A 209,593-nucleotide genomic window follows, 5' to 3' on the forward strand; every position below is an offset into this window, starting at 1 on the left:
TTGGAAAATTATAATATCTTAGCATATAGTGTATGTTGCTGTGTGCATGATCTATTTTGTGACACCATGATGGGAACACACCATTACTACTGGCTAATAGGAAATACAAGGCATTTAACACAAGACCTTCAGAAGAAGAGCAGGTCCACTGTACTCGTGTCTCATATTTTTACACATCAAAATTAAGGAAATCTACAATATATACGGTTGTAAGACTTGACGTGCATGACAACAGCCACAAAAAAATAAATAAATATGAATAAAATAAATTTAGTGCTGATGAGGAAACAGCAGGTTAATACAGGATGAAGAAACGAGACAAAAAAGACCCCCACAAAAAGAAAGTGCTTTTTAAAGAGGACCATTTGTAAAACAAGGAGCATAAAACCAGATTATAGGCAAACAATGACACAATCCCTTATGTTCATTCCTGTAATACGCTGTGAAGAAGAGGATTTATACTTTATTGTGCTGGAATGCATAGAGGCTGCCTTGCGTCTCCCTCTGCATCTGCCTGCCTCTTTGGGAATCAGTTTTTCCTCCTCCTGAGGCCAGGTGTAATCCCTGCATGGAGGAAGCAGAGATGCCTCCAGCCAACTGCTGATCAGCCTCATAATGGTTTCAAGTATTACCAGTGATACCACCAGAGGGAAAAACTCCTTCAATCCAATCTAAAGCTTTCTGTGCTGACTCCGCACTGCGCGGTTTGGTTTGGGTGGCTGCTTGGTGGATTCCTCTCTGCTCGTCTCCTGGTCTGGAGTTGGATTGCATTGGATTGTCTTAATTGTCTCTAATGACTAAATTGTCCCAACTATTTGCTTCATTAGCTGTTTGTTAACTCTATTAGGGAGGAGGAGATGGTAATTGAGGGTGTTAATGGAGGCCTCGTGATGAGTGCCACTCTGAAAGCGGCTGAGAGTAAAAGAAAAACTGTGATGCCTCTGCTGTGACCGATTGTCGGGGCGAGGAAATGACACGTTAAAAGGAAAATAAGTGGGATTTACAAAAAAGCATCAATCAAAGGGAATAATATCATGTTCAACACACCGTACAGTTGGAATTACTTCAAATAGAGTCAATATTTACCACTAATGCAGCAGGTATCACTATAGTCTCAGCACCTATCCCTCAGAGCTCTGACTTAAACCCTGTGAGCTCTGTCTGCTAAACCCAGCTCAAGATTAGGCTCTGATTGTCCAAAGTGCAGCAGATAAAGTGGGATTTTCGGTAGTAAAGACAGATGTTTCCGAGGAAGTGAAGGGATTCTGGCTCCACAGAGGAGCTTTAACTTTGTCATCGCCGTTCAAGATTTGGCCCGCGTGCACCCGTTTCTTACACTGGAATCTGGGCGAAGCAAGGACAAATCCAGAGTCAATATTAGCAGAGGGTCTTAGAGGAGAGACCACACCCGAGTCAAACAACATTTGGCATATAAATACCCTCCGACTGTCTTTATTCAGCAGATACTATCACAGGTGGAGAGTCGGGGCATTGTTTGGACTCTCATCGGGGAGAAAAGGCTAATTAACAGAGTGAAACAGGACAATATGCTAATTAAAAACAAGTAGATTAATCGAATAATGAATGTGTAAAGGCTCAACAGAGACACTAAGTGTATATGGTGTTTATATGGGAGCTGCTTGTTTTTGTCCCCTGTAACAATAATAAGGTGCTTTAATTCTGCTGTAAAATATAATAATTTAACCAAATTTAGCTCAAAATAAGGGCAGATTCTGTTTTGTTTTAGCTCAGACACAACAGAGTAATTTAATATATGCAGTTTTCGTAATTTGAATATTTCATCCTCTTACATCATGAAAAATGCTAATGAATTCTATCAAAATAGGAAAAAGTCACATCATAAAACAGGTTTCGCTCCAAATACCCAAACATCAGAACGTGCTGTTTAGAGATGGTTTAACAGAGCTGAGCCCTTTGTTTCCCTGAGTCATCCTGGTCAACAACAACAGTTATAAATGTTTGTGACCATTTGTTTGTTCATCCGTCATCTTGTCAAGTCGGAACAGACCAATAATTGAATTCCTGTCCGATCAATAACATGTGATTTGGGCATTTTTGCATCAGTTTGCATTTGAACATATTTGTGCATGTGAGAGAAAGTTTAATATATTTCATGAAGCTGCTGTCTTCATTAGTTCCTGTCGGTTTGTCCATTTTGCTACACCACTCCTTTTTTCTTCAATACATTCATATTAGGCATGCATACAAATATGAGATAATAAATATGACTTTGGACTTAATAAGACAGAGACTCGTGGTGCGTTCCACGTTGTGCATCAGTTCCTGTTTAACACACATGAAGTTGCAGGTGAAATCGTGGGTCACTCAGCTCTTCTCGGAAACTTTGACCCCGCCTGTATGATCTCCTCTCGTTCAATCCCAGAGTGTGTGAGATTTTTTTCCCCTGTTGTTCGCTCTCTCTTCTTTTCTTTCTCATTCTCCTCTTCTCTCCCATTCTCTGCCACTCTCTCCAGTTTTTCCTCCTCTCTTTTTTTTTCCAACACATAGGTGGATTAAGGCAAAGGGGCTTTTGTTTAGATAAAGCGAAGGATTAAGGAGAGATTTGCCCCCATAAAGTTGTGGGCTTGATGGGCCTTTTATCCCTGCATGTCCCTAAAGCTGTGTTGCCTCTGGATTAGGACTATACAATGGGGCCCCTTGTGCAGAGGGATCCGGGCCAGAGAGAGACAGGAGAGAGAGAGAGAGAGAGAGAGAGAGAGAGAGAGAGAGAGAGAGAGAGAGAGAGAGAGAAGGCATGCAAGGAAAAGAAATGAGACAGAGGGATTGAGACGAGGGAGAAAAAACGCAAGAAGAAAGAGAGAAGGGGATGGATGGAGAGAAATGAGGGGGAATTATACAGCTTTTAGAGGAAACTGACAGGTTGAAAACTTTTAGAGGAGGGATTTGCAGAGGAGATCCTGAGATCTTGTCACCAATAAAGGGGATTTCAGGAGGATTCAGAGGCGTGGTGCTGACAATAAACCAGCACAAAAAAATGGTGGCTGTCTCTTTAAATTCATTTATCTAATGTGCTGGAAAAGAAATAAATAAATAGGGGGAGCGAGTCTTACTGTGGAAGTGCGGCTAATAACGTGTCTAAGAGGTGGCTCCTGGCAAATTGCTTTGTTATTCTTGTCAAAAAGGTCTCCTGCAAGAAGTCGATTTTAAACTACACATCAAAATGATTAATTGCCGTGGGATGAACAGATGCTGAAATACCCTTGAATGGTGCCGGGGAGGCTGGAGTGCAGACCTAATGTATTCATGAAGTTGCAGAAACATCATTAAGAGTATTAATTAGCTATTAGAGAGCGGAACTTGACTGGATGTAAGGATGCTTTTTGTTATTCATATGGAAAAAAACAAACAAGAGGATGAATCTGGCAAATAATAAATAAATAAAATCCCCATTTTCTGCTACGCGAGAAGCTCGGGGTGTGATTAACCAACGGGAAATCAATACAAGTGGAATGAATCAGGCAAATAGAAATACATGAAATCCACATTTTCTGCTAAAAGAGAAACTCGAACCTGCAGGAAATCAATACAAGTCCAATTTGACTATGTCAGTTGTGACTTCACTCACTGTTGGGGGGGGTTAAAATCCACAAGAAGAAATCACTGACAGCCCACATCCCTTTTCCAAATTCATTTATATGTATTTATATTTTGGGTATTTCCTCATTGGAGGTCATTGCTCACCTTGTATTCAGCAGAGCATGGCAGGGCACAGGGGTGAAGGGAGCTGTTTTTCTTTTTTTGGGGGGAGTTTAAGCCCCTCAGATGCGCTGGACAGCTCTAGTCGCTCTAAGGAGCTTTAGGTGGAGAGGCGCTGAGAAGAAACTCTTTCTCGCTTTAATTGCTTTAGAGACGGTCCTCACAAAGAGACAGTGGCCAGATTTACCTCCCGTTTAAGTTCTTATTTCCATTGGTTCACAAGTTAATCCTCTTTCTTTCTCAGACCTCGCGGAGAAACCGAGTGATAGGAGCCTACCAAGGCGACAGAAACCAGGGAGGCACACGAGGTTTCTTTTCCTTTCTTTTTTTTTAATAGACCATGCAGGCGAGAGGGAAGACTCGCAGGAGGAAAAGTTATAGGAAACAGAGTCATCAATGAAACAGATAATAATAATAATAATAATAATAATAATAATAATAATAATAATAATAATAATAATGTTATTATTTATTGCCACATAAATTTAAATAATTAAATCTATCAATAAGTGCAGTAAGTTATATTATGTTAAAAAAAATAGACATGTTTGTCCTTAATTAATCGTTTAAGCAAATAACACTGACGAATATTTATTTCAGATCACGTTACCAGGAGACTGTATATATTAGGTTATTTGATACAATTTGTGATATATATAAATGAGTTACCTGCTTTCATCTATTTATTTGAATTGAATTCTAGGTAGCTATTTCATCAATGTAATAATTTAAAATAATTTTCATAATTTTAAGTTATTATTTAATTTACATGTACAAGTAAATAAATGACTTATAACCCCCTCCCCTTCACTACCTCTCTCACGCACACACACGCGCACACATTGACCGATGTAAGATTGATGATAAATGTCCACAAACCACTGATTGTCGATAAAAAAAAGTGCAGTTATGTTTAAATGCAGCCTGAACATGAATATTCTCCACTGCATGAAATCTTTTGTCTCCTGTTCCAACTTGTCAGAGTGAGAAACACACAGTCAGAGATAAAACTGCGTTAAAGGCCGAGCACTTTCCCAAAAGAAAAGAAAATCTCCCAACAAAATATGCGAGCTTTACATTAAAAGGCTACTTTGCGCTGCCCTTAATTCCCTACCTAAACGGTTTTGCTCCGGGAGAAGAAATCTTCTCTATAAACCCTTCAAGAAGAGAAGGGCATTATTGCCCTAATCCTCTTACCCGCAGTCATTTTAAGACAGGGGTTTTTGGAGGCTGAGATGGCGTCTTCTCTTCCCTATCCCATCCCAAATCCTTCCTGGCCGGGGAGAGTGTAAAGGCAGCGCCCTGGCATCTATTAGCCATCTCTCTCCAAAGTCCCCCTCTGCTCCAGTGCAGAACAAGCCGAAAAGCAAACAAACTAAAGGGTGCTGGCTTTTCTTCACCGAACCGGAGGAGAGGCACTGGTTCCATGCAGCAAGTGCGTATGAGAAATGTGAGGAGAAAATTAAACAAAACGGCTTTTACGCACAAGCTTTTCGGCTATTTCCCAGAATTGTATATGATCAGAGTGGGTTGATAAACTTAACTGTTAAATACATTAAAAATAAAAAGTCATCGTATAGCCTATAATTCAATCATTTTGTTTGCATTCTCACTTATATATTGCCTACATTCATTTAAAGGTGTTGGGCCAAGCTGCAAACCTGAGGTCCTATCCTATATGGGCCAAATTACAAATCACATTTTTAAAAGAATAATAATAAAATCTCCCTTATGAAGGAATTAATTCCTAGACTTTTGTTTTTGAAAACAAAGCTTAATTCCTCACCCTTTAGTTTTGTTTATGAAGTTGAGTGCAAGAAAAACACCGTGTGCAGTCAGACGCGGGGGGATTGGGCGAACAGAATGTGCTTAAATCGATCATATTCGGAAAGAGGTCCAGACGTCACAGGGACCAAAGCCTGCAGCTGGAACATCAACTATCTTATTTACGTGAGTGACGGCGCCGGGCAGCCAATGGGAAGCCGCCGTGGCCCCCGCGAGGCTCCCCCTTAAAACGCACCAGCAGATGGCGGCTTCCCACTGCAGCGCGAGACCGCGAGACAGCAGCACGAGCAGAGAGAGAGAGAGAGAGAGAAACACAGAGAGAGAGAGAGAGAGAGAGCGAGAGAGAGAGGGGATCTGAAGCGAGAGCAACAAGACAAGAGGAGTTTTCCACCGAGCTGAATATTAACTAAACACGAGGAAGAGTGGACCACTAACCAAATCAACAACAACAACAACAAGTGAAGTAGCTGAGAGGAACCTGAAGAAGTCGAGGAGCTTGGATTCTCTGCGCTTCTGAGAAGGACGCGACAGAAAAGACGAGTGTGTCCACCGGAGGTAAGAGAACCAACTTCTTAAACTTCAGTTTATTCTGAATTCGTGATTTGCAATAGTTTTTTTTAAATGTGTGTGTGTGTGTGTGTGTTTTTATATATCCTTCACTGTTCATGTAGCCTAGAATCTGTTCAGTGAATCTGGATTATTATTAAGTGCAGGTAAAAGATGTGCACGCGTTATAAGTTGTATTATGAGCTGTAACTAAATTGAATTAGTTTAAAACACGTTATTTGCTGAAGTAAAAAAGCAATAACCGGATATGTGATTTTTATTAAATGTTGGCATTTTTTTGTAAATTTCTTTTCTGCACCAATAAGTGAAATGAATTATGGCTACATTATAAATAAGGGGCAAATTTGAACAGAAGGTTTAATAGATAACCACATGCACTTTATGCAGGAGGCCAACAATCACACATAATAAAATAATTGAGCTCCCGGTGTTCACTCCCGTCATGATCGAGATCTCTGCTCAAATTTAACACTCTGGAGTTTAGATTTAAAAAATCTCAGAATCCCTGTGAAGTGACACTGAACCACATTTACAGAGGAAAACACAAGATAATTTCATTTTTATTAAAATACAATATGTTGTAAACATGATAAAGTCATTAACTATCCTCGCAGGGACTGTGTCATCCTCAAATATATTTGATGAAAGCTTCAAGTAACATATCAGGCGCTTCAATCCCTTTAAACCTCCGCCTGGCTCCTGCGTATTAAATATCCTTGAAAATAATATAAATCAAACATGCTCCTGGAACTCTGCCAGTTGACACTGGTGACACAGCAAAGGGCAGATTGACAGGTCGGTCTCTGCCCCCCGAGGGGCTGTTAGCAAATAACATTTCTCCTCATTTAGTCGGATCACAGAGTTGCACTGTACATGCCAATTTACATAATGACGGTTTGATAATCGAAGCATTGAGCAGGAGCTGCCAGGAGGGCCCTGCGGTGCCCGGAGCACATGGAGGCTTATGAATGACAATAACACAGAGCACCGACGGGCCCGGGAGCCATTGTGCTGGATTGGATATGGAGAGGATGAGGATGTGTGCAGGACATGAGCAGAGATGGTGAAGATCCTGAGAGCGCAGGGTTGGAGGACAAAGTTCTTTGTACATAAAATACAAGAGGGCAAAAACATGCATTTCTTTGCTGTGTTTTGCACGATAGAAAATGTGAGGTTAAAATAATCGGCAGTTGCTTTAGTCCCTCACACTTTCATCAGTGATCCTGACTCAATTCTGCAGCTTTAGAGAAACGATACCAACACGTGCTGTTCATATTTATTCCCCTTATCAATGTTGTTTAACGGGTTAATCCGATTTAATGTGCAGAAACAATAAAAAACAACGCATTAAAATAAACAGTTCCACTACTAGGACACGCGCGCGCGCACACGTGCCCACCCTCCAGCGCACGCACACGTGCACAGAAGGTAACTCCGCACCGGGCCCGTGCGCTGTACGTCCGTCCGTGTCAGCGGTGATGATGAATGGAGGGCCTCGCAGTCGAAACCTATTTGCACTTCCATTAGACGGGGAGCCAAATGGGGATCAACATGCATATTTTTACCCGCGGAGGAGCCATACATCTCCGCCAAAACGTTGCCCCGGGGCGATGGGATAAGAGGCCGCCAGAGAGAGGGGGCAGCGGGGGACGGGGCGGCCGGGTGGGTGGGTGGGGGCTCCATTCAACTCAAATACTTGGGGGAGTAAAGTAAATGTTTAGCGAAGCACCTTCTGTCCCGGCGAATTAAACTATTCCCCACTGCCCTCTGATCACATTCATCAGCCGCCGCAGCCACTTAATAGGCTGGGAATGGGCACTGCGGGCACACACACGCGCGCACAGACACACACGCACACACAGGCACACACACACACAGAGGCGCACGGTTCATGCACTGCACTAAAACTGCCTTTTGCAAGAAAGACCACCCAGTCTTCTTCTCTGTTTTAGCCGGTTTAAATTGGTTTAAATGGCCTATAATAATAATAATAATAATAATAATAATAATAATAATAATAATAATAATATCATGCAGGAACAAATGCTTTCAATTGACCTCTCGCTTTTATTATCAAGTCATGATGATCAAAATATGCCAACCTGTGATAGGCTGTATATTATATTGTTATATTAATAAAATTGTCCTTGGTAAAATTAACATTAAACTAATTTCAAATTAGCCTATGACCAATATCTAATATTTATACCATTTATACCAATTCAACCATTTCAAATATATAATTGTGTGACCTTTTCAACCAATGTTGATTTGTTGTTGATAGTTGTTTTTAATCTTTCACAGTTTGACTCTAGACTCAATGACTTTTATAAAAACGGACCAAATTAGAAAATAAATAAATGATGGTTAAAAAAAAAGGTAAAATTACAACCTTAAACTTGTGATGCAAATATTTTTTTACAAGTTTGTCTGTTTATGTCCATAACTTGCAGATCCCTGGCTGAGGAGCAGCCTGTCACACACAGCAGAGAGATTTATATCTCCTCCTCCCTGTGGTCTCTCTGTAATAGTTATAATAAGTGTTTGGGCCGCAGAGATCTCCTGTCCCCCTCCTGTCCCCCTCCTGTCCCCCTCCTCTCTGCTAATACATATCTAATCGTGTCCTCCAGCGGTTCATCTATGAAAGTCTCGGCCGTGAAGGAGAACTAGGCTACAACATGAGAGTTTTGGAAATTGCTGCCTTTAAAAAAAGACTCGGACATGGATATGTTCCCTCAAAGAAATTAATCTGTGTCGGTGGAAGAATATTAAATGTTCAGGCCTCGGTTCGGTTTATACAAAGGCCAAAATAAACGACAGGCTCAAGCAATGCGCTCAATTTTGCTTAGAAATTAAAATCAAAAGATCAAAATAGAGTCATTATAATTGAACAGCAGCACATTAAAACATAATCCCGGTATCTGGTTACAGGTTTTGCCACCGAGACCCGGAACAAATCTCCTTGTATCATTTTCCAACACATTTCATCAAAGCGTTGATCTGTCAAAGCATCGTTTTCTGCGGGGATTTGGCTTCATGCGGGATCACGGCGACACGTGAACAAATTCATGAATAACGCATCCGTCTCGGTTCATTATGGGAGCCACTGATAATTACCCCAATTTAAAGTCTTTTGTATAATTAATGGCATGAACACAGTGATAATTGGATGTTAATGGATAACACTTTTGTCTGAGTGTGCACATTAAATCTGTTGGCCCTTGAGCGCATGGACCTGCTGTCAAAAAACAAAAAGAAAAAGAGCTGGTGTGTGATTCATATCACTGCATCACATAGACTTTACATAAGTGTTTTGTTTTCTTTTTGTGTTTCTTATGTCTTAACACAAGTGGAGGGAAAGGGAGTGGGTTGGGGATCACACTGGTCACAGCGTCTCCCTCAGCATCCATGCGTCCATCCCTTAAAAGTCAAAATGTCTCTTAAAAAATATGAATCACTGATTGTCCAGCTCTAAAAATCACCTCCTCTTCTCCTCTTCTCCTCCGCAGGTAGCGACCTCTCACCATGCAGCACTACGGGGTGAACGGCTACTCTCTGCACGCCATGAACTCCCTCAGCGCCATGTACAACCTGCACCAGCAGGCCGCGCAACAGGCGCAGCACGCGCCCGACTACCGGCCGTCCGTGCACGCGCTTACACTGGCCGAGAGACTCGCTGGTAATTGAGTGCACACACACGCACACGCACACTAGCCACCAACGCAATGGCGATGATGCATCTGTGTTATAACCAAACTAAATCATGTGCTTGTTTAATATTTTGAAACAGTGCAGCAAACATTTATGATGGAAATAAAGTATCAAAGTTTTTACCTCCCCATGTGCCCAGTAAAATAAAACCTGCCGTGTGTTTTCTCTTCCAACGGCTGCGCATTTCAAGACATCATCCTGGAGGCTCGCTATGGCTCTCAGCACCGCAAACAGCGCCGCAGCCGCACGGCCTTCACCGCTCAGCAGCTCGAGGCGCTGGAGAAGACTTTCCAGAAGACCCACTACCCGGATGTGGTGATGCGGGAGCGGCTGGCCATGTGCACCAACCTGCCCGAGGCCCGAGTGCAGGTAGGCCTGTTCGGAAGGAAAATCACTGTCCGGGAGACACAACTATCACTGAGTTCAGAGGAGCTTGGCTGTGCGTAAATTTGGCTTTACGCACAGATTTTACACGTGTATTCATATCAGTGTATTACTTCTTTACTTCGTGGACTACGAATTATTTTTGTGGATTTAAATAAGTAACAGAATTAATCAAAATAGTAGATAAAGAAAAGAGTAAACTTTCTTTTGCATCAATATAAACCACAGTTATACACAATTTAAATTAAAACTAACCTAAAAAAATCTAAATATTGTATGTTTTTTATGTACTTATTCCTTGCTTACATTCATTAAACTTTTACAATTGTGCCTGCACAAAAGAAAAGGCAGGTTATTCATCTGAATATACAGTTAATTCTAAAATATAGTGTCAATTTAATTTCTGTTCTAATTCTCAAATCTCGATTATGATCATTTGCTTCTAAAGTTCTGTGATAATCAAAACTCCATGTTATCCTGGCATTTACTGACTTTGTGTGCTTTTCACATGTCACTTAACCATTTGAGACCCACTGAACTCAGATATTTATTATCTGTTGAAGTCTCCTCTACAGTTTTTTTTTTTAATTCACTGTTGCTGTTTCTTCTTGTTCTGCCTCAAACTCACCCCCTTCTTTTCTCTTTCATCAGGTTTGGTTCAAGAACCGCAGAGCCAAGTTCCGCAAGAAGCAGCGCAGCCTCCAGAAGGAGCAGCTCCAAAAGCAGAAGGAGGCGTCAGGGGAAGGAGGGAGTGAAAAGGAGGACGCACCTCCCTCCACCACCATCCTTCCCGACACCCAGCTGCCTCCTCCATCCTCCTCCTCCTCTTCGTCTTCTCTGGAGACAGACGGTCCCGTGGTCCGCCCTGTGCCGCTGGACATGGAGCTGAACGTCACGTCTGCGGAACACTCAGGCAGCGAGTCGGCGACAGAGGATAATGCCACAGATAAAGAGGACGAGAGTAAATCTCAAAGGGAGGAGATAAAATGTGAGAGAGCAGTGACACCTGGAGACGTGTCCCCCTGCAAAAGGCTCAGCCCTAAACAAGGTAAACACTTATACTTTATTTTGACAAGGAGAGATAATTCCTTTCTTTATCCTTCACAAACTTGTGAATCAGATGACATCCCACATCTGCAACACTCCATACATCCACTGACTAACTTTTTCCCCTCTTCTAACTCTCTGTCCAGATTCCCCCCTGGTCTCTCCATCCGTGACCCCCTCCTCTTCCAGCAGCGGCCTGGCCAGCAGCGGTCCTCTCTCTCAGAGCCACGCTTACTCTTCCTCCCCTCTCAGCCTGTTTCGTCTACAGGAGCAGTTCCGCCAGCACATGGCCGCCACCAACAACATGGTGCACTACCCCGCTTTCGACCTCGCCGCCCCATCCTCGCTGCCCTACCTGGGAATGAATGTTAACATGCCCCCTGCACCGATGGGCTCCCTGCCCTGTCAGTCCTACTACCAGTCCCTATCCCATCATGCCCAGCAGGTGTGGAACAGCCCGCTGCTTCAGGCGTCTGCAGCCAGCGGACTCACCAGCCACAACAGCAAGACCACAAGCATTGAAAACCTGCGTCTGAGGGCCAAACAGCACGCCGCCTCGCTGGGACTGGACACAATGACTAACTGAGAATCAGACTGTACGGAGGACAATGTAAACTCGACCTCAGCATCGGCCTACACATCATCACATCCCACTGCGTGTCTCTGTGACTGTGATCGGCCTTTAGGAGCCGAACTGACCCCTACTAGAGCAGATGGACACAGGACATGCAGAGATGTTCCACAATTAAACCAACATGCACTGGACCTACAGAACTGAAACAGCTTTCAAAGACAAACCACACTTCCATGACCTTATTGACACCTCTCAGCTTCTACTGCAGCTCAAGATCCAAAAGTATCCCACATCCTTTGGAAAAGAAAAACCCAGAAGATACTGAACATTGCATGAATAAGATGCAGCGGATCAAGTGAATGTCCCAAATTCACAGGACAAGCCGTGTTCTTGACTCATGATGACGCTTCCAACAGACATGCTAAGTTGGACCCTCACAACGCCTGAAATAATATAAAAAAAGATAATGTGAACAGCTGACGACGGATGCACTCAACTTAAAAGACAATGCAAACAATGTTTACAAGAATAATGTGAATGAATGAGGCACTTTTGGAGGAATAATGTTTGTTGGCCAGGAGGAAAAGAAAAAAAGGTATCACTCACGCAGCAAAGAGACCATTTCTGTCAAAAGACCATTGACTTTTCAATTAAGAAACGTGGTTATGTACATAGCATGTACTACATAACAGCACATACATAAAAATAAACCCGAGCCATGTTGTCCTCAACAGCATAATTAAACGTGACTAATTTACCAGTTTAATGGCCAGTAATATGCCACTTTGCACAGAGGCTGGCTTGATGATGAGAAAATGATTTCAGTGAATAAATTCTCAAAGCTTTTAATTACATATTGCCCTGGGCTGAGGGAGCTGGGGCGAATGCAATTATGAACATGCATAGCATTTAAAGCGGCCTTTATAAATTCAAAAGGTCTCCACGTTAAACAGTTACAGTAGCAACGTGATTGACATCAATTGGAAATCAATTTCCATTGAATTCACAAGGATATGCTCAACATATTTGGACGATTAGATAAATGCTGACCGGACTCGTATTTTCTCAGCAGCTATTCTTGCCTTAATATTCTCTTGAGGAAACATGCAGCTTGACTGTTAGCACTTGATGAGGAGAACCCCACGCGTCTCTGATGTTTTCTGTTCATGTGTTCTGGCAAGTTTAAGTCTTCATATGAAAAAAAAAGCACATTATTTTAATATGTAAAGTACAAAAAAGTTTATCTATTAATGTTTACTGGTAGGGTATAATTGTAAAGTTCCTATTATGTTGTATAGTTGATAATGGACTCAGATAAAACTCATTTAGCTGTCAGATTGTACGATTGTATTTGCTGAGCTCACCGGCAGCAGCGGCCCCTGTTCATTCCTCCTCTCTTGGTTGTCTGTGTACAGATCCTGGGTTGAATTAATATTTTATAGGTGTTCAGTTGTTTTTTTTTTCCTCTGGAATTGACTTAAAAGAAGCAGTGGAACAAATCTGGGTCGTTGGAAAACCGCCACCCTCTGCAGTTTGCAATCAATCCAGAGAGAAAAAAAGCCTGAAGTCAAAGAAGGTGAAGAGATTTCAGTGAATAATTGACCCGAGTCCTCTGTGTCCTGCTGTCTTGACTCTATTTGAGTTCCCTTGTTGCCCTTATTCTAATGCTGTCCCCCCCCTCGACTGTCTTCTGTCAAACTACTCGGTCCAGTGGTAGATAGATTTATGATGGAGGAGAAAGTGATGGGACCATCAGCAGTGTTGTTTCCTTTTTCTCCTCCCTAACAATGTAGACTTGACCTAGTGTTGTTGTAAAATTATCATTAAATAAAAACATTGCTTGGAGATGTTTATATGGAAGAGTTCTCTGTCTGTGCTGGATATTTGGTGGATCGGGACCAAACTGACATGGGTGACGATATGTGGCTAAAATTATATCACGATAAAAACTCAGTCGATATTGATTATTATTATGACAATAATTATTATTTCTTTTAGGTTTTAAGACAGATTTTTGTTCCTAAGTGAAGGTTGTGATTTAAACTCTTCTTTATGGGCAGATAGTGACAAACAATAACTAAACAGCAAAACATTTTACAAATCTAAGCGTATAAGCATTATATCAATACAGATTGTTCTTTTGTTATATTGCTAATTATTATAATTATTAATTATTGTTTTATTGCCCACTCCTATATGCATTGTTAAAATCGAGTATTAAGCAAAGAAAAGCTATTGATTGAGTGTACATGAATAACTTAGTTTAAACTCATTTTTTACATAAAACAAAGTAGACGTAAAAGAAAGTGAAATATAATACAAAGCTATATATTTACAGTGATATCAGTCCAGCTTTTCTTCTGCCTCAAAAAGGAAATAACAGAAGAAAGGGTGACAGTGTGAGGAAACGGAAACAGTGAGATGAAGAAGAGTATCAAGAACAACTAAAATGTGGGAAGAAGGTAAAATTAAAAGAACAATTACAGGAAAAAATTAAACGTGAGTTATTAGGAGCATAAGAGGGACAGAAAAAGACCAACGTAATCTGAAAAATAAAAAGCTGCGCGGAGACATAAGCCATCCCCAATGAATAAGCAGGCCATTATCCTGAAGAATGACGGCCCGGGGCGGTGATTATGCTGCTATTATATCTTTAACAGCATGGTTTGTCAAAACGCACAGACCCCCACCCAACTGTGCTCCTACACACACACACACACATGCACACACATGCACACACAGACACAGACACAGACACGCACACTCACACACACAAACACTTGGACATCTCTTCCATATCCTCCAAAACATGCCCTTGCTCTTCCCGCAGTAAAACTTTACATTCTGTCTGTGTGACTTTGCTCTGCTGCTAATTGAAATGGCCTCTTACATACATTTGCCCCTCGGTGTGTGTAAATAACAAATGCAGCCGGTGCCGGCCGCTGCACTGAGGCACAATCCGACCGTTATGAATGAGCGCTTTCCAAAAATCGGATAGAAGGGGATAATGATCTCACCAGATTAGCGGCGTTAATGTGGGTGTAACACCTCACCCTAACCTTGTTGTGTTTTATTACACCACATACATGTGTGTGTGTGTGTGTCCTCGGCCAAGGGCATCCCGATCGTGTGACTGATAAGATTGTGGTGTTGATATGCAGCCGGAGTGAATGTCCTTGTTATCCAGGGGAGGAATCTGTCCAGCTACACAGCAGGATTTCCTCCCATGGGGCCGAGGAGCAGAGAACATAACACAATATTCTTGTTCCAAGTGTTCTCTCTTTTCTCACCACCCATCCCCCAAACACACACACACACACACACACCCCGGGGGTTGAACACGGATTGGTATATTGTACTGCTGCAGGGTCAAGTGTGTTGAGCCCTCGGTGCTGGATCAGGTGCTTCCATCTCTAACACTCAGGGCTGTATATTCACCACTGATGCCATAACCACCTATTTATAGGCCGACACTCATCTCCATCTACTTTCCTTTAAGCAAGTGATGACATGTGTGCGTACGTGTGTGTGTACTTATATCTTTGTGAGGACCATTTTAAACATAGACCCTACAGAGTGAGGACATTTTGACCGACCCTCACTTTTTTAAAAGGGCTGTATGAGGGTTAAGACTTGTTTTTAGGGTTAGAATTAGGTTTAGGGTCAGGGTTAGGCATTTAGTTTGGATGGTTAAGGTTAGGGTAAGGGGCTAGGGAAAGTATTATGTCAACAAGTTTCCTCACTAAGATAGAAGTACAAACATGAGTGTGTGTGTGAGAGAGAGAGAGAGAGAGAGAGAGAGAGAGAGAGAGAGAGAGAGAGCATGTGAATTCTGTGAAAACCGCTGCCTAAGAAAGAGTAGCCAACAACTCCCAGCTATGGAGCCGAAACTTTAAAACTCTGGTTGTCTTAACTTCTCAAAAAACACATTTTATAAAAGTAACTTGTAAACATGTAAATATTGCAATTTTATGTTGTAAATAAGACTGTTATAGAAATGACACGTTTTACACGTTCTCAGACAACACACACACACGCACAGACACACACACATACACACACACACACACTGAGCCCCCAGGAGCAAGCCCCACCACACAAAAATCACAGTGTACCATTCAATCAGAGCTTTTTCCTCCCTCCTCTCCATGGTTCTCTTAAAGGTTTTAACCATGGCGAGAATGAAAAGTGCCAGCGTTAGAAACCTTGGCCCATTGAGGAGGTGACAGGGTCTGCCAGAATATGATCCTAATCCTGTTTCCAGCATTCTTTTAGCCTACTGGCATTGCCATTTCACTGCATATTCTCGGAGCTGTCAGGCCCAGGGAAATCCCTCTAATAGTGCATTGCCCAGATACACATCAAAGCCCTCCTGGAAACCACCAGCAGGAACTTAAGGCAGAGGGAAGCAAGTATAATCAGGCTCACAGCTGCACATGCACACGCAACAAAGCTGAAACTTAGCTGGACACCATCATTCACGCTGAAATTTAACTCGTACATTATGCTTGAAGATGTCCAAACTTCTCTAAAAAATTGGCATGGCAACAATCCTTGTTCTTTTCCTGGAGGCGTTTTTTTAAACTGACTTTTATTTTTGATATGTTAACTACTTCACAGCGGAAGATAGAGAGATGAGATAACTGCAGGAAAAACAAAGAGAGTGATATCAAGAGGCAAACAACAGGTGTCTAAACTGCATATCCTGGGCCAGCCTCCTTTAGTTCCACTTCATCTTCCATTTTCTTCTTGTCCTTTTTTTCTTAAACACTCTGACTGCCATCTCGCCCCTCCCCGGGTAATCTTCTTAGAGAGAAGAAAACCCCCATTCTCTGTCTTCTTAATCTGTCTGCAGCCTAAACCTACGGTTGCATTTCCAATGCGGGCCCCACTAAACTGAACGGCACTGCTCTCAGCCAGTTCATGGAGTAACATGTCTGCTGTAGCAAGCTTTTTGGAAGAAATTTAAAAGGGAAGTCTTCAGTTACAAGGGGAAATGCCTCAAGCAATTTGTAGCTACAAAAAACCCAGGGCAGCCGCAGCCACATGAAAAACACAAAATAGGACTCTGTGCTTGGAACTGCAATTAAAACTGTAGGGAAATATTAAGCAGAAGGGTTCATCAATCAAACATCAGACGAATTAAAAAGCTTCATTATGTAAATGCCAGTAGTGGAAAGTAACTAACTACAGTTATTCAGGTACATAAGAACAATTCTGAGATACTCCCCCCCACACACACACACACTTTTATGCCACTTAATGCTTCGCCACTCAGTTCACACGTACAGTTTATACTCCTCTTGTCTTCATTCATCTGAAAGTTGTTACCCTTCCCTTTGTGATTAAGATTTTGCATTAAAACCATTGTTGAGTTTATAAAATACAATATATTGTTAATGATTGAAACCAATCGGTTTATTAAACACGTTTCAAAAATCTGTGAGATGACAGCATTGATTTCCCCTTTGAAATAACCACAAATATGTAATAATCTCATCACCCTTCAGATTTATCTTGTAACCATTTTAAGGGGACCGGCCCCTAAGTCGGGAACCATGTGACTACATTTGTATATGAAGAAATCACAACATTACAATACTTCTTGCACACAAACATGTTATTATATGTCAGAAGCCACCTTTCTGCACAATGAGTGCTTTTACTTTTGATACTTTAAACATAACTTGCTTATTACAGTTAAGATTGCAAGACATTTATTTGTAATTTGTAATTGCTTATTTTTACTTAGATTTAACATAAGATATCTTCATACATCTTTACTGGTTTATACAAAAATCATACAAATCCAGTACTCCCAAAGAGAGAACTTGCTGGTTGAGTTGAAACTTTGCACCAAAATGATTTAAAGAGATAAGAGATATTTACTTATATATAGATACATAGTCTGCCCAAACACAGCATGAACAAAGTATCATGAAAAACACAAATGCAATCATGACAGATTGTAAATTGGGTTTTAGAGAAGAGTACGAGATCGAGAGCATGAAACTCTACATGTGAGATTTACTGTTGAAGTGGTAAATCTGTGTTAAACAGAAAAAAAAAGTCATCACATAGTATGGGAAAAAAAATAAAGGGAAAGAGAGGACGTTAACTTACTCATGTCTCCTGCTCTTGATTACTCTAAACCTCCTCAGTCTGCAATACATCTTTCCCTGTAAACTAAAATATAAATTAGTTTTTGAAAATAGGAACCTCTGTAATCTGGAAAATTTTCTGTCTGACCTGTGGCTGAGACAAGCGAATAACCAGAGAGCACATCCTGCTGTGCTCAGTCTACACAGAGCTTTTTCTGACAAAGACCCCCACTAGTGAAATCCTCTCTCCCACCACAGACTGGGACATGATCCTGGGTTTGATGAAAACAGCAGCATCTGGTTTTAATACACAGACTATAACTAAGACACCATTGCCCTCCAGGTGTGTACCAATAAAACATAAATACACATGAACCACTGAAGACACAAAACTGAAATGTCAACAGTCGCAGGTAAAAACCCATTGAAACATGTAATGTAACCCAGTGAAGACATATTTCTTTTAAGATGTTCCATTTGCTTTCTGCTGTCATTTAATAACCTGCTGTCCCTGTTTCAATATACAGAGCTCATTACTAAAGAGTACAAGATCATTCATTCAGCATCGGAGCGAGTGTTGTATGAGGTGAAAATATTAGACTGTGACCGTGTGTTGCATCTTTATTGACCAAAAAAAAGGCAACATTTGTATTTGAAAACACAACAGAGGCATGGTTGTGCAGTTAAATCCATAATATTCATCTTTCTAATACACAGCATACATCTTCCTAACATAGGCTTACACACGGGGACGCAAATGCACAGCGCTTCATTGGCTAATTCAATAATAAAGCAGGCAGCCAGTCGAGTCTATAGACAGGCAGAAAAGAGAGTAAGTCATCTCAATAGTCTGCCGTCTCCTGAGTGTTAAAACATGTAAATTTATGTAAGAGCCCATAGGAAACACATATTTACAATACGTTTAGGTAATCACAAGATGTGCGAAGAGGCATTCAAGACCCTGGAGACGAAAGCAGTCAATACAAAAATAGTTTTTATGTGTCATTAATTCCCTCTGCATTCCCCGATACATCCCCCTGTTACCGCAGTAATACAGTAATCACTCACAATCGCACAGAAAATTATCTGCACTCATCTGTGGAATAAAAAAGCGGAGGGGCAAAACAGGGCGAGACGTCCTATTTTAGCTCTTTGCTGCCTCTTTAATGTTCATCTGGGAGCCGCATGGCTGCCGTCCATCCCTGCACGGGGATGGGAGTCGGCTCCTGCACTTGGAGCAGCTTAATGACGGTGGGATGTGGTTGGTGGACTCATTAGACACACGCACACACACACACACCTTTTTCACGCAACATTGCCTGGGCAGGACAACATAAAGGGTCATCGGCGGTGTGATGGAGAAAGAGGCACCTCCACGCTCACATTAGGTTGATAAGAGGAAACGTTTCACCTCTGGGTGATGCCGATGCAAAACGGAGTCAATCCAGCAGTAATAATGAAACTTGCACAGATTCAGATGTGAGAAGCCAAATGGTCAAATAGGTCATTACCTGTTCATTACGCCCTCCTTCCACACAGCCCAATATTACATTATCAGGCAAAGCCATCAAACCTGATGAATTACCATGATAGTCATTTTCACTGGAGACTTAAAGAGAGAAGGTAATTCTGACAGGAATGTGAGTTTCACTAATGTGATTCCACAAACTGATACATACACACATACTGTGAGAAGTGGAGTTCCTGGGACCTCTATAGATACGTGAGCTTAGTGCCCTCTAGTGGGCAAACAGTATAGAGGATGCCTTTACTCTTTAGTTACTGTTGCCACCTATGGGGTAAAAATAAAACTGCAAGTAAAATACACACCACAGAGCTGGTTCCATACCTCATCTTTTTTTCCTATTGTGTTGAAAATCTTTTTGTATTCAAGGACTCCAGAAGTGAAAGTTGGCATTCCTCTTGGTGTATGAGTCTCCAAAGGTGTCCAAAACAAATAGTTCAGATCTGTCCAGTGTGTCCACAGTCATGTCCATCAACTGGAGACTTCATTCACTCAGATGTTGGAGTCAGCAGCCAAATGTGCTTCAACAGGTACAGTTTGTAAATGTTGAAAAGAATAATCATGCCGCTGTGTTGCTCAGTACTGGAGAGTCGAGAAGTCCACAGGCTCAGTTTACGTCAGCCTCCTTAGCTTGCACATGTAGATAGGCCCAAAGTTAGCCGCTAAATGTGGGATGACCATCTCACCCAAGTGGAGGTCAGGGGCGAAGTGAAAGGTTTTCCTAAACATGCGCGTGAGGGGTCGCAGATCGACGACCTGGAAGTGAACATGATTGGGAAATGGGGGGGGGAAGAGAAAACAAAAAGGTCAAAACAGTCTGTGGGATTTGGGGTTCTGTTTTCATTATCAGGGAATTCCTACAGTCACAGCAAGAACAAAGCACATACAAGAGGAATCGAGCCTCAGTACATATACAATGGGCAGCCCAGATATAAATGTATAATATAAATAACCTTTCATGAGACAGTTGCAACAATAAGGCTGCTGCTGCGGACTGTTTCTAATATGTACAGAGAATATCGAAAAACTACAGATACTGTATATACGTGTGAGTGTTTATGAGGAGTCACTTTCCTATTAACAATCTATGACTACTCAATGTGGGAGATGCATCTCTAGTTTACAGTTTTTGATACTGACAGTTTGTCTGACTGACCTCAACGCTGATGCCGTGATTCTCTCGAGCCAAGTGAACGGCTTGTTCCACCACACTCAGGTTCTGGATTTGAGAGAGCGTACAGGTGGAGTACATGATCTCCCCACCTGGACATGCTGCTTGGATTCCCGCCCTTCGGGAGAGATAGCAGGGTTATTAATTTTTTTATAAAATAATCATGTTCACTTTTAGCTTTAAGGTAGAATCGTTAACTGTATATTGAGACAAAATGTAATCTTATGAACTGCAGTCACACAGATACTTACAGCAGCAGCTCCAGCTGTAGCTGTGGCAGCCTCCGTCTCTCTCCAGTCCTGATCTTATTGAATATATTATTGTCGTCTTCCATTAGTGAATGTCTGTCTGTGGTGCAGGGAACGTCCACAAGGACCTGGACACATAGAGGAAAGGAGGATGTGGACAAAGTTGAAGTATTTGGAAATACATGTGATTATTCGGGTACTGCCTATCTGTACTTTTTCTGAAAAAGGATAAACATGATTATGTGTCTTACTCGGTCAAAAGTGTTCCTCTCGATTTCCCCCCACTTGGTTCCATCAAAGGAGGTGATGCGTAGGTTCTTTTCTGTAAAGAAGTGCTTAGGAATGTAGCTGTGTAGGATCTTTCTCAGTCGTAATGTCCGAGGCGCAGAGGAGTCATTTACACACAAAAACCCTTTACAATAAACACAAACAGGGAAAGGTTAGCAGCAATTCACTGACAGAGCAACAGAACTACGACTGACAGAAAGAGAACAGGCGGGGGAGATCACTCCACTTACTGATAGCCTGTGTCTGAAGTAAAGCGAGGGTCTTGCCTCCTGGAGCAGCACAGAGGTCAAGGACATTGTGACCTTCTTGAACATCCAGTGCAAGACAAGGCAGCACTGACGCTGCGTCCATCAGGTAGTAACCCAGCAACCTCTCTATGTCTGGCCTTAAGAGAACAAGAAAGAACTGAGCGTCAATCGTGGAAGATTACACGGTTCTCAAATGTTCAATTAGTGGGTCCTTTTAAATGTATATATATATGAAAAAAAAAAACACTTTACAAACTAGTTACAAACTACCCGATTAAAACCCAATTAAAACCGCAGGGCCAATGTCAACAATGTTTTCTGATTACTGACAGCAACAGTCTCCTAAAACAATTTAAATAGCCAGGCCAATTCCTTTGTTTTTGTTACACAAACCAGGGTTTTTAAAGTCTTATGTTTTTCCTGTCAATCTTTTCTAAATTCCCTCTAATGACAAAGCAAAAACAGAATTTTAGAAAAGTTTGAAAATGTATTAAACAGGAAAAAGGAACCCTTTTCCATTTCAGTAGTCATATCAAAACTTCAATCAAAATGTTTGGCCAATAAGTTGAATAAGCTCACCTGGCAGGTTTGAATCTGGTGAGATCTCCTCGTGGAAACACTACACACTTGATGTTAGGACTAAGCTTCAGGGGAGACAGCTGCTGATCGTCAACATCAGATTTCTCCACAGGAACATTATTTGATTCCTCCTCCACACAAGTCTCAGATTTCTCCTCCGAGTATGGCTGAGCTGCAAATGATTAAGAATATAGAAGTTACATTTATATAATATAATAATATGACTTTAGTTTCATAGACGATTCACATTGAGATAATAAGGTTTGGATCATAAATCTGGAGGAAACTATAGTGTAAAATAACATATCATCCGAGTCTCGGACAAAAGAGATTCAACAATTTTAGACTCCAGGATTTATCCCAGAGCAAGAGATAAAAAGACACATGCATTAGATCAGGATTAAAAATCTTCGCTTAAAGAGAATGAGTATTTAATGTGTAATTATGTATGATTAAAAAACACAACAGTAAAATTCATGTAGTGAATTATGACGTAAAATTACTTTTGACGAATTCAACTTAAATGATTGCTGATCTCGATCTGAAAGATTTCTAAGCTCTCAGTAACAAAATCTGAAATCACAACACTTCTTAAAACTCTCTTAAACTAATGTCAGGTTTACTGTGAACTCTGGCAACACACGCCTACCCTCTGTATCTGTGTCGTTGATGAAGTCTCTACATCCCTTTGCTTGAAGGTCTGCCAGGACGTCCTCATGGGAGAAATTGTTGAGCAGGGCTCCGTATTTCCTCTCGGACAGTAAGGCCACTCGGACCGACGGCCACAGCTCTCCCAGATGGGCACTGTAGCTGGCATCAAAGTGCTGCAGGGCCAGGGAGGAAGCTGGGCACTTGGCACGTGTAGCAGCCTGTTAAAACATTAAGGAGGCAAAAACATTGATTTTAAATGGTTTTGCTTTAGAGCTGGATGAGATGGCCAAAATTTAAAAATGCTCTTATCAATCAATATCGATAATTATCACGATAAATGCCACATTTTTATTCATTTTAAGTTTAAAGACTGATTTTGCTCCTAAGGTTGTACTTTTAAAAGTCTTCTTTAAGAGCAGAGAATTACAAACACTATGATTATATTGCCCAGTCGTGTTTTGATATTCTCTTTTGTAAAAGTTTACACAATGAAGAGCACGGTTCGATTTATATTCTTCAATAGGAATAAAACAGTATATACATTATATCTTGATGTATCAGAGTAACAGTAGAAACACAACAAAGTTACTTTATGTTTTGTGCTTGACTTTTTCATGAATATATTGTGTCATATCCTATATTTAGCTGCAGGAGTCACTATCATTTGTTTTAACAGAGATAACTATATTTCAGGGGCAGACATTTTAGTCGAGCTCTCGCTGGCCATGGTGCACACATCACTGTCAAAAGGACCTTTGGTAGAGATTTACTTCATGTAGCTATGTGGCTAATAAATTTAACAGATAAAAAATATGGTGTTATGGCTGTTTCATCCACTGTGTTACCAACGTACCCATTTCTCTTTCACTCGGTGTCTTCTGGGCGTTAAACTCCTCAAATCTTTCACTTTCCTCAGCAGCAGTCTGGTGTCCATGAGCAGCGCCATTACGCTGTGTGACAGTTAATTGGGTCCGACTCCGCTCCGACAGCCCAAAACTAAAGTTCCCCCACGCATGAACTATCCCGAGGGGGTGGGCCTTAGACAAAAAGCAAGTTGATGATTGGACTAGAGTCACGTCAGTAACCTTTGTCCACCAATGTGAGGATACTTCCGGTGTTCCCTCTCGCCGTTTCCGCTGTGTGACCGACGCTCCGACCTCACGTCCTCACCGAGCAGCAGCAGCAGCGAACCCTCCCGGCTCCAGCTCCCGTCCTCTGCGGGGATTCCACAGCAGCAATCATGGTGTTCGAGAGGAAGATGATCACGTACGACGACCCCGACGAAGAGGTAATGAAAACACCGCTTCATGTCCCTTAAATCACCATTTTACTCAGTGTATTAAGCCAAGTTACACAACCGCAGTAGCGTCAGCCCGACTCAGCGTCAGTTCTGTCAGTTCAGTGTCAGCTCTATGGAAGAAGCTCAGTTAAATGTGAAGAGTCACATGTTGACGATCGGGGGAAAAAAGTCAAATCAACTTCTACTAGTTTCAGTCACCAGATGTAGTGGGCTCGTTTTAATGATGACTGCTCTAGAGCGCCCCCCTCCGTTACATATATATCACGTCAGCGAATAGTTCCTGTTACTATGTTGGTTTTAAATATCTAGTCAACAACAACAGTTCAACACACGTGTTGTATTATGACTGCAATTTTAGCTGCATCATTGCATTTACATTTTCACATCAAACTAACGAGACATCTTTTTATCTGTTGCCACTGAACAGGAGGAAGATGCACCTGAAGAGGAAGAGGAGGAGGAGGAGGAAGAGGAAGACCTGGTGGTAAGTTTGTTTTCCGTGTATTTCATTAACCTTAGTTGGGTATGAAAATTAACTCGTCTATCATCATACACACAAAGCTCCCTAAGGAGAAACTATGAAAGTATGAACTTCAGTAGACACATACACAGATGTAAATTGTATTTTTAACACATTGCGGTTTGGCACTAGTTCACTCGAGTTATATTTATATCTGCATACTACCATGGGACTAAATAGAATTTGTACTTGGTCCAATATACTTGTTAGATTTCTGAATCACCTTCGCAATCAGCAGCTCAGACTAAGAGCTGTGTTGAAGTCGTGGCCTAATTTCCCCCGATATATAATATCCAGCACATTTCTCTCTTGTCCGTCTCAGGACCCTCTAGAAACGATACGAGCCAAGTGCGAGCAGACTGAACACTGTGTGCACCTCAAGGAGCGTTTGGAGGTCTGCGAAGCGCGGGTCGGCTCCAAGTCCAGCACAACGGAGGAATGCACAGAAGAGCTCTTTGACTTCCTGCATGCACGGGACCATTGTGTAAGTGAGGGTGGACACGAAGAGCCACTCTTTATTTAGATTATAAAAAGACCAGAGTACAGATAACTTGTTTTGTGAAGAGCTCAATCTGTGCCGCACTGATGTGAACTGTTCTGCTTTCTCACTACAGGTAGCACACAAGCTGTTCCACATTGTGAAATGACCGGCCTGCCCACTTCCAGAAACTATTTATGCGATCAAATTGTAAAATAATCCAGACAGCTCTGAAGACTATTGTTCTGTTTATTAATGTAAACGAGTTTTCTTGGGTCCCTGGAATAAACACATGTCACATTTTCTTTAGATCTTGCAGATTTCCAGACAGTGTCAGAAACTGTTACTAATTAATGAATCGCTGCTTGTATGGATGATGGACGCATACGTTTTAAATGGTGTTGAATCATCACCCATAATGTAGTAGCTTCATATGCAAAAGTAAATTTGCTGCTCCAGTAATGGAGTTTACCTCAGGTTTGGTCATAATTCATCATTCTGACTAGAAAATAAAAAGGTGTTTGTTGGTTTCCAGTTTGTCAGAGTTGCTCTTCATCATTTTCCACACACCTGTGGTGAAGAGGTGATTGACTGTAATTTCAGTTTACAGAGCTACTAAAGAAATTAAGGCTTCATTTTACAAAATCGCTAGGGTGATAAATACAATTATCAGAATAATCAGTGATACATGTTATGGTTTTAAAACAATACTCCAATCGCATGAATTTCCCTGTCATGAATTTACTGTCAGGTTTATTGAACAAATAAATAACTATAGTACTTTTAAATGAGAATTACCTTGAAATAATGTGAGGAGGGGAAAAACTATTCACATTTTTCCCCAACACTGTTAAGAGATCTGTATCAAATGTATGGCCCACTTCAGAGAAAGCCTTTCATTTGACCCATCTAACATCTACATGAGATATAAAGGCCACCAAACAGTGTATATGCATCGTAATCACATCAGGTGCGGCACCAAAAAGGCCCTCACACACTGATCGGATGTTCCCTTTACTTAATGACCATTTATGGAAGGAATACATTTTACTTTCCAACACCTGCAAAGCCAAGAATAATATTCATATTTTGTTCTTATCAAATATCTAAACCCAGAGGCAATGATACAAAAAAAAAAATACAGTTATGTTGATAACATTTTTATTCGTTTCCAAAAATCATATATTAAAAATCAAGGCATTATAAAAATAAGTTCTTTAAAAACAAAAGTGTCAGTACTGAACACATGGTGGCAGTGTGACTTCAAGTTAAAACAAACAGTGAGGTACATGATGAATGAAGGACCATGATATCATCAGAAGGACAAAGCTCATGCACACAGTGCACAATATTAGAGACGATGAGGAGTTCTCCTTTTCACCAAGAGTTTTCTTTGTTGTTGCCAACAAAATCATCCATGGAGGCCTGTAGACAGAGAAGACAGTCATTTTATAAGATATAGAACAATAAGTTATAGTCCTCCCATGTAATGTTCTGCTACAATTTCAAAATAAGGTTGTCCCAAATGCTTTGTTTTAAATTTGACACTTTAAAGTTATTGCCTTTTAAAAATATAAATCATCTATCCATGTAGAGTTTAGGTAGAAATTTGAGCAACTGTACCAACCTGCATGAGCAGCCTCTCCTTCCTCAGTTTCTTGTAGAAGACGAGAACATCTGGATCTGCACGCACCACACGGGGGTCAAAGTCCATGACCCTCAGGCCCTCCAGGCTCCGAGCGCGGGACAATGCCACGTACGCCTGGCCGCTCTCAAACACGCGTGCCAGAGAGATTTCCACACAGTCCAGTGTCATTCCCTGAAAAGACAGGAGACTTGTTCACAAACCAAAACAATAAACAAACACGGAAAATTATTTCAAAACAAAGAATTCATTGGCATTTTGTCGTCCATGTTGCAGCCTGGATGGATAATTCAGCGTTTAACCAGGAACCCCCGACTCCAGGATTTTTTCATATCTCAGTCGTATATATAAATACATAGCACATGTATGAGTTTTTTGTTAAAACCTCACCTTCATCTACAGCAACCAAAGACAGAGCTTTTTGCAGATCTATTTATTTTTACCAAGAGATAAGAAGCAAATCATTGCTCAGGGTCTGAGATTTGAAAAAATTTACCAACAGCCCAGTTTCAAGATTTTAAGCCACGTGGACAATATCTCTACCCCTGGTATTTTCCTGTATTCTTCATGTGCACTCATTTACTCTGAAAGGACACAAGTGGGGGATTTCTGTGTAGTGTCCCTGTGCATCGGCTCCTCTGCTGCAGATCAAACCCTTGAGACACATTGGCTGTGATCAATGAACTCAGGTACCCACAGGGCCCCCTATACTCTCCCCTATAACCAATTTCAGAGTGTGATGCCAGGATCTCGGAGTCTGCTGTGATATCAGAGTGGGAGTTACTGGTGTGACTGGTGATGACGCAGTTGCAGCTCAGGTAGGGGGGAACAGTAGTACTGGGTTAGTGATCAGGGCCTCTGTCCCTCAACACATAGCATTGTTACTCCTAAACTGCTTTCAGAAATGCACTGAAGTCAGGACATTTTCGGGAGGTGTTGTATGTGAGAACGAAAACGCCCAAGTCAGTTGCTTTGGACATCTTCCAGAGCTTTTCTTGCCAGCCCCTGGTGATATGTACACGATGGGTAAGACACAGACGGAGAAGTTGACTTAAAGACTGATTCAGAGCTTTCGGTGATTAAGGGCTCTTGATGTGCATGCTCTACCCAGACGGCACCGCGTGTCTGAATGTTTTGGACATTTTCCTGTTGTGAACACTTCGGACCCAGAGTTCATGTCCAAAAACAGCTCTAGACTCATCTTGCCGGAGTTTGTGTAATCATGTTACAGACTAATGAAAGATATTACAACTCACCTTGTGGGCAACATGAACGTCTGCTCCAAAGTGTCTAAAGACGCAGTGAGCTAATGCTTGTAGGTTTCCTGTTCCTAATACTGTGCTGCCATTAGAAATGAGTTATTGAAAACAGACTATAACAACATTTGTCAGGAGAAGATCCGATTATCTTTATCTGATCACAGTCTACATTTCTGACCTCTCATTTCCCCTTCACTGTTGATATCAACCCTGCACGACAATCAAAATCTGAACAAGACTGATCGTGCTCAGACACAGCAATCAAACCGTCTGCCATGTTTAGCTGCCTGGTCGTGATTACAAACACTGTACAAAAGAATCATAAATTTGTTTCAGGCCAATTCATTTAAAAAAGAAATGAATCAAGTGAGTCATTCTTTCAATAGAAAGACACCACACAACCCGGGTGCTCCACAGCAAGGTACTCCTCAAAAGCACAGTAAGGTCGTCATAGTGATGAGCAGTTTCTTCTCTGTATGACTGGTACTGAACCTGTACTCACCTGGCTCTTGTGGATGGAGATGGCCCAGGCCAGTTTGAGTGGCAGCTGCTGTCGACTCAAGTGGATCCCACCGCCGGACTTAAACACCCAGCGCTCTTGTTTAAGCACCTCTGTAACACCGCACAGGAAACGCACACGTGGGAGTCCTGGTAAAAAAAGGAGTGAGTCAGTCGACACTAACAGCAGTAAAAAAAATTTTTTCTATTCTGTTCATCCTGAACTGACAATCCACATAAAAGACATTGAACTATGACGCAATTAATAATCTTCCAGTGACGTTTTTCGTGTGAATGGAAGGAGACTGACGAGGCAGCTCTAAAATGTTGGTGTTAAAATTAGCATTAAGACAGATGGTTACATTTTCTGGTGGGGGCTTAGGCACGGCCGTGGAGTGGACACGATCATGAATAACAGATAAGACTGTTCACACAACAACTCTGGTGTGAGGGAAAAAAAATGGTGGCACAGAAAAACTAAAATCAGCAGAGACAAACAAACAATATGGAGCTGGCCTTGTGACACTGGTAGAAAAAGTATAATTGCATGGCCAACAGTTAATAATGTAACCATATATATATATATATATATATATATATATATATATATATATATAAAAAACTTGTGGCTAAGAGATATGCAATTATATTATTTCCACTAATGTCACCAGGCAGCTCCATGGTTTAGAAAAATACACTTTGACATTTTGGGGGAAATATTCTTGCAGAGGGTTCAGTTTGAGGACCGAGTCCACTCCTGTGTTTGTACATTACATATGAAGCTTGAGCCAGGAGACAGTTAGCTTAGCTTAGCATGAAGACTGAAAACACAGGGAAACAGCTAGCCTGGTCCTAGCACATGTTTTTCAACGCCAGTAACCCTGTCAGTATTATTTATTGTGATTGAGCATATGGATTAAACAAATGATATAATGTTTAAGTTCAGAATCTAGAAGGTACCAATATGAATATGAACCACAGAATGTCAAATCAATCCTATAAGTAATCCTCTTGCCAATCTAGACATGATTTCTCGCAGAGTTAAATACGTTTATCAGATAATTACTGACCATGTTTTCCGGACTCAAAAGCCACAACCACCCCTCTTGCTCCGTTCACCAGACCTCGAGTGACATCCAGGTTCTTTGCCAGCATGACCTAAAAAGCAAAACATTTTTAAAGCATCACATCACTCAAACAGAACAAAATGTTTGATACATCTAACAAGTGCAGTGTTGTATATGGCAACTAGTGGGTACAGAGATTATTTTATGGATTATGGTCAAACCTGAGCTCCCACTTTGAGTTGGATGAGTCTGTTGACTGGGCTGTGAACGTCTATAGTCTTCACCAGGCCTGGATCACTGTCGAGGGCCTCAAACACACGCACTGAACCTGAGGGATGGATAGAAATTCATTAAACCGGCGGGTGGTGACAATATAGTAAATGTAGACCGTTCTGCTTAATCTTTAAAACACACACAGAAAAAAAAACCTCCACTGCGGAGGTAACCAGAACAGGAAATAACTGGAGTCAGAAAATAAATAGCATTCAGCAGAGACTGAAGAACAGGAAACAGTTGCCACACATGGTTCAAACCCTGGATACAAGTTTATCCCATTTTCACCTGGTACCAAGCCACATGAAGTAACAGCAATTTCAAGATGAAATAAATAAATAAATAAATAAATATGATTGGATGGAACAATTCAGACCTGGAAGCTGCTGGAGTTTGTTCTCATTCGTGAGCTCCACGTCATCCTTGTGTGTGCACAGCCTGGTGGCTAGAATACCGTCCCTCTCGATGTTATGATAGGCGCTTTTTAACAGCTTTGCAGTGACTTCCTCCGTCACCCTGTATGGTGTTAGATTAAGACACAACACAAAAGTGTCGGGATAACAGCTCTAAATGCATCGACCATTTCTATATAAAATGTACAACACATCATTCTGCACATTTGTCATTAATCTATTAAAAATAATTGGTGCCTGGTGGTCACATTAGCTGGGAAATGGACAGTGATTATTGTATTATTATTATTATTATTATTATTATTATGTTACCTGCCCACTCTCACTGCCTGCAGCAGGGAGATGAAGGTCTGGTCCGTTTGCCTCCGCACTTCCGTTAGCTCCATGTTGACCTGGATGACCTTACGCCAGCTCCTGGCCTGAGGGTTCACAGGTGAGACTTTCACTCACTTTCACTACTGTGTTTCTTCTAAATTGTAGGTTTCTTTACCCTAGAACGGACCAGTTACATTTAAATACCTTATATGTACATCTGGGGCGAGTCCTTTTACGTTTCTATGACAACCCAAGGCTACCAAAAGTTATCTTTCATGTGAGGTGAGAGGCATTCAGCCGCAATATGCAACTTCATCACTAGATTTCACTAAACTCTACTCACAACCTTTAAGAAAAAAAAACTAGATCATTTCAGGGCACTCGTACAAATAGAGTAGTTATAATTTTCTAATATTTGACTGCAAATGGCTGAATCGCCTTCATCACCGTATATTTATTCGTTATGCAGCATGTTCGTAACAATATGACAAAAACATAGAAAGCGTCAAGTTCCATGACGATCTGACCTGGAAGCAGAAGGTGGCGTTCTCCTTTCCTTTAGATACAGGAGGAAGCTGAAGGAAGTCACCACATATGATCAGCTGGATTCCTCCGAACGGCTCAGTCGACCTCTTCACTGACCTAAAGGAGAACAGTGAAAAGTTGTAAATCACGAAAGATGAATATAAGGATTTATATCCCGAAAGTGTTAAATGTACTATCACACAAGACAGAAACGTTGAGTATCGTGTCAAGAGTTATTAGTTATCAAGTTCTGTGGCGAGGGTCAATTGAGAGCATTGACACAGTTTCCTGTACATGATGAAATAATCTCAGGAAAGCTTTACATAAAAAAATGGAATTTTATCGTCATTATGAATTGATCAAGATCTTTTTTGATTTTGTAAGACTTAGGGCTATTAGTTCTCTTCTTGTGCAAGTATCATAATTTAATTAAACAGCTGCAGCCACTTCAGTAACAAAAATCTTCCGGCCTGTAGCCACAATACAAGAAAAGACACAGAGGAAAAGCTCAAACACACAAGCAGGAGTTATATTGTATTAAAGTTTATGCAAGCGTATAATATAGTAACATTGACACGTGTTCATTTACACTGCAGCCAGATGTAGTATCAACGTTCAGCTTTGAATCTCCTCTCACCTGGCGACTGACTCGAGCTTGTCAAAGAACTGAGCCTCCACCATGGAGACCTCGTCGATGATGAGGTGTCGACAGGTGGTCCAGTGCTGCAGCACCCCGGGCCGCTGGGCCAGCTCGATACACTGCTCCAGAGGGGCCGAGCCCGAGCCCATACCTGGACAGATGGTCAGAGTGGGTTAGTAACCCCTAACCCTTCAAATACATAATTCAGACCCTCTACTGTATATTCAGATTTAATCCAAAACATCTGTTAACGTGGAGAGACAGTCAACAGCACCCCACCAATAATATTAAAGATTCTTAATCTAAAATACACCAACACACATTGTTACATGAGGCTCATGAGTCAAATACAAGAAATGAAAAAAAGACTTTAAAAAACAAATATTGAATGGGTGTGGGATGGATTAGTTAAACGTAGGTATATATTTATTCTGATTGGATCAACGTGTGATTCTTGTATGATGCGACAGAGGTAGGTCTCTCACATTAACCACAAAGCTTATTGTTTAAGGGAAGTATGGATTTCCTTATTAGAATTTCTTTCACTGGGATTTGATATGATCTGTTTGGAGTTTTGTTTTCTTTATTTTGTTTTAACACGGAAATCGAAATAAAAAACTATGACAATGAAAAACAGTCTGTCGATCGGCCTAAATGAAAGAACAAAAGAAGAAATGGCTTATATTGAAGGTAAATATGTGTGAAGGTCTTAGCTCATCAACATAAAGTTACTTACTGTTTTCTCTGTTTTGTATCATTGAAAAGTAAATGTATTTGGGTTTTGGACAAATAAAACAAAACAAAAGCCGAAGGTTAAAAGATTGACTCTGAAAATAAGATTGAATTATAAGTAAAGGAATCGTAAGCTGCAGCTCTATTGATGAAGATGCTGACTCATACTTTTCTTTTTTAGGACAGCAAAAAAAAAAATGAAAACAGATGATTGCTCATCCTAATTGAGTTTTTGTGACATGCCCTTGTGGAAACCAGCTAATTGAACAATCATGACGACAAGCGTTATTACATCTGGGGGGCAAAAATAAATTCTCTACACAAATAAAAATAAAAAACATAAGCAGACACACTTGTATTTAATTTCTATTTAGTCTACAATAACAGACCTGCAAAGCTGTGCAGCGTTGTTCCTCCAATGTGACATGCAGCCACTCCTGTACTGGCTGTGGCGAAGGTGCTCTTTGGAGGAAGAGATCCCATGATCCTCTTTAACAAGAACGACTTTCCTGTGCCTGAAAAACACAAAAAGTCAAACTAGCTCAGAACTGACAATTACTCAAAAGGACATATGCACTTTCTCCTGGTGGTAAAACACCATAAATGTGCCATGGAAGCAGATTTACACCAGGTTTGCTCACAGAGATGTTAACATGAATGAAAGAAAACATTGTTACCACATGACACCAGGGAACGATTTGGTTGACGTACAGTTCATGCGATGAAAATGTCACATTACCAGCACTTCCAGTAAAGAAGACGTTCTTTCCGCTCAGCACTGCACTGAGAACAGCTGCCTGCTCTTTATTCAGCTTACGTGAGGGCAGAGACAGGATGGGCTTCTTACTCGGATTTGTCTTCGACTGAAAGAGTCAACTTTAAGTTAGTGGCGCATCATCTTCAAGGACAAGTCATGAAAAGTGCTGCATTAAAAGTTGACATTCAAGGCTTGTGCATAAAAAAACAACATTGAATTCACTTAAAATGTTTATGTCAAGCACTTGCACAAAAAAAATGTAATTCAAAACATCAGAAACCTCAGAGAGAGCCTGATGTGAAGGATTGCTCTGCCAATATGTTGCATGTAACAGATCATGTCAACAAAATAAAAGCATTTACAACACTGATGAGTGTCTAACATAAATGGAGAGGTGTATTAATAAAAAAAGAGTCAGACAGAATTGAAGGAAGCAGTGTTATTGCTAATAATGACAGTTATTGCCAAACATATTAAAGCTATATGTATAGGGTTCAATAACACATCAAAACCAGTTAAATTATCCAGATTTGAAAGGGATCAGATTCAGTGAGCGTGTGCAGAACTCACAGGACTGAAGTTGCTGTCAGCCCTCGACCTCTTGACCTGGCGTCCAGCTGCAGGCCCCTTGTTGGTGCGCTCGGTGAGGCCTGTGGGCGCCTCTTTGCTCCTCAGCTCATTGACCTTCTGGATGTCTTTCTGCTGCAGGGGGCTGATGGCCTCGAAGCTGCGGGGCCGAGCCGCCTGCAGCTTCTCCCTGTGGCTCAGGGGCCTGCTGCTCTGCCAGGCCTGGTGCTTGATGCTCAGGGTCTTGAGGAAGAGGCAGAGCCGGTCGGGGGGGCAGTTGGAGATGAGCAGCTGGATGTTCTCCTGCAGCAGCTTCACGGTGCACTTGCCCTCTCTGGCGAACTTGGTGAAGAGCCTGAAGTCCTTCAGGTGGAAGCTCTGTGGGACTTTGCCGTCGTGCAGCCGCAGGATGATCTCCTGGAACTCGTTGCGGCCCAGGGTGACGGAGGCTCTGCGGAGGAGCTGCCTGCGGGAGGCCTGCCCGGAGGAGTTGAGCTGCTCCACGGTCACACAGCACTGCAGCTGGGCTCCGTCCTCTCCGGCCAACATGGCTGCGGCTCTCTGACGATCCGACAGGGAATAATCACAAACGCACGTTATTCTGATGGTGTGGTCTACATGTTTGTCCGAAACAAGAATCGGTGTTTTGTTTCCTCAGACTGAACTGAATCCATGTAACGCTACAACAGCTGCGCCCCGTTACAACAACACAAACATCACACATGTAGTCAGAAACAACATTTTAACTTTACTCCGGGTTCTGAACCCTTCTCCAGATCAACTCCCACCTCTTACCTTTGTGTTTTGTTTGTGTAAACTCAGCCCGGACCTCCGTCTCGCTCCTTCCTCTTGTCTCCGTGCAGCTGCTCTGCAGGAGCAGCCACCGATTTTCAAATTGTCGGTGCGTGAGATCAGCCAATGGCAGCGCGACGCTCCCGGCCAATCAGAGGGAGGAGATTTAACAAAGCGCCCAATGAGCGATAAGTAGGGACGCCCCCTCATCCTCCTGACCAATAGAATAGGTTTTGACTGATGACATATCTGGGAGGGGAAACACATGGCTATCCGGAAATGGAAACGGCAACAGTGCTACTCCAACCTTAGATAGAGGCTGAATTTATTATAATGTGAATTATCATTATTTATTTATGAATGTATATAACTTAAATTTTGCAGATGCCAATGGTGGAGATTATTTCATGATTATATTTTGCGTCATTTATCTGAATCTGTAGAGTCACTTGTGACTAGAGATGTAATACTACTACTATATGGAAAGCTATTATTATATATTTATTCATAGAGCACTTTTCAACTCAAAGTACAAAGTGTTACACAAAGGAAACAAGAAGAAGGACGTGCATATTTAATAATGATAATAATTGCAATAATTATAGAGATAAAAGACCATTAATAGCCTGGCACCCCTAGTTAATCCAGGGATATGCTTTGGCAAGGCAATTAATTCCAGTGCTTAGGTCCCTGATGGCAAATGTTCTGTAGCCCCTTGTTTTCAGCCCATATTCAGAAATAGACAGCAGAACCTTGCCTGAAGATCGCAAGCTGCACAGAGGTCAACAGGGAATCAAAAGATCAGAGATATAGCCTGGTGCCAGGCCATGAAGAGCCTTACAAGTAATCAACAGCATTTTAAAATCAGTCCTAAACCAGACTGGGAGCCAATGGTAAAACATGAGAAGAGGTGTGATGTGATCAAATCCCTTAGTTCTAGTTAATAACCTTGCAAATAGATGTGATTGATTAAAAAGTACAATATGTGACAGGCAGGGTGAGGGTTTTTGATCAGTGTCTGTAGAAATCAGTCTCACTTACACTTTGATCATCAGCCTGGATCGAGTAAAAGTCTCAAGTAAAATGTCAGTGAGAAGAAAATAAGAAAATAAAGCAAATATCATGATCAACCCCAAATATTTAAAATATTATCATTACCTTATTATTCTTGAGTTTAAGTGGAACATCTTGTAAAGAAAATTGTGTCTTATACTGTAGTACTAATCACAAGTCAAGATGCCCTTAACAGTTTGGGTCTTGTAGAGTAATTTCCTCATTAGTCTCCACATCCTGGGTCTGTCACACGGGTTGACTAGTTGAAAAATGTTTTCATCTTTACTGCTGCTCTTTCTGAAATATCATTCCCACCTTCACACGTTTTACTACTTTGCCCTATAAAAAATCAAGTGCAAAATAGAAATAGGATCCACATTTAAATAAAGCAATACTTTATATTTCAAATAGTAAATTTGAAATAAATTTTTATATGAAACATATGTATTGTGAATGTAACCACACACACACACACACACACACACACACACACACACACACACACACACACACACACACACACACACACACACACACTGTATGTATATATGTATTTATATATTTATTTCCGAAGGTCTTTAATTATAAAGATTCTTAAACAGTAAATGGTCCTTTCAATCTTTGCATGACACACTTGTATAAGCGCCAGCACTTCACTGCTCGTCCAAAAACAGGACAAGATGGTGACCTGCAGTGCTCGCCATCACCATGATACTGTTAAATCACAATGTGACCCCTGATCAAGACCCCTGATGACCCCAGGACAATGGGGATGACGCACCCCAGTGCATCCTATAGAGGCCCAGGTTCTGCTGGTCTGTTTGGATGCTGCAGTCAGGTCCTCCAACCAGCCGCCGCATCCAGCTTCACCTCAGAGACAGCAGCCGACAATTAGGACAAGGACCATCACAATGGGATACTCAATATTCTATAGCTTCTGTTCTTTTGCCTATGTTTCTTTATAGAATAATAATGAATAGCATTGGCCGAGCCTTCTTATCAGATACGTGTAGAGTCTGAGTACTTCCATTTTCACATAAAAATGTAAAATAATCGTCCCTAACTTTAATACGTTTTTATGAGTTTGAATACTGGGGATAGTCCGGAGAGGGGATAGATAATTTCCATTGAAATGACCTCACTGCAGGCAAAACGTTAATCAGTGCTCTTTGAAGGCCGACCTTCAACCTCCATAATAAAAATTCCAGTGGATTAAAATGCGTCCAGCAGAATGAGGGGACATTTTTTTTTAAACACAAAAAAGTTTTCCATTTTGGGGATTAATCATGAGGAATGAATCGTTCCTGTTATGAAAAACAACAGTCTCTGCGTCAGGTGGATTCAGTCGGTTGGTTACCGTAACAGTGGCTTGTTGTGGATTCAAGCCTGCAGGGTTTAAGGTGACTGTGCTCGTATGAGCTGCAGCCGTGGTACATTTATAGTAAACACTGGCCTCTGATGTGACTGCACATATTCCGGCCCTTGCGTTATAAGGATGAGCACAGCAACATCACTCTGCCCAAACCAGTCCAAACCACAACAACTTTTAATTCGCTGTGTTCCAGCTAAACAGAAGAGCAACAGTGATTTCCCGACATTATGTGAAAATGGAAAGATACATCTAATGGGGAAATATTTAAAAGCCTTAAGTAATGTGTGCACAGCATTCTTTTAGAGGCATTTTGAGCACACAGAGCAAATTATCATCAGCAGTAAGATGCATTAGAGCACATTTTCATTAGCATGTGATGGCTCTTATCTTATAGCCTATATTGAAATGGCAGAGAAGGACGCTCTTTGCAACTTACAGACGGACCACAGTCTCATCACTAAATAGACAAATGGTGAATACTGGAGCCTCTCAACTCCCACAGTCCTCCAGTGACATTATGGGACATTATCAAATTATAAAGGGGATAACTTAATAAATGTGAGTTTTTCTTACACTGCGGCAGTAAAAGAGCTGGTTCTGTCATTGTGCTGGTCCATCTGTAATAAGCTAATTAAGGTCTGGACACAATAACACAGAGCAAAGGTGCTGGTTTGTTTTTATTTGAGGTTTCGGGGTTAGGCAATTATCCCTAAATATCCTTGGGGATATTTGCATAATGTCGTTCTCGGTTTTCTCTGCTCTGCTCCCAGCCTTTACCATGATGTCTGTCTGTACAGTAACAGATCTGCAGACGGAGGCAGATACCTCATTGTATCCTGCCAAAGTAAAGTGCACATCCATTACCATCCCCATATCCATCCACACATACACACACACACACACACACACACGTCTGCTAACTAATATTGTTACTCCAGAGCAACATGAAGGTGCAGATCCTCTTGCCAGCTCAACAGCCAATTATGTTTAGCTTTTGAATATGAAGTCAAAGGTGGTAAAGAGCAGCTACAGCTTTGCACGGCTTCTATTTTCACACCTTTGCCTTATGTAGTTTGCATGTGGTTGATTCCTTCAAACCCTTCATGCTGTAATAGGGGTTTAAGAGAAGAAGGGATTTGTTGAGTAAACTGAACCTCACAAAACTTATATTTGATGGGAAATATCTTATGAATAGGTAACCCTAACCCTATTTCACCAGGGATTGTATGATTTTATTTTATTTTTTATTTTTTGCTTTGCTCTGTTTTGTGTGCGCAAGGAAAGGAAGGAAAGAATAATACAAATATTTAAATATAAAGACATCCTTTATGAAATAGTTAGCTTTACACATCATAACATTTACCTTTTAATCTCCTAGTAATGATTTCAATAAATTATGAATACTTTCACTTCTGTAATAGGTGACATTATGGAATAACTTGACATATTTTGATAGTAATAGTTTTTCACAGGAGTACTTTTACATGTTGGTATATTTACTTAAACTTAAGTTTCCATTAATGGATTTCCACCTGAACTTGAGCCATGAACTATACCTGAGCATGATATGTATCCACAAGATATTTGTGTTATGGAAGTGGAGGTTTAGTGAGAAAACTAAGTTCCTTGTACAAAAGTAAAATCAAATAATACATGTGTTTTTCATCTTGACTTTGCAGGTCAATGTTGTGATTAAAACGTAAACCCCACAGGTTTATAATTTGCATTGCACTATACAAACAGACAAACATACAAACTGTGCTACATAAACCTAGCATGTGTGAAATGGACTAGAAGTGAGTGCATTTGCATTTTTAAATTAGCAGACAAAGTGATCCAAACCAAACTGAAAATCTGAATCAGGTTTCACACATTAAATATACCTCGCCCTGAATGTCCGCATTGCATTTGCGTGTAAGATGTTGATATTTCTACACATAGAGCAGAATCTTTTTCTGCACCCGTTCAAATCCGGCCCGCTGCTTCGAGACAAGTAGCACCCTAAAGACTCATTATTTCTGGAGTGGAGTAATATGGCCTATGACTCAACCTGGTGTTTCTAAGAACGCAAACGTAGTCTGTGACAGTGAGTCCAGTACAGCAATAATCCAATCCTTTACTAAGATATCGGGCTGGCTCTGGAAATTGGTCCCTTTGATGAAAAGGAAAATGCCTTGAAAGAGACGGAGGACATACAATAGGATGCATGAGAGGATCCTTCATCATTAAGTACAAAAAATACAGGACGAGCAGCAGACTCCAAGTGAGATATATTTATCTGACATTTGCTACATCAACCAAAATGCAGTCCAAACCAGACTGAAACCAACATCAAGCAAGTGAGTTTGTAATAAAGAGAAAATTTCTTCTTTATGTTTTTATTTTTCGATCGTAACGTTTCATCAACCCATTTTTTCTTTTGAAGAAAAAGCTGTAATGGTGATTAAATTCAAGCTTATCTGAACATGTAGAGACTCTCATCACAGACAACACATATGAAGATGTGATCAATAAGATTAAATACATTAAAATGCACAGCGTTAAAGACATACAATACGTATACATTGGAATTCAATCCCTTTTGAAAGAGACTGTGACTGTGGTAAGTATCAGAATAGATAAAAGTGACTCAGTAGAAAATAGTAATAATTATCAGTGAAGAATTTAATTTTGAATATATATTCCTTTATGGTTTATTAAAATTCATTGACCCCTGATTTCATCAAGATTGTGTTTGACTCTTCTGTTTTCTTCATTTAATTGCAACCTTGTGTAATCCTATACAATTATCAAGATGTTCTGTTTCTCAAAACCGATTTCGAGCAAGCCATGGTGCCATCGCCATGGAAACACATCCAGGGCGATAATAGCTTCCTCCTTTCATTTGGCATTTGTAGAGCTTAAAAAAATCTGCAGTGACATAAGATAATATATACATATACAATATAATAGTGCTGGTGACTGACTAAAATGTAAATGAGTTCATTATAATCTGCTTATTAAACTATGGCTCAAGCAGATCATTAAAGCCTGTGAACTGATCATTTTGAAACCGTGTCTTTATCACATCAGTTTATCTAATATATTATTTCCTTTCCTCCTCATGCCGTCCTGATGACAGGTGAGGCAGTGACTTCTCATGTTCAGCAGACAGTAATAAGTCAGAGGTGCTGGCAAAGAACTGTCACTCTGTCTACAGTAATGAGGCTGCTGAGTTGTCTCGTTTGTGCAGGCAGAAAGCGGCTGGAGAACAACTGTGACACCTTTAAAACAATTATAGGCAAAATGGCCCCCTGCAGATGGCAGAACTCCGCCAAGGCCCAACAGAGCCCTTAGGTTCAGCATCAAAGTCAGCATGTTTGTTTGATATAGTCCTGAAACTACAATTGTTTTAGAATCTAGGACAAGATGTTGAATGTCCCATGTATGTTTGAAGGACTTCTGCACAATTAACCAACTACCAGTAGATGTTAGCAGGTGTTAGCGGCCACCAGCAGATGTTAGGGACATAACCTCAGTTGTGAGCCTTAGCGCCATTGTGTAGCGCCACAAGTGTTTTGGCCTTGTAATCATGGATACAGGCTGAACGTGAGGGTACTCTGAGGCTAAAGCTAAATCTGATTGGCTACTGGCATGTATGGCAGTTCTATGAAAGCCATGTGGCCCCACTCAGTAGATCAGACATCCACTGACTAATATTGTTGGTTGATCAGACCTGGGTGTATGTCCCTAGCCTCTTGGAGCCCAGTTGGGATCTTAACTCCATTTGCTGCAGCGTTCTGCAGTGTGATATGTTTCTTTAATGGTCTGGTGCAAGGCTTGTCCGTGGATCCACAGATCTTTGATCAACTTGATGGTGGATGTTGCAATGAAACCCCTGCAGCCATGCACCACAGGGTAAACTGTTGCTTTCCAGCCACGTCGCCTTAAATGCCATGTCTGAATACTCTCATTTTCCTCTCATTCGCTTTGTCAAAAGCATCCTGGGTAATGTCAATTCTACATTAAAATTGTTTTCCATTCTAAGTAGACGACATGCAGGGTGCTGGACCAGAGTACCAGGTCTTAGGCTGGTAGTGACTATATGTGATGGGACTGCAAGCCGCTGGCCCACGTCCACCAACATCTCCCAGTCTTGAGCTTGCTCCATCTGACCCCTCCTGGTCAGTGGAGGAGGCCCTCTCTGTCCCTGTTCCCTCTTGCGGACAAATGTTTAAATGAAACATACATATAAACTGTTGATTGCCTGAGGTTATGTTTTGTTTGTCGTATTGTATTTGAATGCAGCTTGATTGACTGTAATGGGGCTGTTTGGCCTTGGTGGAGGTGGTGCTCTACTGAGTGATATCCTATTTCCCTATATCAACAGTAACTCAGCTATATGTTACCGTACAGCACCTGAAATGACTCTACCTCCACATGAAACCAGCTTTTAATCCATTGGATGTAGTTTTGTATTTGGATCTGCACCAAACTGCACACACTCATTAATAGCATTCCCCTGAATGTGCCTGGTTGTTTTTCATCAAGTTCCATAAATGATTCCCTCAGGAAATCTGTGAAAAAAATCTGCCCTATCTCACAATGTCAAAGGGGGAAAAAAAATCCTGGATCTGCCCATTAGTCCGGATCCACCCCCAAGTTTAACGGGTTCTTTATTGGCACATGTCAAAATGGAAATCCGTTTTGTAGTTTTCGTGTAATCCTGTTAAAAATCCATCCAATTAACAAACAGACCAACAAACCGATCGACAGAGTTCAAAATATAACTTCCGTGGAGGTAATTAATATTCTGTTTGAGGAAAACAAACAGTAAACACCCTCCCATAGAAGAGAGAAGACACCTTCAGCGTCACCTCTCAGTGGTTTGTGTCTCGGATGTCAACGTGTTTCATTTAGTTGAGGTTAGTGGCTCCTCTGGTGGCAGAGATGATGACAACTGATAAATGACTCATTTTCCTATCAATTAATTACTTTGCCTGTGACTCCATGCTCTGTTTAACAGATGTATCAAACTGCTTTTAAATGCCCGTGAAAATGATTTGCCTCATATTCATTCTTTTTAATTAGGTAGTCCATTTATTACCTTTGCAATGTGCATGCTGTTTTTTTGGTGCAGGAAGGAGACGAGTCCTCCTTTGATCTTTTCAGCAGAGGTATAGATATTGTAGTTTGGCCAAATATGTCGGTCTCTAAATGTTGTCTTCTGTTTTTTCGGTGTAAAAGATGTTTAGAGAGGATGCAAACATCACAATAAAAAATAATAAAATATAGAAGACAGGAAATGATGGGAGACGGGTAAAGCAAATATAGTTAACAGATGTTGAGGTGGAGGCTGTTCAGATAAAGAAATGTGTTGTTAAACGACCCGTTTTAAGACCAAAAATCACAGACTCGCGAGCTGAAACAGTTTAATAAATTATTTATTGACAGTGTCCTTTGGTTTGAGGGATGGATTCATTTCACCAGTGTGTTGTCGAAGCATTGTGGAGAGTCAGAGGAGGCAGTGAGGTGACGGCTGAGCAAGTGCAGGTGATGAGACGAGGAAGAGAAAATCCAAACAGGAAACGCATATGGAGATAGATGTGACAGAATACAGAGGAAAACTGGCCTGGACACCTGAAACTCAGGGTTAGGAATACACTAAATGACTGAAGGAATTACAGATTAGAGTTTGGCTGTGACTCGACCAATATGAACAATCTGGTGGAGTCTGGAGAGATTTCTCTCTCTCTGTCTCACAAACACACACACACGATCCTTAGCCAGCCAATCATTTCATTCAGTCCGAATGAATAACTGAGTGCCACAGACACCAGCTTTTTTTCTTTCTTTTTCAATGACTTAGTTCAATGAGATTAGTATTGAGCTTTGGTCCCCATGAGGTCTACTGACAAGGTCAGTGTTTATACTGGAAAAGGTCACACACACACACAAACACACACACACACACACACACACACACACACACACACACACACACACACACACACACACACACACACACACACACACACACACACACACATTTTGGCTGGTCTGTACTTTCTGACTATTTCGCTTAAGGGTAACAGTTGTGGTTAGTTATTTAGTTATGATGGTTAGGAGACAAATTATGTCAGTGAGAGTAAAAGAGAAAACGTGTAAATTTCATTGTTTCATTGTAGTGATAATACAAAAAACATATTATTGTTTTCATTTCACACAATGAAAGACGATGATAAATTTGCTTTATTACAGAGATATGAAACCTGACACCCATCCGTCTTGGGGCAGGCTTCATTAAGCCTCCTGGTTTCTCTGCACTCTCTAGAAATTCTGTGGATAATGTGATTTCATCCTCTCACGGTCTCTTCTTCAGTATTCAGACATGTGGGATTGTGTGAAACGGATACTCAAGGGTGCTGTGATGGGATTAACATCTAGTGTCTCGTCACTGGAGATTATACTGTGGAGGTAGTGTTTGGAGGAGAGATGAGGGGAGAAGACTGCTAATAACACAAGTGACTGTCACATTAATAATAGAAGAGTGGGCAGTGGGTGGTCTGCATTGTGTGTGGAGGTGATGCTACAGGTACGAGCCCATTAATACACTGACACCACTGTCAGATTTTAAAGCTTTTAATTGCATATTCTCAGACATGTATTGTCAGGCTTTTTTTCAAGGTAAAACTAAAAACCTGAAAAATTATAAAAAAGTAGAATAGTTCATGCCAGATGTGCAAAACATTTTAATAGATCAGTTATAAATAAATGTATTGTCTTTGAAATGACATACACTCATGGGAATATAAACAGCTATTTCGTTGCCTGAATATTGTCACATCATTTTCACGATCACAGTCCAGCTCAGGTCCTGCCCCTTTGTTGATTCCTCCTGAGACTAAGTCATGTTTGCTTTGGTTTGTGTTGTGAGAACAGTTCAGACAGACAGGGTGAGCAACCTGATATAGTTCATGGGTAAATCTCTTATCCACAACACAAAAATCTTTTAAAAAATGCGTTTCATCTTTTCATCTTTTCAGCGTGAGTCAGGAGTCGTGCAAACGCTGCAGCTGATGACCTCACTCCCTTCTCTGTGATACCAGGTATCTGTAAGTCAGGTGCCTGCAGGTCTTTGTCTGAAATGAAAACTTACAACCCACCACTGATACACATGATTACTCATCCTTGTTAGAGAGGCATGAATCAGTCAAAATGTCTTTACATTAATACACAAAGTGAAATAGATTCCAAACGTTACAGAGACGTGGGGATTGTTAAACACCGATTTGCACTTTTTCTCTCCACACACATGCACATTCAATTTTGTTACATTCCCAAACCAGAAATTAAAGCTCTAATTAGAGTAATTAGTATGCACCATCATATTGAACATTGCATCTGTTTTTCAGAAAGTTGGTACAGATCTGTGTGTGTGTGTGTTTGTGTGTGTGTGTGTGTGTGTGTGTGTGTGTGTGTGTGTGTGTGTGTGTGTGTGTGTGAGTGTGTGTGTGTGTGTGTGTGTGTGTGTGTGTGTGTGTGTGTGTGTGTGTGTGTGTGTGTGTGTGTGTGTGTGTAGTATTAGTAGTAGCTCATGATGAAAATGTTCAATATCCTAGAGCCATCTGACCCATGAAGTGAAAGCCCAGTATGGAGGACCATTAGCACTGATGGCGGCTCTCTGGCTGAGCATGGTGAGCCAGTTATCATCTCCATTCATTCATTTTATTATGAATGAATGAGAGATACTGTCTAACTGTGACCACAGCATCTATTAACACATCTGTGAAGATCACCAAAGCTTTAACAGTGAGTTCAACTGACCAGGTCAAATTGTCTATTAATACCCCTATATCCTCCAAGGAATGTTTACCTTGTGACCCTGAGGTTTACCTGTATGATTGTTTACTCCCTCAACCGGAGGCTTGGTCCATCATATCTTATGACCTTGGTTGCTATGGCAACTGCAGATGGGCAGTGAACCAGTTGGATGGTTTCAGTTTCTTCACAGTTATCCTTGAAACAGACAATGAACTATTGCACAGCTTTAAGGACACCCTCTCCAACATCCTGATACAAAAAAGCACATAAAAATGTTGAACATAATTTAATTATATAATAATATTTTACCCGTACAATGCTCCTGGTAGACCGTAAACTGTTGTGTGGGGCGCCGGGCAAATGAAAGTGTATAGATGTCCGTAAATCTTTGCCAACCACAGGACCTGAGGCTAATCTTTAATTGATTGTTGCAGATTTTCCACGGGACACAGCTCTTTGCGCCACGGACACTCCCACTTTTATTTACAGCCAATAGGCATTGATTTACCTTTTTTTTTTTTTATCTAATGTGATTGGTCGACCCTCGACGCCGTCACTGAGTTACTTCCGCTGCGAGATGACCGGCAAAGATATGACGACGTTGGCTTCTCCCGCTCCTGTTATGAGTAACAGAGGTGGCTGACTGGATGTGGTGTAAGTAATGCCTTTCATTGCTTCCCCTGTTTGCTGTTTCAAAGTGTGACGATGGGGGTGCAAGACCTAAAACTTCTCTCTGAAAAATGCAAACGGCATGAAAGCTGCCACAGTCACTTCGACACAATGAGGCTGCACTTTTGCAGAAGGCTTAGCATTGCTCAGCAGCTCGATGAAGGCTACAGGTGTGGTGTGTTGTTTTTGTTGAGTCTGGCTTCAGTTTGTTTGCACCCCCCTCACCAAAAAATAAATAAATAAATAAACTGCAACCCCCCAAAACATTTTATCACCAGCCGCCACTGCTCACTAGTATCCCTAAAATCCCCAATACACCTCCACAGACAGTTTTTGAGTTGACGTCTGATGTATTTTCATTCATTCTATGTGCAGCTTAATGTCAGAACTGTCTATCAGCGATATTGTTGCCAATTCATTCAGTTCGACACAACTCAAATACCTTTTGAACACATTTTGCAAAGTGGCGGTCAATTTACCACTTACACTGCACTGAGCTCCAGGCTGAGGAGCAGAGACGAGGTGAATGATGGAGATGTGTGGGATGCACACACATGCACTGCATATATACAAACACACGGCTGACCTACACTGACATGTAGCAGGACATGTGTGGGATGTTAGCATTCAGAAGTACATGAGAAAACAACTGTCAAGTGATTGTGTCTTTGTGTATGTGTGTGTGTGCGTTTGTGTATGTGGGAGGAACAGATATCTATTGCTCCTGGGGTATATCACACCAGTAGTGTTTAATAGACCCCAGAGCAGGCCTCCGAAAACAGATGTTATTCATTTGTAATGTACCAGCTGGAAAAAATAAATAACAGCCTTATAAACAAGCTGATACCACTAAACATAATTTTAAAAAAGAAAAGAGAGAAAATTAAGTCATACATTAAATGGAAGGACAAGAGACAAAAGAGAGAAGTCCAAGGAGGAAAAAGGAAAGATTGAAGGCGAGGGTAGAGGGTCTAAATGAGCTTTAGCCTCCCCAGTGTAATGAGCTTGGCAGCCTGCAGCAGGAGCCGCGGTGTGATTGGAAGAAACAGTGGTGGAAGTAGAAAGATCAGTTAGAGCTGGATGACGACATCGGAGAGACGTCGTCTTCCATCACCCCCCGTCATCCGTCATTCCCCCCCCCCACACACACACACACTGAGCAGCGTGACGACATAAAGACAGTAGCATCACCATCGAATTACAGCGGCGACGCAGACGTCATTGCCGCACCTCATTCAGTCACTCTACCCAGGAAGGAAACTCACCGTCAATATGTTACCCCCTCAGGAGTGTGTGTGTGACTGAATGATGGGAGTGTGACTACTATAAATACTGTGCCGAGGTTGAATGCTCCCACCCATTCATCTGCAATGTACATCCATGTCTGTCCAGACACAATGAAATGAAGACTTTGAAAGATGTTTTCAATGGGAGAAGAAATGTAGGAATGTAGCCGTGATTTGAACTGAGGGATGGACAACTTCAAAACATAATGCTTCTGGCCACATAAAAACACCAAAAACTAAATAAAGACTCTCCTGGTGCACCTTCCTCTCTTTTGGTCTGCTGCTCTGTTCTTGGGATTCTATACATGGGCTTCCTAACAAGCTCTTAATCCTTCAGGCGCTCACATACTTCAGAGGAGAATCAGGAGTTTATCTGCAGGCCGAGAGAAGTCCAAGCTTTTTTAAAACTCGAGATGTTCTACTGGGAGTTCTCCGCTGTGACTAACTGCAGGTCTGTTAAAACAGCGGCGATGCAAAGTGTGGGCGTCCAAGAGGTGGGTTTCAGTCTTCAGGCAGTCACCACATCCAACCATGGACTGTGTACGACATGACTGCTTCCCTTATGTAAAGCCAAAGAATCTCGATCGTCTCTTAGCAGCAGTACACATCAAACATCCCACTTCCTCCATGTTAATGGATGGTACAAACTAAAAATTCACATTTTTCTCAAAGATGGTTTCTGTCATTTGAGGTAGTTCCTAACCACGCTGATGTTTGTTCAAAGGCTCATATTTTCTGGTAAGTTTGGTCATAATTCTAATCAAACTCTTGGCAAAAAAGCCAATTAGTGTATTTCCCAAAACGTTAAAACCATAACCATAACACCTGTACTAGACAGAAAACATGGTGCTGTATGGGTTTGGGATAAGCCTTGCAAACACGTTTCTTTCATTTTAACTGTGAAGGTCATCACTGGGATCATTTTCATTCAGATCACTTGATATCTAATTAACATGAAAGAAAAGAATTGTTTTAATTGCATGCCAGCAGTCGGGCCGGTATAATAACGCGTGTGACCTGATTACCTGCTGATCAATACCTAACTTATATTCATTTCCCTCAAGACAGAAAATCAATAATTGGTGTTTTGTACATAATAAGCAGTGAGAATCTTGCAAAGCTCCTGTTACAACCACAGCTAAGGAGGAACTTAAATAGCAGGAGGAGACTTATGGCTCAGACCATTAAATTTGACTCTGGATCCAGTTAAAAGGTCACATCCTCGGATTTCTCACCACTTTCTTTGACATTGCATTACCAAGCCATTTGACCTTTTTCTTCATTTCTCAGGGAAAATGTGTGGATTTTAATGTAAAAATATATCTAAGGTGTTAAGAAATGTGACTCTGTACAATTGCTGCAGATTTTGACAGATGCGTGTAGGATTGTTTGGAGCCCACTAAACGTGTGTGTATCAGCATTTCTCCTGACAGCACATTCCTACAAGGACACTTGATTAAAGGCTCCAAGAAAAGTCCTGTTATATGAAAAGAGAATCCCTAAAGATCATATTGCTCTATAGAGGTGAGAAGAACAGTTACAGTCACACACACACATATGAGAAATCCATATTAAACCCCTTCTGTATTACTATGTGGGTGGCCTTCCAAGAGAGAGAGAGAGAGAGAGAGAGAGAGAGAGGATGATGGGTGTAGTGCAGCTAATAATAATGCTGTGGGGACCTTAATCTGTTTACATCATGGGGCCTTGTCCTCTTTAAGAAAAATACAAGTCCTCATCTTAAAACAACGTTTTAGATTTAGGTTTAGTTTTGAATTTAGGTTTAGGTTCAGGATTAGGTTCAGGATTAGGTTCAGCTTAAGGACTAGGTCAGGATGAGTAAAGTGGTAGTTATATAAAGGTTAGAGTAAGTCTCCAGGAGATGAATGTAAGTCAATGTAATGTCCTCTTAAGTCATAAAGACACTACTATGTGTGTATGTGTGTGTGTGTATGGAGAGAGAGAGAGAGAGAGAGAGAGAGAGAGAGAGAGAGAGAGAGAGAGAGAGAGAGAGAGAGAGTATGTATTTCTATGTGTGGGCATCAGAGCCACTGACGTCTGAATGCTTATTGTGTTACAGTGATGGGGGCCGACTGAGCTGCAAACACACACGTACCCAGGAGGCATCAGTCCACGAGAGGAGGAGAAGAATCTACTTACACAGACAGAGACGGAGAACCCCAGCCTCCCACACACAGTATACAATTAGACAGAGCTTTCCCCCAAAGGTTATGATGAATTCTTTAATTTCCACTGAGTAGACTCTGCTGCTGTGTGTGTGTAGTATAGTAGTGTACTGTACAGTTAAGATATATAGTGGCACACCTGTGGCCTATATGAAGACGCTACACTATATTGTATTGTACTACTGATTATAGAATATTAAATAAATTGCGTATCTGCGCCATATGACTTCATGCTATGCATTAATCCATGTGTATAAAATGCTAGTGTATATTCAAATTCATATCACAACAACACTACAACAGACCACATGGAACATCAACTGTGGGAAGCGCAGCTCACAACTACACAGGTAATCAAGCTACATAAGATATAATAAAAACATTTATCTCTGAGATATCCATTTTATGCTACTTCATACCTTTCATGAGATGTATCGTGTTTTTAACTCTACTTAATTTATAGTTAACAGGCTATTTAGTTTGTTTCAGATTTATACGACTTACACAACAATAGGCCTACGTGAAAAAGTTTAACATTATTTGAGTATTTATTCATATTTAATCAACAATAATATTTATTATTACAGTAAAATGTTGATTAAACATGAATGCATTTGTAATAATGATCTAATTAAATATGTGAATTGTCACAGGGGACAATTTTTATTTTTTACAGTGTATTGTTACTTTTAATTGAGTAGCTAAAAGGATCTTCTTCCACCGTCCACCATTAACAGCTGTAACACATGATGTAGGTTATACTCTAAATGAATCCCCCAGGAGAACTTCCACTGGACACTTTATTGTTCATTCCGTGACTCATCTTCACAACACACAGAACAAATCGATGCTGTGAGGACACCTGAGGCGCAGGCAGCAGATACAGGTATGATGTTATTTTTTAAATTTCATCTGCGCTCTCAGTTTGTGCGTAATCAGCACCACCTTAACTCAGGAGGCACAGAATCTGTCAGAGATTAAAGTGGAGTATAAAGAATCTTCAAAACAAAATCCTGCCTCCGTTCAATTTCTGCAAACAATTCCTGAATTATTGATAAGAATACTCATTAAATTATAATCAGCTTTATGGACCGGAAGACATATGAATGTGACTTATTGAAGGAACTCTAGTGGAAATGAAAAAAAGAAATGGAATGGCATCATGAGACCTACAGAGGTGTAGAGCTTATGAAAAATATATATATATGAGGTGAGAGAAAAGATGAATGAAGCAGTAGAGGTGCAGATGGTTATGATGAGGCTCATTTCACACTTCATTGAACTTAGACTTCAAATCGCACAAAAATAACACTCCCAGTTTGTTTAAATATCTTTCTATTAATTTATTTTCATTCGACTTCTTGGACATTAACTGATCAATTCCTGTTTTGCCCCGATGCTCCACTACCACAGTCAGTTATGGATGATGGTTAAATGCAGGGTTTATAGCAGCGGTGTCCACTGCCTCTGTTCGTGGTGCTGATTGTGCTGAAGTTGTGACACGATTTGTGACACCAATCCCATGGTTTTGCTTTTAATGTTGTGCCACATAAGGTTCCAGAAACTGATTTTATTTCTATCTGATCAACATTTCCATGTTATGATCCACTTAGGATAAGTTACCTTATCTTAATCACCTCTGCCAGTGAAGTTGTGTTTTCATCTGCACTTCAAAAACTTCAGTACAAATCGCCATGAAACTTGGAGGAAGGGCGCGTTATGCGACAGAGAAGAAGCCATTGAATTTTTGTGTGGATTTTTTTTTAAACTTCCTTTTACATTATGAGGATGTTTTCCAGATTTTCTCTGGTGTTAACATTTGTACAGATATGGATAATGATCCAGCTTTTGTGAATCAAACAAGTATATTGGGGGGCTCATCTTTATTCAGTAACTGTATGGTAACAAATATGTATTTAATTTCTATCAGAGAAGGATTATTTCACTGATTTTAATCTAAGAAGTTAACAGATCATTACAGTGTAAATGGTGTATGTATCTGATCTGATACTTAGGGCTATATTGTGATAAAGTGGCCAAATGGCCAATATGCACTCTCAAAATAACTCTATCAATCCAGAATACACTTTGTGGTTATTCATTATGAAAATGTAATGCTGGGCAAATCCAAAGCAACTCTGGGCTCATTAGCTTTTGGGAGTTTTGTGCTGAATGATCCCAGATGTTGGAGTTTGGCTCTTTGGGTTTATTGAGCTGTTGGTATTTGACCCCTGAGGCTGAGACGTGGCGCGCAGTGAGAAGTGTTGAACATTGACACGTACAGGCTACACAAACGTGATCCTGGGAAACCTCGGTGACCGCGCTCACAGCCCGCACGTCACTGCCCTGACACCAGCACATCGCTTAAAAACCCCGCAGCACAGAGCGGTGTAAACACAGGCTGCAGACACACCTTCATGCGGGCGCACCGAGGCACAGAGACGCTTCTGGAAACAGGACAAGGACAAGATTCACTCCAGTGTGGTGCACTTTAGGATTGTTTTCATGGTGGTTGAGTTTGTGTCACTGGGCATTTCTACAACGCGTTCGCTTTCCTTGTAAAGTTCTTGCACTTTCACCCACTGCGCGTTGTTGATTGTAATAATGATCAACGACTCTCTAGCGTTTGGAGAACTGAACGCGAATGTTTCTGAGCCGCTGCAGCCTTCACTCTCTCTCAGCCACAACCACAGTGCGCTCCGGCTCGAGTCCAAGTCTCTGGTCACTTCAGCCACGATGTTCTCAGTGGGGGTGCTGGGGAACCTCATCGCCATAGCCGTGCTGTGCATCTCCAAAAAGGAACAGAAGGAAACCACTTTCTACACCCTGGTCTGCGGGATGGCCATCACGGACCTGTTGGGCACATGCTTCACCAGCCCGGTGGTGATCGCCACATACATCGCCAACCGCTGGCCTGGAGGTGCGCTGCTCTGCCACTTCTTCTCCTTCTCCATGCTCTTCTTCGGCTCAGCCGGTATGTCCATCCTGTGCGCCATGGCCGTGGAGCGGTACCTGGCCATAAACCATGCGTATTTCTACTCCCAGCACATAGACCGGACGATGGCGCGTTTTGCGCTCCTGGTCACCTACCTCGCTAACATCGTCTTGTGCACTATGCCCAGTTTTGGCTTCGGGCAGCACGTCAGACACTTTCCCGGGACTTGGTGCTTTCTGAACTGGAGGGCGATCGATCCACTGGGAGCCTGCTACTCCTTCCTGTACGGCGGCGTGATGCTGGTGCTGATCGCAGTGACAGTGTTTTGCAACTTGGCGGTGTGCAGGTCGCTGGTGGGGATGAACCAGAGGACGGGGATAGTCCGGACGGAGTCGTGTGATCAGGGAGGTTCACGTCGCCTCTTCCCCCGGCTGCCGTCGGTCACCTCTGCGGCGGAGATCCAAATGTTCTGGCTGCTGATCTTCATGACCATCGTCTTCTTGGTCTGCTCCATCCCTTTAGTGGTGAGAACTATAAGCCAACTGTCTTTACACACGACGTATGTGCCAAACACGTTTAGTTATTCTTTCATTTGATATTATAACATAATCTTTGACTTTCTCTTTCCTCGTGTTTTACCTGACAGGTGCGAATCTTCGTCAACCAGCTGTATGACCCTGCCTATATGTCTGCTGGGGGGAAGCCTGACTACCGAAGCGACTTGTTGGCCATCCGCTTCGCTTCATTCAACCCCATATTAGACCCCTGGGTTTACATTCTGTGCCGGAAAAACCTGCTGCTGAAGGGCTGCGAGGGGCTGAAGAGGACGGTGGCGCACGTCAGGGATGGTCGCAGAGGCAACAGGGGCTGGGTAGACGGTCAACACTCCCCTGCGACTTTAAACAGCAACGACACCAGTTACGCGTCATTACGCACAGCCAGCTACAGGAACGACTTGGAGCACCAGGCGTCCATCAGGAATCAAACGTTCACAGACTTCGCCATGAGACAAGCGTGGGAGTACGACACCGCCCGGGTCAACTTTCACCCGTTCAGCGTGGAGTCGACCACCATCCTCGGGTGTGATGAGGAAGTATCGGCGGATCCTCAACAGGAGGTGGCGGCCAAGTCTTCTCCAGGACGCAGCTCGACACAGCCGCTCTCTGCGCAGAGAGTGGACATTGTCACGTGCACGTTCAGCACACCGAGCTCCTGTCAGTCACAGAAATGTCTCTGATGGACATTTGTCAGCACATGTTTAGAAATATTTAAAGGTCTGGCAGCTACTCTGTCTCCACAGCAAAGTGGTTCTTATTCATTTAACTGAGAAATATCAATGCTGTCCGTGATAAACTGTAAACTACACATCTATTGTATGATTTAATGCTGCAGAAAGGTCTGTGCATTTAGTTTGAATGTTTTAAAGGAACATTTAACACTGCTGATTGTGCAGGATGACACATCTAGTTTTATATTTCCAACATCTATTTCACATCAACCAGAAACGTGTGTTCGTTCACATGAGGCCCAGGAAACCGCAGGATTCCGCCTCAACTTAACTTGTATCATTATGTTCACACTTAACTTAGTAGATATCAAAAGTTGCACAGTATCACTGGTAGTTGTAGAAAGATTTGATTTCTAACTTCAACTGAAAGTCCACAGTCAGCATTAGATGAAGCCTGTGGTGACCATTTCCAACCATTGGAAATGTATGCTAAGTATTATCATCATACCCTGTGGGTACAAATGTGTGACTCTACTAAGAGTTTGATACACGTGTTTTTTCCTGATGTGTGGTCGTTACACTGAATCTCATACTTTTTTATTTGAATGCTCCTAATTTGCTCGATGCCATTCCACAGTGTTGCATGATGCAGGGACAACTGAATGTAGACCTCCTGAAACCATGTAAAATTTTGATTTGTATTGCACATTTCCATATGATGTTTTGATATGTGCACTTGTAAACAGCCAAAGTAAACCTATCAGTTTTTAAAGAATAACAAAAATATGTATATACACATATATATATATTTATTGTTGGTTTAAGCGGTGGTGTTTAGGTGTTTGCTGGATTTGTTGGTGGGTCTGTGCAGAGAATAAAGTCACACTGAAGACATTACCTGCTCTGTTGGTTGGAGATGAATGATCTGTTTTTAACCTGTTTGACAGACAGGTGGCAGGAGAGCCACACTCCCTTCACTTCAAACTAGTGACCACAGGAGCAAATCTTACTTATTATTTTACGCCAAAAGGTGGCGCTATAACACAAAATGTCTCATGTGAGTTGAACGGGGGAAAAGAAGAGTAGAGTTGTTGATACCACAAAAGTCATTGTAGTGGTCAGTTTGAGACTGGAGAAAACACATTGAATCTGCAATGGGTAAAGTAGCAGTGATAACAAGATGTATATATAAAAAACTTTATTCCCTTGGAGGATAATGCCATACAAAAATAAAGGAAACTTCATATAATAATAATAATAATAATAATAATAATAATAATGTGACAACTGTAAAATGAGAAACGTTGAGGTACTGTAGTATACATGTTTTACTTGTTTGCTGTACATACATTCTAGATGTAAAGCTGATTTTCTTTTCTATTTCTCTGTGGAAAAAAACTATGTTATTATCCAGAAGTAACCACAAAACCTGAGATCTGCTCTCAAGTATGTGAGATGGTCATTTCTTGAGTTTACCACATCGTTTCAATGCAGGTCAATTTGTTTCTGATGTCACATATTAGACAACATCTGCACTTTTGGATACTTTTTCCCGAAACGAAAAGTGTATCCAATCATCAGAATCTAGAATCAGCCATTCAGCTCGGGCTCGAGCGGTGTTTAACAAATGTGAAAATCAGCATCTTTAACAGATATGCACGTACTGTCTGTGAGCAGAAGTAACTGTCGACATGAAAATCTGAGGCAATAAATAGATATTTATCTACAATATAGAGTTCATAAAAACAGCTCACATATGAAGCTATAATAAATAAATAATTTATCAGAAATAAATATATTTTACTTTTATACAGTAATACATGAAGATGCATGGCATCCATTTGGCTGAGTTCACCTGAACATAGAAACGGCCCAATGTAATGTCCCCGTCTTTGTGTGGGAAGAAAAAAAGATATTGAACTTCTGGCGTCACTGTGAGTAATTGTGAACATCACATCAGTCTTTTCAGTTCATAAACACAGTGTCAGTCCATTAACTGCGTCTTTTCTCTGTGTCCCTTGAGCTTTGTCTCGCCCATGTTACATCAAAACATGTTCACATAAAGCGTCTCCTCTATGAGTAATGACTGGTCTGCTGCATCCTGCCGTAACCAGTAACAAGTTATTCTTTGATGAGACGACTGTAAATCCAGCCTGTGATTCTCTGCTGACCTCCCCCTCAATCTCTGATTCTGACCTTCGCCCTCTATCATGCAGCTGCACCCACTCCTCCTTATCCTCATCTGGAAATGCACCACAGGAAGCCATAGAGCAGCCATCAGTATTTCCTCTGCTCTGTGAATATGACAGTGCGCCCCTCTTGCTGCTTCCTACACCCAGGTCTTGCTTCTCGACACCTCTCCCATCAGGATGGATGACACCGGCTCTCATCAGCCTCTCCCTCGTTCGTATCTTCAGCCCACACACATGCAGCTGGCAGCAGATAAAGACTGGATGGTCCTCCAAGTGGTCTGGGCGTCCATGAAGGAAACCGACTCGTACCGGTCGGGCCGGCAGCAGGGGTGGCTGCTGACTTTGCGCCGGGGCACCGACCCGTTTTCCAGCAGTGCCTTCAGTGCCAGGTCGTAATTTGTTCTTGAGGACTGACAGGAGCCCACACAGAACTTAAAGAGGACAATCTCATCCGAGTCAAACCCGAGGCCCAGGTCCCGAACCTTCATCTCTCTCTTCTCCACCCGGCAGTCCCTGCTGCTCTGCTTTGGCCGCCTGTTTTTACCTCTGCCCTTTTTATCTCTTTTCCCCGTCTCTTCCACTTCCTCCTTGTCTTTCCTCTTCCTCTTCTTCTTTTTCTTCTGTGATCCTGTGGGTTGAGGCTCTGTGGGGTCAGAGGAGCGTGGAGAACGCCCCGCCCAACGACTACTGGGATGGTCATCCACCTCATCCATTACAAATGGGTCTGGAACAGAGAGGAAATAGAAGGGGTAAACAGAGAGCTGGCATGAAAGCATTTATTCAAAGTCATTACAAGCAATGAGACTCAAATTCTCCTGCACTTTACCTTAAAGGGATAGTTCGCTGAAAAATGAAAATTCACTCGTAATATATAAAGACATGGTGTAAAAGACACAGTTTTGGGTCGAATTTGATTGTCGGGGCTTCCGGACACTTGGATGAGACAACAGGAGCAGGATGGAGGCATTTATATGTTATTTTTTTCTGTTTGAAGAATCGGTCACCATTCACTTCAATTGTATTAGATTTGGCTGCAACGCTGTTTAGCCCTGCAACTCCAAAAGTGTTTTGTGGACTCAAACACTTCACCCACCCTCCATCGGCATAGTGGTGAGGAGATAATGAGTGAATTTTCATTGTTCATTTTAATCCCTTTAAAGCTAAAATAGCTGGTCACCTTTTAACTCACATACATATTTAAATGACTGAGATATAGAGCAGATCTCCAGCCACATGCTAATCCTGCACGGTGAAGCAGACGTGCTGTAAATGTCTCCTTCATAAGAGCTTCAGTACCATATAGAGCGTGCCAAGTAGAGTAAGGGTCACTGTCGTCTTCCTGCTCCTCGTCCTCCACCACCTCTGGTAACGTCACAGGAAGCTCTCGCTCCTCCTGCCCTCCCAGCAGGCCCACAGCGTGGCCCGAGTCCGATGCCACACTGGCAGCACCAGCTTTCATATGAGCTCCTTCCACTAGAGGCAGCAGAGAGAGGAGCACCCAGAGCAGCACCTACAGGACACAGATGAGAGCGTTTATTTATCTGACTTTCTTCTATGTCAATGTTGGCGTAATAAATGAATAAAAGAGCGAATAAGCCAGGGATTCTTAAAAAAAGAAAGAAAAATGTCATGCCACTAGGGCATAGAAAGCAGAGCAGCACCGATTGATTTCTAGATTTTTGGCCAAATGTTTGTGGGCGGAGCAACATTGTCAGCTATCGTTTTATAAAGTTGTTAAGATGAACCTGTTTCCCATTTACATGTCGAGCAGAAAAAGATCACGCTGCAGAGTTTGGTGCAACTTCATAAAGCAAAATTATTTAAGACTATTCGTTCACTGTGCATCTTTTAGCAGAACCAGGCTAACTTTTTCCCCCCTGTTTTCAGTGTTTATGCTAAGCTAATATCAGCTTCATATTTAGCAGACAGACACGACGATGGTATCAAGCTTCTCAACTAACACTCAGCAAGAATACAAATACACACAATTCCAAAAATAATATTCCTAGATTTTTGTTGATAATCTGTATTCAATTACTCGATTACTTGCAAAGAGGTGCAAAGCATTTAAAATAGTAGCAATCGTGGCAATAAAATCCAAAATTTGACAAAGAGCTTTATAGTTAAAGACAATGAGATAACACTTATTAAAAGCACATAAAAACACATATCTCTGTCTCAGAAAAATGAGCAGGCTGGCGGTTATTTGCAGAGATGGAGTGATAAAAAGATAGATAGAGAGTAGAAGAGGCAACAGAAGATAAGAGGAAGAAAAATGCGGAGGAAGAGGAGAGTTTCACGGATCTCTTTTGGCATCAACGTGTGTTCCTGACAAACCTTGGCCTTAGCTGACATTACAGAGGTAACCTCCTGTCTATCTTTCCTCCGAGCCCTGCATCTGGTCCCACCTGGAGAGAGAGAGAGAGAGAGAGAGAACAAGCGAGAGAGGAATGTAAGAACAAGAACAAGCCTTCACTGTGTCAACCTTCTTCCTCCCAGAACTTTGAAAGGACTAACATAAACTAAAAGGCACAACATGCGGGCGATATGAAGTCTATACATTCACAATTGTCCAGATACTGTAAAACAAAAAACAAAAAAACAGCGCCGCGGGCCCCTGAGCACACTGACGTGTCACATAAATCACGTCTTCTATGCCCGAGGACGGTGTTTGTTGCTGCTCCAGTCAAAGACCAGTGTTTTCTGCCAGCCAGTGTGGCCAGTGGTGGCTTGTCGACTCATACGACCATGCAAACAGCCGCAGACCAGCAACAAAAGCCAGCGCCTGCGATAGACTCGTCAAAAGCATTCTTCAAGGTTATTCCAGTGGCACACGTACAAGCAGGGGGAACCAGGCATAGCGGGAGCACTTCGCGGAGGTCCCAGACAAAAACCACAGAGATGCAGGACAGGTGATAAGAAGTGTCATGGATGCAGATGTTTATATATAGTACGTGCAGGGTGGAGGATTGTTCCGGCTGCCGAGAGCCCATAACGTGAGGTAATCTGGTTCTTTTGTGGCTTCGTAAATGTGAGAATGAGCAATGGGTAGAGCATCAAAAACATAGGAACCTCAAGTCCTGTTCCTCAAATGACCTGCATCAAGTCATTAGTCATCAAGTCATCCTCCGGGTACTAAGAACAATTAAATGAAATAAATCCAGTGGTTGAGATATTTCAGTGTAGACTGAAGTAGTGGAACAACCAACCAATAGAACGACAAGGACATGCACAAAGATACCGAAAACAATGTCTTACGTTGTAGAAACATCTGGAAAGATTCTCTTCACAGCCATTATGAACAGGGGGAATGATTACAGTGACCTTACACTCTTCTAATGTACAACGTACTTATAGGCATATAATTTGGACTATCTCGGAAAAAAATATATCCTATTTATAACCTGTCTTTCATTGATCTTAACCCCTATTTATCCTATAATCTAAACTGTACTCACTTAATTCTCTCCATGACTTCCTCCGAGGTGGTTAGGTTTCACCCCTGTCCATTTATTGGTTGATTGGTTTTGATTACATAAAAACTACTGGATGTATTATGACAACCCTCGGTGGAAGGATGTGGTATGGGTCAGGAAAGAACCCATCAAATTTGGTGTGGAACCCGAATCAGAGGGTGGATCCACAATTTGTTTTCTGCATTTTCTTTGATTTCACAGAGAATTATTCATGAATCTTGATGAAAATATTCAGAGATGTTTAGAGGACTGATATTAATTAGTGTGTCTATTTTGGTGCAGATCCAAATAAAACTTTGGCCGTAAAGAATTAATAATGTTTCCTTTGTTTATCTTTAGAAGTCTGTCGTGGTAAAACAAAGAGATTCACCTGAAAAAAGAAAAGAATTTCTTGAAAAATTTGCATATATTTGTGTAACAGATCTTTTTTCTCTGGACCAGCTCTTGCAGTCATCGAGAAATGACCAATACAATTTCTCAGGGCCCAGTAGCTCATCTTCAAAAACTGCTCATGAAAGTGACAATGACAGCTAATTGTTTATCTTGGAAACAGCAGTTGAAGAAACAGCAGCTGAAGAAACAGCAGTTGAAGAAACAGCAGTTGAAGAAACAGCGCCGCGGCTCATTAGCATCTGTTCTGGAGATGTTGATCATATCACAGAATCCTCTGCAGCGGAGACAGTTGCCACATCGACATGGATTTAAAGGTGCTCAAAAAGGTTCTCTGAGCCATGTAAGGACGTCTTGTCTATAGAGTATGTTACATTCATATATTTACATTGTACATCATTCTAAATTTAATATAAATTGTGTGCTACATTTCAAAAGACTGAAAATAGAGTAGGAGGGGAGCAAAACCCCAGACTTGAAAGCTTTCTGATGGTTCAATAGTTAAAGTAAAAAACTGTTGTTACTTTGGAGCAGCCTCCTGCAAAGTCTCACATCAGCCAAATTAGTCAGAAAATACCACTTTCCTCTTGTGTTTCTTTTGGAACTTTAACTTTGTGGGTTGTGTTCTGGCTTTTTCTGACCTTTTCAATTCCCCTCTTTACTTTTCTCTCTCTTGTAAAATACTTTTCACCCAGCTTAGTCAAAGGTTAGTCGGGGGGAACAACCGTCTGATACCTCCAGCATCTTTGAAACCACATCTGCCATCTCTAAGAAGCTTTGTATAACCTCGGCAGTGAACTACAGCGATGCTGAGCGCACATAGCAGCGTCTTTGAGCATGTGCCGTTCGTAGATCTCACTGATATGTAGCGTAGCATGTTTATTTAACAGTCAAAGCAGCTCTGTCTGCGCTGCGAGATGGAAGACCGACAAAAAGTTCAGGATCAGAGGTCGTGATAAGACCTGTTGATTCATTTATGCAATACTGCATGTTCCAGCTGTGGTGATCCAGAGGGGGGGTTCAGACACAGAGGGGTGGGAGAGGGAACAAGAGGACAGGGAGAGACAGACTGAGCATAATTCAGACAGACAGACGGAGTGCAAGCCACCCCTGCAACCTAAAACCAAACTGTGTCGACTTCTCGCTCCCTCTGACTCTGAGCTGATTTAAGACCTGGTGTGAGGTGGGACGCAGGGTTACAGATCCTCGCCGGCTCTCGGGAGAGGTGCCATTCTGAGTCACTAATACCACAGCTGGGAGTGTTTAGCCCCACTTAGATTAGCGAGCCGGGAGTCTACATATAGGCCCGTCTGCTGGTTCATTTCACCTCGGTACTCTGGAGCCGTTTACAGCCCGATGCCTGCAGCCTTTTCAGGGGATGAGGTGCTTTGGGGAGCTGAGGTGTGGAGAGAAGATTACAAGAGGGAGGGGGACACTGGTCCTGAGGAGCACCAGACCGACTCAAGCTCACCGATGGTGTGTGTGCGTACAGTTTCAGATCCAATGCTGCATATGTGCGCATTTCCAATGCGTGTTTAGAAAGGCGAGGCATGAGATCCTTCCTTGTTTGGCTGATTAAAGCCTTTGATTTGTCCATCAGTCTGCACGTCTGCAGCAGAGAGAAGCAGAGGTCTTGTCACCTTCCATTTGCATTGTTGGTCCTCTGCGCTCCAGTGGTTCACATTTAGCTAAGTGAGTAAACCCTCCTGAAGCAGGTTCAGCCCATAGAGCCCAGAGTCAGCTACTATTTCCTGCAGCTTATTCTGCTGCTATAAGCTGTTGCTAATATGTCTTTTATGAGGTAAAGAAACAGACGCTGCCACTACAGAAGCCAGGTCACTGAATATAACGTGCATTGAACATGCTTGTGCCCTAAAGCAGGGACAATATGAGAGTTTTTATTCATTATTGTCTGTACTTTACAATGAAAATATGACATATCACTTCATTATTAGACTGCCATGAAGCCAGAACAGAGTAAATACATATTTGTTCAAATTTCCTGTTCTCAAAAATACATTCTGAAGAGACAACATCTCAGTCACTGAGTTTTTGAATCCACATGAATCTAATCATAAACTAAAAAGTCCTGTTGACTCTAGTGGAATTTACATGACTTCATGTGGTTAAGCTACATTTGCTTTTCATTAAAAGATTATTTGTTAAACGGGCTCAGTTAGTTTGAATGGACGAGAGCAAGAACATTGTAGATAACTGTACATCCATCCATCCATCCATCCACCCATCCATACATACATCCATATGAGCCTTCAATTTTTACTCTCGAACTCTTAACGTCAGCATCATTACACCACCTTGGCTTTGTAAGGCCACATAAATAATACAATAATTCTCTGTGTACTACTTTAAAAGACGTTATTGTTATTTTCTTAAAGCATACACAGAAAGGAACCAGGGCAACATGAATGTGTTTCTGATTAGTGATCTATGTGCCTACTGTATACTATTACAGCCTCAGACCTGAGCTGTGCCCGCAGAGCCTCCATAAACCTCTCAACATGTTAAAAAAAAAAAAAAGTCCCCTGTTGTTTCACCTCCCTCTAAAAGCCAAACCTCTCTGATAATGACCACCTATTAGAGACACACTCTGCTCTCTGCTGTAAGCGCGTGCGTGAAATGTTCTGACCTGGAGCTTTAACCTGTCACTAAGGCGGTGCCTGATTGCAGCGGCGAGGAGGAAACCTGGAGTACAGTAAATCACGGCTGGCTCAATAAAAGACACCTGTGGTGTAAGGGGAGATGCAGGGGAGAGAGGCAGAACACCAGGAGAGCCGTCTGATCACTACCAGACACTCAGAGATCGGTGGAGGTCCCACAAAAAACCGAGGCATGATGATGATATCTGCTGTACATGCATGTGCCCCAGAGCTCTGCATATATTCATCCAGAGCGGTGTGAAAACGGGTTTTGTAACTTTGCTTTGATCTTGCTTGTGGCGTTGACAGAGTTTAATATTTTTTCAGGATGTCAATGAAGGGGCTTCAGGGTGTAACACCGAGTGCTCACATTCTGACTGGATGACTGTTTTCAATCTAAATCAAGAGTCTAAGAAAAGGGATAAATATGTGATCTAGAGCTATAAACAGAGAAAGGAAAATAGTTGGAGCAACTTCCAAAAATTAATTCAATTGGCTACACACAGATAAAATATATTTTCTTTCAAATTAAAGTAACATTTGTGAATTTCATGTCATGTCAATTTCATGTTTAATAAACATTAAAGTCTTTTTCTCTAAACCAGCTATTCTCCCCTTTTCCTCTGAACCAATTTCACTCTTCAGCAGTTAACGTCTTAACTAGGCGGGGCAGCCGCAAAGTCAAAGGAAGGAAAAGCCGGAGGAGGAGCGGTGGAGGGAATGAGATGTGAAAGAATCACATGATAAGAGTTACGGAGAATTAAAAAACCTGAGAATGGGTTATTGTCCGGGGACAAATGAGAAAAAGATAATTGAGCGACTGAATGGGGGGGGGAAAGGTCTGACAGGAGAGCACAGGGAAGAGAGGGAGAGTGCAGAGAGAGAGAGAGAGAGAGAGAGAGAGAGAGAGAGAGAGAGCAGACTGAAGCCCGGTCAGCCTGTAATCCCATAATCCCTGGCAGGCAGGCAGGATGTAATTGCTCGTTAGTGCCAGTTTCCACTCTGAGGCCTGTCACTGCTTGAAAACCACAGAGCGCCGCCGAAAATGAGAAACAGATAGCAGGTCCCATGCCTCAGTTCAGATAGGTAGGTAGCCCCCCCCCAACCCCTCAATTTAAACCCCCAGAAAGTACACACATATGTGCACACACACTGGAGCACACAACCGTTCTCTCTGCTGCTCTGAACTCTCATATACCTTTTTTCTGCCACAAAGACACAGAGGTATCAAGCCTTTGTCAAATTCACACATATGTTTGCATACGCACACACACATGTGCACACACTGGGGTAGTCAGAAGTGAAGACTCCACAGAGCCTGGAGGAGGATGGTCAGGAGATGAGTGAATCTGTATGACCTCAGCCACCAGGAGGTTTTATCAAGCGACTGACAACAACACGTGAGCCTGTAGGTGTCTGAGATTCTTTCAGGCCAGTATCAGACTGCAAAGCATGAGAGAGAGAATAAAACGTGGTGGTCTGAGAGGACGGGTCAGTCAGGAGCAGAGTGACTGACTGTGAATAACATGAGCTGCAGGGCCGGGCCCCACCAGGACGGCGGAGACAGGTGATACTCACTGACTGTTTATTGCTGAGACAAATAGTTGATTGATCGACCACCGAAAACCAGTCAACAAATTAGATAATCAGATATGTAAGATCAATATATTGCTTCTAAGAAAGAGAGAATATACACGTTATAGTAGATCATAAATATCCATAGAAAAATCATGTACAAAATACAAAATCCTGCATAGTAATAATGTCACATCAATAGTAAGATAGCTATAACCATCATAAATACTCTGGCTAGTTATACGTTAAAATTGGTAGAGTTCTTCATCAAGTGTTTGTCATTCAAAGACAAGTTTAAAACCACAACCTTCACTCAGGAGCAGACATTTGTCCTTAAACTATAAATAAATAATAATCCTGTTAATTATCGAAATTGACTGGTATGGTATTTTAATCTCTATATCATTTTAGCCATATTAAGTTCTGTATTGCTGGTATGTTTAAACTAACTGGCCCTGGAGTTTAGGAATGAGAGGTAGTTTTTCACTTGTTTCTAACATTTGTTAGTTTGAGGAATTAATCAATAATTGAACAATATAACTTTTTCATAATGAAGCCAGGAGTTTTGAATAATTTGTAATACTAGATTCAACTAATACCAATATTTAAAGCTGCTTTTTTCTATAAACAACTGCTTAAATTATATTTCCAGGCTTAAGAATTATCAACTGTTTCTGCAGTTCCTCTCAGGTCCTCAGAGCATTGGAGCATTTTTTATTATTAAACACACTGCACACAACTTGCTCAGTAAAGTTAAGGGTCTATTGAATATATTGGATTACTTAGCAGCTAAGGAGCCAAATACTTCCCTCCAAAAAAGGTGCAGACCAAAAACAGAGCTGAAAGGAGAGGAAATATTAAACTTGTGTTCATCAGGAGCACAGAAACACAACTCTAGGTTTGTTGTGTAAGCAGCCAACTGTCTGCTAACATGTTATCATAAAATCAACTTAATAACATGATGATGTGTCAATGATTCTGCAAAAAGAAGTGATAGATGCAACTTTGAGATTCATGTTGAATATAATGCTGAATATGTTGCAGATCATCAGCATGTGCAGGGTTAACTCCTACAGACAACAGTACCTCTTCAAAGCCTTGCCTGTAGGGTCAGACATTACAACCTGTTCCATATTAAAAGAACCTATTAGAGGAAAAACTTATTGGTTTGTTGATGACAAACCTGAGTGATTAGTGATTTACCTCACTGGCCCTGCAGCCTTCTCTCCACACCAAAGAGAAGAACTGCACAGGAACGTGTCTAATGGTGCTTTAGTGGGATAAAGGAAGCACATTCAGCAGGGAGCTTTGTGTTTGAAGAGTAACAGTTCAGCGTCACACGTGCGGGTTCAAATTGCCAGAGGTGCTGCAAAGAGAGTTAGTGCGGGTCATCAAAGTGCTGGGATCAGCGGGTCACAACAAGCACGGCAAAACGCACATTTCCACGGGATGTAAAAGTGTCATCCATGACCAGCACATTAACCCCGAGCTGCAGCCCTGATGGCATTATTACGACAGAGAAGAAGAAGGAGCTGCTGTGATCATCTTAAACACCGGAGCCACCTGACTCCACAAAAGGAAACATACTCCCACTGTGAAGCGGAGTTTCTAACCTCATCATGTATCATGTGTACAGGAATAACTGGAGCCATCGCTGTCCTGAAACTGTTGATTTAGCTGCTCAGATGTTCAGACTCTCCCTTGAGGCATCCAGGCTGCAGGTTTCACATATGCCAATCAAATGTTTCCTTTCGTGTTTGTTTGTTCTACTTGCCAGACTGCGTGTTTGGTCAAATTGATATTTAATAGCTGTCAATGTTCTGCCAGGATGTCTGGCTTCCTTCTAATCACGTCACTGTTTTCATCTGTCTGTCAATAACATTAACAACCTGAAATAATTCCTCAGTATGTGATAATTAGATTTGCAAGTTTTTCTGACGCCAGTTGGGAGATAAATACAATAATGGAATAAAATAATCCACTAACAGTAAGTGGATCATTTGCTCACAACTCTATAGATTTAAAAAGTGAACTAATAAATGGATAATTGAATGTATTACAGTATAAACAACAATTACTCCGCTCTCAGAGGTAAATGCAGATATCTGAAAACACAGGGACATTACTGAAAAATAAACGATCACATAGGTTTTACCAACTCAACAATTCACCCAGATTATTTAATCCATCTCCATAGGTGAAGGCAAAAACTGGGCATACTTGAAATGTTGATAGTAATTTATTCATAAACTGTAAAACTTCTAAACTTCTGATTGATGAATAGTCTGGGTAATACTTTTCTGGTTTATTGCCTTAATTGTCTCTTTTAAAAATGTTAAATTTAGCTTTAAGATTTGGGAATTGGTTCAAAGTTGTACTAATTAATAATTTTATGTTAACCACGATTTAAACGACTCTCTGAAATTTAAAAGTGTTTTTTTCAAGTGACAAAATCTCAGAAAATTATCACTGGACTCTGATGTTCCTCATTTGCTGGAACATTTTAGCATATTTGATTGAACTGTTTTGTTTTTGAGAATCAAAATTTTACTGTTTTATTTAAATCACAACATACATCAGGATTTATGACCTATACTGCAGCCAGCCACCAGGTGGTGACTGAGACACTTTGGCTTCACTTTTGGGGAGCTGTCATGTCATCCATCTTTGTATACAGTCTATGTTAAAAAAACACAATTGAATGAAGGCAAATGTGTAGGCCAGAGTTTTTTAAAACATGTTTGTAATGGTCATTGTTTACAGTTTGTTCTGCTGCCCCCAGGTGACCCAAACAAATCAAGAAGTGCAGCTTTAATGACTGTTGGGTGACTGCTTGTGTTTGCTGAACTTGTTCCCAGGTCAGAGCAATTAAACTGATGAATACAGGGTTATTATTAGAAACTGGAATGGTGGCCAATAAGACAAAGTTGTAATCAGGCATAATTACCCGTTAACACACCATCATCATCATCAGCTTCAGTTACTGCAATGTAGGGAGAGAGAAGAGTTTTTACTAAAGTAAAGAAATACAAAACCTGCTGCAAGATTTTCCACATCAGCTGTAACTTCCATGTTATACAAAAGCCTCTACAAGATTAAGTGTGCAGGGTCACTGGAAAGTTTAGTTGTTAGCACTAATTTCCCACAATGCAACAGACTTATATGCATCTTAGTACCCCATCGGTAAATTAGTTGGGACACCATCATCTCCGGGCCTATTTTTCCCATGAGCCCTGAGATAAAGACAGCCTCCCTGATGTGACACATCTGTGTCCTCACCTTCTCGCTCTCCTTCACTTTGTTTCTCAGTCAGGCAGCTTCCCAGTGTCCCTGACCCTAGTAACCCAAATTCCTGCCTGATTAAGTTGGTTTTAAAAGGAAGCCACACAGAGAGCGGTTGGGTGAGCCTCACCTTAAATGGGAACACATTTTAGCAGCAGTGTCGGAACGATGATCAGGGGGCTAGCTTTCACTTTCCGGTGTTTGTGAGGATGACGGTAAAAAAGGGGCCGTGAGAAGTTACAAAGGAGAAAAGAATGGAGAAGGATGAAGAGGAACTGAGGAACTGAAAACACACACACACATTCAGTTATATGAACACAGGGACAGGTCACCTTTCATAGAAAGCCACACACACACACACTTGTAAAATCCCCTTTATCGCTCCCTTAGCCCCCACCTCCACCCTCACGACCTTTTCCTGCTCCCATCTCATGTTGTTATTTCTCCAAATTAAGCCCACGCTGAGCCTGAGAGTAACATTGTGAAAAGTGGCCATCAGTTACACACACACACACACACACACACACACACACACACACACACACACACACACACACACACACACACACACACACACACACACACACACACACACACCTTGTGCTTGTATCTTAGTGAGGACACTGATTGGCATAATGCATTCTCTTGCCCGTTACCCTAACCTTAACCATCGCAACTAATTGCCTAACCCTAACCCTAACATCAATTCTACATCCTCAAACAAGCTTTTGAAAGTGGGTCAAAAAGTGAGGACGGGCCAAAAAGTCCTCACTCTGTATGGTCAAGTCTCAAAATGGTCCTCACAAAGATATCTGTACAAGTACTCACATACACACATACACAAAGTCACACTGACTTACATTGATTTACTGGAGCATTACTCTAACCTTAACCATGGTTACTACTTGCCTTAACCTAACCTAAACCTAAGCCAGTCTTAACCTAAACCGAACCTTAACCTAAACCGAACCTCGACCTAACTTTACGAATTTTGTTACGGGGACTTGCTTTTTGTCCCAGTAACGAAGACAAGTTCCCATAATGCGACTTTGTAAACAGATTTAGGTTCCCACAACATAATAGTAATACCTGGACCGCCTCAACACACACACTGGTCATTAATAGTGTGTCCCGTGTCTGGGTGAACCAGCGCTCTCTAAAGTGTTTCCGTGTCGCCCACTCTCGCGCCCCAGACAGGCTGGGTTTAATGACCTGGCCTGATAGTTCAAAGCGGCACTCAGACGCTATGATTAATGAATGTGACCTGCTAATTTCAGAAGAATACAGCTTATTGTATCAAAAAACTCTCCCACAAACACTAGTTAACATTCTTCTGTATTTTTGAAAAGAGAAAGTTGTTTTAAGGAGGGAGATTTGGCGATAAGGACAGGAGTTAGCTTTACGTTTCATCAGTGGCTCCGAACGTATTAACTGCTGCTTTGTTCTGAATAATCTAAGCTGTTTGAACTTGAAGAAGCCAAAGTGCTCGACAACAACAACAAAACAATTCAACATCAGACAGAAATCATTCCCCCAGCGCGCTCACATTTACACGAGAGAACGTGTGATGAAAGAACCCATCCAACAAATTGAAACTTCTTTCTGTCAGATCATGCCTCCTTCAATTTGCCCCGGAGGAATCACTGTGGGTCGCTGCGTACTTTAAGCACTTCCAGATTGAAGTTGCCCTGTGGCACTCCAGGTTGCATAATCAATCTCTCTCTCTCTCTCTCCCTCTCTTGCTGCACTCTCTCCATTAGCGGCGGGACAAAACAAGCAGAGTAACGTTACACACTGAGGCGGAGACACGTCTGAAGACAGCGCTCACTGCACACAGCACCCATCCATCTTTCTATGACAGATTTCCACTAATCTGAAAAGACTGTGCTCTGCTTTAATTTCCCTGCCTCAATGCAAAGAGAAAAAACGTTGAAGCTGCCACTGCTTGATGATGGTTTTTATAGTTTTAGGCATTCAGAGCAGTTTGCAAATTCCACTTTTTGAGTTCTAAAGAAAAAGGCTATATTAATTAGTCCTAAACGCTGTTTTTCAAAGCTTTCATAATATTTATTGAGCTCCAGAAGTGAATGAAACTGTTCTTTGAACCCAGAGGTTGCCAGGTGAGTCAGTCCTTATATATTTCTCGATAAATCTGATGATAAAAAAAGACTTCATAGAATTACATTCCTCAAATTTTTCTCAGATTGTTAAATTAAATACATAAAACATCAGGCTCTGGATTTGAAGGACAAACTGTGTCAGAGTGTGTTTGCAGCCCCAGTGACTCATATACTCATGAGGATGCTTCCATAAATCAGTGGTGATGATAATTATTATAAGAGTATATATTATAACTTATTTTGTTGTTGTAATGCTGTGTGTTTAAGTGGAGTCTCAGTGAGCTTGAGGAGGAGCAAGAAAGAGTTAAACCCATAACACCAACAAACTGCATGCTAGCTCTCGTAAAGCCGCATGCTAGTTAAAACAAACCAGACCACACAACAGGAGGCTCCTGGTAAAGGGAACGTGCCGGCCCACAGTACCTGACCCTATGTGGAGCCGCTGACCTCGTGACCTTTGACTGGAGGAAGTGAAAGGCATGGCAGCATGACGGGGGAGTGTGAGATGCCTGAAGCGGAGAGCGACGCTCTCATGTTCGGCCTGAGAACAAACTGAGATTTTAAAAGACACGAGCGAAGAAAAACAAGGTTGTTTCACGACATGTTTTCGCACATTTTACAGGCATGTCGTGGGGGATGTGCGACATGTGTCGGGTGATCCCAACGTTTGAGCACAACAGCTTAGAAAAGCAATGAGGAGACAGGAAACACCAAAGTAAGATCCAACTCCGAGCAGCCGAGGCCTGCTGTCCTCCAACTGAGCCCCATCTATGTGCATGGGTGACATTGTATGGACTTGACTGTGTGAGTCAGTGGGTCACTGAGTCAGTGAGTAAGTATTAAAGTTCACCTCTTGATGCATGAGTCAGTGATGCATCACGTTGTTTCTTCTGCATCTCTGAATGGACAAATCTAGATCATTTGCACAATGAGGGACAAAATCAACCACAAGCTGAAACTGTGAGCGTGTGATGAAGAAAAGAAACAGCATCTGGGCCACCAGCGTCACAGAGGTGAGCGACACAGTTTGATCTGAAGCTGAACAGGAACATGTTTGACTTCCAGCACGTCAAAACACTGAAGCTTAAAAGACTTCATCTGCCCCTGATCCGCTCAGAGGCACTGGAGGAGGGAAATGGATACAGCTCTGTGTGTGTGTGTGCGTGTGTGTGTTTGTGTGTGTGAGACCAGTACTTTGATATTTAGATTTGCAGCCCATCACAGTGAGGGTCTCACTGGAAGACTTCCTGGCTGCCACTGTTTCCTCCTCAGCCACACACGCAGTCATTTGATTTACATTTTTCCACCGCTCAGCGTCACCTCCTCACACCTTGTAAACACTCGAGAACATAAATCATAAAACTTCTACTTCATAAAACGCAGTGAACCAACGGCTCCACCATTCTCCTCCAGGCTTACATTTCACAGACACTCCCAATAAACACTACATTAAAGCACCATACTGGATCCAGGTCCCAGTGACCCTGGGAGTCAGAGGGACCTGCAGCAGTTGGCAGGTGCGTGCAGGGAGGTTTGGAGCAAAAAAAAAGAAATCGAACATCAAACAGTGTTGGCAAACATGGAGACAAGAGCGCGGGTCCACAGTAAATCTTCTACATGAGCGAGACATTGTTTTAAAAACCACTACAGAGGGAATCCGAAACTGCGCCTTACCAGCTGTCCTGTGCGCAGCGCCCCGCTCCAAGTGCGCACCGGGGAGGGGAGGAGAGACGCTTCTTCCGAGCTGCGGGCAACCCATGTTTGTGGAAATCCATACGCCGCTGCGGTGCGTCATGTTTCACACCTCACTGTCACAGTAGGTCGCGGGTGTTCCGGGCAGGCCGACTCCTCTGAGGCAGAAGCGAACACGAAGGATCCATCTATACGCGCGGGTCCGCTTCAGCACGAGAGGCGCCTCCTTCTCCCTTTTTTCTCTTTTACGCGGCCAAAAATCCCTTTCTCTCTGGCCGGTGTCCTGTCCGGGCTCAGCACCTCTGAACAAGAGGAGGATAGTGAGGAGAGACAGTTAACGTGGGAGCCAGAGTCACAACATCTGAAAATCTCCAGATGGTTTAACGATGGAAAGTTAGATTTGACCTTTGGGTGAGATACCCCCACTTTCATTTCTCAATCTTTCTGAAGCAAATGTTCTAGAAAAGCTGCTGCACTCTCATGGCTCATTTTCTTTTTACGCACCAGTCACCTCCTGCTTATGTCTTGTTTCTAGTAAATGAAAATCGTCTCTGGGGGATAGGTGAAATTATCCCAAACGTATTTTTAGTTGTTTATATTGCCGGCGGCACAGCTAGCCAGTTCAAGGAAAAATAAACTTTACAGCTGACTGGTTCCGCGCAGTGCAAAGCCTATATAAAATATAATTATGTAGGAGTTTGTTTGGGGCGACACAAACACTCATGGTATAAGCAAGAGAGAGACAGAGAGAGAGAGAGTGAGAGAGGCACAGAGGGAGAGAGACATAGGAGGACAGTCAAACAGGCAGAAGTGTAAAAACTGAATGTCCTCAATTTGCTATACTCGTGCTGTCTCCCTGCTGACTCACGTCCAACCATGAACCTTAATGAAATGAAGCCAGTTTTTCAGGCATGGCTCTCCTCTCCTTACCTCCAGCAACCTGTTCAGTCTTGCCTCCAAACAGCTCATATAGTTAATGAGTAAATAACACCGGGGGAAATCTCTCACAAAATGTTCTGCGCCTCTTTCAAAAGTCAAGGTCGACACAGGATCGAGAGGACGTCCGTGGAGAGTCTCTGCCCGGGCATCTTCTTCTTTTACGCGTCAATTGATCTAAAGTTGGTTTGAATGCGAAGTTCAAGTGAAAAAAAAACTCCGCTGTCTCGGTTGTAATATCTTTCTTAAATATTACAAGTCCATGCGTCACGCCATTTACACAGCGACAGCCCGCGCGTCCCTCAAGCGAGCGCTTCTCCTGTTTTCTTTTTTAAACCTCGCTCTTAGTTTGGACTCAGGTATCCAGGCTATCACAGGCTGTGCCGCTCCGGTGTCTTCTCAGGAGTCTACTACACAGCGACCAGACAATGTGTACAATGCCCCGCAGGACTGGAGGCTGTGCGTAAAAACAGCGCGCCCCGCTCCTCCGCCTGTCACAGACTCTGTGAAACCGGAGCGCGGTGGCCTGCTGTACAAGTGATTTTTCTTCCCCATCCACATAGCTCAGATGTCTTTTTGTTCCTGCGCTGGGAGGAGAGAGGGAGGGAGAGCAGCAGGGAGGGAGGGAGGGAGGGAGGAAAGGGGGGAGTGATTGTCACAGAGGACGGTCATGGAGCGTTTCTGGAAAAGGGCTCCAGTGGAAGAAGGAGATGTGACATGTGTCCCTCAGTGTTTACACAGAGTGTGTCACTATGTTCCACTTGTACTCGCGCACACACAGACAGAGAAAGCATGGAGAGACTCAAATGCATGGATTGTGAGGCAATGCGCCCCTGGGCACAGACGTGTAAGAGCACCCTCCCTATGAGAGCAAGATACCCAGACTGGAAGGGTTTTTTTGCATCTCACTTTGGATGTCATGCATCTTTTCGTAGTTGTGTTGTGAGCCGTCGTAGTTGTTTTGACTCTCTTTGTGGTCTTTTTCCATCTCTTTGTTTTCGATTGGTTGGCTTTCCAACTAGAAATACAGTCCTGTCAGACTTGGCCTCCTGACCCCTGATCCTCTGGGTCTGCGCCCAGTGGGCCAGTTAAGAAATTCTTCCATCCACACATGCATGGCTGACTGTGAACACCTGTAGGCCTTCACTCTGTACACACACACATACACACACTTGGGGCATGTTTGCCTCTCTACTTCACGTGTTTGCTCAGTCAGTCGTTCCCTGGCCTCTTCAGTGTCACCTGCTGTCACCATCCTGAACGATGGCCACGCCAATGCTCCAGCTCGCTGCACCCCAAACACACTCTCAACTTATGGAGCCCCCAGATATTCTCCACCCTCCAACTCGCAGGATTGTCCCGTTCTGTCCTGCCACCCCACTCCACTCACCCACCCACCCTCCGACACACAGAAGGGCCCTCCAGCTGGGGCACTCCCTGCAGGGCAAACACTGAGGCCTGACGAGCACAAAGGCTGGGTAAACAGCTCCTTAGCTTCCCTCTCCGGGCCCACTCTCTGTGCCGAGGCAGAGACAAATGCAGGGAGGATCCTGGTCTCTGCCACGCCACTATTTATAGTCGCAACCAACAAGGCAACAATGCAAACAGCCGAGGTGCATGACATGCAGGAATGTACCATCAGATAATAAGGATGAGCTCAATAACAACCGGAGGGAAGGGAAGATAATAAAAATTTAATATTTGTGATCAGGATTATAAAAACTGCAGTTTCCTACTCCTCGAGACACGCTTGAAAGATTACCACACACATCCCGCTGCCTCTGCTGCCAAGGCATGACACTGTTCTTCATAAAAAGATGAGATAAAAACCTCCAGAGGGAAATAAGATCCTCCATAAAAACGAACCACTGTGTAAACTTAGAGTCAACAACCGTTTCAGCAGAGGGCTCCACAAATTCAAGAAGTGTGTGTCTGTTTCAGAAGTGTGTGTTCGTCATCCATCACAGTGTGCGCTGGTGATTAACCTGTTCAGCTTTGTGAGAGGGATTTGCACCATGACACTGTTTGTGAACCCACAGTTAAACCCCATACAAGCACAACAAACATATCACCAGCACACACACACACACACACACGCACAGGTCTTTAGCGAGCCACAGGAACATGATGCTGGAATTTTTAACTTCCTTGCAAGAATATAAAACTGATTTTTTTTTTAAAACATGAAAATATAAACTATTCTCCAAAACATACTGGTGTACCTTTGGGATGAGTTGTGGTTGCCATGGATATAAGCCGTTGGTCTGGGCCCTTATTGTCCTGAGTCTGTCCAAGTCCAGAGGGACGGGGAAGAGGGTGGGTGGTTTGGATTTTGGGTGGTGATGCTGAAGGGGAAACCGAGAGGAATAAAGGAGAGCGACTGTTCCAGATGTTAAAGACAGTTAAACTTTTTTTTACATTTTTTATTCCCAGTTTCTCTGGTTTCTTCTCGGGGCAGAGGTCAGCGCTATCCCCACTTGACCTTTCTCTCCGTCTCTTTGTGCTCTCGCTCTACCCCAAAGGTGACTTTCTTTTCTTGGGCCTCCTCCAGGTTTTGAAGTTTGTTTTTACGTTTTCAAGTGGGAACTCCCCTCATCCAGCACACTGTCCAAAGCCCCCCCACCCACCACACCACACCACCCCCACCCAAATGTGTGGGACAGAGTCGTACTGTAGCAGGAGGAGCAAAACACTGAACTGCATAACTGTGTGTTTCCACATTAGCTCAACAAGTGAATGTAGCCCAAATAAATCTGCAGTAATTTATAATTCATCAGAGCATTTCAAAGCTGCGTTTCAAAACTGCATTCCTGCAGGCGTCCTCCAGGTTTGTTCTATCACTGAGCATACAAACAAATCCAACAGCATGGTGTCGGCACATGGTTTTATGATTAGAAGCCTGATTCTGTGGATAGATGAAGAGAATGCACACACCCTGGGAGCTGCAGAGGGCGGCAGGGCTGGGCTTCACAGGGGCCCTCTGGTCTGAAATGATCAAAAATCAAACGGCGACAATTCTGATAGTCAATTGATCCTTTTTTTTTTTAAAGCAACAAGAGTAAGAGATTTCAACCAAGGTAACAGCTCTGTGAGGCTGTAGCCAAGCCATTGCTTTAAGCTAAATGCTACTGGTAGCATGGCACCAAACAGCAGCAGGTATAATGTAAACTATGTTCACTATTTTAGTTTAAAACGTTAGCATGCCTATGTTTTCCAACTAGCGCTTAAAGTACAGCTCAGGCTAATGGGAATGTCATTGGACTTCCATTGGAGTCGGTAGTGAGGTCCTGTTGATACATGCGCTTGAACACTGGTGAGTCACTCTCAGCTGTCAATCATGATATTTCAGATTATAACTGAAAATGAGCACTTGACCAGATTTCAGTGTGATAACGACAGACACATAAAAAAATCTTATTACACGTGTATTTTGACGTTTTATTTTAGTCAACGTCCTATCCACTGACATGGAGGAGGCAGGGTTTATGATCTCTATTGCAGCAGGCCACCAGCGGGTGAGTGAGACGCTTTGGGGAGCGGTCATGTTGTCCATCTTTATTTGCAGCCTATGGTTAGACCAGATAAAGGTGTGAACTGATGATGGCGCAAGAAAAGTGAAGGCATTTCCAAACTTAGTACCTCAGGGTGTGGTATGGGCCAAGGAAAAACCACTAAACTTTTGGAGTGGTTTCGATAAAGGACTTTTCTCCCACTTTATGGCGTTTGCCTTGGCGGAGATACGAACTCATACTCGGCACTTCCAGTTGAAATTCATCCGGACTCAAAACTGTCAGTGGATCAACAAATTCATTATTCACAATTCTTAAAACAAGACTGTACAAAATAAAATGTCAAATCCAAGTCAGACGGACCAACGTAACTCTTAAGAATACCAGTCTTTTTTTTTGTTGAGTCACTTGATCACAGAACAAAATTGTTTCCATCATCACCGAAGTGTCCGTTTAGGAGCTGCCTGGAGCTTTTTATCATCCTGCATGATCTTCATCAGCAGATGGAGATGCCTAGAACTTCCCATTTTTCATCCACGTTGGCTTTAAATAGATTTTTAAACTCGACTCTTGAGCTTGGAAAGCAGTAGCTGCAAACAATCTCACCGCAGGGTCAGTTTAGTAGCAAACTTCATCCGCGGTTGAAGATCATGTGACATGATTGAAAGCTCCAGAGACGGCCACCTCCCAGATGAAGAAGTGATTTGAATCCCAACCTTCAACATCACGACAAGTCGTCGTTAAAGTGAACAGCTACGGTTTCATAATAATGAAACTCCATCTGCTCATAAAGACGATTTGATACGACTGAAAACTCCTGAACAGCTGCACAGTGGAGCTTATGGCGATATTATTTTGTCAACCAAATTTTCCGGGGGTTTTAGACTTTGTCCTCTGAGAGATTTCAATGGACACTTCCTTATTATTTTTTGACATTTTGTAGACTAAACCATTCATCAAATTTATTGGCTAATCAACAAAATAAAGGACAGATGAATGAAAAATATGAAACAGCTGTTGGAGACGCTAGAATCCTTCTGTTATGTGGCGGAAAATTCAGGGAGTATTGACATTAATGAGCAAAATATTGTCATATCCAGACAGGACTCCAACTATGAGCAAGGTGTTGCAACATGCACCATATATCAAAGTTGTTTGAAATGCATTTGCACCGTCTCCTGGTACTTCATTCTCAAGACCCCAAAGTTGACTGAGTGGTGCATTTTTTTTTTTTGACGTACAGATGTTTGAACTCACAGATGTTTTCGATTTTCTTCTTGTGTCCGGGCGCTTTTTTGTAACAGCCAGAAACTTCCGAACACAGGGACTTGCTGTCCTTTAAAATTACAATGAAAATGTTTGAAATGTTTCTGAAACCATCTTTGTGGATAATCACTAATGAGCCAGAAATGATCATTGCTACACTACAAGTTCAGAGTGTGACAGGACAAGCAGAAACACTCAGTTCCCTGCAGTGATACAGGTACATGACAGCCTGTAGGTGTGTCCCATCCACACACACACGCAAAGGCAGATTGACAGAATGTGGGACACGGTGCGGAGAAGGGAATGTTGTTTTCCCTGATCTCAGCTGACCCGGCATTAAGTAAACACAGAAAAAAATGGCTGTCTGAATGGGTGTTTTCTCTCCCCGTTCTAACTCTTTTTACGAGGAGTTTAGATTTCAGGCCCGGAGGTCGTGGCCTCTCCGTTCCAACCCTACTGAGAGGAGGTGGGGCGGGGAACCTGTCGCCAAGAATAAAAGGCCCATCGGCTGAAGAGGTGCAGGCATGCTCATACCCCTGTCCGCCGGACAAACAGGAACGACCGCCTCCAGCCGGCCAGCTGCCTCGGGGGGAGATCCCCAGTGGCAAATATTCTCCTGCTGAGGGGAGTGAGCATTCAATCCCACCCTGCGGAGGTCAGGAAATCTGTCGAGTCAGACTAGCCAGAGCTTGGTGGTTTTGGCCACCAGTGAGGCGTGACTAGTGGGGCCCCGAAAAGGTTTCTGGCAGCCCATCAACAGCAGGAGGGGACCGTCCAGCGGTGCTTGAAGGGCCCTCAGGATTTTGTCCTCTCTCACCTCACACCAGCAGTGACCTACAGCAGCTGGACGGCCAGCCCTCCATGGCTCTCAGCAGAACTCCTCTGGTTTATGGTGATGTTGCGGTCTGTCAAAGTGAGTGAGAGTTTCACGGCTGCAGCTGAGTAGTCTGTGTTTTGTGTGTCTGTGTGTGTGCGCACGTGCACAACAGGTTCTGAATGGGTCCCTATGGGCTTCAACAATGAAACAAGATCCAGCTCAGAGTTGAGCAGGTGAAGAGAAAGAAATGTGTGGTACAGAGATGGGAACAGACGGCAAAATAGAGAGAAACGAGGGAAGGAAAGAAGAGTGGGCGAGGGGAGAAAAGCAAGAGTCAGAGAGGGACACCGAGTGAGACAGACATAAACACACATGAGAGAAGGAGATTACATTAGAGAGGAAGTCCAGTGGATGGAGGATTGAAAAATGATTTCATCTGGCTCTGCAGGTAGGAGATACAGAGTACAGAGCACCAGAGGAAATCCCCTTCGCCACACTCCTCCGCTCCATCCCTCGTTCATCTTTACTGTGCGCTTCCTGCAGTTTTTCACCTCTGAATGTGACTGGAGAACATCTGATGCACACTGGATTAACGCGAGGGCCCGTGACCCCATGAGATAAAAACAGAAAGTCGTCTCAATACATCAAAAAATATTTACTATATAAACTGAAAATTCACAGTGTACAGAAAAATGTTTATACAACAAGACAGAAATCTCAGTTGAGCTGTCCATATATATCCAAATATATCCAAGTTGCTCGACAGAATCGAAAGATGCAAACATGCACAGGCAAATATCCATTACAAACGTATTTATTGAGTTGGAGATGCAGAAAGCCATATATATATATATTCATATTTATATATATAAAAACAAACAGTAATACTTTTGATCACTGACTTTCCCCACTGATGATGGTGAAATGTAAAATGAAATTAAGAACAATCAAAAGTATATAAATACGATGAGCTAATACATTCTGCTTTATTACGAACAGATTATTAGAAGAGGCGATTCGGGTCCAATCTATTTGAACTCCTCCAGCATTCATTAAAAATTAAAAAACCTACTGCAAGAATAATCCCCCCAAAAAAAAAGGGTTCACTTCAACCAAGGATCTGCTTAGTCTGAAAGCTTCAAAGACCATACAGGTGGCTTGGTGTGTTTTAACCACCTCAGCGTACATTTCACATATTCTATATTATTAATAACCAATAACCAGGAGATAGTATGTAGATGTTAGATTGATTATCTGCCTTCTAAGTTGTTGCCTTCCTGGTTTCATCATTTGCTTAAACTAAGAATACTTCGATTATGGGCTAAAACACACAGAACCACCAGTATGGGGCTTTCAGTCTTCCTACCCTAATATAGTACAGATATGAACTGGACTGGTCCCACATGAGAGATATGAGAAGTGACCCGTCCTGACCTGGAGCTCATCCTACATACCCAATCAGCTGCGGTTACTTTTCTTGCGTCAAGACTCGCTACAATTTCCAGGTGATGAGGTGTAAGGCACTGAGAGCGCCTCGTGATAGTGCAATGGTCAGCTGTTCTGTTACGCTACTGCTCCAAAACACACACACAAAAAGAAAAAAACCCAAACAGGGTCTAGTTTTCCAAAAATAATGATCCATTCCTTCAAACCCCGTGGAACTGTTCTGCAGGGACTGGGTCGGACAGGCGGCTCCACGGTCCCAGCAGTGTTTGTGGAAACGTAATCAAGTAAAGGAAGACGTGATGGAGCAATGTAAGAGATGTACCAACAGCAGCTTTCTGATTGACAGTATTGGAAGCGAACCTGTGTGAGTACGATGTACAGTAAATATGCACTTCCAAAGACAAAGTAGAAACAGAACAAAAACCAGAGCAAAACCCTCTTTGACCAGAATGAAAAAATGCAACCTCACTGTGTAAAGCTGATTTTCTCATTCATATGATAAAGTGTGATTCTCACACTTTTTGAAGGAAGTTAATAAATACTGAAAAGACTGATCAGCAAACGATGTAGTTTGCGCTCAAGCCCGCCTATTAAAACCTCATTCATGAAAATGTAATGAATTATATGAACGTGAGCTGAACGTCAGACAGACAGAAAGAGCTGTCGACATTTAACACTGAACCAATTAAAAACTGATTAAAATCGGTGGATTTAATCACAACACTGCTTTTGCCATAAAACCTTTAAGATGCAGTCTCTGAGGAAGCACATGGTGGTGAAATCAAAACACAAATTCAAACCTTTTGCGTCATTTCTGAACAAAATCAATGGAAAGCAGGCCTGCCTGTGACCAACACACATTGGGACTTTGTAACAAAATAAATTATTAAAATTAACCCTAAAAACAAAAAATATATATATTTTTTTATATTCTACAATCCAAGATTTCACCATTTACTGAAGAACCAAAAAAGTCTGCAGCAACAGGAGGTTTGGGAGAGGGATCGTCCTCGACCGGGACAAAACGTACGTTACAATGCTGCACGTCTCCGCTGAGGCCCGAGGGCTCGCAGCTGATGAAGTGATGGAGACAGTACCGTGGCGTTAATGAACAGACAAAGAGGAGAAGAGAGAGATGTAGTGTCCAAATTGACTTCATGGCTCACCTGCCAGAGCTGGCTGACTTTAAATAATTCTGAATAAAATAATTAACATGCATTAGTCCTAATGTGCTTCCTATCCACTGTAGTGAAAAACACTAAAAAAAAAGCTAAAATCTAAATAAAGATAAAGCAAATTTTGTTTTAATTGAAAACTTTCAAGTGATTTATTCTTACTTTTGGCCTCACATCTAAACCAAGCAGCCACATGAGACCTCAGGGAACAGAGCTGCTCTGTGCGGAGAGTCAACTGAACAAGCACCTGGTTATTGAGTCACTAACACAATCTCTCTACAGAAAACACTTCAGGAACTCAAGTCTGTACTTTAATTTAACACTATGTCAATGAGTCAAAGTGACACCAGTCTGTGTGGCAGGTGCCTCTCACTGATTTATCTGCTGTTGGCAAGAAGGTGGATGAATGAATGGTTGAATGGACAAATGGCAGATGTGGGGCGGGGGGCTGCTGCAGCTCATTAAAAAGCACAGTAAAAATCTTTGATATTTACACTGAGGAAAGTGAATACATTCAGGCGGCAAAAAGGAGAGTAGGGCGACCTCTCCCCTGTACGAGGTACATTTGGCACTGCTAATACTCAACCCATCTCCGTGACAGTCCTCTTTTTCATTCCTTTCTCCTCTGTCCCTTCGTCAAGTTAGCCAGTAAGTCAAGCTGAACTTCTGACATCTGCTTTGTCAACATGTCACCTCCGCTCTTACTAGTGAATTAAGTGATGTGAAGTGGTAAACGTTGGAGCACGGGGGCCGGCGGAGCTTTTCTGCGGCTGTCTTATGGTGAGACAGGAACAAGGCAGATCCAGTCCTCCCCGGGACCCCTCGCCACCCCCACTTCAATCAGCAGGAGTCTTTGGTTCAGAAGGCACATGTGTGCAACTCTCCACAGAAACCCTCCTGTATCTTTTGATTTTCTAATATTCTCCTTTGATATAAAATCCCCGGCAGTGTGCAGGCCACCCAAATACGGGTCGTTTTTTCTCTCCCTGGGTTGATCCTTTTCCCAGCTTCCTGATCTGAAAGTCCTTTGGGAAAGGCCGAGGGAGACTGTAGGTGGGTTGTAAACTCAGATACCATTGGTCAGGTCTGTGATGACGTTGGCCTTAACCAGTTTGCGAAGGAAGTCCTTCTCCTTGGATATGTTGTGTGTCCATGACTGTGGGAGAACCAGAGGAGAAAAGAAAAAAAAAATGAGTCGTACAACATCACAGCAGAAGTAGGAAGACAACTATACAGACCACACTAAGCAGCACTCATAACAAATGCATTGTTATATGCACTGAGCCACAAGCGTGTGTTAGTTTGGGGGTTTCATATTCCCAGTATCTATATGTGTAGGTGTACATTTGAAAGTGTAAAGCTGTTTTTCCTCCCTGCTGTGCTAGGAGGACTCTGTCCAGTGGGTCAACATGTAACCTAAGCTCCTGGTTCCTGTGTGGTGCTTTGGGATTGAGGTTTGAAGAACAACAGAGAGCAAATGAAGGAGGTAAATGGTAAAGGAAGAAATATACAGGAGGGAATAGGAGTAGGAAAAAAAATGGGGAAAAAAAATAAGAAACTGCAGAAAGCTAGGCTGGGCCCTGCAAGAGTCAGACCCAGTTTAAGACTCTTCTACAGGCTCAGAGTCAAACCTCCAACCACATCTCTGCGTGATGGGTCACACAAGGAACAATGAGCCAGTGTGAGCATCAGAAACATGATTTCATAAAATCAACCTTTTTTCAGTCACATTGAATTACAAATTTATACCTTCTTAATTTTTTGAGGTCAGGAAAAATGTCTTTGGAAATCTATCTGCAAAACGCTTCTTTAGCTTCTCTACGCAAGCAGGCCAAGTCAAGGACAGAGGTGAAATGTTAAGTGTTGATGAAAACTGAGAGCTGGTACTATTTAGCATTTACATTAGGGCTTGAAGTTGTAGAATGTAAAACCAACTAAATAAGTTTCAAGATGCCAAGAACTACGGGAATTACCAAGATTTAGAGTAAGGTGATTGTCACTTTTTGTTAAGTCATTTGATCCATTATTATAAACGATAATAATAACTGCTTTATCAAATCAATTTAAAACTTGTTTAGCTGTGAGATAACAGAACTCAAGATATACCACAGCAGGTGTTACAGGATTTCTGTGGCTCTTTGGCTTTTCTCCATCCAGATAGGAAACAAGCTCTTTCTCAAAGTAGTGGAATAAAAGTGGAGGATTTCACTGCTCAGCGGCCGCATGGTCCCAGAAAATTAAACAACCCCAGGCACTGGCGGCGGTTAAAGTGTTCCCCTTAATTAGCCATGTGTGGCTGATGATGACAATGTTGATGATGAAGATGATAATAAATACCAAAGGTTCAGGGGGAGTTTAGACAAAGGTTATCATCATACTGAGCTCATGGTTTACACACGTCAGCACACGGGTGACATCTTTGATTCCACTGGGTTTTAGTGTAAACACAGAGAGGAACTTGACTGATGGAGCAGAGAGGGGTCCATAATGAGAGCGTTTAGAAAATGCTTATTCAAACCGTGCGCTAACAGTGAAGCGTCTTAATAAAGTGACTAATAAAAGAGTAGTAATGCTTCAATCCAGGGATATTACAGTTTAAATTTTTCTAAATGTGTTTTCCTCTTATAATCCCATTTAGTTTATGGTGTTAAAGGTTCAGTGTGTAGAATTTAGTGACATCTAGTGGTGATGTTGCATGTTGCAGCTGAATACTAACTAATAATGTAAATGGCCCATTTTAAACACACTAGTGAAAACATCACTAGGATTATTTTGTATCAATTTCTGCCAATAGATCCCTTTCACCTAAATCTTACACACTGGACCTTTAACAGTTTTAGTTTTTATTACATGGGATATTTTTGAGTACAGTCCCCACCATGTTTTAAGTGCCTTTAAAGCAAAAGAATAAAGCAAACTTTAAAAATGTTTAATTTATCATTATGTGCTTCACTCAAACATAAGAAATGTGACTAAGCAGGCTGCACAGAGGCTATGTTGCAAACACTGAAATATCTTTGCAAAAGCAGAGATGAATTGAAATCATGCACCACCATTCTTGGACCAATATCACTCTCAGCCCAAATAGAAAGTGAGTGAACTTTGGCTGTAAGCCTTTTCAATTCCCCCTCAACCTCCACAGGACTGGTGGTCCATCTTCAACCAAGATTAGTTGTTTGTTTCTTTACATATTCTTCATTAAGCACACACGCTGTTCTCATTAGAATGTCGCACCACATTTTATTGAAAAATCGGACAATTTAAGAACACTCTGAATATCTGAAATAAGTTCTGTTCTCAGATGTTCAGACACTCACCTCTTTAATGGCAGACATCTTGACAGTCTCATAGTAGTGGAGAGGTGCATGGGGCGTGTTCATGTCATAGCCGAAACCTGCCACGGCCACCTCATCACAGTTATGCAGTGCCATCGTTATAGCCACTGTTCCTAGAGTTGGAATGTTCTATAGTAAAAGCAGAGACACAGTCTGTCAGATCATTAAAATACAGATGCACACGGAGCATTAGAACTAAGTTTTATTTTATCTAACACAGGCATCAATATGGACTAAACATATATGTAGTATTAACATATCCAGCTAATTCTGAGACAGATGTCCACACCCGCTAGTGTATCTGCTTCCCTTCCTCATTTATGCCTCTGTCTTTGTTCTGCTGCATCGCTGCTAACTGACTTTGAGCACTTGGTGATTAACTATTACCTTTAAGACACGACCCCTGCAGACCCCTGCTACGACAGTGATCTACAGGGTTGAACTGTGCTTCCTAACTGCCCTGGGCTGCCAGAGATCTGGGGGGTATAGTGGATGTGTGTGTGTGTGTAATTATGTGTGTGGATGTTGGAGAACGAGAGAGAGAAAAAATGAGTGTGTGTTGGAAGAAAAAAAAAAAAAGCGGGTCCAGAAGAAAGAGTGGAGGGAGGCCCCATTTAAAACCATTACCCTGATTTGCAGCCCTCAGGGTAGGTGGAGCTGAACTAGCAGCTGGCCAACCCCCTACTGCGTGTTCTAATACAGATTAATTTAAAAACACACACACACACACACACACACACACACACACACACACACACACACACACACACACACACACACACACACACACACACACACACACACACACACACACACACACACACACACACACACACACACACGTATATGATAAATAGACCTCCTCATTCATTTTCATGTACATAAACATACCCTCTGATGGTCGTAAGAAAGACAGGAGGGTGTTGTATTGAAAGAACGAACCAAATCATACAACTCTGCAGCTTGTATTGTATGAGACAGCGCTGCACGCAGTCACAAACACACACATGACCACACACACATACATACATACACACATACATACACACACACGCCAGATGCCCACATGCTGAACACATGTTGCAGGGGGGAGTTCATGCAGGGGTGTTCTGGTGGCCCCAGAGGGCAGAGCTGCAGTGATACACTCATTTCTCTAATAATATTCCCTCCCTACCTACCAACAGATCACAGCACTCTGTGGTGTTGAGTTTGTATTTTTCTGCTGTCTGCCCTGGTTGGTGGCCACAGACTGATACTTCTATATCCAAATGTTCTTGTGTGTCTCAGGTCCATACAAACACGACTCGTGAGCAAAATGCTAACACTGAATTAAAATAACAGTAAAGTTGGGTTTAGACTGAACCAGTGTAACCAACATCTTAGAAAATGGTAGAGGTTCTTTCTGATGTAAAGAAAGTCTTCAAAACTAAGATGAAAAAGGAAATGTATTAGAGTAAAATACAACTGAAGAGTTAATCATATACACATACAGAAAACCTATTTTTACAAAAAGCACGCTGGAGGCCACATCTTTGCTACATATGGTTAAATATGGTATGATACATAATCCAAGCTCCTGTAGATGCACTGCCTGACAACTGCTAGAACCTGACTTTGCTTCACTCGCTAACTTCTGGCATTTGTCTCTACTTCAGCAGTGTTTGTCTCCCTGGTCATGCGCAGTGACAGCATGAGCAGGGTGCACGCAGCCATGCAGGTCAAACAGTGACAGATACCCCAGCAAATCATTTGATTTGGTGTGGATGAAATGCTTGGTGGTGCTCATCATCGTCCTGCCAGGGCCACAGACACCGACTGTATTTATTGATGGCTATTGAGATGTGAAGAGGATTTCAACAAATAAGATATGAAGTGTTTCAGAAACAACTTATCAACCCTAGCTTTAAATGACTCCAGAAAAACCTTTGTATTTTTCCTGCCATTAATTATTGAAAAGAGGCTACTGTTCAAATCACGGTGCTGTTGCCATCTAACATTGCGGTACTGATATGTGTGTAGAATATTTTGGCTGGTGTCTTACCCCTTTGCCCATGATGCCATTGTTGAAGGGCAGGCCAATGAACTGGAAGGCAGCTTCCTGGATGAAGTAGGGGTTCAGGATTCTAATCTCGGTCGGCTCCCGAGGTACATAGTGAGCCACCGACTTCCAGAAACCCTCTGTGCCCCTCTGAGGAAACACAAAGAGAAGGAAGGAAAAACAGAAAAATGTACATTAGTCGAAAGCACTGGACTGTTTTTTCCCTCTATAAGATCAAAGTCATGTACATAAAACACATTCACACGTTCACATGATGACACCTCCACAATTTACCAAGCCAACATCAAAGTGAGATTATCCTCTGTAACACTGACATAAAACACAGGAGCCAACCAGAAGCCAGACCCCTTCTAGCACTGATTAGGGAAATGGCTTTTGGGTCTCTTAATGGATGAAGTCAGGGTGAGGGGCTCGCAGGACATCGATAATTACGACCCCTCGGAGGGGGGAGTCTAGCAGTGGGTGAGGGGTGCAGCCGGCCTGGAGTGCTCACAAGATTCTGCTTTGCAGTCCCTCTTTTCCCCAAATTACATGTGTGCAGAGAAAGAGGTTTCTGAGGTAAAAAAGCATCTTGTGTATTACTTTTTTAACTCACTTGCATTCTGTTTAACTTATATTTCAACATAATAAAAATGTTTATGTTATAACTATATAAGTTCTTGTCCTACTGATTTAGTAAGTCAGGCAGAAAACTAAGTAATATCAATACCAATGATGATGATTTCATTAGGACACACCCGAGCAGGATTTTTTGCATTTCTTAAATTTCCTAAATATCCTGATATTCTCTGTCAGAACTTGCTGCGTTTTGAGTTTTACAGAGTGCAAAAGTTGCACATGGCATTAATGATTAGGCTTGATGGAGGATATATCAGTGGATTGCATGATTTTAAAGTAAACCCTGATTTGTTGTTAGACATGCAGTTGGTAAATCAAAAACCCCCAAAACGGTTTTGCCAGCCAACATCCAAGGTTAAATGTGGCATTTGACAGGAAATGGTCCAAATCGCACCTTGACCCGAGGGTGTTCTGCGAGACCTCAGGTCTTTTTACGAAAAGGCAATCATCATCAGTCGCTAGGGCAACCTGTCAGACAGACCCACGTCTCCACCTGAATAAAATTATGTAACTCTAATGAAACACACTTACTCAACTCAGTCACACCAGAACAGGACCCGAGTCATATTCTGTCATATATGATATATATTTATAAAAATTTTAAAAAAGACAATTTTGAACAAAATCTAGTCCTAATGATGCGTCTATCAAGGCAAGCAGATTTGCAGCATTACTTCAAATGATAAACAACATTATAGTGTAACAAACTAGCAGTGCGTGATTGACTTGACTGACAGCGTGAGTTCCTAAAAGGCATGAATCCACAGGGTCAGCAGATGTGAAGAGGAATCACCTGTTCAAATAGTGAAGCACCCGCCCGGTCGCCTTTAATACAGCAATGCATGACCGTGTGTGTGTGTGTGAGTGGGTGCATGTGTGTGTGCGTGCATGCGTGTTGGCAGAGGCAGTAGCAACAAGTCTGCTGGCTTTGTGGCTTCAACAGTGGCGGCTCTTTTTGAACGCGGGCCCAGCTCTGTGCCTTCGGCAAGCTGCAACAGGAACAGCAGCTCATCTCTCCTGTCAACACAGCTTGTGTTTGCCAGGAATCTATTTAGCAGCGCTGTTTGGATGTGTGCGCGTCTGTGTACGCTGAATAAAGAAAGTAATGCATTTTTTTCTTTATTTCTAGGAAGGGGAGAAGCTAATGACACACAACACACACCCCTCGCTTTACACAGCTTATGACCCGACATGTACATAGACACGCATGTGACGGGGCGGGGTGGGGATCTCTTTCAAGATATTCAGACAAGTACAGGTGGCTTTGACAAATGTTAAGAGCAATTAGTATGTAAGGATTCAGGTCTGCAGAGAGGGAGGGGGTGGAGGCTGCTGTTGTGAGTTTAGGAATGTAAAACGTTGCTTACATTCAAACATCTCTAACTCAGACCACTTGTTGTTGCAATGGTCAGGGAGAGTTAATGATAAAACTCAACCCTCCTTAGACGGCACATTTAGATCTCAGCAATGAAGACTGTTTGTGGCTACTGGGTATGAATATTTAAATATGCAACATGGCAAGTTTTAATAAGAAGTCAAACCTCATCTGGGTAAACTAGAATTACTGCTTTGTGGTTTAAACCTTTGCCAACCATTTGAAGTGCGGTTTACAACCATGTCTGTCCAGACTCCGACAATAAATGTAGTGGAGACTTTGAAGTCATCACACAGAGAAAAGCATAAAACAGTCAAATTCCCTGTATATGTTCACATTTGACAAATAAAGCTGATCTGATAGTTGTACAGTTGCAGCCGTGACAGCAAACAATGCTTCAAATATGCATGTTGCTGCAGGGAAGCAACTAATTATCAGTCTTCAACCAGGCAGTATAGAAGTTCTACACAACCAGTTTTTAAAAAGGTGGGCACAAAGGTTGGTGTCACCAATTCAGAATCCGACCTAATCTCCCCTTCATGTTCCCGAGTTAGGGTGTTGAATAATCGCTTGAAAAGTGTTTGGCAGAACATCATGATGTCACAGTGGAGTCGACCTTTGACCTTCTCGATATATTTCATAAGCTCATCCTATGAGACATTGTGAGACAGAATTGTGTCATAATTAGGGTACAAATTCTTGAGATATGGCCAAAAACATGTTTTGTGTAAAGTTGTTCCCAACAGATTATGCCTGGAAGCATAATCTATTTACGTATCTCGAGAATTGTTCATCGTATCAGCTTCACACTTGGCTTGATAATTGTTGCACAGCTAATGAAATGCACTATTGAATTTGGTGCAATTTGGAAACAGGATACATTCAATATTAATAGACTCTGATTAAAACAGACGACAGGCGCTCTGTAGCAGCAGTGGCTGGGACTCATCAACGAATGTGACATTGTTGATCACGACAACAGCAAAGACACTGATTTTCCAGTTCTGGTTCAGTAAAAGTTCAAAGCAAGTAAATCACTGTACTATCAGTGGTGGATCATGCGGCAAGACTACTCAAAGCTTTGGCAAATAACCTCCAGGGAACAGGATGTTGCTTCCACTGTGGACTAGTTTGTTTGCCCTAGTTTAGAGAAACAGCGCTGCGTTGGAAGCATTTGAACATGGACTGAACAGGAAGCTCGCAGAGTGGTATACCTCTTACTCACCAGGCCCTGACACACACATGCTCAAAGGTGAACAGAAGTGTGCAGCTTGACAGTGGTCAGAGAGGAAATGGCTGTTTCCCTTCTCCTGCACCAGCTTTATGGTTAAATTGGTCTGGATTATTAGATTTAAGTGTGTGCACAAGGCTGTGTGCTCCAATAAGGCACCTGTGAAAACAACCTTGAACTTGGAGACTTAATTGTTTGCAAAGCAATGAGATGGACGGTAGAGGGGTCGGCCTTACATTGCCAGAAGGTAAAGTAGGGCAAACCAATTCTCCTTGTATCGACATAAGTAACGGTTACATCCAAATTTAGAGCAGATTTTTAACAGTAATAATAATAAAAAATTATAAATAAGAAAATGGTAACTAATGCAAGTTTTAATCCAAATACAGAAAAACAGATGGTGGCACAAATTTGATAATTAATTGCATAGGAAGAGGACGCAATAAGATGATGCATTGAGAACGCCAGCAAAACTTCAAATGAAGAAAAACAATGTGAAAAACTTGTTAAAACGAGTGGATAACGTTTTCTTTGTAGTAGGCATCCTGATTCACGAGTATTCAGGATCCATGAATAAACAGTTATATGTGTATGAGGCACAAAATATTTCTAGAGTAAAAACATTATGCATTATCATGACAATCTATTGTAGCCTACTTTAAACAGTCTATTGGAATCATTGTGAATCTCTGAGCCTTAATTTGTTCCCATCTGAGAATTCATACTTTAACACCTCCCAGACGATTAATCTTCACACTGCACAATACTGTACCAAGTGGGGTTTAAGAGTTGGTCTGGAGATGAGTCTGTTGCCATAATCGCAGAGGCACCCTTAGTAAAAGCCTGGTGTTGTCAGGATACTGACAGATCTTGGCAGTGCTTCTGAGATTATGAGCCAATGAGGAGGAAAAATAGTTCTGATGAATGACACGGCACCAGAAAAGAACTGTCACAACCCCCTTGCTCCACATGATGTTTCACAGAACCAGGTAGGCCACAGTGGCAACTTGTGAAAACGTGTATTTGGATGTGACTGTTGTCCAAGAAAAGGTCCCACACCTCTGAATCATCGAAGCGTACAAATCTGACAGCTTTAGAACAAATCCAGACTCAGAGATCCTGGTTGAGTGGAATCAAAGTGGACAGTGGAAAATGGACGGGAAGACAAATTTGTACAATTAATCCCAACTTCACTTAATGCCTGAGCTACAGCAGTAACTGAAACATTTGATCCCCACACATAACTAATAGTCAGGATGCTGGGTTGTATATTTGTGCTTGTGCATGAATGTAATGTATGAACAGCTCTTCAGCACAGATTCTTCAATAGATAGGAGGTTAAGACGGCACTTAAAATGTATCAGACAATTACTATAAAAGCACTGCCTCTTAACGTCACGTGTGTAAACTATGCCTACGGCTTTACAGTGTATTTGTCTTGTAATTTTGCACCTGTAGGAGAATTCCAGCTACACACAGACCAACACCAAAGTAGATAAACACGGGATTAGAAAGACAATGTCAGCAGGTGAGGACAGGAGCTACTGTAGGCCAAGAGAAGTGACGGATCAAACGGACGGGAAAAAAAGGGAGAGATTAAGATTCTTCAGAACAATGACCAGTGCTAAAATGGAAAAAGCACGACATTTTTTAAATATGTGAAAATTACTACCCAACGCTGTTCCTACGCAACTGTTTTCAAAACACGCAGGCACAACAAAAGATGAAAATATACCCAAGTTGCATTTCATTCCACGAAAGTCAAAAAAGCCCAATTAAGAAACAGCGTGGTTTAAAGCCTTCCGTTTATAGTTTTCTGTCAGTTTATGGCTCCTGAGGGACTGAGTGAAATGTGGAGCACTGTGTAGGAGTGCACTGAGAGGGGGAAAGAGGAGAAGAACTCCAAACCATCTCGTTGCAAGATACAGAACATATCTGAAATCTAAATGACCTGCTCTCGAGTGTTGCCCACAACAATCTCACGGCTGGAATGATGCATCCCTGCTTCTCTGATAAGCAGCGACCATATAAATTTGACTATATCTGGGCTCTTCAGTCCCGTAAGTAGCTGTGTGAGGATGTGGTTTGTGCGTTTGATGTTTATAGAGAGGACGACTCGAGGTGGACTGGATTCCGGAAGGTAGACTTTAAGCAATTTAAAAACAAAAACGGCAGCCCCCAAACTGCTAACAATCACAATTAAGTTTGTCTGGAGGTCGTTAGCACTGTGTACATGTCGGACCTTTGAGTTTACAAGTTGCAGTGTCTCACCACATAAGTGCTCCACTGAGGAGGAACCGTTTCGGGAAAAAAATGTTTGAAGGGAAGAGAGGTTTTTCCAGAGTAGTGGTAAATGGCTCGGAGCACAGTAGAGGGGATTACGACTATTTTTATATCCACAGAGCTAATATTCTTCACAGCTTTGGTTAATTTTTTCACTTTCAAATAGGAATCTGAACCGTTCACCAGTTTGCTTGTGCTTTGGGTTTTCCTGACTCATACCATGACCTCTGCCCTCAGTCAGCGCTTTCTGTTTTACCCTGAGGTTATCCGCTGTGTGAAACTCTCGTCTCCACAGTCCCATGACGACAAAAGTAAAAACGGTGCCAACCCTTGACGACACTGTGACCCTGAGGACTTAAATGTGCAGCCTTGTCTCTACCTACCAACAGGTGACATGTTGGAAGATCACACAGCCATTGCTGCTGGCAGGACCTGCTGGTATCTGACTTTAAAAGAAACAAATTTGTCTTTCTTTTGACTTATTTTGACAAGTCAGAGTCCTCCTTGAACTTGAATAAATACGGAGTTACCGAACATCCATCACATGACAACACGCTACCAGAGGATCCCCGTGCAGGTCTGAGTGTTAATCATTGCAGGCTAGGTAGGTGACTCATTTTCGAAACACAACACTCATGGTAATCAGTGACATCCAGACACTATGTTAGTCACTTGGTTCATGTTCAGAATCTATGTTTACAGGTATGTAAATGTTTATGAATGCATGTATGCATGCTACTTTGGGCTTCTGCACAGATGTTGGGACTTTAAAAAGGACCCATATAGCGTTTACTTCTGTCCCATAGAACATCTGTGATGATTACACTAAAGCTTTCTGGCTAAAATGACATTTCTATAAAAAGCGATTAAACTGGGTGTACAGAGTTAAACAAAAGAAGTGTTTCCTAACAATATTCCAGCCAGAAGCTGATTTGAAAATCTGTCAGTGATATAAATCAACAGGCTATATTAGGAGTTCCTCGCAGACTTGATTTTCTGGCAAGATGTTTTCAAAAAGATTGGCTTTATAACAATATTTTGAAACCTCTACATAAGAACCCCTGGGTGTATTTCTATTAAAGAAGGAAAAACTCTTTTCTCAAGTTCTCTCCATCCATCATTTATCTCTCTGGCCTGTAGAGAGGTAGGGAAAGCTCCTGTAAACAAACAAAGGAGATAGAACACCGACACTCCACCTTCGAACTCTGTGTTTACCACCGGCTGTATATCCTTCACTGGCTCTGTTTGAAAATATCCCTGCATATACAAACAACTGCGGCTGTGTGTGCATGAACCGCGAATGTGCGCTGTGCATCGCGGCAAAAATCGAAACTGGTGTCATAGGAAAAAAGGAAATATCGACAATCGTGGAAATCATGTTTGAGCACAGTTGTAAACAGCATGTAACTGGGCAATCAACCAGGCTGCCGCATACGTGGGGTCAGACTTTAAAGAGTGTCTAAGCCAAGTTGTAATCACGTATACCTGCGGTAATGAGGGATTAGGGAAGTTGGAAGTCTTGCGATGCTGCAGCACTCTAATTGCAGATGTAGCAGCGGGCTACACTGATCTAAAATGCGAAACACATTCAGAGAAAGACGTGTCTGCAAGCTGAGGACGTGATCAAGGTCAAAGTTTAAAATCTGGACTCTGCATGTGTGAGTGAGTGGGAGGTTGTGTGTGTTTGTGAGAGTGTACAAAACACTAAATAACAGATTGGGAAATTGCCTCGCTAATTTGTGTTCGGTTAAGCCATCCAAGACTGTGCTGGAGGCATCTGAAAAGCCAAAATAGCGCAGGACTTTGAAGCAGACCACTGAGTCACCAGCGGCTGGACTACAACTGCGTACCACCCACTACCCTTTTCAAGAAGAATGCAAAGAAAGACACCCGCTTTCATAACCGCAGAAGGATAGTGAAAGGGGTTTTGCATCCCTTGCAGCTGTGAGTGTGCAGGTTGCACAAAGAAATCCGCTGCTCGACCAACAGATACAAAAGCTCCCACAGGACAGTCGTCCATAGTTACATTATGTCTCACTCGGGGACTGACTGAATGGATGGAGCAAAGAGAGGGAAGCTTGCTGCTACTTCCTATCCCGACAGTATGCAGCTTCACTCTGTGAACCAGTCAACAGCATTTTATTGATACAGAAAATAGTTTTCGGTTACTAAAAGGAGAAATTTGTAAAAAACAAAACAAAAAAACATTTATGAGTCAATGTTTTGCGGAACTGTGTCCCCGAGTTCACAGAAGGCACATGTACATACACACATAAACACCTATTCATGTTTATGTTTCCACTGCAATAGTCCAATGTGGGTGGATGTCAGATACAATGAAGCTACGATAACAGTCTTTTGACAGGACTTCAGTTCCTTTCATGTTGTTGCCAAGACTAAGGATCCTCGAGTAAACACATATCGTTTCTCTGGTAACACGAGGCGGCTCACGGTATGTTCAAATCGACATGCCACTTATTTCACTGAGAAAAATTTATCTGGGAAGTTTGTGAGTTCTCCTGAAGTGATCGTTTTCAGTAAGTGGGATGGCAAAATAAAGAGCCTCACATGCAAAATCACAACCAGATAAATGCTTCTGTATCTATCAAGGGGACTTCAAACTGCCAAATAACACTGAGGAGATGTAGAGTGGGTCAAAATCCTCTAAAATGTTTACAGAATTCAACTCTGGCAAATGTCTGGAACATTGGGAAGGACATTTTACGATGTTTGCCATATTTCAGGTGCAGGGGATTGTCCGGGTTGTATTCGTTCACAACAACAACAGGACTGCCGCCTGTTCAGAGTACGCAGAAGGCTAGACATGACATATGAATTCTATGTGTTTTCGTTTATCAACACTGCCGTTGGCATCATCAGCCAAAGCGCTCAGATTTCTTTTTCAGCGAGTGTTTGGCCCCTCTTTATCATCCTGAGATATTCTTCCAGTTTTGTGTCCGCTGCATGTTAGAAACGTCCTCAACACGCCTACTCGCTTGCTGTGAATTTTCCTTCTGTATTCTCACATGAGCTCACTCGGACATAATCCGAACATTTTACAAGGGCGGCTAGCACGAAACGTTCCAGGAAATGTACTGAGCAACTGACTGAAGACATTTGCGTTCTCACATACAGGCCTTAAGCAGCTCTAGATAAAACACACAATTTACTGTCATAACGGCTAACACCACCAAAAGTCAGCACAACCGTGGATGCCAACAAGCCCGGACAAGTAAGGCTGAAATAGATTTTGGGTCTTTTGGAAACAAAGTCCATGCTACTTGAGACCGAGTCAACTTCAGTGCCATAAACTATTAAACTGGAATAAATTGGCAAGGACACATTTATATAGGGTGAAATACAGTATTTATATGGTAGTAAATCAACCTCTGAAAATGTATAAAACCAGAGTAAAAACCAAGGACTTTCCAGAGGTCAAACATGGGTCTCTGCACATCTGTCAGTTCTCTTCTTCCATATTATCATCAAGGCTTGAACCAAAAGACAATGATTTTTTTTTTCTTTTTTGTTCCCTGATTTTTAACCCATGGGAAACATTCTTCCTTCCTCAGCAGATCAAAGAGGGCTGAGTCAGATGCCAGGGGCCAGATCAATTATCCCAGGCAGCCATTTCCACTGTCCTCTCCCTCTGACACACCAGAACAACCTGGGCCCTATCAAAGGCTGAAGGGGCCGTCAGCCAGCCAAGCAAACTATTTTCCTCATTTGACTTTACCTTCCACTGCTCATTTTCTTTTCCTCCGCTATTATCCCTTTACCCTATTTAACTTTATCCTTTCCCATCTATCTTCCCTCTAATCTATCATCCTATAATCCAACTTCACACCACTACTTCATTCAGCTTGCCCTTTCCATCCCCTACCATAAATGTATCATCCTCTCCGCTTTAGTTTTTTTATCCGTGTTTTCTCACTCCTTTTTATTTTTATTTTTTTTAGGATAAACCTCCACTGCTCTCTGAAAGTCAGACATCTGTGGAAGAAAAGAAGCTTTTAGCTCCGAGTTACCTGATAAGAGGGAGGCATCCTGCACAAGGGAATTTAGCTTATCAGCCTGTGCAGCAGCTGTGTATGCAAGGTTTAGTCCATTTCTACAATCAATGTACAGTATCTCTAATATAACCAACAACATTTTTAAGTATACAATGTTATTTTACAAAGGACTGGAGTACTGTTTAAAAACACAAAAGCTGAATTCCTGAGTGCGTGTGAAACACATTTTAAATTCAGATTCAAAGGCTTTCATTGGCATGACCATATTCTGATATAGCATCTCCAAAGTGATGTATAAAATTAAATGAAGTAAAATATCCTACTGTATTTATTTCCGCTTTATATTTCCTTGTTTATATCTGGCATGTTTACGTAATACTTTTACTGATGTCTCTATTTTGACTGTCCTCTTTGCTGCTGTAACAGTGAATTTCCCCGTTCTGGGACTATTACAGGATTATCTTATCTCATCCATTTTATCTTTAATCTGCAGTTATTTGCAAAATGCTAAGCAAAGATATAAAAGAATAAGAATTTGTATCAAATGGGCTTATACATGTTCTAACAATGGTATGGTCCTTTGAAAAAACCTCACACTGATACAAGAGACTGAAGTGAATGAAAGTGCTTATGAGAGCAATTTCTATGACAAAGGTTTTAATATGGAGGCACAGGGGGCATTCACAATGAATACCTTCTGAAATATCTAAAACAGATAAGGGAGAACCTGTTCCGTCATTCAGTTTGACCCCTGTGATTAAGAGGCCAGGTCACATCCTGTCACTTAACTGTTCCAATCATAACATTTCAAAGGACACCCAAAAGATTTGCTATGTGGGAAATTAATTCATAATTATAAGTGCGGCTAAATCCAAATGTGAATGAACAGGTTAACAGGAGAGCATCTTACCTCCAGGGGAAATGGCAACGTAGCATTAAAGAGAAATCTCTCTTTCCGAAACAGAGGAAATAACTTGTCTAATGGTGTTTGGTTTTTCTCAACTGTCCTTTCCACATGAAGCTTCTTTTTTTTTTGAGATTCATGTTGTCCTCCTAATCCATTTTACTAGAATGGCTTACATTTCCACAGAAAAGGAATGTAGAGAATGTGATCAGAGGTTAAACTGAAACTAAAAATAACCCATAACTCAGATATTCAGCCACATTCCAACACTCTGAAGTGAAAATTCTACTTGTAAGTCTATTTTTGTTGTGCACCAGACTTGTCTCTCATTCTAAACAATTTTTGTCTTTGAGCACCCACTCAGTGTTTCCTTTCTTTCTGCTGTGAGTTGCCATCCGGTTATCTGTCAGTGTATCAGTGTGTATGTGTGTTAAATATGTTAAAGGAAATGATTTTAATATGTCCTTACCAGTTTCTCCTTGAAGACCATCTGTCTGAGCCACTTGAAGTCCAGCGGTTTGAAAGCAGAAAAAACGAAAAGTGAGTCTTTTTCATAGTTTTCAGGTTTCTGGATCGCTCCCTCTGGATAGGTAATCCTGACGGTGGTTTTGGTTCCGACGTCTTTGCCGTGACCACTTACTGGTGCCTCATTCAACCTGCCGACACAAGAAATGACTTAGTGAATGGAATTCATGCCTCGAAGATTCTTTCAGGTTCATGGAGCAGAGATTATAGAATTCAAGATGATGCAATTTACACTTAAACATCTATGAATTTAAAAGTTCATCAAGTCATAATCATGGTGTCTTTTGTCTTAAAGGAGTCATCTCACCTCACTACGACATCATAGTCATCGATACGGGAGCCCAAAGACTTGTTGGACAGGATGCCCCCATTACCCACAATGATGCATCTTTTACAGCTGAGACTAGAAAGCAGGAGGGTCATGGGTTAGTAATATTAAGAAATATAATATATTAAATAATTAATTTCAAGAACAGATGTTACAAAACAGGACTTCATGTTGATGTAGGTGAGTAGCAGTAATTACCTGTCCAGCTCCTCTCCAAGTCCAAAGTTTTTCGTGGTAGTTAAAATGCTGTCTATGATTCTCTCTGCATTGGAAAAAACCAAGAACCATCATGAGGAGGACATTTAAAAACGTACAATAAGTTGTCACTTACACTGCAATTAAAAACTAGAATGGCACTCAGGAGTGCATACCTCCCTCAAGGCCCCTTATAAAAGCACATTGGAATTCACTAGATTTTTTTCTGGATCTGCACCATGTTCTCACAATGTTAAAGTGGAAAAAAGAAATCTTGGATCATCCCCTTTGTCCAGATCTGCATAAAAATGTATCGCGTTCTTCCCTGACCCAAAACCCAACTAACAGACAAACGCCAACATCCGATGCTGGCCACTAACACCTGCTAACATCTACTGGTAGTTGGCAACTTAAATTGTGCAGAAGAACTTCAAATGTACCATCTTGTCCTATATTCTAAAACATATGTGAGCTTTTTGTGAAGGTTTTTTTTTTTTCATTTACCTGAGCAGTTTGTGTAATACTTTGGTGGATAATTGTTTTCCTGACACTTAAAGTAGACAAGTGTCAAATTCTCTCCATTTAAAATACCGTATGAGATAATGCGATAATCTGGCAGGAGGTCATATGTCCGGAAAGCGCTCACTCTTTATGGAACAGAAGTTTAACATCACAGATTAGATGTTCTTTTATAGGGAAAAGGATTTGAGAACTGAGGGAACCGCTCCTTAAGAAGATATATAAACTGCTGAAAGCTCCAACATACCATGAGAGATACAGCAATCTAGGTGGTCTCATGGACAGTTGGAGGGGAGAACACCTCTCTCCGTTTATTCAGTCATAGATAAGGAGTGACCAATCAGCCCTCAGGAGCAGCGGTGATGGGATGAAACGGAGGAGTGAATCTCGGAGAAACAGACATACAGGGTTCCGGATGGTATGTGTGTGTATGTAGAAACTCTCCCATAAAAGCACTCAGAGAGGAATGCTGTTTTCAAACAAGCACATTCTCCTGGTTAAGTGGGCGATGTTGAGCTCGTCTCCCTGCGTGGCCAGCACCCCTCTGATCGCAGGGCGAGAAATGTGGATGTTTAGCCATAGCGCACATTCCTGCCATGTTCTACGGGGCATTCTGGTAGAGTCATGCTTCCATTGTTAGATATTACATATGTCGCCTCACTCCTCTTGACCATTTTTAGGCCTCTCATACTTGTAATTCACCCGTCATAACATCCCAAATGAACAAGATTCCATTTCAGTTGCTACTATGTATGATCAGAGTAACAATTGTATTAATGAAGGCGCACCATAGAGGGACAACATGGATTACAGTACTATGATACCAAGTCTAACTTTCTGGTAATTGTATCCCACATGAAAAAATATATTAAACTGTCGCCCTGCAACACGAGTGGCGTTTTCATTGCCTTCACTTCTTAACTTGATATAATCACCATATAGCACATAGTCAACAGAGGAGGGCCAAGAGCAACACCAAACTAAAAGCGAGAGTAAGGGGAAGAGTGAGAAGAGGAGAGTTTAGACTGGGGCCTCAAAGCTGTTTGTAAGACATATTACAGCCTCATTCAGCAGACTAACGACCCTAATGATTAACCTGCTGAGGAGAGGCGAGCAGAGGAACAGCCCATTGTTTGGATGTGGTGTCGATGTCTGGCGTCAAGCATCACCCCGAGCAGCATAAACACAAGAGAGCGGACCACACCTGGATCCAAGCGGGTGAAAAGTGAAAAATCACAATGGGCAGGACTCTCTTCCAGAGGATGACATGGAAGCTAATTGTCGTAAGTACCCGGGGTAAACATTTCAGCAAACTATGTCTCGTGGCAGAGCCGGAGACAAATGGCTGTAGGCTGAGACGTTTGTCCGACTTGGAACCCTTGAAATGACAAAAATCTTACTGGCAACAAAGATGAACGACGGAAGCGTCGCATAATATGTAAACACAGACACATTGTTGGGAAAAGTGTAGCCTAAACAACATAAAAGATCATGTTATAACAGAGGTATTTGTTGGGCCGGCAATAAACAGGCTTTTATTTAAAATTGTCTGCCAGGGTGAAAAACTAATAACTTGAGTGTAATATGAAAACGTATTCGAGGTTATTGGTCTGATCTGTGTTCAAATGTTCAAGTTCAATAAGTCTCTCTGGATGAATCCTGTTTCTTCCAGCCTGTGTGAAGTTGCATAACGGTCTGTGTGCCCTCATTAACTGAGCATGCTGAGAATGAAGCAAGTGGTGATTTAATTTCTTATCTTATTAAACTTATACCTACAGAAGTTTCATTCCACCAAATATTTGTCCTTACCTGGGTCAATAAAGGCAAAAGGGGAGAATGGATTTATAATATAAACGTGCATCTGGACTTGTGTCTACTTGAAAAGAAGATGAAGCAGGAAATGACCTCTCTAATTTATATGCACATTATAAGTGTGATCACATGATCTCTAGATATGGGAATGAGTGTATATTACTATGCAAAGTAAATAAAACACCAGCATAGTCTGCAATCAGCTAAATTAAAAGCTGAATCAATCACATAATACAATATATTATATTCTCTTGATTTTATTAGAAATTGGTTTTATTTGATTTATTTGATTATATCTATATTTAAATTATTTTCAACTTTTGTTTATATGTAAATCATGTTACATGCCATCAGAAGACTTAAAGACAGACAGTGGCAAACATGGAGACGTATTAAAAAAGGCAGACAAAACTCATGTCTTTTAGCATCATCAAGTCTATTCTTAGTGTCTTTATCTAAAGATAAAATCTCAAAATGTGCCAGAGGACTGAGTGAGTTTTAGGGACAAAAGGAAAACCACAACACGCGGACGACGTCAGTAAGTTCACTTTGGACTGCAGAGAAGAGAGAATTTCATTTACAGTGCAGCATTTAACAATTAATGCAAAATATAACTAGAAACACATGTTGACCGTTAAGTAGCTGACTGGCGTCCTGACAAGAGGCTTTTCTCTGAGACCGAATCAACACAGCTTTACTGTTCTCAGGCCACGGTTCATGTGTTCCAGTAGATACCTCCTGGAAGAATAAAAAAGTAAAAATAAAACTCCCGCCCACCACCACCACCACTCTGTGTTCCCAATTTGGAATCCTTTGTGGCGTTCTATTCAAGATACACACGTATCATCTCTCCACATGGGTACCACTAAAAGGGAAACCCTACAGCCGTCGCAGTCCGTGGAGAAAACAGAAACCAGGTGTAACACTCACACAGGGAGTGTTCTTTTGATAGCAGCTGACTCACGCTGTGTATGTATGTGTGTTAGTATGACAGCGGAGAACTTGCCAGGACACAAAGGTAAAACTCAGTGGACCGTCAGCTTGCAAGTACTGGAAAATATGTGACAGCATGTCACCGAAGGCAGGTTAATGTTATCTCTTCACTTCCCATGCTATTATGTGCTGGTTTGATATCTGAAGTGTGTTAAGGTCAGAGAACAAGCAGAGTGTGTGAAGCCTTACAGTTGGAATGTGTGCAGACATGAGTTTCCTGGTCCCAAGACAGAACTCATACAGCATGTTATGACAAACTCAGAAGCCAATATATGGATTGTAAATAAATAAATAGTAATATAAAATATTCTGACTTATAGGCATTTAATGAACGAGTTTCAGGAGCTAATGATGACGACAGATGTCAAATGTCTTGTTGGTTCCTTGGCTGGGAAAAACTTTGGATTTAAAGAAACAAGTTCTGCCATAAACTATATAGCAGGTTATTTTCACTGCATTTTGCCACAATGTAAACTTTGAGGATTGCCAATTTTTGGAGAGCAGGAATTATTTGCGATTACACATGCACCTCCAAATCTTCCTTTCTGAACTATCCTCAGGGATTGATAATGTGTTATTGATGTTCAGGAATCTGTGGTCAAAGAGCATTATGAGCTATGAATAAAACTAAATGACCAAGTGTGGACAGTGTAAAATGAGATTTATTAATTGCTTGCATTAAAATAGCTGATGCTTGGGAACTTTGCCAGATGTATTGCTACACAGTCCATGAATAAACTACTAGCTATAGTTTTCAAAAACAGCTAATGTCAAAAACTAAAGGTGAACAAATGGGCACTGTGATGTATTAGCTCTCAGACACAAACACGGTCACAACCATTTGGCAAAATATATTCTGCAAATGATGAAAGTGCAAAAAGCAGAACTTTAACATTTTCCACATCTCAACCATCAGAGTGAAACCTTCATGATGAAAAGAGCTCAAAAAAGGGTATTTGGATAAAATAGCTTGGTTTCATACTCTGGGATAATACAACAGATTCTTGATATTGTTTCTGCAAATGAAAATATAAAAAACGAAATAAGACTGTTCAGTCTGACTATCAGGCTGCAAAGCCAAAATCCGAAGAGATAGCGACAGCTTGGATAAGTAGATACATATGAAGAGCCAGATGATACCTGGTGGGTAGAGAGTTGGCAGCCCTTCCTTGTAATTTCATCACCTGTATTTAGTGTAATGTTAGCAACGCGGAACAAAACCATAAAAAAAAACTGGGTTTGATACCAGCGCAATCAGATGGTTTAGTACTTTGAGTTACCAGGCGGTGCCGTCAAAAAAAGTGCTCAACCATGTAGCCACTGTCATGCCTCGACACAGCATCTAAACCCCATAACAATCATTGCACTGAGAACACAGGATCGTTACTGGCGTTAAAAAAGGGACACTCCACAGATATTACACATAGAGCTAAGCTTAGTAATCACAACAAACACTACACCACATGAGAAAACAGGAGAACGTCTTCTGTGTCTCTGGATGAAGCTTTTTAATAGGTTATTGCCTCCACCACACCAAGGAGGTTGTATTTTCATCCGTCTTTGTTTATTCGAAAATTAACTAACAATAAATCAAACTTGTTGGAATAATGTGGCATAGTTCAGGGAAGAACCCATTTAATTTTGGTGCAGATCCAGATCAGGGGAAGATCCTGGATTTTTTTCCCCCTTTTTCTTTAACATTGTGATATAGGGTGCTTTGAAATTTTCACAGAATTTCCAGAGAACAATCCATGTAAAATTCCAGGGGGCGGCATGGTGGTGCAGTGGTTCACTATTGTCTCACATAGTTATGGCATTAAATCTTTCTGTGTGGAATTTGCATGTGCCCCCTGTGGATCTCACCTAGAATTTGCTCTAGCCCCCCCCCCCATTAACCTTAAAGGATAAGCCGTATAGATAATGGGTGAATGGAGTTTATTACCAACACAGTTGTCATTTTCCAGCTGTCATCTACTCTGCTTGTTACTACACACAGCTGATCTGCTCGTGCATAACATGAAACGGTTTCGGAGAAGTGTTCTGTCTTGCCACCTGGCAAATCCACCATTATAATAGAAATCTGCCAAGATGCAAGCACACCTGGCTTTTAAAAAGAATGGAAGATGCCACTCTAATTGTTATATTACACATAGCACCCAAGGCACACCCATGATTAAGAGAGTAAGTACAACCTTTTAAAACATGTGCCCGGTGTAGCAACCTTTTTTCCCCTCCCACTAAACTAGCTAAATTAGATTTGGACACACCACACAAGGACTTGTGCCAGGCACTTTAGACCATGCACTTAGATCGTTTAAATAGAGCCCAAGGTGTGGAGTTCGAGTAAAATAGGTATTTTGGAGGCAGGAGGTCTAAGGAAAGATACAAGGAAATTGTATTAAGGGAAATATAGTAATCAGTGGCCTTGGAGCTTCAACTATATTTAGCACTAAAAGTCAGGGTATCTCTGTTCCGGCTGATGAATTAAACCTTTTTTGTGGCTTGTTGTGAATCCTCCATATTAACTGTTGGGACACTCCTTTAATGCAAGCATGTATACTAAATCAAGTGGTAATCGAAGCTGTTGTGTTTTTAAAGACAAAGGGTAAGTGACATGAGTATTTCTTACCTTGCGTTTTAAAGCCAAATGGGGGTAAGTAACTGCCGACTTTTGCGAGACGTTTGAAGTTCCGATCAAGAAACATGGGCGCTGGTTTCATGAACCTGCAAGGGAGGGAACAGAAGGAAAGAAGGTGAGAGAGAGAAAAGGTTCATCAGCAGGGAAAGAACATCATATTGTAATATTAACTTTCCATCATAGATTGGTCATCGAGAACTATTCATTTTTTTGTGATTTGCCCCACCACACCTTTTCTCCTCTACAAAAACTCTTTGGATTCCCGTAAAAATCTTCTCCACTTGTGACTACAGTGTTAATGTCCTGGGCAAGGTTTAAGCCACAAAGAGATAAAAACTAAATTCACTTGTTCCGCTGTCATTATTCTAATAGCTTTCCAAGCTCCTGTGCCCTGGGAGAGTTTCCCAAAACAAGCACATTGGCATGGTAGATAAAAACTAAGAAGGCAATACAAGCTGAGAGGCAGGGAGAGACACACAACAGGCAGCTGCAGTGTATAACCCCATCGACACAACCTCTCCACCCAAGTCTAAATCACAGCTGACGCACAGTTTTGATAAATCTGCAGAGACAACATACTCCTGCCAGAATGCTACTCCTCAAACGATCTTGGGCAAGACTGTTCCTACAAACTAAATGAGGAGGAAGTTGTTCTCCAACGAGAACCGTCTCAGAGGCTTGAGCCTGAAATAGAAAAGGTCTGCGTTTGCCCAAGATGGAGAACAGCTTCAAATTAAATCAAGCGAGAAGCCAGTCATCCTGCAATATTAAAACAAATTTAGCCCAATATTCAAAAATACACCTGTGATCAATGTTTGAAATGCCCCATGAACTGCTGCTTCCAGCATCACCTCTTCCTCATCCTGTGTGTCTGTACGAGTGTGTGCGCGCGGGTCCGTCTTTGATTAATTGCTGTACTGAAATCAAAAGAAGCCATTTCCTCTTAGTCACGCCTGCGACCCGAGTGCTGGGCTACGTGTCACCTTTGGAGTGTGGCTGCAGGATGGATGTGTGTTTTCATGACCTGCTGTCAGGCCTGGGAGGGGGCACAAGTGGAGAGCATTGTCTCTTTTCTGACTTAGACATTCATGGATCATCTTTGATATACTTGTACAACTTTAATGAAAGAACTAAATGAACTTTCAGGACAGCGAAAACAATGATGGGCAGAGATCGATAGAAATGGTGTGTCTTATTGTGTTGATGATAAAAGACAGTTACAGGGATTGTTGTACAGCTGCATTAACTGGAACGAAACCAAATGAGAACAAGACTAGTGCATCTTGCTGAAGGGCTGATGGTTGGCTGCACAAAACACACGAATGGTTTTTCATTCTCATCAACCTTGAATTGTGTCTGCGACAGCATGTACTCGTGAGAAAGAGACATTTTAAATTCTGGACTCAACGTAACGCTGCCGTTGGTTCACAAGGACGATGTGGAGATTTGAGGCACAGTGACCAAACATGGATGACATTATTGGGAGGCCTTCCGGACAACCTCTTCCAAGCACCCTAATAAGTCTTTGATCCCCTCATTATCCCCCCAGCTTTACAGCAGCAGAGCAGAGACTCAAGCGGAGAAGTATGTATGGCTCTCTGGTCTCCTCATATCACCTGACACACACCCATGCACACGCACACCCATGCACACGCACACACACACACACACACACACATCAATCCTGCCAAAACAAATGGAGATTCATTAAAGCCAAGACTGAGGCCGTGAGGGGCTATAAATAACACAGGATCACTGAACCCTGACCGACAGTCAGTCACTGACATCCTGATAAAGTAGAGACAGGGGGCTGCTTGTTGTTAAATAAAAAGTGAGGGCTCCCAAAACAGCCAACAGGCAGGGATGCATTGTGCTCGCTTCCTTTGCCGGGTCCATCTCTCACTGGCAATATTTTTATAACCGTGCTGCTTCAAGTTCACTGTCAAGACTTGATTTAGGGCTCCAATGCAAACAGTTTTGGGTAAAGCAGAGGGGAGGGGAGGGGAGGTGTGGAAAATAAATTGGACTCTACGGGGGCAGGGGCCTTCGGAGAAGGCGAACACGGAGGAAGCAGGAGATGATTAGAGGGGGGGAGCTTCAGGACCTCACTGCGAGAGGTTAAGTAGGTTTTCTCTAACAGCTAAACTGTAGACCACTCCTATTTAGATAAAATGCTAACAGGAACATTTCCACAGATTTGTTTTTGTCTAGCAAAAGTAAAAAGTGGGTTGAGATGATAAAAAACAAGTTGTTAATTGTTTGGCTCCTCGCAAATAGGACACAATAAATCACAATTACACATTCTGCATGGCTGTGTACATTTTACCACACACTTGTGCATACAAATACATACATATGCACAACGTGGAGCAGTGTGCGGCATTAATTGTCCTCATTGACCTGTGTGTGACTGAGTTGAAGGTGGTAGTAATCACAAGGATCCCAGTGGGGGTTCTGTGTTGTACAGAACTTTGATCCGACACGTGCGGCTGATTAGAGGAAGTTGTTATGAGGGAGGACATTGTTAACATGTAGCCTCTCAGATACAGGGAGAGGGCAGTTCTACGAAAAACTGCTTTGTCCGTCTCGTTATGCAGCGCTGCAATTTACAGCCAAAAGTGCTGCTTATGTTTGTGTGTAGGAAAACATGCGCAATCAATTCCTTCCATACTGTGCATCACATATGGGTGTTGAGGTGTATATTATAAATTTATTGTGAAACTTTTTTCTCATCAAATGCTTCGGACTGCATCTTAAGTCGAGAGATAAATCAGGTTCAACATTTGAAATTCAAATTTCCCAAGTAACTAGGTCAGGAACTGCATTGAAGTGCAAGTGGCTATTGTTCAGTAGTGTGGAAAATTGCCCCTCTATTAGCTTAGCTCCAAGAATGCTAATGGGACAATGTCCTATAGATGGAGCCGAGATGGGCAGCAAATAGAGGCATGGAGGAAAATCAAAAGAGTCGATGACATCAGAGAGGGCCATGGAGGATTGTGTTAATTGTGTGGGCTGGGTACGAGGAAACTCATGATGAGTCAGGACAGGAAGTTGGTCGTTGCTGTTCATAGAGGACGCCTCTTGCGCTCTAGGATATGACAGAGGAAAGATGGGAGACCTTGTACTCAAGCGACAAAGGTTCTTTTGTGAGACGGGGGGAGATCACAAGGACACAGTTGAGTTTTTGTGGTGGAGGAGAAGATGATAGAAACATGACTGAAACTGGGGGAGATTGTGGAGGAATGTGGGGGCTTCTCGGTTTCTGACTCAAACCCCCTAAAGGCCCAGTTGGCTTGAGAAATGACATCATGCATCTTGGTATGCTTGAGTAAAAGTTTGAGCTTTTCTCGTCCTGACATGCAAATAAAATGATTTGTTTGTGCAGCTCCTGGTTGTGCATGTGAACTTCTTATATTTCAAAAAGGAGTCTCGGTTTAGAGAATGTACACTCGAGGACAATCAATGCATTTCCACCCCGTTTATCTGAAATGAAGTGTGAAAGAGCAGGCAATCCTCCTCACTTAGGATAGATGGTGGTCATCTTGGCTGCTGCGTATCCTGGCTTGCACACTCCTTCGCTGAGGTTACCATACTTGTACGCCAACTCCAGTGGCCTGCACATTCACAGAACAGAGAGAGAGAGAGAAATTAATCAGATGCATCATGATTAACTGATTATCAATCAAACTGACACATTTCAAAGCCTCAAACGCTGAGCTTGTCAAACAATCCGCTTATGGAGATAGGGAAACGGGTTGCTGAGGAAGTTGGAGAACTCAGCAACAGCTCAGAATATCACCTGTGTGTGGCGAGACAAAGCAGAGAGGCCTTGTTCAAATAATCACACTGGCAGTGCTTAAACTCGAACCTCCCGATTACTAGTGTGATCATTAATAACCTGATGAATGCCATGGATCCAGTTCAAATAAACAGGGAGAAGGGAGAGAGGCCCTGTCTTTGCACTATGTGAGGCCCAAAACCAAAGATGGCACATGAACAAGCTTGACTGGGGCCTACTCATGCACAGTTTGAAGTGGTACGTGGACTGCATGGATATTGCTCTTGTCGACCAATAAAAGCTCTTTAAACTACAGGTCACAGTCATGCAGCACTTCACTAAAGCAGTTTTCAGACATGAACCCTGGAAAATGTGCCCAGATTTTTCTCTACAGTTTGCCTTCCACATATGAAGGACATCAGATGCGTTTACAAAAACAGAAAATTCTCGTGAGTGTACAGGCGAGGGGTGGCGCAGAATGCAGGAGGCAGGATGCAATATATAAATTCTGCTGCAGGGATCCCATGCTTTTGTTTCCAGCACATCAAAACCGTCTTTGGCCCGTATCACCAAAAGCTGTTAAATCTCGTCTTACCCAGTTGACAATTTCTTCTGCATCTTCTATTTCTATGACATTTCTGTTTTATCCCGAGATGCTTGTATTCTTTGTGTCTTTTTTTCATCCGTTGCGTGTTAGAAACATAAATCAACACGCCCCCTCGCTCCCAAAAAATCCTCCAAAGAATTTCCTGGTGTGTTCTCACACGCGCTCAATTAGAAATTAATTGGACATTTACCAAGTTTTTTCATGGGGGGAGGCTGACAGGAGAATGTCATAGCAACTGACTGAGAGCAGCTTAACGCACACACACACACACACACACTTGTACTTCTATCTTAGTGAGGACACTCATTAGCACATTGCTATCCCTAGCCCCTTACCCCAACCTTAACCCTCACAACTAAATCCCTCACCCTCACCGTTACTTAAACCTAATTCTAACCCGAATACTTAAAGCAAGTTGAAAGTGGGTCAGAAAGTGAGAACCGCCCAAAAAGTCCTCACTCTGTAGGTTCTAGGCTCAAAATGGTCCTCACAAAAGATATCTATACAAGTACACACACACGGGCCAGTTTGTTGTTCCCATGCTAATTGGAGGAGCTGGGAATGGAACCATGACCTCTCGATGAGTGAACCACCCTCTCTACCTCCTCTCCCACAGCCACATTTCAATCCTGCCAATGTTTTTCACTTGCAGCTTTACTGGTTTCAAGGTGGTAAACAGTTTGGTGAGAAAGAAATATATGGGGCACTTTTATATCAGTCAGTCACAAAACTAATTACTGGATTTAAGATGAATTGTATGCATGTGCAGTAATGGTGTAATTAATGACACTGCAGACCTGTAGGGAGCTGTATTAGATAAACTCAACCCATGTGAAAACCACCATAAGTGTGTAGTGACATAGTGCTTACAGTGTGTGTGCAGAGTGTGGACAGACATGCCCTCTGAGAGCCGGGGGGGTGATGGCAGCGTATGATTATTAAGAGTGTCAAACCAATTCAGGGAATTATACACATATCAAGAGACACGCTGACACAATGACAGCTACATAATGACTCAAGGTAGCATGTTCTTACTCTGACGAACCACAGCCGCTCTGGAGAGAAACTACACTAATTTCGAAATGTATTACTCAGACCACCAATCGCATTTGAGCATTTGTCGCCAGGCTATAGTTAGGACTCCAATGAGATGCTGCATGTTTATTAAAAAACTCTAGTGAGATGAAATGGCTGAAGGTTTACATTTTTTCATATTTCATGTTTTCCCATTGATCAACCTGAAATTGTATAAAATAAGTGTTTAGCTGTAAAACATATGTTAACTAATGGGAGTTCAAGTCTAACTGGGGATTCAGCTGGTCAATATATAACAAGTATCCCACACAGTACAGGATGGAGAATCGCAAAATGTTTTAAATTAAATGGAAGATGTGTTTACTAGAAAAAAATATATATACTCACAATTTTGTGTCCAGCTGCAGCAGAAAGCCCTGCTTATCATACACTGGAGAAGAAAGCAGAAACAGAAACACAGTTACCACACACGTCTAAAAGGGAAGTACGTCGAAAAACAAATGGCACCTTTGGGGTGGAACACTTGATGTAGTTGGTTCATGAGCACGGGTCATCCAGGCTACGCAATTTCAACTATCAGCTCATTTAGCTGTAGTTAACAAATCTGTGCATCTTTCACAGAGAAAAAAAACAAATGGCAAATGTCAAAAGTAAAAGCATTAGAAGTTGTGACAAACAAGACAAGCAGAGGTTAGGGAGAAGCCAGCCAAAACAATCTGTTGAGTTTAAAATAAAGTTAGAAAAGAAGTTAAAGAGATCACCTATGGTCAACCAAAGGGGCAGCCAATAGGTGCCTGGTGAAGCACTGAGGTAGAAGACAGAGAAGCACAGAAAACTAGGAGATAAATATTTAAATGTTCAATTACATAATTTAAGCATCTGCAGCAGTCTTTACAATGATGCATACATTGTCTAAAAAAACGCTTAACAAGTACTATTATATTAATTTCCGTCTATAAACTGCTGTAATAGCATTAGTATGACTAGGTTTAACATGAGTATTAGTTGAAAGTAGGAATAGACCCGGTATTACTCCTGTGGTTGCGGATCTTGTCTTCACAGAGAAGCTGGAGGAGAAAGATAAAGAAAAAAGGACAATGGGAATGCATGAAGGCTGGTTAGGGAGGGATCCAAGCACTGCCCTGGATGACGGGGACTTTGCCATAGCAGCCAAGATGAGTGTGTGACTGTGTGTGTGTGTGCATGCGAGTGTGTGTGTGCGTTATGTGTCTGTTGAGAAGCATAAGGCAGCCAGAGGGGGGCTGAATCAAGGAAAACAGCTTAGGAAAAAATTAAAGGGGCTGCGGTCCTTACAGTAAGAAAGATTTCGGTCTTTGGAACCTTACAGAATTATTGCATCAAAACTCCTGCAAACTGCTTCACTTGCCAAAGATTTGTTACTGAGCTGAGACAACAGAGGGCAGTGGTGTATCACACACTGGATCAAAAGGAGGACGATGACTGAGCAGAAGATCGACCCCTCACTTGTTGTCATATTCAGTATTTGATGAATTTACTCAGCTTTCCATGTTAGGAAAACATGATAATGCCGCCCCATTCCAAATGTGGCAGCTGGGTAGTATTGCAGGGTTTTAAAACACTGTAATTTTCTTTCGAACCCCAGAGGGACAACAAAGATGAGAAAGAGTTAGGTTGGTGGGGCTGCCGATGTACCTGAGCCTACTATTCGTCCCACGCTGATGTCTGGTTCCACCGCTGCAACACAAAAGCTCCAGTTAGCACCGTTTGAGGTCTGTCTGTTATGGCAGTGGACTTGAGATTTAAGCCAACCGCGAATGTGAGACATTACGGAGTAAGAAGAGGACGAGGAGGAGCAGAGGTTAGTAGCTTTAATCCGAGTGGGTTGAATTATAATGCTGCCACCCAATCTTTATTCAAAGATGAAAAGCCCAATGAAGTGGAAAATTAACTGCAGAAAGCCCCCGTTGTGATTTTGCGATTATTATGGTGGTACACCGAGTTACCCATAAGGATTAAATGAGTGACTGAGCACAAACATTTTGTAAAATTAAACAAAGATACAGATGGTGATAGGGAGGTGAAAGTGGAAAAATGGGAAAGCGTTCATTGTTGAGTTAGCAGGGATTGTAATTCCATAGGACAAAATATCTCAGCAGCCCAGATTAAATCACCCACTTCATAGAAGTCAACCAGTACATAAAGGCAGTCTCATTGCCTCTACCTGTAATTCTTTTCACTTCAGCCCCTTTAGTCAGGACTACAGTTGTCTCTTCTGCATCACTGTCTGTAAACAAAAGGGGGTTAAGACACTGAAGTAAGTTTGTCATCAATGTAGAAGATTGGAAGCCACTATTAATGATAACCATACAACTATTAAACAACACCAAGTACTCAGAATGTAAAAAATTAAATAAACGTTTTCAACATCAGCTTCAGCAAAACACAGACAGTGGCTGTGCACAAAAACAGATGCATACAAACAGCAGGCGCACACACAAACAAAAAAAGCCAAAAGTAACGATATATCATATCAGAATATGATTAGAGTTGTGTTTGTTATGCTCAGACATTAGAAACTGCTGTACATTCCCTTTTCAATTATAATTTATTTTCTTAAAAAGATATGACAAAGGACCTTTGATTAAGGTGTTTTGCTTCAAACAATAACCCACACAGATTTTAATAGAAAAATAAATATGCTTCTATTGCTCCCATCACAATAAATCAGAGGACAGCTGCACTGTCACTTCCCAAATACCAACAAATATGTACGACAAAACCACTGAGCCCTCTTCAAAAACAGATCAAGGATGAAAAGTTCTCTTAAAAAAAAAAAAAGATTCCACAAATGCTAACACGGTCTCTCCATGCGAGGGCTTCTGGCAGATCATAATTCCCCAGTCACAGTAAACCTGCCTCAGGTAATTCTGTGAAGACGCATAGCTACAGTTCAGAGACAAGAGAAGGCAATGGCCAATGCTTAAACCAAGCAGAAGATATTCTCAGTAGCACACACACTCCTTGAGCCCTTGCTGACATTACTGCGAAAGAGGAACTGAAAATGACAAGAGGAAGGATTATACATCCTTATAGATTTTTTGATCAGAAGTATAAAACAATTCCCATGAAGCTATTTTGGAAAAATTACATACTCAGAATTGGTGACTACGTTTACATGGACACCAATATTCATTGACCTTGTTCTGAATGAAACATTATGAGTTTCAAATAAAATATTTCATTCCTATTCCAGTTTACATGTTAAAGTCTGATTATGACTCACATCAGCATTGTGTACTTCTTCTTGTTTACAATTGAACCCAGCGCATGCAGCATCAAGCAGTCGGCAACTGATGTGCGTCGATGTCATAAAATGTTGAGAAAACTCGTATAGATGTCTACGTAATGCGACTAAGGTCAGAACCGCCACATGTCTCAAATTGATTATGACTTATTCTGAGTGTGATCTTATTCAGACTGTTGTTCGATCAATCAGGCTAACATCAGAATATTGGTGTCCGTGTAGATACATCTCTTCTTAGTAAACAACTGGATTTATCATTTACTCATAATAAAAAAAAATTATGAACCACTTCAATTATTTTAGAAAAGTAGTTGTCAGGGGGAATACAATGGGTTAGAAGTGAAGTTATATATTGTTGGCTACTGCAATGAGAAAAAAAAAAGCTATAAGCAGCTTGGGTTGTGACACACATTTTTTTAATCAACCTGTGGGTGTTCATTTCAAGTGTGATGTAACACGCTGAGGACGGTGGTGTTCCTGTTACGAGCACCAGTTAATTATAAAAGGGCTATGCTAATGTATGACCACCTGTTATCAAGTGACAGTAAGTTACAATATCCCAAACTACAAGTAAAATCCATTTGCTGATGAAGGCCATGAGATGTGGTTATAGGTTCCAGAAAATGTCTAGTAAGTGAACCTTTTTAAAAATTGCAACTTTGAAGCCATTCCTGTTGTCTTAACTCTGAATCACTTACAAACGTCAGACATGTTATTTCTACTAATGTGTACTTCTGATTTCTGTTCAGACAATTAAACAGTTATTGATTTGATTGCATCCCATAAATGCTTCAATTATTCCTGCCCTGCTGCACTGGGAATAGTCAATGAAATCAGATCAAAAGTTTTTACACAAACAAAACATGACTACAGCTCAATAGCTGTATTGGAATTGAATAGATTGAAACTAAAACCAGTATTAACAGGGATGATATAAAGTTCGCTTCATCAACAACCTGATGATGTTTGTCATTTTAAACACAGTGACACAGCAGATTGTGTGAATTTATTTCATCAGAGCTGACCAGGCTTTAGTTGTGGTTTTAGAATTGAACGAGACTGAAAGAAAAACAATAATACAACCAGAGAGAAGTGGCAGGTAATCACCTTGACTGAGAACTCTGCTGGAGCCGCGACTTTATGAGTACAACTTAAAAAACATAAAGGTGGAAAAAAGAAGACTGTTGAAAGGACACCGGTAAGGTGAGCCCCTCATCACTCGAGCCTTACAAGGTTCAAATATCCACTCCAGCTGACAAAGGAATGACAACTGTCACATGAAACTGCTGTGAAATTGACACTCAGGGTGACAAGGCAGTGTCAAAATAAATTTAAATTAAAAGACACGCTGGGGAAGCGAATTCAGCACTGATCTGATCAAGACTTCAGGCATTACACCATTGGGGTCTTCTCTGTCACAGAAAGAGGCTTCTTCCATCTACACCGACTACAGTGACTTGCCATCAGAAAGTGACGAGACTGACTGCATCTATTGCTTTTCCAAGTTAAACCGCAACTGAGTTTTTTTCCCACTGAGGTGGGTAAAGGCTTCTTGCCTAAATTTTAACCAATCAGAGGCAGGGTAGGCCCAGGCCTTCACACACCTCAGTTGAGAAAACAAAATATAACTCCACAAAACCACTGAAGCCCTAACCCTGACCAATGCAGAAGGGGGGCAGGGTTTGATCTAAACTGGTAAGAGGGGGAAAAAATTATCGAGGCTGTCCCACCGGGGCTAGTTAGCATGCTAACTTGCGAAGAAGAAAAGAAAATGTGAAACGGAAACAAGACAACAGATAACATTGATGTTCATCTTGTGGAGTAAAAAAATGAAATGCCAACATTGGCGTAGGTAATCGCAAAAACGTAAATACAGCCACTTTAAACCAGTCTGGATTAATCATAAGACTGGGGTTAAAGAAGAAGAACAGGACAGGGAACAACCCCTATCTTGTGGTGACCATCTGGTGGATACAGCAGCTGGTTAAACCCAGCTCCTGTCACATCCCATGTTTACAAGCACAACACACACATTTTCCCACAGGTCAGCTTATCATGACAAGGGCTTGTTGACAGTACCATTAACACATGATTAAAGACTGTCCTAATATGGCTCATCATTCAACAAGTACAAAGATAATTCCACCAACATAACTACAGGGGCACTCATGATGATGATGTATATGGTAAGCAGGGTATAAGCCTCTATATGATCCATTGAGCAGTGACTTATTCCCGAGCACTATAAATCAAGAATGAGGAAAAGAGATTATCCAGATTTGATCCCCTCACAGAAAGAGCGTAGTTTAGCTGACCAGGCGAGGAGGGCAGGAGAGACTGTCCACATGCTCATCTTTCCACTTTGACCCTCTTAAAGCCAAACATCTGGCACCACTGTACTGCAGAAAGCCAATATTTCTCACTGCAATCAAAGCTGCTCTCCTTTCTGTGCCGCTGAACCGTGGGCTGGGGAGAAAATGCAGCACATTCTTTTGGCTCTCTTCACATCAAAGGGTATCATGCGGTTATTAAAATAAACTGATAGCAAAGCATTTCAATCCGATGACAGTACAAGGTTGAAAGCATGTCACTGCCCTTCTTTAGAATTATGAGCACAACTGCTGACTTTAAAAAAAAAAAAGAGGAAAGTATTGCAACAGAAACACTTTTGTCACAAACTGCCAAGGTCTTTTTGTTGATCAGGGGTTTTGTCAGTGACAAAAACCCAAAAAGGGCAAGTTTTTTTTTTATTTTTTTAAATGAAATTTTAAAGAAAACCATTTCCCAGTAATGGAGGGGACACCAGAAAATTAAGTCAGTCACATACAGTATACAAACTGTGTACTCTGTTTCTTTTTTGGGGCAGTTTGTTACAGCCACTAAAATTGGACAGTATTATGAATAGTATGTCACACACTGTGCATGGCCGATCAAAGTCAAGTACAACACAGACAGTTTGTAACACTTAAGTTGACAGAGATTTATGTACACTGACTTAGAGCCTACATGTCAAGAGACCACAAACAGGCATGGGTGGGTTAAAATGATGGAGATGATGTGTAGGAATTAGGTTGTAGTGCATGGAGAAGCTGGAAATAAATAAGTATTAGTTGACACTGGACATGGTTTATCACATACATGTAAAGGTTTTTCTTTTCTGGATGATCATCCCTGTCCTAATGTCACAGAATTTTACACAGGTTGGTCATGAAATGTGTTATTTTGCTGTACACTGTTTTTCGCCATGACTTACACAGGAGTGATGTAGACGTCTGAATGGAGTTTACCACAAATATTCCTGATACAACAGTCGAAGCAGAGTCAGTTGTTGATGTGAGGTGCTTAGTGTGAAGTGCTGGAATTACACCCGAGCGTCCTGACATCAACAAGCCATATAAAATCAATACATTGCCAAAACAGAAAAATAATCCCGCCAAAGCATTTGTAATAAACATGACTGTTTTGGAGTAGGGTGAACTTGACAGAAATAGGTTCATTACTCATTCAGAGCAAGACTATTCCAAACAGGACAGGTGGGCTATGATTAAAAAGGTTTCCTTGGCTATTTTCTTTACATCAACGCCAGTGTGAGGATATCAAGGACACAACACAAAGATGTTGTGATGGGGAGAATGCCCCTTGACGTTGGTTGCCACCCGCCAATAAACCCAACAAAGAAGAAGAAGGTAAACATTTCCCCCAAGCTTCACACTTAAGACACAGCGTTGTTCCTCTCAGTCTTGTTCTAAACAGTAACATTTGAGTTTTCTGTGCCAAATACTGCCCCCTGAGATTTTTCATAGAAAATAAAGAAGGCAGACACAAAAAAAAAGTTTCACAAATCTTCCAGCCCCCTCTGCTGGACTTTAACAGCTATTTTTTTTCAGGGTGCCCACAAAGTATGACATAACCCCCCAGCACACACACATCATCAGTTTGTAGAAAATGACTCTGATCATCCGTTTCATATAATAATTCCAACTGAGCCAAATAGCAAAAATATATAAAACACCCAGGTCCCATATAACTACCTTTCTAAATATGGAATAAAAAGCTCAGGATATTCAGCATTACTTGGAACATTTAGTCATGTCCTACACCCAAACATACAATCCATGTTTTAAGTTAGAAAGTGCAGGACGTGCATGCTCGTGTTATAAAGGTCATCGTGACACTGCATTTGCAGTTTAGTGCATTGGGTTTCATTTTGTGGGTGTCGAAATTTCAAAACACCATTTCCTCCCATCTACAAAAGCAGATGAGAGAATGTAAGTAAGAGGTTAAAGATTGAGTAAGAAAAAGCTTTAACCTACTTGGTTATCACCATTCTATGGTTAACACATTGGTTTGGTTACGGTAAGTTGAGACTGTCAGATTTCTCTGTCCTATCTGTCGGACAACATACACGAGTGTATCCCCTCATTTAAAGTGGCAGAGATGGAGTAACTAATGTTGGGTGCACAAGGGAATCAGATTAGGCTCTCCACACAACATCCGGTGGTCTGGTGAAGTGGAAGAAAAACTCATTAAATATCAGACGCAAGCAGGTTTTGCGGCATCAACACAGACTGATATCCTAACAGTTTAGCAGAGAGACTACAAAATACTATGAATAAAAACACTGAAATAGATGAACGGGTGACTGGCAGTCAGCACAGAGAGGCAGACGGCAAAACGGAGACAAACAGACATGCTCAATACAAACAGATAAAACTGTCTACATTTCTGAGGGGCTATGACAGCTGGATGATCAGGTGATGAATGAATCAGACTGGTGATGTCACTTACGAGGCTTCTGGCCCCACACGTGTAGATGTAGCTTCCCAGAAGAGTAGTAAATAAAGCCCAGGACCAGCATGGGGCACAGGACGAACAGCAGCTTGTGTGTGGGCTTCATGGTCTTCAGTCATTCACATCGCACCATCCAGGTCATCACCTGAAACGAGGAGAGCAGGATGTCGTATTAGCACATCCCCAAAGATAAATCCATCTGTCAACAGCACAAATCTAACCAAATCATTGGTGCAATGATAGAGAGAAAAACATTAGGAAACAGGTAAGAGGGAAAAAGGTGGAGCCAGAATTGAAAACAGCTTGAGGATAAAGGGATTACTAATGTAGTAAGAGGAAAATATGATGTGTGTAAACCACGAGGACTGGAAGGCAGTGTTAGAAATTGTGGTCGGACTCCATCAGGGTTGAATTTGACATGTCTTCCTTTAGCTAGATCGTCTCGCCTTGAGGAATAAGTTGTGTTTGGAGAATAGAATCCAAAGACGGTTACAAAGTACAACAAGAAAACAAATATGAGCAGTATTTTCCCCCATTTTTGTGCGACATCTTGATAAACTTCTAAAGCAGGAGAAGCAGAAATAAAGACTCCATGTCTGTGGTTGTTTTGGTCCAACAGTGGACGGTACACTGAGTGGAGATAAGTGCTGCACATGTATCAATAGTGAAAGTCGCGTCTGTTGCACACGTCTCAAAAACTGTAACGTTCTTACTAGTTTACAGGAAACCACACCCTCACTGCTTCAGAAAACATGACATGACAACATGATAGCATGTGCAACCCCCGGCCTTTTTTTCCATCCAAACATGATCTGCAGCTTCAACAGGGCCAGTTAAAACACAGCATGCTTTGCAGAATTTCCTCAGATGAAAAAAATATGAACCATATTCCATCTGGGCCATCTTTCTTTTATCCCGAGGACTGCTAAGTGCAAATGAAGGACTGTAAAAGCTTTGGCAAAGGGAGGTGTCTGAGCAGAGTTGAGCTCAGACAAGACCGCTGCAAACCCATGCATATTTAAAAAGCTACAGAGGATTGGTCCTCTCAGATGAACAGCAAATTGTTGATGATACTCTACTCTACATGAAATCAAACATCAACCAATAATTCAATAGGTTAACGAATAAGATGGTAAATTGTTAATACTCTATAAGTTACCTGCTAAACAGTAAGGCATTTATACTGATCAATCTGGACTTGACTAATGAAATATTCTCCCCCTCTTGCACGTCTCTCTTCCTCTCCCTTCTCCAGTGACCCATTACAGTTGAGGCAGATGACCAACGAGTCTGGTTCTGCTGGAGGCTTTTTCTCTCCAGTCGCCAAGTGTTTGGTCACTTGGGGGAAACTGTTGGGTTTCTCTATAATATTGTAAGGCCTCCACCATATGATGTGCCTCGAGTAAATGTGTGTTGCCATATGGCATGATACAAATTCAATATACATTTAGTTAGGGCTGAGGGATATGGCCAAAAATGATCAGGATAAAATTGTTTGTGGTTTTGTTTATATATGTTGATATCCATAATATCACAATAAATGTCACGTTATTATAAATTTTAAGGTTAAACGCGGATTTTTGTGAGGATGGTTGTGGTTTTAAACTCTTCATTATGGACAGTAAATGACGAGCACTTTTTAAACAGCAAAACGCTTTACAAAACTGATGTAGACTTGTTATGCGTTATACCTCTTCACTGTGCTTACACAATGCATAAGAGATATATATCAGCATGCATTTCTATGCATTATTCATCCCTTATTTATTTATTTTTTTTAAAATCTTCTTTATCTCTTGACTGTTTTTTCACTGTTGATCCACTGGTATTTATACCGCAGTATTTTAAAGTTAGTTCTTTGACAGACAGGGAGCCAAAGTCACGATCTGAGGCCTGGACTGATGTGAACCACTCTCTTGGTGGTAGTGAGGACTCCAGCAGCAGTGATCACAAAAAGCTGCAGCTTACAGATCGATTTTTGGAGAGTCCTGTAAACACAGCAGTCAACTCTACAGAAGACATTGAATACATGGGCAAGTTTTTCCAAATCCTCCTGAACTACAAGTCCTGTAATCCTCGATACGTCCTTTGTAATTGTGTTAATATGACTGTTAAAGGGAAGGACTAAATCCATGACTACACCATATTTGTATTTGTATGCATCGTTCCTTGCATTATGTATCCCTTATTTTGTTAATCTTCTTTATCTATTTAGAAACATTAAAATCATTGGATCCTTGATATATTTGGGACTCGTAGTAATAACTGTTGCTGCTGTTTATCGTTTAAATGTACAGTATTCAAACTTGAAGCTACAGTCAACACACAAACAGTTAATGCGAACGGGACATTATTAGGTTACTTGTGACATTTTACATTAGATTACATTTCAGAATTGAGTTAAAATGACAGACAGTAATAAAAAATGGATAAGTCGTTAAACTCACTACATCGTTGTGGTTGGAGCAGTCACCTCAAAACACACCGTTACTCGTGTTGTACTCACGGTGGTTGTGTAGAAAGTGTCGTGTTTGTGTTACATCTGAGTTTTCTAACGTGTGGGTCGTTGACTGGAAATAATAAAAAAAGTTGACTGTCTTCTTAACAAAACAAACATAACGGAACTTTGCGGTCTCACAACTCAACGCTGGATCCCAGTGTACACACAGACACACAATGGCTACTCACCGTTAACACCCTGGTTCGTAACTTTAACCTTAGAAAAACGCTGCGTTTGAGGTTTTTACAGCCACATACCGAGCAGAGCTAACGGCTAACCCCGGGCCATTCACTAACACTGGAAGTTAGCATCGCAGCATTGACGGCAGATAAAGATCAAACCGCTAACCGTTAGCTTTGTGTTAGCAGGAGCTAGGCTAAAGAGCGCTACGTTGGCATAGCGGATAGTTCGCCTTGATCACCATCGGCAGGCCCCCAGCTCCGGAGCCACACGGGGGCTTGTGGAGAAACGTTACCCCTCATCCATGAGCTCATGTGCCGCAGTCAGAGCTGTAAAATGTCTGAACCTGTCCACACATGTACGGTTAATGATGATGTGCAACAACGGCGAGGGGGGCGAAGTCTGACGAGGTGTTGATTCAGAGGTAACCCCGCGGCTTGGTGGACCACCGGCTCGCCACTAAATACAATAAAAGAACGAGATCAAACCACCAGCCGATGTGCGTGATTCTACACGTTACCTCGTCTTCTCCTCTGAGTCCTCGGGTCAGAGACAGCAGCAGCAGCCTCAGTTCAAACCACGGACTCGTCGATAACACGACCGTGTGCTCCCCACTCTCCAAGCCATCTTGATTCAGAAAAAAAAAAAAAGAAAGATCCGTGGAAGTAGCACAGACCCGACTGCCTGCGAGTCTCTCCCCCTGCCTCAGCAGCTACACACACGGCTGGCAGAAAGAGACGGCAGGCCCTCCATCAACACCTCCATCATCACCAGCAGTCACATGAGATATGTCGGTGAGTTACGATGCCCCCCCCCCATCACCCCCTCCTGCTCCAGCTAAAATGAATGCATCTTTTTCTTTTTTTTTTTCTCTGCTCACCCTCACGTGGTGTCCCTCCTCTCTGCTCGTCAGCTGTTAACATCCCTTCGTATCCGGGTTTGCATTTATACCCAGCAGACACGTCAGCCCTCTCCCCCAACACCAAACTTCTGATTGGACAATGTACAGTGGAGTTTAAAAAAAAAAATCCTTTTAATGACAAATCAGTAGGTGGCACTATCACTGTCACTACATACAGACTAATAGATCTGTTCAGGTCGGGGCCCTGATCATAGGGGAGAATTTTGGGGCCAGTTGGACAATGCAAAGTGGAGTTCAAAACAACTTAATTTTGTCTCTGATCAGTTGGTGGCGCTATCACTGTCACTACATACAGTGTATTGGGCTGTTCAGGTTGGGACTGTGATCATAGGTTTAAATTTTGGTGTCGATTGGACAATGTACAGGGGCGTTAAAAAAAATGTCCTGTTTCACAGGGAATCAGTAGGTGGCCCTATGACCCTGACTTAATATTGACACATAGAGCTGTTCATGCCGGGACACTGATCATGTGACATCATTTTGGGGGCGATTTGACAAAGCCCAGTGGAGTTATGACAACTTCATCTCCTTTGGTGAAGGATCAACCTTCGCTGCACCTCAACGTTTACACGGTTTGAGAAAATAGGTCACAATTCTGACTATGGTCCTATGACTTGTCTGAGCTCATTTGAGCTGTATGTTGTAAAGCAGCCAGCAGCAGTGCATCAAAGTATAAAACATGTCACTTCTTGCCAGCAGGTGGCGCTGTAATGATGAGTCAATATTGACATATGGATCTGTTCGGGGGTGGGACTGTTATCGTGTTAAAGAGTTTTGAGGCTGATTGGAAAATGCACAAAAGTGAACGCTGCTTCTCCATGTTTAGGGTCGACTTCGGGGTCACAGAGCAGACCTGTGTCTGACGGCCTGAGGGGTCTGGATGGTTCATAATGTAGCAGTAGATCACACGTGTATTCTGGCCTTAAACCCTTCAGTGCTTTATGAACCAACAGCACTATTTAAAAGTTAGTTCTTTGACAGACAGGGAGCCAAAGTCTCGATCTGAGGCCTGGACTGACATGATCCACTCTCTTGGCGTTGGTGAGGACTCCAGCAGCAGCGATCACAATAAGCTGCAGCTTACTGATCGATTGTTGTAGAGAGTCCTGTAAACACAGCAGTCAAGTTTGTCCAAATCCTCCTGAAATATAAGTCCTTTAATCCTTTAGTGTGGCTGTTAAAGTCTGAGTCTGAGTCCATGACTACACCAATATTTCTGGCTTGGATTTAGTGGTTAGTATTTTACTCTCATTAAGTTTAATTGAAACAGTATATTCCAGATCAAAGCACTTTTAGTTTAGAAAAATATGGCAGCAAGTCTTTAATCCATTGAGCTCTTCCCGTCCTGTGTATAGACTCTAGTATCAAACGGTCAATATTTGTCCAAATCAATACAGACCTTGAACAGTGCTGACAGTGTTTGGCTGTGTGTAGTCTTTGGAGAGCTTACTGACATGTTTCTAGTGATCCCCAAGTAAATTATTATTACCCCGTTAATCTGCGTTTCTTTAGGATACATCGCAGGACGATGATGTTTCTCTCTGCAAACCTTTAAACTTTTGGTTAAAGTGATAAACTGGAATCATGGCTGTACACTCACTGCAATGTCCAAAAAAAGAATATGACTAACTGGTACTTTGAATTACGATAATGGAAAACCACAGGGTGACACCCGTCGAATGAGTCAAATGTTCAAAGTGGGATAGGTTCGAATATTCCTCACATTCAGTACAAACAGCACGGAACATTTTGCCCTTAAATTTTGCCCTGAAAACAGTGATGTATGAAGTCATTTATCCAAGATAAATACTTGGAAAGCACCTTACACTTACAGGGGGGCACATCATTCACCCATTTATCTACACACAGACACACACACACAAACACACACACACACACACACACACACACACACACACACACACACACACACACACACACACACACACACATACACACGGACACACACACAGAGTAGTGTCTCCATGACTTACATTGATTTCCTGCAGATTTACTCAAATCTTAACCATAATTACTACCATAACCCCTACCCTATGCTAACCTTAGCCTAAACTTAACCCAAACCTTAACCTAACCCAAGTCAAAACTTCCAAGACAAAGCCTAAACTTAAACCTAACCTTATCCTTAGCCTAAACTTAACCCAGGCCTTAACCTAGCCCAAACATTAACCTAACCTTATCCTAACCTTAACCCAAACCTAAACATAACCCTTAAAATGTCATGATTTTTATTATGGGAACTTGCTTTTTGTCCCCGTGATTGTGTAAATAGATTTAAGTCCCCACAACATGAGTAATACCTAGACCACACAGACACACTTACACACACCACATGCAACGTACCACATGATCTCTGCTCCCATTTTCAGACACTTTGATTTGACCCTCCCCCCTGTCTATAAGTTTCTCTTATAAATAACACTTTTTCTTTAAAGGGAACTGCAGTATGACATCACTTATATTATTTTAAGGGCAACACTCTGTCAGTCCTCATTAAATACCAGCTGCCAGCTCATGCTCCTGAGCACACATGTACTGTACAGTCAAGCTCGGGTCTGGTTGTGTCCGCCTTTTTAAAGCTGCTCCCTTTTAATCCTATGTTTCATTCTCATTGTGAAACTCAAAGCACTAAAACAAAGAGCAGCATAAAGCGTGTGAGACAGTCACACACCGACACCTTGTTTATCAAGCGTCTAAGAGCAGACTTACGGATTTAAATTGTGATTCTTTACTAAGATGCCTAGTAAACATGTTCCCTGCAGACCTTGTATGTCATCCACGATAACAATTGGGTTTTTAGCCTATCATGTGTCAGCTCACAGGAGATTGTTATATGGCAGCAGATCCATAGTGCTGTCCTTCACACCTGCTCGTGTTACGTGATGATTCAGTTTTCCCCTCGTAATATGCATCTTATTTGTGCCCTGACATTCACAAAGTCTCACATCCGCTCTAAGCAGTTGTAGGGCTGAGAGCCAAGGTAACAGAGGGTGGCTGTGTGTGTGTGTGTGTGTGTGTGTGTGTGTGTGTGTGTGTGCAAAGAGTGTCAGAGTAGCATAGCGATCTATTAATATTGAATCAAGCAGGAAATCCCCCCCCCGAGACTGTTGGTGAGTTGGCAGCACTTTGGTCTTTGGTGCACAGATCACAGGTTTACAACGCTCTTACAGGAGGGAGTGATCAATGGCCAGAGAAAACAATGCAAAGAGCTGGAATGTACCATTCTCTAAACATGTCTGGGAAACACCATTATTTATTTGTCTGCCAGTGAGCAGCCATGTTCCTGAAGGGGAAAAGCCCTGTTTGTTTTAAACGTCCACATATTGTTGTGCGGTTGCTTCACTTTACATCCTAAGTCCAACTGCCAACATGAAGCCACATCCATCTTCAGGAGAAGTGACAGTGTGGTTTTCCTGCTTCTGCTTCGTCGTGCCCCAATGCGCTAATTATTTTGGAACTGGCATGGAGTAAGTAACAGATGAGAGCAGTCTTGAGTGACACATCTGTCATGATAATAAAATAGACACTCCATTCAAAACAAACTCCTTCAGCCTGTGCGTACTGCTGATCAGTGCCGCTAGCAGTGATACCATCGCTTCAACCGCTGGAATTAATATTCTATCTTCTTCGAGTCTAGTCAGAAAGTTTCCACTGTGCACAAGCGACCTACTCCAGGAACCTAAAGGTACAACAGGTCAGTGGGTGACGGAAACAGTCTTGTGCTTGTATCAATTGAGGCTTTTAAAAAAAAATCCAGTTTCCTGTAATATACATTAATAATAACGCTTCCTCTCGGAAGAAGCTCAGCAGAGATTGTCAACCTCATGATAAAATCTGGGCTTACTTTAACCTTTAACCCTTATTTTCCTTATGCTGACCTTAATTTAGGTTTTTATTTATTCAAATCTGCAATAAATCCCATAAAAGACCAATAAATGGAGTGAGCCATGCCATTAACGGTGTATCTTTTTGTCAATACTTAACAAACATACTAATAACATCTCTAAACAGACTTGTCCAAGTTCGATCCCTTCATCTTTCTGAGTGAAATTCCAAGATGAGTCGAGCCAATTCCATGGCATGATGAATAATTGATTATTGTATTCTGTGATTCATAGATGAAGTATCTGCTCAGTGGCATAGCTTTCGCTCTAGTGGGCCGGCAACAGGAAATAAACAAGTGATAATGGGAATTTAATAGCTCAGAAGCAGACGAGTGTCTCCATCTGAATTAAAAGCGCTTCCACTTCCACATTTACTTTATTTAAAATACTGTCTTATTTAGCAGTTCCCCAAGCAGAAGAAACCCCCACCTGGCTGCAGGGTTGCATACACAATGCAGTAACACACAATATCACATGTTAACAGGTGTCATGATCCACGATTGACATGATTAACACATAGAACACGTCCAAAACAACATGTAAATCTCAGGAGATGAGCTTGTGTTGAGGTGACGCCCAAAGCAAAGGTCACCTTCAACACAGAGACAGAACCCGTAGGTCATCTCGTTCGCATCTAATCTGTTTATCCGTTTCACAGTTGTCTGTTCTCTCCCATTCCAACACTTCCACGTCATCTCTACTCCCACATGGTTTCATCAAACATAGGTTACATGTTCATTCAAGTCTTCAGCTACAGTAAACACAAGAACGCAAGGCTTCGGGTTAGTCGGTCAATTAATTAAACCTTCATTAGAAAGTTCAACCATTTTTGAAAGGAATGGTTAATCATTCTGGGAAATGTCATGTCTGGGATCTCATGATGCTACCTCCAGGAAATGGTTTACTTTTAGCCTTGCATAAGAACTGCAAACTGTCAAATTTTAACAATACCTGCCAAGGTTATCAGCTTCAGTTTTCCATGTGACGAACAAATCCTCACATTCATCTCCTAGACACGTGCAAAATGGTCTGTATGTTGAGTATTATTAAGTTAAAGTTTGTGGATGTGATCAGACTATAAAATAAAAAAAATTGCAATAGGTATAATATGCACTTTGTAATAATCTAAACCACTGAATTTAAGGTTAAATAGTCTGTGCTAATGTGGGTTACATATGGACATATTATTAAAGGCATCACCTTCCTGGACTTCACCGGGCAGCATATTTTAAGCCCCACTTAAGGTCATAGATTCATCCTTGGCCCACAAATAATTCCTGTTTTGGTTTTCAGCCCGTGTGTATGTGGCTGCAGATACTGTATCTCTACAGAATTTTTAAAAAACAGTTTACATCCCTTTTCTATCAATGTACTGTGCTCTGTGGCTTTCGGGTTGATGCCTTTAGAGAAAATATATTAAGAGGAAGTTCTGTAACATTTTGTTTAAGTAATTTCTTGAAGATATAAAATACAAAAATAATGCTGACAAATTGAACATTTTGCCTTAAAGACCTTTGGGTAGAAACAGACACTACCTTGTTTTCAGAACGGCTGAAGGACTAAACGCTCAAACACTCATGCACAGTATTTCATGGGCAAAACCAAAGGCACAGTAGAGTTTTAACAGTGTTGTCTGCAAACATTTGCTAACCAGTTACAAGATGGGTTGCTAATCTACAGGATGTGTTACACTTGAAAAACACCACAAGCTATTCTAACTTATTAAGTTATGGTATAATGGCTACCTGGCTGTCCAGTTATTTCATAAAGGGGTCTGTGAATCAGATTCACTGTGGTGGAAAACAAAGAGATAAAAGGACATACAAAGACTTAAGATATTTTGAGGAATTTGGATCCTTTGTGCAGTTACTAGCATATGTATCTAAACAGCAGGATTTTGTGAAAAACACAATATTATACATGATATTGAGGGAATCAACCCTCAAAACTGTAAAATGCCCAATACAAGTCCTGTGTATATACAGTATTTACATATTTAATGGTATTTGCACACAATATTTAGGTTTTACAGTCATGCAAATGTTATTAAAACCGGCCTTCAATCTGAGCGACTGAATGTGAAAATCTTTTGAAAACATATATTTTTTTAAAGTCAAGCTCTTCAAAAGTGAATCAATACACTGACATTTTCACTAGTCATACCACACATTCCTTTACAAGGCGTTTAACTCTTGCAGCAAAAGCATGTGCTGATTTTTATGACATTTGCATAATGTCTATGTCTCCAGCTATGACCCCATCACCCACAAAGCACAGCAGCAAACATAAGGTTATGCAGACCACACATTCAACCACAGGAGTTTCCTACGTCAATTTAGAATCAGTGAATGAAAATCCCTCGAAACATCAACCGAGTTCTTCAGAAATTCAAATTTTGTCCTTTCACTGGGGCGAGAATGGGCACAAGATTGCATGCTGGCAGACACAAGATTGCTTTGACGATTATGGGCTTGATCCGTCATGTGAGAACTCTGGGCCAAAGTAGAGCCTCTGGGAAACCTATAGGCTTAGATCGCTGCAGGCTGCTGCTTAATGAAGTGGCAACAAGGGGAGGTCCCATTAGAGCCGCACAGAGATAGAGCTGTGTGTGACCTCAATAGCAGAGAGAGACACATATAATGTATGGTACAGCAAAGGTTTTTGTAGGCAAAGACAAAAAATATGTGATACAATAAAGCAAAAAGACTAAGATGAACAAGCAACACAGCAGAACATACTTGGAATATATTGTACTTTTTGAAATATGTTCTAGAAAACAAATGGCAGCATGAACAGCAAAGTCGACAGGAGCTTGTGAGTCAATGTGAGAAACAGTTCTTTTGGCAGGGTCACACAGAAGACTACTCATCTCTCAATGTGTTAATCTATAACCAACTTCTGCTTTCGCGCCTTCATATCTAGACTTTCTGTCTCTGTCAGTCTCATAAACAGTTCTTCACACCTGTGTGTGCTCATGCACGTACTTGGCGTCTAATGTCTCTATGGGTGCTGCAGGAGATCAGCAGAGCAGCTGAAGAAGTGCTGCAAAGCTTTTGTATGTGTGTGAGAGGGTTTGCAAACAGGAGGAAGTGGAGCCGCCGCAGAGACACTTTCAAATAGTGTTTAAATATAAAGGCCATTTTCATGGCTCTGTCACCACCAGACATTCAGCTTCACACATGAACTCAATACTGCCATAACTTCTAATTTCAGCATGTGGGTTAGGGTTGTCATAGTGATACGACACAGTCTTGATGGTACTGCAGATGTATTTGAAGATCTTGTGAGCGATATTGGGCCAAGCAAATAGATTATTTTGGTCGTCTGCTTCACCTAAAGCAGATTTAGAGATTGCGTTAGCGAGGCGGCATTAGCTCAGCTTTCTAGAAACTCTTCAATTATGCAAGACTGGAATACATTAGAGATAAAATTAGATTTTCCACCCCTGTCTACTTTGAACGGCATTTGCCGTGTGGATTTTCTGTTAGAATCACCCGTTAATGCAGGATTTATCGAATTTGTGACAGACAAAATGCAGACACACAAAACATAAGAGTTGCGTTTACTCACTGAGGTTGACGGAAATCTCTGACTGTGATCTCGTAGCTCTGAATCAAGCACAGCAGTCTGCAGCCTGAAATGTTGAAGCATACAAACAACTGTATTCCAATGTTAATGGACAAGTGGCTTTTGTACGACCTTCATAAGGAGCTTTGGGTAGAAAAGTCCACCGCAAGCAGTTTTGACAAGCACAGGCACCAGATCCAAACCCTGAAGGATAAAGTAATATCAGTGGTCATATGGACTTCAGATTCAGATTCAGCAGATAAAGCAGACAGAAACTGTTGCAGGAAACTACCTTATGTCACACAGTAGTTTGTGAGTGATACCAACCAAAACCACCAGCCTCTGTGGTGTGCCTGCTGTGCCACAGTGATGACGTGTTTCATTAAAAGTGAAATGGTTTTGCCAGCAAAACATCCCCTGACAGTGCTGTAGTATCGGCTCAAAACCTTTGTAGTCTGAAGCAGTCTTTATGTGGTAAAAGGTTTGAACTGATTTCGAAGAAACAATGTGAGCTAATGTGTTTGCTTCCCATTTATCGGAAATGATTGGATGTTTACGGTCAACCTTTGAAAATCTGCAAAATAAATCTGCAGGAGACTTAAGTTTGTGAATGGGCAGAAAATATTTGACTGTAAGCATAAAAACTGTGAACAAATTTTGAGTGATGAGGTGACCTAACAACTCTGTTAAGTACTAACTAACTGGAGGTGGTTCGCTGGAAAGGCTGGTTTTCACTGACAGTATTATTTATGGGTTTAATAAAAGCTTAGACCAAAAGGCTCTCCGTGATAAAGGCTGGTAATTATTATTTATAAATTTATATATTAGCTAATTCGTTGCTATTGATGGTCGCACATGTAGTTTATTTTTTGTTCTAACATTTAGCAGATGTAGTAAATAGTAATATATATGTATCGTAATATATAAAGTGATATAAGTCATGTAGTGAAGGAGAATCGTGATAAACACTTTAAACACTATAAGCTTGTTAAAAGCAGAAGTTTCACATCATAGAGACACGCTGGTGACTCCACCAGCTGTAATTGCACTATAACATATAATAAGTAAGTAAATAATAAGTAAGTAAATAATAATACGTTGACTTTACTTAAAAACACATGCAAACTCATAGCCTAAAAATAGGTAAAGTAAACTTAAGATGGTGAGATAGAAATCATTTATTGTGTTTTAACGATGTAAGCACTTAATGTATTTTACTGTGGTCAACTTCAATTTAAAAAAACAATATTGACCAAACACATAGACTTAATATACTATACTAATAAAGTTCAGTTACATAGCTAGATGAGGGTCTACTGAGGTAAGCAGAGGAACTGTATGACTTCACTGGTTCATCATCACTGGCTCTATTCATTCTATTCAAGCATGTTGAAAGGACAGGACCGAACATGCACATAACTTAATAGTGCAAAACGCTCTTAAAGGCAACTTTAAACTATTTGGTAGACGATAAGAATTATGGCCGTGCACCAAGTAATAAATGTGATGAAAAACGTTGCCTCAGAACATTCAAGGAAGCTCAGCTCGGAAATTCCGATAAATCACTTACTTATTAATGAAACCAGGGTGTTGCCTTAACCATACGTGTATACATGGAAACAAGCTCAGTAAATGATTGGTTAGCGCTAATCTCTGACATCAACAGCACAAAGTAACCTGAGCTGTGTCACTTGACTATCATGTGACTGGCCTCTGAGGCGATGGCGGACAACAATACTCGACTAACAGAGAGACCTGAGGGAGCCACAGCTGCCGGGTCACAGGCGACGAGTGAGAACTAGTGGGAGAGTTTAGTTATGGAGGCAAGCTGAGAGAAACTGAGATAACATTATTAACTGAGCCATTTACACCATTCTTATCATCGTAGTAAAATTAGTAATCAAATGAATGCGCATTTCTCCAACCTCAAATATAGCGCAGAAAAGATTTATTGATATATCAATATGGCTTGTTTTATCACGTTAAATTATGAGCATGATAACATCTAAAGTGAGCTTCTGTACAGGCCAAACTGAACAGGCTGTATGGAGGAAAGGACCCAATTCTCCGTTGGATTCACAGGATCCTGGTGTGTTTGGTCATGATTCATCCCCCTTTTAAAAATCCCTTGGTTCTTTGTGATGATCCACTTCAGCGCATCACATTAGTTGAGTAGTGCTTAACCACACAGTGGCTCTTTTATTTCATTTTAACTCTCACAGACTCGCTCAACACACCCACTGCTGCAGAAAACATTAGAACAGCAAACCGAGATACAGCAGCTGATCAAATATTCCAACATTCAGCCTTGAGTCTTGGGTTTCTGCACTGTACCACCAATAGTAAACCCATGACAAAGAAATGCTTTTATCTAAATGAAGAAAACAGTACGTCTGTGCTGAGCACCTCTTTTCTATCTAGTAAAGCAAATCCTCATTTAGCATGTAACATCCTGACTATAATGACCACCCCCAATGTGAGGAAAATGGAGAGGCTGCATATTCTTTTTATAGCTTTTACAACTTTGTACACGTAACCACTGACTTCTAAGCACTTGGCAGGGGCTCAGGGGGGTAACAAAGCAGCTCCAGCTGCCACATCTTTCAGCAGATGCAGCCAGAGGCAGGATTGGCTACAGGCAGATGTCGTAATCCTGTGTGGATGTGAAACAGGGGAGGGAGAGGACACACATCCAGCAGGCGTCTGCTGCAGGTGGCTTACTGACACTCTTTGTTATTTCATGTGTTAAAGCGGGAGCTTCGCACCCGGCTCTCTCTCTCACCACAGAGGTTTCTGCTTTCCTGCCGCCTGTCTGTCAAGTGACGGGTCTTTTTCACTGACTGAATAGTTTCTCTACCGGGAAATAATTTTTCAAATGATGAAAAGATGACATTTTCTCGTCATAAGGAGGAAGTGAGATTGAGGGCAACAATATAGCACAAACGTAAAGCTGGCAGGATGTTGAAGTCATTTCTTACAACCAGTCCACATGTTAAGGACCACACTCAAATTTTTATTGAAATCAAGCCAAATTTCAAGGTTAAGTTATTTAAGGGGAACTGAAATGGCACTAGGGGCATTTCCTTATTCTAACAGTGCCCTTGAGTCATTCCAGTGAAGTGGAACAGTCACAACTTGATTCCTTTCAATAAAATTTCTGAGAAATGTTTACGTCCTCAGGGTAAACGAAAGCAAACACACAACCCTTATACACACTATTCCTGTGTGATGCCTCCATGCTTACCTGTAAAAGGGACAGAATTAGAGAAAATGTTTTCAACCTTAATGTTTGCAATCAAATCTGAAAGTTTATAAACCAAAAATTGGTTGTTACTCTGCGAATACGAAGATGGGAATTTGGCATATTAAGTCAATTTAACTAATTTAACTTATTTAGAATTTGTATTATTTAGCTTTAAGACATTTCTTTGGTTATTTATTATCATCATCATTACTATATGTCAGCAATTTATGACTCCTCCTGTGAAATTGCTGTTATAGAAACGGAATGATTAACAATATAACACAGGTGTAACCATATATTCCTATTTAGGGAAAAATATGATCTTTATAAATTGTCGTTTTATTTGAATAAGTTCTCTCAACAAATCTGTAAATAGTGTTTGCTGTTTTCAACGTGGAAATCCTACCGAGCTCAACGTGTCCTCATTAGGTTTTGAACACTTTTATAAACTTTTATTTTAGCACTCAGGTAAATTTTAAAACATTTGTATAAAACTGTTGCTAAACGTTGTATAACCTGATGTAAGAAATAGTTTGTGTGTATCATTACATATTATTACAGCTATGTTATTTCATCTTATCAAATAATTATTTACCAGTTATGGCTGATAACTGGCTGATATGGTTTCATTGGAAAAGTGGACAAAAACATGAAAACAACGTCTGTATCTGTTTACAAATGTGTTATAATGTGTTGTATGTTCCACACAGTATATGCAGTTATATCACATATCTTTCGGCAGTTAAATTTATCTAGTGTCATCCACAGCAGAGATTACATACCAGTGGTTTTATCCTGTGACTTCAGTGCTTCCCGTCCATGTGATCTGATGTAAACTCAGGAAATAGGACTGAAGCTATGTTTTTGTATGTGGGAGTTATAATTATTACATGAGCTCAGTTATCTCATGTGACTGGTAAGTCTGAAATTTCACTTCTTTTAATTTTCCCCACAACTAAATTCCCCTCCTTGTGATGACTTTGCACAAATGTGACACTTAGTTTTTTGTGTTTACTAAACTACTTTATATACGGTTTAGATGAATGGCCTCCTAAGTGATGCTTAGCTGTCAACCAGTGTTTAATATTGTATGCCTTTTATACATTTTTATACAACATTTGAAACTCTTGGGAATTTTACAAAGATTTGTATGAAATGCTTTATATTCAAATGCAAGAAATGATTTGTGTATCACTACATATTATTAGATGTTTTCTCTTATTATAACTAACTAAACACCAGTTATGGGTGCTTTATAGGAAAAGTTCATCTCCAGAATAAGAGTTCTCCTGATGACTTCGCACAAACGTGATATTTAATCAACTCAAGCTTAAGTGTATTTGTAAGGCTGGTAGTTTTGATAAATCATGAAGTGGTTATTATGACACAGTGCAGTTCACAGAGGTTGTAAACTGTGCAGAGATGGGAAGAACCATCCTTCTTATCAAATTCCAGCAGTGGCCCCCGCAAGACTAATCCTGCCCTGGCACAGCTGCAGGCCCTCTGGCGCACACATCCAACATCAACACCAGTTACAAAGTGCTGTTCTCTGATGCTGATAGAATGGCTCCAATAGAAATGCTGCCTGAATGTTGATGCTTTCGTCTACTTGTTTTTAAGTGTTTGGTAGTTGCAGAGAAAATAAATTATACAAGGGGCTTTTCTGAGCTCAAACTTTACTCAAAGAGTTGCTGTTTACAAAGAGTACACAGATTTAACGCCACCTTGGACATAAGCCCAAATGAAACCAAATACACAACAGTCACCATGACATGGACATAAGCAGCCAGGTGTCCGCCTGCAGCCAGCATCTTTTCATAATACACTAAAGACTATTTCAAAGAAGATACAAGGGACTGGACATGAAAGAAAACTTCCTGTTACAATGGGGTTGTTTATTTGGGATCAAACTATAACCTGGTAACATTTGTCTCTAGAGCTAGAATTGATCAGAAACACAGTCTAAACTCAGGAGTCCAAATGTCAAAAAATAGAACGCGTCCCACAGCAGCAGGTTACAAGAAGTGCTTTTGCTTAAAGAGGGACTTGAGTCAGATTATTCACACCTTCAATTCCAGTTAAGGAAAGGCGAGCCTACAAATTTAAACAGAAACCCATCAATATAATAAATATAAATACATCTCAGGTTTTCTACAGATCGTGAAAAGGACATGACAAAAATAGTTTTGTTCTCAAATGTAATGCACTCGCATAAATAAAGTATAATAACAATAATTACAATAGTCTTAATAAACCTTGAGCTTTAGAAAAACCAAAGTACGCTTGACCCTTTCAAATGTAAGGCTCGGGCCACTAACACACATCTAGTTCTCTTCACAGTAGATGCACGCTGATGTTCCTATGAGAAGAAAGGCTTGTGAACCATGTCAATGTGATGCATGAAGAGACTGGTACAATCTACACATGCTTCAGCACGTGACCTGAATGCATCATTTAGTTTCTTTGGGGTCAAAACAGAATCAAATTGATCAGTTATATTGTTTTATTGTAGTTGGTAGTCAACAGCTGATTGGCTAAAATTGTACAGTTATGACTTTTGTCCTTGATGAAAAATAATTAAAAACTGACCCATTATCACACTTCCTTTAAAGCCACATTACCAAGCACTGGAAATGACAATAATTATGAAAATAAAATGAGTCTGTAAGTCAAGAGCAGAAGAAATATCCGTACTAGGAAAAACAGTCCATTGTCCACCATGTGTTTACTTCTTAATGTGGTGGTAGAGAAAAAGTAAACATCCTGCCTCAGGTAGGTAGCACAACAGTTTCCATATTTAAATCAGCACTGCATGGCTTCTTCCTGAGAAAAACAATAAATCTAAATGAGAGGGAAGAAGAAGATAATCTACGGAGTTCGATGGAAAACAGGGGTCTTACAGGTATGTATACAATGCAAACAAAAGTCATCTAAAGTCCCAGCCGTAGTTCATAACTATGTAGCCAGACAGGCTGTGGAAGAGGAGGGTGAGGATGGGGTGGTCGTTCCTATCAGCAATATCCAGAAGCAGAGAGGACTTCTAGCTCTCTGTGGTGAGTTGATGAGGTGGAAGAGAAGAAGTGGTGCTGATGGAAAGCAGGAGGTGAGAGAAATGCCATTACTCCATGACGGTTCTGTAAATGACAGGCTCGATGTAGTCCCCGCTATATCGAGAGTTGATGACCCGTTGCCTTTTGGAGTTCTGCTTGACGCCGCTCTGTGAGAAGAGCTCAAAACGCATGTCTGACGCCACGGACTGAGGAACAAAAACAACAGGTAGAGAAAATCAGCGCTTATTGTTGTTACAGATCTCAATCATATAATGACCTAATTTAACCCAATAAGACCTGAGGCATGAACTAAAAATGTACCACTTGAGAGATAACAGAAAAACTTGAATTTCTCTGTCTCCTAAGCAGATAGACATGAAATTAAAAACATTTGGCTTTCATTGTAAATCATTGTCGTTTCCCTTAGGTTCATGAACATTTTTTTTTTCCTAAATGAATTAAGCCGGCAAAATCGCTGAGCTCGCGTTCTCTCCTTCCTCCTCAAACATGTCTCCTACAAACATCTGAATCTTCTTCATTGTTATCGTTCTTTTCGTCAATGAAGAACAGCTACTATCTGTTTCAATATCGCTCCTGTCGCATAGATATTCAGCCAATGTCTGAAATGCAACTTTTTTGGCAGGCTAAGAGCTCTCACAAACTTTATTTCCTATAATGCCTTTCATCTTTCCCAAGAGCATTTCAGTGAGTCTCAATGCACTTCATTAGTCACAAGTCTTGAAAACTATGACATCATATAGAAAACAGACGTTTAATCCGGCTCTAGAGGGAGAAGCATGCAACCATCGCACCCAGTCATAAAAGTTACACTATATACATGCACAAGTTGCATCAGGTGTATAAATGTTAAGATTCCAACCTCATTGAAATTTTTCTTTGCAAAAAATGATTTTAAATTTACCATTCGTGACTTGACTCGTTTAGGCAGATCCTCATCCAAAGAGTAGATGTCCTCTCGCTTGACAGAGATTTGTGACCCATCCTCAAACTCTACCTGAATGTACACAAATGTACAAACATGTGCAAGTTAATCCATTGACATTCAAATTATGTGCATTAAAATTCAACCACATGTATTTGCATCAATGCGGCTTTAAAAGAGTCATTCTATCTGACATGAACTTCAGCCCTTTATACACATGCTGCAGTTCATCACTTTACATGGGTAAATAAACTGGGTGGTAAAAGTAAACTAACACACATACAAGTACTTTTCTTTAAGACATCACATATTCATATATTTCCAATTGTGTCCCAACAGTTCATTTTTAAACACAGGCCACCCCCAGTTTGAGATTGAGGAACATAACCCAGCTTCTTGTGATGTGGTTTGGACAAACTGAGTAACCCTGTTAGATACAGTATATGCATGTCAGAGACTCGGAGGGAGGGGAGAGTTTACCAGGTACATAGGGATGGAGTGTGATGCTACAAATTTGGCTCCGTATATCAGCCCATCTGTCCATCGCACTTGAACAGCATCACCTTCGGTGGGTGGACCGAGACGGACGCAGTCCCGGTTCTGCAAACACATCACAGCAAGCGGTGAACTCAGGCTGCACATTAGATATGGAAAATGATCTGAGGAAACTATAGCTGTTGTGGCTTATATCTGTCACTTTAATTTATCTGTGATCCACTACCCTCAGCTACAAAAAAAATGTATATTTGTATTAACCTCGATGTCCTCAGGGAAAAGGTTATCGCTGTAAGACCCGTCATCGAACACAACCTCATAGAAGGAGGCTGTGGTCAGTTCCACCACGTCACTGTGGTAGTAACGGCCGTTTCTGTATTTACAGATCACCTTCTGTCCAACTGCCAACTCCCTCATTGATGCCTTGTTGCGCTAAAGGACAGAAACAGAGTGTTATGTATGTATGAAATGTTTATGATCACAAACTGCTTTATGTCACAGGAAAGACAAGGCCGAGTTTATAAAGTAATAAACAGCACAGGTCTACAAAGATTAGATTACTATAGTGGCTAAAACAACATTTAGTCAATCATTTGTAAATGAAAATGTGCGGCTCTCTCTGCTTCATCGAACAAAACACACAGTGCATCTGATAAGAGCAACCGGATCTCTGTCTCCCTCCATGAATGAGTCAAAGCGACATTTACACATACAAAGTAACTATTTGTTCAAAAGTACCCAGAACCTTTAGTCACAGGAACCTTTTTTCAAGGTATCTTGGAAGGGGACATGAGGCAACCTGATGATGCATCAACAAGCGACAGCTACAACAAGCTCCCGTCCACCAGCTGGCAGTAATGCAGAAGACTATACAACAAGAATGACGCTTTATCAAGCAAATCTACAAAAACAGTAAAATAGTCAAGTCGAGTGGGTGTTTGTCATGATTCACTGCTTTGAAAATTTAATGATTACGATGATACGAGCACTAATAACAAAACATTCAAAATGCCCAAAACGCTCTTAAAGACACAGGTTTTTATAAGCTATTGCTGTGATGGATCGGCTTAAATAAAAGACTAAAAGGAGTACTCGACCAATCAGTCATCTTCAGCAGTGTGAGCTCTAAAGGTTCCTTCCAAACTACTACCCTCAAGCAGGGACTTTTGGTGGGTAAAAAGATTTCCCCAGAACTTAATTTAGACGCCGGTCCTTGTTCCTGCAGAGGTTCCTAGTTCCCTGGGAAATTTCCTAAAGTGGAAATGCTGCCATTTGTACTCTCAGAAGTAAACACAGAATAAGCATGGATAAACTTGGCCATTTCCTACAACATGCATGTCAGTTCTAGAAACAGAGAAAGGGCATATGATTAAAGAGTCATTACATTACTGACTTGCCAGCTTCCCTTTCAGCTAAACATCTTATTCTGAGCTGTGCACTGAGTTCAGACACAGAGCAACAGTGTGTAAGCAAATGGCACAACTACATGAAGTAATGCAAATGTTAAGTGAGTTTTTGCATCTAATAAATAAGTATTGGCTTGAAATATTTTTTTTTTACTATATTACCTCAGGTATGACAGGCGTTCTGTGTCTGTGGCAGGTGATGAAGACTACGAAGGGCCAGTCATCTGGGTGCATGAGGACCCCGGCTGCCTGAGCGCAGGTGGGGTGAAACGCCGTGGAGCAGCGCCCGTGGGAGCACTGGACACAGCAGCCCATCACTTCCCTCTTTATCCGTTTCCTGCAGTACACACACTTCTACCAGGGTGACAAAGACACAGGCGAGAAGGGAGAATGGAGGTCAAGAGGAGGTGGTAACAGGTTGAAGTACACAGGAAGGAAAGGAGGAGAAAGGAAGCAAGCCCAGTGGGGAGGAGGATGAGACCAAAAAAAATAAATCAAGGGAAATAACAGAGGCAGACAGACATGAACTGGAGGACAGACATGCTGGAGGGAAATTACACAACTTCCTTTTGATTGGCTCCTCACATCCTATGTACTTATTTAGAAGTGGACCCACTGAGATCGAGACCTACAACAATGGAAACAGGGCCAACTATTGTGAGATCCACTTCTCGCCAAGACGAGAAGTGGAACTGTAAGTTTCACTTTGGAGAAGTGCTTGTCTTCAGTGAGAATCACAACCAGATGCCCAGAGTACACCCTTGTTTACTAAGAATCTCTTTTTTTCCTGTGTTTGGCAGTAGTAAAAAAGAACTGACTAATCATGCCAAAAGAAAAGGTAAAATTATATGAATGATAAGAGTGGAATGCAACAAAAACAAGTAAATAGGCTTGGTTGCAACCACATTAAATCAATGTGGTATTTACTGACAGTCAATATATGTATCAAAGAACTTTTAAAATTAGAGAGAAACAGAGCTAAAAAGCAAGGTCGCAGTTTAATCCCATGCAGGAACCTATTAACGTCATATCAAACATACAACTCCAACTGTGAGGAGTCTTACCAGTCTGAACCGTGGCAGTGGTATTGCAGAGAGGTCGATGGGGCTCCGCTCAGTGATGTTGACAAAGCATGCTTCCAGCACAGTGATGGCACACAGCACATGAACCCACCTGTGTAAGACAAACATGAAGTCAATTCAGGACAAATAGTTCAACGTCCAGGGCCAAGTGTTTCTGCAAATGTTAAAGCAGAAGTGTTTTTCGTACAGCCTCCTGTACTGCTGGGACACAGAGTCAAGGTTCAGAACTATTATCATCTCTTCTTCATCACTCCTCACATTTACAGAAAACATCCCATCGATCTGAGTTCAACTCAGAGACACATGTGACCTGAGCTGTTTTTGTACACACACAGCTGCACCACGAACATTTAGTAGCCAAGTGTCCAATGAGTTTTGAACCCATATGGTTCTGTTAAAGGAGCAAGATCTCCCACACTTTTTTCTACATTGATGTAAACCAACATTAAAGCTGAGACATCAATGTAGTATCCACTAATTTACTTATTTCCAACTGAATGTACAACATAAAGCCTGAGATGAAAACATCTTTGTAACTGTCTGAATACTTTTGGCCTTGTTTGTATAAACCCTAAGAATCTATTACTACCATTACTACAAGGACCACGTTGGAACTATATAGAGTATTAGACTTTGTACAAAGTGACAAATATATATTTACAAATAATATAATCAATGCCAATTTTATTCTAAATTAAAAATCAGCAAAGGTGTTAGGGTTATGTCATGAAGAAGCTTCAAACACAAATTCCCTCAAATCATGACTGTGACACCCGAGTGTGAAAGAACCTTCTTGACCTTTGGAACAGTAAAATAAAAATTCAACTCCCACACTTTCAGCCCTGTCTACCTCAGCAGTTTTCTCAGAGACAGTTTTCTGCATGATAGATACTGTAGACGTGGGTTAGATAGCCGTTGTATCTCTATATTAAGAGAAAATTCCACTCACTGTGAAAGACTGAGGTGTTCTTGAAAGCTTGAGTAAAAGCCTGTAAGTGAACCTTTAGTCATTTGTGGAGATTTAAAACTATGTGATGTAAAAAATATATTGGAAACATTACTTTACATTACCAATATAAAGTGCAAGAAATGAAAAAAAAAAGAAGGTAGAAATACATTTTTATTATAATCCAAACTGTAGTAAACCAGTCTTCTCTAAACTCATAAAACAAAATGTTTCACACAAGAAAAGTTCAAACGAGCAGATCATAAAAACTATTCAGCAAACACAATAGACCAATGAGTGTCACAAGCAAAAAGGGAGTCAATTTTAAAAAAAATCTAATAAACATAAGTTGTACGAAGAGATTCAAAATAAGGTTGTGCTGACCTAATTTCCTCAGGCAGCTCGTTCCATAGCTTCAGGGCTCTGACTGAGAACACATTCACCTCTAGTTTTCAGCTGCGCCTCAGGAATCGATCATAGACTTTTACGCAGAGATCTCAAGCTTAGATGTATTTTTGTACAACAGGAGATAGTAAAAAATACACATCTGTCTATAGGTCTGGAGTTGGTTCCAAGTAATTTGCATATGTGTGTTGTTTGTGTGTGCGCATTTAGCTTGGGGTGCTTGATCCAGCAGATGGACCTCGGCAGTAACAGACTGAAGAAACAGGCAGAGTTACTGCGGTCAAACTAAAATGAACAGAGGCCACTGGTAGAAATCTGCAGTGTACCAGACTCACACAGACACACACACTGAAAGCAAAAGCGAATGCAAATGTATTTTGAGTTCCCACAAGCTTTTTCTATATTCTACTTCTTCCAAATTAACCATTATCAACAAGATATGATAGCAGCTTAGCACCACAGAAATCTTTAGAGTGCTCTCATGTTGCAATCCTGAAAGTAATAACTGAGCTAATTCTTCTCTATGGTGGTAGCACTATTACCTGCTGTATTACTTACTTGTCATTGTTGGCTCTCTGCAGAGCTCCACCTCTGAGGGAACACAGACAGCAGTCCTACAGGAAGAAACACACAACAATGACCTCTTCATCACATCTAAATAATGTATGTTTAATAGCTCAAACGGTGATAATTCAGTACATTCTGGTGGATCAGATAAGTGAACCACAGAGTGACACTTGTAAATAGATGGCAGGTTCAGTAAGAACAACATGAGCGAGTGAAGTAAACAGAAAAAAGTCTGAATAAAAAATATTCACTTTGCCTATATATCAGTAACAGTTCACTTGACTTGTAAAGTGCTGCTGTTGAGTGACAACAGTATTTGAACTTGTCACAGTACATGTCTGTCATGGCTTTCTCCACACACTGACTTACTTTACATATTTTCCTGTGGTGTTTTGTCAATCCGGAAAACCCTCAAAAGAAAGTCAGCCGACTCAGTAATGAGTGGCCCGTTTCAGAGAGGGGGTTTGATAGAGACATGCTGAACACTGACGTAGCTCTTAACCACAGTTATAACATAAATGTTGCTGAAGCTCCTCTGAGAAAAAATGTGATATTAGATGCTCCAATAATCTATAAAATAAACAACAACCATCCTAAAACACATATTTATCACCTTTCAGCTCATAGACAAAAAAACTGAAAAGCCAGACAAATGAAAACCAAAACAGCAGGAGTCCTTTGAGGCATGACTATGAAGTGTAGAGTGGAACACTGCCCACTGGTGGGCAAGTGTTTGTATCACTACTTGGCCACATTCCCAGAATGTGTTCCAATTGTTCAGAGCAGACAGGAATGCTAAAGGCAAAGGAAATTTAAAAAGACACATTTTACAAACAAGGTTGGGAAAAACAAATCCCCCCAAAACAATGACACACAAAAGGAATGGAACAACAGCCTCAGAATAAAGGAGGTGGAGAGCCAGGTTTCCAACATGAGACCCATAAATCTGAGGTGTTCCTTCAACATGAATACCTTAATGTCACATCATGTACCAACATGTGATCTTCATTTTAAAAAGAGAGAGTTGACCCAGGAATGAAAATTCACACATTCTCTACTCACCACTATGCCGATGGAGGGGTGGGTGAAGTGTTGAATCCACAAAAGACTTTTGGAGTTACAGGGGTAAACAGCATTGCAGCAAAATACAATACAATTGAATGAATGCTGACCAATTCTTCGAACGTAAAATATAGACAGTCATTTAAATTGGATGCAAAACGGTGTCATTTACAACATGTTTTTAGCCTAAATGTCCGCTGTTATCCTCCTCCAGAACCGCGTTTGTTTGTGGATCACAGAGGACATTTAGACTAAACACATGATGTAAATGTACTTGGTGGCCTCTGGACACTTGTATGACACCACAGGAGCAGTATGGAGGCATTTTCCATTTTTTTTCTGTTGTTTTTTTATCTTTGAAGAAGTGGTCGCCATTTTCTTTAATTATATTGGATTTTGCTGCAATGCCGTTTAATCCTAAAAAGTGTTTTGTGGACTCGAACACTTCACCCACCCCTCCATCGGCATAGTGGTGAGTACATGAGTGAAGTTTCATTTTTGGGTGAATTATCCTTTAAGCTTTTTTAGACCAACTTTGTTTAACTGTGTAATCAGGAAAACAGACCTGCAGACTTGAGTCACAGGATGCAATTTTCTGTTAGAGCCTGAGAGAAAACTAACTGAGCCTGTCTCAAACCCGATGTTTTCCCTCATTACAGTGTAAGAGAATCACTTACACTACTGTAGATATTGCACATCTAAGGCCAGTATATTATATTCAACATCAGGAAAAGGTTTATTTTTGACTGAAACTTAAGTAAAACACAGATGTACCAATAACATCTCTTGGCTTTTCAAAGTAATTTTCCTCTGTTTACGCCTGATCATGATCTGTGATGCTGGATTTCCTGACAGTGGAATGGGAAAAAACAACTCTACTGTTGTATATATGAATGTGTCTCTTCTCAATATGACAAACAGTGAAAAAAAAAGTGCATTGTCTTCTGTAGCCATTTGGGACCAATGAACTGACCTCAGTTATGGCATTAGCCTCACAGCGAGCACACAGCCAATCGTCCAGCTCTGCTTCATCACCAGACACACCATAGCAACCTGAACAGGAAGAGAAAAGCACAAGTCACACACTAAGTCCTCTGGTGCTTCATTTCACAGCTTGTTATCCTGTTGGGCTGATTATTTTAAAGAGCAAGATTTATTTGTTTGTCTGCTTTTGAGGAGTAATTTCAGATTTAAAAGAATGAAACGCAACTGATTAGACTAAAAAGACAGAAACGACTACATCAAAATTAAATATTTTTCAAGAGGCACGATTAAAGTAAGAAAGAATTGCAAATAAAAGCTCAACTTTAACTTAACTACCAACACCACTTTATTCAGCAAAACAACAAATTTGTGCTGTGTGTGCAAGAGCTGTTTGCACTGATTGCTGAATAATTTAATGTTCCTCAGTTGTGTTTGTGTATTCATCCATAATGCATGTATGGCCTTTAGTGCTGTTTTTGATACAACTGTAACAGTACTTTTTAGAGTAACTGAATGTTTTGTATGCACAATATATTTCATAAAACGTCAACGCAAGAAATTCAACAATGCACGGGAGAAGTGTAAGGCAGCTACAATCCGCTAGGGATTTCTCCACCCATCTCGCTTCAGGATGACGGTGGATGGCACCTCGTGTACATTCACGGACCCTGCTGATGCAGAGCGGCTCCTCGCCTCCCAGCGCAACTCCACACACCAATAATGGAATGTGCCTACATGCTTTAAGCCAGTTAGAATGGTTTATGCTCTGCTCTACTCGCATGTGTGGGAAGTCAATTTAACTTTATTGATAAGCTCAAAGTTGTGAAAGTTTTAAATTACAAAAATGGTCCCTGGAACTTAACTTATCTGTGATGTCACTGAGGGTTTTACTGCTAGCGGAGTTATTTTAGTTTGGAGCAGGTCTCTTTAAATTAATAGTGTACTCGCCGTTACATTTTGCTTGTGTGGTAAGGGTTAGGGTTAGGGTAGTTGCCTAGGTATGTTGGAGGTAATGTTTTTTGTTTCTTTCCCTCTTTCTTTTACATTTAGAAAATTTAAACTATTAATTTACATTCTTGTATACCATTTGTTCTACTTTAATTTTAAGTTCCTTAAACCACCCCCCCAAAAAGATAGATAAAACGGAGCTTACTGGTGTGCACACGGACGTAGCACTTAGCACAACTGACTAGCAGGCTGGTCCCGTCCTCTCCCATGTGAGGGTTCGACAGCTGTCCCTCCTCACTCTCATTGGTCTTGCTGGTTTGGGTGTTGAAACACATTTCAGGGATGAGCGGTTTGGACCTCTGGCGGCCACCTGGGCGGTTCACTAACTTGATGCTAGAACTCCCACTACTGGACTCAGACTTGAGGGGAAAAAAAGAAAAACATCGAAGATGTTTATTCATGATTTCAAACAGCCATTGCATTGTTTTCTATTGGTGTTTTAACATATAAATGCCAGTATTTATAAACTATGAATAAATACAGATTGAAAAGGGTGTGAATAACAATTACGATTAAACAACAGAAGTAGTTTTATGACCACATGAAATGTTTTAGTTCTCACTTGATGGTGAGTGTGGAAGATTAGGCAAATGGAGCAGTAGGGGGCCTGCTGCCCCATGCTCTTGTTGTACTCCTTCTCTGCCTCATGGTTATAAGGCCGACACTGCCACAGCTGGGTTAGTGGCTTCGCCCAGTCCTCTTTCTCCTCTTGTTCGAACTCCACATCTACAAACATTTCTACATATGAGAGAAGAGGAAAAAACGACATCAACATTAGAAATCGTACAGAATGGGGTTAGGACATGATATTAGAGTCCTGTACCAGGTCAGTCACAGACAGGTAACCCTCAAAAAAAGTTGTGACTGGTAAAAAATATTTAAATAAATTCCCAAATTTTTTTAAGGCAAGCAGTGGTGGAGAACTTTAACCTCTATTTTCTGGAGGAATAGCAAATTTTAAACATTGTGCAGTATTTAACATCTAAATTAGCTAATGTGGAACCTAGTCATCCACAAGGGTTTATTTTATTGTGAAAGCTGATTACAGCACCTTTGACCACTTAACTTCAGCTCAAATAACTGTCACTACTAACACCAAACTAGCTAGTGCATTATAATGGATCGCCTTAAGACAGAAACAGCCAGTAGTGAATATGTTCTCAATGGCTTTGTTGCTTGTAAAAAGCACCACAAGGTATTAGCTTTGGATAGCCACAAGCTAGACACATTGTCGCAGAGGAAACAGATGGCTGCAGGATAAGAGGTGCTGCAACAATAGACAGATACTTTCACAAGAACACAACTCAGCCACTGCAGTTGATGCGAGTGTCTGTAACATGTGTGTTTTAATCATGGGTGACGGATGGGTTGCAAGTCATATGTTAACTGGTCGGGGACTGTCCATATTTGACTTGGAGATAACGGGTCAGGTCCAGTTCGGAGCTTTGTGGGTGTATGTTTAAAAAAATGTATCCAAGCCGGACTCAGGCTGATATCATGAGATAATTTTTTCAGTAAATTCAGAGTACTATTAATGAACTATAGACGATAAACTAACTAGGATCAATGTTGTGCTCACCATCATCACTGTGCACCTCTCTGATTAGAGGGTGGTGGCGAGGCAGCTTACGGAGCTGTTCCTGCTGCTGCTGCTGCTTCTTCGCCACTGACTTGCAGTACGACTGCTCCTCTGACACTTGCTGGAGCAACAACTGTAGAACAAAACCCAAATTAAAAACAAGAACTATACAGTATCAAAAACAATCTACTTAAACATCCGCTGCTATGAAGTTTCCCTATTTTGAGGCATGTTGAGAGCTCTGTACTGTATGCATACATTTCCTGGTAAATCATTAGGTCTAATCATCCCTTTTGAGAACTCGATCACAGCAGACAGCTACTTACTTGATGATTCTGAGCGACCACCTTCGTCTCTTTGTAATCTGGTTCCTGGAGAGGAATGGTGTCTCTCAGGATGGTAATGCCACAATCAGCCAGCGGGCATTGGTTACTCTGTAGTTTGAACAGCATTATTAACATCCAAACTTTGTGGTATATTGCAGAATAATGCCTGATAAACAGTTTTCTGCCACCACCAGAGAAATCATCAAAAATTATTTTGTTAGTGGTCACACTGAGCTGGAAGAGATTAGTATGCAAACACCATGCAAGGAAATTGCATCAGTACAGAGCCTCCAAAAAGTGTAGCTGTATTTCCCCTTAATGCAGACATATACATCTGTATTACAAAGCAAGAAGGGGGCGAACCGCAGACAGTGAATGCACTATACACCATGATCTGTGTTAAAACATGTATATGCCACTCATGCACATAGATTATGTCACACCTTCGATGTGTTTGTAAGAAATATATGAACACGGACCTTTCTCTTGTTTTTGGGAGATTCTTTCCCCATGTTGCTCAACTCTTGTGGTTGTGGTTGAATCTGAGGGGAAGCAGACTCAGGCTCAACTTCCGGCTCCTCCACTTTAGGCTGAGCCTCAACGGACGTTGATATTTCGGGTTTGTCCTCCTCCTGGTCCTGCTTCTCAGGACTCTGCGCCTCTGATTTAGTTGGTGCCATTTTGATAATAATGAATTTAGATTCCTGCTGTTGCTCTGCTGCTTCAGAGCTCGGGGACTGTAATGAAGACTGTACCTGTGTTTGAGTCTGTGTGTAGGATTTGTGCTGGAGATGACGGGGCTGATGCTCTCTGGCATAGCTGTGCACCTGGAGCTGTGTGTGAGTTTGCCGCTGCTTTTCTAGAGTGTAGCTGTGCACCTGGAGAGTGTCTTTTGGACTCAAAGTCCTGTGGAAGAGCAGGCTGGCGACCCCCATTTTGCGAGAAGGCTGTGCTGAAGCTTCTCTCCATGCAGGAGCTGCTGATAGATGTCCGTTTCTGGTGTGGGACTGAGAGGAGATGGCAGGTGCTCGAGTCTTGGTGTAATGAGGCGTACGGCCTGCATCACTGTTACTTTGGGTCAAGCATCTGTGAAACGGATCCATTAAAGTGAGCTTGGTCGGCGTGACAACCAATTTTGGTGGACCTGTAAATTAAAGACAGAAGTCTGTTCATGAAGTCAGGATAAAAGATGAACTCGCATTTCTTTCTCCCAAAAGCAAAGCGGTGTCTGAAACTTGTTATGAGACACACGAAAAATGTAGACACTCTTTAATCTAGAGATTTATGTTTATTAAATAGGAGGGAATATTGGACAAATCCTTAATATAATGTTAATACCCTATAGGAAACTAGTAAAATGAAGAACAGATAATAATACCTTTATTTCTCCTGCCATCTTGTGGCGTAGTACGTGGAGGTATGAGGCTTAGCCTTGGACGTTTCCCATACTGCTCCTCTTCTTCCTCATCTTCATCCTTGGGAGCAACCTCCTTAGGAACCTCCAGGCACACCCTGTGTCTCTTGGTCTCTATCCTCTGTGTCATGCTGAGGACAGACCAGATGCAGACATGGGGTAGAGAACAGAAAAGCTTTTCATTAGCAAAAACAGTACACGCTCACTTACAAATGAATCAGTAGGGGACATACAGGATGTAACCATTATGTTTTGTTCATTAGTAGAAAATACCTCTGGGTATATCAACAATGAAAGCACAATACATACAGTTGTCAAAGGACTGCTGACACTGAATGTGGTGAGATACCCTAAGCTCCAAACGTTCCAACCCCAAAACTTGTTTATAGAATTGTTATTGTTAAATGATCTTTTACTATCACCTGGTCTGTCGAGATGTTTGCCTTTATTTTTTAACAGCATATAAAATCAAATACTGGCATAGTACAGTGGAGATCTATGTTAAATACCAATTAAAACAAAAATGCAACACTAAAACACGAACATGTATTCCCTTTACAGAATAGAGGATAAGATGAACATGCACCTCACTGAAACAATAAAATTGAGAATGGAAATTCATAACATAAAGAAAGGATCTTGGTGTCATGTGAGGTTGTGAGGGCTTTAAGACTACTTGAAGAGTTGTTACTGCCATCTGCTGGAAACCAAGGAAAGTGAAACTGGACTTCAGCTATGTGTGCCTCAGATAAAGCTCTTGCACACGCACATAATATTTGAGGTTGCGTCCTAAAATATAAAAAAAATTGATAATGTCAAAAACTGAAGAATCTTTTTTCGAAATAATTGAATTATCAAAACTGCTTGGGTTGCTTAAGACTGACGCACCCACAAGTATACCCAACAGGAAGTGCAAAACAACTAGGAGTACTAGATCTCACTGTATAACCCATCAAAAAGAAAACATTTATACACAAGGATACACTTTTTTTAGCTGCAAGTGACTCACCTTTTCCGCTCTCCGTCCTCTCCACAGTTCTCCACTGAGCAACTGTTGCTGGGGATGTCACTTAAAGAGTCCCCCAGGAACTCCTTAGCCTCCGGGGTGGGTCGTGAGTGGTCGATGGGTACATTTCGTCCTGCCCGCCACTGTTCATAACGATCCGGCTGGAACTTCTTCACAAATACATCCATGGAAATCTTCACCATGTCCTTACGGCAGGAGCACTAAAGATTCAAATTATGTAAATTCAATCTTAAAAATACATATTCCATTTTTACTTGAAAGATAACGAGTGTAAGTCTCTTATGCTTCCATTTGGCAGTTCTCACCAAAACTGCTTGTTTGCCATATTCAATCCATCTCTCGGTGGCAAAGTTGGTGGACTCAGCACAGTTGAAGCCGTGGTTGAAACCAGCATGATAGGCATAGGGGAAAGTAACCATGAACTCGCCAGCCTCCTGAGTCATCTGAGGATTAAGTAACAAAACACTTACTATGGTTTAAACATTTGGCTTTTAGTCATAGGGTCAGATTCCGGTTGGAAATGCAAACAAACAGTTAATCTTCACCTACCTTTTCAAACGGAATGCCATATTTCTTCAGGATAGAGGGTGAGAGGAGAGTCATCTTGTGCCGCAGAAAGGCCTCACAATTTTGGGCACTACCAGGAAAGAAGCCTTAAAGAAAAATGAGCAGATGGATGTTAGTTCACTTTGAGGTTCAGGAGGTTCGTACAGTTAAAAGATTTATACTGTAAACACAAACAGAAAATATTCCATTGCTCTCCTACCTTGAGCCAGACGCTCCAATCTTTTCCCATGCTCTGGAGGCACACAGTACCTGAAGACAGTCAAATGGAGTTCTCATTCACAATAAACTGACAGATCATAGATAAAATACAACAAAGATATCATCCACTACAACACTGTTTACATGACAGCGGTAAGTTGGTGGTGCCCCTATAGTAGCTGATTGGCTAACTGCTTTGTCTACTTATTACATGTTATGTCAGGCCATTAAATTAAGTACATTTCCTTTAAGTGTGCAAGATTTGAGCTCTTTCAATGTAGCTGGGGCAGTTGCACGTTTGGTTTAGATAACTTCAAACTTAACATCAGCAAACAGTTCAACTCAATGTTTGGATTTGATTGGTTAGTGTGGTGTATTGATGTTCTAATAACCAGTAGAAAAGGAGTAGGAGCCAAATTTTAAATTTCTTTTTAAAACCAAAGCATTCTGGGATAGGACACCCTGCTGCTTTAATGATGTACTGCCATTGATATGAAACAGGAAGCCTGTCTTCTGGTTGTGAAAGGGTCTTTACTTATGTAAATAACACATTTCCATGTGGAAGAGAAGGTTTAGTTTAGAGCTAAAAGCAGACAACCTGCCACAGGTTTCCAGCAGCGGTAGGAAAACAACTTCATAACATTTTTGAGGAATGTGAGAATTCTATAAGCATGTGTAAAAATAAAAATCTTTCATTCTGCATCTTATCAAGTAAAAAACTGTTTGTATTTTTACCATGATTTGGGCTGTCCAAAGTGCAAGTAGTTAATACTGTAGAGGTCCATGTCCTCAGTGTGCCATGCAAAGGTGGTCTTCCACATGCCAAAATACAAGTAGGGTGTATTAACTCCCTCGATAGTGATGCCACTTTCATGTTCAACGGTATCCAAGATGGTGTCCAGATGGCAAATGTTCCAGTCTTTGACGTCCTACAGAAAGACAACAATAACACCTGATCAATACATGAGAAATAAAGGTGATAAAAACCAGTTTGATTGGTAACATAATCAGCGCCCTAGGTTTATCAGGTCAACACAGAGAACCCATCACTACTGATAAATATTCAATACATCAAGAACTCTCAAAGGATGGCAACTCACAGGGTCATACAGGCTTCCATTAACATCTGCTCCATAGATTGGAGGATTAAATGTCACATTCTTCCAGTACTTCCTTTCCAGCTCCTCAAAGTCATCATAATGTGGACTACAGAACCTAGACAAGGAATGAGCAACAGTTAATTAGTCACAACACCATAAATGCCCTTTCAGTATCAGAAGATGTTAAACAGTTGAGAGTATTCAACTACAGATTATCTAGTACAGTGGCATAAAAAAAACATTTGATGACTCCAGGCTAAAATTGATTTTACTGGGAACAGACAGCTAAGTGAGTAAATGATGACCTGATTTCCAAAATGCATAAATGTGAAAACTATATATTTCTTGAATATTTTTATCATTTTAATCTTCTACAGCAAACATTTCACGCTACTTTAACTGAAAATTACAAAATATATATTAATATTAAAAAACTATCATTAAAATTATAAAAAAATGTGCAATTCTTACTTGTCACTGTTGGCAATCTTGCGGAACTCTCTGACGGTCATTGACTTCTTCTGAATGTTGTACTGAGTGAAAAGGCCCGACTGGCCTGTCACCACCTGCTGGATGGGTGCAGGTATCACCAGATCATCTATGTTATCATAAGATTGTCGAGGTTTCCATTCCTTTGGTGGGACAATCTTTCGGGAGGAAAGTTAACAGTGAATCACTCTGTTTTCTTAACACTATTTGAAGATCATCTACCAGCATACGTTGGAGGAATACATTTCTACGACAGGTACTGGTATATGACAAGCAAGTGTTGACATGTTCATGAAATATAATGTAACAAAACGTCAAACAGATGATACTGATATTTGTCATATTCTAAGTTTTTAGTTTTAAATTTGCTCACCACTTATTGTACTAAACACATAATTAACCCCACGATGGTTGTGAATGTGACCATACACATGCACTTCAGTACTCACTTTAGCCAGGCCTGCTTTATGTGCTCCCTGGGACTCAATATAAGCAATGTAGCGGCTGAAGTTCTTGAATTGCTCAGCAGTCGGGTAGAAAGTCATGATCCCCTTGGAACCATGGTTTTGGGAAACCACGTCAGACGCCATCCCAAACTTCAGTGGCCAAGCCTGTACATTGTAAATGGAGAAACTGTGATTTCATGATATGCCATTCAGATTTATTTATGTTTTGAAGAAACCCGTCCATCATAACCTCAGCCAGGGAGGCTATGTTTTCGTCTGTTCTTTAGCAGGATTGACCAAAAACTACTGGACACTAGGGCTGTGCTCAAAAAATCGATATGGCAATATATCGTGACGTCCTCCTTGCTGATGCACGCATCGATGCAGATGCTACTGTATCGATACGGCATCAAATGCTGTGACGGCTGTTTTGAAAACGAAACATCACCTATGGTGCAGTGCACAATGAAGCCAATAGGTGGCAGCTTAGGCAAAAAGAGCACACGTCTCAACCCAGAACAAACATGGAAGGAAACAGTGAAAAACTGTTTCCACCGCCGGTAAAACTCAAGGCCAAGATATGGGAGCATTTCGGATTTTTGCAGACACCAGGAAGTCGGGAATTGGACATGAGTCATGCAATATGCAAGCTATGCAGAAACAAAGTAAAATACTGCAGCAACACGACCAACCTCCGTCTTCACATGACAAGACACCACGCTGATCAGCCGCTAGCAACAGGTACTACACAGCGTGTGTCGTCTCAACCAACCCTGAATGAGGCTTTCAACTCAAAATTTCCCTCAACATCCCAACGGGCTAAGAAGATCACAAATGCACTTTTATGCTTTATATGTAAAGACTTGCGCCCGTACAGTGTTGTTGATAAGAAGGCTTCAGGCAACTGCTTAATGAGTGTGAGCCACGCTACACAATCCCCACTCGTCGGTTCGTTACAGAGACTGCAGTTCCCCAGTTGTACACAGATGTGAAGCAACAAGTGACTGAAGCGATCTTTTCTGCAAACAGAGTTGCCATTACATGTGATGCCTGGACGTCGAGAGCAACCCAGTCATATGTAACTCTCACATGCCACCATATTTCTCCAGACTGGGAAATGGTCTCACACGTCCTGCAGACCAGAGCTATGTTTGAAAGCCACACCGGGTCAAATATTGCAGATTTGCTACGGGACGTGGTTAATGAATGGGGGCTTGTTGACAAGGATCCTGTGTTGGTGACAGATAATGCCTCTAATATGACAATCGCGGCACAATTGGCGAAGTTAGTGCACGTGAAATGCTTTGCGCACAGTCTGAATTTGGCCGCTCAACGGGCACTCAAGACGCCCACTGTTTCCCGTCTACTGGGAAGAATTCGCAGCATCGTGGCTTTTTTTAGGAAAAGCACAATTGCAAGCCATGTCCTGAATGAAAAGCAGAAGCTACTTAATCTCCCCGAACACAAGCTCATGACAGATGTAGCTACGAGATGGAACAGCGCCTGTGATATGTTGGAGCGCTTAGAGCAGCAGCCCGCAATTTGCGCAGCATTACTCTCCACTGAGGTGCGGAAGAATGCCAAGGAGTTGTGGACCTTAACTGAAGCGGACCTGGCCTGTGCTGAAGATGTGGCTAAAGCCCTGAAGCCGCTAAAAGTTGCAACACTCGTTATGTCAGAAGAAAAGACCCCTACGCTGTCTGTTATAGCACCGCTGCATGCCCAGCTGTGCAACGGCGCTCATGTCCAAGCAACAGACTCGGCCGTTACGAGGGACATTAAAAACACCGTATCCGGGGATCTTGGGAAGAGATACGTGAGCGACAGATCCTTTCTGTGCATCGCCTCAGCACTAGATCCACGCTTTAAAGCGTTGCCCTTCTTGGAAGAAGACCAAAGACTAAAAACTATGTACCAGAACAAGAAAAGGCAAAAACTTGTTCTTCCCCACCCTGCAAGAGAAGAAAGGACTCTACCTGTGCTCTAGCAGATTTATTTGGAGAGACATTTTCTCTTCCCAAAGACAAGACTCACCTATGTCACTACATGATCAGGCACTTGATGAAATCAAGAAATACAAAGAGGCAGAGCCATTGGCTCTTACTGGGGATCCACTCAGTTGGTGGAGGGAGCACCAGGTTGCTTTCCCCTTACTATCTAACTTAGCTAGGAATACCCTCTGCATCCCAGGTACAAGTGTTGCCGCAGAGAGGGTGTTCTCCACCGCTGGAGACATAGTTACAGCTCAGAGGAGTGCTCTGAAATCTGAGCATGTGGATCAACTGGTGTTTCTGCACAAAAATCTGAAAACATGTTAAGCCTTAGCTGCCAGTACAAGGCCAATTTTAAGTTTGTTAAAAAATATTTTATTTATTTTTTTATTATAATTTTGTCTTTATAAAAGAACTGATTTGCTGTGGACATTCTTATAGCAAATGGAAGTGCACTTAAAGTCAAGTGAAACCAGAGTATTATGGCTATTTTAAGTTTAAAAGTTAAGGAATATTTTATTTGCATTTATTAATAACTCTGAGTTGAAGGAGAATTATTTTATTTAACATTGGAGATCTTTGTTGGCCAGAATTTTAAGTGTTTTAAGTTGTGCAATCCTTAAGGCTTTGCCTTTGTTGTTATATGGAATAATAAAAAACAACTGTTGTAGTAAATTCTGTGCAGGACGGGGTCATTATTCAAAAGCTATGTGTATCGTGATACGTATCGTATCGTGGCCTCCGTATCGTGATACGTATCGTATCGTGAGGTTGTAGGCGATACCCAGCCCTACTGGACACATTAGCACCAAATTTAGTGGATAGATGGGGCATGGGTCAGGGAAGAACCCAATTGTATTGCAGATCCGGATTAGGGGGCGGATCCAGGTTTTTTTTTCTTTTCACTTTACTTTAACTGTTTAACATTGCAAGATATGGCATTTTCAACATTTTCCTTGATTTATCAGAGAATAATTGATTATCGATTAAAACAAATCAACCATGTTTGTAGAACTGATATTTTACGAGTGTGTGCAATTTGGTGCTGCTTCAAATAAAAACCCACATCTAGTGAATTGAAATGTAAACGTCAAAGCCAAACAACTTAAATAACTTTACCTCAGAGTTTGACCTGCATCTCTGTGGCTTGATTAAATAATACAAACTAATTCTGTGCGTCTGTAGTGAGTAACATGTTCGTGGGGGTCCCCTCGGTTTAGCGGGGGACGGGCTGGCCTGCACGGGGCAGGGAGCAGCTTTAACCGGCCCTGATTGGTTCAACCTGCGGCTCTTTAATTCGGCCTGAAGCGCAGAAGCTAACATTAGCTCCTCTGCTCACCTGCTACAGAAACATGAGCTACTTCGGGTAGCGAATATCAACTGACACATAGCCCATCGTTAGCTCTCCTGTTAGCATAGCAGCGGTGTTCAAATCCCATTTAGTTGTAGCCGCGTACATGACATCTCAAATAAACGTGTAAATTACCACCGTGTGTCTGTCAACGTGTATTCACGTCGCCTCAAAGAAGAACAGCAGCCACGGCTAGCGTTAGCTCGCTAGTTCAGGTTAGAATCAGGACGGGATGGGACTATTTCCTGCGTTACATATTCCACCGTAGCTTGATTACGTGCTATCCAACTCATTCGCTCAGTGAGCTGTTCGCAAACTTGGACAGAAACCGCCACCACGTCCTCGTCAAGACACTTTATCAGTTACACAATGTCAGCTGATGTATTAGTAAACGCTCAGTTCGACAGTTGTTGGGTTTGACAGAAGATACAAACAGTGAAACCACCATTCGCCAAGTCAAGCGAGACTGTCCCAGGAAATAGACTCCGCCCGACCCCTTGCACCGACATTAGCTGTAGAGCAGTTCCGGCTAGTTTAGCCACTGGGTTAGCATTGTGAGTTAAGAAGCTAACAGTGCGCGGCGGCCGTGACATAACTCGACAGGCGGATACTCACCACCTGCTCTCGGGTTGATTCCGAAGTTGTCCCCGGCGGCGCAGACGCCTCGCGGTCAGTGGAAAGAGCAGAAGTGAGCAGAGGGGACAGAAGACAGCTCGCTAACTCAGCCCCCTGAGAGGATCCTCCATTAGCACGTCTACGCAACCACACGCTCCTCGGATCTTGTTTACCACAACACGCATGGGACACGCTCAGCCAATCACAGCGCACCTCTCATGGCTCCACAGTTCAAATCAAAGTTATTTGTAATGAATGAAAATTGTCGAATTAACTAACCAAAATAATAAATAGTCAACTCTTTTCTATAAACATTTAGAATAGAAAACCTTAAAGAAAGATAAATACAATAAATACAGTAAAGTGAGCCTGAAGTTGTGACCATTTGAGGTAAAAATGCTCGAGTAGTAACATCACATACAAACAAGAGCAATATGAGGCTGACAGAAGATGGAGAAAAGATGCTTCTCTTTGCTATGGATTCTCTGTATGTGTCTGTCAGTAGAACATTTTTCAAATGAACTAAAAAGAGGGTGTGACACATCTTTATATATATATATATTCCGGAATAGATATTCTGTTGTTTCATACACTGTAGATCACTATGTAACTGTTCTCAATCAGCACTAGGTTATCTATTTTATTTTTGTTGAATAATAAATATTGGATTAAAGTACAAACAATGTTCCCATGGATTTATTTGAGATTTGGTTAAGTTACAGTAGATTCTATAATGATAGGCAAAGAAATGTGTTTACGCTTTAAAAGCCATTAGGAAAGATAATGTGAGACTAATGTTAATGTAACCTGGATCTGCCCCTGGATGTTGTGCTTTCCCCTGCGGTCCCTCTGTAATAATAACAACAAATAATCTTGTCTAACTACTTTTATCTCCAAAGGTGCCTGTATTGTGTGTGTGTGCTTGCTTTTGTTAATGTTTTAGGACTTATTCCAGTACACCGATGATCTTGTCAGGACCAGTGGACCTCATGGGGACTAAAGGTCAGCCCCAATGAGGCAAACCATAATTTCTGAGGTCCTGGTGAAGGACACAGGTCAGATATGAATTATGGTTGGGTAAAGGTTAGGCATGAATTGGTCATGACTAAGGTCAGCGATAAGGTTTTAGGCTCTCTTAGGCTCTCTACAATGAATAGAAGCCAATGCTGTATCCTAACAAGTATAGCAGTGCAAACGTGTTTTTGTGTGTTTAATGTAAATGCATAAGTGTATTATTTTTTAATTTGGAACAAATTTATTGTAATGCTTTTAGTCACTGAAGAAAAACAGACCATACTAGTGCAAACAAACATGCAAGCAAAACCACCTGTAGACTGTGAACATCTGTTTTATTTCGAATGGCACATTCATACACTGACTCCAACTGTTTTCACAGGATATATAATGTTATATGCATCTATACACAGGTAGTGCATATAATATGATCCCCATGAATAAATGCAACAACAACATTAGCACATTTTAACGACAAAAAGATATAGCACATATGAGCACTGACAATTTGTATATGCACACTTTTAGCAGAAGAGGAAGTAGATGTGCACCCTGTAGTCCATACAGTTTTACTGATCAATCACACCAAAGAAAACATACAGTACTTTGCATCAGCAGCATTTGTTGGTTTCTGTAGAGAATATATAATGTTTTAGAAGTGTCAGCGCCGGGTCAGTTTATTTCCATTCTATTTCCCCTTGTGCCATTTGCATAGGAGCAATCATGTTGCATCCGCATTCTGTCAAAATGCATATATTACAACCAGCATGGTCAGAGCAAATGTCCCTCTTCAGAAGGGGACTTTCTCCTTTGCATGATTCATATTCGATTTTTTAGCATCATATGACCCAGTTTCAAATCCACCACTTTGCACCATCTGCAATTCCAAACAGTGTAAACTATCCAGTCAGCAGATAAAGAGCAACAGGGGAGCGTAATACACTGTGCTTTTACTCGCACCTTACTGTCCCACTATGAGACAAAGCAGCACCCATGAATGAATGTCTTTCAGTGAGCATAATTCGTTCAGTCTGACACTATTAGATAAATAGGGTGGACTGCAGAGTAATAGGAGAACACACACATGGTTTGCATTTATCAGCTTCGAGACACAACAGCATAAAGCGGTCAATACAACCACAGTTTGTTATGGCAGTTGCTGTTATTTCAGAATAAAGGCAAAAATAATACTTACACACTTAGAATAACACTCATTTGATTAGAGAGGAGTGCACTGGGATTTCTTTTTTCAATATCAGAATATACTGCAGCTGTCCGTCCTCGTACCTTTTCATACTCTGAAATCATGCAGGGCCTCAGTACTTTGTATCCTTAGGATATTATATAGTTCTGTAGAAATGGCTGCTAGAATTAAGGAGGAGAACCATTATTAGGCATCCATGTTTGTTTACATCTGTCCACATCTCCTGTTGAATATTATTTAATTTCCATGCAACTATGAATGTATGAATTGATTACATTGTGCTTAGCCACACATATTCCTTTCTGGATTTAGTTTTGATATAAATTCAATATATGGAAAGTAAAGTGCTGTTGTTTGGATCAGATGAGTCAATTTCCCTTACACTTGCGGTAGTTGTGAGTCTTCATGTTGACGATGGTGCAGACAGTGAAAGGGGCTGGTTAAAAGGTTTGCAGGTGAACATTGAGTTTTTGTTTCTCCTCCAGGAATAATGTAATTTATGTATGAATGTGGTGCAATTGTTAATTGCATTTTGCACGTATATCAGCATATTAATGTTATCATCTATTTTCTTTTACCCTCCAGTTAGTATTTCATAATAAATTACTATTGTCAACAGTTTAATCTTATTGTGAGCCATCATCCTGGCATCTGTAATTCCTCAATTCAATACATTTGCCAGGTTCTCACTCAAATCAGATGTAAGATGGGCCCAATGATAAGATAAAATCCGTTCAACAAGGGCAGAACAGAAGCTCTACAGTACTTTACAGAGTATTTAAGATAAAGGTGAGGAACTTCAGACACCATTTCATGGATTGTATGCCTTATGCATCTTGCCATAGTCAGTTCTTCACAAGAAACATTTCAAACACACATCACAAGTGGACATAGTCCTTTTGTTTTCCAGATATTGTGTCATTTTGCAAACGTAACGTCATGGAGCACAGACTTGTATCAAAAAGCAAAGCAGACACCGACTTTGTATTTGCATCTGTTCCTCTCGTCTTAATGTTTGTCCCATCGTACTCTTGTTGGCACCACGCCCTAAGTCCTGCTTTATCTTGAAGCACCAGTGGCCGCCCACATCCTTAAGATGTGGCCCTGTATATAACAGCTCTCAGCCTGGCAGCAGCCTTAAGAACACTCGCCAACATGCCAAAAAAGGCCTTCTGCTTGATTAAACTAGACGTCCATGTTGGTTATTTATCCATCGACTTGTTGATTTTCAGCGTGTGGAGAGTGTCACTGGCAGCAACTGTCTTCTCCGTGTCTGTCTTGCTGCTGTCTTTCTTGGACATGTCGGGTTCCCACAGGAAGAACTCATGGAGGAGAGTGTTGACAGTGTCGGGACACTCCATCATGACCATGTGACTGCCTTCCTCAATGATTTTTAAGAAGGCAAATAGGAGGATCTAAGAAAATGAATGCAGATCATTACATTAGACAACACTGCAGCAGAAACAGGACATTTTGTATCAAAAATTATGATACATCAGCATAAGGAAGTTGTGCTATACCTCTGCCATGCGCTGATCCTCATCCATGGGCACAAACTTGTCACACATGCCATGAACCAGAAGGATGGGAACAGTGAGTTCAGCATGGTAGACCTCATCCCCCTCTGGCCAGTACTGGCCGCTCATCATGGCTCTCAGGACGAACGGTGACACGTTGAAGGCATTGCCCTGCTTCAGCAGCTGCTTTTCTTTAGTGCCCTGACGAGCAAATCCCGCTCTAAAAGGTGTAAGAGAGAGATACATTTTTTTGTGTCAAATGATATGACATTTAAATACACATAATGTTTAGCCTGCAATGAGAGAAGTTGGTGACAATTTTCTGCACCACACCAGTGCAGCTCTTACTTGAGGAAGCTCCAGGCCAGACAGGGTGACAGACAGTGAAGGACGCAGGATGGCAGCTGGAATATGGAGCAGAGGCTGGGCTCCAGAGCTGTGGGACCTCCTCCATTGATCATCACCACCTTATGGACTAAATCGGGATATTCATGGGCCAGGAAGGTGCAAAATGACACCCTGGAAAAGATGGAGACAGCATGTTACCAGCATGTTGTAAAAAAACGACTACAAAAGTTAAATAAAGCATCTTGCAAAGACTCACCCATATGAGTGGCCGATGAGAATGTTGCGTTTCCGAGCGTATCTCTTAAAGATGGCACGTAGATCCTCAGCCAGGGCATAAAAAGTATAAGCTGCTGCAATCTGTGGGGCAGTGCTGGCTCCGTGCCCCGCCAGATCGGGCGCAATGACCTCATAGCCCAGCCGAGAGAAGAAGTCCAGCTGGCTGCCCCAAATGTCCAGAGAGCCTCCCACGCCATGCACAAAGAACAACGCTACGTCTGAGTGCGTCCCTTTGCAGCTCGCGATCACCCTATTTGAGTCTATAACCACTGTGCGCTTTGGCTTGCGACGGCGGCGGCGAGGAGGTGGAGCAGGCTTCTGTTCCCCGGGAGGCGGAGGAACTTGAGGAGGAACAGGTTTGGGGTCTGGAGAGGAGGCTATTTCTTTGTAGTCTGCCAGCTCCACCTCCACAGTGCTGCATGGCTCCAGATCCCCATCCTGACACTGCAGGATCTCAGAGTGCAAAACGTCACCGAGATTCTCAATCACCAACTGGCCGTTGCGGTAGACAGTGATCTTCCTCTTGCAGTGGACACTGCTGCCAGTGTTGCTCTCATTACAGTGAGGAGAGCGAATATCATCGCGGTTACCGTCCGTTTTCTCTTTGTCTGCAACTTGGTCTTCCGTTACTATGGGCTGACGCTCAGGGACGATGTGCCGCACTCGCAGGACTCTTCCAGGTTTCACCTCCACAAACTCAAACCCATCGGAGGGTTCTGACGACTCCAGGGGCAAGACCAGACTGGCAGCCTTCCCAGTCAGGCAGCAGAGGATCCCCTCAGTGATGCTGGTCAGCATGGCGCTCCCCTGCAGAAACAACAACACAGATACAGCAAAGCAGATCATGAGTCAGATGCTTGATTTGAAACATAGCACGAAAGCAGAATATGGAATGTACAAGATGTATGAACATATGTGTGGCTCTGTGAAGCTTTTTTCTCTGCTCCTACCAGCATAATTTTTTTCACTAGGATTCAAGCATGAGCATTATACAGTATATAGAGTCCAGGTTTGCAGTGTTTGCAAAATGTCAACAGCTCACCAGGATGAAATTGGGTCCCAGCTGGATTCCTATAAGATTGGGCCCAAGCTGTTTCCTAGCAACAGTTACAATGAAACAGTCTCCTTTATCCTCTCATCAGACCACACACGGTGATGAGTGAAATGCAACACACCGAGATGCTTTCCGTTTAACCGGCTGGGAACCACTATGCAAATGCAAAATACCACAGTCAGTGCAAGTCCAGCTAAAGCTCCACTGACACACTCACCTGCGAGACGAAGCATTAAGCATTCAGGGATTCCACATCGACAAACAGAACAGCGTGAAAGCAACACTTGTTCCCTATGTCAAGCCGGCCTCCATGTTTTCTATTAATAGCCTGTCCTTTTTCACATGGTCAGAGTCAGGATATATATAAATAGAAAACAACCAGTCATGACCGTAAACATGCCTGCATACAACATGTCTCCTCGCAGTGTGATGGCAGTTTTCCAAGATATCACCATTTCCAGAGAGGAGACTAAAAAAACTCTCCGAAATGCTCCAGTCACAGCTACAGCATGTCATGTTGTGTAAGTGAAGCACCGTTAGTCCTCAGTTTTATTACATACACAGGCTGGTTATCTCCAGGAAACAGAGTGGTAAGAGTCACACAGTAACGCTTTACTGTTTCCTCTTGAGCTGAGCTCAGTGTGCACCTCACCGCCTGCAGGGCTGATAGTCACATCAATGCTCAAAATATTCCATGTTACATGTTGTGTAGATCATGCCTGTGTTCCAACTACATATGGACATGTTGAAAGACAAAATGTAATACGTTAACAGGTTGAACACACACATAACTGCAACTAGAGGAGATTCATTCACTTTATCACAAATACAAGGATTCCATGTTTGTGTTGTGACAAAAATCCAATTTATAACCACTAACCACACAGGGGATGGTTCATGTGTGCATGTGTCTGTGTTCTGTGCAGGATTGTCTGAAGGTCAGTGCATCAAGGGCTCTCCAGTTACATCCTGGTGGAGCTGGGTGAATGTCAGCCGACTGTCCCTTTTCCAAAAACATCAACATGGAGCGCTGGCACAAGAGACACACGAGCTGCAGCCAGCTTCAGCTGTCAGTCTGATTGAAACTGCTGCAAGCCTAAAGGTATCTGACTATTTGTGAAGGTTTTTAAATGTCAGCTCAGCTGCAAGCAGAGCCCGACCAATATCTGTTGTTACAGTGGCCTTTCCCTATCACACATAAATCAGTATCTGTATATATGCACTGATATGATTTTTTTATATGAGGGGGATAAACATGCTTTAGCGTATTTAGAAATGTCATCATTATCTGTCCACGAGAAGAATGATAGTATTTTGCAGGTGAACAGTTCAACTCAAATCCAAAAAATATGATCTCCACTACAAATGCACCATCAACCTATACCAATCTTTATAGCATAAGAATATCAGCGGATTCCTCCAGTATCCTTTGCTCTGTATAGCTACAAGTGGTACATGATGAGACATCGTCACTTAGATAGGATGTCCCTGACATAAAGCTGCAGGTCATTAATAGAAAACAAACTAGAGCTGTATCAAGCAGCTCTGTTTAGTTTATTAAATCATGGACTCTCCTCCTGACCTACTCTCCCACACTCTACCTCCAACAACGATTTAAATTCGGCATCAGAGATCAACAAACCCTGACATCAAACAGGCTGAAGGTTACTCAGCCATGTTCAAATGTTGGTCTGCACTGCAGAATATCTGGGTTGATGTGTCTGTCAAGTCTTTACACTAACATTTGGAACACCGTGTGCTGCTCCATTTCCAAAAGCGTGACTTTACGCACAGTACAGTAGAGCGAACTGTGACATAATATGTGCACATTCAAAATTTGCAAAAAAAAAGACCATTATAGCCCACTTTTTGCTAAAAGGCCTAATGCACAGATGTCCTATGATGTGCCTGGTTGTATGAGCCTGTGACCCCAAAACATGAAAGCCATACACTGCAATAATAGGCTGCAGGGGTCAAATATTTGACATAAATCCATAAGTATCATGTTTCATGCGTAGCAAAAAATTGTTTTGCAATTCTCATATAGGTTTATGCAGGATATACTTGAAAGATTAAAAGTATAGCAGTCTTTTGCAGCATGCCATACCTGCAAAATGTATATTATTGATAGATAGAAAGCTGACCGATGGATTGTCTGTGCTCTGTCACAGGACAAATGCATGAAGCGATGGTGCAGCGGTTGCATTGATGCTGGTTGCACAATAAACATCGGCTACTTAGACAACATAATGCAATTAAAATCCATCCCTTACCTGCAGAATTATTGGTGATTCAGGTGATTAGAAATATGCAGCAAACGAATCAAGTCCAGGGCCGACGACGTTGACATGAGAGAATCGTTGCAGTTGGTGCAACAATTTGTCTACGCTGGAGATGCTGCTGCAAAACAGTCAACGTTTCTTATTGGCCTCATCGCACTGCGATCACAGGGGTTTGCATTGCTGGCAATGGCGCATGCTCCCTTAAAAATGTGCCACATGCATTTCAATGAGACACCCATTACGTTTCAAGGGAAAAAAACAACAACACACACACTGTTATGTTGTCCTCCCCAAGCATCCACTGCGCATCCAGGCCGAGCCCTACCCTGCTGCCCTTGTATCCGCAGCACACACAGCGGTCTCTCTCGGAGTGGCAGCGCGGAGGGCGAATAGAGGAGCAGCGTGTGCAGAGAGGAGGCCAATGGCAGGGGCTCGTTTCCCTGTTGCTAAGGCTGACAGAATAGCAAACGGTGCGCGTGCGTGTGCGTGCAGTCAGGGAGAGAGTGATGGAGAAGATGAACTGATGCTCCAGCTATTTGTCTAAATGAGCTGACACATCAATGTGTGGTCCCATTTCAAATTCAGATTTTATTTTGTATATAATCAGAATCGGGCTCTATTGCCAAGCAGGTTTACACGTACAAGGAAATTGTTGTGGTGTATTTGTGCAAGTATAAATATAAGAAAGAAAATAGGAAACTAACATGTAATATACAATCTAGGGCTGCGAGCAGCACTGTGTGGGCGTGCACTTGCGAACTCGGGACCTGATCCCGGGAGAGAGCGCTCGGGGACCGGGTAAAACGGCTCCGCGTTGCGTGTGTTCTGCGCACCGCGGGAACGATAAACGCTTCACTTCCTGTGTCCGTCAGGCAACGCTGAACCACGTCCACTAATCTCGCATTACGGTCCACACAATCAAGTGCAGACCACACGGGGACATTTTAATGTCAATCTAATTTAAAGGGCCCATATTGTGTAAAATACATTTTCTGGGCTTTTACCATCCGTGATGACTTGAAGGGGGTCAGTAGAGACCCTCAAAGTATGACAACAGTCACTTCGCGGACTTGTTCACTCAGTCCATTCTAAGAAATATGTTATCGAAACGTCTCGTTTCGTACTTCCTGTCCGTATGATGTCATTCGGAATCGCACTCATCTCTCAGCCCCACCCAGCCGGTACCAGTACAGCCTCCGAACCCACCACCCCCGCTCCCTGTCACCTCCACCACCATCAACCCTCCACACCAAGCAGACATGTTGCTGAGCTAGCAGCTCGTTAGCTACCACAGGCTAACCCCAACAAACAACACTGAAGAAACACTGCAGCGTGGAGGGATGCAAGGAAGAGAATGTGTCCGTGCACATTTCTCCTAAGAACTTTACTGTTCGAGACCAGCGGCTACGCTTCATTTCTTCTGACGTGCCGTGTCGCTGTGCTCAGTGTGGAGTAACGTAGACGTGCCAGACTGAGGCCGGCGATAGGCCTGGTCGCGTGTTGAGCCATTTTGCCATGCTTATTATAAATTACTCCAGAATACGTATATTTTCACCACTTTTGAATTTTCTGCGAACTTTGGTGAGTTTTCGAGTATGTTAGAGCCCTCCAAAAGGCCAAAATAATAATAATCATTACAATTTCAATAGGGCCTCCGCACGGTCGGTGCTCGGGCCCTAAATATAAAAAATACCAAAAGCACCAGGAGAGGAATCGTGTAATATGTGCAACATGATCTGACACCTGGAAACATCCCTGTCAGCAGAAATGGCCTTTGTTGGATGAAGCTGTGCTGTTTTTTCTCTGTTACCCTTGAGCTCACATCAAGGCAGTGCCTGTCACCGCACAGCTAGGACAGTGATGGGGGCCTGTGAGCCAACAGTTGTGTACTTACTGTTATTGTCTTGCAGTCACTGTAAATAACAAGTGTCTTTATGCTACTGGTTATCGCACTGGCGTTTTAAGTAAATGACTCAAAAGCCAGTTAGGCCAATTACCATAACAGCATATAGCTTGGCTTATGTGGGAAATACCGCTCTCAAATTCTCCATGAAAACAAATTAGTTTGTACAAAACAGCAAATTCTTGATTATCAGAGAGCAAGAAACAACTTCCATACAAACACTCATACAGGATGTGAATCTTGTATTGCACTGTAACTAGATAGACCCTTTGATTTCACATCCTTATATGACAAAAACATCACATTTTCTCATACAAACCTACAACCTCTGTATTTTAATATACACTTCTTTAACATACAGTGTTTGAACATTTGCTGGAATCCTTAAAGCAACTAAAGCTTTATTTGATTCTGGTTTAAATCAATGTTGATGTGAAAATATGTTTCTTTAACTCTAAATACTTTATAATATACTTTTCCATATATGTAGAAACCCAAGAATGGTAGTGGTGGATACTCCTCAGCAGACTCACGCAATACTACAGAATATCAGTGTGACCAATACAGAGTCTAGTCGGACAAATTTGTCTTTAAAACATTATATGGGTCGTTCAAGACACGAAAGACCTCAGTGTGCATGGACACAATAACATTTTGGGGGTGCAAGAAGAGCAGGAGATGTGCATTCCGTTCACAAGTAAATCTTTATTTGAAAATTGGAGGACTGGAATGGAGGACCTAAGAAAGAAAAAAGATAAGACGATTATAAGTAAAAGTCAATAACTTTTATTTCCTGATAATTATAAAAGCTAAAATAACTGAATGCCTGAGACCACAGAGAAACAACACACTTTAACATAAATAGCGGACACAATTATGTAGCTAGCATATTTACCATGGGGAGATTGTATCGCAAACCCCAATAGACACAGCCCGGTGAGCACATGGTGATCACTACCACTGCAATTTTCACTGCAAGGACAAACAACAACACCCTGTTTAAGTGACCATCACCCTTCAGGCCTACCACACTGCATGCAAAGATGTGTCCCACGACTACTCCCCGCAGGTCGTCCGGCTGACTAAAAAATACAGGAAAAGAGAAAGACAGTCCAGTGAGACTCAGTTGTATATATTATTTGTTACATTGTTGTTATATATATATATATATATATATTCATATATACTGTATTTGTTACGATTTTATTCCTCGGGTAAAATCTGTCAGACAGAGCTTCCTCTCAGGCTTTATACTGGTGCAGCTCCAGACCTTATGTATCTTCTTTCCATCAAACACTAACCTCAAACCACGACTCTGAAATTAAACCAGTGATGCTTCTTTAAAAAAACGTGTTGTCAGTGAATGAAGGTGCTGGTGGTCGGTTCACTGCCTGAAAGACAACACTCAGGGAGAAACTACTGCAGTACGAAGCGTTTCAATTGGCTAAAACGTCTAAGCCAATCGCTGTGCTTCATATTCGCAGGGTGTCTGGCAGACCTGTGACATTCACTGATCTCATGTCAGTGGCAACTGTCTAAAAATCTCAAAATGAACACGTTACTTTCGTCTTTCTCCAGACTGAGTGGAATAACTCGTCTCGGCAGGTAACAGGAGTTCCACGTGTGTGTGTGTGGGAGAAACAAACGGCAAAGCTAACGCTGTTTGTTTACGATGCTAACACTGGCTAACTAGCCTTAGCAGTACGTTAGCAGCGTGGCTAGTCAAACCTTTCTGGCACCTCTACATGTGTTGTGTTTATATTGACCTTACGTGTTCGTGCTCTACTGTCTTTCTCACATGCATGATGGTCCAAACGACAACAATGTGTTTAATCTGATTTAACAGGTATTACGTGTTAGCATGTTGTATATCAAAGTAACAGTTAAATAAGCTCTGTTTGTACCTGAATGACTCTAATTATTATGTTGATGGTGAAAAGCATGACATTTGATGTGTAGCACCATTAATTCACTACAATGCGAGTGTAATCGCAGCAGAGGCATGATATTAAAGAGTAACATTGTAATCTGTGTTCTTTCAGCAGCATCCCTGCAGGGAGCCTTGCAACAACGGGCATCCCCCATCTCAGATTATTTAGCAGCTGGATTACGGCCCGAGCAACTACAGCACCTCTGATTTCCAGATGCGGACCACTTTCTTCACAAGCTGAGGGTTCGGGAGTGTTCCAGCAGCTTCCCTGCCAGTACCAGCAGATTCGGACAAAGAAAAGAGGCACCGAGTATCAACCCAAGAACATCAAGCGCAAGAGAACCCACGGATGGATCAAGAGGGTCAGCTCTCGAGGAGGCATAGAAGTGATTCTGCGGCGCATGCTGAAAGGACGGAAATCACTCTCGCACTAAAGGTTCCTGTTGGAAAACCTGATGAGACTTTCAAGAAATAAAAGACATTTGTTCTGAAATGCTGGAGCTGCTCAGCAAATGGGGAAGAACGTCTGTAATGGGGGACCTGATGATACTAGGTGGGGTTTAGGTTTGGCCTTCCCACTACATTGATAATAGGTGGGAGGGTTGAAACTGGCCCTCGATAAACAAGAAAGAAGTCCGGTAGTTTTCCCCCAAATTGTGTTGATGGACCTGATTCCACCCATATCAAATATTACTCAACAGCTCTGTAAAGTTATGGTGATAATCTTTAATGTAAGCAGATTTATCAATTTGGCTTGTGATGTGATTTGGAAGACAAAAAAGCATCTTTAATAAAATGATCTTGTAAAATCACTGTCATTGTTAGTTTTACATGTAAACACCACATTCTGGTTAAAATAAAAATCAAGTCTGCAGAATTTATTGTACATGTATGTGCTCTTAAAGTGTGTTGCCGTCATACAAGTCTTGACCTTCAAATTTGACTGCCATCTATATTTGTGGCAAAGATAGTTTTATTCAGCTAAAGGAAGTATAGTAGTATAGTGTTATATAGTAGAGTTTTAACTAGGTATTTGAGGAGCAGGAGGAGAGGACTACTTTCAGTGAGCCAGGTCCTTGTGGTCCTGTGTTACATCAGGTATTCTAATTCAGAATGTCATCAGTAGAGGTTCAATTATAGACTCAGAAAGAGTAGGAAATGAGAAGTTGTGACAACTAAAAATTTGACGCAAAGAGAAAACTGGCATTTCCTTAAAACTATATACATGCCAGCAAATGGCCCATAGAAGTAACAGAAATATATTGCAGTATCTCTAAAGGGGCCTGGTAGTAAATGAATAATACACAATTAAACTACATTTAAGAGATACATTTAGCAGTAGCTAGTTTAGTTTGGAATGGACATGGTTTGCTCTAATTTGTCTATAAAAACTTTTATTTTTCAGTTTTTAAATTTAGCATTTGTACACATGGTTAATTCAGGTTGAAAAAAATAATAGGCAACTTTATTAGGAATCATGAGTTGGGACATATATAGTTTCAGAGTAGAGATTCAATTGCTCTTATTCAACTTTTTTCATAAATTCAGTATTTTCATCCTGTTCATCATAAATGTAAATACAGTACATGGAGGCGGACATAACAGAGCATTCAGGTGGTGTTGGAATAATCGGAAAAACGAGTTCTGGACTGGCAAAATTCAAGTTAAGTGGAAACAAATGTCAAATGTTACTTTTTGTTTTTTTGAACACTGGATGAGTGTTACCATCTCTCACAAGTAACTTACGTCAGACTGTTTGGCTGATAAAAACGCTTTTATAAATATTATTTTGACTTCTGTCACACCTGGGTCATTTTTGTTTGCTCTTTGCTATAATGTAAATAATTTTAAGAGTTGTCAAATGTTGTTTGAAAGATTTAAACAGATAAATATAACACATTTTGTTTATTAGGTTCCTTGTTCTTCCCTGATTCAGACCGACGTCAATACACCGAAGAAACAAAGGAGCACGTGAACGCAGCACCAAGGACTTGAGTTGTGTTCACTGAATCTGACGTCACAACCCCCCTGTGCCCGAGGATTGGTCTGTTACATAATCAAATTCCAGCCAATCAGCGGATCGCCCTCTCCTCTGTCGGCACACATCCGCCATAGCCCATCCAATCAGAAATGTCGAAGCCAGGAGTTTACCCGCCCCTGAAGATCCGAACAACAAAGATGGAGTCGTGAGTTACTTGCGTTAAACCCCCGAGGAACGTCCAGTTTCAGCCTTTGTATCATCAGCTTTACACGACGGGAACTTTCTGACTGACTGAAGCAACACGATGCAACCAGTTCACACGTAGCTTATATCCTGTCGCCGTCGGTAGAAGCTGTCGAGCGGGTTAAACAAACTGGCCGCGACAACAACATCACGCTCCAGCAGCTAGCAGCTAACGGCTAACAGACTAGCATCTGGTCGGTTTCACTGTGACTGAGCTGGTTAACAAACGAAATGGAGAAGGTGGGTGGATACATCGTATCAGCTTTAATAGTTGTGTAAAAGACGTGTTGCTTATGGGGCGACAGACAGGACGTACTGTAAGTCATTACCAATAAGCTATCTTGCTAACTGTGAGGAGTATGGCTTGTTTTATGGGAGCTCGTATTAAATGGCTGTGCTAGCTGCCAGCACCACGCTTCACACAGGGACTTCTCTCGAGTTGATGAAGTGTTTGTGTTGATATTTCTCTGCTGTGTTGTGTCCACAGGGAGATTTTCTGAAGGGACTGCCGGTCTACAACAAGAGCAACTTCAGCAGGTTCCATGCGGACTCGGTATGCAAAGCATCGGTAAGTGATCCCGTCTGTTGTCCACCATGATTACATCAAGATTAAAGTCAGGTCAGTTCAAGGTGGAACTTAGTCGAGGCAGATTAGTTTATATAGCCCATAACATATAGGATGTCTTGACCCAAAGTTATTTGCCATCATGGCAAAGGAAGGCAACACAAGCATCGATAAACAGATGAGATGTACAATCTAGGAAATAGTGGAAAAGACAAAGTCAAATAATGATAAACGTCCAGAGATTCATCAGCCAGACTTGAGCTGAATTTAAAGCAAGATAAAAAAGGTTAAAAACTTTAAAATTAGATTTAAAAGTAGAGTGCATACCTCTGCCAATTAAATTTAAACAAACTGCACCACATTGCACATACTCATAGATATAAGTTCCCTAAATATATTTTATGTTCTTCAAGATCTATGAATAACTCCCTGAGATAAAGAAATAAACTATCCAGCAATGTTAAGGAAAGTGATGAAGAAGTGATCTGCCCCCGAATCCAGATCAGCACCACATTTAATGGGCTCTTCCCTGACCCATACCACATCCTTCTACTAAGTTTTGTTGTAATCTGTCATGTAGTTTTTTGGCTTTCAAACCAATCATTACACAAACAGACAGGGGTGAAAACAGAACCCTTGGCAGAGGTAATAACTATTGATAGTGGGGCGGACCTGATATCAAATGGGAGAATGTTCCAGAGCTTGTGGGCAGCAACAGAGAAAGTTCTCCTTTAGTTTTGAGATGGGAAAGGGGGACAGAGAGGAGTTGGTGTGAGGATGACAAAGGTAACATGGGGGTAGAATATGGAACCCAGAGATTGGTGATCTCACTAGCAGTTAGACCATTCAGGGCTTTGTAAACAAAATAACATTCTATATTTAACTGGTAACCAGTGTAGTTCTGCCAGAGTAGGAGTGATATGTTGCCTGTTTAAAGTCAAGCAGCTGCGTTTTGAACCAATTGTATTTGGGAGAGGAAGGAGTTAGGCAGCCCAATATAAAGGGAGTTGCGGTAGTCTAGCTGAGAGGTGGCAAAATAATGCATTACCTATTCTAGGTCTTTAGAATAACAAAACTTTAATTTGGCCTTGGTCTCAAATTCAACAATGTCTGGTCCTGTGGTACTAAGCCTTTTGTATGTGTCGAGTCCATTTACACACTAATGTGGATCTTCATACTCTTTCAGAACCGTCGACCATCCGTGTATCTACCAACACGAGAATATCCATCGGAGCAGAGTAAGTACATTGAGTGAGAGGATGTTCCCTGAGCAGGAGGAACTATACATGTCTATCAAATGAAATGTCTATTATTGGTTATATGTGAAGTTATTTCTGAGTTAAGCAAGATTCTCCAAACACACAACAATGTGTTTGTTTATTTATGTCATCAATTGCAGTTTTCAATTCGAGGAAATCATCTTTACTTCTCAGTTGACGTTTAGTAATCACTCAGTCTGTTTAAGCTTTTTACTCTCTGTGAGAACAGCTGATTTCAACTCACTTGTGCACCTTGTAAATGTGTCTTTCATAATCTAATAAGTTTCTGTGTTGTTTGCCGTCAGTCATCGTCACAGAGAAGACAAACATCTTGTTGCGATATCTTCATCAACAGTGGGACAAAAAGGTAAAGATGCTAATTATCTGTGTCAGTAGATATCATGTTTATTCGTGCTACTCGTTTGTTAATTATCTTCTTTCTTCCCTTGCGTTATCAGATTGCAGCGAAAAAGCGAGAGCAGGAACCCGCAGAGGGAGACAACACGGCACCGCCGAGAAAAATCGCCAGAACTGACAGTCGAGAGCTGAGCGAGGATTCATAAAGCAACGTGCCGCCCGTGTACACCCAGCAGAGACTGACCCACTGAAATGCACAGATTCAGGATGTGTGTTTGTCAACCCAGGCCTGGACACTGATGCACAGAAGGATCAATACATTTCAGACAACAGTCACCCCAATGTTCAAATTAAAAATCAGACAGATTTCCTTGCTACTTCCTTTACTTCCAAGAAGCTATGCCTCAGACTTTACTCTTTGTAGTTTAGAAAATAACATACATCTACCTCCTTATACCTCAACTCTTCTTGTTTTCAGTCACTTGCGCTCACAGTTTTCTTCTAAATATGCAGGGAGGGAAGTCATCGCTCCTCTGCTGCCATGTAAGGCTTCGAAGTTGACGTCATTCGTACCATCTCTGAGATATGCATATCTTAAGTTAAGTCTGTATATGGGATTAGTGGCATGCCATCTTTTTTAGCTCTTACTCCAATAGTTTATTTTTCTCAGTTTTAAATTTAAAATCTTATTTTAGCTCATCCTTTATGTGATCACTGTCAGCACGGTGAAATTAAAACTGCACTGTGTTCCTTGCTTAGATTGATTATTCAGGGTTTTGTTATTGAAGAAGAAAAGTGTTTAAAGAGATACGTCTATTTTTTTCGGATAAATAATCGTTTGTTGCCTTAATTGGAAATAAGTGTGTTTTCACTGGTTTTTTGTAATTGTCCCTTTTTGTCAACGTTGTTTCAGGAAGAAATTAACCACTGCCGAACACAGTGGATATTATTAGTATCAGTGAGGACACATTAAAGCCAACACAGTCATACCAGATGACGTAAACAAATTTTCCTTTATATTCTGTAGCCACTTTCTAAGTTCGATGCTCAATATTTGTTTAATTGCACGATCGGCACAATATTTAATGAAATGGGTCATTTGTTGAGGGAATAGGTTGGATAGCAGGGCTACGTTAACAGTCGGCCAGCTGCTCGTAAAGATGTTGCATTACGCTCCACACGTTTTGTACATTTGCAATGTGTGAATATCGTGATTGTTCTGACCCTTTTATCAGGTAATAAGACAACTTAATTCCTTATCTTCCCCAGGTCAGCCATGTTGTATTTTCACTTTGTTTAGCCAAAGAACAAACGGAAGCATTTGACCTAATTAGCTTTGCACCTTTTTCGCAAATGTATACAAGCAATCTGTTGCTAGTTGTATTAACCACATTGTCAATGTCTGGCACATCTTACCATCTATTCATGTACATTTTTACATGTTACAGTTGTTCGGCTGTTCCAAGGTTTACATAGCATGTGTTTAACTTCGCTGCTTCTGAAAGTCAATCCAAGTAGAACGCACACTCTTTCATTTTCTCGAGTAAGACATAAAACTAGAGACATGCAGTGATTTATCCCCGTCTCTTCATAGAAAAGTGCGTTTATTTTACTTTTGTGATGAGATTTGTATCACATCACCTGATAAAGTTCTGAATGTGTTTATTGTTAAACGCTTTGCTTTCAGTTTATTGTATAAATGTGTTGTCGATTTCAGATCTTGTTCTCGCATGTGTACTCTGTAAAATACAGTAAAGTCTAAAACTCAGTAAATCCACATTTTTTCAGGGGAACCGAAGAAAATTTCATCCTTCCTATAAAATGATTGTCGGTGTTTTATCAAATCGAATGAAATGTAATTTGAAACTACAATTACTGCACTTTGGTCGCACACCCTCCACCAACCAGTGCAGTTTCAGTCCACGTATTTTTTTCTAGACTTTTATGAGGTCATCGTGTCCTTTGACCTTAAACCACGAAAATCTAATCTGTAAATCCATGTGGCAATTGGTCAAAATATGAAGAAAATCCATGCAGGCAGACTTGAAACATGTGAGGTCAACGTTACCTTTGACCACCAAAATGTCATTAGTTCATCTGTGTCTTCAGTGAACATGTGTGCCAACTCAAAAGTATCTGAGGCGTGAAACATGTTCATGAGGCAAAGGGGTTTTGTGAGGTCAGAGTGACCTTTGACCTCAACATTTCCTGCTATAGTCTAAGTAAATGTTTGTACCTAATGTAATTAATTCCCTTTGGGTGTTCCAGATTGTCACAATTTCAAGAATGTCACCTTGACCTTTGAGCTCATATCTAATCAGTTCATCCGTGAGTCGAGTGGGAACAGTTGCACCAATTTGAAGAAATTCCTTCAAAGTGAAAAAAATGTGTTCACAAGAATGGGGCAGTCAGACAATCCCAAAACAGAATTCCTCTCGCCACTGGATGTCGCTGGCACAGAGCCATAATTATCTCCATAGGAGTTGGTTTTAAACAAGAGGAGTTTGATTTCATAGGTTACAATTCTCCAGGGAAATTCACATACAAGAACCCCTGCAACAAATCAACCCAGTAACACGCTCCATCATCCAGTGGTATTTATGAACTTTTAACAAAATCAGCTGATGCATCATCATTTGATGGACGTTTATTCAAGTGAGATTTGTTTGCATCTGAGAAGTACATTCACTAATTTATGTAGTAAAATAATTCATAGAAAATCAAAGTTAAGAAAAATAGAATATTTTTTTCATGGTCACAGTGAATATAATCGGACCTATTGCAGAGGAATAGAATGGCTTTGAAAGTGCACAACTGAAAAACACACGGTGGACACGCAGTGCATGCACATGACGTAACATGCATTCAAATACAGGCATCGGAAGGAGACGGACGTGGAATGGGAAGCTGCTGTTCGTGTCCTTCTGACAAAACGGGCTCATCGACGATAAAGTTCTTTATATGTTTGGATTTAGATTTTTAAAAAGATCCTCGACAGCAACATCATCTGTTCTGGTGCTGTTGGAAACCAGGCAGTCATGCAGTATTTAAACTGTACGTCAAGAGGTTTCTCAATCCTCCATTCAAACACCTACTGTACATAGTTTATGTGGAAGCTAGATAATCAAGTGTTAGTGTCGTACTTTGTGCGGAGTAAGTTGCATCCAGAGTGGAAATCTAACGCTCGCCGACTTTACATGTGGTCCGTGTGAGTGACATGTTCTCCTACAGTACCGTGAATGTCGCCTGAACATTTGTACATTGCTCTCCATTAGTAATGTTACATTGGCACGGCTAAAAAAGTGAATTAGCTTTTCGAGCCAGAGTTTTCTAAATCAGTCAGTTGTCTGATTGATTCTCCTTTATCGGACTCGCTAGAGGCTAATTCCTCCAGCGACGTGTTTAAGTCATACTTGTTGGGCTGGGTGGCTGCAGCCTGGGTCGCTGGTTGTGTCCCGTTGGCACACACAATGGTACCCTCCGATTTGCTGAAACTGAACAGCTTCCCAGGACTGAATGTCCTGTTGGGGGACTGTGACCTCTCCTGGCCACTAGGGAGAACTGAAGAGGTGACTATTGAGCCTGGTGCTCCTGCTGCCGCCGCTGGCTCTTTTTTCATGTCGGGCGACTTCAGGAACTTCAAAAATCCAGGCAGCTTGGCCTCACCTCCTGTCGGGGACTGGGCCGGTGAGCGTGAGGTGCCAGAGGAGAACTTCCCCTGCAGAGGGATGATCTGTTTCAGCTTCATCACGTTGTTGTTTCCCAGCAGAGAGCTGGGTCTCTTGGGCTTGTCCCCCGACTTGCCCCCCGACGATTTGTCGTGGTGATGCTGGTGCTGGCTGTCGGCCTTGTGGTACTCGCTCTCCTGACGGGCCTCTGCCTGCAGCTCGGCCTGACGCTGAAGCTCCTCCTCCTCACGCCGGCGTCTGAGCTGCTGTTGGAAGTGTTGCTGGGCCTGCAGCTCGTGTTTCTGAAAGGGGGGAGGGCATGTTAAACAGAAGATACGGAAGAGGAGATAGTATAGTAAGAAAGACACCTTGAAATAGAGGAAGATGAGGGAGATAAAGAAAAGCATGAACACATGTGTGATGAACAGAGCACACAGCTAGAGTAGAAATCCACCCCCTCATTTCAGAAGTCAGAGTTCACACCAGAAAGCTGTTTGGTTGTTGTTCACACTAAATATGCTGACATTTGGTCCTAACTGTTAACTGCAGACAAAAGGCTCTTTCTTTTACACGTCAACAAGTGCAACACTAGAGTCTTACATCGTTTTATACCATCACAGTCATTTTGACGTCAGTGGTGCAGTGAGTTACGGTTTTTATTCAGGGCACATTTCCAAAAAAGTAAAGTGTACCTACAAAGGTTGGTGCACAACCCACATGCACTCGGCCTGTTACACATATGATCGTCTTCTGTTCTCTGCAGAAAAGGTCTCTCGTTTCATACCTGGTGTTATTATAGTAATCTGCACCTTAAAGGGACTGTGAAGCTGCTTTCAGACATCACTTAACTCCGGAGGAGGTGCATGTGTGAACACAAATGTCAGAGTGGGAGCCTCTGGATTATCTTCAGACTTTCTCCACCTGGAGAATTGGATGTGAGAACACAGCAGGGGATCCCCCGGTGGACTCGCCCCTCATCAAAGCTATGGCTATCGGGACGTAAAGAGGATTTCAGCAAATAAGATAAAAAGGGTTACAGAAACTAATTACTAACCCTATATCTAAGCAAATAAATACAACCCCTTTAATCCACATGCCTGGTGCAGCAACCTTTTTTCAGCCATTAATCTAGCAAAGTTAGATTTGAACACATGCTTAACACACTTAGATTTTTAAAGTCCCACTCCAGTAGCTTATTACGCCACCTAAAACTCTTCTTTGAGTTACACATTCAAAAAAATAAAAAAACTTCCCCTACTGGCCTTAAAATTACTTAAATGTAACGCTACACATTTCCCGACTGGGATCGATGAATATGCTAATATGGCCTCGCCCCTGCTCCCCACCCTCACAGCGCCACCTGCAGCCGAGGAGCTTTTTCCAGCTACTGAGCCCAACCCACATGTCTACAGTATTGGTTTCTTAGGTTCTGCCTTTTTCATTTACAAGGGGGACATGCTCACATTTTAAAAAAGATGATTTTCTTCAGAAGAGGACTTTAAAATTGACCAGAGGGCCACTGATGTGATACAACACTATGCAGACAAACACATTCACTTTTTTCTCATGGAGAGTCAAAAAAAGAATTGCTCTAGTGTACATCTTTGGACGATGCACACAAGCAGACCAGAGGACACAAAGGGGTACATATTATAATACATATATACAGCAGGCGTAAAGTTGACCGAAGGTCTTTCAAGCTATGACACGACTATACCTTGAAAGCTTCCCTTCGTCGGTACTCTAGCTTGGCCATCTCTTCTGCTACCCAGCCAGGGATATCAGGGATGGCAACATGGATGACGTACTTTAGGAGGATTGCAAAGTGCTGTAAACCACCAAGACCACAGAGGGACAGACTCAACACACGGTTACATAAAGACACAATCACGTTTCCCATTCTGTATTTTTCCTCTACAGAAAAAACAGCTAATCTCATACACACACCACAAACTCTTACAAGGTTTGTTGTTCATTAATGAATCTGACTGGGAAAAAAAAATATTTTTATTGAATCAAAACAACCAAATTAGCAGGCCATGCACATTTGTATTTTTGAAATCATAATTTTGGGAATAAAACTGCCTTTCCTTAAAACTAGGAAACTACAGAGCATACAGTACCTCCAGTAAGACAATGGAGATGATGGTCATCTCAGGACTCAACCAGGGGAACAGACGCTGCAGCTGCCCACACTGACCAATCAGGTAACAGTTAACTATGATGGCTATCAAGCCCATAGCCTCCATAGCAGTCTGGTGTTGAGAGAAAGAGACATAGAAACATTCACAGGCTCTGCCATCAGACGGTTTATCTCACATCCTCCGAAACAAGACACACTGACCTGCCACTGTCCAATGTTCTCCACTCTCTGGCCAAACGGCCTCTGAAGGCCGGTACAGAGTTTTAGGGCGTCACTGCGGATCTCGATGATGTTATTGATGAGAGCGCACATGGCTGCCAGGGGAAACGCAGAGGAGAAGAGCACCACATAACCAAACTGAATGAACATCTCCTGGTAGTCCTGAAGCGTGTCCTGCCGGGTACAAACATCGTGAATTTTGATGAACCTTGGCATTATTTGCTTGTAAAAAGTCAAATGGTCATTACTCTGACTGGATCATAGTCCCACCTCATACGTCTGCATACAGCTCTCCATCTCAGCTTGGGTCAGAGTCACAGTTTTGGTTTCCTCTGGCGGATCGATCCACGACTTCTTGTCCTCTTTCCCCTCAGCTACATTCTTTCTTCTATGGCAATGGGTGTCATTCGGAGAGGACACAGTGGCGTTCTCCTTCGTATCCTGCAAAAGTAAACCAACATTTAAATGTTAAAATTAGTCTAAAAAATACTTTCTCTGGTGAGACAGTGAGACACCGGATATTCCGCAGCTTTGCAGTGGATAGTCTCTCATCTATTGGTGAGAAGTTGAGGTGTGTTTTCACAGAGAATGTCACTTAAAGCGAGGGTTAGCAAGCCTGGAAAAGCCAACAAGAGCAGGCTACACTTAATACACAAAAGGTTTTTCAGAAACTAATTCCGCACCCTTCCTTTAATACATAAAACTACATGAAACACATTAATCTGTGTTGAGATTATTCAAACATAATGAGGGAGGCAATGATTGTTGAACAATTTTAGACTGAAGAGCATAAAGCTGAAGTGTGGGATGATAAATTAGAATAACACTAAGCAGACAACATACCTGAGACAGCAGCTCACCATCACTGTCCTCGTCACAACTGTCAAAAATACTCGATGGATCCATCCCTTCCTCTACCATTGTAGGACTGTCCTCAAGGGAGCTGCGGTCCCCCACCTGCACCTCCGCTGTGACGTCCTGGTAGTCAACCTTCTCTGTGAAACTGACTTTACGTTGCTTCAGAGCACTGTCGTTCAGGTCCCACTCTTCTTCTGTCAGCCTGAATCCGGCTTTCAGGTCCCCTCTTCTCTTCGGCTCTGGGTTACCGTTAGCGCTGTGACTGACGGACAGCCCTTTGGGACCCAGGAAGGAGTATGCTGTCATTGAGGCTTGGGCCTTCCCCAGAGCCAGTCGGCCGTATTTGAGCATGATGGCTTTGAGCAGCTCCCAGAGCACCTTTGGGGTGAAGACACCCAGCTTGTTCTGCTCATAGAGATATGGCTGGAGGACCTCTTTGATGTTCTGCAGGAACTGGCGAAAGATCAGCAGGGTGGCGAGCATCTGTGAGAAATGCAAAAGGTAAAACACATGCACATTTTCGAAAGTGTTTAGCAGAGGACACGAGAGAAATGGGAGAAATGGACAATGTTCAGGAAGGTGGTTGATCCAAATCCTTCCGTGTTTTCTTTATTTTTGGTTCTTTTTTGTATGTATATTTGAATGTCTTATCTCTCTGTATTACAAAAGCAATTCAACATGAAGTTCACCCCCTTGTCAACTCATGGACAACATCCTACACAACAGACATTAAATAATTTAGTTTATAGTGGGCAGTAAATCAAAATTTATTATCATCATTTGAGCATTATCACTTTTAACTGTAGAGACACACAGCTATAATTATACATACTACTTTTCTGTTCCACTGTGGGATTTTTGAGGACACCACATAATGGATTTATTATGTTTACTACCCACAGTAGAGACTGAGCATTGATTCCAAAGCCAAGTAGCATATCATAAAAACTACATATGACCTTTCCATGTTATATCTTATTGCCTGAGATTGTGTTAAAGGTTCAGTGTGTACAATTTAGTGACATCTAGTGGTGGAGTTTCAGGTTGCAGCTGAATACCCCCCCCCTTCCAAACATGAAGAAGAACCTGTGGTATCCTTCAATTGTCATAAAAACTCAAAAGGTGTTTAGTTTGTCCTGTAAAAAACATGGCGGCCTCCGTAGAGAGGTCCCGCTTCTGATGTTAATATAAAGTATTTGGGAAAGAAAACCACAATTTGTACAATTTAGATGAAACACACACTAGGATTATTTTATATTAAATTCCTGCCAATAGATCCCTTTCACCTAAATCTTACACACTGAACCTTGTACAGTTGTTGGTACCTCTTTCAGTCGCTCCATGTCCTTGAGGTAGAATGCGATATAGAAAAGGCTAAGGTAAGAATTGATGAATTCAAACTGTAAAACAAACAGAAAATATTCCAGGAAGTCAAATGCTTATCGGTCAATCAGGATGACTCATCTCTATTCCAGCGTCAAACTAAAGCAGGACTCACAAAAACCATCTTGATGATGAGATTACTCTCGTAGGCACTCTGAAGTCTGTAGTTCTCTGGGTGGAGAAAGAAGAGACACATCACTCAACGTCCAGATGAATGACAGCAGAAAGTAGAGCCTGACCGATACAGATTTTGGGGCGCTGATAGTGATATTGGGGAGAAAAATAATTTCTGATACCAATATTCTGCCCGATATATATATTTATAAAAAATGGCAATGATTCCTAAGAAGCCGTTATCAAAACCGTTATGACAAAGAAATGTAATTGAGGCTTGATATTTTACAATTAAACCATTAACTTTATTATTAATTCTATAAATAAAAGATCAAATGCAACCAAACCTACATAACTTGAAGAAGAATAACCAGGAAAATAACTAAATAAACGTATCTTTTTACATAAAATGTCAAAATAAAAGCACATATTTTGTGCATTGTTTATTCTGAAAAATAAAAGTTTTCATATCGATAAATATAAATGCCGATACCAAAATGTATGTGAAAGGCTCATATCGGCCAAATTTGTATTTGTAAATCATCCAGGCTCTAATAGAAATGCTGTTTAAATTACAATCATGTCTACATTACATTTGAATTTAATTTATTATAGAGTAATTCCTCTCTTACATTGTCTATCACAGAGAAAATAATATGCCCACCGAGTAAATTTTGTGCTTCTCACCCATGTCATTGAGCCAGTAGGCGATCTTCTTATACACCTCATCACATATGGTTACAGTGATGGCCAGAAGTATCTTAGGAAGGAATCTTGTAATACCAGGTAGCTCCTGAATCTCCATCACCACTTCCTGCAAGGTAAATCAACATGATCAATTAGCATAATACGTATTTAATAGAGTCTCATTCATTTGTTTCTACTCTCCAATCTCATATATGTGTTGGAAAATGACACAATTCACACAAATCTTCAGACTAAAATGAAACTATGGTATGATGTAACATTTTAATGGAATGCTATATCAACTACATTTATTTGTATCGAGTGATTTCTGCCTGTGTTATCTGTTCCGACCTGCAGTTCCAGGCAGAGGAGCATGGCGACGAAGACGAAACAGAGGCAGAGGAGGCAGATGGGCAGGCTGACCAGCCACCTGAACAGGGCTCTCTTCCAGGGCGGGTAGTAGAACTCCTCACAGCCGGTTATGGGACTGCAGCGCTTTACACCCTGCAGAGACGGCAGCAGAAGAGGACAAAGAGAAAAAGAGAGTGTTAGAGACCTTTGTTTTGATCATTGCAGTCATGTTCAGTAGAACATGGACTGGAAATGTTTGTGCATAAGAATGCGCCATAATGAATGTTTTTTGTTTGGTTGATAATCGCCACCAAGGATGTTACGTTTTCACTCCGGTCCGCTTCTTTTTTGGTCGGTTTGTTTGTAAGATTACACAAAAACAACTGAACGGATTTCCCAAAAACTTGGTGGAAAGATGCTTTATGGCTTTTTTTTCCCTTCAATGTCCTTAACTTTTTAACGTTTTACAACATATCTGCATGGATCTTGATGAAAGAAAAGAGGCACGATTATGGGACTGATATATATGAGTGTGTGAAATTTGTTGCAGATCCAAATAAAAATGTGGATTTAGTTAATTTTAAATGTGGTTTCATAGGGGGACTGTTGGGCCTTGCTGGAGGTATACACTTTACCCGCTGCCATTCTAGTTGTTTAATGGATGTTTACCGCTTACATTATATTTTTGCATTATAATTACCTTATATTCCTTACAAAAATCATAAATGCATTTCTTTGATTTACTACTATAGAGCTAGTTTATTGTAGAAAACAAATAAAACAGACACAGTACAATAAAGCACTAATTTACAGTATAACTAGATCAAAGTTGCTCTACAACTCTCAAACATCTGTGATCAGGCTCTGGTAAATGCCACATAGTGTTAAATCTTCTTAAAGGGCTAATTCACCCAGAAATGAAATTTCACTAATTATCTACTCACCACTATGCCGATAAAGCCGTGGGTAAATTGTTTGAGTCCAAAAAACACTTTTGGAGTTTCAGGGGTAAACAGCGTTGCAGCACAATCCAATACAATTGAAGTGGATGGTGAACAAAGATTCAGACATAAGAAACAACAGAATAAAAAAATAACATGCCTCCATACTGCTCCTGTGGTGTCATCACAGTGTCCGCAAGCCCTGACATTCATATTCGACTCGAAACGAGGTCATTTACACCAAGTTTTAAGCCTAAATGTCCACTGATAGCTTCCAATGAGGTGCATTCAGGGACCGTCGGAAATGCTAACATCTGCTATCTTTGCCACTTCTGGTGCACTTTTAGACTTAAAACTTGGTGGAAATGACCTCGTTTCGAGTCGAATATGAATGTCGGGGCTTGCGGACACTGTGATGACGCCACACGAGCAGTATGGAGGCATGTTAGGTTTTTTTCTGTTATTACATCTGAATAATAGTAATAGTAATCACTTGAATTGTATTGGATTCTGCTGCAACAGTTGTTTACCCCTGAAATTCCAGGGGTGGGTGAAGTGTTTTGTGGACTAAAACACTTTCACCCCCGCATCGGAACAGTGTTGAGTATATAATTTGTGCATTTTTCATATCTGGGTGAACTATCTCTTTAACTGTTCAGCCACTTCTGAGAGTTCCTTCACCCTCAGGAAAAAGATTGATAGCCCAACGTGGGGCTCGAACCCACGACCCTGAGATTAAGAGTCTCATGCTCTACCGACTGAGCTAGCCGGGCTTGCTTCTTACACCCCGCATTCCTCTCTAAAACGACAGGCCTACCCAGAGTCCACCCCCCTCACTACGTCACCCCCCTTTCCATTCATTCCACTCAACATGGGGTGCCGTCACACACCCCACAGGCCCCACCCCCGCTCCCTCCTCCGAGGCCACGTGGAGCATGAAAGACACACTCTTCCTGTGATCACATTTCCTGGTATTGTTCCCTTATATGGTAGCTGCAGAGTTGCGCAAGTTCTCAGAAACGGCCGTAAAACTACAGCGTGATATGACGTGAGTGTGACTGACTCATGGAGATTCAGGTTTTCACTGTTTTCACACAACTATACAGCACTGGTAACTCAGCACTTTCCGCTCAGGCAACAATCCTCACCCTGAACTGTGGCCTGGGCTCCTCCAAGGACTCGGTGGGGGTGTCCAGAGTGCCCCACCTGTAGGACAGCTCGGCCTCCCGCCTCTTCCAGCGCTCCAGAAACAACGTGGCCCACACAACGTTGAAGAGGGCAAATACCACGCAGCAGATATCCTGACTGGTCTGTGCAGGAACATGAGAGAATCCACGATTAATTCCATGTCAAGGTTTTCAGTTATAAATGCAAAATTAAATGTGAAAACAGGCAGGGCTGATGACGCTTCTAAAACACGAAAGACGCATAAATGAAAAAACTAATATCTCAGGATTAAAAAGTATTGCCACACAAATAGAAGACACAGACAAAGATGCTGTTGTGAATCTGTCTGAGCAGAGAAACCCCGCTGCATTGTGCATGTGTGAAAGGCAAACTGCGAGGAGAAAAGTCCGGACCCAATTCTCCAGAGATCCTCTGAAGGACATGTCTGAAAAAGGCTTTAGAGCTTTCAGGTACCTGGTCGGCCTCTGCTAGTATCCAGAGCAGGAAGCCGATGACAGCAGGGTAAAGCATGGAGTTGGTGTAGAAACCCAGCCAAGCAAAATACATCCCGATCTTCACTCCAAAGTAGTCACAGATATCATCTACAGAGCAGAGGAAATTGTAATCAGATAATACTGGGGCTCTGGTGAGAATAGGATAATAACAGATAAGTGTCAGTTAATGTGATCGTATAACTCTGATCTTCAAAACTGATACTTCCTACCCAGCGGCTGTCTTTCACATACGGCCTGGACCCAAGACGTCATCAGCTGGTTGAGGATCCTCTGTTCGTGGAGAGGAAACATTTGATGGATCACCCCCCGAGCCACGAGCTCTGGAACTGGAAATGAAGGGTTTACTTAAAAAGACCATATTTTAAACAAAGGCCGATCATCACCACGTCTTGGTAAAGTGATTCTTGGTCAAAACCCTAGACTAAATATAAAAAGTGAAGCCAAAGCATTTAGATCACCACCTGGAGGCTGGCTGCAGTACAGGTCATAAACCTCCATGTTAGTGGATGAGACGTGGACCCAAAAGGTCAAAGTACACATCCATCCAATCATTTTTGCATTATTTTATTTAATGATGTAAAAATGGGCTGAAATATGATTGGATGAGTCATGATTGATTGAGCGCATTTAATCGTTGGGACCTCGACACCACGGCTCCATCCCCCGATCACTACTGCCCATCTTTATTTCCAGTCTATGGTAAAAACACTGTAATCACTGTTTCAAACACTGCAAGAGGAATCCAGTGCACATGGTAATGATGCTATTTCAAAGGCCACGTTTAAGTTGAAAGGTTTTAGAAATTAGAGCAAGAAGAAAAAGAGACATAGAACAGCAAGAAAAAGGTCCCTAATAATAAATACGAGCATACTGATTGGCTGTCCCTCCAGGAAGTGAATGTTGTGAAGGACCTCCCCCTGTTTGGCTCGCAGGTTGTCCAGCCAATACTTAATGATGCTCTGACGCTCCTGAGCACAGTGACAAATAGAGGGAGGAAAAAGATCATGAATGATGTGTTAAAATTGATAAAGAGACTATTACTATTGTTTTTAATATCAAAATGAGTAACCTCTGTTATATAATATCATGAATATTCACAGCTATACTGACTCACACGGGCCAGAGTTTTGACCTCTAACCTGTGAGGTGAAGAAGCACAGCTCGCTCTCGATGCTCTCGTAGATGTTGTCCTCCTCACAGGAGAAGCGCCGCATCCCGCCGCCAAACTGAGGTTTGACCGCCTTGTACATGCCCATCTGCTCGGCGCCGCGCAGTAAGCTGAGGGTAAATGAACAGCAGGATTAAAGCTGATGGAGCACTAACTCCGTGCAGAGGCCGGGCCACACATGTTGGATAAATTAAGAGCATTAAGGGCATATAAACAACATACTGTCACACACACACACACACAATATACTGCAATAAGTACGACAGTGAAACAGAAAGGACTTTGTGTGATTTCTCTCAGCAAGAAGGCAAATAAGTACTTCATCCGAAATGCACAAAATTAGAGACACTAAGTGTACTCACTCCCACTGTTGCCTATTTTTGCTGTTCAGTTTTAATCTTAATAGTTTCACAGTTTAGTTCATCATCCCAGTGAGTTATGATAATGTCTCACTCGGAAACCTCTGCAGATCCAGTTATATCCGGACTAGACGTGATGAAGACAACACAAGTGCTCAGATGATAACTTGACGCATAGGTTCTTCCTTGAAGCATACCTCATCCTTCCACAAAGTTTGTGTCTTTTTCGTAACCCTGCTAACAAACTAACAAAGGGCGGGGAGAATTAGTGCTTTAGACAATTGGACAACAAGGTTATAGTCGCCAGTTGCTGCTAAAATTAGACAAAATGTTTTTAAGAATCTTTTTTTAGTATGGGATTTTAAATGGTTTTATAAAGTCACTTAAACCATACAGGAATAAGAGCAGGGAAGATAATTGTTGCTGCTAGTGTTGCCTTAACATGTTGCAGGATCCTGTGTGTATGCAGTTAGATAATGGAGAAATGTTACTAAACCAAGCACTCATCAGCTGATTGGAAAAGTACAAATCAGGCAAAAAGGTTCTCATTTAAAACAGCTCAGACAGAAACGGGCCCACGTGTGCATGCAAACAGACGGACAAACACGCACGCACATTCAGAGTCTTACTTCTCAAACGTTGTGGTGATGAAGAAGGCGTGTGCCTGGGTGTGTTTATGTTGTCGAATCTGAATGCTGATTTGAGGGATTCCAACACGGATCTGGTTCAGGAGCCACAGCAGAGTGTGGTCATCGATCGTATCTGGGGGGAGATTTTCTTTTAATTTATGCTAAGTTTGATGGCACACCTAAGACAAACTCACACACCAACATTTGCTTTTTGTCCTCCCATGTTTGTCAAAGGCAGTAACGGATGAGTTTACTGCATAAAGAGGCTGAACCAAACCACTGTTCACCACCAAAAGGCCAAGCAGCAGCAGCAGGAGGGGGGGTGACAGTAAAAGGTCAATCCAATCAAATACAGACAAAATGGCATCATCACAACCTGTGTTCTAACTGCTGCCTTCACCATGGTTCTGCCACAGCTCTTTAAAAGGAGCGAGTGACAACAGGACACAAAGAGAGTCCTGTGACCTCACAAGGTGCCAAACCCACACCCAACAAGCTTTGGTGAATTATGTCCTCATTGTGTCCACTACAAACCTATCTAAACACGTCTCCATTTGGTATCATGGTTTGATTTGGTTTGATTTTGGATCTGAATGTTGTTAAAATCGATTCAGTGCTGATACTTGAACTGCTCTAAGTTCGCACCATTATCTGTCATCCATTAGTTTCAATTAAAATCAGTGCATGTCATCGAAAAAAAACAGCATTAAACTACCTTGGAAAAAGTACATGTCTCAAAAATCCTGATAACATACTGCGTGATAAAGAGAGAATGTGAGTCTCCAAACAGGGACAGCAGTCACATGTTGAGCAGAAATGTGACATACACTGTGTAGGATAGCGTTCGAGGATTTACCGATAAGCAGTCACATAACTCACTTCATATCTGATTAATCCCATTTTAGCGTTGCAACATCATTTCCAGTATGTATTCTATACATTTAGTATTTTTAATTTGACTGTATAGTGTTTTTCTAGTCTTATCGGCCATGCAGACTGGAGGAGGGGGTATCAAACCACCGACCTTCTGGCCACGACTATTCCAACTGTGAATGAAGTTTGTCGGAGCCAAACTGCAGCTAAATGCTTCCTGTTCACATCCCATACCCACAATGGCAGCTTCCTTACAAGATCCCTAAGAGATAGACACAAGTACTGTAAATGGATGCCCTCTAAATACATTTAATAAGGATGCAGCATCCTCTTGGTGGTGATTGAGTCATCCCCGGGCGAACAGGGCAAACAGGGCAAACAGGAAGGATGAGCGGAGCTGACCGAACCTGGGAAAGCCATCAGGATGTCACAGTTTTCGGTTGGCACCATCTTCAGCCAGGACCTCCGAGACATTATGTAGTGCCTGGCCTGGAGGAGGCGCTTACCAAACAGTTTGTCTGAAAGGAGGAAAAAACTGGGATTAATAATGTTTAAAGTGATTACAGAGAACAAATGAAGAGGAGGGCCCGACTGAGTGTGTGAGAGAGAGAAAGGGGGACAGGCAGAAGGTGTTAATATCTCATCAGATGACAGGTTATTGTTTGCATCACTGATGTTACTTCATCACCATATTTTCTGCCCTTGTTTTCTGCTCCGGTCGCGGAGACAAGAAGACAGAAATGTCCAGAACAATTGTCCAACCAGCGTGAAGGTTGACTGTGCAGCACTGGGTCATATGACTCTGAGCAAACAAACGCTACGAGCAGCAAACAAATAGATGATCTCGAAACTGGCACTTGTGTTCATAGCCACAGACAAACCAGCTTTTCAAGTCTGTCACCAAAACCCCTTATTGATGAAAAAACTCAAGAAGTAGCAGTTTAAAATGTGAAATCATCATTGTTCATCACAACAACTGCTTTCACCACCACCTCTCCTCCCTCCAACTGAGAGCCATCACTGCTGCTGTCATCTCCATGTTCTACAGAAATACGTTTAACACGTGCACACCAACACATTGACTGTAAGGAACACTTGATGAACTGTAATACAGGAAAGAAACCGATGAAAACAGGGTGTGATCTTGTTATCATGGAGGAGAGCTGCACTACTGATGAAGGAGTGTGTTTATCCAGAGATATTATTGGAAATGGAAATCCCTGAGTGGTTCTGCTGATTGAACTGTGTGCATGTGTGTATGACACAATGATGCAATTCAAGCCAAATTACTGACACTGAGGGGCCTTTTTTCTTCGACTTGCAGGCTCTTCAGACTGATGGACCTCAGACTGATGGACCCTCTGACTGTTACTGACATAATAGCTCATTGAGGCTGGATCTTCAGGACATGTAGCTCCATCTGACATGTAAATCTCTCTGCCAGGCTGCAGCTCTGTATCTACTTAGAGCCACATTATCATGTATGATGAGAACATTTAATGCCTGGGTGCCGGTTGAAGTTGCAGAACTGTATATATATAAATACACTGTATCTTCTCTTTATTTTACTTTTGTTTTAACAGTTGAGAGGGAAGCCATGCAAAAAAAAAAAACTTTTCTCATAAATAAACATAACGATAACATTATTGGCATAGGCTTACATATAGATATTCAGACAGGTTTTTTTCTTCATTATATGTATTTTCACTAACACCCAGTTGAGTTTGCTAAACATAAATGAATCGAATTTCTAAAACCTTGTGAATCTCTTGCAGACCTGATTTTGTTCAAATCATAACTTTCAATGAATGAACCAACGAATAGTTTTGCAACATATCATCTGCTGGATGATATGTTGCAAAGGTTAATGGTTAATCAACACTTTATGATGTCATTTTCTGACTTCTTAGTGATGTCATGAGGACACCAGGATGACGTCACTCTTAACATATGATCATTAAATATTTTTGATATACAGTATAAGCCTTATGTTTTGTCTATAGTCCTGTAGGATGGAGAGATAACTCAAAATATACAAGAACTATGCACAAAGACCCTGACTTTTTTGTGACTTCTACATGACATCATTGACTGATCAATGTAGCTTTACATTGTCTCTCTGTTACAGCTATTATTTGATATATGATATGTAGGAAAACCATATTTTGTTGACCTTGACCTCTGGCCTTTGACAAATCAGCTCCAATATCTTGATATCCCACCATGTTCTTGATGTAAATTCATCCATTTGTGTACACACATGCACACACGTGCGCACACACACACACACACACACACACACACGCACACACACACTTACATCTTGAGAATATACGCGTAGTTAAAATCTGTTACCCTCATAGACCAAACGGATGTGGCCATCAGCAAAATTGCAATTCATAAGTCAAAGCTCAGCTAAACAGCTCTAGTTGTTCTAGTAAGATTGTATTTGTATTCTATAGAAACAAATAATTATATTTGTATTTGTCGTTCTCCAGCAAGAACGACAAATAGAATCATTATTATTGCGTCAACAGATGTAGATGTAGATGTGTTATTTCAATCTTTTACTATAAATTCATTTCTATGCTTTGTAACTCAACTGTGTTGATTTTGAGATGCATTTTCAATAGGTTTTCGTTGACTTGAAGTTTAGATGCAAAACAAAGCAACAGCACATGACACTGTTCATGCTTAAGACTATAACGGTTATATGGTCACATGCAGAAGGCCACACTAATACCTGAGTGTCTTCTCTCAACCAGAACAACCCACACTCTGGGATCCCTGTATCGCACACTATACAGCGGGTAAAGTAAAATCGGGGAAAACCGCTAAAACCATTGGGCCTCCCTGTCTCCAGGGGGGGCACCAGGGGGGCACTGGCCCCAGCTGAAATCTGATTGGCCCCTGAAGTGTAGATAAGTCACTTACTAATGACAATATGATAGGTATTTTTTATTTTCTAAGCTTTTTTGAAGAGCACATTGTCCTTGAACAATAAATTAATTTCAAAATATATCCAAGGATGTGTGGGCTTTGCTCAAAGCTCGAGAGCTAACAGTAAAAATAAGGAATGCTACTAATGTGCACTGTACTGAATCAGGAGTTGTGCATGGATGTTGGTCATATAAATGGCCCCTCTGTGTAAAGTATGGCCCCTGACTTAAGAAAAACCTAGATCCGCCCCTGGCCCAGAGGGACACAGGCCCAGGACCATGGCATGATGAAGCCAATAAAGAGGATGACATGCCAAGTGATGCCTTATATCCCTCATATTGTAATTCCAGAATTAACCACAACATGTATTTTGCTTACTCACCAACCAGACGTGTCTCCTCTAAAACCCTCAAGTCTCCACCAACCTTCGACACGAGCTGACATCGGAGCCTGCAGCACAGTCTCGACCCTCCTCAAACTACAGTGTGCCACAGCCCGTCGGGACGCGCACGTCCGCTGCGTAAAAACACCCGCTGCATGCACCTGTGGACCACAGAGACCGACCGGACTGACCGACTGTTCCCGGGCCTGCCTCAGCCCGACTGCGCACAATAAGAAGCGGGTCAAGGAAAGACGCACCGACACCACCGAGCCCCGCTGGTCCTCCCTGTCTCCGGCCAGTGGAGTGGGTTAATTATCAGCGAATGCACCATGTTGCTTCTGCACAGGAGCACAGGCAGCGTGCACATGAACACGCACACACACACACACACGCTCACACAAACACACTCGGATTCCACACGCAGGACACGGACTGTTTGCACCGTTTTTGTCTGAGATACACACCGAGCACACCGGACGGGCTTAAGGACATCTGCTGCTGCTGGGTGTTGTTGGTCCTGTGCTGCTGCTGCTGCTGCTCGCTTGGCACCGTCCTCTCCATCCTCTCCTCTGCCCCGTGTCTGTCGTCGACGTCTGTGCTGCTGCTGCTGCGGCTGCTGCTGCTACTGATCACAGCAGCGTCGGAATCAGCTGCTCCCGAGCCCGCAGCCTGCATGGTGCTGTGCAAACACTCCAGCTGGCGAAAGGGCTACAGAAAAAACAACAACACTTAGTGCATGTGAGAGGGGAAAGCCTGTAGCGTGTGTGACGGAGGAAGAGGAGGAGGAGGAGGAGGAGGGGATGGAACATGATCATGGCATCTTCACGCTACGCGCACCAGTCGTGACTGAGTAGTGACGACAGAGTTTAGGGGGAAACACCAAGCTACAGGCTGCAGATCTGTTTACATGCTGAGCTGAAGGAGCATCTATCATGTCTCAAAACAGATATTTAGATAGATACTCACCTCCCTCGCTTCTCTCCCCCTTCTTCACTCATGCTCACCCAACCGGTCGAGGCGAATGGAGTCTGCTTCTAGAGGTTTCTTCCCATGTTTAAGAGAGTTATTTCAACGGTTGGGTTTCTCTATGATATTGTTAAGTGCCTTGAGATAATGTATTTTGTGAATTAGCACAAAACAAATAAAACTGAATTGAATTGAACTACCTTTTTCTGCTAGAAACATTTGTTTTGAAATATTTTTTGTTCTTGTGGAGGAAATCAACGCTAGAACAGCCTGAATTTAAATGCACAAAATAGATGTCTCGCATAATTATAAAGTTCATAATGCCTTTCATGTAAAGTGATTGAATGTGTCAGACTTGATGGCTGCATTCTCCAGATAGGATCTGGCTACTGGGCAAAACTTTGTTGAGCACCCACTTCCACCCTTTGTGTTCATGGATTGCCTCCAAGTTCCTGTTAACAGAACAGACAAGGTTAGACAGTATTTGCTGGAATAAGCAAGTTACCAGGTACTAAGTCAGTTTAATACAATTACAATTAATGCAACTTATAGTTTATAAATCTGCCCATATTAGCACAATATAAATTTACCAAATTAAGGAGTTGAAGCAAGGGGCCCTCTTCAAAATAGGGCCAGAGTGTTAACAGAATCAGTTGGACATTTTGGGTAATGTGCTTTTTACATGAAAGTAAAATGGGAAAATTACAACACTCTCTAAGGTAAATGAGACAGTCAGCAACCAGTTAGCTTAGCACCAAGGCTAACAGCTAGCCTGGCTTTGTTTAAAAGTAACATTATCTGTCTCCCAACGCCCATTGAGCTCACTTACATGCAAATGTCAAGTGAGGATGCCAGAGAAGTAGTTAATTGCAGGTCACTCCAACTAGCTATGAAATAGTTCATCTCAAACCCCTCATGAAACCACAAACTGCTTTCACACTTAAATAAACAAGATATGTCAATTAGTTGCCTAAGATTTAGAAGTGCTGGTTGGCACATTTCATTCTGACTGAGCCACATTTATGCTCTTAGCCCTAAGCCAAGCTAACCTGCCTTCTTTTTAATGTCACATACAGACATAGGTGGTATCAACCTACTACTACTGACTTGCTGCAACAAAGATGATTTCAAAAGTAAACCTGTCTTGGTTGATGACTGGTTGAAGAGTATTTTAGGGCTATTGTCATAGGCCCTAGATAGTATTGCTCACATGCACTTTCAGATTTACTCAAAACAAAGAGTTATAGATATTTTGCATACATCAGTCGGCACTTGAACGATAATGAAAACAAATTCAGCCAACAAACCCGATGAACCTGACTCGTCAGATTTTCCATAACCGCATCTTTGAAACAGCTTTGAGAAATATCGCAGACTAGTTTCTTTATACAATATATAGAGTGATTAACTTGTAACTCTCTGAACCCTTCACACCTGAAAAAAGAAGCAGAACCAAAATAAGGTTTTCACATCAATTTCCCTCCAATTCCAGTAGAGCAATACACTGCTATGGCCACTAGATGGAGGCAGTCGACAGTTTAAGGCGTGAAGCCACCAGGGAACATCCTGGCTGCTGCTACATAAATGAAAAGTGTACCTGAAATCACTCAATTATAACACTGACGCTTAAATTAAAACACTAGCAGGGTTTATTTTTATTTTGTATTTTTTCAAAGGCTGAAGTGGATCCTAAGGTTTGCTTACTCCTGACTCTCTCCAGGCTTCCAGTCAATTAGAGTCTCAATATGTATTATTGAAAAATTATTGGAAATGGAGAAATCAAAGGCAGGCCATCTGTGGAACCTTCTGGGAAACTTCTACGCCTTTGCATTACATGTCAAAAAATGTTTTTATAATTTATACCTTAAAAGGTTCAGTGCGTAAGATTTAGGTGAAAGGGATCTATTTGCAGAAATTGAATATAAAATAAGTGTGTTTGATCCAAATTGTACGAATTGTTGTTTTCTTTACCCTAGATTGGACCCTTTATATTTAAATATTTTATATTTACATTAGTAGCGGGTCCTCTCTACGGAGGCTGCCATGTTTTTTACAGTCGTCCAAACTGGACAAAATAAACAGTTTTAGATTTTTTTATGACAAATGAAGGCTACAGTGTTTGGTTTGGTGTTTTAAAACAAGCCTTGAATCGGCTGACAGCTTGTGAGTTTTCAGTATGGCATGCGCATTTTCTAGACAAAACAACGCCTTTCCTATCTGTCCTTCAGACCCTAGTGGCAGCTGCTTGAATTCTTTCTAAGGGTATGTCACAGTTTTTTAAGAAAACAGTGCATTCATGTATGTGTGATGTTTGAATAAAGCTAATGGAGTTTAGGCTGTAATATAGCAAGTTAGGTATGAGAACAAGTTAAAGTACAGTGTATTGTATGCCACAGATGTACAGTCTTCTCAAAACAGGCCTTATCAGACAGGTGCAGGACTGAACTGCGATGTGACGCACACACACACACAACAACCAACTTCAAGATTAAAACCAGCCAGCAACGGCTACTATCAGTCACTATGTGAAGGCCGCACATTTTCCCACATATTCAGCCCAAACTGCCCCTGCCCCCACCCCTGTCTAACACACTGCATTTGTTTAGAGTTCAGTTTCATTGCCATCTTCACAGACACACACACATTAATTCTTTCTGTTAAGGTACAAACATGGTGCGCGTAAAATCGATCCTTTTCGGGGCTATAGTGTCTAATTATATTATTAAAATCCTAACAGTATTCAGCTGCAACATGCAACTTCATCACGAGATGTCACTAAATTCTACACACTGAACCTTTAAACTGCAGAAGTCAGACGACCCTCTACATGGACTGTTATTGATTGAATACTTCTAGCCGGTTGATTTTTTAAATAAGAATGTTCCACAACACTCACTTCAATAGCTCATAATAGAAGTGTTAACCTAAGGCAATTTGTTCGGAAACAGGAAACAGAATAACTTTGGCGCTTACGCAAAATGGTGTTTATGCTTACTGAGCAGGACAGAGTCCTCCTACTGAGTCACTTCTCTTCCCTTAATGTTGACAAAATGTAGCACACTTCTTCAAGAGCTTTGTTCAATGACTGATGTCTCTCAGTGGATTCAAGGGCTCAAACCCCAATGACTGCAGTGGCTTTGGCTCAGTTACTCTTGCTTAGCACAATAGACGACCAGGAATCTTCTCTCGATTGCCTGTGGTGTAGCCCCAGTTAAGGTTGACAGAGTGCGATGGATAATCAATGACATAGATAAACAATGCTGGTCTGGGCACAAAATAATACTGTGAGCATGTTAGCAAGCTGATGTTTTCATGTAGTGTGAAATATTGCTATGCCTATATGTGGCTCATAAAGTGCAGCATGTGATGCCTTAGAGCTGACAGGATGGCTGTAGACTTGTGGGTGCAAACTAAATAACAACATAGCATTGATTTAATGTTATTTCCAAACATGCTGGTTTAGAAATTGAAGAACTAGAGAGTCTGTTGAATCTGGTGTATATGTCGTGTGTTTAATGCTGTGTCCCAGACAACTCGGATGTTTGATATTCCGACTTCCAAGCATTCCAATGCACGATGATGGCATGCCGTCAGACGTAAACAAACATGGCTGACCGTGAGAAGCTGATGTTTATCTGGCAGTGAAGCCTCCGTTCATACTTAAACAAAGCAGAGGAGGGAAAACGACACATTAGGCAACAGACGCCATTGTACATTTTACTTTACGGAACTTATACACTTGGAAACACATTACAATACATAAGATCGAGAGAACACGCACACATGCACTGTCACTCAATCTCACAAACAAGGAAACAAAGAGTCCAACAGAGGGTAGACGGGCCTCAGCGCTACAGTATCTATGTCTCTATGAGTGTCGCCATTGTTGTGTGATCACAGACAACTGCGTCTCCGTGAAGTCGGGGTAGATCGTTTTTTCCCGAGCTCACAAGTCAAAACTCCGACTTTCAGTAGTTTACCATTTCACAATTTCAGGTGGCAGTCTGGAACGCAGCATTAGTCCCAAGTGTGCAGCTGAGGACAAGCTGTTGCTAGCATTTAGCTAAAAGCTGCGACGAAGCTGCTGTGAACTCAGCTTTAGAGTCACATGCATATTTGACTGTTCCAATTAAGGTTTTTATTGTAATTTGTTTGGTTATTATATTCAGTAAAGAAATTGTAACTGTTGAGTTTGGTTAAAACTTTTCTTCACATGCAACATAATGCATAACACATTAGAGCTTGACTTTGATTGATGCCAAGCTGTTTGTGGTATTACAGTAACCACAGGAAAAGCTTTGTTATTATCACTATCAGTAAGGACTACAGATTTGTCTACAAATCTGAGGATATGCTGTAGCTTAAGGTTACAAAGTCAAACCCATCCTCTTGAAAACAATCGTTTTCCTTTCCATAACTCAAAGAGGTCAAGGTGAAGGTCAGGGTCACGCTGAAGGACTTTGAAAACAAAAGGACGCCCAGAGCTGGGGGATATTTGGCCTCCCAGCTGTTTCCAGGATTTACTCAGTCCCCTGCTTCTACGCTGTGGTGTCTGCAAAAGGGAAGGGGTTTTACCCCATGATGTCTTTACCAGCCTGGGCAGCCATGGGACCGCGAGGGAGGCCAAGCAGATCGGATACGCAATCAGAAGTCACAGTAAAAAGGGGACATTAGCAGCAACGGACAAAAGAGGTCACAGTCCTGAAACCCCAGGTGAGGAAGGAGGTCGTAATCATTAATTACAGTTCCCTTTCCTGCATTGGGAGAAGGAGGAGGGCGGCAGCAGCAGCAGGATCGGCTGATACACATCGACCAACTGCTTCAAAACCATTCGACATGTATCACTTACCACTGAATGCTCATTTCCATACAATGTAGAATTGATTTTAATTGACTTGTAATGGGAATTTACCTAGTAACCACTCTGCTTATGCCTACAGCAGAAGGTTCCATCTAGTGTGCAGCTTGATATGAACTTTATACATATATTCATAAACATATTTTGCAGAAGTAGTTAAACTGTCCTTGATTTTGAGGAACCCAGTTAGTTTCAGTTTGACACCTTTTGGACAACACAGGGGCGTAGGCTCTGTTCTCCATGATAAAACACACTGTGTATCACTGTTTCTTCATCACATGCCTCTCAAGCCTGTGGCGGCTGGTTGTGCTTCGATCCTTTCTCGAGAAAGCTTTGCAATAAAACTTACAAAGACAACTTGTCTCAGAACCTCATTTCCAGATTTCCACAACACAATACGCAGGCTCATTATATTTGTGAATTATTGTGTCCCCTGCACACGGTAAGATATTTATGGTCTACTGACCAAGGCCTTCTAGTCATCCCAAATTCTAGATTAAAAACTAAAGGTGACTGGGCATTTTCTGTCATGGCTCCTACCCTCTGGAACCGTCTTCCCTTTGTTATAAAAAATGCAGAGTCCGTCAACAGTATTAAGAGATTGTTAAAAACTCTCGGTCCAGTTCTTATGGTTCCATTGTTTTTGCTTGACCTCTGTGTAGCTTTTATTCTTCTATTGTAGATGTTTTAATGTTTTCCTATCTGCTGTGTACAGCAGTAAAAAGTACAAATCAAATAATACCTACTAATAATACTTATTTTCCGCTGTGTCAGTTGGAACATTGGTCAACTGTGTCACTTTCGGTACGGGTAAAATACAAATGACATGAGTTGACAGGAAAGCTTGTTGCGATATTACAGGAAACATACTTGCACAGAGGAACAGCATCATGATGAATTTCCAGTGATTCAACACATCCTGTGTCTCTGTTAGTCTGATAAAGTGATTCCCAAAGATACCCAGGCAACTGACCCTCAATATCCTCACCACTACTCCTGCAGTAGCTGCAAATCCCAAATGTGGAAAAACATTTGATGTTAAACAAAGGATATCCTTTAGGCGGGAAAGACCTCTCCCCTCGCTCAGGTTTAAGTGCTGTATTTATTGATTGGCACCGACACAAGTCACTTTTGGGTCATGAATTAACCGCATGTTCCTGTCCTTTCTCAGGACCATGAACAGGATGTTTGTCTGCTCTCATGATGGTTTGTTTCCCTGCTCCATTGTGGCTGCATAGTAATATTGTCCTGCTCTAAATCACATTAAAGGTTAAGTGTGTAGAATTTAGTGACGTCTAGAGGTGACATTTTATGTAACAGCTCAATACCCCTCATCTCACCCTCCCCTTCCAAATATGAAAGAGAACCTCAGAAACTCAGTTGTAATAAAAACTCAAAAGGTGTTTAGTTTGTCCAGTTTGGACGGCTGTCATAAACATGGTGGCCTCCAGAGAGAGGACCTTCTCTCGTTGTAAATATAAAGTATTTAAATATAAATGGCCCATTTTAGGGTAAAGAAAACAACAATTCGTACAATTTAGATGAAACACACTAGTGAAAACATCACTAGGATTATTTTATATTCAATTCCTGCCAAAGTTCCCTTTCACCCAAATGTTGCACTGAACCTTTAAATTCACATTGAGGGATTCTATTATCCAACATGTAAATACATACTGTAAAACTCATTTCAAGTATTATAAGGAAAATATGTTCAATTCATATCTCACAAATGGTATTTACTTCTACACAGACAAACAGCCCCGTTTATATTTAGTCTGATTCAAGGTCAGAGCTGTCATCAGACACAATACAAGATCCATATCCCCCCCACCCCTTCATGTGTTTTTCCTAAGATGTATGAAGTTTTAATTTAGGCAATGGATATCCGTGTTCTCCACGGTTAAGTGATGCAACATTGTTCTAGCAGCATGTATACAGGAGCATTTCCAAAGGTTCCGCCCATCTGCCTCTGCCGGCCTGTTGACAGGTTGGCAGGTAAACATAAACATGGTGGATGGATTAAATGGCGGTGCCAGCAAATCTCGGTGGAGACATTACAGGAGGGGTCGGTAAAGTCATTTGTGGACAATTAGCCACACAATAGGTGACGCACATAGGGACAAACAGTCATTTCCGGATCTGAATAGGGTAATATCTTGAATAGCTTTGTTTTTCAAAGAAGAGACAGGCTCAGCTGATGTGCTTACATCAAAACAAAGATTTTATTTTCATATATTTACATTGTAAAAATACTAATCATTCTTTATAAAGTTGCTTACCGTGTAGATACAAATCATTAAGACACAACGTTCACATTTTACATTCAAAAGTGGAAAAGTTATTTAAAACGTTTTACTTTAATAAATGAATATTGAAGTATAAACAGTCATAAACTGTATATTATATGGTACATTTACTTAATATCCAATGTATGAACATGATATGCTGTGTGTAATAGAATGGAGTATACACCTCTTGATTTGGTTTTGTTTGGCTCATCAAGAGAAGATGTTTTAACCCAACATCCTGGAGAGATCCTGTTTCTCCCTGGAGACAGAAAAAAAGATAGAAACAAAGAAAGAAAATGGACAATTATTACTTTTTTTTCTTCCTGTAATGCTGCAAAACGTGAAAGAATCACAGCTCTTTGGTTAGGGTCAGCTCTAAGGATTTGGTGATTCTCTATGTGTTTCTTGTCGTTTGTAACAAATCCCATGAAATGACCAGACCAGACACTTATTATACAAATTAGTGTGACGCTCCATATGTCCATTGTGTGGGATGAGAGCCATAAAGAGGGCGTTTTTAGACAAACAAAATATAAAATATCAGCACTGAGCATGCTCTGACTGAAATAAAAGAGCTAAGAATACTTCATACTCACTCTTGACCAGAGGGGTTGATGAGGCGCTGCAGATCTTGAAGGTGCTGAGCGACATTAACTGTAAAATAAGTAAGTAAGGACAGGGATTAGTTCATACATACTTCCGTAGATCTACAGACATCACACATCAGAGCTATTGCTTCACAGTTTGATTAATTAAATTATTATTAATAACTAATACATTTATTGTGAATGTTTTATTTGTGAGCCAAAATACTGAAATGGATTCACTGGATTCCACCTGAGGTATGTGAGCAACTAGTTTTTTAATCTGGGTAAACCAAACCTATAATTAAAAGAATGTGATTGAATGGGACTTAACTGAAACTGAAAACTATAGATAATCCCACTCCAGCTACTACATTTTTTAATTCTTACCTGAGCCACCTCCCAGTCCACTTGACCGTCCTGCACCAAGAGTGGAGCCAGTTCCACCATTACTGTTCCCACTTGTCGTTCCTTTCCCTGTTGCACTTCCGGTTTTACTTTGTCCGTTATTATTCCCAAACCCAAACCAGGAAAATGAATTTGGCGCAGTTTTGCTTGTTGATCCAGTTGACCCAGAGGATGACCCAATGACTGAGGGGCTCTTCACACTTGATGTTGGCTTATTTGAGCCGATCCCACTTGAGCTAAGACTTGAACTTGACCCAGTTGACCCAGAGGACGACCCAATGCCTGAGGAGCTCCTCACACTTGAAGTTTGCTTATTTGAGCCGATCCCACTTAAGCTAAGACTTGAACTTGAGCCTGATGATCCTAAGGTTGATGAAGCTCCCCCAGTTGATCCTGGCTTATTGAGTCCTGTGGAGCCAAGGCTTGAACTAGACCCAGATGATGAATGTGATGAGCTTGAAGAGCCAGTGCCAGTTGATCCTAGCTTATTTAACAAGGATCCAGAGGAGCCAAGGCTTGAACTCGACCCAAATAATGAGTGTGATGAGCTTGAAGAGCCAGTGCCAGTTGATACTGGCTTATTTAACAAGGATCCAGAGGAGCCAAGGCTTGAACTCGACCCAAATAATGAGTGTGATGAGCTTGAAGAGCCAGTGCCAGTTGATACTGGCTTATTTAACAAGGATCCAGAGGAGCCAAGGCTTGAACTAGACCCAGATGAAAACAGTGATGAGCTTGAAGAGCTCCTCCCAGCTGATCCATACTTACTGAGGCCTGACCCGGTGGAGCCAAGGCTTGAACTTGACCCAGATGATGAGTGTGATAAGCTTGAAGAGCCAGTACCAGTTGATCCTGGCTTATTGATCAATGATCCAGAAGAGCCAAGGCTTGAACTCGACCCAGGTGACAAGAAAGATGAGCTTGCGGAGCCCGTCCCAGTAGATCCTGGCTTGTTGAACGATGATCCAAAAGAGCCATGGCTTGAACCCAACCCCCCTGACCCTGTCCTACTAAGCTGAGCCCCGCTAGCAGAGCTGGATCCACCACCACCCAACGTGCTCCACACAGACTGACTTGATGTGCTTGGCCGAGAGTTCGACCCAGCGGCAAACCCTGGCTGAAATTAAATGAGAGCAATGTTAATATAGGAAAAACAAACAAATCCATGGACATAACATCTCACTAGGCAACATGTTTTGAATTGACACATAAATTAGTATATTGAGTCAGTTTTATCATGTAAACCCGATTCCTAAAAGAAACATCATAGGGCTTCAAATCTAGACTCTTAATAATTCCTTTAACACAGCAACTGACACTAAACATAACAACAGACCCTGCTCTCCTCTTGTTCTCTACAGGCAGACATGCTCCCTCCTCCGCCTCCTCCTCTGCACTTGGATCTGGATCATTTCCAATAATCTGTCAGGCTGTTTTGATCTGTTATGTGTGATCTTGAGAGCATAAGTTTGATATGGGCTTTGTTTGTATTTACGTATTTCTATAGGTGTTAAACATTCACATTTTGACCCTGCAAGCTAAACATTGCACACAAAATGACAATATTTCAACCCAAATGTAAGAAGATAATTACACATAACAGGGTGGGTTATTAGAGAATTTCCACCAGCATGCAATATCTGCTGCAGCAGCCTAAAGCTTGTTGTTAGTGAAAATGTGAATATTACTTAAAGATATGACTAAAGAATGTTAAAGAGCTCAGAAAGCCCAGCTGTAGGGTCCCTAAAGGTCATGATGCTCCTTACTCCCTGAAGAGCTTAAACATGTTCATGTCATTAGTCATGGCTGGGTTTTTTCTTACCTTAGACATGCAGGACATGTTGAGATGTCTGATTTGCTGTGTGAGGTGATCCACTTCCTTAATTTTGAATTTGACATTGTTTACCAGGACTTCTATTTCTCCATTTAACCTCATCTTATCCATCAGGAGTCTCTCCTTATCCTGATCGTGTTTCTGCTGAAGCCTGTCTAACTTCTCTCTGTGCTCCTTGATCAGGCCCGTGCGGTTCTGGGTGCACGAGCGGTAGTCACTGGACAGGCGCCAGTTCTCTGCCTTCAGGCGGCTGTTCTCGGCATGGATGTCCGACACCTGGTCTCCCACACTGTTCAAGTAATGCTGGAACTTGTCCTCCACTTCTCTGGACAGGCTGGAGCAGTTGGTGTGGATCTGCTCCAGGTATTCCCTCTGTTTCGAGCAGGTGAGCTGGAAGGCAAGGTGTGTGGGGAAGAGGGATTCAATCTTCATGAGGAAAGCCTTGGAGACGTTGGAGACGCCACTCAAGGACTGGAAGAAGTCATCTTTACATCTTTCTTTGTTGAACAGCAACTCTTTTTCCTGAATGGATTTTTCCCTCCTCAGACGGATGGCCTCCAGGTTAATGTAGTCCCTCTCTTTGGCGGTCTGTTCCATTTCTATCCTCATCCTCTTTGTCGCTTGGGTGAAGTTGGACTCCACTAGCTCAAGCCGAGCTTTCAGCCGCTCAGCCAGCAAGCCACAGTTACAGTTATCTGAAGCTGATTTAAAAAAAAAAAAAGGTGTATTCAAATTTTTTACAGGAAAGACAAAACAAGTGAGACAAAGTCAAATCATTTATTTGTTGCTTTAATATTTTGGGGTTTGGAATATCACACTTACTTCTTGCTGAGCAGTCACAAGGAAAACGGGGAGAGGCGCTGCACATGAACAACTCGTGTTTGCACTGTTGCTGTTCATATTAATAAAAGAAAAGTCATTAGTGTTTGAGTAATTTGTTCTAGACAAGTTGGGAAATGTGAACAAACATTGAACTTTTTTCAAAGTTTAACACTGTCTTGTCTTACAAATATGTTTTGAGTGGCTCTTTAACTCATATCAAATATAATCAAAGATGTATTTGAAAGCAAATAACAATTAGTAAACCAGGCTGACTCGGATATAATCACATCTGAATTTCTATAGTGGTTGGATAATGATAAAGGGAATACAATTACACAAGACAGGAACTTGCATATTAGATATACAATGAAAAGAAAAAAGCTTGATTTAGTTTCTCACCAGTTTCCTGTCAAAGTCTACGATCATGAATGATGAGATGTTGGTGTAGTGGCGGAACTTTTCCAGGTCCCAGTCGTTACGAGCCTTGAGAGTCAGGGTTGTGTTGAGTAGGTTGGTCAGGTTCTTCCTCTGTTGCCTGAGGGCGACGTTCTCTATGGAGAGTCGGCTGAAGCTCTCCTCCAGGTCATGAATGCGCTCGGTGGACGCCGAGTCCTGCGTCTTACCGTAGACCAGAAAGAGCACCAGGCTGACTATGATCAGGGACTGAATGAGCGAAGAGAAGAAGAAGACAATGCGCATGTAGTAGCCACAGCTCTTGCCCTTCGAGCGGTACTGCATCCTCTTTTGGGCTCCTGGACTGCGCTTGGACACCTGGGAGTAGCCGCTGCTGTACATGGTTGCTGAAGGCCAAGCAGGGTGATGAAGAAATAGTCTCGTACAGTCCGAGGCTTGAGGATTACAATGAGCAGCTGTAAGTTTAAATGAGGTCCATCACTATATCAGAGGATGGACACGTTCCTGCTCAGCCCTCCAAATGAACAGAAGCTTGTGCTCCTTCCTCTACATAAAACCCAACACGATGGGGGCTACACCTTTCCTCTCTGCAGTGTTGACAGCATGAGAATCGATCAGATTGTGACCAAGGTGTAAACATGGGTGAGGATTTATAAACTCTCCATGCCTCACACCAGTTGACCGAGCCTCAGTCTCCTCCCTTCATCGTCTGTCCCCCCACACCCACACACACACACACACACGTTTTCTCTCTCCTTTTTGTCTCTCACATCACATGCTCAGTTGGGTTTCCATTACATTAAATTAACATACATTCATTTTATTAAAAACTGTAACTATAACCAATACTTTAACTCACACTAACCCAAACATTAAACAGTTCTTCACCTTAAGATGTATGGGGACTTGCTCTTTGTCCCAATCAGTCCCCATAACAAACATATATTTCAGGCCGGGTTTGTGCTCGAAACATTAAGACATTTCACTGTTGGTATTAGAAAAGTCATGCGCCTTGTAAAAGCAAAAAAAAACAGCCATTTAGATTTTTATTATTTCCCTACCATAAAGTCTAATTTCATTTTCATTTCAAAAACTGTTATCAAGCTTTACAACACAGGTGCATATTGGAACACCTTCCTTTTCCTTTGTGCCCACAGTTCCACGAAGAGCCAACTAGAAGAGCTGTGCGGAACATCTCCATTAACGTGCCAAAAACATTTTTTATGGGATCATGGACAGTGTTTTCCGGTGCACAGCGGGCCAGGAGGACAATGGCTCATTTTGTTCTCCTGACGTTCTCATCCAGTGGCCCTTTGATGCGGCAAGTCTCAGTCCAACATGATGACGTGGGTAAGTTGCCCTCTGTCTCAGAGGACACACACATACACACACACAATATAAAGTGAAATTCAAGAGTTTGACAGTTACAGTCGCAACTTTTTCCTGCCAGGCGTCGTTGACGTGCCAGCCCTCATCTTGACAGGAAGCAGTAATTCATAGAGGAACTGTTGACGGCCAAACACGCAGCAACTTTTAGGATGAGATTCCAGATAAAAGGCGCCAACAAACGCCGGATATCAGAGACAAATAGGAGACATAAACAGCCACCGTGTTGATTTAATTGAGATTGAAGTGGGTTGTTTATATCTTCATATCTATAAAAAGGGTAAGGGAAGGTTTTTTGTTCATTAGCTATATTTGTATTTTGGATCTACTCGTGGGATGTTGCCAACATAGCAAACACAAGCAAACTGAAATCAGTAAGGAAGGCTTGTTGAAAAATTCTAATGCTCTTATTTTATCAATTTATGTTTTGAAGCAATACAAATATTATTGCTGTACAAAGAAATTTAGCGTGTTTCCCTGAGTGTTGCATTTAATATATATAAAACACGCAACAGAATCTTCAAACAGATTTGGAAAACACACACACACACACACACACATATATATATGAAATATAGATTTTACTGAAAACACAAATACTGAAACAGACGATTTATCGATTCACAATCTTTACCTCTTATTCTGTAAAGGTCACAGTCGGGCTGGAGCTAATCCCAGTTACCATCAGTTATCTGACTTGATATTCGATTTCTAGGTGCGCTGAGGTTTAGTGATAGTTCTTCAAGTTAAAATGAAGGTTCATTGTGTTTGTGTTGCTCAAACCACTGAAAAACGACATGTGGAAAACTCAACAGGGAAATGCCTTCCCAGTGACAATGCTCTAATTAACTACGAGAATTACTGGACTGCAGTTGTATGCCTCCCCCAACCATACATACTTTTAACTTTGACTACCGAAACATAATCACTTCATCGGGATGGGATTGACGGACAACCCCAAAACATGTCTGCCTCTGGCTGTCGCCGGCACGGAGGCATAACAATATGGATAATCACAGATACCATTTTCAACTATGTTCATTAGGACATAAGAGGGTTGATAATTATAGAAACTGTTTTTTGAAGCTGGATTTTAGCTGGATACGGTTTATTTCTCAACTCAGAAACTGTAGAAAGTGTCCATGTGGCTTTGAGATGGCCTCATTTGAGCAACTCACAGGTGAACCAGCCACTCCCACACACGCTGCTTCTTTAAAAACCTTACCCTAACCCTTTTAAGAGGTTTTGGAGGGGGCTCTGGGCGTCACCCTTCATGGGTCAAGTATTGCTGGAACAGAGCCCTATTGTGTCTGTGGTGTTTAGATCTGAAATGTTCTGGTAGACACAAAACAAACTGAAGAGTGTTTACAGGGATGGTTTCCTGTCCGATTTGCTTGCCCTGGCTTGGGCACTCTGTTTTGAGCAGGAACTGTGTCCCTGATATTACTATTTCACTAAGGCCTGTCTCATTGTACGGCTGGAGAACATTACAGTGCTTAAGGAGAATCTAAAATACAAATAATCACAATTTAAGTGTATTTACATGACCATAAAATGTAATCAGGTCGTTCAGTTTTGTTATATTGAAACTTGGAAGAAAACACCTGACTGCAAAGTCAGTGAACATTACACTCCATTCTGCTCAGGCTATGTTCCTGGTATGTGAACAAAACAAACATCCACACAACACACACTGAGGTTCCAGTGAGATCAGCCTGTGTTGGCTGAAAATGTAAAATACTACTGCTTTAAAAGGCAAGCCTAAAACTTCTGTTCTAAAACTCATTAACACAAAGAAACAATAGTGGCACAATGAACTCAGCCTTCCTGTAAACAACTCTGTTCTTAATTCATAAGAAGTTTACTCAGAACTCCATTATTACAAATTCTGTGAATTGGAAGACACTGTTGAGAGAGACAAACACATTAGGTAATGTACCCCACCCCCACACACACACACACACACCTTTTTTTTCCTGTTTTCACTTGTACTGATGGTATAGTTAGACAACAGCCTTAATGCAATATTCAACACGCACGCACAAATAACAGTAATTGTCATGGAACATGCTGCCACCTAGTGGGCAAATGTTGCTTCAGCAGCTGAACACTGACTGATGAAGATATGTAAATAATCTTCATAATTTCAGAAGTAAATGAACCAAGTAAAACAGAGAGAATATGAAAATATGGTGGAAGACGGGGGACGATGTATTTTACATATTCATGGCCTTTACTTTTTTGATCTGATATTTGTTTTTAATATTTGATGGACTGAGTCTCTCTCACACAGTCTACGCTCCTGAATTGTTAAACTTACAACTGTACTACAAGTAAATACATCTGACATAGACATCTGTCTCAAACGTGCATTTAGTGCTGCAGATTTTTCTCACTAAAGCATATAACCTGATATTGGATTTGTTTGTTTTTTTCATATTAATTGTAGGAGTATTTCAAGTTGCAGGCTAAGGTTGAAGAATGCTTAAATTAAAATATATTCTCAAAATTTAACACTTAGTAAATTACATTAACCACACCACAGGCCACTTTTTTAATATTGTACATATACATGTACTGAAATTAGATACGTATTTGTACACAGAAATCCTTCAAAGATCTTAGATTAAACACAGGCAAAATATCCATTCTCTGATATAGTTGAAATAATTACTTGTTACCCTAATATAAAGCTGATTTCAGACATGGACTGAACTCCAGACATTTTCTGGAGGGGCTGTATGTGAGAACACGAATGTCAGTTGCTCAGGACATTTTCCTGCTGCCTCCTGGTAAAATGTTGATGGATACCGATGTCAAATTGGAAAGAAAATGATTCAAGAGCTTTTGTACATCGTGTCCTGAGATTGTCCCCCAGACAATCTCCTGCTGCATTCTTCATATGTGAAAGTCAAACTTCTGAAAATGTCCAGACCCAACGGCTTAACTGAATAAAGATCACTCTCACGAAAATACTTATTTTGATCAAGTAAAATCAGTATTGTTGTCCAGATCTGCACTATATTTCACCACTTCATGCTTCAAACGTTTGTGTTTCTTTTTCTGTTTTAAGAAAATCGGTTCAGTAGTTGTTGCATAATTCTGCTAACAGACAGACAAGTAGCGCTGCAAATGTTACCTCCTGTAAAGCTGAGAAATTAACATGGTATATATAATTTGTTCAAACCAATCAAAAAACTGTTTTTATTTCAAATATATGGTGAATTATGTGCCACTGTTTTTTTCTTCATTTGGTCATAACTACCTTTTTGTTTCCTGTTTTTATGCTAAGCCTGGCTACAGCATCACATACGCATCTGGTGACAAATAAGCTCATTGCTCTTCTCATCCAACATTTGGCTCTCACCAATTACCACATTTATTTTTTCTATAAGATGTAAAAACGACAATTCATCTTCTTCTTCGTGGTGAAGCCTGAACGACACACTCCAGAGATGCTTATAGCTCTGAAAGATCTGGTTACTCATATCACATCCGTGTACGATATCAGAGGCCCGACCAGAAGAAAGAGCTCTCTGTTAGTGAGAGGGGGGGCAGAGGGGAAGTGGTAAATACCTGAGCTGACCACCAGACTGGACAGACACAAATAAACAACACAGTGCTAAATAACTGCACGTGTGTTAAGTGGAGAAAGGAGGGGAACGCTTTCTTTGTTATCTTCGCTCCAGCTACTGAGTGGGCAGCATCCCATCAGCCGAATTTAAATGATACTGTACTGCTTCAGAGGGGGTTTAAAAAATAAATAATCAGACACTCATTTATCGTGACAATGCATGATGATATCAAAGCCAGAATTGTTCACATGAATTTTCTCAACAGCCCCTGTGACGTGCAATCGTCTCAGATCATTTATTCAGGCGCAAATTTAATTTAAAATTGAAAGACTGGCTGTGACCAGTGGCTCCTGTGGTGATGTGATAAGAGGCGCAGCAGCGGAGAAATTCCCCCTCACACTGCATTTATCTGCATTTTCTTTTTAATCAATTTCTGCCGCTGAGCCAAGGAGGCAGCTGGGGCATTAATGGGTGAAATAAGGAGGATTTGCGTCGTAATCATGTGATGTACAGTGGCTTCCGGCGTGTTCCCATCAGCCACCTCTCATCAGAGGTGGCTAAAAGACCAAACGTTGAATGCCCGAGAGTTAATCCCCCTCTTCTCTCGGTGTCCTCAGCCCAGCAGATGTTTTTCCTTTGACCCGCACAAAAGGCTTCTGTTTTTGTTTGCAGCCTCGTCCATTCCTCAGAGGTCACAGGTCACCCTGGTCTCAGGGTGAAGCTGTCACCGCAAGTCTAAACATTTGACGGCCATCGGAGCGTGATGAAAACGCCGTCCCCGCAAGAAGGCTGCACTAACGCCTCATGATTACTTTAAGTAAAGACCTACTTTCCATATGCTGATGCGCTTGAGAGCACGCTGCTAACACCCTGATATTGAATTACAGTGGTTGCTGGGGATGCCTCAGGGAGGGGGCTGGACTAGCTTAAGACATGCAGACGTGTGGGTGGTGGGGGTGTGTATGGGAGAAAGGGGCAATGGTATTTGTTATGGGATGATCCTCTGTAACGGACCTGAAAGGTTAACGTCAGTGGTTGAAATGTTAACTGAATCAATGGCCGGGTGGCTCGTGTTTGGGCCTGCCCGAAAATGCCAAAGGGTGGGGCTTGACGACCCACCTTATAATCACAACTTTGAAAGAACGTCTTACAATTTAAAGCCAAAGGAAATTTAGGATCAATTTAAATTTGAGTTATAGGGCAACTGATAAGTTCAACAAAAGGTTGATTCTACACAACATGACAAAACACAGGCACTCAAGATTTTTGATCATTAAAGGTGTGATTTATATTTGAGGAAAACTGGGACGTGCTCCAATAACCTGATTTACTCAGTTATCTGGATTACCATAAAACCCTGAGCCCCCTTTAACCTGGAAGATGGCTGATGCAAAAATATTCTTATATGGTGAAACAAAGTATTGATTGGGAGGAAACTTTGAATTAAACATGAGAAATCTATGCCAAATGTGTTGTCTCTGCTCAGCTTAGAGCAAACACTTTCATGCATATAACAGTATGAAAAATGTGAGCAATGAAAGCTAGAAATCATTGAAAATGTATTAATATAGCACCTTGCAAGCATTTAAAAAAAAATAAAAAAAATCTATGTAACAAAGGATGTTATAAATAAAACTTGCATGAAGGCTTAGTTGTGACATCTTCAGGGTTAGATGTTAACAAAAGGCCACTGAACTTTCACACACTGCGACAGAACAGTAGCTCACATGCTAGGATCCCAATCAGCTCAACCTCAAAGAACGGTTTCAAATTACAGCCATGACTAGTTAATTATGTTCCTCCGGTTACACAACACACTCAGGGACCTTTCACCCCAGTAAAGCACGACCCGAAAACCTGAACAAAGACAGTTTGGACAATGGACCAAGCTGTATCTTTTGTGTGATTAGAATACATTGGCAAAAGAAACATAAGGAAACAGCAGTGGTAACCTTCTGTACAAGACAAACATGGCAGAGCCCAGAAATGTGTCTACCTGCTGCTACGCAGACTACCGGTGGCTCATGAAAGTGTGTGTAACCCTTGGAAACCACAAACATACTGTGTTTTCAGGAAAATTGGGTCCGGGCATTTTCTGGGGTTTGCCTTCCGCATATGTAGAATGCAGCAGCTGATTGCCTGAGTCAGACAAGTTCACAATAACAGTAAAATGTGAAGTGCGTTTTTGTTTACAGCTCATCCACACCAGCGTCGGCCCTCATCTTCATCACCTCTTTTTATGCTTTTGGATTTTTTTCAGTTTAGCGTCCACCTCATGTTAGAAACGCCATTAACACGCCCACTCGCTCGCTGTGAATTTTCTAGCCTCCTGCTGTTTTGTCATATGGGCTCACTCCGACCTTTTTGCGACATTCTACTAGGAGGCTGAATGGAAATGTTCGAGAAAATGTCGGGAGCAACTGACTGATCTGCGTTCTTACATACATCCTCTTTACAGGCTTTTGATTGGTCATCAAAATAGCTCAAGTTAAACACATTTAAGTGGTTCGAGATCTTCTTTTTCTTTAAACAAATTGCTGATTGGTTTAAAAATACTCAACAAATTCATGTAAAAATAATGATTCATAAAATATGAACCCATCTGTCAGTAAAGACAATCTTCTAACAATATAAGAACTGATTTAACATAACCATTAAGTATTACATACATTTATACAGGTATAGGAGAAATCCCCCTCTTATTGTGGGCACATGGAACATCCCACCCTGTTTATATACAGTCTATGATCCCACCTGAGACAATACCAAGTCACTCAATGTATGGGGGGGGGCTTAAAGTTGGCTGGAATATTAAACCACACCATAACACACAGCTGTTTGCAGGATGCATAGCAATGAGTATATGAATAATGAATCTGACAATTCCTGTATATTTTTTCTAGTGGACAATTGTGGTACTGCAGCAAATGTGAAAACAAACATTTACCCAAACCTTTAATTAGTTTGACCTGAAGACTGTTTCGATGAGACTGTTGAGCTGAAGTGTTTCCTCTGTTCACTCTCTCCTCTGTATCTACGTCAGTGAGATCAGATGTATTTGTCAGGTTGGCAGCTTGGCAGACATCTTTTGCTGTCTTTGCTGGATTCCTCACTCCGGGCAACCAGATTCCTGACTGTCGGTTCAAAGGTCACATCACTCGTGCCCCCAGTGGTATCTCTCAAACACACACACACACACGCTGAAATTACAAGACATTCACAGCATCTCTCTCTCTCTCTCTCTCTCTCTCTCTCTCTCTCTCTCTCTCTCTCTCTCTCTCTCTCTCTCTCTCTCTCTCTCTCTCTCTCTCCCCAAAGTGTACCACACTTTTCCCTCACTGACATTCCGTCTGTCAATTATTTAAGAAATCTGATTGACTAATTGCCAATATTGTTGTAGTTTGTTCTACTTTTGCATTTACAAATCTTTTTTAAAAAGTATAATTTTCGTCCCCAATAACGAACAAACTTTCCATTTTACATCTGCAAAATGAATGTGTCACTGTCAGGATGATAACCTGTTGTCAAACTGCTGCAGTTTGTTGAGCCCAAGCTAAATGACGTTGACAGAAGCACAGGAAGCGAGATAAAGTCAGACGTGATTGTGTGAGAGGGCGACTGTAACCCTCTGATAGTGATCGTTTTTTGACACAGAGGTCCTTTTCAAACAGAGACCCTGCTGTGTTGTCATTAAGAAGACCCCCGGTAATACTGGCTTTACTTGTTTACACTGAACTAAATACAAGCAGACATAATGCTCCTCCAGTGTGTGACTACCTCTGTTGATGGCTTATTGCAGGAACAATGCTCCCCAATTCAGTGTATCTAGCTTTATACACTGTATGTGCTGTCCACACTCAGATGAGCTGCTCTCATTGTTCTTCTCTGGTATTTTATAATAATAACTTTATTAGTATAGCACTGACTGCAGCCGGCTCGCTCCCGTGATGTTTTAAGGCCTCGCGACCTGGGGATGTTTTGCAACCCTGAATAAAGTCGGACAAAAATTCTAACCAGCATGCATTGTGTTAGGACCAGCATGCATCACTTTAAGTCAGCGCTGCACAGCGCCGCATTAAGTCGAGCGCACCGATTATCAACTTGAGTAGGCTGTGGAAGAGCGGCTGCAGCTTCCAGACACCAGTGACTGTGCTAAAATCAATTAACATTACAGAAGATAATCTAAATGTTAGAATAAACACTGAAATTAAGCTTACAGATAATCAACCAGACAAAAATGGCCTCCGGCGCTCTAATTAGAACATGCCACTTTTCTGATATTTACTCTAGAGCAACAACAAATAGAATCAATTAACACAAATCTACTGATTTTCGGGTACACAACAGTTGGATATCTCATCTTCTTACACACACACACACACACACACACACACACACACACACACACACACACACACACACACACACACACACACACACACACACACACACACACACACACACACACACACACACACACACACACGGCTTTACAAGCCCCCTTTATTTGACAAGCCTAATCTTTCCCAACACAACAAGTGACAATAAGCAGGCACAGTGGCCTAATTAAAGGGACTTTCATTCAAATTAACACACACACACACACCCCTCTGATGATCCATTAGCTGCACAATGGTCACGACAATGCTTCTCTGTCCCACACACACACATTCTGTGCTCAGGGGGGTAAAGCTGGGTTTAGATTTAGGGAATGCCATAAAAGTGTCCACGGGGGAAAAGAATGCCTGTAAAATCTCTGCAATCGCTCCCTAGATAAGACAACAAGTTGCATATAGTGAATCTCTGAAGGCACCAACACTTTATCTGCGGCTGCAACCCCCATCCACGCAGAGCAGCGCATCTACAAGCAGATTCATCACTTTATCTCTTAAAGCTCTTATCCAGGGTTGTTGTGTGTCCTCTCCTCTTCTTTATCTGCATTTGACCCTGGGCTTTTTACCGTGACAG

At 41.6% G+C, this 209,593-nt stretch overlaps 13 protein-coding genes and 1 non-coding gene across 28 annotated transcripts; 5 read left to right on the forward strand and 9 right to left on the reverse strand.

The window, feature by feature from the left end:
• Window positions 1–5,658: 5,658 nt before the first annotated feature.
• Window positions 5,659–13,651, forward strand: dmbx1a (diencephalon/mesencephalon homeobox 1a). Of its 2 annotated transcripts, none has more exons than XM_035169358.2 (5): window positions 5,659–6,078; window positions 9,600–9,768; window positions 9,976–10,170; window positions 10,837–11,233; window positions 11,379–13,651. In XM_035169358.2, the coding sequence occupies exons 2-5, from the start codon at window positions 9,616–9,618 to the stop codon at window positions 11,816–11,818; spliced, it is 1,185 nt and encodes a 394-aa protein (XP_035025249.1). In that variant the 5' UTR covers window positions 5,659–6,078; window positions 9,600–9,615; the 3' UTR covers window positions 11,819–13,651. The 2 variants fall into 2 exon arrangements, with proteins under 2 accessions (XP_035025249.1, XP_035025250.1); XM_035169359.2 differs by having other exon boundaries at window positions 5,673–6,078; window positions 9,600–9,769; window positions 9,992–10,170.
• A 4,862-nt stretch (window positions 13,652–18,513) lies between these two features.
• nsun4 (NOP2/Sun RNA methyltransferase 4) lies at window positions 18,514–23,621 on the reverse strand. Its single transcript, XM_035171604.1, has 8 exons — window positions 23,471–23,621; window positions 22,616–22,835; window positions 21,967–22,138; window positions 21,370–21,524; window positions 21,103–21,263; window positions 20,855–20,979; window positions 20,589–20,721; window positions 18,514–20,188 (listed from the first exon to the last, which is right to left on the reverse strand). Exons 1-8 carry the CDS (start codon window positions 23,561–23,563, stop codon window positions 20,045–20,047), a joined length of 1,203 nt encoding a protein of 400 aa, XP_035027495.1. The 5' UTR covers window positions 23,564–23,621; the 3' UTR covers window positions 18,514–20,044.
• Window positions 23,622–23,746: 125 nt separating this feature from the next.
• LOC118118286 (cytochrome b-c1 complex subunit 6, mitochondrial) lies at window positions 23,747–25,445 on the forward strand. Its single transcript, XM_035171340.2, has 4 exons — window positions 23,747–23,905; window positions 24,345–24,401; window positions 24,760–24,921; window positions 25,052–25,445. Exons 1-4 carry the CDS (start codon window positions 23,858–23,860, stop codon window positions 25,082–25,084), a joined length of 300 nt encoding a protein of 99 aa, XP_035027231.1. The 5' UTR covers window positions 23,747–23,857; the 3' UTR covers window positions 25,085–25,445.
• Window positions 25,446–26,059: 614 nt separating this feature from the next.
• pif1 (PIF1 5'-to-3' DNA helicase homolog (S. cerevisiae)) lies at window positions 26,060–34,478 on the reverse strand. Its single transcript, XM_035171339.2, has 13 exons — window positions 34,402–34,478; window positions 33,610–34,167; window positions 33,022–33,145; window positions 32,672–32,797; window positions 31,548–31,701; window positions 30,913–31,027; window positions 30,383–30,489; window positions 30,034–30,173; window positions 29,606–29,712; window positions 29,388–29,475; window positions 28,322–28,467; window positions 26,543–26,734; window positions 26,060–26,340 (listed from the first exon to the last, which is right to left on the reverse strand). Exons 2-13 carry the CDS (start codon window positions 34,153–34,155, stop codon window positions 26,293–26,295), a joined length of 1,893 nt encoding a protein of 630 aa, XP_035027230.2. The 5' UTR covers window positions 34,156–34,167; window positions 34,402–34,478; the 3' UTR covers window positions 26,060–26,292.
• A 16,707-nt stretch (window positions 34,479–51,185) lies between these two features.
• ptger4c (prostaglandin E receptor 4 (subtype EP4) c) lies at window positions 51,186–53,760 on the forward strand. Its single transcript, XM_035170602.2, has 2 exons — window positions 51,186–52,226; window positions 52,349–53,760. Exons 1-2 carry the CDS (start codon window positions 51,372–51,374, stop codon window positions 52,937–52,939), a joined length of 1,446 nt encoding a protein of 481 aa, XP_035026493.1. The 5' UTR covers window positions 51,186–51,371; the 3' UTR covers window positions 52,940–53,760.
• Window positions 53,761–54,218: 458 nt separating this feature from the next.
• LOC118117987 lies at window positions 54,219–70,599 on the reverse strand. The gene is made up of 4 exons (XM_035170709.2): window positions 70,297–70,599; window positions 57,460–57,530; window positions 56,419–56,632; window positions 54,219–55,846 (listed from the first exon to the last, which is right to left on the reverse strand). The coding sequence occupies exons 1-4, from the start codon at window positions 70,415–70,417 to the stop codon at window positions 55,344–55,346; spliced, it is 909 nt and encodes a 302-aa protein (XP_035026600.1). The 5' UTR covers window positions 70,418–70,599; the 3' UTR covers window positions 54,219–55,343.
• Window positions 70,600–77,640: 7,041 nt separating this feature from the next.
• On the reverse strand, window positions 77,641–130,923 carry st3gal3b (ST3 beta-galactoside alpha-2,3-sialyltransferase 3b). 9 transcript variants are annotated; one of them, XM_035171085.2, is made up of 14 exons: window positions 130,889–130,923; window positions 126,866–126,929; window positions 115,786–115,933; window positions 109,915–109,977; window positions 109,386–109,427; window positions 108,099–108,141; window positions 105,813–105,905; window positions 102,283–102,377; window positions 96,333–96,396; window positions 96,114–96,209; window positions 95,751–95,937; window positions 84,840–84,986; window positions 82,781–82,927; window positions 77,641–80,619 (listed from the first exon to the last, which is right to left on the reverse strand). In XM_035171085.2, the coding sequence occupies exons 3-14, from the start codon at window positions 115,892–115,894 to the stop codon at window positions 80,530–80,532; spliced, it is 1,176 nt and encodes a 391-aa protein (XP_035026976.1). In that variant the 5' UTR covers window positions 115,895–115,933; window positions 126,866–126,929; window positions 130,889–130,923; the 3' UTR covers window positions 77,641–80,529. The 9 variants fall into 9 exon arrangements, with proteins under 9 accessions (XP_035026976.1, XP_035026974.1, XP_035026977.1 ...); XM_035171083.2 differs by lacking the exons at window positions 126,866–126,929; window positions 130,889–130,923 and adding exons at window positions 118,989–119,095; window positions 119,349–119,423; XM_035171086.2 differs by lacking the exons at window positions 126,866–126,929; window positions 130,889–130,923 and adding an exon at window positions 119,349–119,388.
• An 842-nt stretch (window positions 130,924–131,765) lies between these two features.
• LOC118118157 (lysine-specific demethylase 4A) lies at window positions 131,766–153,338 on the reverse strand. Of its 2 annotated transcripts, XM_035171081.2 has the most exons (23): window positions 153,158–153,338; window positions 149,204–149,365; window positions 148,737–148,912; window positions 148,266–148,380; window positions 147,901–148,094; window positions 147,167–147,216; window positions 146,950–147,053; window positions 146,706–146,843; window positions 146,383–146,600; window positions 145,338–145,504; window positions 144,439–145,103; window positions 143,960–144,067; window positions 143,634–143,766; window positions 142,617–142,792; window positions 142,200–142,413; window positions 141,036–141,115; window positions 138,992–139,047; window positions 137,065–137,173; window positions 136,163–136,354; window positions 134,856–135,026; window positions 134,580–134,699; window positions 134,079–134,171; window positions 131,766–133,362 (listed from the first exon to the last, which is right to left on the reverse strand). In XM_035171081.2, the coding sequence occupies exons 2-23, from the start codon at window positions 149,342–149,344 to the stop codon at window positions 133,225–133,227; spliced, it is 3,558 nt and encodes a 1,185-aa protein (XP_035026972.1). In that variant the 5' UTR covers window positions 149,345–149,365; window positions 153,158–153,338; the 3' UTR covers window positions 131,766–133,224. The 2 variants fall into 2 exon arrangements, with proteins under 2 accessions (XP_035026972.1, XP_035026973.1); XM_035171082.2 differs by lacking the exon at window positions 143,960–144,067.
• Window positions 153,339–154,487: 1,149 nt separating this feature from the next.
• Window positions 154,488–161,218, reverse strand: abhd8a (abhydrolase domain containing 8a). 2 transcript variants are annotated; one of them, XM_035171361.2, is made up of 5 exons: window positions 160,844–161,218; window positions 157,497–158,323; window positions 157,241–157,411; window positions 156,896–157,112; window positions 154,488–156,790 (listed from the first exon to the last, which is right to left on the reverse strand). In XM_035171361.2, the coding sequence occupies exons 2-5, from the start codon at window positions 158,312–158,314 to the stop codon at window positions 156,578–156,580; spliced, it is 1,419 nt and encodes a 472-aa protein (XP_035027252.1). In that variant the 5' UTR covers window positions 158,315–158,323; window positions 160,844–161,218; the 3' UTR covers window positions 154,488–156,577. The 2 variants fall into 2 exon arrangements, with proteins under 2 accessions (XP_035027252.1, XP_035027254.1); XM_035171363.2 differs by lacking the exon at window positions 160,844–161,218 and adding an exon at window positions 158,788–158,907.
• A 2,983-nt stretch (window positions 161,219–164,201) lies between these two features.
• Window positions 164,202–165,562, forward strand: mrpl34 (mitochondrial ribosomal protein L34). 2 transcript variants are annotated; one of them, XM_035171630.2, is made up of 2 exons: window positions 164,202–164,360; window positions 164,798–165,562. In XM_035171630.2, exons 1-2 carry the CDS (start codon window positions 164,305–164,307, stop codon window positions 165,117–165,119), a joined length of 378 nt encoding a protein of 125 aa, XP_035027521.1. In that variant the 5' UTR covers window positions 164,202–164,304; the 3' UTR covers window positions 165,120–165,562. The 2 variants fall into 2 exon arrangements, with proteins under 2 accessions (XP_035027521.1, XP_035027522.1); XM_035171631.2 differs by having other exon boundaries at window positions 164,207–164,360; window positions 164,801–165,562.
• Window positions 165,563–166,814: 1,252 nt separating this feature from the next.
• Window positions 166,815–170,858, forward strand: LOC118118042 (DET1- and DDB1-associated protein 1). Its single transcript, XM_035170828.2, has 5 exons — window positions 166,815–167,149; window positions 167,397–167,477; window positions 168,661–168,712; window positions 169,039–169,100; window positions 169,192–170,858. The coding sequence occupies exons 1-5, from the start codon at window positions 167,141–167,143 to the stop codon at window positions 169,294–169,296; spliced, it is 309 nt and encodes a 102-aa protein (XP_035026719.1). The 5' UTR covers window positions 166,815–167,140; the 3' UTR covers window positions 169,297–170,858.
• An 864-nt stretch (window positions 170,859–171,722) lies between these two features.
• Window positions 171,723–188,911, reverse strand: LOC118118041 (anoctamin-8). Of its 3 annotated transcripts, XM_035170824.2 has the most exons (19): window positions 188,454–188,911; window positions 187,952–188,195; window positions 184,573–184,683; window positions 183,293–183,425; window positions 182,276–182,414; window positions 182,008–182,104; window positions 181,346–181,462; window positions 181,096–181,223; window positions 180,603–180,764; window positions 178,514–178,666; window positions 178,163–178,289; window positions 177,477–177,532; window positions 177,304–177,378; window positions 175,964–176,461; window positions 175,391–175,561; window positions 175,103–175,294; window positions 174,882–175,013; window positions 174,476–174,586; window positions 171,723–173,060 (listed from the first exon to the last, which is right to left on the reverse strand). In XM_035170824.2, the coding sequence occupies exons 2-19, from the start codon at window positions 188,160–188,162 to the stop codon at window positions 172,398–172,400; spliced, it is 3,276 nt and encodes a 1,091-aa protein (XP_035026715.1). In that variant the 5' UTR covers window positions 188,163–188,195; window positions 188,454–188,911; the 3' UTR covers window positions 171,723–172,397. The 3 variants fall into 3 exon arrangements, with proteins under 3 accessions (XP_035026715.1, XP_035026716.1, XP_035026717.1); XM_035170825.2 differs by lacking the exon at window positions 188,454–188,911 and having other exon boundaries at window positions 175,103–175,282; window positions 187,952–188,316; XM_035170826.2 differs by lacking the exons at window positions 174,476–174,586; window positions 188,454–188,911 and having other exon boundaries at window positions 187,952–188,316.
• Window positions 180,155–180,227, reverse strand: trnak-cuu. The gene has a single exon. It is a non-coding gene; the product is annotated as a tRNA-Lys (tRNA).
• A 6,601-nt stretch (window positions 188,912–195,512) lies between the features above and the next one.
• On the reverse strand, window positions 195,513–200,302 carry plvapa (plasmalemma vesicle associated protein a). Its single transcript, XM_047342046.1, has 6 exons — window positions 199,650–200,302; window positions 199,251–199,320; window positions 198,417–199,129; window positions 196,577–197,711; window positions 196,199–196,256; window positions 195,513–195,861 (listed from the first exon to the last, which is right to left on the reverse strand). Exons 1-6 carry the CDS (start codon window positions 200,043–200,045, stop codon window positions 195,828–195,830), a joined length of 2,406 nt encoding a protein of 801 aa, XP_047198002.1. The 5' UTR covers window positions 200,046–200,302; the 3' UTR covers window positions 195,513–195,827.
• Window positions 200,303–209,593: the final 9,291 nt, after the last annotated feature.

This window comes from Hippoglossus stenolepis, chromosome 11, assembly GCF_022539355.2.
Source record: "Hippoglossus stenolepis isolate QCI-W04-F060 chromosome 11, HSTE1.2, whole genome shotgun sequence".
NCBI classification, from domain to species: Eukaryota; Metazoa; Chordata; class Actinopteri; order Pleuronectiformes; family Pleuronectidae; genus Hippoglossus; species Hippoglossus stenolepis.

What these genes read in the sequence shown, in the direction of transcription:
- pif1 (XM_035171339.2), bottom strand. Translation starts at nt 34,155, where the DNA reads ATGTTGGCCGGAGAGGACGGAGCCCAGCTGCAGTGCTGTGTGACCGTG. An exon ending in AAGCTCGAGTCAGTCGCCAG is followed by an intron (nt 31,028 to 31,547) that starts GTGAGAGGAGAT and finishes GTTCTCCTTTAG; the next exon opens with GTCAGTGAAGAGGTCGACTG. An exon ending in TCTCCATCCACAAGAGCCAG is followed by an intron (nt 26,735 to 28,321) that starts GTGAGTACAGGT and finishes CTGTCTTTTCAG; the next exon opens with GGAATGACACTGGACTGTGT.
- LOC118118041 (XM_035170824.2), bottom strand. Translation starts at nt 188,162, where the DNA reads ATGCAGGCTGCGGGCTCGGGAGCAGCTGATTCCGACGCTGCTGTGATC. An exon ending in CCTGGAGGGACAGCCAATCA is followed by an intron (nt 181,463 to 182,007) that starts GTATGCTCGTAT and finishes CTTCATTTCCAG; the next exon opens with TTCCAGAGCTCGTGGCTCGG. An exon ending in CTACTGGCTCAATGACATGG is followed by an intron (nt 177,533 to 178,162) that starts GTGAGAAGCACA and finishes TTCTCCACCCAG; the next exon opens with AGAACTACAGACTTCAGAGT.
- LOC118118042 (XM_035170828.2), top strand. An exon ending in ACTCGGTATGCAAAGCATCG is followed by an intron (nt 167,478 to 168,660) that starts GTAAGTGATCCC and finishes ATACTCTTTCAG; the next exon opens with AACCGTCGACCATCCGTGTA. An exon ending in AGAATATCCATCGGAGCAGA is followed by an intron (nt 168,713 to 169,038) that starts GTAAGTACATTG and finishes GTTTGCCGTCAG; the next exon opens with TCATCGTCACAGAGAAGACA.
- dmbx1a (XM_035169358.2), top strand. Translation starts at nt 9,616, where the DNA reads ATGCAGCACTACGGGGTGAACGGCTACTCTCTGCACGCCATGAACTCC. An exon ending in CACTGGCCGAGAGACTCGCT is followed by an intron (nt 9,769 to 9,975) that starts GGTAATTGAGTG and finishes TTCTCTTCCAAC; the next exon opens with GGCTGCGCATTTCAAGACAT. An exon ending in TGCCCGAGGCCCGAGTGCAG is followed by an intron (nt 10,171 to 10,836) that starts GTAGGCCTGTTC and finishes CTCTTTCATCAG; the next exon opens with GTTTGGTTCAAGAACCGCAG.
- LOC118118157 (XM_035171081.2), bottom strand. Translation starts at nt 149,344, where the DNA reads ATGGCGTCTGACGTGGTTTCCCAAAACCATGGTTCCAAGGGGATCATG. An exon ending in TCTTCCACACTCACCATCAA is followed by an intron (nt 142,414 to 142,616) that starts GTGAGAACTAAA and finishes TTTCCCCTCAAG; the next exon opens with TCTGAGTCCAGTAGTGGGAG. An exon ending in AGGCTAATGCCATAACTGAG is followed by an intron (nt 139,048 to 141,035) that starts GTCAGTTCATTG and finishes TTCTTCCTGTAG; the next exon opens with GACTGCTGTCTGTGTTCCCT.
- mrpl34 (XM_035171630.2), top strand. Translation starts at nt 164,305, where the DNA reads ATGAACACGTTACTTTCGTCTTTCTCCAGACTGAGTGGAATAACTCGT. An exon ending in GGAATAACTCGTCTCGGCAG is followed by an intron (nt 164,361 to 164,797) that starts GTAACAGGAGTT and finishes GTGTTCTTTCAG; the next exon opens with CAGCATCCCTGCAGGGAGCC.
- ptger4c (XM_035170602.2), top strand. Translation starts at nt 51,372, where the DNA reads ATGATCAACGACTCTCTAGCGTTTGGAGAACTGAACGCGAATGTTTCT. An exon ending in TCTGCTCCATCCCTTTAGTG is followed by an intron (nt 52,227 to 52,348) that starts GTGAGAACTATA and finishes TTTACCTGACAG; the next exon opens with GTGCGAATCTTCGTCAACCA.
- nsun4 (XM_035171604.1), bottom strand. Translation starts at nt 23,563, where the DNA reads ATGGCGCTGCTCATGGACACCAGACTGCTGCTGAGGAAAGTGAAAGAT. An exon ending in ACCGAGTGAAAGAGAAATGG is followed by an intron (nt 22,836 to 23,470) that starts GTACGTTGGTAA and finishes ATGTTTTAACAG; the next exon opens with GCTGCTACACGTGCCAAGTG. An exon ending in CAACGACACAGATACAGAGG is followed by an intron (nt 22,139 to 22,615) that starts GTAGGCGTGTGT and finishes AATCATTTGCAG; the next exon opens with CTCAGCCATACTCGGAGGAG.
- LOC118117987 (XM_035170709.2), bottom strand. Translation starts at nt 70,417, where the DNA reads ATGACGCACCGCAGCGGCGTATGGATTTCCACAAACATGGGTTGCCCG. An exon ending in TAATGTCAGCTAAGGCCAAG is followed by an intron (nt 56,633 to 57,459) that starts GTTTGTCAGGAA and finishes TGTGTCCTGTAG; the next exon opens with GTGCTGCTCTGGGTGCTCCT. An exon ending in TACTTGGCACGCTCTATATG is followed by an intron (nt 55,847 to 56,418) that starts GTACTGAAGCTC and finishes TCTCTGTTCCAG; the next exon opens with ACCCATTTGTAATGGATGAG.
- st3gal3b (XM_035171085.2), bottom strand. Translation starts at nt 115,894, where the DNA reads ATGAAGCCCACACACAAGCTGCTGTTCGTCCTGTGCCCCATGCTGGTC. An exon ending in CTTGGAGAGGAGCTGGACAG is followed by an intron (nt 96,210 to 96,332) that starts GTAATTACTGCT and finishes CCTGCTTTCTAG; the next exon opens with TCTCAGCTGTAAAAGATGCA. An exon ending in AGATGTCTGCCATTAAAGAG is followed by an intron (nt 80,620 to 82,780) that starts GTGAGTGTCTGA and finishes GTTCTCCCACAG; the next exon opens with TCATGGACACACAACATATC.
- abhd8a (XM_035171361.2), bottom strand. Translation starts at nt 158,314, where the DNA reads ATGCTGACCAGCATCACTGAGGGGATCCTCTGCTGCCTGACTGGGAAG. An exon ending in CTGGCCTGGAGCTTCCTCAA is followed by an intron (nt 157,113 to 157,240) that starts GTAAGAGCTGCA and finishes TACACCTTTTAG; the next exon opens with AGCGGGATTTGCTCGTCAGG. An exon ending in AGGATCAGCGCATGGCAGAG is followed by an intron (nt 156,791 to 156,895) that starts GTATAGCACAAC and finishes TCATTTTCTTAG; the next exon opens with ATCCTCCTATTTGCCTTCTT.
- plvapa (XM_047342046.1), bottom strand. Translation starts at nt 200,045, where the DNA reads ATGTACAGCAGCGGCTACTCCCAGGTGTCCAAGCGCAGTCCAGGAGCC. An exon ending in TTGTGACTGCTCAGCAAGAA is followed by an intron (nt 199,130 to 199,250) that starts GTAAGTGTGATA and finishes TTTTTAAATCAG; the next exon opens with CTTCAGATAACTGTAACTGT. An exon ending in ATCAACCCCTCTGGTCAAGA is followed by an intron (nt 195,862 to 196,198) that starts GTGAGTATGAAG and finishes TTCTGTCTCCAG; the next exon opens with GGAGAAACAGGATCTCTCCA.
- LOC118118286 (XM_035171340.2), top strand. Translation starts at nt 23,858, where the DNA reads ATGGTGTTCGAGAGGAAGATGATCACGTACGACGACCCCGACGAAGAG. An exon ending in ACGACGACCCCGACGAAGAG is followed by an intron (nt 23,906 to 24,344) that starts GTAATGAAAACA and finishes GCCACTGAACAG; the next exon opens with GAGGAAGATGCACCTGAAGA. An exon ending in AGGAAGAGGAAGACCTGGTG is followed by an intron (nt 24,402 to 24,759) that starts GTAAGTTTGTTT and finishes TGTCCGTCTCAG; the next exon opens with GACCCTCTAGAAACGATACG.